General features: G+C 44.1%; 3 protein-coding genes, 1 long non-coding RNA gene and 1 pseudogene across 7 annotated transcripts; 3 read left to right on the top strand and 2 right to left on the bottom strand.

Moving 5' to 3' along the window:
• Positions 1 to 6,751: 6,751 nt before the first annotated feature.
• LOC123816046 (diphosphoinositol polyphosphate phosphohydrolase 1) lies at positions 6,752 to 123,201 on the top strand. The gene is made up of 5 exons (XM_045834772.1): positions 6,752 to 7,159; positions 80,997 to 81,107; positions 117,946 to 117,990; positions 119,175 to 119,259; positions 122,478 to 123,201. Exons 1-5 carry the CDS (start codon positions 7,061 to 7,063, stop codon positions 122,654 to 122,656), a joined length of 519 nt encoding a protein of 172 aa, XP_045690728.1. The 5' UTR covers positions 6,752 to 7,060; the 3' UTR covers positions 122,657 to 123,201.
• A 15,590-nt stretch (positions 123,202 to 138,791) lies between these two features.
• LOC123816709 lies at positions 138,792 to 138,873 on the bottom strand (annotated as a pseudogene).
• A 7,419-nt stretch (positions 138,874 to 146,292) lies between these two features.
• On the top strand, positions 146,293 to 148,783 carry SMIM29 (small integral membrane protein 29). 3 transcript variants are annotated; one of them, XM_045835267.1, is made up of 7 exons: positions 146,293 to 146,379; positions 146,504 to 146,658; positions 147,101 to 147,204; positions 147,452 to 147,635; positions 147,806 to 147,831; positions 148,092 to 148,197; positions 148,388 to 148,783. In XM_045835267.1, exons 4-7 carry the CDS (start codon positions 147,525 to 147,527, stop codon positions 148,451 to 148,453), a joined length of 309 nt encoding a protein of 102 aa, XP_045691223.1. In that variant the 5' UTR covers positions 146,293 to 146,379; positions 146,504 to 146,658; positions 147,101 to 147,204; positions 147,452 to 147,524; the 3' UTR covers positions 148,454 to 148,783. The 3 variants fall into 3 exon arrangements, with proteins under 3 accessions (XP_045691223.1, XP_045691244.1, XP_045691234.1); XM_045835288.1 differs by having other exon boundaries at positions 147,452 to 147,575; XM_045835278.1 differs by lacking the exon at positions 146,504 to 146,658 and having other exon boundaries at positions 146,294 to 146,379.
• Positions 148,784 to 148,952: 169 nt separating this feature from the next.
• Positions 148,953 to 158,044, bottom strand: HMGA1 (high mobility group AT-hook 1). 2 transcript variants are annotated; one of them, XM_045835644.1, is made up of 6 exons: positions 157,912 to 158,044; positions 157,559 to 157,672; positions 154,234 to 154,363; positions 151,992 to 152,075; positions 151,304 to 151,354; positions 148,953 to 150,130 (listed from the first exon to the last, which is right to left on the bottom strand). In XM_045835644.1, the coding sequence occupies exons 3-6, from the start codon at positions 154,333 to 154,335 to the stop codon at positions 150,077 to 150,079; spliced, it is 291 nt and encodes a 96-aa protein (XP_045691600.1). In that variant the 5' UTR covers positions 154,336 to 154,363; positions 157,559 to 157,672; positions 157,912 to 158,044; the 3' UTR covers positions 148,953 to 150,076. The 2 variants fall into 2 exon arrangements, with proteins under 2 accessions (XP_045691600.1, XP_045691593.1); XM_045835637.1 differs by having other exon boundaries at positions 154,201 to 154,363.
• On the top strand, positions 156,425 to 167,590 carry LOC123816636. Its single transcript, XR_006785319.1, has 4 exons — positions 156,425 to 157,058; positions 161,455 to 161,576; positions 165,879 to 166,009; positions 167,447 to 167,590. It is a non-coding gene; the product is annotated as an uncharacterized LOC123816636 (long non-coding RNA).
• The last annotated feature ends 49,987 nt before the right edge of the window (positions 167,591 to 217,577 follow it).

A 217,577-nucleotide genomic window follows, 5' to 3' on the forward strand; every position in this document is an offset into this window, starting at 1 on the left:
TTGGTCTGGGAGGAAACCAGCCACCATGTCATGACGATGCTCAAATATCCCCATGGATAAGTCCACATGGAGGGGTATTGAGCCTCTTTCCAACTGCCAGCCACATGAGGGGCCCCCTGGAACTGGATCCCCCCGGCTCCAGTCAAGCCTTCTGATGACTGCAGCCCCAGTCAACACCTGACTGAAACCTTATGAAAGACACCAAACTAGAACTGCTCCGCCAAACCACTCCAGGATCCATAACCCGTAGAAAGTATGAGAAATAATAAATAACTCATGGCTTTAAGCCATTAAGTTTTGGGGAGATTCGTTATGCAGAAATAGGTAGCTAATAAATGAAGACCAGAAACAGAAGGTGCTCCTGGGGAACTTGATGGATGGACAAGGAAGTCCTGGGGAGGTGGAAGGAGTGAGAGGCATGTTAAGGGAGCAGAGTCAGGTAAGGAACCTACAAAAACCTATTTTCTGTATTTTATATGTCATTTTACCCAGGATCAGCCCTACAAAGTTACTACAGATGATCTTTGAACGTTGGACAAAGAGTATGCTATGTGATCTTCATTCAGAAGACAGATTTTAGGTGTGTCATATGAGAGTATTCCTATAACAAGTGAGTCTCATTCATAGTGGGCAAGTGATTGAGCTTTATACTTAAAGTCAGATTCGGGAAGGGCAATAGCTGTTTTTTCATTAACAAACTTTTTCTTGAGATGTGTTCTATGTTAGGTCCTGGGATAAATGCTGAGTGAAGTAATAAGCAAGGATAAGTGAGACACAGACCTTGCCTTTAAGAAGTCTGAAATGTGAAACTGGCAAGAAAACGACGACAATACTATGTGACAAATAATGTGATAAAGCAGGACAAACCCCAGCTAAAAGGCGGCACAGAGGCAGGTAGGGAGGGCTTCCAGAGGTGACTTTTAATCTGAGTTTAGAAGGATAAGTGTAATCTGACCTCCCCTTGGGTTGGTGGGGGTGGACAATTGAATGTGTGAGGGTCTCGGAATAAGGGGCATTCAAACAATAAGAGAGCATGTTCAAGACTTGGAAGGCTGTCTAGAGGTTCAAGAAACTAGAGGTAATTCAGAATGACTAGACTATAGGCTAAAGTTGGCAGGGGCCGGCTCCTGCAGGGTCTTGTATCTCCTGGTAGAATTTGAATTTTAACTTCAAAAAACTGAAAAGCATCTGTAGGGTTTTAATCAAGGCCACGACTTACTCAGTTCTGCATCTGAGAAGGATTCCTCTTGCTGCTGTGGGTGGATGGGGCTGAAGAGAGGCCCAGATGGGAGCCAAGAAGAGGCAAGAGGAAGAATCCCACTGAAGTAATGGCAGATGGCAAGGAGGGAAGGGCCTGGGTGTCAATCCAGAAAGAAAGCAGAAGTAATAGAGTTATGAACAGATGGAATGTAAGAAATACATAAATGACTCCCATGTTTTCTGGCTTACTATTTACTCTGGTTACAAGGAAACAGGCAACATTTTACATATTCATTTTTTATTATAGGACCTTTGGCGAAGCATTTAACTGGAATAATATGGCAATATGTACAGGAATCCCCCTTATCCACGAGGCATAAGCTTTAAGATTGCCAGAGGATGCCTGAAACTGTGAGTACCAAACCCTATATATAATATGTTTCTTCCTATATAATACATATATACTTTTTTATTTAAAGGAAGCACTTCATGGCATCTCTTTAGCATATCTGAATATGCTAAATCACAACACTAAATCCATCCTTAAAGTTGTCAGTAGGTTCTGTGACTTGAGAGACAAAACGGCAGCTTAGGTAAACACAACCACACAACCACATCAAAATTACAACTAAACTACAGAACAGCCATTATTCAGAACTGCCAGAAATTGAACTCAATGGAAGTACTACAACTACAGAATTAAAGAAGAAACCACATCAAGACTGGTAGGAGAGATGGAGACATAGAATGGGATGGACCGACACCCATGTGTGGTGAATAAAAATCAGGAGTGATCTCTCAGGAGCAAAGGGTGCCAGACTTACAATGGACCCCCCAGCCCAGGGTTCCACTGCCAGGAAGGTAAGTCCTCATAACTTCTGGCTATAAAAAACAGTGGGGAGTAAGATTGTGGAAGACAGAGACTGCTGCATTCCCAGGCAGTTCCTCCTAAAAGGCCCACAAACAGACTTACTCAGACTTACTCCCTCTGAGCTCCAACAATGGGGCAGCAGCTTGAAAGGCCCACAGGTACACGGGAGTAACTGAATTGTCTGGCAACAGGGCGAGAGTTGGGGGACAGCTTTGTCCCAGACAGAAGTGCTGGCAGAGGCCACTGTTCCTTTTCCAAGCTCTCCTCCCACAGACCCAGCAGATGGGCACCATATCTGAGACTTCATCAACCTGGCTCAGATGGTTTGCCCCACCCTGCTGATTCCCTGAGGCTCTGCCTCACCCAACTTTCAGGCCCACCCAAGCTGTTTCCAGTGGCTTTTCTATATGAATGGCTGGTCTTAGCTCATGGTTCAGATTTTCCAAACACCACTCAAACAAGCAGCATCTGGCCTCAGCAAGCCCCATACCTTTTGCTAAGTGGCCCAGGCCAGGTACTGGCAGCAGCTGGCTTCACAGCTTGGCCTCACTTGGGCACCTCCAAGTCCAGTACAAGTAGTAGCCACCCACATATTGCTTTGTAGCTTATGACACGTGGCCTTGGACAGAACACAGGTGATAGCTGACCATGGCCTGCAACTCCTGGAAGCCCCAGAGCCTGCACACCCACTGGACAGCTACGGACCATGTCCGAGCACTATCACCCAACCATGTCCACAAGTAGCACACTCAAGAGGTGGCCTCAATGGGCACCAGAGCCCTGCTGAAGTAAGTCCTGCTTTATAGAGTGGGCCCCTGCACAGATGATCCTCTATAGTGGTTGGAGGTTGGTGGTCAGAAGTCATAGCCAATCCTTGCAGCTGACTGGCCTGGGTAAATTTCTCCTATTGACCTGTCAACAGCAATCAAGCTTCACCAACAAGAGGGTGTACACAGGCCACTTGGTGGGCGTATCTCGAGTACCCAACTTGAGTGATAGGGGAGTCTGTGCCATTGGACCCTACAGGAGACCTACTACATTAGGCCACTCTATCAAGCCAGGGAGTCATTACAGCTCTACCTAATACACAGAAACAAACAGAGAGGCTGTCAAAATGAGGACACAAAGAGACATGGCCAAAATCAAAGAATAAAACAAAACTCCAGAAAAAGAACAAAATGAAGACAAGCAATCTACTAGATGCAGAGTTCAAAACACTGGTTATAAAGATGCTCAGTGAATTTAGGGGGAAGAGCAGATGAACTCAAAGAGGACTTCAATAGCATAAAAAGGACACAGTCAGAAATGAAGGACACACTAACAGAAACGAAGAACAATTTACAGGGAATCAACAGTAGAATACATAAAGCCAAGAATCAGAATAGTGATTTGGAATATAAGTAAAAAAAAAGAAAGAAAAAGAAAAAAGAAAAAAAAAAGCAATCAAAACAGCAAAAAAAAAAAAAAAAAAAGAATCCCACCTCTGCCCTCCAAATGAAGCTAGTGTAATAAGCCTCTGGGGCAACTTCAATCATGGGGGTGCCAGAAGGAGAACAGAAAGAGGAAAAAATTGAGAACCTATTTGATAAAATGACATAAAATTTCCCTAACTTGGTGAAGGAAATAAATAGGCAAGCCCCAGAAGTGCAGAGAGTCCCAAATATGATGAACCCAAATAGTCTCACACCAAGACACATCATAATTATAATGCCAAAGATTAAAGACAAAGAGAGAGTCTTAAAGAAGCAAGAAAAAAAGCATTAATTACCTACAGATAGTTCCCATAAGACTGTCAGATGATTTCTCAAAAGACACTTTGCAGGCAAGAAGGGATTGGCAAGAAATATTCAAAGTCATGAAATGTACAGACCAACAACCAACACTACTCTGCCTACCAAAGCTATCATTTGCAATTGAAAGATAGATAAAAAGCTTCGCAGACAAAAAAAAAAACTAAAGTTCATCATCAGCAAACCCATATTATATGAGATGTTAAAGTGACTTATTTAAGAAAAAGATTAAAACTATGAATGATAAAATGGCAATAAATACATATCTGTCAACAATTGAATCTAAAAAACAAAATAAGCAAATAAGCAGAACAGAAACAGAATCATAGATACAGAGAATGTCTTGGTGGTTGCCAGATGTGAAGGTCAGAAGAATGGGCAAAAAAGGTGAAGGGATTAAGAAGCACAAATTGGTAGTTACAGAGTAGCCATGGAGAGGTATAATACAGCATAGGGAACAGAGTAGGCAAAGCACATATATGCATGACCCATGGACATGGATGAGGGAGTGGGGTGGACTGGGTGGAGGGATGAAAGGGGGAAAAATTGGCACAACTGTAATAGCATAATCAATAAAATATGATTAAAGAAAAAAGAAAAAATAGTTTGTGTCTTTAAGCGAAACGACATGTAATAAAACCAATTTTACCATAGGCTAATTTTATAAATAAGAGTTAAGTTCCTTTGGCAACATTATAATGAAAGGATGTCATTTGAGGACCTGTTGTCCTCAGTGACTAACAGAGAGAGGACACCGTGTAGTGTGGAGATGATTAACTAAGGGATGATGCATGTTCTGAAGGCATGCAATTTAAAACTTAAGAATTTATTTCTGGAGTTTCCATTTAATATTTTTGGGATACATCGATTGTAGGTAACTGAGACTGTGGGAAGCAATTTAAATCTAATATTTACCCACTGTCTACCAGGAAAGGTTGGGATCCCTTGGTTAATGTTCCCTGAACAAGAGAAAGTAATGATTACTACTAAGACAAGGGATCTGGGAGTAGTCTTGTAGGCTCTTGTAACTAAACATGCCCATAAAAGCTGGGGATGGAATTAGAAACCAATAAAAAATCTCTATCCATCTATTCAATCAACATTTACTGAGCACTTATTTTGGACAAGGCCTTGTGCTAGGATATGGGGGTATGAGGGTTCATGACACAAGACTATCCTTAAGAAGTTGATAACCTAACTTAACTATCTTTGCTCTTGTGTACTGAAACCTGCAGTGCCTTTTGCAGTTCTGCTCTGAACCTTAATAAAGTGGCAGATCGTACATGTAGCTGTCTAGCTGCTGGTGTGATTATACTGCTACTTTTCTGCAAAGGCTTTGGCAGCTGGTGGCAAGAGCCATAAATATGTTCCTACCCCCTGGATCTGCCCCTGAGAATTTATCTTAAGGAAGGATCTTAGATATGGACAAGGATTTACATACAGGGATGTTCATTGCTTTTCTAAAAAAACAGAGGATACAACCTAAACTTCTAACAATGGGAAATGGCAAAATAATTGATGATATGCCCCTATGATGGACTATTAGGTGGTTATTAGAAATGGTATTTTAAAATAACTTAATGGCATGTAGGAAAGACCAGGAGAAAGAAAGGACACAGATTTCTACACAAGGTGCTCAAAGATATCCATAATTTAGTATCTTAGGCCCTCTGTATTTTTCAAATTTTTGACAACGTGCTTCTTATAGTATTTCTACAATCAGGACTTTTGGGACTTCCCCCCCTTTATTTTAGAGACCTAATGGCAGAGAAAAAGCTAGAAAGACAATCAAAATGACCAAGATTTGGGAAACTGTTATGAGGACTGACCAAAATGAACTGAAATTCCACATGTTATGTGGCAAGAGTTGTGTGAAATGTCAGTAATATTAGCTGCAATATACTGACTGCCTACTATGTGCCAGGCACCAAGTAGGTTTATACAGAGGAAAAATAAATTATATAATTCAGTTTCCAACCTAGGTTTGTTTGGTTTCATATCCTGATACAAGCAAATTCAAAAAGGGTAATAAGCAACTCCCAGACAAATCCTATACAGGATTTTCAACATGTTTAGGGCATTGGAGGTCTGGGTTGCTGATAACATTGACAGGGCTTATGCCAGCTCGAGTGTGTCTGACTATATATTTCCCTAGAGAATCTGTTTGACATTCACAATATACTACATCTATTGCCAGAAACGATGATGCCTTATGATTTGCATTATGTGTGCACATACATACACGTATCTTCCTTTCTGACCCTCGTTGTTTACCTTGAAAGGAAGTATTTGCTTTATTGCACAAATAAAGGATATCAGGATAAACATTTGTTCAACGTACCACAGCCCATAAGACTTCCAGACATTCTGGATGTCAGTGAACCATGCCTCCCAACATACTCCCGCCCCAGCCCCCACCGTTTCGGTGTAGTACCTAATCCCAGGGATTTGGGGGTGCACTCTCATTGCGTTTAATTGTATCCCACTTTTTTCCCCCAAACCTTGCCTCTCAACCCCTGCCTGATGGACTGGCAGTGTCAAGACCCTGGCGGCCTGGCCTTGGGTCATCTTCAGCCTAGGACTCGCTGCTTGACCTTGTGCAAGTCCGTTTCCCTCCTCCCAGAGCTGCAAGGATGAATAACTGGGGCTCCACCCTGGTCATTCCTTCCTGAGGCCGCCCTGCTCCAGCATGCTTTCCTTCCAAGGCGCTCTCAGTCTGCGCCGCACCAACCTCACCTCTACGCTCCTGGCGTAGAGACCGCCTGGAGTTGCTCAGCTCACTCATTCAAGACGCTAGTTTACGCTGCGCAGGCTAGGCGGGCGCGATTCCCGAAGGCGGCCAGCGCTACGAGCGCGTGGTCATCACACAGGCCAGCACAGCCTTACGCCACTGACGCAGCGCGCCCAAGATGGCGGCGTGGTCGTCGTCGGGGGTGGTGGCAGCAAAGGGGGTGGCAACGGTGGTAGCAGCGAGGGCGGCAGCCTTAACGGCGGTGGTAGCAGCGAGGAACCTGGGACAGGGGGAATGAGGCAACTGCTGCGGATTAGTGGCGCAGCCGTCTAGCGGAGAAGCGGATCACTCTCCCTGCTTCTCTTTACTGAGCCGGGAACGCGCGTGTGCGCGTGCACGGCCGTCCGGAGCGGGCTCCTCACCCTCTACTCCCGCGACCCGCACCGCACTCCCACCCGGGCTCGGAGGATGATGAAGCTCAAGTCGAACCAGACCCGCACCTATGACGGCGACGGCTACAAGAAGCGGGCCGCATGCTTGTGTTTCCGCAGCGAGAGCGAAGAAGAGGTGAGGCGCCAGGCCGGGGGTCACCGGAGTCGGTGGCCGCCTCAGGCCGAGGCGTGGGGGCACAGCGGACCGGGGACTATGTGCTTGGGCTCCGGGCAGGACTGCTCGGCCAGGCCCGAGTGAAGTTCCGACGGAATTTCCTGAGGCGAAGAAGAGGGGGAAGGCAAAAGGATGGTGGGTGGAAGGGAAGTGGGTCTGAGCATGGCCATTCGTCATGGGCTGGGTGGAAGGAAACGCCAGCTTGCGGTCTGGTCACTTCAGAGCCGGCCACCTGTCTTCGGCCGCTGGTCTTCGGGGTAGAGCGGCCACAGGGTGGGGTGGGGTGGGGTGGGGTGCGGGGAGGTGAAGGCAGTGACTGGGGAAGAGTGGTTTTCGGTCCAGGCCTCCAGCTTGGGGTCCATGAAGGGCAGTTCCGCACTTGTCAGTCCAGCACATGTGTGCAGAGGCCGCCTTGCACGAGGCACAGGCCGCCCCTTTGTGGCAGAGAAATAGTCCACTTCATTGACAGGTTTGGGGTTTGTCCAAGGATTTATGTGTGTCTGTGAGACATGGGCGGGGGGCGGGGTGGGGGGTTTGGCAAGATTTAGGGTGTTGTGCAAAAGCCAAAGCCAGTTGTTTATAATGGGCTGGGTAGCCCTTTTGGTATAACCTGAGAAGAATGGATGTTTGACAAGATAATCTTTGAGGGTTGAAAAATTTTAATTTAATTTGGAAGGCTGAAATGGTATTTAAGATATTTGCCCTGATATTCCTCTACTGCTGTATATCAAGGCTCTTGGAGTTAAATGTGCTAGCAAAATAGAAATGCTTTCCATTAGTTTCTTTTTGCATAGGGTACTTGCAAAAAGAAAAAGAAATCTCAGCCCCTCAGAGCTGTTTCTGTGGTATAAAGGGAATTCAGAGAAGGAACGTGTTTCGTAAATCCACAAATAGCGCTTTGGAAATTTATGAGATGTCTGTGGGAACGCATTTCTCTCACGTGCATAGTAGGAAAATGGCAGTTAAACTGGAAACAATGAAGGACGGTGAAATTCAATATGTTGTAGTTTGGCATTCAGCAGTGGGCTATGGTGGATACAGAGCACCGTGTTGAAATGAGGGGAAAGTAACTTGACCCATTAGTTATGAAAAGAAGCTGTGATGAAAGAGACAGATGGATGGATTGGCAGGAGTGTTGGTCCAGAGATATTTAGGAGGAAGTGGGAATTTAAATTATAACCTGAAAAATATTAATAAAGCACTAATCGTGCTGTTGAGGGATCACGTGTGTTCCCTTTCAGCAAAACAGAAGGAAATGGGTTTTGTAATGTATACTTTGTGTCCTAGCATATGTCGTAAACACCCCCCCCCCGAAACAGATGCATTATAATAGATGCACTAAGCAGGGCCATACTGTAAATTATGTACAGTTTTAGAATACATACTTGAGTAAGTAAAGTTATTGGTGGTGATTACTGCTCCAGAGGCTTTGTTCTCTTCATTATCGTATCATATGGGATCACAGGGTGTTAACTGGGTGGAAAACTAATTAGCATAATAACATGTTCCACTGTAGTACTATGGTTAAGTCTGTGAGCATTCCAGTTATAAGTGAAAGTATATAATTTAGTTGTGTGAGTGGTGCAAGATTTTATTTGTTTTTAAAAAATCACAGGGCCCTGGCTAGTGTGGCTTAGTGAATTGAATGCTGCCTTGTGAACCAAAGGATTGCTGGTTCAGTTCCCAGTCACACCACATGTCTGGGTTGCAGGCCAGTTCCCCAGTAGGTGGCATGTGAGAGGCAGCCACACATTGATGTTTCTCTTTCCTCTTTCTCCCTTTTTCTTTCTCTAAAAAGAAATAAATAAAATATTTTTAAAAATCATACTAGAAATTGAGAATATGTGAGCATTTTTAAAACTTCTTTAAAATTTTTTAAAATTTGATTTTAAGCAGGGGGAAAGGAGAAGAGAGAGAGAGAAACATTGGTTTATTGTTCTGCTTATTTATGCATTAATTGGTTGATTCTCCTATGTGACCTAGTCTGAAATCAAAACTGCAACCTTGGTGTATCCAGATGATGCTCTGAGCAACTGAGCTACCCAGCCAGTGCAACGTGTGAGCATTATGGATAAATTGGAAACCCTTTATTGATCATAAGCGAACTAGAGATTTCATTTTCCATTTTTTGTTAAAGGTTTATTATTTACTTACATTAGTAGCATTAATGTTAATAGATTTGACTGATCACGGGTTTCCTCTGAGTTTTTTAAAATATATTTTATTGATTATGCTATCACAGTTCCATTTTTTTCCTTTCCTTTATCCTCCTCTGCTCTGTACCCCCATCCCTCCACCATTCCCCCCCACCCCCGCTTTAGTTCATGTCCATGGGTTGTACATATAAGTGCTTTGGCTTCTCCATTTCCCATACTGTTCTTAACCTCCCCCTGTCTATTTTGTACCTACCATTTAAGCTTCTTATTCCCTGTACCTTTTCTGCCACTCCCCCCCCCCACAATAACCTTCCATGTGATCTCTCCTGTTCTGTGATTCTGTTCCTGTTCTAGTTGTTTGCTTAGTTTGTTTTTGTTTGGGGCTTTTTTTTTTAAGGTTCAGTTGTTGATAGTTGTGTTTGTTGTCTTTTTACTGTTCATAGTTTTGATCTTCTCTTTTTTCTTAGATAAATCCCTTTAACATTTCATATAATAAGGGCTTGGTGATGATGAACTCCTTTAACTTGCTCTTATCTGGGAAGCACTTTATCTGCCCTTCCATTCTAAATGATAGCTTTGCTGGATAGAGTAATCTTGGATGTAGGTCCTTGCCTTTCATGACTTTGAGTACTTCTTACCAGCTCCTTGTTGTCTGCAAGGTTTCTTTTGAGAAATCAGCTGAGAGTTTAATGGGAACTCCTTTGTAGGTAACTGTCTCCTTTTCTCCTGCTGCTTTTAAGATTCTCTCCTAATCTTTAATCTTGGATAATGTAATTATAATGTGACTTGGTGTGTTCCTCCTTGGATCCAATTTCTTTGGGACTGTCTGAGCTTTCTGGACTTCCTGGAAGTCCATTTCCTTTGCCAGATTATGGAAGTTCCCCTTCATTATGTTTTCAGATAAGTTTCCAATTTCTTGCTATTCCTGTTCTCCTTCTGGCACCCCTATGATTTGGATGTTGGAACATTTGAAGTTGTCCTAGAGGTTCCTAAGCCTCTCCTCATTTTTTTGAATTCTTGTTTCTTCATTCTGTTCATGCAGTTGAATGTTTATTTCTTCTTTCTGGTCCAAATCGATGATTTGAGTCCTGGTTTCCTTTCCTTCACTGTTCCCTGTACACTTTCCTTTATTTCACTTTGCACAGCCTTCACTCTTTCCTCTAGTTTGTGACCATATTCAGCCATTTCTGTGAGCATCCTGATTATCAGTGTTTTGAACTCTGCATCTGATAGGTTGTCTGTCTCATCATTGCTTAGTTCTTTTTCTGGAGTTTTGACCTGTGTTTTCATTTGAGCTATATTTCTTTGTCTCAGCGTACCAGTCTGGATGAATGTGTCTCCTTTAACTCCTTAGTTGTCAGACTTCCATACAGTTTGATTTTCTGGCAGTTCTGATTGTTTTTGTTGTTGTTGTTGTTCGTTTGTTTTTAAATCTGTTGTTGTCCTTCTTTATGTGAGGAAGCAAAGTGTATCTACCCATGCCTCCATCTTGGCTGGAAGTTGGGTTTCCGCTACTGAATTTAAAAAAAATCTTTTTCTACTGAATTTCTTTTTGAACATTGGTTAATGAGAAGATTCATGCAAATCTTTAATTACAGATTCAGTGGATGTTACAACTAATACCTAGGAAAATCAGAATTAATAAAATGGACCCATTTCAGACCTGTTCAGTTCAATTAAATAAAAGTGTATTAAGTGTATTAAGAGCTTACTTTGGGTACAGCTCTCTCTAATGTGGGATAAACATCCCTCCCTGCCCCTAAAAGATGAGTGGTTTTCAATGGGATCCCTTAATTGGGAGAGATTTGGGGCAAGAAATCATCTCCAGGGTGCTGTTCAACTCTCTGGTTATATAATTGTGTTGGATGGGAAGAATTTGTTAGTTCCAGGAGAACTTTTATGTTCTTAATAGAAGTGCTAGAAATGGAAAGTATTAGCTGCCACATTGTGGGAATGTGAAATTCCAATTCAGTAGGACATTCAACCCATTTTTATTTTTTAATGGGCACTAGTAACTTTAATCAAGGTAAAATAGTTTAGCCGGGCCTGGGTAGCTTAGTTGGTTAGAGCATCTTCTTGATACGCCAAGGTTGCTGTTCAATCTCTGGTCAAGGCGTATACAAGGATCAGCCAATGAATGCATAAATGGATGGAACAATGAATCAGTGTTTCTCTTTTTCTTCCTCTCTACCCCCTCCTCTCTCTAAAATCAATAAATTTAGAAAAAAGTCATTTACAGAATATTATTAGCATTAACACAGTTGTAATGCCGGTATAAATAGGATCCTGATTTGTAGGTTTAATTAACCAGTATCAGGAAACATACATACAGTGTAACAAAAAAAGAGATGGAAAATATTGGCAGATAATAGACCATGAGTCAGACCTTCTAAAACATAACATAAAACATTATGTTTTATCAGCCCTAGAAAATTTATTTATAGGCCTGCTGAAATACTGATCCAGTATTTTAAGATGTGTGAACATATTCAGCAAATTTACCAACCAAGTTTGTTCGGTGTCATGTTCTGTGATACATGTCTGTTACAAAGGCAACAGACATGCAGGGAGCTTAGTCTGGTGGGAGAGATGGAAAAGCAAACAGATCCATGAAAATGAGTTCCCTTTCCTTCAAACTTCTGGATGCTTTTCCTGTTGATAAACAAGAAGTCTATAGCAGGAAAATTTCCCTACTTACAAATTTAACTTATTGTGATTTACATTTTGATAAATTAAAATCTTTAAGTTTGGGGTGTTAATGATAACTAATATTGATTACAGTACTTTGAACCTGATGTACAGTGAACATTTTCTTACCCAACAGACCGTTTTGACTCAGGTAGACAGCATAGGAAGAACTCTGAGACTGCGTTGCCATTGCTGGCCAAAGACTAGCGTCCTGGTTGGCAGGCAATGCCTTTTAGCACTTAGGTAGAAAAGATAATAAACCAAGGCAGGGAGGAGGAGGAAGACATGTCTTACCCACTAACTCAGCAGTCCTGAGCCTGTTCTATAAGATTGCCAGGCATTCTGAACAACACAAGCAAAACTGGGATAGTGAAGGAGTGGGGAGCCCTTGAAAATCTGTATGTATCCTCTCCACTAGCTGGGAAAAGGAAAACCTTGAGATAGTGTATTCATCCCAAGGCCTGGAAGGGAGAAGCAAAGGGGGTCCACAGTGCCCAAAGAAAAAGCCCATAAAACAACTTTGGTTAATCGCCTGTCTCCCCTCACATATACAAAATGAACAGAGGAGTCTAGAGTAAGATAAGGATTTGGCCTAACAGACCCCCACACATACCTACATTTGGGTAGTTATGTCTCCCTGGGGGGAAGCTGGCACCACCTTCACCAGTCAATCAATATAATTCCCTCACCCCCCATCCTGCCAACTATATAAGTCCTCAGAACAAAGGACTCACTGCTTTGGCCCTTTCTTGCCACAGGGAGTGGTTGCGGGGGCCCTGGCCAGCCAGCCTTTGGCTACCCAGGTGCTGGTCACCTGGCCTCTGGTTACCTGGTCTCTGGCCACCCTGCTCTTGGCCACCCTTGCTTTTGTTCTCCCATTAGAACTTATCACTAATAAATTTAGCCTATACACTGACAGGCTTCCTGACCTGTAATTCATTACTGCATCAGCAGGAAGAACCAGGTTTTTTGTGTTAATGTTTTAACCAACTTGGTACACTGAACACTTGCTTTTACTGTGTGAGTTATGGGTATGACATATCTCACCCATATGGCCTCCCAACCAAGCTATACTTACAGAGTCAGTTGTATTTCTGTATTTGTTCATGTTCATGGTACTTACTATAGTTATCTAGTGTAGTTAAATTTGATGTAAGCCAGTGAAATTTGAGTTTTATTAAAAAGAATGGTTTTGTGAGCGTTTCAAATCACTAAAATAAATTACTGCTCAATCATATGGAGAAATAAACTGAAAGAGATTGGAAGGCTGTCTTAAAAGTCTAGAAGGACTCTGCTCCTAAATCACTTCATGAGTGTTTTCAGGTTCTTATTTATGTCTGTTGGAAACATAGGTCATCACAATGGGTATGGCATATGAAAGAAAGACAGCTTGCAATTCAACAGTAGACCTGCCTGCACTCAAGGTAAATCTTGGACCTTCCAACAAAGATTAGCAAATAAATACACATTTATATTTTTAATCTGTCATATCTTCCAATTAATATTTTTAAAGATTTTATTTATTTTTAGAGACGGGGGAAGGGAGAGAGAAAGAGAGGGAGAGAAACATCAATGTGTGATTGCATCTCATATACACTTTACTGGGGACCTGGCCTGCAACCCAGGCATGTGCCCTGACTGGGAATTGAACCAGTGGCCCTTGGCTTCACAGTCCATCCCTCAATCCACTGAGCCACACCAGCCAGGGCCCAATTAATATTTTATCACAAACAGTATAGAAGACAAACTTGTTGAGTAAATTTTTATTTCATTGGATTGGGTTATATGACATTCATCTTTGTCATGTTATTCAACTTTGGCCCTCCTAAAGCATTTTCAGTGAAAATTTTTTCTTCTTCTCCCACTTCTTTCCATTTTTGGAGCTTCTGTGATGACAAGAAGTGAGAGACCCTAGGGGTGGGCTTGTCTGTACTCTGTACCCTCCCCAGAGTGGAGTAGGGGAATCTAACACTGGCATTTTAGACAGTTAAACTATCTAGCAGAGTAAAATATTCACTTGGAAAGGTCAGTGATACAGTCTGTATACCAGATGACATCACAGTGCCTGGGAAAGTTCAAGCTGGTCCTAAACGGTCTGTTTATACTCCAAGGGGGGAAAATTACTGATATGATTATCTCAGATTTTCCTGTGCATTAAAACTTTTTAAAAAGAAAGTACAAAAGTATCCTTAAGGGTGTTAGGTTTGTGGAGCTGTTCCATCAGGAGCCCTCCATCTGTTGGCAAGGGGCCACTGCTTCTCACTTTCTCAGATCCTTGAGCATGCTAGGTTGGATGGGAAGATGACTGACATTGAAAATCCTCAGTGAGCAGGACTCTAGTGGCCTGAGTATTTGTCAGTAAAAATGCCACAGAGGAGCAGATGGAAGGATGTCGCTGCAGAACACACCTTCCCCCCGGGCTCTGGAGAGAGGGGGGTAAGACACAGGTGGCAATCCCAGAGACAATAGCCATGATGAAGGACTTCTAGCAGATCCCAGGCTGGTTGGGCAGTTTTTTGTAGTATATCTGGATACATTGATCCAGTCATCTGACTGGACATTTCTGCTCATTTCTTTATTCTTTTCTAAAATTTTCTTTATTTATTTTGTTTGCTCCTCATTTTTCTCAGTCTTTTCCTGGAGGCGTGTGTGTGCATGCATGCTTTCTCTTGTTCCTGTCTAATAACACTGGTTAGTCAGTTAAACATTTCTTCCATTACCTCTCATTCTTCCTACTTCCTGCGATGTGAATCCTGGTCATACATACTGCAGTCTTCCTTCTTCTTTTCTACACCTTGTCCTAATCTTACTTGCTTTTGAGTGATTCCCATTTCTCAATAAAAATACAGTGTTGTATATCAATTGTGTGTGAAGCAGGCTATATTTTTCTTCATAGCTTAGTATTGTTCAAAAAGAGAGGACCCTGTTCAAGAATGCATTTGTTTGTTTATTTTTTTAGCATACTTTTTTGAGAGCCCTACTATGGACTAATCTCTGTGCGAGACCCTGGGAACACACAGATAAATAAGGCTATGTTCCCTCATAAAGCCAACCCCTCTGCCTGTTCTGCACTGTGCCCATCCCCTCTTGCCTGTCCAGTAACGTCACTCCTACAGTGGCCAGTCTCCCCTGCTTCATCACCTGTTCTTCTCTGCACTGTCATTCCTAGGCAGAAAAGCTGTAAGATTTTCTATCTGTAAAAAAATGCTCTCTTGACCTCAGATACCCTTCAGCTACCAACCCCTTTTTCTCTTTCCTTTCACAGCAAAACTTTTCTGTACTTGGTTGTCTCTACTTCTCCTCTTCCCATTTTCTCTTGAACTCATTCCAGTTAGGCATTCTTTTTCTCTGATTCTGCTGAAGCCACTATTCAAGATAATCTACAAGTTACTAAACCCAGAAACCAGTTCTTGGTCCTTACGTCACTGGATAATTCTTTCCATCTTGAAACACTTTCTTCACTTTGCTTCTAGAGCATCTCTCAAGTCCTTCTCTCCCTTTCTGGTTGCTCTTTACTATTGTTGTTTTCCTCCTCACTTTCTGATTTCTTTTCAGTGCAGTACACAAGGGCACAACTTTGACCCCCACCCCCAACATACACTTATACAGTAAGTTATCCCATGCAGTCCCATCTTTAAATACCATGTTTATACAGATTACTTTCATGCATCTATTTTTAGCCCTCACTCTCTTGAAATCAAGACTTGAATATCCTACACTGTACTTAGTATTTCCATCTGGATATCTGAGAGGCATCTCAAACTTAAAATGCCTAAACTGAATTCTTATTTCCATCCACCAAAAAACAAAACAGCAACAAAAAAACACTTCTCCCACAGTTATCAGTAAATGAAATCTCCATTCCATGCTACCAGTTGCTCAGGTTGGAAACCTCTAAGGTATCCTTAACCTCTTCCTTTCTCATGTCCACATCTTATCTGACAGCAAGTCCTGAATAACCTTCTCTCTTCAATCTCCACTGTGCTATTCTAGCCTAACCCATTATTCCCTTTCTCCTGGACTATTGCTGCCTCTTCCTAACTGGTCTCCCTGCTTCTGCCTGTACTTCCCTAGTCTTCTCTACCACAGCTGGTAGAGTCTTTTTTCAGACACAGAAGTCCGATCATGTCGCTCTGCTTCAGTGGTGTACTGTCTCAGTAAATCCAAAGTCTTCTCATGCTCTGGATGATCTGGTCCCCTGCTGTGGTACTGACCTCATCTCTTCCCCTTCTCCCTCCTACTTATTCCTCTCTTCTAGTCACACTGGCCTTTGTGTTGTTTCTTCCCCCTATTTCCTGCATGGCTCAACCCATCACTTCAGGTCTGCTTAATTTTCACCTTATCAGACAGGTGTTTAATGATCAACCTGTGGAAAATAATACCAGTCCATTGTCACTGCATGTCTCTGATGCTATTTTCCTTGGCAGCACATATCAACACCAGACATATTATGTATTTATTTATTTATTATATGTTTCCTTTAACTAGAATGCAGGCTAGTCCATGAGCATAGGAAATTTTGACTGTTTTATTCACTCCAGTATCATCAGTACTTAGAACCTAGGTGGTCATTATTATTTGTGGACTGTGTAAATGAATAAATGAACATAGTCTCTGCTTTTAAGAAGCTTACAGTCTAGTGGAAGATCTGGAAGTAGCCAAAATACATCAAATGCTAGCATATACCAATAATGTGTTGATAAACATGTTTCAGAGAATTCTCCCAGGTCTTCACGTATTTCCAGTATCTTAGTGACAGAGTGTCTGATGATTTTAAGTATCAGTGCAATAGGAGTATATGTATACTTGGTTGTAAATCTTTTCTGAATCTAATTGGATCAATCTATGATAGTACATTTTGGATTTCTTTTGGATGTTGAACTTGAAAGTTTATACCATCCTGGAGGATTTGTGTCCAGTAGTTGATATAATGTACTGATCCTCAGCCCTAGTGGTACAGTACTTTAGGGAAAAGGATTTTCATTTTGCTGATAACTTGGAACCTTTTCTTAATAAGTAAATAAATACATCAACAAACTACTATCAAGTAATATAGTGGATACTGTTTAAATGAATTGTCCATAGTGGTTCATAGCCTACAATAGAGGGGGGACCCCTAAAACAGAATTTATTTATAAAAAATTTTGTATTCTTACATGTTTAAACTTCAGTCAACTTAAAAGTTTTCTCCATTTGATGCAATACACCTATTGACACTTTTTCCCCACTGCTCAAAACAGTTTTTGAAGTGTTGATTTTGATGCCTTTTAGTGCTTCTGCCATTTTTTGTTTCACCTCTTCTACATTGGCAAAATGTTTTCCCCTGAGGACTTTTTCCATCCAGGGAAACAAACAAACAAAAAGTCGCATGGGACCAGGTCAGGTGAATAGGGAGGGTGGGATACAGGGGTTATGTAATTTTTGGTCACAAACTGCTGAGCATTCAGTACAGTGAGTGCAGGTGTACTTGTAAATCACCCATCATGAAATGGGCAAATGTGTTCAAAGGGTTCTCAGAAAAAATTCACTGAATCCAAACACAGCCTCTCACAACAGCACCAGCTGGTACACTGATACAGATGGGTTCTTAGAACATCCACCTAGCAGGGGAAGCCTGCCACTAGAAAATAATTGTGGTTTTTTAGGGGATCCCCCCTCAATGTCAAGTGTAAATTCTAGTTACTATTAGACTAGTTAATTTGAAGGTGAAGGTTGGTGAGAGATGGTCATAAAAATTTCTGTCATCATCATTTTGTTCTTTAGGTCAAAGTGAAAGAAACATGATATAAAGTTTATGGGTGCTAAGTCATGAAGCATTTGATTTATGGTGGTTAGTATATGAAATAGAACAAAGGAATCATCATAGGCAAAAAAGATAATGTGAAAAAAGAAAAAAAAATTGAATTAGGAAATAGAGCCATCAAACCTAAAATTTTGTAAAAAAAAACATTCACACCGAAAGTCTTTCTTTTTTGGTTTTTGTTTCCTATCCTCACCCAAGGACATTTTTTTCATTGCTTTTAGAGAGAGAGGAAGGGGAAGAGAGACATTGATGCGAGAAAGAAGCATCAATCAGTTGCTTCCCGTATACACCGGACTGGGGAATGTACATGTCCAGACCAGGGGTAAAACCCCCAACCGAGGCATGTGCCCTGACTGGGAATTGAACCTGCAACCTTTTAGTTACATGCAGGGGTGTCCAGCCTGCGGGCCACATGCGTCCCAGGATAGCTATGAATGCAGCCTAACACAAAATCATAAATTTACTTAAAGCCTTTTTTTTTTTCTTTTGCTCATTAGTTTTCATTAGTGTTTGTGTATTTAATGTGTGGCCCAAGACAACTCTTCTTCCAGTGCAGCCCAGAGACACTAAAAAGTTGGACAGTCCTGGTCACAGGATTACATTCCAACTGATCTATACCAGCCAGGGCTAAGTCAGCTTTCTGAGTAAAATCATTTCAACACCCAATGAAACTTACTTGAATCCAGTGTCAGAATTTCTGCCCTAAGGTAACATGGAAGCTGCTTGAGAATGTTCATATCTTTTTCCCACCTTTCCTGAGTCTTTACTTTCTGAAACCCCTTGAATAGGGCAAAATGTTCATTCTTGTATTTATTCATTTACTTACTTATTTTTTCTGCAAACTTGTATTGAGTGCCTATTTTCAGGCCATACACTTTTCTGGGACACAGTGATGAACAAGGCAGGATGGAAGCCTTCATTCTTGTGGAGCATTTGATAGGAATGCAAGGAGACAGTAAATGAGCAAAAATATAAGTGAACTTGATTTTAGACAGCAGTGGGTGCTGGGCAGGAAATAAATGTGTGATATGATTGTGGGCTGTGGTGGGGTGGTTGGCAAATTTTGATTGGGTGAACCCAAATGGAAAGACAGGTGAAGAGCAATTACAGAAGCACCAAGTGGGGAATGAGCTTGGCAAGAAGGAAGAAGAGGAAACTGGCTGGTGTAGCTGGAGGGCAGAGTGAGGGAGAGTGGTGGGAGATCTTAGAGAGGTGGGAGGGAACCAGATCCTGTGTGGGGCCTTGTTAACCTAATACTTTTCTTGATTCTCCATTAGTCTGGCCTGTCTCAATCACTTAAAGCAAGGCAGCAAAGAAACCAGTAACATATTATGAAAGGACCTTTTTTCCTTTGAATGTAAAGCAAGGATGTCCAACCTGCAGCCTGGAGACTGCATTCAGCCCAGAATGGCTATGAATGCGGCCCAACACAAAATCATAACTTTACTTACACATTACGAGATGTTCTTGTGATTATGTGTCGCATTGTATTTAGTGAATGGCTCAAGAGAACTCTTCTTCTAGTGTGGCCCAGAGACACCAAAAGGTTGGACACCCCTGAAAGGGTAGAAGTGCATGTAATGATGGGAGTTTATTAGAAAAAGCTGTTTAATGTACAGGTGGAGATAAAGTACTATGATCTTTAAAATTTTTTTAATATATTTTATTGATTATGCTTTATACTTGTTCCATTTTTTTTCTCCCCTCCACCCTGCACCTTGCCTCCCACAGGCATTCTCCCACTTAGTTCATGTCCATGGGTCATACATATAAGTTCTTTGGCGTCTCCATTTCCTATACTTAACCTCCCCTCCCCCTGTCTATTTTGTACTTGCCATTTATGTTTCTTATTCCCTGTACTTTTCCCCAATCCCACCCTCCCCCTTCCCAGCTGATAACCCTCCACATGATCTCCATTTCTGTGATTTTGTTCCTTTTCTAGCTGTTTGCTTAGTTTGTTTTTGGTTTTGGTTTTAGGTTCAGTTGTTGATAGTTGTGAGTTTGTCATCATTTTACTGTTCATATTTTTGATCATTTTATTTTTCTTAGATAAGTCAGTCCCTTTACATTGCATATAATGAGGGCTTAGTGATGATGAACTCCTTTAAATTGACCTTATCTGGGAAGTACTTTATTTGCCCTTCCATTCTAAATGATAGATTTGCTGGATAGAGTAATCTGGGATGTAGGTCCTTACCTTTCATGACTTGGAATACTTCTTCCCAGCCTCTTCTTGCCTTTTGAGAAATCAGCTGAGAATCTAATGGGAACTCCTTTGTAGGTAACTTGCCGGGGTCCATCCAGCCTCGGCAGGTGTCTGGGTCCCCGAAGGAGGAACGGCTCAGGCGAAACGAGACACCGGGTGAGGTGCTGGAGGACAGCCAGGCTCTCTAGACCTGACTGACTCACCGAGAAAAATCAATCTTTATTTTTATAGGGGAGGTTATATAATATTCAATACATAGTGTGATTATTAAAACAAAAACAGTTACCACAGAAATAACTTCTAAAAACACAGAAGGTTTTACAGATCAATCATGTTAAACAAAGAAATAACCAAAAAGTACAAGAAGTCCCACAGATCAACCATATTAAACAAAGGTTATTTTGACCAAGAGGGTCATTAATCAGATAGCCAACGAAGCTTTATGAGCACAAACTTTCAAATGCTGATTATAATTAAATATCTACTAAATTTCTATAAATTGGTCTAAATCAAAGGGGTACAAGGAGTGATTTAAAAATTAGTTATTATTTATAGAAATTAGATTATCTAAATTAAATAAATGATTTTTTACCTAGATTTATTAACTACATAGCTGGGGGGGCTATATTATGTTTCCATGTTCTAAGATTATTATATTTAAATTAAAACTTCTTCCTCCTCAGTTTACCTGGTCCCATCAATAACCGCTGCTTCCCAGGGCATGGGAAAGGCAGTGGTTCTAATAAATCTTGAGCTTTTGAATGGTGACTCCCTAGCCATTCCTAGCAATGGCCTCCTTCAGCGTTCTGGCAGTTGGTCTGCCCATAGTTTAATTTTGTCCTTAACTTCCCAGGTGAGGGAAACAGGCAACATTAGGGTTGCTAGGGGTCTCTAGTTAGTGGTCAGCAAGTCATTTCACGCAGAATCAGAGGCATCGTGCAGAGTTTTTGTTATAAAGCACAGGTATGCAAAAACCTCACCACCTGATGCTAATAGGAACAAGCATACGGGAAGAGATAGACAGGATACCCGGCCACAGCTGCTTCTGCTGTGCAGACCTGTCTCATCCGTCCCGACTGTGTCAAGGGTCGGCTGTTGGATGGCCTCCAACAGTAACTGTCTCCTTTTCTCTTGCTGCTTTTAAGATTCTCTCCTTATCTTTAATCTTGAGTAATGTAGTGATGATGTGCCTTGGTGTGTGCTTCCTTAGGTCCAGCTTCTTTGGGACTCTGAGCTTCCTGGACTTCTTGGAAGTCTATTTCCTTCTTCACAGATTGAGGACGTTTTCCTTTATTATTTGTTCAGATAAGCTTCCAAATTCTTGCTCTTCCTGTTCTCCTCTGGCACCCCTGTGATTCAGATGTTGGAACATTTAAAGATGTCCTAGAGGTTCCTAAGCCTCTCCTCATTTTTTCTGAATTCTTGTTTCTTCATTCTGTTCTGGTTGAATGTTTATTTCTTCCTTCTGTTCCAAATTGTTAATTTGAGTCCAGGTTTCCCTCCTGTCACTGTTGTTTCCTGTACATTTTCCTTTATTTCACTTTGCATTCATTCTTTAGCCTTTACTCTTTCCTCTATTTTGTGACCATACTCAGCCATTTCTGTGAGCATCCTGATTATCAGTGTTTTGAACTGTGCATCTATAGGTTGTCTGTTTCCTCATTGCTTAGTTCTTTTTCTGGAGTTTTGACCTGTTCTTTCATTTGGGCCATCTTTCTTTGTCTCAGGGCACCTGTTATGTAGTAAGGGGTGGAGCCTTAGGTATTCACCAGGGCAGGGCTACTCAGAGGTGTTGTGACGCTCTATGTGGAGGGGAGGGGTCCAAGAGGGAGCAGTGCTGCTTGCTCGGCTCTTGGTTGGCATTCAGTCACTTCCCCGGATACCCACAAGCAAATTGGGCCCTTCTGGTGCTGATTCCCAGGTGCTTGGGTTTGTGTACATTCTAGGAACCTGTGGGCCTCTCCAATGAACTCTCCTATGAGGCTGGGAGTCTCTCCCACCGCCCCAAGCCCCCTAGGTTTTTTCAGTCAGAGGCTTTGAGGCTTTCTTTTCCTGTGCTGGAACCCTGGATTGCGTGGTCTGTCTTGTTCCCCAGTTGTTCCTCTTGGTTTATCCGCATGCAAATGTGGGACTTCCAAGTCCTCCAGCTACTACCTCGCCTGCCCCAGTCCTCTAGCTGCCATGTCGCTACAAGTCCTCTCTACCCCAGTTGCCCTTCTCTGCCCCTCCTACAGGTCTGGATGAATGTTTCTTCTTTAACTGCTTGGTTGTAAGGCTTCCATACAGTTCGGTTTTCTGGCAGTTCTGGTTATTTTTTTGTTTTTAAATTTGTTGTTATCCTTCTTTTGGTTGTGCAAGGAGGCAATGTATATCTACTTATGCCTCCATCTTGGCAAAAAAAGTTTGGCTCTTTCTTTTTTTTAATTTTTAAAAAAGATTTTATTTATTTTTAGAAAGAAGGGCAGGAAGGGAGAAAGAGAGGAAGAGAAACATTGGCGTGGGAGAGAAACATTGATTGGCTACCTCTTGCAACTCCCCTAACCGGGAACATGGCCCACAACACAGGCATGTGCCCCAACCAGGAATCTGCCAGCCTCCTTTTGCTTTGCGGGATGATGCCCAACCAACTGAGCCACACCAGTCCAGGTAGTACTGTGAAAGGATCCAAAGAAAAGCTCCTAAAGTTTTGTACTCTTATTAGGGTAGTTTAGTCAGAAAGACTAGTTGGAATAGGTAATATATGCACATAATACAAAAAGCAAAAGGTACAAAGGATACAAAGTGAAAGGTAAATTTCCTTCCAACACATCTTCTCTAGCCACCCAATTCCTATTCACTGGATTTGCCCTGTCCTCCCCTTTCAGAGATTGTGTTTGTGTGTGTGTGTTTAACAGGTAGTTTATTTATAAAAGTTAATACTGCCATGCATTGCAAGTAAAATATTGGGGACTTTTTTTTTTGTTTAATAGAACAAAGGTATGCCTGTTTTTCCTAGAAATGTACTTGAACTGGGGCACTTAAGTACCTGTAGTTTTTCGACATTTACCTAGTTTTACTGAGGTTTGGCTACCTTAAGTGCCAGGGATCCTTCTAGAGTGGGGAATTGCTGGAAATATAGCACTGTGTATGTGTAGGATCAGTTATTGTAAGGCTGAAAATTTGTTGGTGGTGGGCTGTGTGTGTCAGGAGAGTGCTATTATGTAGAAGGTACTTGCCTAACTAAGGCAAGTAGCCCCTGGAAAATGCTCAGCAGTTATCTAGGTTAGACTGGATTTGCTGATTTCTAACTGGTCTCATTGTTTAGATACTCAGAGTCCACCTTTTATGTCAGAGTACCTTCTTTTTCAAGGTAATGTATGTGCCTAAACCTTATAGGAAGCTGTTTACTTTATTCGTGTGCCTTTGCATCCAGCTGTGGAATGGGGGCCCGTGGAATCCTGAGTGGGATTGTGGCTTTTCATCTCCTCCTGAGGCAGACCATGCCTTAAAATAAACTTCTTTCCTATCTCTTCCTACCAGTCCTCCCAAAATGCCAGAGCTGGGTATGGGAAAATTTGACTAAAAAAAAATCATCAGAGTGCAACCTCCCTATTTATTTCCAGACAGAAAAAAATTACTAGAATGATACACCTATATTCAAATGTGAGCACCAAAAGTACTTATACTTACATGAGTATTTTTTTTCTTTTTCTTTTTTGGCTTTTTTATAATTTAAATTGTGTGCTGCTGCTGCTTTCTTAGTGGAATTAATTAAAAATAGACTGTTTCTGCAAATCTGGTAATGTATTTGAGATAGGGTGCAATTGTGCCTTTTGTGTGATTTATCCAAATATACTTTAACAATTCTTAGACAGTTTAGGATGCTTTTTAACTCATTTTCAAAATGGAAAATTAATAAACTTGAGTGTCATAAAAGATCTTATGTTGGTGTATTTTGTGAGCACTTCTGAAAGGAAATAGAGAGATTGAGTTTCTACTCCATGTAAAAAATTATTACAAAATAAAAATTTAAATTTAAAGCAAGTAGAAACCTGTTTATAAAGAGGAGATAAGAATATTATAAACATTAAAAAATCCCTTAACAGACTTTCTTTGTATATAGTTAGTTGACCTCCTCATTCATAAAACAGTGAAGTCCTTTTAGAAAACTGCTTGGCCCTGACTGGTGGGCCAAGTCGCTTAGTGGTTTGGGCATCGTCCCACAAACCTGAAGATCAGTGGTTCGATTCCTGGTCAGGACCAGGTCCCTGGTTAGGGGCCTGTGAAGGGCAACAAATTGATGTTTCTATCACACATGGATGTTTTTGTCCCTCTCTTTCTCTATCAAAATAAATAAACTTTTTTGAAGAACTGCTTAGAAAATCTTTTGTGTGAGTCTTTTTTTATATATACTTTTCTGATGTGTTTTATAAGAGCAGTTTAGCAATGATGAACAGAAATGGATGTGAACTAGGACATCCAGTGCTTCTGTTGTATTTCTATTAAAAGGAGGAAGAATAGTGACTTTTTTCTTTGAATATTTAAGAATCGTAATAAAATGTGCTTTAAGAAAAGTTATGCGCTTTCATATAGCACTTTTTATATGTGAGTACCTTGAACTAATATATTTTAAATAATTGGAACTTTGATTGTTTAGTGTTTTCATTTGCTTCCTCTTTGCAGAAATGACTTGTTTGCTGCTTGGATCCAGTCATTTACTAAATGTTCTGAGCCCTACTCTGCTTTTCCATCTATCACCATGGTGCTGATTTCTTCCCAGGAGGTTTCCCAGTTTTGGTAGAATAAGACAAAACTTATAGATTTTATTGGTAAAATGAGTTGGAAAAATAATCCAGTGTTTCTGTGTGTAATAATTGTGTTTCTATGGTGTTTTCATAGATTCAGCAACTATTAACAAGGAGCTAACTTAGGGTCATCCTTCTGCCAAGCACTGACGAGTGATTTTTCTTTCAAAAAGGAATTAATTTTTTATTACAAAAGTAATAGTTGTATCTGTAAAAAATACTTTGAACTGAGGAGCTTAAAATGTATAAACTGCAGATTCTGAGCTCTTGAGGAGCTCTAAACTGTGGGAAAGATGCAGTTGAGAGTGTGAAATGATTAGAGAATTGATGGAGAAGTCTATGGAGATGAGCTGGAGAGTCAGGGACAGTTTTTTTGGAGCACAGAGCCACATCTGGATGTCTTGGTTGGATTTGGGGTATTCCAGGTGGAAGACATTGGCCCAGGCAGGCAATGGAAAGTCAGAGGCCTGGATGTGTATAGCCTTTGGAAGCCTGTTTGTCCTACAGTGTTGTGAGGATCACAAACTAATGGCTTATGGCTGTGTTTGGACTGCAAGATGATTAAATAATTTTAAAAAATTATTTGCCAACATTTTTAATATTGAAAATTTTTTCTTTTTAAAAATTAATTTGTTTTGACAGTATTACAGATGCCCCTCCCTTTGCCCACTTCCACCCATCCCTCACCCTACACTGTTGTCTGTGTCTATGAATTATGCATATATGTTCTTTGGCTGATCCCTTCACCTTCTCTCACCTCTCCTCTGACAGCCATCAGCCTGTTCCATGTATGCATTCCTCTGTTAATATTTAATATTGAACATTTTCAATAAGAAACCTGGTCTTTAGAATTCACTTGAAAAATCAGAAGATCTGGCAGCGCTGGGCCAACAGTCCTACATAATGACCAGCCAGAGCTGAGTGGTGGCTGCCCTTTGCACTATTCACGCCTCCTTAGTTGGCCATAGTCCTTACACTCCCTGTGGAGATTCCAAGGCTCAGTGTCAGCTGCTGTTTATTGTGGTGGCTGAGTTGTTACTGCCTTTGTAAAGGTAGAACTAAGAGGAAAGTCAGATATTTCTTGTACCCTTTCAGATTTCTCTCAAAAGTTGGAAGATGGAAGATAAAAAGGGCAACATGTTTCAAGAAAAATGGGAGAGCATTTATTTCTTTCTGGAGATGGAAAATATTCTTACCTCTTTATTTTGTAATCATGATGTGTTTATGTCAGGACAGTCTGACTGACTTCACATACTTATGCCCCCTACCCAGGCCCCATAGAGTGACATTTGAGTTTCGGTGTCTTTAGTCATCAAGAGCTTAGACCTTGGAGTCAGACAGATCTGGCTCTTAACACTAACTAGCCTGGTGATCTTGAGCATATTATATCTTTTTGCCTCATTTTCTCACTTGTAAAATGGAGACAATAATAGTCCCTTCCTATTTCATGGTACTGTGGGAGAGTTAAGTGAAATCACTTCAAGTATAGAACACAGTCCATTGCCTGATTTGTGTAAACATTTAATGTCAGCTGTGTAATTACCGAGCTAAGAAAAAGGCCATTTCTTATTTTATTCTTGTTTCTTCTGTTACAGTTATCCCAATTTTTCCCCCTTTCTCTCCTCCACCCAGTCTACCCTCTGCTTCCCCAGTCAATCCCCACACTGTTGTCCATGTCAGTGGGTCATTCATACATGTTCTTTAGTCCCTTCCCCTTCCTTCCACCATTTTCCCCCTCCCCTCTGGCAGCTGTCAGTCTGTTCTGTGTTTCCATGTCTCTAGTTCTGTTTTGCTCATTAGTTTATTTTGTTCTCTCATAAGTGAGATCATATGGTATTTGTCTTTTACCAACTTGTTTATTTCACTTAGCATAATAGTCTCCAGTTCCATCCATGCTGTTGCAAAAGGTAAGAATTCCTCCTTCTTTCTGTTGCATAGTAGTCCATTGTGTAAATGTACCACAGCTATTGTATCCACTCATCTACTGATTGGCCCTTAGGCTGTTTCCAACACTACTGTAAATAGTACTGCTGTAAACATAGGGGTGCATAAGTTCCTTTGAATGGGTATTTCAGGAATCTTAAGGTATATTCCCAGCAATGGAATCACTGGGTCAAAATACAGTTCCATTTTTAATTTTTTTGAGGAAATTCTATACTATTTTCCACAGTGGCTGTACCAGTCTGTATTTCTACCAACACTGCACTGGGTTTCCATTTTCTCCACAACCCTGCCAGCACTTGCTTGTTGATTTGTTTATGATAGCCATTCTGACATGTATGAAATGATAGCTCATTATGGTTTTAATTTGCATCTCTCTGATGACTGGAGATGTTGAGCATTTTTTCATATGTCTCTGGGCCATCTGTATGCCCTCCTTGGAGAAGTGTCTATTCAGGTCCTTTGTGCATTTTTTAATTGGATTGTTTGTCTTCCTGATGTTGAGTTGTAGGAGTTCTTCATATATTTTGGAGATCAAACTATTGTCCAACATTTGACTGGCAAATATGTTCTCCCAAACAGTCCATTCCTTTTTCATTGTGATGATGGTTTCTTTGGCTATGCAGAAACTTTTTAATTTGATGTCCCATTTGTTTATTTTTTCCTTTATTTCCCTTGCCCTAGGAGATACAGTGGCAAAAAATATTGCAGAAAAAGGCAAATTTCTAGCTTCTTGTGCCGTAGGCACTGAGTTCTGTTCAACGAACAATACGGATAGAGCCCTGATTTCATGTTGCCTATAGTGTGGAGGTAGAGAAAGATGACTAAGCCAGCAATTAGAGTATGGTATGATACTTAAAGTGGGAGATCTTAAAATAGAGTAGTTTAATGATTCTCTGTTTTCATCTTTTATGCCATTTCCATGTTAGGAGAGGTACTAGACAGGCAGAGTACTGGTGATGGTGGGCCTTGTTCATAGGAGCATGGCATTGTAAGTGGTGCATGATCTTTCCTCTTCCTCCTTGAGATCACATAATTGATGGAGCACCTCCCATCAAGGAGGCAGATGACCAAGGCTGGCAGGAAAAAGGGAAGAGAAGCCTTTCTCAGGGTAAAGAAAGCTCTGTCCTCTGCCTGCCTCCCACCTCTGCCCCCCAGTCTGTGCTGGGAGAGGAGAAATTAAGAGGCTCTAAACTAAACCAATGTTTGGAAGAGTGATAAAGGATAAAGACACTTCTCATCCACAAGAATTTGAAAACCAGAAGGCTAGCAGAGAACCCTATTGGTTTTGAACCTGGGAGCTGCTACTGGGAAAAGGAAAACCCTTCACATTTTAATATATTTTTTATTTCATGATAGTAATTCTACATACTATTAAAAATTAGTACTTTATTTCATGTCTAAGAAATTATTTTTAAAAAGTTTTGTTGTTCAATTGATTTTAGAGAGTGAATGGAAGGTGGGGGGCTGGGGGCAGAAAGAGAGAGGGAAACATAGATCTGTTGTTCCACTCAGTTAGGTATTAATTGTTTGACTGTTCTGTGTGTCCTGACAGAGGACCGAACCTGCAACCTCAGTGCATGGGGACAATGCTCTAACCAACTGAGCTACCCATCCAGGGCTTTAAGAAATTACTTGAAATGCATTTTAAAAATCTGATTTATTTTAACAACTTGTATTTTATTATTTAAAATCTCTGTGGGTTGCTTTATAATAAAACTTTTTTAAACTAGAAATACAGTGTTGTGGGAGAAAAAGAGGGGAGATGAATTCTTCTTGGGTGTGACAAGGTGTGTGACTGGGAAGGACTTGGCAGAAGATTTAATGAAAAGACTTGGGGGAGAGTGTGGTGTGGTCAGACTGGCAGAAGAGGCCAAGGGCAAGTTAAGGCAATAGCATATACAGTGGAGTCTCTGGAGAAGACTGTGGTGCAGGGATTTGTATTTGTATGTAAGTGTATTGAATTTTTCTGGCAGAAAATTACAGAACATAGAATAAATATTTCTAAGAGTTATGTGAATAATTTGGGAGTAGGTGTATCTTTAGGGAAAGAGAAGTATTTATTATTTCTAGGGTCTCTGGCCATCTCCTCCTTCTGAGAGCAGTCTCTCTGTTTTGAGACAGCCCCTCTTGGAGAGGAGGAAAGGCTCACCCACCACCCCAGAACAGAATGGGCAGATGGGGTAGCTCCCTTCTCCGGTGTGCCTTTTTGGGTGCAGGACTCAAGTTTCCCTAGATGGCTGGGTGGAGGGTGAGGAGAGAACAGTGGCTCTTTCCTGACCAGATGTTCATGCTCTAGACCCAGGCTGTGGTTTTGCTACCAGCTCTGGAGTGCCCATGGCCCTGTAGACTTCCACTCCAGTTTTCTGATCCTTTGATACTTCTTTTAGTACATTTCTTTTGGCTACAGAAAACCAGACTTAGTTTTCTAAGTCAAAAACCTTGGTTTGATATATACCCTGGGTAGTTTTATAGGTAACTTCCTCACTAACCCACTGCACTAGAAGAAATGTGTATGTGTTGAGATTTATTTATTTATTTGTGGGGGAGCTTTTTAATTTTATATATGGAGCAGACTTTAACATTTTTTTCCGTGTGTGTGTGGGTGGTGTGTGGTAATAATTTCTTCACTCTAAAGTTTATAAAATTGGTTTTAAATGGCCAAAATATACTCCAGTTGAATTAGAGCAAAAGTAATTAACATTGGTTTGAACTCTGATCTTTTAAAATTTTTATTTATTTATATTTTTATAGAGAGTAGGGAAGGGAGGGAGAGAAACATTGATGTTAGAGAGGAACATCAAACAGTTGCCTCTCACACACATTCGGACAAGGGACTCACCCACATCCCAGGCATGTGCCCTCTCTGGGAAGTAAACTGGTGACCTTTTGCTTTCCGGGATGATGCCCAGCTGAGTCACGCTGGTCAGGACTGGTTGATCTTTTTATTAAATGTTTACCAACATCATCAAATCCTCCCCACCCTTGATGCTTATAGTTTCTCTTTTTAGAATTATCCTAAAGAATATTTGTGAATGTGTGAATTTTTAATACTTTAATCCATATGGGTATCAAGGACCAGATACAAAATGAATTTTTAAAGTGCAGGTTTATGAAAACTGTAGGACGCTTCTTAAAATACACATCTTGTCATCCTCAAGTTCTATCTTGAATTTATTGAGTCTTTATACAAAGAACTATTCTACATGATGATTTTAAAAACTGGACATGTTCCCTGCTCTCCAGGAAGAATGCTTTTCTAAAATGATAAGTTAAATTTCCTTTAGCCATTTTAGTACAATTGAACAAGTGGCTACTGTGTGTCTTTTGTGGGGTCATATAGAAAAAATGAAGAGGCAGAAGTTAAAGTACATGGAACAATTAGAAAAATGTAGAAAAGCTGTGCTCTGGAGGTACTTCATCTTGAAGGCAGAATACTGAAGTACTTAATCTTGAGCTTTAAAAAAATGGATAGGATTTAGATAGGAAGGAGAAAAGAGTCTTTTGGGAGAAGGGGACCCAGCATGATTGCAGGTAGGAATGAGATTGTTGCATGTCAGAGACTCTGAGCACAGGAGCCTGGAATGGGACTAGTAGTGTGGAAGGCAAGAACTGGAGATGGGGGGACTTGAGAGTATGTATAGAACTTTGGTTTTAGAGGATGAGAAGTTGGGTTTGCTCCCACTGTGGGAACCATGATTATTCTTTTAAGGGTTGTTGTGGGAAGGGGTATTTGAGAGTGGAATGCAAGGTAAACTTGATGGGCTTTTCACCACCAGGAACGCTTGGGAGAATGCTGTTCCAGAATTGAGAGCCATGGCAACAGGGAAATGGATGAAGGAGTAAATTCAGAGGTGTCGCAGTCAAAGTGGACAGATTGGGCAACAGATGGTATGCTAAAGATTAAGGGGGTTGCATTGCAGTTAAAGACAACTTTTAAATTTTGATCCTGGGTGACCAGAAAAATGCAAGTTTAGAAGCAAGATTGGTTTTGGAGAGAAGATGAGACTTTGGTTGTTGTCTTGTCGGATCTGAACAAATGAGTTGATGATAGTTGGAGATGTGGGACTAGACATGGAGTGAGAAGTCAGGACTATAGGAAGAGAATTGAATGTCAGGGACCTGGATGGGGGTACTGGAAAGTCAGCATGAGAGAAAACACACAAAGGAAAGCTGAAGGCAGGGCCTGAACTTAGAGCACTGTAATGGTCAGAGACATGGGGTCCCACAAGCTTAGGGAGCAAGACACGTCAGAAAGGAATGGTGGGTGATGGTGTCAGACGTAGCAGAGTCAGGTATAGTGAAGATGGGACGGAGCAGTGGAATGAAGGACAGCTTTAGAGAGCAGTTCTAGTAAACTGGTGAGATGGACTCCTGGATTTAGGTTGATTAGGACAGGTTTTAGGAATGAAGTGCATTTTCTTCTGAAATTGGAGGGAACATGAAAGAAAAAACTTAGAGCCTCAGTTATATTGGTATGAATTTGAGAAAATCCTTCCAGATGGTCCCATCCTTCTGAGGAGAAGTTCAGTTTATTTACTGGCACGGGTCTAGTGATAGGAGTTTGAGAGGCAAGAAAATGTGTGTCAAAGCTGCTGCGATATGGTTGGGATTAAAGTAATTTTGTGAGGTTGTAGGTTGGATGGTGTGTATCCTTTCAAACACTTTTGGGCCTACTATGTGTAGAGTACCACAGAGGACAAACTGAGCAGGGGAGACAGTTTTAGAACTTGGGAATTTATAATCTGGTGGTCTTAAAAGAGAAGATAGAACTTATAGTGTTTATTTATAAATAAAATTATAAATAAAATTTATTTTTATAGCTGCTTCCAAAATTTTATTTATAATTTTATTTATTTCCTTATCTTTTTGCATATAGAACTAGAGAGGGGAAAGGGGACAGCATTTGCAAGTTCTATCTTGGTTAGCAAGAATTTATTGAGTTCTTACTTTGTACAAAGGTACAGTGATGCTTTTTAAAACTATGGGCATGTTCCCTGCTCTCCAGGAAGAATGCTTTTCTAAAATGACTAAAGTTCCTTTAGCCATTTTAGTACAATTGAACAAGTGGCTACTATATGTCATGTGTTGGGTCATATAGAGAAATTGAAGAGACAGGTTGGGGACTGATTCAAGAGAATCATATAAGGTCAGAGGAATGGGAAGTCGACTGAGTCATTTTTTTTTTCATCGGTAAAATGGGAATTAATAGTACCTAACTCATGAAGTTGCTATGACTTGAATGAGGAAATGTAGTTAAAGTGCCTCTGAGGTACATTGAGCACTCAGGAATTGTTAGCCATCATAGTAGTCAAGAAATAATTGATCTGGTGAGATATGTGTTGTAAAAGAACCCTGCTCAAAATGCTTTAGGAATGGGGAAGTGACTCATGCTGAATTGGGAAGTTGGAAACAGTGGAAAAGGAGTAGATCTAAGTGTGGAAGGGTAAGTAGAAGTTCGCAGCCACTACATTAATACAGATTGTGTAGGCATTAAGCACAGTCAGATCCTGATCATAACAGCCCAACACAGCTGCACAAAGATAGACTTCAGTGTGGCGTGTGATCCAAAAATACAGGGACTGGGAAAGAAAGGATTTATTGCAGTAAATGGAGCTGTTTAGTTTACTTTGAATGGGCTTTATGGAAGGAGGTAAGACCTCACCTGGAAGTAACTTTAAATGTGATCTATCCAGCTACCTCAGATAAGGGAACTGAAACCAAAGGGGTTTCTGGTAAAACGATGTGTACAAAGGCAGAAAGAACACAAATTTCTTCTGACAGATCCACAAAAGGAATTAAACAAGTGGAATGGAAGAAACTTGAATAAAAATGTATTTCTGATTCCCAGCATCAGCATTAAAACAAAGCAGGTGGACTGAAAGGCCGTGATAAAATTATAGAAGAGTAATCTAGCCTGACTTCAGCAGCATCTGTTGCTCTGTTGTCACCATTAGCTGCAGCTGATCACACAGCTTAGTGCCAGCACATATTGTGGGAAGAAGGTGAATTTATCAGAAACATGGATATTTTTGGCAAATTTTGAATGCTAAAACCAAATATCTTTTGAAAGCAGTTTTATCAGTCTTTCTTCCATTATAAATATATTTCAGCCCTGGCTGGTATGGATCACTGGATCAAGCACCAGCCTGTGAACCAAAAGGTTGCTGGTTCAATTCCCAGACAGAGCACACGCCTGGGTCACGGGATGGGCCCCCAATTGCAGGGGTGTGAGAGGCAACTGAGTGATGTCTCTCTTACACATTGATGTTTCTCTCCTTCTCTTTCTTCCTCCCTTCCCCTCTCTCTAAAAAGTAAATAAATAAAATCTTTTTTAATCAAAGGTGTTTCATACTCACCAGAGCAAATTTGGAAAACACTCCTTTTTTGAGCCCACTGGGTACTAAGTTACCAGAGTTCTGATTGTGTCTTGGGCTCATCATCGTTTATCCTCTGTGGTGCTCTATACATGGTAGGTGCACAATTGTTATGAGGAAGAACACCATTCATCCTTCAAATAATTTCCTTAAAACATATGGAATCAATTATTTTCTTCAGTCATTATGGTTTTTAGTTTTTATAACTTCATGATTGATTTATATACAATTGTATGTTTTTTCATGTACACATATAATAAACATTTTTTTCCTAATCTGAACTTGGCATACACATTTTTAATGGCTACATGCCTATTGAATGGATGAAAGAATTTATTTGCTGTTGGAAATGACATTGTTATATCACACAAGAAAATAGTATTGGCAACCACAGTAATTACTGGTTTTCTTTTTCCAGCCTCACAAAGTACAAATTTTAAAAATATGACAACCAACTATCTTAAAGAATTACCACCTCCACTTACCAACCTATTCCCCCAGTGCTCATTAGTAAGAAGCAAGTGTGAGATTTAGTGAAAACAATGGTGGTATTTTATACTTTTTACAGATCTCCTGAATGTGTGGATTAATTTAAGATGGATGGGTTTTCATAGCTGCTTCTACATTCAGTGTCTTGCAACATTTTGTTTTGAAATATTAAGAAAATTGCCCTGGCCGGTGTAGCACAGTGGTTTGAGATTGGGCCTGTGAACCAAAGGATCCCTGGTTCAATTCCCAATCAGGGCACATGTCTGGGTTGCAGGCCAGGTCCCCAGTAGGGGGTGCATGAGAGGCAACCACACATTGATGTTTCTCTCCCTCTCCCTTTCCCCTTCTCTAGAAATATTAAGAAAATTGAGCTGCACACAGATACATAGTGAATTATATTGTAGAATGTTACCTAAAATTTGAGTCTGATGTTTTCTCTTTGTTAGACTGAGGTTGGGCATTTCTGGCAATAACATCACAGAAGTGATATGCCCTTGTTAATGCATAATGTCAGAGGGCACATGATGTCAATATGTCTTCTTACTGGTGGTATTTACCTTGATTGCTTGGTTAAGGTGTTGTCTGTCTGGCTTCTCTACTGATAATGTAGTTAACAATTTTTTTTCTTGTGATGAGATTAAGATTTATTCTGTTAACAACTTTTGAATATATAGTACAGTATTATTGAACTGTAGTTACCATGCTGTACATTACATGTCCAGATCTTAATTTATCTTATAACTGGAGGTTTGTGCCTTTTGACCATGTTCACTCTCCACCTCTCACCTCTTCTTTTGGCAATCGCAGATCTGTTCTGTGTTTCTATGACTTCATTTTTTTAGATTCCACATGTAAGGGAGATCATACAGTGTTTGTCTTTGACTTCATATAGTGTATCGTGCATAGATAGACCCCAAAGTACATCCATGTTGTGAATGGTAGGGTTTCTTTCTTTTTATATTCTGAATAATATTTCACTGTGAGTATGTGTAACCACACCACATCTTTTTTATCCATTTATCAGTCAGTGGACATTTAGGTTGTGTTCATGTGTTGGCTGTTGTAAATAATGCTGCAATGAACATGAGAGTGCAGATACCTCTTTGATATAATGATTTTCTTTCTTTTGGATATATACCCATAAATGGAATTGCTGGATCATATGGTAGTTCTGTTTTTAATTTTTTTATTTTAATTTTTTCCATACTGTTTTTATGTCTAATTTTTATTCTGAAATATAAGCTCTTTTGAATTAAAGTACAGTTGACATACAGTGTATTAGTTTCAGGTGTAGAACATAGTGAGTTTCACATTTATATACCTTACAAAGTGATCACCACAAAAAGTCCACTATCCATCTATTGTGATATTACTAATATTTCCTATATTGTACTTTACATCCCTGTGACTTATTTATAAGTTTGTATCTCTTAATCCCTGTAACCTTTTTGCCCATACTCCCACTGCCCTCTGGCAGTTACCAGTTTTTCTGTCTCTGTGGGTCGGTCTGTTTTGTTTGCTCATTTCTTTAGTTTTTTAGATTCCATACCTAAGTGAAATGATACAGTATTTATTTGTCTTTCTCTAACTTAATTTCACTTAGCATAATTCCCTCTGGCTCTGTCCAAGTTGTCACAAATGGCAAGATCTATTTCTTTTTTATGGCTGAGTAATATTCCAGTGTGTGCACACACCCATATCCACTTCTTTATCCATTCCTCAAATGATGAACTACTAGGTTGCTTTAATAACTTGGCTGTTTTAAATAATGCTGCAGTAAACATAGAGATGCATATCTTTTTTAATTGTTTCACCTTTTTCAGATAAGGCCCCAGAAATGGAATTGCTAAGTGGATGTACCACCTTACATTTCCACCGGCAGTACACAGGGCTTTCCTTTTCTCCACATTCAACACTTGTTATCTCTTGTCTTTTTAAGGACAGCCATTCTAATAGGTCTGAGCTGATATCTCATTGCAGTTTTGATTTGCATTTCCCTGCCGTTGGTGATGTTGAATACCTTTTCATGTACCTGTTGGCCATTTATATATGTTTAGATTCTGTCCCCATATTTTAATCAGATTATTTCTTATTGAGTTTTGTGAGTTATGTATTTTGAATATTTCCCTAATCAGAGAAATGACTTGCAAATATTTTCTCCCATTTGGTAAGTTGCCTTTTCATTTTGTTGATGGTTTTCTGTGCTGTGCAGGAGCTTTTTCATTTGATGTAGTTCCACTTGATTATTTCTGCTTTTGTTTTTGGTGTTAAATAAAAAAAAAACTTATTGCCAAGACTGATGTCAAGGAGCCCCCTATGTTTTCATCTAGGACTTTTTTATGGTTTCAGGTCTTAGGTTCAAGTCTTTATTTTGAGTTGATTTTGTATATGGCGTAAGATATGGGTCTAATTTCATTCTTTTGTATGTAGCTGCCCACTTTTCCCAGCACTAGATATCAAAGAGATTGTCATTTCCGCATTGTATATTCTTGACTCATTTGTGGTAAATTAATTGACTATAAATGCATGAGTTTCTTTCTGAGCTGTGTTCTGTCCCATTGATTTATATGTCTGGTTTGATTCCAATACTATTCTGTTTTGATTACTTTAACTTTGTAATATAGTTTAAAATCAGGAAGCGTGATACCTCCTTCTAGGTGCTTCTTTCTCGGGATTACTTTGGCTATTCAGGGACTTTTGTAGTTACATACAAATTTTAGGATTATTATTTTTTTCTATTTCTGTGAAAAATGTCAGAATTTTGATAGAGATTTTTGTGAATGTGTAGATTGTTTTGGGTAGTATGGATGTTTTAATAACATTCTTCCATTCCATGAGCATGAAATACCTTTCCATTTATTTGTGTCTTTAGTTTCTTTCATCAATGTCTGTTGTTTTTTTTTTTGTTTTTTGGGGGGTATTTTTGGAGAGAGGGGAAGGGAGATAGAGGGAGAGAAACATCAGTGTGTGGTTGCCTCTTGCATGTCCCCAACTGGGGACCCAACCTGCATCCCAGGCACGTGACCTGACTGGGAATCAAGACCCTTTGGTTCGAAGGCTGGTGCTCAATCCACTGAGCCACACCAGCCAGGGCTCTTTTCATCAATATCTTAACAGTTTTTGGTATACAGATCTTTTACCTCCTTAGTTAAAATTATTCCTAGATATTTTATTTTATATTTTTGATGCAATTGTAGAGAGGATTGTTTTCTTAATTTTTTTTCTGATAGTATACTGTTAGTGTAGAGAAATGTAATATACAAAAATTATTGATTTTTGTATATTGACTTTGTATCCTGAAACTTTATTGAATTGGTTTATTTTGGGGGGAGTCTTCAGATTTTTTGTCTATGAGACCATGTTATAGAAAAATAAATTTTAAAAAAATCAATAAATAAAATTTAACATCAGAACTATTTTCCCATGTTGCCAGAATCTTCATAATGAACATTTTTGTGGTTGCATAGTAAATGATTTTCCTAATGCACAATTAGGTTGTTTCCAGTATTTCATTGCCCAAATCAATTTGTTATGTTTTGTGCTAATAGCATTTGTTACTATTAAATTATTTCTGTATAGGGAAGAAAATCCACATCATCTCAAATACTGACAGTTTTACTTTTCCTTTCTGATTTTGTTGCCTTTTGTTTTTCTTGCTTAATTGCCTAACTGACTTTCAGTATTATTTTGAATAACAGTAATGAGAGAGTACATCCTTGTCTTATTTCTGATCTTAAAGGAAAAGCTTTTAGTTTTTCACATTCAAGTATGATGTTAGCTTTAGTCTTGTCATATATGGCCCTTATTATGTTGACGTACATTCTCTCTGTACCCACTTGTTGCAAGTTTTTAATCACGAATGATGAATTTTTGTCAGATGGTTTTCTGCATTTATTGAAATGATCATATGATTTTTATTCATTTTATTCATGGGGTGTATCATATTCATCAATTTGAAGATGCTGAAGTATCCTTGAAGGGCTGGAATAAATCCCACTTGATCATGGTGAATAAAACACTCAAAACTAAAAAAAAAAATTATTGTCATTTTTCCCCAGTACCATTTAGTCCCCCTTATACTCCCCCCATCCCCACAATCACACACTGTTGTCTATGTCCATGAGTCCTTTTTCCTTTTTTGCTCAATCACTCCACTGCCTACTATCCCCACCCCCTTAGCTGTCATCTGCTCTCTATGAGTCTGTCTTTATTTTGCTTGTTAATTCAGTTCATTTGTTAGATTCCACATATAAGTGAAATTATATGGTTTTTGTCTTTCTCTGACTGGCCAATTTCACTTAGCATAATGTTCTCCAGGTCCATTCATGCTGTTACAAAGGGTAAAATTTTCTTCTTCTTTATGGCTGAGTAGCATTTCATTGTGTAAATGCCCCATAGTTTATAAAACACTGAATTCTTAAAAATACTTTGAGTGCGCCCTGGCTGGCGTAGCTCAGTGGGTTGAGCGCGGGCTGCGAACCAAAGTGTCGCAGGTTCGATTCCCAGCCAGGGTACATGCTTGGGTTGCAGGCCATAACCCCCAGCAACTGCACATTGATGTTTCTCTCTCCCTCTCTCCCTCTCTCCCTCTCTCCCTCTCTCCCTCTCTCCCTCCCTCCCTCTCTCTCTCTCTCTCTCTCTCGTGAATAAATTTTAAAAAATCTTAAAAAAAGGCCCCAAAAAATACTTTGAGTGATTAGTCTCAGAATGATGCCTCATAAATATTTTTATTATTAATAATAAAATAAATGTCTCAAAATATTTTATTTATTACTATTTTAATACTATTAAATAGTGTCTTATTTCATAAAACACAATAAATTATTAACATTTATAAAGGTAAGTGTATGAGCTCCCATCATATTTTTGTTTCTTATTTACAGTATCATCCAGTTTCCTTGGAGTAGACACCTCTCTTTTAGGAATCATACAACTTGCTAATTTCATCTTTTTTTAGCATCTTTTGGTATGGATGGTATAGCTGTGAGTTGAGAAATCGAGTCTTTTAAACTTTCTTAAGGAAATATCCATCCCTACATATAAAAAAGTTATAGACACATTTTCTCTTATTTGAGAGTAAAATATTAAAATCACAAAATGTTAACAGTTTTAGATACTTTTTTTAATTTAAAGAAGTTTTTAAATTTTAAAAATATTATTGCAAAATAAGACAACAGAGTGTACTACTTGTATAAGCATAAGCAAAGCCTCAGAATTTGAAATTGATGACATGTTAGACAATATTCAGGTTATAGGAATTATAGCAGGTATAAATGACAATAGCTGGTAAGACTAAATTTAGAAGGGATGTCTCTTGTTTTTGTGTTGAGAATAGACTGTGTGGGTGAAGGGTCCAGAATGGATGTAGGTCCACCAGTTAGGGAGCTGGGTTTTTTTTCTTTTTTTGAGATAAGAGATGAAGATTGCACAGATCTGCCCTGGCCTCTGTTGGTTGAGCATTGTCCCAAAACGCCAAAGGCTGCCAGTTCAATTCCTGGTCAGGGCACATGCCTGGGTTGCAGGCTAGGTCCCTGGTTGGGGCACATTCGGGGGACAGCCGATCAATGTTTCTTTCACGTATCGATGTTTCTCCCCTGCTTCTCCCTACCTTCCCCTCTCTCTAAAAGAAACAAATAAAATCTTTAAATTGAAAAAAAAGATTGCATGGATCAGGATGGTGGCAGTAGAGGTGGTATGAGGTCACAATTTGATTATATCTGATGGTGGGATTTTTTTTTTAAAGATTTTATTTATTTATTTTATTTTTAGGGAGGGAAGGGAGAGAGAGAGAGAGAGAGAGAGAGAGAGAGAGAGAGAGAGAGAGAAACATCAATGTGCGGTTGCTGGGGGTTATGGCCTGCAACCCAGGAATGTACCCTGGCTGGGAATCGAACCTGGGACACTATGGTTCCCAGCCCACGCTCAATCCACTGAGCTACGCCAGCCAGGGCTTTGATGGTGGGATTTTGTTGATTGGGTCTGAGATACGAGTTTGGTCAAGAATGGTCCTAAGGTTTCTGACCAGAGTAACTGGAAGGGTGGAGCTGCTGTTTCCTTAGATCAGGGGTGTCAAACTTATTTTTACCAGGAGCCACATCAGCCTCGAGTTTGCCTTAAAAGGACCGAATGTAGAGCTCCTTGCCTCTGGTTAAGCAATAGATACATTTATACAGTCCTAAAATTACGTTCGACCCTTTGAAGGCAACCGCAAAATATCAGTGGTATTTTTAGCCATACCTGGGCAAAATTACAAACAGAGAGTAGGTATAGAAGGTAAGATAACCTGAGGAACAAGGCCTGCAGCATTCCATGATTTAGAGGCCAAGGAGATAAAGCAAGAGTAACAGGCAAGGGAGCAAGAAAACCAGGAGTATGTGTTCTAAATGCCAAGGAGAGATTGATTCAAGACAGAGTGAATGTCAGCATGACAAGGACTGCTGAAGGTCAAGTGGGATGAAGACCAAGAACTGACTATTGAATTTAGTAACAAGAAAGTAATTGGCGACATTGATAAAGAGGTGAAATTCTGTTTGAGGTGTGTTCAGGAGAGAGTGGGAAAAGAATATAAATTAGTAATAATAGTTTTATTGAATAATTTTGCTATAAAGGGAAGCAGTAAATAGAAGAGTAAAGGAGTCAAGACTGGGTTTTGTTTTATTTTTTCTTAAGACGAGGAGAAACTATAGTATGTTTTACATTAATGGAAATGATCTGATCTGGTAAAGAGGTAAAGTGTTACAATGCAGGCCCTGGCCAGGTAGCTCAGTCAGTTAAAGCATTGTCTCAATACACCAGCGTTGTAGATTCAGCCCCTGGTTAGGGCACATACAGGAATCAACCAAGGAATGCATAAATAAGTGGAACAATAAATCGATGTTTCTCCCCCTCCCTACCTTTCCCCTCTCTTCTCTGTCTAAAATCAGTAAATTAAAATAATTTTTAAGTGTTATGATGCAGAAGAGAGAGGGAGAGAATTGTTGAAGCAATGTCTTTAAGTAGGGTGGAGAGTTCTCATGCCCAGGTGGAGGTGTTGGTTTTCCTAGATAGTGCTTCCATAGTAACAGGAAGAGAGGCAGGGTATATGGGCATGGATGGATATAGAGGTGGAAGTATGTGGACATTCTTTTTAGATTGCTCTATATTCTCAGTAAAACAAAAATCAAGATAGTGAGGGTGGGGCATTTAAGGGTAATATGCACAATCATATATAGCTGTGAAATGGCAAAGAAACCACAAAAGGATAGTCTGCAGTGATGTAATATAACAAGTTAGGCTACTTGTGAGTTTCCTATCTGGTTATCTCAAGTGAATTATAAGATTAACCATTACAGAGCTTCCATTTTGTCATATCCTCATGAAATGAGGGATACAGGATACTTGTATTCTTTAAGTTTATTTAAATTTTTTATATCTTATCTTTCATATGAAGGAATTTTTTAAAAGATGTTATTTATTTATTTTTAGAAAAGGGGGAAGGGAGGGAGAAAGAGAGGGAGAAAAACAGCTATGTGTGGTTGCTTCTTGAGCACCCTCAACTGGGGACCTGGCCCATAACCCAAGGCATATGCCCTGACTAGGAATTGAACTGGTTACCCTTTGGTTCACAGGCTGGCACTCAGTCCACTGAGCCACACAAGCCAGGGCTCAAGGAATTTTTTTTGAAATTATGCTTACTCGGTTTTCCATGAATTACTCAGTTTATTAATTCAAGAGAAATTCTTTTTTTTAAGATTGTATTTATTTTTAGAGGGAGGGGAAGGGAAGGAGAAAGGGAGGGAGAGAAACACTAATGTGTGGTTGCCTCCCGTGTGCCCTATACTGGGGACCTAGCCCGCAACCCAGGAATGTGCCCTGACTGAGAATCGAAGTGGCAACTCCTTGGTTCACAGGCTGGTGCTCAATCCACTGAGCCACACCAGCCAGGCCAAGGAATATTTTTAAGTGTACTGCCTCATTAGTAATATCTTATATGTACCTAAATAATTAGCTTTCACAGTCAAGTTTTACCTTAGATTTTTTCTTGTTTTAATGGTCATATTGTCTCTTACAATTCTGTTGTAAATAATACACAAAGGTATTAGAAAAACTTGTTAACTAAAACACAAAAGTATAGAAACAGCTGTTTCTATACTTCAGGCGAAAACAGCAGCCTTCAGTTATGTACAGTGTGTGAATGAACTTTGGTATAAGATGCAGATCTGTAAAACCAATAGCCAACTAGTTTCTAGTGAAGGAAGAAAAGCAAGCAAATTAATAAACCACATCTTTGTTAAGTTATTCATTCCTAGAACTGTTTAAAGACTTTGCCTAATCAGGGTGATTATACATTTGAAAGTGGGTTGCCTAATATTTGCTCCTTTATGTGAAACCTAAATTCATCTTCACTAATAAAGTATATAATCAAAGCCAAAACTTTTAAATAGTTAGCTTTAGGAGAACCAAGAAAACAAAAAAAAACCCAGTCTGCATCATACTGGGTTGGCCAAAAAGTAAGTTTGTTTATTTCCCATAAGATGGCTCTGGTAATACTTAGTTTTCTTTAACTTCACTCGAAACAACATTGTTAGGTTGTATTGTTAGGTTGTGACAGCTGTCATATCAACGTGTATTTTTTAAAAGCTTATCAAAATTGGTAAATTTCTATGTAGCCATTTTAATATTGAAGATAGAAGAAAATATACAACATTTTCAGCATATTATGTTTTATTATTTCAAGAAAGGTAAAAACACAACTGAAATGCAAAAAAAGATTTGTGCAGTGTATGGAGAAGGTACTGTGAGTAACTGAACATGTCAAAAGTGGTTTGCGAAGTTTCTTCGTGCTGGAGATTTGTCATGGACAGTGCTGCACAGCTGGATAGACCAGTTGAAGTTGATAGGGATCAATTTGAGATATTAATTGAGAACAGTGTGTTAAACCATGCAGGAGATAGCAGACATACTCAAAATATCAAAACCAGTGGTTACTGGTGAAAATGAAATATGTGTCTTTTATTTTATGGAAAAAACCATACGGACTTTTTGGCCAACTCAGTACATGCTTTTCCAGTTCTTTCCTCCCGATCCTTACTGTGTCATCCATATATTATCATGTTTTTTTGTATTTGTAAATGATGTTGTAGACTGGTATTATGTTATGTGTAAGTTTGAAAAGAACACAGACAATCAGCCCTTTTCTTACTCCTGCGTGGAAAGAGTTTGTTGCTGTGTGGCTAAGTCCAGGATTTATGTGACTTGTTTTGTTGGGTCACCTCTTAATTGGTAGCACGGTGACTGCTGGGAAAAAGCTGCCTACCCCTTCTGAAGTGATCAGACCTGATTAGTTGAGGTGGAATTGTTCCCCTACATGTTAAAACTTTTTTCTTTTTAAGATTTTTTATTTACTTATAGACAACAGGGGAAGGGAGGGAGAAAGAGAGGAAGAGAAACACCAATGTGTGGTTGCCTCTTGAGCACCCCCCCACTGAGGACCTGGCCTGCAACCCAGGCATGTGCTCTGACTGGGAATTGAACTGGCAACCCTTTGGTTTGCAGGCTGGCACTCAATCCATTGAGCCACACAAGCCAAGGCTAAACTCTCAACACTCTCATAGGTTAAGTTTTAATGACCTTAACTTGTTGCCTTTGCACCCTGGATTGATGATCCAGGAGCTTCTTGGTTGTGCACAGGAAGATGACAGCCCATTCTGCAGAATGAGCACTGTATTGTGGACTGATGATAATCCTTAAGATGGCTGGGGTTATAGCTAAGACTTTATCAGAAAAATGTGTATAGTCAAACCTTTTTCCTGGGAATACGGATCTGGAAGCTGCCACCTTATTCTATGTGTAGGCAATATGCTGATAGGTAAAGAACTACACTAATTTTAAAAATTCTCTACACATCTTAAAAGATTGGCAGGAAAATTGTGTAATGAATATGACACAAGTTCTGTAGAATGATAGACTGAACAGTCTTCTCAAGGGTCCTGATACTTCAGGTGGCATAGACACAGTGAATGGCTTATTAAACATTTGGGCAGTGCTGCCGAGGAGCCATACATAGATACTGGTTTGTTTGGATTTTTTACTATATAATTTAATCTTTATTGTATTTTTTTATATTACCTTTCAGTCCCCTTATATCCTCCTTCCCCTAGCAATCACCACACTGTTGTCCATGTCCTTACCTTTTTCCCTTTTGCTTAGTTCTTCCACGCCCTAACCTCCTCCCACTACTGGCTGTCATCTTCCTCTCCATCTCCATTTTCCTTGTTAGTTCAGTTTGTTCATTAGATTCCACATGTGAGCGAGATGGTACGGTATTTGTCTTTCTCTGACTGGCTTCTTTCCCTTAGCCAGTAGTAGAAATGTTCTCCAGGTCCATCCATACTGTTGCAAAGGGTAAAATTTACTTTTTTATGGCCAAGTAGTATTCCATTGTGTAAAAGTCCCATAGTTGTTTTATCTACTCATCTGTTGATGGACACTTAGGCTGACACAAATACTGTTCATTGAAAATACATGCTACCACTTTAAATCTAGTAACTACCAGATAAAGAGCCACACTTCTTCTTTTCTTTTTTTTTTAATTCTCACTCAAGGATATGTTTATTGATTTTAGAACAGAGAGAGAGAAACATCGATTGCTTGTCTCCTTTACAACCCAACCAGGGATCAAACCTGCAACCTAGGTGTGTGCCCTGGCTGGGAATCAAACCCTCAACCTTTTGGGGTACAGGAGGATGTTCCTACCAAATGAGACACCCGTCCAGGGCAAGAGCCACACTTCTTAAAGAGAAAAACAGAAGAGGAGTCACTTAATAAATGTCCTGGCATATATAAACCTCCAATAAACTCCAGAATGGAACTAATGATAGCAGGGGGAATTAGTTAAGTACAAGGGCAAACACCTGAGACTAGTGACAATCAGCAAAAAAACACTGTAATAGGCTTTCAAGTCTTTCCTTAAAGATAGGCTCCATCTGTCTGAAATTGAACTAACGCCTTTTCTTTAAGTAGAGAATGATCTTGTTTTTAGAAGGTCTCCTCTTTAGCCCTGGTTTTATAATTAGCAAGTGATAAAGCAGTCTGGAAAACTTCCCTTACTAGATTAAAAGATAACTTCTGGCCCTGGCTGGCGTAGCTCAGTGGATTGAGCACGGGCTGCAAACCAGGCATCGTAGGTTCGATTCCCAGTCAGGGCACATGCCTAGGTTGCAGGCCACGGCCCCCAGCAACTGCACATTGATATTTCTTTCTCCTTGCCTTCCCTCTCTAAAAAGAAATAAATAAAATCTTTAAAAAAAAGATAATTTCTGTTAAACTTGGCAAAAAATTTTATAAAAATGCATGAAAATCTTTCAATGCCCTCATTCAGCTTTTGAGTAGTCCTTCTGTTACAATTTTTAGTAATTACTTAAAATTTATGAAGAATGTTGTCCTAAATATTTAAAAAGGAATTTTAATGTTTACTTACTCCCCTGCTTGGCATTAAATGCCACTTTTATGTTTAAAAATATAACTTAAAACTATAGTAGGCCCTTCTTTTTCTGTGTTCGTATCTCAAGGACCTTTTTTAAAAATATAATTTATTGATCATGCTATTACAGTTGTCCCATTTCCCCCCTTTATTCCCCTCTGCCCTGCACATCCCCTCCCACCCACATTCCCCCCCTTTAGTTCATGTCCATGAGTCATACATGTAAGTTCTTTGGCTTCTGTATTTCCTATACTGTTCTTAACATCCCCCTGTCTATTTTGTACCTACCATTTATGCTACTTATTCTTTGTACCTTTCCCCCCTTTCTCTCCCTCCCACTCCCCCGCTGGTAACCCTCCATGTGATCTCCATTTCTGTGATTCTATGCCTGTTTTAGTTGTTTGCTTACTTTGTTTTTGTTTTTGTGTTTTCTAGGTTCAGTTGTTGATAGTTGTGAGTTTGTTGTCATTTTACTGTTCATAGTCTTGATCTTCTTTTTCTTAGATAAGTCCCTTTAACATTTCATATAATAAGGGCTTGGTGATGATGAACTCCTTTAACTTGACCTTATCTGAGAAGCACTTTATCTATCCTTCCATTCTCCTTGATAGCTTTACTGGATAGAATAATCTTGGGTGTAGGTCCTTGCCTTTCATAAATTGGAATATTTCTTTCCAGCCCCTTCTTGCCTGAAAGGTTTCTTTTGAGAAATCAGCTGACAATTTTATGGGCACTCCCTTGTAGGTAACTGTCTCCTTCCCTCTTGCTGCTTCTAAGATTCTCTCCTTATCTTAATCTTGGGTAATGTAATGGTAATGTGCCTTGGAGTGTGCTTCCTTGGGTCCAACTTCTTTGGAACTCTCTGAGCTTCCTGGACTTCCTGGAAGTCTATTTCCTTTGCCAGATTGGGGAAGTTCTCCATTATTTGTTCAAATAAGTTTTCAAATTCTTGCTCTTCCTCTTCTCCTTCTGGCACCCCTATGATTTGGATGTTGGAACATTTAAAGATGTCCTAAGCCTGTCCTCATTTTTTTGAATTCTTGTTTCTTCATTCTGTTTTGGTTGAATGTTTCTTTCTTCCTTCTTGTGCATACCATTGATTTGAGTCCGGTTCCCTTCCCATCACTGTTAATTCCCTGTACATTTTCCTTTATTTCACTTAGCATAGCCTTTATTTTTCCCTCTAATTTGCGACCATATTCAACCAATTCTGCAAGCATCCTGATTACCAGTGTTTTGAACTGTGCATCTGATCCTGTTATACAGTAGGGGCGAAGCCTTAGGTGTTCACCAGGGCAGGGCAACCCATATCACTGCCCTGTGATGCTGTATGTTGCGGGGGGGGCAAGGTCTGGGAGGGAAGAATGGTGCTTGCTCCACTCTGTGGGCTTTCAGTCACTTCCACTGCTACCCACAAGCAAATTGGGCTTTTCTGGTGCTGATTCCCAGGTGGATGGGCTTCTATATGTTCTAGGACCCTATTGGTCCCTCCAGTGAACTTTCTTGTGAGGCTGAGAGTTTTTCCCGCTGCTGCCTCAAACCCCACAGGTTTTTTCAGTCAGAGGTTTAAGGCCTTATTTCTCTGAGCTGGAACCCTGAGTTGTGCAGTCTGTTCTGCTCCCCAGTTGTTCCTCCCAGTTTATCTGCACACGAATGTGGGACCATCCAGTGCACACTGGGTGTTTTGCTGGGTCTGCCAGCTGCCGCTTTGCTGCAAGTCCTCTCTGTCCCAGCTGCCGGTCTGCATGAATGTTTCTTCTTTAACTCCTTGGTTGTTGGACTTCCATACAGTTTGGTTTTCTGTCAGTTCTGGTTGTTTTTTGTTTTTAAATTTGTTGTTCTTTTGGTTGTGTGAGGAGGCACAGTGTGTCTACCTGAACCTTCATCTTGGCTGGAAGTCCTTATGGACCTTTTTAATTTAGATTCATTTGCCCGTAATAATGCCAGTCGATAGTCTGAACTACATATTCCACAGCTTTCTTGATTCATAGATACATATATACATAGCATTAGACTATTTCCTAGTGAAGGTCCTCACTCTCTATCTTTAACTGACAAGAGTGATTTGAACAAATGGACAAATTGGATTATTTTCAAATGAACAAGTGTTTGAAGATGTTTAAATTTTTTGGACTCTACTGTTGACTTAGCATGTCATAGATAGAATAAAAGTTAAATTTTTACCTGGTTTCTTCTCAATCATAAATTTGGATTAATGATGTCTGAATTAATTGGTGAAACCTGTGCCAGATGCTGCGTGCAGTTTTTTTATTTAGATGGCATTTTGATGAATTATGTCTCTTGGCTGGCCATTTTATTTCTTAGGTGCTAAGCATTTAAGGGTCCTTAGTCCTCTCAGCACTGTATTTCTAAGAAGTATTGAAATTAATGTTCAAGATGTTACTCTATAGTTATATGAATTGTTACACTGAATGTTAACATGATAAAATAACCAAACTTACTTAATTCAGATTTAATTTCTAATCTCTTCTGCTTTTTGCCCATCACCCAAGTTTTGATAAAATAAAAAGATAAGCCCATTTAAATGGCACTGCGATGAGGCCTGGAATACATACATTGCAGAAGGAATGTTAGTGGTGATCTTGTAAAAAGCAAAGCGGAGTGAATTCCTGGGGCTGTGCTGAAGCATCTCTGATGGAAACCTGTGTGCCAGCCATCTGAAGCAAGGACTGAAAGAAGGAAGTTCCTGGGCTCTGGCAGGGAATTTATCCCCAAGTGTCTTCTAGTACTTTGATGTTGATTTGGGGGAGGGAAGAGGAGACACAACTATAAAGAAGAGTGCAGTGAGACCAGGGTGTGGATTTGTGTGGTTATTTTTGGTTGGTAATGATAATACTTCTATCATAGGAACGTTGAGGACTCTAGTATCTTATATGACAGGCTCTTCAAAGAGAGTAAATGTGAACAATTTCTCTGTAGCAAGTTGAGTGAAACTGAAACCAAAATATCAACTTTTTTAAAATTTAGAATGTGTTTTGTTCTAAAAATTTGAAAGCAGAAGAAACCTTACAGGCAAGAAGGGGCTGGAAGGAAATATTCAAAGTCATGAAAGGCAAGGACCTACACCCAAGATTGCTCTATCCAGCAAAGCTTTCATTTAGAATGGAAGCGCAGATAAAGTGCTTCCCAGATAAGGTCAAGTTAAAGGAGTTCATCATCACTAAGCCCTTATTATATGAAATGTTAAAGGGACTTATCTAAGAAATTGAACATCAAAAACTATGAACAGTAAAAACTATGAACAACAAACTTACAACCATCAACAACCGAACCTAAAAAAACAAAAACAAAGTAAGCAAACAACTAGAACAGGCACAGAATCACAGAAATGGAGATCACATGGAGGGTTATCAACAGAGAGAGGGAGAGGGGGAAAACAAAGGATTTTGATATAGCCTGGGTGGGTAGGGTGTCTTAGGGAAGGCTACCCTGATCTCTAAAAGATGAGTAGGCACTAACTAGACATTAGGAAGGGCATTCCACTTTGACGGATCAGGGTGTGCAAACACTACAGCAAGAAGGAATGTACTGCATTTGAAGAACTGAAATTAGGCCAATGGGATTAGAGGTACAAAGAATAAACATGAAGTGAGGTTAGTGGGGTCAGACCATGGAAGTCCTTGTCAGCCATAGTCTTTGGCATTGGGTCTTTGTTTCTTGGTTGGTATTTTTATCTATTAAACATTTTGCTCTGGCTGGTGTGGCTTAGTGGATTGAGCACCAGCCTGTGAACCAAAGGGTCAGTGGTTCGATTCCCAGTTGGGGCACATGCCTGGGTTGCAGACTGGGTCCCCAGTAGGAGGTGCACAAGAGGCAACCACACGTTGATATTTCTCTCCCTCTCTTTCTCTCTCCATTCCCTTCTCTCTGAAAATTAGTAAATTTCCCTGTCTGGTGTGGTTCAGTGGATTGAGCACCAGCCTATGAACCAAGGGGTCACAGGTTCAATTCCCAGTCAGGGTACATGCCTGGATTGCAGGCCAGGTCCCTGGTAGAGGGCACGTGAGAAGCAACAATACATTGATCTTTCTCTCCCTCTGTCTTTCTCCCTGTCTTCCCCTCTGTCTAAAAATAAAATAGATAAAATCTTTTAAAAATGTTAAGTTAGTAAATAAAATCTGTAAATAAGTAAACATTTTATTGTGGAAAATTTCAAAAATACATGGAAGATAGTATAATAAACTCAGTGTACTCATCTTCCACCTTTAATCAGTAGTTGGCCAATCTTATTTCATCTGTATTTTCACTCATATGATTATACTTGTGCTTTTAAAATGAATGGAACCAAGATGGCGGCATAAGCAGACAAGGCTCGCCTCTTTGCACAACCACATCAAAACTACAACTAAAATATAGGATGACCATCACTCAGGAACATCAGAAATCAAGCTGAATGGAAATCTGACAACTACAGTATTAAAGAAACCATGTCCATCCATACTGGTAGTAGGGGTACAGACCCAGAACGGGCTGATCCGACACACCATGTGGATAAAAATTTGGGAGGGATATCTCAGGAGTGAGGAACCCCAGCCCCACACGAGACCCCTCAGCCCAGGATTCCAGTGCCAGGAAGATAAGTCCCCACAACTTCTAGCTGCAAAAACCAGCAGGGATTGAGTCGGTGGAAGAAACTGCTGGAGCCCTAAGCAGTTCCCCTTAAAGAACCCACGCACTACTCAGACTCACTCCCTCTAAGCTCTAGCACCAGGATAGCAGCTTGAAAGGCACCAGTAGTATACATGGAGAAACTGAAGTGCCTGGCATCAATGTGAGCAGAGGCCATTGTCCCTTTGCTAAACCTTCCCCCAACAGAGCCAGTAAGCTGGTGCTGTATCTAAGACTCATCCACATGACTAATACTTTTTGAATTGCCTCGGAGATCCCCAGAGGCTCTTCCCCACCCAAGCTGCTTTTGCATAAGAACGGTTCGCCTTGGCTCATAAATCCTATCAAACAAGCAACAGCTGGCTTCAGTGAGCCATACTGCCAGCCAGATTAGATTCACAGCTTGGCTTCACCTGGGAATCTCCAAGCCCAGCACAAGTATCAGCCATCTCAGATTGTTTTACTCCTTAGGCAGGGTGCCCTGGGCAAAACACAAGTGGGGGTTGACCTTGGCCCACACCACCTAGGAAACCCCAAGGCCAGCCTACCCAGTGGATACCTACAGACCATGTTAGAGCACCACCACCCTGCCCCTGTACAACTGATCTTCCATGGAGGGCAGAGGTTCATGGTCAGTGGTCATAGCCAATCCCTGCAACTGACTAGCCTGGGTAAATCCCTCCCATTGATCTGCAAACAGCAACCAAGGATCAACTACAAGAGGAAAGTGTACTCAGCCCACATGGAGGGAAAACCTTGAGTACCCAGCTTGGGTGATAGGGGAGGCTGTGCCACTGGTCCCTACAGGACACCTACTACATTAGGCCACACTACCACGACACAGAGTCAAAGCAGCTCTACCTAAGACATATAAACAAACAGGGATGCTGGCAAAATGAGGAGACAAAGAAACATGGGCCAAATGAAAGAGTGGATCAAAACTGCAGAAAAAGAGCTAAACAAAATGGAGGTAAGCAATCTATCAGATGGCAGAGTTCGAAACACTGGTTATAAGGATGCTCAAGGAACTTAGTGAGGACCTCAACAGCATAAAAAAGACCCAGTGAGAAATGAAGGCTACACTAATTGAAATAAAGAACAATTTACAGGGAATCAACAGTAGAATAAATGAAGGCGAGAATCAAATCAATGATATGGAATGTAATGAAGCAAAAAAGAACCAATCAGAACAACAGGGAGAAAAAAAGAATTCAAAAAAGTAATGATAGTGTAAGCAGCCTGTGGGACAGGTTGATCCAACCTTCGCATCATAGAGGTGCCGGAAGGAGAAGAACAAGAACAAGAAACTGGAAATCTATTTGAGAAAATAATGAAAAAAACCCCAAAAACCTTCCCTAATTGGGTGAAGGAAATAGACATGCAAATCCAGGAAGCATACAGTGTCCCAAACAAAATGGATGCAAAGAGGCCTACTCCAAGGCACATCATAATTAAAAGGCCAAAGGTTAAAGATAAAGATAGAATCTTAAAAACATCAAGAGAAAAGCAGTTAGTTATGTATAAGGTGGTTCCCTTGTAATAAGACTGTCAGCTGATTTCTTAACAGAGACTTTGCAGGCTAGAAGGAATTGGCAAGAAATATTCAAAGTCATGAAAAGCAGAGACCTACAGCCAAGATTGCTGTACCCTGGAAAGATGTTATTTAGAATGAAGGCAGATAAAGAGCTTCCCAGACAAGAAAAAAATAAATGAATTCATCATCACCAAACCATTATTGTATGAAATGTTAAAGGGGCTTATTTAAGAAAAAGAAGATTAAAACCATGAACTATAATATGATATATATATCAACAACTGAATCTAAAAAACAAACTAAGCAAACAAGGAGAACGGAAACCGAATCATGGATACAGAGAGTGTTTTGATGGTTGCCAGATGGGAGACAGTAGGAGGAGAAGAGGGGAAGAAGTGATGGGATTAAGAGGTACAAACAGGTTGTTACAGAATAGCCAAGAGGAGGTAAAGTACAGTACAGCAAATGGATTAGCCAAAGAATTTACACACATGACCCACGGACATGAATAATGAGGTAGTGGGTGCTAGGTGAAAGGGGCAAAGGGATAAAAATTCAGACAATTATAATAGCATAATTCAGAAAATACAATTTTTTAAAAAAGATGAATTGCTTTAATCTATTGGCTTTTCTCAAAGAGGCCTTTCTTGATTCTCTGATTTAGCTTTCCAAGTTATACCCTGTCATATCATGCTCCTTCATTTTCTTTCTGGCACCTATTATTGTCTGATATTACCTTACTCACCTCTTATGTGACTCCCCTCCTTAACACTGACTCCATGAAAGCAGTGGTCTTGACCTCTGTCTTGCTTAACAGTGTAGCCCTAGTTCCTAGATAAGAGTCAGGCACATACACATTATGAAGAAACTGTTTTGGAATGACTAAATGAATGTTGGTATATAAATATATTCTACCTTTCATTAGAATAGATAATTCACATTGTACAATTTAGTTTAAAATAATCACATAAGAAAAGTGCTTTCTTTGTCAGCAAATAAATTGTTTGGTACCTAATGTATATTAAAATGACATTGAAATGCAGAATGGTTTACAAATTAGACAAAACTTGCTTATATAATATGTTTAGAATGTTTACCTTTGAATTTTTAAAAAAACTGGTTTATTTCATATTTTTAGGATAGTTTTGTTTCAGAACGATGAAAGACGAGATTTCAGGATTCTTTTTGTAATTACCTTTCAGTAAATAACATTGAAGGTACGAGTAACTTTTAATTCGCACTAATAAAAAGTCAAGATGATCTTCACCATATATTATGTTATATACAGTAATTTTGATCTGTTGAAATGCAACTTGCAGATGTTGTAGAAATCATTTTGAAGGAAATTTGTAGAGTTATATTTATGTTCCTTGTAGATTTATATTTCTATACTAAGTGTTCCTTCTGTATCCTGTAATCAAGTAATGGTCCATTATAGATTATGGCATAATAATCATTTGCCTTGAGACAAAGGATTGGTAGGATTTATGTATTGATTCCCTGTTGTTTAGATTAAGAAACTGTCATTAGCAGTTTATTTAGAAAATGTTATTAGTAAATCTACAAGTATTTAAAATGCAAATACTTTTTGAAAAGTTTCTGCAGAAGGGAAACAACATGTTGAGCTGCTGTTGAAAATATTTGGAATGATGTAGTTATTTCAGTGTTAAAGAATAAAAGGATTGTGTTTCTTTTTAATTTTTATTTTAAACCTCATTGATGATATGTTTAATGATTTTAGAGACACAGAGGGTCAGGGGGACAGAGACAGACAGGCAGGCAGGCAGACATTGATCAGTTGCCTCCCATTTACTTCCCAGCTGGGGATTGAACCCACAACCTAGGCATGTACCCTGACTGGGAATGGAGTCCGCAACCTTTTGGTGTCCTGGAGGACGCTCCAACCAACTGAGCAGCCTGGCCAGGACAGGGTTCAGCTTCTAGATGAGAGCAAAACCTTAGTAAGTTCATTTTAATTCAGTTATGTTTTTGTAGCAATTGACAAGTACAGTGTCAGAACTATTACTGTTTCCTGTACCAGTCTTGTTTTCTGATGTTTTATAATCATCTAAAACATGTTTCTTAATTCTTGATGTCCCACAGAAGTAAATAAAGCAGAATTATAATATACTAGTTTGACAGCCGAAACAAGGTGTGGTCAAGTTTAGTCTTGAGAGCTTTGACTCAGTCTGGTTGGTTAGCAAGTAACAGTTAGCAAGTAGCACCCTTGTTCAGCTTCCCTAGGATGAAGCTGAGAACCGGTATTGGGAGAGCACTGGGAGTCTCTGCCCCATTTCTCTTCTTGGTATCCTTCCTGCTTTCCTTAGGCTGCCCCACAGTTACACCCACCCACAAATCAAACATGGGGAGTAAAGTTCCTTTTGATGGGAGAAAGGAGTGCAGGCTGAGTGAAGATGAATGGTGGGAGTGAAAATTCACTGTCAAGATGGATTTACAAGGTTACAGGGCTGTGGCAGAATCAGTGCTGGGTCCTGAAAGCATGATTAATTCCATTGTGAGGATGATTGATAGGGGGTAGGAATAATTGTTAAGGGGTAGGAGTAATTTTTCTGGCATTTTAAAAGATTGATAGCTGGACTAATTTTGAACTGGACATGTGAAAGTTATAAATGCGCAATTACTAAAAATACTTATCAGACTCTCACCTAGCTGTTATTAATACATCTATTTTGGGCCCTCTTTTCCCACTGCCAAGACTTTCTCATCTCCTACAACTGCTGAGTATGCTTCTGACCCTTAAACGACAAGCTTGCTTCCTTCACTCCTTTTAATGGGCTAAGCTTAAAATGCAGTTCTTTTTCAACATTGTGGGTGGGTGAGTGTGGAGTTAAGTCTGCCCTTTGTGTTTTTATTTTCCTTTGATTATTTGCTACTTTTACTAATTTATTTTTTATAGCTACCTTCCTCTAGAGGAAGTGAAGAAAGGCCAATACTTAAAATTTGCAAAGGGACCCGAATAACCCTTTATCCTTCTTGAGGCTGCGTATGTGGATCTGGAGGACTTCCAGGCTCTGCTGGCTTAGAACTGACTGAACCTTGGTATGGCTGCTAGTGTGTAATGCAGCCTCACAGTTCATAAACTGTTACAAACATTTGTCAACGTTAGGTTACCCAGAAAAGTAGAGAGGAAGATAGTATTCTTGCTAGTTTGCGTGTTGTGATTAATTATTACTTTATATGCTGAACATTTTTTTTCAAATTTAAACATGTGCTATAGAACTGAGCTGTAATGAGTGTAATTTGCTCTTTATTCGGATGCACACTCTCAGGACTCTCATTATGAGTGTTAGCTAGTAATGGTAGATAGTGCTACAGCAATGAGCTGACGTCAAGGGTATGGTGAAAAGAACTTGGTGTTAATTCAGTCTGTAGTCAGGTCTGAGTTATCCTCTCTAAACCACAGATTCTTCAAGTGTAAATAGAAATACATCCACTAACATCATCTAATTTCTACGGTATTGTGAGAATTGTGTTAGATTTTGTGTGTGCGTGTGTGTATGCATGCCTAGCACTTGCAGCATTCTGTATATCCAGTACCTTTTAAAAATATTTTAACACTTTGAAAAGTAGACTTTTTAAAAAAGATTTTGTTTATTTTTAGAGAGAGAGGAAGGGAGGGGGAGAGAGAGAGGAAGAGAAACAGCAATGCATGGTTGCCTCTCGCACACCCCCTACAGGGGACCTGGCCCGCAACCCAGCCCTGTATCCTGACGGGGAATTGAACCGGCGACCCTTTGGTTCACAGGTTGGCACTCAGTTCACTGAGCCACACCAGCCAGGGCTAGACTTTATTTTTTAAAAGCAGTTTTAAGCTCACAGCAAAATTGAGTGGAAAGTACAGAGAGAGGCCATATATCCTCTGCCCCCACACTATCAGCATCCTCCACTAAAGTGGTACATGTGTTGTAGTCAGTAACCCCACACTGGCACATCATTGTCACCCAAAGTTCACAGTTTACAGTGGGGTTCACTCTTGGTATTGTACATTTTATGGATTGTACACTATACAAATATATAGTGACTGAATCCACCATTATAATATCATACAGAATAGTTTCATTGCCCTAAAAATCCTTTGTACTCTGTGCCTTTTCATCCCTCTCTGTCTACAAACCTCTGGCAACCACTGACTTTTTTACTATCAGTATATTTTTGCCTTTTCCAGAATGTCTTATGCCATATGGTTGGAATCATTGGCCTCTTTCACTTAGTGATATACATTTAAGATCCCTCTCTGCATGTCTTTTCATGGCTTAATATCTCATTCTTTTTAAACACTGAACAATCCAATTTCTGAACATACCACAGTTTATCCATTCACCTACTGAAGGACACATTGGTTGCTTCTAATTTTGGCATTTAGGAATCAAGTTGCTATGTTTATATGCAGGTTTTTGTGTGGACATAAATTTGCAGCCCCTTTTGGCAACTACTGAGGAGCACAATTGCTGGATCTTAGGGTGAAAGTATGTTGTTAATTTTGTAAGAAACCACCGAGCTGTCCTCCCTAGTGGCTGTATCATTTTGCACTCCCACCAACAATGAATGAAAGTTCCTGTCGCTCCACATCCTCCCCAGCATTTGACAGTGTCAGTGCTCTGGATTTTGGACTTTCTGATAGATGTTTACTGGTGTCTCATTTTTGTTTTAATTTTCATTTCCCTAGTGACACTCAGGCTGAGTGTCTCTTCACATGCATGTTTGTCATCTGTATGTCTGCTTTGGTGAGGTGTCTTTTCAAATCAAGTGCTCATTTTCTTATTGTGAGTTTTAAGAGTTCTTCATAAGTCCTTTGTCAGATGTGTCTTAAAAAAGTTTTTTTTCAATTGCAGTTGGCATTCAGTATCCACATGGGTTCTTCTTTATATCCTTAGTTATAGGGGTTCTGTTCAGCTAGTCTTCGGGTGATTCTGAAGGATGGTGGTTCTGTAATTTACTTGTCATTTTAATTTGGTTGTGGGAAGAGGTGAACACAGCATTTACCTACAATGGCCATCTTTACCAGAACTCCCAGATGTATCTTTTGCAAATATTTTCTCTAGTCTGTCACTCACCTTCTCATTCTCGTGATATCCAATACATCTTTACTTAGTTTCTGGCAGAAGGAGTCTAGTTGTTTGAGTTTTCTGGAGGATTGCAAGAAAGGAAGGAAAGAAAAAACTGGGAGTTTAGTATTTCCCATTCTTACTGACCAGGCATTCTGTCTTCCTTTAGAAGTTAGATAATTATTAGGACATTTTTGTAAAGATTTTGTTTATTTATTTTTAGAGAGAAGGGAAGGGAAGGAGAAAGAGAGGGAGAGAAACATCCACGGAAGAGAAACATTGGTTGCCTACCCTACACCCCCAACAGGGGACCTGGCCCGCAACCCAGGCATGTGCCCTGGCTGGGAATTGAACTGGCAATCTTTTGATCCACAGGCTGACTCTCAGTCCCCTGAGCCACACCAGCCAGGGCAGGACATTTTTAAAGCTAGTTTTAACACTTTACACCCACTAGGATGGCTATAATAAAACAATGGAAAATAACATATTAGTGAGGATGTAGAGAAATTGAATACCTTGTGTATTGCTAGTGGAAATGTCAAATGGTTCAATCACTGTGGAAACAGTTTGGTGATTCCACTTCTAGATATATAGCCAAAAGAATTGAAAATAGGTACTCAAACAGATATTTGTGTATATACAAATGTTTAGTACTATTCCCAATAGCCGCAGATAAAAACAACCAAATATCCGTCAATGAATGAATAGATAACCAAATTGTAATTTATATATACAATGGACTATTATTAACTATCTAAAAGAATGAAGTACCTGTACATGCTACGGTATGGTGAATCTCAGAAACATGCCAAGTGAGAGAAGCCAGACCTTTTGGTTATACATCGTATGATTCCATTTATATGAAATACTCAAAACAGATGAATTTGTAGATGAAGAAAGCTGATTGAGGGTTATCAGGGGATGGAGGTGGGGTCCAGGATGAGGAGTAAAAGTATTCTCTTAAAAGTTTTCCTTTTAGAGTGGTCTGTTAAATGGCAAATTATAATTCATTTATAATTTCATGGATAAAAAAGGCCTTGTTTTTTTCCCCTTTTTTTATCTTAATGTATGATGGTCTTTATTTACAACTTTATGGGCAAAAAAGAAGAGGGATTAAGTTTGTAAAACAGTCTATCACAGGGCATTGCAGTTGACCCTGACAGACTAAAGAACTCTCCTTTTAAATGGCTGTCTAATTGCCCAAAGACATACAACACTTACTCTTCCTTTATGAAGTACAGTTCTCATATATTAGGCAGTCTTTTAAACATAAATACAAAAGAAATGAAATCACCCATTAAAAATTGCATTAAATGAAGGGTATTTTAAATTTAAATTTACATTGTCCTTGTAGTAACACATGCCCAGTGAAAATCAAAAGCTGGAAAAGCAGTTAACCCTTCCTACTTGAGTAGATAGACAGTTACAACAATCATTTTTACAACAATCAATCAAAAGGCTTTGCTTTCTACATCCTTTATTGGATGGGTGTTACAAGGCCATTTTACTCTCCAAATGTTTTGAAATACAATTGAAAGACAAATAAAGTATTAAATTGTTGAAATAAAAGTTTAGTCCTGGCTGGTGTAGCTCTGGTTTGAGCTCCAGCCTGTGAACTGAAAGGTCACCAGTTTGATTCCCAGTCAGGGCACATGCCTGGGCTGTAGGCCAGGTCCCCAGTTAGGGGTGTGCAAGAGGCAACTGATTGATGTTTCTCTCTCTCTTTCTTCTTCCTTTCCCCTCTTTCTAAAAATAAATAAATAACATCTTTTAAATAAAAGTTTAAGAAGCACTACAAAAATGGGGCCAAATTAATTGTTTAGTAATGATGCTTTTCTACCATATGGCAGAATAATTTTTGCTTTGTTCTCTTAATAGTTCAAAAAAAGGAAATGTCAGGAATAATTTGTAATATTTATTTTCTTTAAGGAAAGGATTTATGAGATCCTGAATTAAAAATATATGAAACACACCAGCTAAAAATTTTAAAAGATCAGTGGGAAAGATGTTCTAAAAATGGACAGTTGTCCACAAAATCTAGATCTTTAAGGTTTAGCTTTTAAAAATAAAGGGAAAATGTGATACAACTGATGGCTTTTTTAGTGACTGATAGAAGAACACATGTAAGTAGTCTAGAAATAGACTTCTTGACATTACCTTTTAACATGCATTTATAGAGCAAATTCTCATATGTAGGGAATTTGAGTGGTAATAATGACTGTCTTTAAAATGTGTTTTGTAGAAGATTCACAATTGTTCTGCATTTGGTTATTTACAATGTTTAATGGGCTCTTAAAATTAAATATTTTTGGATAATACATTTACATTGTTTAAAATTCAAAAGGCAGGGGTGGGATATAGTGAGAATTCTCCTTCCCACACTTGTCCCCCTGGTCACTCAGTTTCCTCCCAGTCCTCTATAGACAACCAGCATTATCAGTTTCTTACGACTGCAGTAACAGATGTTTGATTATATAATGTTTATTTATATTAATGTTCTGCAGAGTTGGAATAATGAAAATATCTTGGTCTATAATGAACCATCTTCCTCCATAGTTACTTCTGTTTATTCTTAGTCCTTAAAGCAATGGATTGTTTTCAAGTAAAGAACTCTTAGCCAGGCAGAAATTCTTGATCTGATTTAATGCAGTTACTACCTAGTTTTTTCTGTGATTTCTAGTGATACTCTCCATCTTAAATAGACTAAAAGTGTAATTTGTAATAAAAGTTGGACAAATTTAATTCAGTTAGGAACAAAAAAAATGCGAAATAGTACTTGAAATCACATTATTTTCCTTATAGAAATTATCTTTCCATCTTAATTTTCTCCCATATGATTAAATATTGGCTTATTCCTGTGCACCGTATATGTTTGGCCCCTTTTTGTTCTCATCTTTGTAAGAATTATAAGCTGGAATCACACATGGATGGTCAGAATGGCAAAAGAACAGATGTTTGTGGCTGGCCTGCCCTCTGCTTACTGCTCTCCTGGCCCCATCATAAGGCAGTATTTCTTGTACATCTGCTTGTGGCTTTAGCCATAGTGTAATCCATCGTGATTTATAATATGTTGATGTAAGGTTAAAGTTTCTTTTTTATTTTAAAAATGACCCTCCCTCCCTCCCTCCCTCCCTCCCTCCCTTCCTTCCTTCCTTCCTTTCTTCCTTCCTAACATTTTTTGAAAAATTTTATTCACTTTTGGAGAGAGGGAAAGGGAGGGAGTAAATCATTGATGGGAGAGAGAAACATCGATGGGCTGCCTTTCACACATGCCCCAACAGGAGACGGAACCCACAACCGAGACATATGCCCAACCAGGAATAAAACTAGTGACCTTTCACCTTGTGGGATGACACCCAACCAACTGAGCCACACTACTCAGGGCTATTTATCTTGTTTAGAGAGAGGGGAAGGGAAGAGAAAGAGAGGGAAAGAAATATCATCAATCAATTGCCTCTTGCATGCACCCCAACCAAAGACCAAACCCCCAATCCAGGCATGTGCCTCCACCAGGAATTGAACCAGTGACCTTTCTCTTTGCAGGATAACACCCAGCCAACTGAGCCACACTAGTAAGGGAAAATTAATTTCCTCTTCATCACTTGATCGTGCTTATGTATGGAATGACTATTATTTTAGTAGTAACCTATAAAAATTTGGTGTTCTTTGAAGTAATAAATACTTTTTTTGAAAAGAATATTTAGGAGCCTTATTATAACAGTAACTAAAAAGATAAAACAGTAACTATAACAGTAACTAACAGTAACAGGCGACTGAAAAATGTGTAAGATCTATGCAATAAAAACTTTAAAAATGTTACTGAGAGGACTGAGTAAAAAAAATGTACCATATTATTAGGTAGGAAGGTTCAACATCATAAGATACCAGTTCTTACTAACTCTATAAATTCAACTTGACTCTTGTGAAATTGTGAGTTGTTTTCTGTAGACCACTCAAGCAATTTCTAAAGCTCAACTGGCGCCCTGACTGATGTGACTCAGTGGGTTGGACGTCATTTCACAAACTAAAAGGTAGCTGATTAGATTCCCCGTCAGGGCACATACCTGGGCTGCTGGCCAGGTCCTTAGCTGGGGGCATGCAAGAGACAGCCAGTTGATGTTTCTCTCCCTCTCTTTCTCCTTCCCTTCCCCTCTCGCTAAAAACAAATAAAATCTTTTTACAATTAAAAAATATGGATGGGTAAGCAAACATAGAAAAATAGTCTGTAAATTGTGAAAAAGAAGAGGGAAGGGTTGGAGTGGTGATGTGTTGTGCAGTTAAACCATGTTGCAAAGCTATGACACCTAAAATAGAATGCTAGTAAACTGGGTCATCAGTAGACAAATTAATAGAACAGACTAGACAGTCAAGAAAGACATCAATGCATATAGGAATAACTGGCAGGCGATATAGAAAAAAATAAAGCTGGATTCTTTTTTCATGTTTATACCAGAATAATTTGCATTGCAGATAGGGAGTATAAACATTTGAAAACACACCCTGGCTGGTGTAGCTCAGTGAATTGAGCACAGGCCTGCAAACCAAAAGGTTGCTGGTTCAATTTACAATCAGGGCACATGCCTGGGTTGTGGGCCAGGTCTGTAGTAGGGGGTACATGAGAGACAACCATTCATTGCTGTTTCTCTCCCTCTCTTTCTCCCTCCCTTCCTCTCTTAAAAATTAAAAAACAAAACAAAACAACCATGTTAAAAAAAAAAACACAACACCATGGTATCATAATCAATACCTGAAAAAGTTTATATAGTAAAGACAGAAAAATGACTTGCGTAAAACTAAACTCATGGTATTACCCTCCAAACCTGCTCTTCCCCTTGTCTTCCCATTTTATCCATTTGCTCAGGCCTAGGAACTGGAGTCATCCTTGATGTCCTTCTTTTTCTCATAGTCCACATCAGGAATTCTGTTGGCTCTGCCTTTGAAAGTAGAGTTGGTATGTTATCACTTCTTACTACCTCCGCTTTTACCTCTTTTTTTTTTTTAAGATTTTATTTATTTTTTTATTTTTAGAGAGGGAAGAGAGGGAGAAAGAGAGAGAGAGAGAAACATCCATGTGTGGTTGCTGGGGGCCGTGGCCTGCAACCCAGGCATGTGGCCTGACTGGGAATCGAATCTGCGACACTTTGGTTCGCAGCCTGCGCTCAATCCACTGAGCTACGCCAGCCAGGGCTACTTTTACCTCTTTAACCATCTTCACTTATCTCCCTGGATTATTATAGATCCTCCTAACTGAACTCCTGTTTCCATCCTTGTTCCACCTTGCAGACTGTTCTCTACACTGCACCTCTGTAACTGAAAAATGTTGGCTCAGAACCCCTTGAGGGTGCTCTTCACCTTGGGATAACAGTTCTGTTAGATTGAACTGTGATAGCTGTCATATTAGTGTGTATTTTTTAAAAATATAAAAATTGGTGAATTTAAAAATTTTAGAGAGGGAAGGGAGGGAGGGAGAGAGAGAGAGAGAGGAACATCATTGTGCGGTTGCTGGGGGTTATGGCCTGCAACCCAGGCATGTACCCTGGCTGGGAATCGAACCTGGGACACTTTGGTTCCCAGCCCACGCTCAATCCACTGAGCTACACTAGCCAGGGAATTTAAAAAATTTTTCAATATATTTTATTGATTATGCTATTACGGTTGTCCCATTTTCCATCCTTTATTCCCCTCTGTCCTGCACACTCCCTCCCATCCACATAGCGCGCCCCCCGCTTTAGTTCATGTCCATGGGTCATACGTAGAAGTTCTTTGGTTTCTACATTTCCTATAGAATTCTTAACCTCCCCCAGTCTATATTGTACGTACTATTTATGCTTCTTATTCCCTGTACCTTTTCCCTCTTTCTCCCCCTTCCCATACCCTGCTGATAACCCTCCATGTGATCTCCATTTCTGTGACTCTGTTCCTGTTCTAGTTGTTTGCTTAGTTTGTTTTTGTGTTTGTGTTTTCTAGGTTCAGTTGTTGATAGTTGTGTTTGTTGTGATTTTACTGTTCATATTCTTGATCTTCTTTTTCTTAGATAAGTCCCTTTAACATTTCATAGAATAAGGGCTTGGTGATGATGAACTCCTTTAACTTGACCTTATCTGAGAAGCACTTTATCTGTCCTTCCATTCTCCTTGATAGCTTTGCTGGATAGAGTAATCTTGGATGTAGGTCCTTGCCTTTCATGACTTGGAATACTTCTTTCCAGCCCCTTCTTACCTGCAAGGTTTCTTTAGAGAAATCAGCTGAGAGTCTAATGGGTACTCCTTTGTAGGTAACTGTCTCCTTTTCTCTTGCTGCTTTTAAGATTCTCTCCTAATCTTTAATCTTGGATAATGTGATGATGATGTGCCTTGGTGTGTGCTTCCTTGGGTCCAACTCCTTTGGAACTCTCTGAACTTCCTAGAAGTCTGTTTCCTTTGCCAGATTGAGGAAGTTTTCCTTCATTATGTTTTCAGATAAATTTCCAATTTCTTGCTCTTCCTCTTCTCCTTGTGGCACCCCTACGATTCAGATATTGAAATGTGTAAAGTTGTTCTGGGGGTTTCTAAGCCTCTCTTCATTTTTTTTTTTTTGAATTCTTATTTCTTTGTTCTGTTCTTGTTGACTTTTAATTTCTTTTTTTCTGGTCCAAACTGTTGATTTGAGTCCTGGTTTCCTTCCTATCACTGTTGGGTCCCTATACATTTTTCTTCATTTCACTTTGCATAGCCCTCAGTTTTTCCTCTGTTTTGTGACCATACTAAATCAATTCTGTGAGTCTCCTGATGAGTAGTTTTTTGAACTGTGCATCTCTTCATTGCTTAGTTGTATTTTTTCTGGAGTTTTAATCTGTTCTTTCATTTGAGCCATTTTTTTTTGTCTTGGTGCACCTATTACATTGTGAGGGGCATAGCCTTAGGTACACCAGGGCAGGGCAACCCACGACTCTACGTGTGGTGTTATATGTGGGGGAGGGTTCCAGAAGGGAACAGTGCTGCTTGTTCAGCTCTTTGCCTGCTTTCAGTCACTTTCACCACTACCCACAAGCAAATTGGGCCCTTCTGGTGCTGATTCCTGGGTGGGTGGGTTTGTGTACATTCTAGGACCCTGTGGGTCTCTCCAGCAACCTCTCCTGTGAGGCTGGGAATTTTTTCAGTCAGAGATTTGGAGGCTTTATTTCCCCGTGCTCACACCCTGGGTTGTGTGTTCTTTCTTGCTCCCCAGTTGTTCTTTCTGGTTTATCTGCACGGAAATGTGGGACCACCTGCTCAACCAGCCACAGCGCAGCCCAGTCTGCCAGCTGCCGCCTTGCCCCAAGTCCTCTCTGCCCCTCCTACCAGGCTGGATGAATGTTTCTTCTTTAACTCCTTGGTTGCCGGACTTCCATACACTTTGATTTTCTGTCAGTCCTGGTTTTTTGTTTTTAAATTTGTTGTCCTCCTTTTGATTGTACGAGGAGGCACAGTGTGTATGCCTACGCCTCCACCTTGGCTGGAAGTCCTCCATAATTGGTGGATTTTTATGTAGCCATTTAATATTGAAGATGGAAGAAAATACACAACATTTCTAGCATATTATGCTTTATTATTTCAGGAAAAGTAAAAACGCAACTGAAATTGCAAAAAGATTTGGGCAGGATATAGAGAAGGTGCTATGGCTAATCAAATATGTCAGAAGTGGTTTGGGAAGCTTTGTGCTGGAGGTTCCTTGCCGGATGTAGCTCCACAGTCCAGTTGACCAGTGAAGTAGATAGTAATCAAATCAAGACGTTAAGTAAGAACAATCAACATTATACCATGCAGGAATAGCACACATACTCAAAATATCCAAATCAATGAAGTTATTGGTGAAAATGAAAAATGTGTTTGTTATTTTATGGAAAAAACCTTACAGGTTTTTTGGCCAACCCATGGCCAAACCATATGGACTTTTTGGCTAAAACCACGGAATGAAAGGTTGATGGTGAGTTCTATAATGGATAGATCATGTGACAACACTTGAAACCAAAATTTCAGCTTCTCTTCACTAAGTGTTGCCAGATCTTACATATCTCACAGTGTGATGCTATAGGAGGTAGGTAGCTACTTTCAGTGAAGTTTTCTTGCCAAAACTCAAATGCAGACCTGATTAGGTAGGCTTCCAGATATTGACCTGGATACAGGAAATATGGGAGGATAAAGGAAGAAGTTGAATATTACCATAAAAGAAGGCATTAGGAAAATAAATGGCTTGAAAACAAAGGGCCAGGAGAGGGAACTGTTTTATTTTTTATTTTTTTACTTTTAGATATAGGGGAAGAGAAGGAGAGAGAGAGGGAGAGAAATATCAGTTGGTCTCTTGCAACTCCCCCATCCAGGAACCTGGCCCACAACCCAGGCATGTGTCCTGACCAGGAATGTACCTGATGACCTCCCAGTTTGCAGGACAACTTCCAACTCACTGAGTCCCAGCAGTCAGGGCAGGGGAAGGAACTGTTTCAGACTAAGGAACTATTTTAGATTGGGTGTCATATCAGCTAAATGCAATGTTTGGACCTGATTTTAATCTTCATATAAATAAAACAGTTGTAAAATAGTGTTTATGAAACAGTTGGAGAAATATGAATATGACCTCTTTATTAGATTATTAAAAGGAATTAATAATTTTGATAGTTATTAATGATGAGATTGTGGTATTTTTTTAAAGTTCCTATCTTTTAGTGATACATAACTGAAGTATTTAGTGGTGACATATATTGGTATCTTGGATTTGCTTTAACATACTCTGGGAATGGGGTATAGGTAGATAAAACACATTAAGTGAAATGTTAATAAAGACTTGGAAGCTGAGTAATGAACACTTGGATATTTATTATATTTTCTCTCTACTTTTGTATAACTTTGAAATTTCCTAAAGAAGTTTTAAAAATACCAAATGGTCCTTTTTTTAAAAAAGAGGAGGCTCTTCAGTATGTACTGATGAAATGATCTTTAAAATTTAAGTGGAAAGTAAGGTAGAGCAGTGCATATGATGGGTTACTATTGGGGTTAACAAAGAGGAAAGAAAAAGAAGTGTACTCATGTATGCTGGAATATCTCGGGAAGTCTTCATAAGAAGACAATGGTAGGAGACAAGGCTTGTGCGGTATGTACTGTTGAAAAAATAGATTCTCAAAAAAGTAGAAGTGGGAACCATAATTCTAGATACATCCACCTGTGTATACATAGAACAATAGAATGTGAATGCTGATGAGCTTTTAGAGATTATTTGGACCACCTCATTTTAAAACTGGGAAAGCTAAAGTCTAGAGAGAGAGTTTTTCTTTTTTCTTCCCTGTTGTATGAGTGATTGGGATAAAAGGCAGAACTGTAACCCAAGTCTCCTGACTGTCCTTCTCTTTAAAGTAGACAGCATACAGCTATGGTTTCAACTTTGACATCTTAAATTAGATTGAAATGTGATTAATGTGTTGATGCTACTTTGCGGACACAATACCTGCCTTTTTATAGTGTATTCCTATTGTTCTAAGACTGTGCGGGGGTGGGGTGAATACTGTAGTTTTATGGGTGTCAGGAATGCTGTTGGTGGTGGCTTTGTTTTAATGACCTCTGGAAACTTGAATGTTCTAAATATTTCATTCACTCCATTTGGCTTTCAGAAATGTGCTAAGCTATAATGCTTGGCATTCTTGGTCAGTTACAAAAGTCTTATGTGCTTATTCTAAAATATTCAAGCTTACACAGGTTTTAAAGTGAAATGTCTGCTCCTCAGCCCCGCCAGTTGCACTGTACAGAAACAATCATTGTTTCTTGGTTGAATGCTTTCAAGTGGACACTTAAATTGAGGTTTTGAAGTTCCTGTCATGTTCAGAGAGTATAGGAAGCCTAACTTCTCCTGTAGGTACCTCAAACTGTTTTTTTCTTTTTCATATGATCCCCTCCTGTATTTATCTCTTGAGAAATGGGTATCTCTTGTCCACCTGTTGACCCCAGTAAGATGCCATAGCCTCTGCATCCCCTTTGAGACACCCTCGTCTCTGATTAGTTACCTGTTCCTGTCAACTATTTTCTAAATATGACTTGAGTCCACTTGCTGCTCCCCATCTCCAGGGATACTGATTATATCCAGATCCCTTATCCTCTTTAACTGACCTGTTCATCCACCTCCAGTTCATCACTCATTCAGCCTCCAGATGCAGGCTTCTGAAACACAAGTAAGATTGATGATTTCCTCCCCCAAACCAGGGAGGATTCTCAGGTGCCACAACTCTGTAGTGCACTCACCATATGAACTTTTTATACTGGTCCCAGTCAAATTTAGCAGCCTCCTTCATCATGCACCCCACACCATATCAAACTACCTGAGTTTCTCAGCACCTCCTTTGCAATTGCAGTGTCCATTGCCTGGAACACCTCTTCTTTCTGGGCTCACTAAATTCCTCCTCTAGGCCCAGCTAAACTGTTCCCTCCTGAAAGTGTTCTGGGACCCTCTCAGAATCTTATTTCTTCCATAATGGTTCTTATCAACATGAAGTTGTGGCTGCTCAGGCCCTTCATTAGATCAAGGGTTGGAAAATTTTTTTACAAAGGACCAGGTAGTAGACATTTTTGGCTTTGTGGACCACATGATCTCTGTCAAAATTGCTCAGCTTTGCCATTGTAGCTTGAAAGCAATCATATACTGCAGGTAAATGAATGAGTGTAGCTATGTTTCAATAAACTTTATGGACACTGAAATTTTGAATTTCATATAAATTTATATGTCAAAATACTTGTCTTTTGATTTTTTTCAGCATTTTGAAAGACTATTCCTGGGGCATGGGCCATACAAAAACAGGTGGTATGCTAGATTTGGCCTATGGGCCAGGTTTCAGGCCTTGCAATAGAGGGCAGGCTGTTCAAGGGTAGGCTTTATATATTTTTGTGCATCTCTGCTCCCCACACTCACCCCCATGCTTCAATTCATTTCTAAAGCAAATAATGACTGGACAGCAGTTGTTTATGGAATAACTGCTCAAGTAAGGAATTACCTATACATGGTAGTTTCCAGACAAATGTGAAAAATAGACGAGCTTCTTATTGCAAATGAGTATTCATTATATATATATTTATAAATGTTTTCAGAAAAGAAAATGTAAGAAGGTCCTGTCTGTGTATAAGACAAAGAGAAATACCCCTCTGTGTATAAGACAACTCTGCCAGGAAAGAGCTAATAAATAAGTAAATACTCTCTGCATGTGGGAGAGAAAATTGAAAATCCTTGATTTGAATCAAAGATCAGAGGAAAACACCTTCTCCATCTTTTTCTTTTCCTTATACCTGGCCTGAAGAAAACAGTGTCATGGATTTTATCCAGTGGCAGTTAATGTGTATTAGCTACATTGTGGATTTAATGGGCTCTCGGTGGCTTGGTGGTCCCAGTCAGGCATGTAGATCATGGTTTGAATCCTGGCTTAGCACTGACCCTTTCTGTGCCCTTTGCCACCTTACCAAATAATCTAAGGCTCAGTTACTTAATTGCTGTAATGGGGAGAATTACATAATACTTGGTTTGCATGGTTGCTTGAAAATAGAGATAGTATAGTAAAAATAGAATATGTAAAAAGCCAGCCCTGACTGGTGATGCCAGTGGTTGAGCATCAGCCTGCAAACTGAAAGATTGCTGTCCCATTCCCACTCAGGGCACATGCCTGGGTTGCGGGCCAGGTCCCCAAATGGGGACAAACAAGAGGCAACTGATCGAGATGTTTCTTGTGTTTCTCTCATACATTGATGCTTCTCTCCCTCTCACTCTCCCTCCCTTCCCCTCTAAAAAAATAAATAAATAAAAGCTTTAAAAAATATATGTAAAAAGCCAGCACATGGCTTAAAGTCGAAACTGAATAAATACTGCCTGCTGCTGTTATTTATTTCCCCTTTGTATTAGTCTGTTTTTTTTTCAGTATTTATAAGAGGTGTGTGTGGGGGGGATTAAGGTTTATAGGAACACATTGTATGTTCCAGTAAATTATATTCAATAGTGTACTTTCAGTCATTGTTTTTATACAACCTGCAGATACGGCCAAGTTTACTCATTATTTTAGTCTTTTTTTTTTAGAAATTAAAAGCCACTGAATACTAGACAATATAAAGTGTTACATGTGCTTATCCTAATATTTAGACATTATCCTGGGAAGACAGAGCAGGATACTCTCACTTAGAAGTCTAGTATTATACTTGATACCCTAGGACTCATACTTAAGAATGATATCAGTTTATAATAGTTTGTGTGTGTGTCACTGCCTTTTCATATTGTTCTTCAGATACCTCATTGCTCCCAATGTAAAAATTGCCAGAATATCTGTTCACAGCATAGTATGTTTCTTTGGACAAAGCACGGAATTTCCTTTTTTGTTAAATAAATAAAACTGATTAGATAAAGTGAAGGGATTTTTATAAGGCATTTTGTAAACTGTTTATGTCTACTTGTTCCTCCTTTAGCAATACTTTGAGCTCCTGTGTGTGGGCGGGGGGGGGGGAGTAGAAACTAATGGGTAAAAGGGCTTTAAAAATCTAGGAACTGAAAATACTAATGCTTGGCCCTGTGATAATTCACTGATTTAATTTGAACAGGTTATTTCACCTCATACCCAGCTTTACTCATCTTCTAAACATAGGGTTGTTATGCACAAGAACTTAAGGCAGCTGTTCTGTTTTTTTTTAAAAAAAGGCAACTCCTCTATTTATTTGGAACTCAAGCAAGTGCAGATAATTATTCACTATTATGTTGGTCTTATTTTTAAGAAGGGACACATAAATGATTAAAAAGAGCACTCCACAAGGCATATCACAGATTTGATAGGCTGCAGTCCTCATGCCATCTGAGATTCTAGAAGAGCTCTCTGGCAGTAACAGCAGGGCTGTGGGGCTGTCAACTGCTGGGGTCCCCAGCATTGTTGGCATTGAGATCATGTTAGGTGCATTCCTGTATGCAGTTTCCTGGAAATTAGTAATATGTCTAAGATACAGAGCTTGCTAATCAGGATTTCCCATCATGTAGATTATCACCATCGATAATCTAATTTTTAAGAAAACTATTTCCAGAACTTTAATAATCTGGGTTACCTAGAATATATTTACTACTGCTGTACACTTGGTGGTGGGAATGGAAACTTGCAGGACACCAGGAGTAGGTAGGGGTGATGGGGATAGCCCCTCCAACTAGTGCTCTGCAAATGTACATGTCCCCATTGGCTTGTCTCATCCCTGCTGGAAGAGTCTAAGACTGTTGTTTTCCAAACTTGAAATATTCTTATGGTTGTCAACTAGAAATATTCATTAGACATGTCACAAACTACCAAACTTTTGTGTTCAGAGGACAGAGCCTCCCTGTGGTTCCTGCCTCCACTGAGCCTTTCACATTCTCCCTTGGAGGGCAGCTCCACTGTTGATCCAGCCAGTCACATCATATCCTGTCAGTTACCTGGTCCTGTGGATTCTTCCTTTTGTATATCTGTCACTTTTTTTCTAACTCCCACTTCTGACCTCATTCTTTTTCAGCCCGAATTAACTACAGAAACCTATTCTGTTACCAGGCTTGTCTATCACCAGCCCAAGTCATATGACTTTTCTGAAACCCAGATTGTGTGATGTTATTTCTTTCTTCTTTTTTTTTAAATCCTGAGGATATGTTTATTGATTTTTAGAGAGAGGAAAGGGAGGGAAAGACAGACAGACATTGACATGAGAGGGAAACATCAACTGGATGCCTCCCGTGTGCACCCTGACCAGGTATCGAACCCGCAACCTGGGCCTGTGCTCTGAGCAGGGATTGAACCTGCAATCTTGGTATATGCTCTGACTGGATACCAAACCTGTAGTCTTTTGGTGTACAGGATGACACTCCAACTGACCAAGCCACCTGCCCAGGGCACCCTATGTTGTTTCTTAAACCACTTCAGTGACTTACCCATTGCCTTTAAGTTGCCATCCAAACTCTATAATTGGACCTCTGCCTTTTTTCACCTAAGTAGTTCCTTCTGCATGTTCTCTGGATTCCTTTTTAAAAGCAGTTGTTTGTTCATTCAGTCATGGGTCCATTCTTTCATTTGCTCTCCAGACATTTATTGGCCACTTATATGGGTCAGGCTCTATGCTTAGGAATTGGGTGTGAGGCAGTCAGCTGAACAGATCTTTAGGCATTTCACTGACCTCTCACACTCTTAATCAGATGCACTAGGTTGTACCGCAATAACAAATTTGCCCCCAAATCGCCCTGTTTTAACACAATCGTTTATTCCTTGTTATGATGTCTATCAATCATAAGTTTTCAGAGGCTCTGCTTCACACAGGAACTCCCTTCCATTCAGGGACTCAGGCTTATAGCTTCACCAACTGGAACTCACCTTGCCTTCGGGCACTGTGACAGAAGAAGAGAAAGACTGGATAGGCTTCTCCTTGCCTTAGAGCAGAAGTGACCTGTCACGTTTCATTAGCCAGGACTAGTCAAACAGCCCTACCTAACAGCAGGGGGGCTGGGTGCTATAGGTAAGAACATGAAATACATATAGTGAGCATGTGGTTTCTGATAACAGTCACTGAAATTTATTTAGTCACCTCACTTCTTATTGGTCTCATCCACTATACTTTAAATTTCTCAATAGCTGAAGCTGTATTTGCCTTACTTTTGTGTCCCAAGCACATGGGCACATTGTACACTTCTGATGATTTTTTCTTTTCTAGTAAATGTTCTTCTTGAGCTTGGATTCAATTCAAGTCACTTCCTTTAAGAAACCTTCCCATACCCTCCCTCTGCTGCACCCCCAGCCTGGGCCAGGTGTCTCTTCTCAGTGTCATTGTGGTATCCTATGCACACTTCAGCCAGAGCACTCCTTACCCTGTGTGATTACTTTCTTTTCCCCTTTTCTCTCTCCACTCAGTTTCTTTAGGGCAGGGACTGTGGCTTTCTTTTATATTCTTTTGAAAATTTGTATTAAGCAATATTAAAGCAGTGTTTTAAAACCTAAGAAATAAAGCATTACTGTTTTTAGCTGAAGCCCTTTCTGTAAATCTCCCCCCATTAGGTTTACCATTTACACATATTTCTTTATTCTTCACTGTACACATGTCCCTAATCAATATAATGATTTTTCTCTGTGTCCATGTGTATAACAGGTTTTTCCAGCAGGGTCACCTGCATCATGAATCCAGGAGTTCATATGTGTGTGGTGTGTTCTCTGGGTACACTTTATACATCTCTGCATGCACTGATATTACCTGTCTCTATGACAAGTTTTATAAAAGGTCTGATACCTGGTTGGCTGCTACCCCTCTGATCTGCATCAAAATTGCACAAGTTTTAATTTCTGTATTTCCTGTTGCTGGCTTATGATAGTGCTTAATGAATGTGTGTTGAATAAATGACAAATTCTGTGTTTTTTTCTTAGTGTGTCATTTTCAGAGCTTTGTTATTTAATTTCTTTTTAGATAATTTTGTATTTAAAAATCAAGCTTCTGAATAAGAATTTAGTGACTAGAACACCACTTACTATTTTATAAGGTAGGAAGGGAGTAAAGCTTCTGACTAAAGTAAAGAATATTTTGGATGTTTTTCTTTTCCAGTAAATGCTTGATGGGTTGTCAGGGAAACTTACTGGGGAGAGCTGTTTACTGGTAGTAGTATTGCTTTGAAGTGTGACTATAAAGCCTCAGTATTACGTAGACTATTACCTTGTATAGGCCATGCTTTGAATATGCAAAACAATAACACTTGCTAGATTTACTAATTAATATTTCACATTGATTGAAACTTAGAAATTAAATTATACTTTATGTTAGAGGTTTCCTTTTCTTTGCTTTACATCTGAAATATCCCTGTAATAAAGGTCTTTCATTTGAACTATAACCTAACTGGATGGTCCTAGGCAGCCTTTGAAGCAAATGCTTAGGTTTAGAATGGCTGGTAAACAGTTTGCCAGGAAGTGGGGCAACTGTGGGAAGAAGGATACATATTATTTACATAATAAATTAGTGAAGGATTAACCCTTGTTTATACCTCTGGAGTCTTTCTTGCAGATTAGGTAGATATGACTTGAATGCCATTGTCTAGAGGTTTCTTTGGAAGAATTTTTAAAAAATTTTAACTTGAATTAACATAATTATATTTGGGTTCTTTTTTTGACAAGGAATTTTTTAAAAATACAAGGTTGTCCACAGTTATTGGGGAGAATGGGTGTTAACAATGATCCCCTTCATTTTTTATGGAAAAAGTATATTATTTTAGTGTTATAACTTAATATTACAAAACTAAGGATAACCTTCTGTATGGCCACTCTCCTGGGGTCTAAATTCTAAAGAAGAAAGTAGTGACATTGACTCTGTTAGCTTTTAAAGAATTACTATAGTCCTGGCTGGTGTGGTTGAATGGATTGAGTGCCAGCCTGCGAACCAAAAGGCTGCTGCTGGTTCAATTCCCGGGCAGGGCACGTGCCTGGGTTGCAGGCCAGGTCCCCAGTTGGGGGAATGTGAGAGGCAATTGATTGATGTATTTCTTGCACTTCAGTGTTTCTTTCCCTCTCTTTTTCCCTCCCTTCCCTTATCTCTAAAAAAAATATATTTTTAATATATTTTATTGATTATACTATTACAGTTGTCCCATTTCCCCCCCTTCTCCCCTCCACCCTGTACCCCCTCTCCCACCCACATTCCCCCCCTTTAGTTCATGTCCATGTGTCATACTTGTGAGTTCTTTAGCTTCTACATTTCCCGTACTATTCTTGCCCTCCCCCTATCTATTTTCAACCTACATTCTATGCTACTTATTCTCTATACCTTTTCCCCCCTCTCCTCCTCCCACCCCCCTGCTGCTAGCCCTCCATGTGCCCTGCATTTCTGTGGTTCTGTTCCTGTTCTAGTTGTTTACTTAGTTTCTTTTGGTTTTGCTTTAGGTGTGGTTGTTAATAATTGTGAGTTTGCTGTCCTTGTACTATACATGTCTTTTCTTTATCTTCTTTTTCTTAGATAAGTCCCTTTAGCATTTCATAAAATAAGGGCTTGGTGATGATGAACTCCTTTAACTTGACCTTATCTGAAAAGCACTTTATCTTCCCTTCCATTCTAAATGAGAGCTTTGCTGGATAGAGCAATCTGGGATGTAGGTCCTTGTCTTTCATGACTTGGAATATTTCTTTCCAGCCCCTTCTTGCCTGTAAGGTCTCTTTGGAGAAATCAGCTGACAGTCTGATGGGAACTCCTTTGTAGGTTACTGTCCCCTTATCTCTTGCTGCTTCTAGGATTCTCTCCTTCGTTTTTACCTTGGCTAATGTAATTATGATGTGCCTTGGTGTGTTTCTTCTTGGATCCAACTTCTTTGGGGCTCTCTGAGCTTCTTGGATTTCTTGGAAGACTGTTCCCTTTGCCAGATTGGGGAAGTTCTCCTTTATTATTTGTTCAAATAACTTTTCCACTTGTTTCTCCTCCCCTTCTGGTACCGCTATAATTCGAATGTTGGAACGTTTAAAGGTGTCCTGGATGCTCTTAAGCTTTTTCTCGATTTTTTGAATTCTTATTTCATCATGCTTTCCTGCTTGGTTGATTCTATCTTCCTTCTGGTCCACTGTATTGTTTTGAGACTCAGATTCCTTCCTTTCACTATTGGCTCTCCTCCGCGTATCTTCCTGCATCTCTTTTATGGTAACCTGCATCCTTTCATCTAAATTGCACCCAAAGTCAACCAATTCCGTGAGCTTTCTGATCACCAGTGTTTTGAACTGTGCATCTGATAGATTGGCTATTTCTTGGTCGCTCAAAGGATGAGTCCTGGGGGGACTGATCTGTTCTGCTGGAAACATGTCTATGTCTTTCCCTGTCTCCCTTTTTTCTTTTTTCTTTTTTTTTTCGGTCTGGTCGCTCTTGTTACGGTGGGGGGCAGAGCCTTAGGTGTTCACCGGAGCTGGGCACCCCAGTGGCTAGATTGTGACGTTATATGTGGGGGCGGGGACAGGAGCGGGAGCAGGGACGGGCGGGAACAAAGGCAGTAGTTCCATTCTCCTGGGCTCAGACACCTCTTCGGGATCCTGGGCTGCAAGCTCCACCCTGGTCCACAATTGCTGCCTCACTGGGTGCCCCAGCCGCAGCTTGCGCACTCAGGGATCACGCTGCGTTCTTGCGCCCCGGATGGCTGTCTCGCCAATTTTGCGCCAAAATTTCCCTGACCTCTGCGCGCCGCCGACCCGCACCAGCCCCGCGCCTGCCCGGCTCATCGTCCCCTACCAGTCTGGATGTACGGGTCTACTTCAACTTCTTGGCTGTCCAACTTCCATTCAGATAAATCCTCTGCCAGTTCTGAGTGATATTATATCTGTAAATTATTGTTGTCCTATTCTTGGTTGTGCAAGGAGGTACGGTGCGTCCACCTATTCCTCCATCTTGCCGGAAGTCCCTAAAAAATATTTTTTTTAAATAAAGAATATTGTAATCTTAAAACCAGTTTTATTTTATTATGTTCATGTAACATAACATTAACTATTTTTAAATGAAGAAGTCAATGGCATTTAGCAACCACCACTTCTATCTAGTTCCAAAACACTTTTCTCATTCCAAAATAAAACCCTGTACCTTAAGTAGTTACTCCCCATTTTTTCTTTCCCCCAGTCCCTGGTAACAATCAGCCTGCTTTCTATCTGTATGGATTTACCTGTTCTGCATATTTCATAAAAACAGAATCATACAATATGTGACTTTTTGATTCTGGCTTTCACTTAACATAATGTTTTCAGAGTTCATCCACTATGTAGCCACATTTTGTTTATCCATTCATTCATTGATGGACATTTGAATTACTGCTACTTTTTAGCTATTGCAAATAATGTTGCCCTGAACATTTGTGTGTAAGTGTTTGAGTACCTGTTTTTAGTTCTTTGGGATTTTCTGTTCTGAGAGTGGAATTCCTAGATTATATTTTAATTTTATGTTTAACTTTCTGAGGAACCACCAAATTGTTTTTCATAGTGCCTGAACTGTTCTACATTCCTACTGGTAATGTGTGAGGGTTCCCGTTTCTCTACATTCTGTCAGTACTTGTTATTTTTAAAATTACAGCTATTCTAATGGGTATAAAGTGGTATCTCATGGTCGTTGGCTACTCCATTTCCTATACTGCTCTTAACCTCTATTAACCTGTCTATTTTCTCCCCCAGCCAATTTGTTCTTTCTTTTCACATTCTTAATGCACTTTGATGCACAGTAGTTTTTAATTTCGATAAAGTCCTGTTTATTTTTCCCTTTGTTGCTCATGCTTTTGGTGTCAATGACTAAGAATTTGGCATATCTTTCCAAATTCAAAGTCATGAAGATTTACCTCTTTTATCATTTTAGCTCATGCATTTAAGTTGTTAGTCCATTCTGTGTTAATTTTTGTATATGGTATAAAGCAAGAGTCCAGTGAGGACTCTTTAAAAACAAAAGCTCAGGCAACCTTTTGGCTTCCTCTCGAATCTCCGTCTGGTTCAGCCTCCTCATCTCTACTCCTGCCTCTACCATGTCCCCAAGGGTATCCAATAAGACCTGCAAGGTGAACACCTCTGGCCCTCAGACCTTAGCAGTTGCTTGTACTGAAATGGGCCCTGCACCCACATCAGCTCCTCAGCCTTTTCCCAGTTGTCCTGGACACCAAAGTGAATCTGGCCAGGGGTTACACCAAGGCTGGGAGTATGGGGAGCATCACAGCTCTCTAAGTGACCAGAGCCCGCTGAGTCCCTGAAGCTGAGGTGGACCCTAGCATCCAGGCCATGCACAATCAAGAGGAGTAGATTAGGAGCCTCAACAACAAGTTTGTTTCCTTTCATCAATAAGGTGCAGAGTCTGGAGCAGCAGAATAAGATTCTGGAGACCAAGTGGAACTTCCAGCAGCAGAAGATGACTCGCAGTAACATGGACAGCATGTTCGAGAGCTACATCAACAACTTTCAGTGGCAGCTGGACACACTGGCCCAAGAGAAACTGAGGCTGCAGGCGGAGGTTGACAACATGCAGGGGCTGGTGGAGGACTTGATGAATAAGTACAAGAGTGAGATCAACAAGCACTCAGAGTTGGAGGAAGAATTTGTCCTCATCACAAAGGATGTAGATGAGGCTTACATGAACATGACTGAGCTGGAGTCCCACCTGGAAGGGCAGACTGATGAGATCAACTTCTACAGGCAGTGGTAGGATGAGAAGATTTGTGAGCTGCAGTCCCAGATCTCTGACACATCCCTGGTGCTATCCACAGACAACAACCACTCCCTGGAACTGGTTGGCATTATCACCAAGGTCAAGGCCTACCATGAGGAGATAGCCAACCACAGCTGAGCTGAGGCTGAGACTGTGTACCAGATCAAATATGAGTAGCTGCAGACATCGTCTGGGAAGCACAGATTATCTGTGTTGCACGAAGACAAACTTCTGAGATGAACTAGAACATTAGCCCACTCCCAGCTGAGATCAGGGCCCTCAGAAGTCAGAGAGCTTCTCTGGGAACCACCATCACTGATGCTGAGCAGTGTGGGGAGCTGGCTGTCAAGGATCCTCAGGCAAAGGTGGCTGAGCTGGAGGCCACTCTGAGAACCACTAAGCAGGACATGGCCTGACAGCTGCATGAGTACCAGCTCGTGAACACCAAGCTAGCTCTGGATGTGGAGATTGCCACCTACCACAACTTGACAGAGGGTGAGGGAAACCAGCTGGAGTCTGGGATACAGAACATGAGTATCCATACCAAGACCACTAGGGACTACTCAGGTGGGCTGAGCCCAGCTTATGGGAACCTCAGCTATGGCCTGCGCTTCCAAACCAACTTGGGCTCTGGTGGGGGCTCTTGTTCCTTCAGCAGCACAAGTACCAGTTCCTCCAAGAGAGGGGTTGTGAAGAAGATTGAAACCTGAGATGGGATGCTGGTATTTGAGTCATCTGCGGTCCCTACTGCCCTGACAGCCTGTGGGAAAGAAGCTGTGCAGGGAGAACAGTGGGCATAGGCTCAGCCCCAGTCCTCAGCTCACCTTTGGGGTAGAGGAGTTTACATGCCCCCAACTAATCATGTGGGATTTTTTCCCCAAAATATCATCTCAACTGGCTCTGTCAACCCTAAAAGAAAATAAGATAAAAAATAAAGCAAAATTTTGTGAAACCTTCACTTTGTACTTTTTTGAAAAATATGTAATAATTATATTTTCCATTACCATTTAGTCCCTTTATACCTCCATCCCCCCAGCAATCACCACCCTGTTGTCCATGAGTCCTTTTTTGCTCAAAACTTCCACCTCCTAACCTCTCCTACCAACTAGCTGTCATCTATTCTCCATCTGTGAATCTGTCTGTTTTGTTAGTTCAGTTTGTTCATTAGGTTCCACATATGAATGAACTCACATGGTATTTGTCTTTCTCTGAATGGCTTATTTCACTTCAAATAATGTTCTCCAGGTTCATCCACACTGTTCTAAAGGGAAATATTTTCTTCTTTTTTATGACTGAGCAGATTCCATTATGTAAATGCCCCATAGTTGTTTTATTCACTCATCTATTGATAAACACTTGGGCTGCTTCCATATATATCTTGGAGATTGTAAATAGCATCGCAATGAACATAGGGGTGTTTATGTTTTTTCTCATTAGTGTTTTGGGTTCCTTCAGATATATTCCCAGAAGTAGGATTGCTGGGTCAAAAAGTAGATCCATTTTAAATTTTTTGAGGTATCTACACATTGCTTTCCACAGTGGCTGCACTAGTCTGCATTCCCACCAACAGTGTAAAAGGGTTCCCCTTTCTCCACATCATTGCCAGCAAGTATTGTTTTTTGATTTATTGATGATAGCCATTACAACAGCTGTGAGATTATATCTCATTGTGGTTTTTATTTGCATTTCTCTGATGATTAGTGATGTTGAACACCTTTTCATGTATCTGTTGGCCATCTTCATACATCTGTATGTCCTCTTTGGAGAAGTGTCTGTTCAGGTTCTTTGCCCATTTTTTAATTGGGTTGTTTTTTTTTTTTTGGTTTTGATTTTTGTAAGTAGTTTATAAATTTTGGATATTAACCCCTTATCAGATGTATTGATAAATGTGTTCTCCCATTCTATGGGTTGTCTTTTTATTTTGTTGTTGATTTCCTTTTGCACTAGAAAGTGCAAAAACCTTTTAGTTTGATGAACTCCCATTTGTTTATTTTTCTTTTGTTTCCTTTGCCTGGAGAGATATATCCAATGAAAATTTTCTATGAGCAATGTCTGAGATGTTGCTGCCTGTTTTCTTCTAGGATTTTTTATGGTTTTTGGGTCTTATATTTAAGTCTTTTATCCATTTTGAATTTATTCTTTTGTGTGGTATAAGAAGATGGTCTAGTTTCATTTTTCTGCATGTATCTGTCCAATTTTCCCAACATCATTTATTGAATAAACTATCTTTGGCTCATTGTATGTGCTTTCTTCCTCTGTCAAATATTAATCGACTATAAAGGTGTGGGTTTATTTCTGGTCTCTCCATTATGTTCCATTGATCTATGTGTCTGTTTTTGTGCCAGTACCAGGCTGTTTTGACTACTATGGCCTTGTAGTATAGTTTGATATTAGGTAGCGTGATTCCTCCAACTTTGTTCTTCTTTTTCAGAGTTGCTGTTGCTACATGAGTCTTTCTGTGGTTTCATATAAATTTTGGAAATATTTGTTCTAGTTCTGTGAAATACATCATTGGAATTGTGATAGCAGTTGCATTGAATCCATAGATTGCTTTGGGTAGTATGGACATTTTAATGATGTTACTTCATCCTATCAATGAACATGGTATGTGCTTCCACTTATTTGTATTGTTTTTCAGTTTCTTTCTTCAGTGTCTTGTACTATCCAAATACAATTCTTTTACATCCTTAGTTAGATTTATTCCTAGGTATTTTATTCTTTTTGAAGCAATTATGAATGGGATTGTTTCTTAATTTCCCTGTTAGTTTGTTATTGGCATATAAAAATGCAACTGATTTCTGAATATTAATTTTGTATCCTGCTACTTTTCTGAATTTATCAGTTCTAGTAATTTCTTGGTGGTATCTTTGGGGTCCTCTATGTACAGTATGTCATCTGCAAATAAAGACAGTTTTACTCCCCCCCCCCAATTTGGATGCCTTTTTTTTTCCTTCTTATCTGATTGCTGTGGCTAAGACTTCCAGTTCTATTTTGAATAAGAGAGGTAAAAGCGGACATCCCTGTTTTGTTCCTGATCTTAAGGGAAATGCTTGTAGTTTTTGCCTGTTGAGTATGATGCTGGCTTGGGTTTGTCGTATATGGCCTTTTTTTTTAAAATTTTTTTATTTTAATCTTTGTTCAAGTACAGTTTTCTCCCTTTTACTCCCATTCCAGCCCACCCACCCAACCCTTCCCACTTCCCTCCCATTACCACCCTCCCCCTAGTTTTTGTCCATGTGTCCTTTAAATTTGTTCCTGTAAACCCTTCCCATTCTCCCCTGAAATTCCCTCTTCTCTCCCCTCTGGTCACTGTCAGTCTGTCCTCTATTTCAGTGACTTTGTTTATATTTTGCTTTTTCTTTGTTTTGTTGTTTAGGTTCCTGTTAAAGGTGAGATCATATGATATTTGTGTATATGGCCTTTATAATGTTTAGGTACATTCCCTCTATTTCCACTTTGCTGAAAGGTTTGTTTTTTTTTTAATCATAAATGGGTGCTGAATTTTATCAAAAGCTTTTTCTATATCTGTTGATGTAATCATGTGTTTATCATCCTTCCTTTTGTCTATGTGGTAAATTATATTTATTGATTTGTGAATGTTGTAGCATCCTTGCATTCCCAGAATAAATCCCACTTGACCATGTTCTTGCCCTTCTCCTTCTGGCACCCCAATGATTTGGATGTTGGAACATTTAAAGTTGTCCTGGAGGTTCCTAAGCCTCTCCTAATTTTTTTGAGTTTTTGTTTCTTAGTTCTGTTTAGGTTGAATGTTAATTTCTTCCTTTTGTTTCAAACTGTTGATCTTAGAGTTTCCTTCTCGTCACTGTTGTTTCACTGTATATTTTTCTTTATTTCACTTTATACAGCCTTCACTTCTTCCTGTACTTTGCAGCCATGATCAACCATTTCTGTGAGCATCCTGATTACCAGTGTTTTGAACTCTGCATCTGATAGGTTGGCTATCTCTTCATTGCTTAGTGTTTTTCTGGAGCTTTGATCTGTTCTTTCACTTGGGCCATATTTCTTTGACTCGGCATACTTTCTATGTTGTAAGTGGTGGAGCCGTAGGTGTTTAACAGGGCAGGGCAACCCGCTTCTCTGAGTTGTGGCACTGTGTGGAAGGGGGAGGGGTCAGAGAGGGAACAATGCAGCTTACTTAGCTCTTGCCCTGCTTTCAGTCACTTCCCCTGCTTCCTACAAGCAACTGGTGCCCTTTCAGTTGCTGCCCTAGTGCTGATTCCTAGGTGGGTGGGCTTGTGTACATTCTAGAGGACTCCTTGGGCCACTCAGACTCTCCTGAGAGACTGGCTCAAACCCCGCTGCCACAACCTCCACAGGTTTTACAGCTAGAGGTTATGAGACTTTAATTCCCAGTGCTGGGACCCTGGGTTGCATGGTCTGTATTGCTCGCTCCCCAGTTGTCCTTCCATTTTTATCTTTATGAGAATGTAGGACCACCTGGTCCACCTAACTTTTGAGGTTTTTAACCACCATGTGACCTGTGTGACTTTCAGGTGCTACTCGTGAGCAGTAGTCGCCATCCAGACCGATGGATTGTCCCTGGAGGAGGCATGGAGCCTGAAGAGGAGCCGAGCGTGGCAGCAGTTCGTGAAGTCTGTGAGGAGGTATGCGCTGAGAAAAAAGAGCACGGTGTACCCTGTAGACGTGAAGCTTTCCTGTATGTAGTTTTTCATTTATTACCACTCACTGATAAACATAACTCATGATCATAGAAGGCATTTGACAGTTACCACATGCCTTCTGCAATCAGGTTCTGACATGGTAATGTTTATTAGGCACCACTCTACACAGGGCAAGTGTTCATAGTGGTGACTGTGTCTGATTATACCAGACAGCCCTGTGATTTCCCTTGGATCTCTTCCAATACTGCATCTCTTACCTGTAGCAGAACATCAGGAATCAAATAGTTTATCAGCCCTAAGAAATAAGAAGAGCAGGCCGTGTTGGTATAAATGGCCCTTTCTCATTAACCTTTGGATGGGGAGGAGGTGGCCCTAGTTTTCCTGTTTCCTCAGTCCTGACCATAGAACAGTGGCTAAGGCAACACTTCTGTTAGCCAGAAGCTGTTAATGGTGCAGCTCTAGAGATAATGGTATCTTTTTTAAAAAGTTTAATCACATGATACTCAACATACATATGTTGAGTTTCTGGGCCATTCCCAATACATCTAACTAGATACTTGAGAATAAACAGTCAGAAGAAGTAAAATCTTAGACCCTATTCCCTCATTTTAAGAGCTTACAGTTAGGTTGGGGAAACTAAGAAAGAGATTGCAATTCAAAACCAGGAAGAAGGAACTAATGTTTCCTGCCTCTTGGGGAAACACCACTCTCTGCTCTGCTTATGTTACTCATTGAGGAACTCCTAATTGGTGCTTTAAATTTCATTATTCCTGTTTACTTCCCCTTACCACATCAGTAGTATTTTTAGATCCATTTTTTTGTTCCAGAGGGGATGTAAGACTGATTCTAAGAACATATAAAGTGACACTTAGAACAAGTCTAAATTCTACATTTCTTTTGGGTCCAGCACTTGCTGAAGTCCATTTAGGCTAATCTTACCTTTGGAATACTCCACGAATTCTTGTGTCACTCTCATTATATGCCTGGTATCTGCAATTAGATTGTAATCTCTGAGGACAAAGATTATGTTTCCTACTATAAATCTTCCCTTTCTGTGCCTAATTCACAGTTAGGTGGACAGAAGTAATTATTGCATGCTTGTGTGACAGATGAAATAATAAAAACCCTGAAGAAATACCCCAAATGGAAATTATTAGCATTCTTTGTGGCGGATTCCAAAGGTTTGACTATTCAGATAAGTGCAGTAGGGCATTTGGTGGACCTCAGCTGCATCCTTTCGATTTAAGTCCATTTCGCTCCTCTGGTAGGTTCTAAGGCACTTAAGGCAAAGTGATGTTTGACAGAGTACTGTGGCAGTTGTACTCTGACATGTTGGAAGCCCTGAAATAGAATGAGGGTTCTAGAATTGAAAGATAGGAAAAAGTCCAGAGACCCTGTTCCAAACTTACTACTTGGTTTTAGGACCTGTGAGGTGAACTCTGACAGCTCTACCTTTGTAGGGGACAGTGGGATTGGCCATGTCTCGGGAAAGCTTATATTAGTTGTTGTTACTGTTCTTGTTTGGTTTTTGAGTGTTGTGGCTGGATGGTCCCTAGGTTGTGCAAGTGCCGCTAAGATGTAGAAAAGTAGATGATTGCCATAAGAGGTGCAGCGAGGGATAGGACAGGATACAGGGTGCCGCGCCTTTGTTTCCTGGAAATTATGCACCATCCTTCAGTGAGTGAAAGGGAGAATAGAGTGAAGTAGGAATAAAGTACTTGGTATGTGAGAAAGTGAATGACCTAACACAGATAATTAAACACTATTTCTCATGTTCAGTGTCTGATCTACCTCCTCTCTTGAAGGGAATCCTGAGCTTAAAAATTAAACTGAGCCTGCCATTCTCAACCCTGAAGAGTCCTGTCTGACTTTGGGCAAAATTCTCTCCCCCAGTCCAAGGAGAGTCATGCCATACCTTGTACCTTATTCCATTATATTGAGAGGATAAAGAAATGTCTGTGACTGCTTGGACATTAGAATAAGTTATCACATACAAATATTTGTACAAACAATTAAAAATTAAAGAAATATGTCATTACAAAACCAAACCTTTCAGTGGCTTCCATCAAAATAAAATGGAGGGGTTAGTTTTTCCAATTCCATGCCTAACAGCAGAGAATAAGACTTGGAATCGGAGAGGATGTGGGTTGATGTTTTTTATTGCCCTTAAAGGGTAGCTTTAATAATCCGAAGTCGCTATTCAAGGATGTATTTAGTTTTCAAAACGTTATGACTTTTTTCTTGTACACATTCAAAAACTTTGTTCTTTCATAATGCTTATAGATCAGATTGCTCTGTAAGCAGAGGAGATTTTACTAGTCACTTTCTTTTTAAAAATCTTACTTATTTTTAGAGAAATGGGAAGGGAGGGAGGAAGAGAGAGAGAGAAACATCAATGTGTGAGAGGTACATTGACTGGTTGCCTCTCACACACCCCTAACTGGGGTTCTGACCTGCAACCCAGGCATGTGCCCTGATAAGGAATGGAACCAGTGACCCTTTGGTTCGCAGGCTAGCACTTAATCCACTGAGCCACACTAGCCAGGACTATTAGTCACTTTTAAGAGGCCTTTGGATAATACTTACATCAGTTAATTGAAGACTTTCAGATGTTTCGGTTGCATTTACAGATTTTACATATCTGATTGCTCTTTAAAGAATTTCAGTTATCTGACTTAAAAAACAAAGACCTCACAAAACTCTTCAACAAAAATGTCCTATGATTCTCATATATTAAACTTACAAATAAGGTGAGTCTTAGGTTCTTTAAATACAAGGGGGACCAAAAACAAAACAGAATTTATTTATTAAAAATTGTGTATTTTTCTTACATATTTAAAAGTACTCTCCATTTGATGCAGTACACCTGTTGACACGTGTTTTCCACTGCTCAAAAGAGTTTTCTGAACTTGTTGATTTTGATACCTTCTAGTGCTTCTGCCATTTTTTTTCTTTCACCTCTTCCATATCAGCAAAACATTTCCCTTTGAGACATTTTTTCATCTAGGGAAACAAACAAACAAAGAGTCACTTGGGACCAGATCAGGTGAATAGGGAGGGTGGGGCACGGGGTCATTCCAGTTTTGGTCAGAAACTCCTGCACGCTGAGTGCTCAGCGCAGTGTGGGCAGGTGCACTCTCAAATCACCCATCGTGAAATGGGCAATGCGTTGAAAGAGTCTTTAAAAAAAAAATCACTGAAGCTAAATGCAGCCTCTCACAACAATGCCAGCTGTTACAGGTAGGTTCCTAGAACTCACCTAGCAGAGGAAGCCTGTACTATAAGGCCCCGCCCTCCAGAAGATAATTTTGGTTTTTTGGGGGTCCCCCTTGTATTCCCATGGTGTATGTAAACTTAAAACTTCCAACTTAAAATCTTAAGTCAGAAATAAATTAATTATATTTTCAAACTTGAGGTTACAATCTAATAGGCCAAATTCTTTTAAACATTACAAAATATGTCTGGTCTCCTTCTTAATATAGAATTTACTATGACTTTGATTCTCAAACATTTCCATATTTCATTCTAAATATTTCCGGTACTGAAAGATGCTTACCCACCAAAGAAACCGGCCCTCCCTGTAAATGAGGTCAGGACTCTTGGACGGCCTGGTGGGAAACACTGATCCAGTTCACTGTCAGTCTCTCAGGACTCTCTTACTTCACAAGACTGGTGGTCATGCAGGCCGCACATGTGGGAATGGGTATTGGGTGAGCAGTCTGCAGCATCCGGCACATCTGGCTAACTCTGCATCTTAATCTAAGAATTGCTTCTCTCATGAGGTCTTTCTGACCCTGTAGACTTGTTTCTTTCTGTGTGCCCAGTGCAATCTGCACTTCTAGCACCATGGTGTTGATCATCTTTTATTGGTACCACATGCTTAAGTCTTCTATGCTAGCCTCTATCTATACTCTGTGTAGTCAGGTACCATTCTTTCTTGCTCACTATTGAACCCCCAGTGCTTACCATAGAGCAAGTGCTTACAAAAACACAATTTTTGTATTTTATAATTATTACTATTATTAATGTGATCTCTAGAGCAGCCACATAAATGCAGTTGAGTTAGATACTTTCAGGTTGTTAAGAGTTAACGTGCCTACAAGGCCTTCAGTTAAATGAGGAAGAACATAACAGTATTGCAGCAGCTGCCCAGCCAGGCTGTGCAGAAATAAAACCTTGGGTCACCGTGCACAGACAGGTCTTACTTACAGTGGGTGGACACTGGGCATGCCATGTAACACAAGCAGCCTGGTCACTGCACTGATGGCCCTGACCCTCCCTTCCAATGTGGAGGAGCTGCCTTTGTAACCTCAGCCTCCTGGCTTCTGCTTACCACTTTTTGTTTTGTGTTTTTCCTCCCTGGTCACCACTCACCTGTCAATCAAGTCTTTGTATCTCACTTTCAGTCTTCCTAGGAGAGACTCTGATTGGTTTTGCCTTGTTATGACCTTTGGGCAGAGTTGCCAGGCCACATTGTCAGCTTCTGGGCATTTTGAAGATGTTTGCTGTGCCTTTGCCCCAGTTGCTGATTTCTTGTTTCTCTAGCTGTGCTGAGAGTGGCAGGTTCCTGTGCTATGAAAGCATAGCAACCTGTGCTTCAGTGCTATCTGCAGCAGCTCTCCCAAGGGTCCTCTGTATATAGTGAAAAGATATTTATGAATACAGGAATATGTTTGCAACCCATTCCTAGGTGATCAAAGCTGGCTACAAAACAACATTTATGATACGAAATCATTTATTGGGGGAGAAATGTGTGTGTAACTATTTCTGTAGAAAGAATAGATAGCACTGCTATACACTTACTATGTGCTAAGTTCTGTTCTCAGCGTTTTGCATATATTGCCTCACTTAATTCTCACCATACCCTGTGAGATAGGAACTATTTTTATTTATGTTTTACAGAGGAGAAAAAGACTGAGGTTCAGTGAGAGTAAATAGGTTGTCCATACAAATTGTGTCCAACTAAATGTGCTCAAGTGCTTAGTAAGATTTGCATCCAGAACATCTAGTCAAAGCACCCACACTCCTAATGCTGTGCTCCTTGAAAGCGTGTTCGCCCACATATTCACAGTGGTTATCTTGAGTTAGTTCATAGGTTTTCAACTTTTTCTGCATTAATGTTTATTTTGTTACTAGAAGAATGTTCTGTATAAAGACAAATGGACTGAGATTAATAAGTAGTTTATCGTGGCAGGGCTAGGAACCATCAAACACAGCCTGTTCGGAAGCTTTGTTCAGCCAGTTTAAAAGTTCAGCATAGTGTCTGAACTTCAGAAACAGATAAATCTGTAGAGCTTGAAACATTAGCAATTACATATAAAGAGCTAACCTATTCCCTTTTGTGAACTGGCCTCCATTTTTTTTTTTAGTTGCTTATAGTTAAAATCCTATTATAGTGACTCTCAAAGGGTTAAAGGGAGAGGCTTTCTCCCAGTGCCACAAGGGGCCTTGGTAACAGTGCATCTGTAGCCCAGGGCAGCAGAGGCTTGCTGGAGCAGCCGTGTGATACTCTCTCTGTAACAAAAAAGAAAAGCACCTCTTTGTGTGCTTTTCAGAGCTATTCTTTCTTGCTGATTCAATGGAAAGGTAAAACTGTTGTCTGACAGGGAGAAAAGAGAGAAGCTGTGTCTGAAGCTATTCTGTCTTCTGTTCGTCTGTTAACATTTCCATTTCATTTACTCACTCCCACCTCAGCCAAATTATTACAAAGATACAGGGCATCTGAAAACTGAAACAGAAAGAGAAAAATTATGTGCCTACGTTCAACTTCATTCTCTTCAAGGTTGACAATGTTGTGGGTTATCTATCGCCTTTAGAAAAATGTAGTCAGTGATAATTGAGAATGTGCGGCCAAATGCCCATTCCTTTTATCTGCTTCTTCGTGTCAGCAAGGCCCACATCTATGGAACCATTTCTAGCATATAAAGTAGGTAGCCTGATAATTTACCTGTGACATAGGCCTGGCTTTAAAAAAACAAACAAAAAGGTAGCTTGTTCTCTGACTTTCTCACGTGTCCTGATACCACATTTCTTTGCTGCTGCTTTGGCTCTTACCACTTGTTGCTTTGTCATATAAACTCACCATCTCAGAGATTTCTTCCATTTAGTGGCGTCTCCTTAGACTTCCTCGTACCTTGGTACCCTCCTTCAAGTTGTTGATGCACACTGTCTTACATAAAGTAAATTTTATACTTTCATTTAAGAAAGTTTTTTGAATGTCTGGATGCCTTAATATAGTACAAGGATCATAACCACCTCAAGAGTTCAGAGCTGTTTCATAATTATTTATAGCCTTACTTATCTAATGTCAGCCTATCAAGAATTTATTGTAACCCTTCTTGATCTCATTTGTATTTTCATATAAGAACATGGAAAACGCCATAGTGAACTTTATTTTTAAAATCTATCTTCTTAGTCCAGTTCCTGTACTGTGTGTTTCCTGTTCCTGCAAATAAATGTTTGTACTACTCTCTTGTATGTATCCCAGCAACCAGAAGTCTCCAAAGGATATCTCAGCACTGTCTCTAACAGGGGCAGTTTTCTGTCTCTTATTATACACAAGTAGAATATTTTAGAAGCTTGTGACTACTTGGGAATAATTTATGATACAATTTTGTTAACCTTTTTTCTTAGCTCGTAAGTATTTGATTCTTTTGAAATGGAGAAAAGAATGAAGGCTTTGTATGTCTGTGTTGTATTTTGGTCTTTACAGTCTGAATAGCTGTGAATAGAAAGTGGGGATAAAGTACCACAGAATTATTAAGGAATAACATGATTTTTTAAAAATCCAGAACTTTAATGACAAAGTATGTATCATAATATATTAAGTATTTTCAATCATTTCAACATCCTAAGCAGGGCAAAGGAATGTTCATAGACCAGGGTCCTGCAGCTCATACACTTGTAGGGAAGGGGGCAGGCGGTTGGTGGTGGGTGCAGCTCTGACAGAGTGAGGAGATCCTGCCCTAATCCCTGCTCCAGCTCAGCCAGTAGTCATCGGTAGTCATCCCGTGGCAGTGAAGACCCATTGTGGCTGCAACGTTTCAAGAGAGACTTGAAGCTGGATTCTCATATCATATCCCCTGATCTTTCAACGTAGACAACTAATTTTTGCAAAGTTTGTTCATCAATATAATATAAGCATATAGATGAAGAGAAGCAGCAACAGTAGTACTAAAAGACACATATTGAAAAACATCTATAAGATGTGTTCTTAATTAGGTGGATGAGCTATGTTCTAGGTTTTTACTTTATTCTGACCCATAAACTAAGCTCCAACTTCTTGGAAGAACGTAGTTTTATTTTTGTAGTCTTCTAAACAAGTGAAAGCAAATAAAGGATTTTAACCTTGGGAATATTTCAGTGTTTAGTGGAAATGTTAATATGAGAAAATACTCATATATCCAGATGTAAATTACTGTAAATCAAAGGAGATCACAAATCATCCCCATTTGTTTGTTGAAAAGCAGGCTTTATTTAGATAGCATTTTCTGAATTTCTATTTAATTTATAAGGAATTTTAAATCACACAAATAGGAACTATTAGTAATAAGGTATGTGTATGGCTATTCACATCTATAAATCTATATTAAAAATAAAAAAGGTATAAAAATAGAAGAAAATTTCTATATGTTTGAAATTGTTCAAAATAAAAAGTTGGACAGAAAATAGCCACAAATATTTATTATATGCTAAAATATATTTAAGATCTTAAGGAGGAGACTATGAAGTACAAAAGTATGCTGAAGACCACTCTTCCTAAGTTGTGTTTTTGTAAATACTGCCATGTCTTCATTTTTACTTGGTAAGGAGACATATTTTTAGCTCCTTTAGTGATCACATTATAAAATGTAACAATTTTCATGTCTCTTAATACATTATATGTAATGATCTTATTCTGATGATTCATTCTTTTTAAATAAGTTAGGGGATGTGATTTAAAATTCTAGGAGAGCCTTTGTTCACTTAACATGGACATATATTTTTATGTGTGGAAGTATCTGTATCCTGCCCTCCTATGAAAAGCATATGCATAAAAATATAACAAAAAAAGTAAAGAGCTTTTTCTTAGGAAAAATAATTTTGACTATATAAAATGAACAGTGAAAACATACTGGGTCTCAGTGTGAAAGCTGCTGTGGGGCTGTTTTATGTTAGAGTACAGGGTGAATCCCGCAGATCTCTGGCAAAGGCCCTTAAGTACATCCATATTGAATCTCTTGTTCCTGGCAGCTAAGAATGCAGGAGGGGCCTCTCCTCAGTTACAATTCAGGGATGAAAGGAGACCTTGGCAGAGATGCTGCCTCCTGTGAAGGGACTGGTTGAAGTGCTGTGATAATCCCTGTGCTCAGCATTTGCTCTGTGCTCCTGTGGTCCGTGGTGTACCCGTAACTCAACTCCGGCGCCAGAGCAAGGAGGCCTCTTCTTTCAGAGGAAGGTGCCTCTGTTCCAAGGATGTTACAAAATGGTAAATGGCTACTCCTGGGTTATTTCTGTGATTAATTACTTCTAGAGTCAGAATTAAAATGAAAATTTTTAGTGACTGTCATTTTAGCTTTTATAAAAAATACTTAAGTAGATACTCTTGGCTTTATGAAAAGTGGTATTCAGAATGTTACTACATATTTTTGTTAGTGACCATTTTATTGTAGTTTTAAAATATAAGTGCTTTTGACTAGGAATTTTCATTAGTGACCATTTTGGTTTAAAAATAAAGGTGCACCCTGGCTGGCATGGCTCAGTGGATTGAGCGCCACCTGTGAACTGAAAGGTTGCTGGTTCAGTTCCCAGTCAGGGCACATGCCTGGGTAGAGGGCCAGTACCCAGTTGGGGGCCTGAGATAGGCAACCATTCAATGTTTCTCTTAACACATCGGCATTTCTCTCCTTATCTTTCTCCCTTCCTTCCCTTTTCTCTAAAAAAATAAATAAATAAAATCTTTAAAATACAGGTGCTTTAAAAAAAATAATGACCAAAAAACACTTGTGGAACTACTAAGTAATTATAGCAAGGTTACAGGATATAAATTTTTTTCAATTTTTAAAAATTATTTTATACATTTATGTTTAGTCAGAAGGGAAGGGAGGGAGAAAGACAGGGAGAAGAACATCAATGGGCTGCCTCTTGCAGGTGCCCCAGTCAGGGTCCAGCCCAGCAACCAGGGCATGTATCCTGACAAGGAATTGGACCAGCAATCTTTTCATTTGCAGAACACCCAACCAACTGAGCCACACCAGTCAAGGAACAGGATACAAGTGGTAATATACAAAAGTCAATTGTTTTCCTGTATAACAGCAATGAACAAGTGAAATCTGATATAAAGACACAGTACTGTTTACATTAGCCACCCCCACAAATGAAGTACTTACGTATAAATCTAACAATGTATGTAACAATGTATGTAACAAGGTCTCTATAAAAATAACTATAAAACTGATAAAAATAAAAGAACTAAATACCTGGAGAAATATTCCATGTTCATAACTAGGAAGACTCAGTGTTATCAAGATGTCAGTTCTTCCTAACTTAATCTATAGATTCAACAATGGTGTGAAGAATTGCCTGAGGGAGTTGGGGGTGCAGGGTGGACAGGGGCAAACAGGGCAAACAGGGCAAAATTGGGACAACTATAATAGCATAATCAATAAAATATATTTAAAAATAAATTTGTGCATATAGTATTCATTGATTCACAATATTCCTTTATTATCCTTTTGATTTTCACAGGATCTGTAGTGATGTACTATTTAGTTTCTCATATTAATCATTTATGTCTTTTTTCCTTATTTATCCTAGTTAGAGACTTTTTGTTGATTACTCCAAAAAACCAATTTTTAATTCTCTTTTGATTTTCTGTTTTGAAATTCATTGATTCCTATTCTAGTTGGGTTTTTTTCCCCCCTGCTTTGGATTTAATTTGCCCTTTTTCTAGTTTCTTTTTTTTTAAATATATTTATATATTTTACTGATTATGCTGTTACAGTTGTCCCAATTTTTGCCCCTTTGCCTCCACCTCTACTTGGGAACCACCATACCCTCCAGCATCCCCCTCCCTTAGTTCATGTCTGTGGATCACGACTATAAGTTCTTTGGCTACTCCATTTCCTATACTGTTCTTAACATCCTGTTGTTTATTTCCTAACTACCTGTTTGTAATTCTATTATCCCCACACCTTTTCTCTCATTCTGCCCCTTCTTCCTCCCAGCAGATAACCCTCCCTGATCTCCATATCTATGATTCTGTTCCTATTCTGTTTGTTTGCTTAATTTTTTTTTCAGATGCAGTTGTTGATAGCTGTGAATTTGTGGCTACATTAATGTTTGTAGTTTTGATCTTTTTCTTAAATAAGTCCCTTTAACATTTCATATAATAATGGCTTGGTGATGATGAACTCGTTTAACTTTACCTTGTCTGGCAAGCACTTTATCTTCCCTTTGATTCTAAATAACAACTTCACTGGATAGAGTAATCTAGGTTGTAGGTCCTTGCTTTTCATCACTTTTTTAGAGAGGGGAAGGGAGGGAGAAAGAGAGAGAGAAACATCAGTGTGTGCTTGCCTCTCACGTGGCCCCCACTGGGGATGTGGCCTGCAACCCAGGCATGTGCCCTGACTGGGAATCGAACCTGTGATGCTGTGGTTCATAACCCACACTCAATCCACTGAGCTGTGCCAGCCAGGGCTGCTTTTCATCACTTTTAATACTTCTTGCAAGTCCCTTCTTGCCTATAAGTATCTGTTGAGAAATCAGCTGACACTCTTAGGGAACTCCTTTGTAGGTAACCCTCTGCTTTTCTCTTGCTGCTTTTAAGATTCTCTTTATCTTTAATCTTTGGCATTTTAATTATGATGTGTCTTGGGGTGGGCCTCTTTGGGTCCATCTTCTTTGGGACTCTGTGCTTTCTGGACTTCTATGTTTATTTCCTTCACCAAATTAAGGAAGTTTCCTGTCATTATTTTTTCAAATAAGTTTTCAATTTTTTATTCTTCCTCTTCTCCTTCTGGCACCCCTATGATTCAGACATTGGTATGTTTGAAGATGTCTCAGAGGCTCCTTAGCCTATCCTCATTTTTAAAAATTATTTTCTCTTCTTGCTGTTCTTATTGAATGTTTTCTTCTCCCTTATTTTCCAAATCATTGATTGGAACCCTGGCTTCCTTCCCTTCACTGTTGGTTCCCTGTGGATTTTTCTTTATTTCCCTTAGTGTAGCCTTCATTTCTTCCCTTAGGCACTTACTGTACTCAGTGAGTTCGCTGAGTATCCTTTCCACCAGTGCTTTGAACTCTGCATCTGATAGGTTGGTTATCTCTGTTTTGTTTAGCACTTTTTCTGGGGTTTTGTTCTGTCCTTTCATTTGGGCCACATTTCTCTTTCTCCTCAATTTGGCAGGCTCCCTGTGTTTGTTTTTATATATTAGGTAGAGATGCTTTGAGTTCTTGTCTAGTAGCATGGCCTATTGTAGAAAAGTGCACCTGTACTTTGTGTGGGGCAGAGCCTTAGGTAATTGCTAAAGCAGGGCAACCCTGTCACTTTTGTGGCTCTGTGTGTGGGAGGGCTTAGAGAGGGGACAGTGCCACTGCCTGGCCTCTGAATTTTTGCCTAGGAGGAAGCTGTCTCCCAGCACTTGCCCTAGTGTCAGTTATCTCAGTTTCTCCCATATGCCACTCATGCCCTTCCAGCTGTTGCCCTGGTGCTGAATCCAAGAGGGATTGAGTCTGCATAAATTCTAAGTCCATCATGGGCCCTTGAAGAGTAGTCTCTTGAGAATCCCTCAGTTTCTTCCCTGCCCCCAACCCCCACTGGTTTTTACCACCAGAAGTTATGAGGACTTATCTTCCCAGTGCTGGAACCATGGGCTGGGTGGTGTGGTCTGGGGCTGGGACTCCACTCTTGAGATGTGCCTCCCGATTTTTGTCCATGGCATGTGGATGTGGGACTCCCCATTTCTCATCTCCGTGCCTTTCTACACCACTCCACCTGCCACTCCACCTCTCCTGTCTCCGTTCCTCTCTGTGTGTCTCTGTGATTCCACCCCTCCTACTTGTCTGGATGAGCGTGGCTTCTTTAAATCCTTGGTTGTCAGACTTCCATACAGCTGGATATTCTGACAGCTCTGGGTAATAATTTTTTGTAGCCTAGTTGTAATTTTTGCATTAGTTGTGCAGGGAGGCGAGGTATATCCACCTACCTTGTCTTGGCCAGATATTCACCTATCTTGGCCAGAAATGTCTCTAGTTTCTTAAGGTAGAAGCTTAGATTACTGAGTTTATGTCTTCCTTATTGTAATATACTATATTTTGCTGTGTATAATGCGTACTTTTTGCCCAAATTTTTGAGGGGAAAAATAAGGATGCACATTATACATGGGTAGTACTAATTCTGTTTCTATATGTGTTGTTAATTCTTTTATTTATGATTATGCATTAAAAGTATAACTCTCAAAAGAATATTCTCTCAAAAGCAACTATATCCACAGGCAAATTAATACCCTGGAATACGATAATAGGTTTTGTTGAACTTATGACAAACTTGCAACAAAAACAGTTTCAGCCAGTGATTCAGTGAAATGCAACAAAGAGCGAAGTACTTTTTTTCTAAAAGTTTGGGCCAAAAACATGAGTGTGTATTATAAGCAGGAGCACATTATACATGGTAAAATATGGTATGTATTCATTTTTTTAAAAATTGAATTTATTGAGGTATGGGTTTCAAGTGTACAACTCAATAAAACATCACCTGCACACTGCATTGTATGCGCATTACCCCAAGCAAAGTCTCTTCCGATTCCCATCCCACCCCTTTGTCCACCTATCCCCAATCCCCTTTCCCTCTGGCTGTCAGCACACTGTTGTCTGTATCTGTGTTTTATATATATTATACCTTTTTGCTATAAATTTCCCTTTAAGCACTGCTCTCACTGCATCTCATAGATTTTGGTGATTTGTGTTTTTATGTCCATTTAATTCAAAGTATATTAAAATCTCCTAAGGCTTCTTCTTTAACCTGTGTGTTACTTAGCAGTGCATTGTTTAATCTCCACATGTTTTGTTTAATCTCCAAATATTTTTGATTCTCTAGCTATCTTTTCTTTAACTGATTTCTAGTTTATTTCCCTTGTGGTTTAGAGCATATGTTGTATGATTTCTACACTTTTTAATATTGTATTTATTTGTTTTTAGAGAGGAAGGGAAGGAGATAGAAGGGGAGAGAAACATCAGTGTATGGTTGCCTCTCATGTGCTCCCCACCAGGGACCCAGCCTGCAACCCCGACCTGTGCCCAGACTGGGAATCAAACCATTGACCCTTTGGTTCACAGGCTGGCGCTCAGTCCACTGAGCCACATCAGCCAGGGCTGATTTCTATACTTTTTATTAGGTATGTTTTATGGCCCAGAATATGGTCTATCTTGGTGAATATACCATGTGAGTTTGAGATGAGTGTGTTTGGCTGTTGCTGGATGAAGTAACCTGTAGGTGTCAGTTATATCTCATTGCTCCTCTGCCTGCTGGGTGTGTTCATTTCTGACAGAAAGACATTGAAGTCTCTACCTGTAACAGTGAATTCATCACTTTTCCTTGCAGTTCTCTCACTTTTTGTCTCACATATTTCTTATTTATTTTTTATCAATAATTACTTTTTTTAATACTTTTGATTTTTATTGTTTAAGTACAGTTTTCTGCCTTTCCCCCCCACCCCTCCCCATGTCTTGAGCTCATATTTTGATGCTCTGTTGTTAGGTGCATACACGTTAAGAATTACTGTCTTCCTGAAGAATCGTCCCCTTTATCATTATACAGTTCTCTTAATTCTATAATTTTGTAGTTCACTGTGTGGCATTATGCAGTGCTATTTATCCTTGATAATTTTCCTTCCTCTGAAGTTAATATAGCTACTCACACCTTCTTTTGATTAGTATTAGCATGATGTTTCTCCATCTCTTTGTATTTAAAATGGGTTTCTTAGAGAAAATATATTAGCTGGCGCTTGTCTTTTGATGTACTCTGACAATCTCGATCCTTTAATTAGGTTATTTAGACCACTGATATTTAAAATAATTATTGATATAGTTTGATTAGTAACTACCATGTTTGATACTGTTTTCTATTTGTTGCCCTTGTTCTGGGTTCCTATTTTTGTCTTCCACGCTTTTATCTGCCTTTTGTGGTTTTTGAGCCATTTTTATGAATCTGTTTCTCTCCTTTCTTAACATATCAACTTTAATTCTTTATTTTTGTTTAGTGATTGCCCTGGAGTTTGCAATATATGTAGATATTTATAATTAATCCAAGCCCACTTTCAGATAACACTGTACCACTTTACTGGCAGTGTACCTTAGAAAAACAAAGTAGTCCTTATTTTTCAATCCCTTCTATAATTGCTGTCTTTCATTTCATTTATTCATAAGCATGCATATATGTGGGTTTTTTTAGATTTTATTTATTTATTTTTAGAGAGGGGAAGGGAGAACAAGGGGGTGAGAAACATCAATATGTGGTTGCCTCTCAAGCACCCCCTACTGAGGATATAGCCCTCAACCCAGGCATGTGCCCTGACTGGGAATTGAACCAGTGACCCTTTGGTTCCCAGGCCGGCACTCAATCCACTGAGCCACACTAGCCAGGGCCATGCATATATGTATTTACATATGTATACATAGTTGTCTGTAGTGTTGCTGTTATTTTGAACAAATTATGTTACATCAATTAAGAATAAGAAATATAAAAGTTTTAATTTTACCTTTTTATTCCTTTTCTGATGCTTTTTATTTTTTTTATGTAGATCTGAATTTCAGACCTCTGAAACAGGGGTCTGAACCCTTTGTTGAAAGTTAAACAGACCTTTGACAGGAATGTATCTTTCCTTAGCTTCAGGAAAATTTTTTTCCTTCAGTTTTTGTCCCACTTTCATCAATTTAGTTTTTCTTTTATGAAACTCCTATTACAAATAGATGATCCTTAACTTTATAAAGGAAAGGACTTACGTCCTGATAAACCCATTATAAGTTGAAAATATTGTAAGTCAAAAGTGCGTTTAATACCCCTAACCTACTGAACATTGTAGCTTTTTAGCCTAGCCTGTTTTAAACAGGCTCAGAACACTTACATTAGCCTGAATTTGGGCATTTATCTTTAGTTTCATCTCAAGAATAATTGAGGTTCATCTCAAGAGTAATTACTTTCTTCTTTTTGCCAGAAGCAGGAGACACAGGTGGGGGTTTTATAGACATGGTGATAGGATGCAAAAAAACAAAACACAATATCCAAAAAGTGCTGACAACACAGTGTGCTGTAGCGTATCGGTTGTTTAACATCATAGTTGCGTGCGTAGCTTAAGGTAGGGTTTTTACTGAATGCATATCACTTTCACAAGGATCATCTGTATATTGTATATTCTTTCCTCTCTTGTAATTTTTATCTCTACATTTTTACTTTGCATGCTTGAAAAATTCTTCAAATTTTGGCCTTAATATATCTCCACTTTTCTGCCGTATTTAATTAGCTATTTGTTACCCTCTCTTGGGTTATTAATTTTTAATAGTAATGGTGATGCTATTTAAGAACCCTTTTCTGTTTTTACATTGCTTTCTGTTTGTGACAGCTTGCTATTGTTTTCTCATTGTAATTGTCTTCTTGAACCTTCCTGAATAAGGACTCATTTTTTTCTTGTAATAACCCTGTTTTTTTAATTATCAGATTGGTTCCCTTTTTGAACTGCTGTTTTTTTTTCAGATGTTTAAATTTTCTCTGCTTGTTTTTTGAGTGAAGTTTGAAATTGTTTAGTAGTCATAACTGAAATAAACACTTGCAGTGATTATAGATTTTCTTTTAGGAACAATTTCTTCTTTGTGGCTGTCTTTGCTTTTCTCCAGCTCATATGCCTCAGGAGTGACCACATTCCACCATCCTGCTGCATATAAACTCATTATTGTTTCCAGGACTTGTATTCTCCATTCCCTGCAGGGTTAGAGTTCTGCTGACAATTAAATTCCTGCTTCAAACATGCAGTGTGTCAGGAGTGATGGGGGGTTGGGGCAGAAGATTCCTTTACTCTCCACCAGTCTCAGCTGTGCCTATTGATGCTTTTCCATTCACTCCACTCTTACCTGCCAAGATTCAAGTTTTGTGTATGTTGATTGTTACAACAGGAAACTGTGACTGAGGGAGTCAAATATATAGGCTTAAAATTATCTCAAGAATAATTGAGGTTCATCTCAAGAGTAATTACTTTCCTCTTTTTACCAGAAGCAGGAGACACAGGTGGGGGTTTTATAGACATGATGATAGGATGCAAAAAAACAAAACACATTTAGCATGTGTCTTTATTTAGCTTTTCCTGAATTCTAAAATTATATCAAATTCGTATTTGAACTTATATCAAAATCATATATGTGCATAGTATATGGTTCAAAAATAAAACAGGACTGGAAGACTTAGAATGAAAAGAAACATTAAGTAATTCCCACTTAGTGAAAACACAATAGTTAATACCTTATTTTTTGCCTCACACTTTAATTGTTCCACTAAAGGTTTTGCTAATTAGAAATTTTTTATTGAAAACCACTTTCCCTTAAAATTGAAAGTATTGTTGTCAGGGTTGTGGACAATAAGCCTAATGCTAATTTAGTACTTATTCCTTTGGAGATAATCTATTTTTTTCCTTCTCTTTATTACTATAGTCAATCCCATTTCCTATACTGTACTTTATATCCCCATGGCTATTCTGTACCTACCTATTTATACTGCTTAGTCCCCTCACCTCTCACCCATTCTCCCACATTCCCATCTCTTTATCTTTAACCTTTGGCACTTTAATTATGATTTGTCTTGGAGTGGGCATCTTTGCATCCATCTTCTTTGGGACTCTCTGTGCTTCCTGGACTTGCATATCTATTTCCTTCACCAAATTAGGGAAGTTTCATTATTTTTTCAAACAGATTTCCAGTTTCTTGCTCTTTCTGTTCCCCTTCTGGCACCCCTATGAAGCAAATGTTGGAATACTTAAAGTTATCCCACAGGCTGCTTACACTATCCTTGCTTTTTTTAATTCTTTTTTTCTCCCTGTTGTTCTGATTAGTTCTTTTTTGCTTCCTTACATTCCATATCATTGATTTGATTCTCACCTTCATTTATTCTACTGTTGATTCCCTGTAAATTGTTCTTTATTTCAATTAGTGTAGCCTTCATTTCTCCCTGGGTCTTTTTTATGCTGCTGAGGTCCTCACTAAGTTCCTTGAGCATCCTTATAACCAGTGTTTTGAACTGCATCTGATAGATTGCTTATCTCCACTCTGTTTCTGGAGTTTTGATCTGTTCTTTCACTTGGAGCATGTTTCTTTGTATACTCATTTTGGCAGCCTCCCTGTGTTTGTTTCTGTGTGTTAAGTAGAGCTACTATGACTCCCTGTCTTGGTAGTGTGCCCTAATGTAGCAGGTGTCCTGTAGGGCCCAGAGGCACAACCTCCTCTATTACCCAAACTGGATACTTGAGGTGCACCCTTTGTGTGGGCTGAGTACGCCCTCCTCTTGTAGTTGATCCTTGGTTACTGTTTGCAGATCAATGGGAGGGATTTACACAGGCCAGTCAGCTGCAAGGATTGGCTGTGACCACTGACCATGAACCTCTGCCCTTTGTGAAGGATCAGCCATGCAGGGGCAGCGTGGTGGTGCTCCAACATAATCTGTAGCTGTGCACTGGGTGCACTGCCCCTGGTATTTCCTAGGTGGTGCGAGCCAAGGTCAGCCCCCACCAGTGTTTTGCCCGGGGCCACCCTGCCTGAGCTATAAAGCAGTCTGAGATGTCTACTACTTGTGCTGGGCTTGGAGATTCCTAGGCAAAGCCAAGCTGTTAATCTGGCCTGCTAGTTCCAGTCCAGGGGCTCACTGAGGTCAGCTGCTGCTTGTTTGAGAGGATTTAGGAAGTTGGGAAGCATGAGCTTGGGTAGGCCCATAAGTTGGGTGGGGTGGAGTCTCTGGGGATCCTCAATTCAGGTCAAACAGTGTTAGCTAGGTTGATGGGGTCTTAGATACAGCACCGGTCTGCTGGCTCTGTGGGGGGAGGGCCCAGAAAAGGACAATAGTGTCTGCTGGCTTTGATGCCAGACATCTCAGCCTCTCCCTGTGTATCACTGGTGCCCTGCAAGCTGCCTCCCTGCCACCAGAACCCAGAGGGAGGGAGTGAGTAGGTGAGTCCATGGGTGGGTTCTTTAAGAGGAACTGCTTGGGACTCCAGAAGTTTCTTCCACCAACTCAAAACCTCCTGGGTTGTTTTTTTTTTGGTTTGTTTTTTAAATATTTTATTTATTTGCTAGAGAGGGAAAGGGAGGAAGAAAGAGAGAGAAACATCAGTCTGTGGCTGCCTCTCACATGCCCCTCATCGGGGACCTGGCCCGCAACCCAGGCATGTGTTGTGACTGGGAATCAAACTGGTGACCCTTTGATTCACAGGCCAGCACTCAATTCATTGAGCCACACCAGCAAGAGCAGATTAAGCCTTCTGGTTTTTGTAGCCTGAAATTGCAGGGACTTAACTTCCTGGCACTGGAGCCCTGGGCTGGGTGGCTGGTGTGGGTCTGGCACTCTTTGCTACCGAGATACCCCTCTGAATTACTTTTTTCTTTGTTTTTCTTTTTTTAATTTTAATTTTGACATTTATAATTCGTGTTCTTTCATATTTGATACTAAGAATTTTTAAAAGAAGAAAATTTTAAGTGTATTTTATTGGTTATGCTATTATAGTTGTCCCATTTTTTTCTCCCCTTAATTCCCCTTTACCCTGTACACCCCCCCCCCACATCGTTCCCCAACCTTAGTTCATGTCCATGGGTCATACATATAAGTTCTTTGGCTTCTCCATTTTCTATGCTATTCTTAACCTCCCCCTGTCTATTTTGTGCCTACCATTTATGCTTCTTATTCCCTGTACCTTTTCCCCTCCATTCTCCCCCTCTCTCTCCCCACTAATTAACCCTCCTTGTGATCTCCATTTCTGGGATTCTGTTCCTGTTCTAGTTGTTTGCTTAGTTTTTGTTTTTGTTCTTTAGGTTTAGTTGTTAATAGTTGTGAGTTGGTTCTCATTTTACTGTTCACAGTTTTTTATTTTCCTTTTCTTAGGTAATCCCTTCAACATTTACTATAATAATGGCTTGGTGATGGTGAACTCCTTTAACTTGACTTTATCTGGGAAGCATTTTATCTGCCCTTCCATTCTAAATGGTAGCTTTGCTGGATGGAGCAATCTTGGATGTAGGTCCTTGCCTTTCATGACTTTGAATACTTCTTCCCAGGCCCTTCTTGCCTGTAGGTTTCTTTTGAGAAATCAGCTGATAGTCTTATGGGAACTCCTTTGTGGGTAACTGTCCCCTTTTCTCTTGTTGCTTTTAAGCTAGACATTTTTACAGCCAAAAGTTTTGAGCATTTTATTTCCTGCGCTGGAACCCTAGGTTGTGCAGTTTGTCTTGCTCCCCAGTTGTTCCTCCCGGCTTATCCACACATGAATGTGGGAGCTCCCATCCACTCTGGTCCACTACCTTGCCAGACCTCTTAACCCAGCTGCCTGTCTCTGCCCCTCCTACCGGTCTTGATGAATATTTCTTCTTTACTCCTTGGTTATCAGACTTCTATAGTTTGACTTTCTGACAATTCTGGTTGTTTTTGTTTTTAAGTTGGTTGTTATCCTTTTGTTTGCGAGGAAGCAAAGAATTTCTACCTATGCCTCCACCTTGGCTGGCCCAGCTCTCACACTGATGAATATACAGAAAAAAAGTAGGAAAGAATGTTGGTAGGGTCCATGACAAACGATCACTCCTTCATGAATTTTTTACCCACCACATCATGGATGTGGGACCAGCCTGTTCTACGTCTGTGCCCTACCTCCCAGTCTGGATAGATGTGGTTCCTTTAATTCCATAATTGTCAGACTTCCATGCAACTCAATTTCTGTCATTGTTGAGTGATGGTTGTTCTATATTTTAGTTGTGATTTTGTTGTGGTTGTGTGAAAAGGTGAGCCATGTCTGCCTACACTGCCATCTTGACTGGAAATCTGTAATTTTTATTAATTATATATTAGACCCTTTAAATTGAGCCTTTACTCTTTTTTTTTTCTTTTTTAGTGAGAGGAAGCGAGGGGGGAGAGGGAGTGATGGAAAGAGAGAGAAAGAGAAACACCAATTTGTTGGTCCACCTATTTATGCATTCGTTGGTTGACTCTTGTATGTGCCCAGGCCGGGGTCAAACCCACAACCTTGGTGTATCGGGAAGCCTCTCCAAACAACTGAGCTGCCTGGCCAGGGCTTAAGCCTTTACTCTCTTTTCCAGTTGTATTTTTCATCTCTTATTATGTTTTAGGAAGTTTTATTTACTTATAACTCTTCTAATTAATGTTTTATTTTAGCAATTATTTTTAAGTTTTAAGATAACATTTTTATTCTTTGTTGCTTTTATATACACTTTATTCTTGTTTTGGATGCTACAGCTTCTCAAATTTCCTTAAGGATAAGAACTAATTTTCTCTTGAGTTTTCCTGAATTTTTCTTTTTACCAGAGCCAGTTTTCCTTGGCTTATTTTGATCTTTGATTCCTTTTAGTGACTTTCTTTGGATGGCAGGTGGTCATGGTTGTCCCATCACGGTCACAATGGAGGCAGTAGCACACCAAATGAGCAGACTTACAGATGGACCTGCAGGGAAGTGAAGATGCTGTGCAAGGGGCCTTTAAAGGACACTGCAATAGGAGGGCTTTATTCTGGGGATGTTTATAGATATATAAGCTGTAATAGGTCCCAGTTTTTTGGTTTTTCTGCTTCAGTTTGAGCCCGCAGAGTTGGCTGGGCGATATCCCAAGTGAGGCCTGGCTCCAGGCCATTTTCCATGTGTGGGGATAGCTGTTTGGTGTTTAGACCTTTGGCTTTCAGGACCCTTCTCACTTGCACTCGGGATGTTCCTGCCATGTCCTGTCCTGGAACCTCTCCAGAGTCTGGGAGCCGAGCTGGCTGCTTGTGCTTTTCTTCGCCTTTTAACCCTAATTCATCAGTCTGCATCTTGGAATTTTTTAAATTGCTCTGCTTCCAACAGCTCTTTCCAGTCTCACTCCCCTACTTCCATTTTGATGGGATCTTGGGAAGACGAAAAGGTAATATGCTTAGTCAATCTACTACTACATTTTTTAGTTACATTTTTTATTTTTAGAATTATATCTCTTCTCTTTCCTTTGACTCTGAAGAAATACTATAAATATTTTTGTCGCCTGGCTGGTGTAGCTCAGTGGATTGGGCATGGGCCTGTGAACCAAAAGATCGCCGGTTTGACTCCTAGTCAGGGCACGTGCCTGGGTGGTGGGCCAGGTCCCCAGTTGGGGACACACATGAGGGGCAACCACACATTGATGCTTCCCTCCCTGTCTTCCTCCTTCCCTTCCCCTCTCTCTGAGTAAATAAATAAAATCTTTAAAAACAAATGTTTTTGTCCTTCTGAGCCAGCGATTTTCAACCTTTTTCACCTTGTGTCACACACAAACTAATTACTAAAATTCTTCAGCACACCCACAAATACATTTTTTGCCAATCTAGCAAAAAAAAATAGGTATAATTTTGATTCATTCACACCAGACGGCTGTTGTTTTGACTGTTGTCATTTCTTTTCTTATTTGACAAGCTAAGGGGAAAGAGGTCAGTGCCCCTGACTAAAGTCGGGTATTACATATTTTAAAAATCCTTGCGGCACACTAGTGTGCCATGGCACACAGGTTGAAAAATTGCTGCTCTAAGCTAATCACTAAGACATTGAATAGGGATATCTTGTTTTCAATAGATAAAAAATTCTAAGTAGGTCATGTTTTTGTAAAAATTCAGTCATCTTTATGTATGATTTATCTCAAACACTAGCAGCTTTTTAAAAGAATCACTCTATAGTCAAAGAATTGATATGTACTATTTCTTGTTTGTTACTTATTTTACACTTACTAGGAGAACCTGATTTAAAGATTAGCTTTCTTTTACTGCAAATAACTGCTCCTAAATTGCCTTTCAACCATTTCTTAAAAACTGGGATTTTTTCAAAAAGGTATCTTTTTACTAAGTTTCTCTGTCTACATTATCACACATAATTTAATGCTACTCATTGATGAATAGTTAATTCAGTGGCTTAGTGTAGAGATTAGAATCTGCCTCTTAGAGAATATAGTACTGTATTTGAGCTGGTTTGTGTTGGAACTCTGAATAGAGACTGAATTACTGGGATAGGTGCCAAGTGCATTCTGCTAATTGAATTGAGTCCAGATGACTCTTCCAAAAGAGTTGTATTTGCTTTCCCACCCAGCTCCACATTCCAGGAAAGGAGTTTTAGTCATTAGGAAGTACATCCACAGCTTACTTTGTCATTGACTTCAGTACAACTCACAGTGGTTTTTCTGCAAATACTAAGTGCAACTCTGGCCTCTAGAGACTCCACAATCTTGAACCAACAGCCACTGTTCCTGGGCAGGTCTAACTTACCTAGCTCTTAACTCACTGAGCTTGCAAATGCACACTGCCTGGCATACAGCTTGTTTGCTACACGGGAAATAAATTTAAGGACTCAGCTTCTAACTCATCTTGAAGGGACCCTATGTGGCTCAGTGAAAAGTTAAGTTTCCAGGTTAAATCACAATAGATGTAACTTGATTTCACTTAAACTTACCTGGCTTAAGAAAATAAAACTTGCCAAATGTTGTTTTCAAACACAATAATGCTGAATGACTAAGGTTGAAGTCATTAAAACAGGTATATCAGGCAAATACTAGCCAAAAGAAAACTGAGATAATAATTGTAATATCAGACAAAGTAGAGTTTAGGTGGGAAATATTTAAAGGAATGAGAGGGACATCTAATATTGATAAAAGGAACAATATACCAAGACAAACTGCACTCAGGAATTTATGTGCACCTAGCAAACTCTTCATCTCTGGGGAGAAGTTGACAGATCCGTAGCCATGTTGAAGACTTTAAAACATCTAATTTAGAAACAGATAGAAAATGCAGCAAACAGTAAGAAAAATTGGATTAACACCATTAACAAAGTTGATCAGATAGCTATATTGAGAGATAACTTTGCTTCCAACAAAGAATACATAATTCTCTCAAGCACACATGGAAGAATTATAAAAACTAACCATATGTTAAGTCTTAAAAGAAATACTAAAAATCCCAGTACATCAATAACATAGATTATATGTACATACTCTGATACAGTCCAGTAAAATCAGAAATCAACAATAGATCCAGCTTGACAGAGAAAGGAACATATTTGGAAATAGAAAAAAATGTTCTAAATAATTCTTGAGTTAAAGCAAAAATCATGAAAAAATTAGTAAGCAAATAGAGATAAACAATTGTGAAAGAACTCTATTATGACTTATGAGATGCTGCTCCTTCAGTTCTTTGAACCTTAGAAGGTTTTCTTAGAAAGCAAAATAGATGTTAAATAAACTAAGCAATCATTAAAGAAGCTAGAAAAAACAACTGGGAACTGGGTGTGCTCAAAAGTAAAAGGATAGAAATAAGGGAAAGGGTAGGAATTAATAGAGAAAAATAGAAATGATCAACAAAAAACCAAAGTAGGTTATTTTTATTTGTCTAATAAAACAAATGAGCCTCTCACAGGACTGATAATGGAAACTTTAAAAGAGAATGCAACAAATAAATAAGGAACAAAAAAGAAATAGCAACAGATATAATAGAGACTTTGAAATTAAGAGAATGCTAGGAAGAGCCACAAAAGGAATTGAAACATTGATAAAAGTTTTTTAGAAAAAAAAACTACTCAAATTTACTTAAGAAAAATGAGAAAACCTGTATATAGATAATTAATCCTTATGGAAATTACGTAGTAATCACCCTTCTTCCCCAGAATAAGTATCAAGATCAGATTAGATTAATTATACCAAAATTTCTAAAAATACATATTCTTTTTTTAGTCCTCACCCAAGGATATATTTAGAGAAAGGAGTGGCAGGGAGGGAGAGAGAGAGAGAAAAAAACATCAATCGGTTGCCTCCCCTGTGCGCCACACTGGGAATCAAACCTACAACCTTTTGATACATGACACACTACTCCAACCAACCAAACCACCTGGTCAGGGCAAGAACTGTTTATTCTTATCTTAATTGAACTATGCTAGAGAACGATAACTACACACCTCTTGTAAAGCTGGTATAATCTTGATCAGCAATGATCAAAATTTTCTGTCAAGTGCCCTGGCCAGTATGGCTCAGTGAACTGAGAGACTGAGTGCCGGCCTGCAAACCAAAAGGTTTTTGGTTCAATTCCCAGTCAGGGCACATGCCTGGGTTGCAGACCAGGTCCCCAGTTGGGAATGTGCAAGTTGATGTATCTCTCACACATCAAAGTTTCTCTTCCTCACTCTCCCTCCCTTCTCCTCTCTCTAAAAATAAATTAATTAAAATTTTTAAAACATTTTTAAAAAATCTTCTGTAAACAGGGCCAGATAACAAGTATTTTTTTATACATAGTTTTTTTTTTTTTAGATTTTATTTATTTTTTAGAGAGGAAAGGGCGGGGGGAGAGGGGGTGGGGAGAGAGAGACAGACAGAGAGAGATATCAATGTGCGGTTGCTGGGGGTCATGGCCTGCAACCCAGGCATGTGCCCTGACTGGGAATGTAACCTACGACACTTCGGTTTGCAGCCCGTGCTCAATCCACTGAGCTACACCAGCCAGGGTGATAACAAATATTTTAGATTTTAGAGCTTCCAGTCAAGATGGAAGCATGGGTAGACACGCCTCACCTCCTCATGCAACCACAGAAAGAATTACAACTAAACGTCAAAACAAATAACACTCAGAACTGTCAGAAAATCAAACTGTATGGAAGTCCAACAACCAAGGATTTGAAATAGCTGTATGCATCTAGATGGGTGGGAGGGATGGAGACTTGGAGAGGTGAGGAGACACAGTGTGGTGTGGAGAGGTGTGATGCAGAGAGGCAACAGCAGCAGCAGCTGAACGGTTGTTTCCACCTTGGGAGCATGCAATCCTAGCCCCAGGCCAGACTGCATAGCCCAGGGTTCCAGAGCCAGGAAGGTAAATCCCCATAACTTCTGGCTGTAAAAACCAGTCAGGGTTAGGGCAGTGGAAGAAACTGCCAGATCTTCAGGAGATTCTCCTTTAAAGGGTCTGAAGGTCTTAGAATGTTCAAAAACCCACCCACTCTGGGATTCAGCACCACGGCAACAGCTGGAAGGGTGCCAGTTTGCATACGAGGAGTGGGTGAAGTGACTGGAAGTAGGGCAAGTGCCAGGCAAACCTCCAGAAGCCAGGCAGTGGTGCTGTCCCCACACACAGTAACAAAGCAGTGAAGTGGGTTGCCTCACTCTGGTGATTATATAAGGCATTGCCCCACATAATTTACAGGTGCACTTTTCTACAGTAGGCCATGCTACTAAGACAGGGAGTCAAAGCAGTTCTACCTAATAACACAGAAACAAACACAAAGAGGCTGCCAAATTGAGGAGACAAAGAAATATGGCCCAAACAAAAGAACAGAACAAAACCCCAGAAAAAGAACTAAATGAAATGGAGATGCAGAGTTCAAAACATTGGTGATCAGGATGCTCAAAGAAGTCATTGAGTATGGCAATAACATAAAGGAAGAAATGAAGGTTAAACTAAGTGAGATAAAGAAAAATCTACAATCTAAGGCCAAGCCATGCTAAATGTGCCTGATCTCATTGTATCTGGGAAGAAAAATCTACAGGGAACCATCAGTGAAGGGAAGGAAGCCAGGATTCAAATAAACGATTTGGAACATAAGGAAGATATAAACATTCAGTCAGGACAGCAAGAAGAAACAAGAATTTAAAAAAACGAGGAGAGAATAAGAAGACTCTGGGACATCTCCAAAAGGGCCAACTTGCGAATCATAGGGGTGCCAGAAGGAGAAGAGGAAGAGCAAGAAATTGGAAACTTATTAGAAAAAATAGTGGAAGAAAATGTCCCTAATTTGGCAAAGCCATGTATATATTTAATGGACTATACCAGGCATACAAGTCCAGGAAGCAGACAGTCCCAAACAAGTTGGACCCACAGAAAACCACAGCATGCTGCATCATAATTAAAATGCCAAAGGTTAAAGATAAAGAAAGAATCTTAAAAGCAGCAAGAGAAAAACAGAGTTATCTACAAAGGAGTTCCCATAAGACTATCAGCTGATTTCTCAAAACTTTGCAGGCAGGAAGGGCCTGGCAAAAGTTATTCAAAGTGATGAAAGGCAAGGGCCCACAACCCAGATTGCTCTATCCAGCAAAGCTATCATTTAGAATCAAAGGGCAGATAAAGTGCTTCTCAAATAAGGTAAAACTAAAGGAATTCATTATCATCAAGCCATTATGACATGAACTATTAAAAGGACTTATTTAAGAAAAGGAAGATCAAAACAATGAACATTAAAATGGCCACAAATTCACAACTGTCAACAACTGAATCTAGAAAAACCAAACTAAGCAAACAAACAGAACAGGAACAGAATCATAGATACGGAGATTGTGGAGGGTTATTAGCTGGGATGGGGAGGGGGAGAATGGGTGAAAAGGTACAGGATAATAAGAAACATAAACAGTAGGCACAGAATAGATGGGGGAACGTTAAGAATAGTATAGGAAATGGAGAAGCCAGTGAATTTATATGTACGATCCATGGACTTGAACTAGGGAGGGGTGGAATGCTGGAGGGAAGTGGGATACTGGACTGAGGGGACAAAGGGGGAAGAATTGGGACAACTGTAATAGCATAATCAATAAAATATATACATAAAATATTTTAGACTTTAGAAGCCATAGTGTATATGTCACAAATATTCAACTCTGCTGTTGCCATGTAAATGCACCCTTAGATAGTACTGTGAATGAATGAGCATGGCAGTGTTACAATAAAACTTTGTCTACGAAAACCAGTGACAAGACAGATTTGGCTCATGGGCCATAGTTTGCGAACCCCTGATCTTGATAATTTAGAAAAGAAGAATAAATTCTCACAAACATGAATGCAGAAATTTCAAGTAAAGTAAGAGCAAATACAATCTAAAGCTTTCTCAAAGTATCATAAAACTGGATTATCCCGAGAGTACCAGGATAGTTCAGTCTTAGAAAATGTTTATGCACTTTACTTTACTAAGAAATTAAAATAGAAAAAATTATCTCAGTGAATGAAGAAAAATTACCTATTAAAATTCAGTACCCATATGTTGAAAAATAAAAGGAAATTTCCAAACTTGATAGGGTGTCTAATAACACCTACACAAATATTATATTTTTTATTTCAAAGCATTCCCATAGCAGACAGGAAAAAGACAATTCTGCCTGCTATCATGCTGCCATTGAACTGGGGCCCTATCCACTGGAATAAGACAAAAATAAATAAATTATAAAGATTGAAAGGAAGATACAAAATTGTCATTATTTGCAAATGCTGTGACTATTAACTTAGAAAACCTAAGGAACACAACAGAAACTAATAGAACTAGTAAAAGCCTTTAGAAGGGTTACAAGAAACAAGCAGTGTTTCTTTAAACCTGCAGTAATAAGTTAGAAAACATGTAACTTTAAAATACATATACCATTCACAATAACAACAAAACTAAACTGAAACTAAAGTGCCTTACTATATAGATTAATAAAGTGCACTATCTTTACAATAGAACTTTGTTGAAGGTATCCAAAAAACCCTGAGTAAATGGAGAGGTATAATCCATTCTTGGACGAGAAGACTAAATATTATAAAGATATGAGTTTTTCTCAAATTAATTGAAAAATTCAGTGATAAAAAGAAGAATAAATGTGTAAAAATGGCTTCAGAGCTTTTGAAAAACAACAGAAAAGGGGAATACCTTCCTAGGTATTAAAGCTTTATTAATTAAAGCCATGTTATATTAGTACATATATTAACAACTAGATTAGTAAAAAATAATAACCATGGGTCTATTCTGGAGTCTCTAGACCACTGGCTATTTGGGAATAGATTTCCAAATTTATTCTGGCGGACCATAGCATAAAACTGTCAAAGTATTATAAGAAATACAGGAGACTAACTTTATGACACTGGGATGGGAATATGTTTCTTTAAAAGATACTAAATACACAGAAGGAAAAGGTCAGTAAAATCAGCAATGGCTTATCAAACATGTTTAGCAGAGGAAATCAAAAACAAAGATAAAGACAAGCGCCAGATTAATAACAAGTATTTACCACAGAGGCATTAAGATCATTAAAATCATCAGCAATCAAATAGGAAAAATAGGTGAAGTGTATGTAATTCCCAGAGGAAAACTGAATGTTCATTAAACATAAGAAAAAGTACACGATTTTAGTATACAAATAATACAATATAATTTTACATTCATTATAATGACCTGAAATAAAAAAAAACTGACATCAAATATTAAAGAGGAACAACAGTGATGAAAACTTGTACACAGCCTACATACTTGGAGAATAGATCAGTTAGTGTTATATAACAAACTATTCTAAAACTCGGTGACTTAAAATATTAATTACTGATGTTTGCTCACAAGCCCATGAGTCAGCTTCTGTGTCAGCTGGACTCCTCAGCTATCTGCAGCCAGCTCTGGGTCAAGTAGGAAGCTCTGCTGATCTTAGTTAGGCCCTTGAACATTTGGGAAGTTAGCTGCCTAGAGGCTGCTTTGTACTATCCTCACCTGAGACAGATCTTCCATCCTTTGAGAGACTAGCTCACAGGGCATTGGCAGGGTTCCAGAGAAAAAGTGGAAACTGTAAGGCCTCTTGAGGCCTAGGCTTGGATGTGGTATACTCTCTTTCTGCATTCTTTTGGCCAGAGCAAGGCACAAGGCCAGCCTAGTACAGGAGTGGGTAAATAGATTCTGTTTCTTGATAGGAGGATCTGTAAAATTACATTTCAAAGGATGTGGCTACAGGGAGAGGTAGTGAATTGCAGCCATTTCTGCAGTTGATCTGCTGCAGGGAGCAACTTAATATGTGGGGAAATTGGACATATTTTTACCCTGTGATCAGAAATTTGACTATTAGTAGAGATACTAAACTCCCACATGTGGTAGATAATAAGAACATCTACAAGGGAGTTTTTGTGGTTTGGTCACATTTTTTAAAATAGTAACAGGACTAAATGTCTACCAATAAGTAAGTGAATTAATGTGGTAAATTTTTAAAATAGATTACTGGCCAATTAAAATGAAATAATTAGAACTACATGTATCAGTATAGCTAAAACTCGGAGACATGGTATTTCTGGAAGGTGCAGAATGTATAATTTGTTTTAATTGAGTAGAGAAACGTGCAGAAAACACTATATACCATTAATAGTGGATATGTACCTAAGTTGTAAAGTATAAAAACATGCAAGACAGTGATAAACACCAAATTCATATGAGTAGTTACCTTTGGCAGCGGGAGAGGAGTGGTTTATTTCTTTGGGGAAAAAAAGACACAAAATGATACATTACTATTTGACAAAGCTGGCTAGTGGTGACCTGAATATTTATTACTTTATTTTCTTTAAAAAATGTTTAAAGATTTTATTCATTTATTTTTAGAGAGAAGAGAAGGGAGGAGGAGAGGGAGAGAAACTTCAGAATGTGAGAGAATGATCAATCGGTTGCCTTTCACATGCCCCCAACCAGGGACCTGGCCTGCAACCCAGGCTTGTGCCCTGACTGGGGAATTGAACCAGCAACCCTTGGGTTTGTGGAACAATATCCTACTCACTGAGCAACACCACTCAGAGCTATCTTCTTTTTATCGTTCGAACTACTTCATTTAAAAAACAAAACACCTGGGGAGGGATTTTGCTGCACTTAAATGGAAAGTTATGTGCTTTGAAGACCATTGTTTTTGTTTGTGGGTTTCCTCATATAGATACTTGGACTGGGGTTGCTCCCCTGAGCTCATTTTGGGACTGGACTTACTGCTTTAATAAAGGAAACTTTTATACGAGCACTCCCTTGAATGTGCAGAATTTTTGTTTTGGGATAACCAGTCTTCTCACAGAGCTACCTTTTAAATCAAGAGAAGTAGCAAGAAGCTTTCCCATCCAAGTACCAAAATACCCAACTAAATGTGGCTTCAACAGCACCAGTTAATTTTCTCATGTAAGAAAATGGAGGTAGGTGATTATCTCATTTCTTTTTGGCAGTGGTAGGTGATTATCTCATTTCTTCTTGGTTTAGCCTCTTGTAGATCCTCTTGGCCTTCCCTTCATGATCACAAGATGACTGCAGCAGCTCCAAGTTTCAGGTCCCCACGTGAGAAGCAAGGAGGCGTAGGGTTTCTTTTTGTGCAGTGCTTTTTATCATGGTGGGAAATCTTTTTCCCAACAGCCCCCAGGAGATACCGCCTCAGGAGCCATTTATCCAGAACTGGGTCACACACCACACCCCTGTGCCCTAACTCTCACTTGACAGAATCTGGATCTTCCCTGTAGCAAGGCTTCAGAAGAGGGAATGCCTGTGGGCTAGACAGCCATCAGTGTCTGCCAAAATGTCTACCTTAGAATGAAAAATTGGCTTCAGAAAGTGATGGCTCACTTTGTACCCATCCATAACAAACAGCAAAGCAAGGGTTCTTTGTGGTAGATCATTGTAGCAGTGGGCTCAAAGGCCCATCCACAAATGTGCCTCTGCCCAAGTCTCATGTACATACTGGAGGTGGGGGTTCCTACTAGAGGAAAGATGGGGAAGTCTCCAATTGATCCAGCTCGTTGCAGATAAATACTTCCAATCTCAGTAAAATACTGTAAAGGAAAAAAGACATTAGAAATTTTTTTTCTTTTTAAAAATAGGCAGTCGCTCAGATTATTTTTGTTAACTAGACCTAAAGTGCTAGAATACTGTGTAGTGTGATGTTCAAGGGAGCACCTACCTGCACATGGTTGGATAATAAAGGCCAATAAATAATTCACTTGAATTTCTCACTAGTAGCTAAGAAGGACTTTTAAATAAAGTCTCCTTCTCAGAATTAAGGGCTTTTGATGTACAAATTGAAATTATAACTGCTTTCAAATGATTTTGAGAAAAACAGGTTCATACCAGCACCCCGACTAGACTACCTTATATGCAGCCTGAGTCAAATCTTACCCCCAATGTCTGAGCAAAGTATCTGTCAGATGTGACCCTGCAAGGGTCATGTGAGAGGTAAAAATAACAGTCCAATTTTGTGTAGCAGCATTGGAGAGAGAGCTGAGAGATGAAAGTTAGACTGTGGAAAATTATGAAAAAGTAAAAGGGTTATAGTGGACCCTGTGTTGGAGGACCTTTGCCTATAAGGAATCTGTGTCTTTTTCAGCACTATGACTTTATTTTTTTTAAAGGAGCAAGGAGAGTCCCAAATCAGTTCTTTAAAAAAAAAAAAGATTTTATTTATTTATTTTTAGAGAGGGAAGGGAGGGAGAAAGAGAGAGAGAGAAACATCAATGTGCAGTTGCTGAGGGCCGTGGCCTGCAACCCAGCATGTCCCTGACTGGGAATTGAACCTGTGATGCTTTGGTTCGCAGCCCACGCTCAATCCACTGAGCTATGCCAGCCAGGGCAGAATTTATTTTCTTTTTTAGAAAGAAGATAAGGGAGGGAGAAAGCAAGGGAGAGAAGCATTAGTGTACAAGGGAAACATTGATCAGATGCCTTTCACATGCCCTCAGCCAGGGACCTGGCCCACTATCATAGGCATCTGCCCTGACCAGGAATCGAACCAGCGACCTTTAAGTTCACAGGCCTGTACTCAAACCATTGAGCCATGCCAGCCAGGGCTAATATTCATAGTTTTGACCTTTTTCTTAAGTCCTTTTAACATTTCATATAATAATGGCTTGGTAATGATGAACTCCTTTAGTTTTACCTTGTCTGAGAAACACTTGATCTGTCCTTCCATTCTAAATGATAGCCTTGCTGGGCAGAGTAATCTAGGTTATAGGTCCTTGCTTTTCATCACTTTGAATAGTTCTTGCCAATCCCTTCTTGTCTTCAAAGTTCCTTTGAGAAATCAGCTGAAAGTTTTATGAGAATTCCTTTGTAGATAACTCTCTATTTTTCTCTTGCTGATTTTAAGATTCTCTCTTTAGAACCTAATCAACAAAACAAACAAGTGAGCAAAATAGAACCAGAGACATGAAAATAAAGAACAAACTGACAGTGACCAGAGGGGAGGGTGGTGGGGAGTAACAGGGGAAAGAAGGGGAAGAGTCAAGTCAAGGAACTTGTATAAAGGACCCGTGGGCAAAGACAAAATGGGGAGGATTGAATGTGGGTTGTTGGGGGTGGGTAGGGCAGGGGAGAATAATAGGGGGGAAATGGGGACAACTATAATTAAATAATTTAAAAAATAAATAAACAAATATTCTCTCTTTATCTTTAAACTTTGGCATTTTCATTATGATGTGTCTTGGTGTGGGCCTCTTTGCGTCCATCTTGGTTGGGACTCTGTGCTTCCTGGACTTGTATGGCTACATCCTTCACCAAATTAAGGAAGTTTTCTTTTATTATTTTTTCAAATAGGTTTTCAGTTTCTTGCTTTTTCTCTTCTTCTGACACCCCTATGATTCAAATGTCGGTGTGCTTTAAGTTGTCCCAGAGACTGCTTACACTATCCTTGACTTTTTGGATTCTTTTTTTCTTACTGTACTAATTGAATACCTTTTTGTTTCTTATGTTCTAAAACATTAGTTTGGTTCTCGGCTTCTTCCACTCTACTGTTAATTCCCTGTAAATTGCCCTAATTTCACTTAGTGTCTTCATTTCTGAATAGATCATCTTTATGCTGTTGAAGAACCCACTGGGTTCTTTGAGCTTCCTTATAACTAGTGTTTTGAATTCTGCAACAGAAAGATTTCTTATCTCCATTTTGTCATTCTTTCATTTGGGCCATGTTTCTTTGTTGCCGCATTTTGGCAGCCTCCCTGTGTCTGTGTGTATTAAGTAGAGCTGCTTTGGCTCTGTGTCTTCATAGCGTGGCCTAAGGTAGTAGCTGTCCTGTAGGGACCAGTGGCACAGCCTCCCCTCTCAGCCAAACTGGGTACTCGAGGTGTTCCATCTGTGTGGGCTGAGTACTCCCTCCAGAAATGAGTCTTGATTGCTGTCAGCAGGTCAGTGTGAGACAGTTGATAGGACTAGCTGTGACCCCTGGCCAGCAACCACCTCCCTCCATGGCTTGTGGAGGTGATTGGGTGGTGATCCGATGTGGTCTGTGACTGCCTGCTGGCAGCACGGGCTCTGGAGTTTCCTGGATGATGCAGGTCAAGGTCAGCCTCCACCTCTGTTCTGTCTGGGGTCCCTTGGCATAAGCTACAAAGCAATCTTCAGACGGCTGCTGCTAGTGCTAGTCCTGGGGCGACTCTGCAAGAGATATCGGGGCTGGGCTCAGTTGTTGCTTGTTTGAGTGGATTTAGGAAGGTCTGAAGCCTGTACCTAGCCCAGCCCTTCATATGGAAAAGCCACTGTTACCAGCTTGGGTGGACCCATAATTTGAATGGGTCGGACTCTTGGTTAATCGTCAGGGCTGGGTGTACCGTGTGAGTCAGGTTGATGGAGACTCACATGGTGCTGCTGCACTGTGGCTCTGTGTGGGGGAGGGCTCAGAAAAGGTACAGTGACTGCTGTCTACAGTTCTATCTGGGAAGAAGCTGTCTTCCAGCTCTTGCCTTGATGCCAGACACTTCAGATCCTCCCCTTATGCCACTGGTGCCCATCAAGATGCTGCCCCAGTGCAGGAGCCCAGTGGGGCGTGAGTCTGAGTATGTCCTTGTGCATGGGGTGGCAGGGGTGCTGCCAAGAGGTGACTCCTGACTGAGAATCCCAAAGTTTCTCCCAACAACACAACCCCCACTGTTTTTACAGCCAGAAGGTATGGGGACATATCTTCCTGGAACTGGAACCCTGGGCTGGGTGGCCTGATGTGAGACTGGGATTCCTGACTCCCTAAATATCCCTCCCTATTTTTATCCACCACACATGGATGGGGGACCAGCCCATTCCTCATCTCCACCCCTCCTGCCCACCTGGATGAATGTGGTTTCTTCAATTCCTTCGTTGTCAGACTTCCATCTAGCTCAATTTTCTGATGGTTCTGAGTGATGTTTATTCTGTAGTTTAGCAGTGATTTGCAGTGGTTGTCCAAGGAGGTGAGCTGTGTTTACCTATATGCCTTCCTCTTGCCTGGAAGTCTTGATTTTTAAAAAATAAATAAAAATTAACTGCTACTAAAGACAGTAACTGCTACTAAAGAGAACTCTTTCTCCACTTTGCAGAAGAGAAGTGAATGATGGCCTACATGAGTCTGCCCTTAGGCCCACCCCAACCCTGACAGCTCCACCCCCAGGTCCTGTTGGTGCAGGCCTGTGGCAAGGGCACGAGTGACACAGCGGCGTGTGTTGGGCTGCTGGGACCAGAGGATAGAATTGGCTTCCCAGCGCAGGCTAGCCTGCCATCTCGTCCCACTCGTTCAGGCTGCTTCACTGGCTGGTTCATGAAGGAACAGTCCAGCTGGTCTTATCTGGCCATGAAGAGTGCAGTTTTTTCTAAAACTGTGGAAGAGCAATTTAAATGAGAAAAGATAGACATTTCCATTCAAGTCAACCAAAAGCCACATAGGGACAAGAATAGGTGGAAGAAGAATAAGAAAAGAAACGGGCGTGTTTGCAAGCGAAAGGACTAGAGTTCCTTGACAGATAATTAGCAAAAATTAATTTCAAGATTTAGTTCACCCAGGAGTCTAGGCCTTTAAATCAGCCTATTCTATTTCTGTTATTAAATATCTCTTAAACACTTTTTGAGTACTTATTTTAAATTTTTGCTTATTCTGTACAAATTTACTGACCACCTACTATTTTGTATTTAGAGAATATTTTTGCCTTAATTTTTAGTTTACTTTACAAGTAAGGCAGTAATAATAGAAAACAAGTTATAGCAGTCTATTGCATTTCCAGGCTTCATCTTTCCCTCACTTTTGACTGCTTCTTAATTTTTATTTTTTTTTTTCATTTTAGAGAGGAAAGGGGTGGAGGGAGAGAGAACATCAATTTGTTGTTCCACTTATTTATGCACTCATTGGTTGATTCTTGTATGTGCCCTCATTGAACTCACAGCCTTGGTATGTCAGGATGACACTCCAACCAACTGAGCTACCTGGCCAGGGCAGCATAGTACACCTGGTATTCTCAGGTGTTCTCCCTTCAAGTTCTAACCAAGTCCGACCCTGCTTAGCTTCCCAGATCAGACGAGATCTGGGATGTTCAGGGCAATATGGCATTACACTGATCCCTTCTCCTAGCAGAGATAGATATAAAATATAAAATGCAAAAGCTAAAAAGACATAGCCTGGCTCAGAAGCAAGGTGGACACTACCTCCATACATCAGAAACAGAGCAGCACAGCAAAGCTACAGCCTGCGTGGACCCCTCACAGCGAGGGGAGCCCAGTGGCCCAGAGGCCCATGGAAAGGACACCATGAGCTGAGACTTTTAGAGAGATGTGGGCCCTGGTAGGAGAGGACACAGGTGCAACGCACAATAAAGGATGGAGCCAAGCCACCCTCCGACTTCAGAGCTCTGTCTGCAGTATTTGCCCCATCACCTTGGAGGAGGAGTCTGAACTGTCACTTTAAGACCTGGCTCTGGAGAGCTTGGTAAATCTGCCTCACAAGGAAGCCCTTCACCATTTGGAACATGAATGTACTTCAGATTCAGTGAATTTTGTAGCATGGCCAGCCAACTTAAATATGTTCAGATGATCAAGAAGTAAATGAAGGAATAACTTATATTTTAAAAGAACAAAATACGGAAACGAAGGTATATACATAATGGAAACAGATATGTAAAGAACAGGTAGAAATGAAAAATGTCAAATAAATAGACTAGAGATGGCATAACTCTAGCCTGGATACAATTTAAAAGGAAATTAGTAAATTGGAATAGACTGAAAAGTTCATTGATAATGCATCAGAAAGACACAAATCTAAGAAAAATTACCAAAGGGCCAATGGGAGCTAAAGAGTATATACTCAGATGCTTAACCACTGTATGAAATTGTCACTCTTCTGTCCCTCGCATTGTTCTGTACATCTCTGTCAATACCTGTCACTGGCGAGTAGCCAGGTTTATGTTTTTGTTGACTTAGTTTTACTGAGCTCTGTTCTGGGCATACTGTACAGAGACATCTAAGAACAAGTCAGGATACAGGTCTTGCTCTTATGAATCTTTTATTCTAGCCTATTCATCACTGCATCTCTGGTACCTACAAGTGTGATCTGGCTCAAGCCAGGCATTCAGTGTATATTTGTTGGATGAATGAGTAAATGAGTGAAGTAATTCATGGCCTTGATTTTCTGCTCTGTTTGGCCTGCTTTGCAGTGGGGAAAGAGCCTGGGAGGAGCCAAGGGGAATTCTCCCTCCGCAGTGTGCGCCCTGCTCTTCTCGGTGACACGCAGGAAACACCAGTGTGACCCCCTCCAAACTGTGTCCTATTGTTCTTTTTATTTTTAAGTGAAGTTTTATTTTATTTTGTTTATTTATTTTTAGAGAGATAGGAACGAAGGGAGAAAGAGAGGGAGAGAAACATCAATGTGTGGTTGCCTCTTGAGTTCCCCCTACTGGGGACCAGGCTCTCAACTCAGTCATGTGCCCTGACTGGGAATCAAACTGGTGACCTTTCTGTTTGCAAGGGGACACTCAGTCCACTGAGCCACACCAGCCAGGGCATGTCTTTAGGTTTTTCATTTCTATTTTACAAACTGCTCAGAAGATTCAGAATAAGACAAACTATCAGTATGTTAATTTTTTTCCCCTACTTTGCAGGCTGGAGTAAAAGGGACATTGGGAAGATTAGTTGGAATTTTTGAGGTAAGTCTGTTAAAATCTTTGCACATACGGTATCATATTTGTAACCACATATATCTTTGTCTTAGTCCATGCAGATGCTGTAACAAAATTTCACATACTGGGTGGCTTATATATAATAGAAATTGGTTTTTCACAATTCTGAAGGCTAGAAATTCAAGATCAAGGCAGCAGCAGATTCAGCATCTGGTTGAGGACCTACTTCTGGGTTCATTGACCACTGTTTCTCCCTGTGTCCTCACATGGTAGAACAGAGAAGGTTGCTCTCTCTGTTATAAGGACACTAATTTCATTCATAAGGGTCAGCCCTCATAACTTAATCACCCCCAAAGACCACCTCCTAATGCCATCACATTGAGGGTTAGAATTTTAACATATGAATTTGGGAGGGGCATAAATATTTATTCTGTTGCAGCCTTTGTCTCCTCCAAACAGCCAGAATATTATTTGTATTACTTATTCTATCCCTGCCTCTCCTCCTTTCCTTCTCTAGGACGTAAGGAGAGGTAGATACTGTATTTTGCCATGTAAAATGCACCCTTTTTTGCCCAAATTTTTGAGGGAAAAATAAGGATGCGCATTATACATGGGTATAATAATCCCATGTATAATGTGCACAAAAACATGGGTGTTCATTTACACAGCAAAATGCAGTTAAGTGTAGAAAATACAGAAAAAAGAGAGAAACAAGGAAATCGAGCTAGGGTAGAGATTTGGAGGAAAGTGGAAGGAAGTGAGAAATCAGGGAATATAGGTGAGCTGGGTTGTAGGGGTAGGAGGATGTGGGAGATGATTGGCTGGCTGGCTTGCATTGATGAGACCTCGCCCATCCAGTCTCCTCTTGCTGGTGCCCAGCTAGTTAAATTTACTTGGTGCCTTTTTCGTGAGAGGTCATGAACTTTCTGCTCACAACTTTTCCATGAAGTTGCACTTAAGGAAAGGAGAAGGAAAAAAGAGAGTAAAGCCTCGGCTCTGGGAACCCGGCCGAAGAGCTTACCCTCAAATGCAACTGTGGCATGTTTTCAGATAGGACATCTGGCGCTATTTCATGTTTGACTGTAGGATGGTAAAAAGTAAAAGGAATCATGTGTCTAAGCTCTCTGTACATATGTGTGAGAGTGCGCTTCACAAGTCATCTCAGCCCTGTAAGGAATAACTCTTCTGTGTGCTCCTCTCTTTGCCCTCAGAACCAGGAGAGGAAGCACAGAACGTATGTCTACGTGCTCATTGTCACGGAGGTGCTGGAAGACTGGGAAGACTCGGTTAACATCGGTAAGTCACCCCAGGTGGCCTCCAAAGAGCTTGCTGCCGCACAGGTCATTACTCAGAACAGAAACAAGAGCCTGATGAGAAGAGAAGTCATAGGAGGGCAGGTTTAATAAAACAAGCATGTCCATTTTTAAACCTGTGAAAGTTAGTATTTTGAAATGTTTAAAAGATTGCTAAAGTTGGATACACGGTCAACAAATAGAAATATGGCCCATGAGAAATAGGAAATGTTTCTAAGAATCAGCTTGGATCCTCCTCCACGGTGCCAGACCCATGCTGGCCACAGGGCCCCGGGAGAGAGCAGTACCTGGGCTGTTCCTTGCGATGCTTATTCTCATTGTCGGAGACAACCGTGGGTTTGGTGGCATGAGCCCCTCTGCAGGGTCGTTTAGTAGATCCAGAGTAGTGGGTGTGGTTTCCAGTGTCGCTCACGTTACTGGTCGGGTCACCTAGCTGTCTCATGAAGAGCCATTTTCTTTGATCGCTGAGATCTTTGTTGGATATTTTCTTTTGAACTAAAAAACTGAAATGATTGAATGGTTGGTTCATGATTTAATCTTTTGCCCCTGAACAAAAATATTTTTTAGAAAAGTGTAACATTAATTTAATTTGTTCTAAATTGGTAAACAAATAAAACACTTGCCGAAACCTCTGCCTATATGCTTTGCCATCAGGGCCCTCACACTGCTGATTTGAGCATTTCATAGCCCTTCAGTTTTTAAGGCTTTGTGTCTGGTAAGATGCAGTATGCTTGGGGCGCTGGGTTGGGGGGGGTGGTGTTAAAAATAGGCTCCTTGACAGCTGGTGCTGGGGCCTCAAAAGGAGGCAGAAATGAGTGTGGCGTGGCCCTGCCTCAGAGCACTCAGCCGGCCAGAGTCTCACACTTGGGATATGAATCTTTAAGGTACCGTCACTGTATAGCCTCTCACCTCTACTCCGACCTCTGACAGCCGACCCTGATGAAGTAATCTAAGATACAGGAAATAAGGCCATGAGCCTTCCTTCATATGACCCTTTTTCAGATGAAAAACTGGGTCTTAACTGTATAACTCAGCAAATTATAAGTGATTTAAGGTACTTTCATCTGATGGGAATGTTAGCTATTAAACACATACTTATAAAAGTGCTTAGAAAATAGTTTGGGTGAATGAAAACAGGATACAGAAATATATATATATATATATGTATACGTGTATACACACACACATACACACACACACACACACACGTTAGAGTTACATTGAAATCATAATTTGAAATGAAATAAAGAATTGCCAGTGATCAAGGAAAGGTGAGTGTGCTGGCTGTGGGGTGTGAGACCAGCACGCTGGCACATGTGCAGGGGTCGGAGTTGGTGTGGCGTCTTGGAGAGCAGTTCAGCACTGTGTGTCATGAGCCCTTAGAGTTCAGACATCTTATTCTTATAGTCTCAATTCTATGGATTTTTCCCTGAGAGGTTAAAAAAAAAGAAGAACAAACAGATAAAGGTTTTTTAATTGTTGTATTATTAATAATAATTAAAATCGTAGGATATTTATGTTCAGTGATAGGGAAATGGTTAAATGAATAACAGCACATCCATGCCAGATGTTATGATGTAATGCATAGCCATTAAATATTATATTTTTTTAGCCCTGGCTAATGTGGCTCAGTGGATTGAGTACCGGCCTAAAAACCAAAGGGTCCCTGGTTTGATTCCCAGTCAGGGCACATGCCTGGATTGTGGGCCAGGTCCCCAGTAGGGGGCGCACGAGAGGCAACCACACATTGACGTTTCTCTGTTCTCCTTCTTCCCCCTTTCTAAAATAAATAAAATCTTTCTTAATGTTATATATTTAATAACATAGAAGAATGCTTAAGAAGCACTGTGAAGTAAAAAATAAACAATAACAATAATAGTAATAATAAAAAGCAAACTCTGAGCTCTGGCTGGCGTAGCTCAGTGGATGAGCATGGGCTGCGAACCAAAGCATCGCAGGTTCGATTCCCAGTCAGGGTACATGCCTGGGTTGCAGGCCATGACCTCCAGCAACCGCACATTGAGGTTTCTCTTTCTCTCTCTCTCTCTCTCTCTTTCTCCCTCCCTTCCCTCTCTAAAAATAAATAAATAAAATCTTAAAAAAAAATAAAAAGCAAACTCTTAGAGCACATATCATGTGCCAGGTGTTGTTCAAGTACCGTACATATTAATATCCACAACAGACTCGTGAGATAGGGAACATTTACTCTCTCTCTTACAGAGAGGAAAATAGGGCACAGAGAGATTCACTAACTTGCACAGCTCATTAGAGCCAGTGATGTGATTGGAGCTCAGCATTTTGGCATCAGCACCCATGTTCCCACCCATAACACTTTATCAGAGCCTTTCAGGATTTGGAGCACCTTAAAGCGTGATCCAGTTATAGTTCATATCCACGGTCTTTCTGAAATATGATGAAAGAAGAGCAAATGCACCAAGGTATTGAGAGTGGTCATTTCTGGTTTATAAGATTATGGGTAATTATACTTTCCCCTGTTTTCCTAACTTTAAACAGTGATCTTTTATTATAAAAATAAATAAATAAAAGATTATAAAGCATGTATTAAGAGGAAAACCAAATAGGAGATGGATGACTGAATAAAGGAAGCCATAGGCCTCGGCCTGCAGAGGGTGAGCAGGACTGTTGAAGACAGAAGACAGGACAGTGTGGACATAGCCAGTTCAATGGCACGTAACACACATTTTATAAAAGAAAATAGACTGAAAAGTTAATAGTGATTGTGTTGAGATTTTTTCCTTTTTTTAAGTAATATTTTCTATTATATAGCTGTATTACTCATATAAATTTTTTAAAGTAAGTAACTGATTATAAGCCAGCCATCCTGGTAAATTTAGAAGCTTGATGCTGGGAGGGGGCATGCTGGCTGGGCTTCGGGCTCTGGAGCAGGCTAAGACAGGGCCGGGCGGGGCGCCGCAGGGAGCCCGTTCACTGTCAGCTCTTCAGTTTTCAGGTTTCTTACCTGATTTCTGCATTGGGCATTTGTACAGTATTTGAAGCATATAAAATGTGCTTGCTTTCAATCCTAAAAGAAAATAAATAAAACATTTATAATACATGTTTTGAAAATGTTGACAACCATTACTTTCATATTTCCTTCTACATTTTCTAAAAAGTTAGATGATTAGAAACCTTTTGTTGCTTCCCTGGTGTCCTTATTTATTTTTCTGTATGCCTCTACAGGAAGGAAGAGGGAGTGGTTTAAGATAGAAGATGCCATCAAAATGCTGCAGTACCACAAACCCGTGCAAGCGTCGTATTTTGAGACATTGAGGCAAGGCTACTCCGCCAACAACGGCACCCCAGTCGTGGCCACCACCTACTCGGTTTCTGCTCAGAGCTCCACGTCGGACATCAGATGACTGAAGACCTGGAAGAGGATGGAAATTGGAAACTAGACTGAAGTGCAGACCTGACCTTCCCTCTCACCCTTGCTCTTCTCACCCCTCCTCACGGGCCTCCTCTCTCAAATAAGGCATGATGGCAGCAGAGAAAGTGTTCATTGAAAGTGTTGCTGTTTGGTGTTAAATGACGGGGCTTTTCTTCTCTTTTATTGAGGGGCTGTAATTTGTAAGTACTCTTGTGCATGATCTGCCCCCGCCTGGGCACACTCCTACGTTCTCTACACAGAGGCAAACAGCCTCCCTCTACCTTGGATTCTGAAGTTTTCCTGTATTTCTCATTCTAGCCCTGGCCAGGCTTTTTTCTTTTATTTTTAATTTTTTTTTTAATTAAAAGATACCAATATGAGATGAAACCTTTTAAGAATTTGTTCTATAATGTGCTATTCAGTCCAGTAGGTTGGTTCCTTTCACTGCAGGATACACTTGGATACATTTATCTACACATTATATACTGGGCATATAATATGTAAATAAATGACTTTTAGAAGAGGAATTTAACTGTTTAAATGTTTCAGGAGTTTGTTTGGTTTCTTAAATTTGAGGTGTTTCTGAAACGGAGAGCCTCCCAGTTCACACTTTCCTTCTGACGCTCGTGGCTCGCCCAGCCCCCGTCCTTGCTCCTTCCCAGTCGGACTGCAGTCGCGTGGGGGCGGGAAGAGGGCGCTACCGTCACGGCGTCCAGGACTCGTGGCCTCTCCTCTTGCAGCTGTGTTTCCATGCCAAGAAGGATCCAGAAAGAAACCTATTTTTTTTATTACCAAGCCAGGAGCAAATGGCCTCAGCCCAGATCCGGAAAAACAATGATAGAAATTGAATTCTTCCCTACATGTCAACAGTAGGGATTGGAACTGGATTCGGGGGTTACTTTAAAACAACCGGAGCATGGAGCACTGTCTCTGTCCTGCTGGTTTGGCATTTTTCCCATGACGCTCCTTACCGCCGACAGAGGCTCTCTCCTTGTGCGTGCACGCCTCACGGCTTGCCCAACTGACACTGGCCTTGTGCGCGAGAGTGGCCACCTGTCGTGGGCAGTACAGCTGTGCAGTCCTGTCCCCATCGTGGGTAACCGTGTTAAGTTCCTGGAAAGTACACGGGAGGAAAATCCAAGTGTTCGCTTGTCTCTGTAATGTCGCAGCACCTGTAAGTGCGCCGGAGCATGCTCAGAGATACTGACTGTGCACCCCTGGGGTGAGAAAGGCCTCCCTTGTGCAGAGAAGTGGTGCGGGGGGACACTTGCCTGTGCGCAGGGACAGCGCTGCAGTGCCTGGGCTCACTGCGGGCTGTCTCGCTGGGTGTCGGTGCAGGTCTCCTGCAGGCGTCATTCGCCACGTGTGTTGTTTAGTTGGGAAGTATGGGTCTTTGTGTTGCTGGGGTGGGGCACTGATCAGTCCCTGGCTTGGGACAGGAGCTTGTCACTATCTTCGTGGCTTCTCCTTTGTCAAAACAGCCAAGATGTGAAATTAGAATCGTAGTTCTCATTATTTAAAAATTCTAATGAATACTCACACTTTGAAAAGCTTTTGCTCTTCCCTCCCACTGATAGAGTGTGTATATCTGGTCGGTCTGTGTCATTTAGTTTCCAGCATTCTGGGGACCTTCGTCAGTGGCTGTAAATTCTGCTCTGCTCTCGGCTGCATCTTCTCTCCCGGTCTTCAACACAGAACCAGAGGCAGCGCCGCCAGTTTCCTTAGGGTGCCGTCCTGCCTCTGGGAGAGGAATCTGTCCCCCAGTCAGGGTCCCATTGGATAGAAACAGCACCATGGGGTTTGAGTCTAAATGCCAACTCGCTTCGCGTGTCCTACTTAAAAACACACACACTGCTGCTGTTGTCTGATTCGCAGCATCTAATGTTTGCTCAGATACGTACAGGAGGAAATAAAATAAGACCAGCTGGGTACTGAGTAGAATTCCAAAAGCACGTTCTCCCAAATGCATTCTTCCGTTTTGATGGGGATTGAAGGTGCTTCGCAGGGAAACAGTCGGTGCGCCGGGCGAGGGCGCATCTTCTGCCCGTCTGCAGGTGTCTGCACTGGCTGGTGTGACAGCATATGAGCCTGCCAAGTCCAGTTTGGACTATTGTTGGTGTCTTTGGGTCAGGAAAGGGAACGGTGCCAAGAAGTATTTTTCCCTAACATGAATGGGTCCTGTTAACACAGTTAACTGGACAGATTTTGCTGGTGCGTTCCTGACCGGCCGCAGGAGGCTCTGTCCGCCGGCGCAGGCTTCTGTGGCACTGGGACTCTGAGGAGTGGGTCCGTGTTCTCCCCTCCTGGCACCGTCAACACCAGCGCTGCCTTCACTGCTGTGTAGCCGCCGCCCTTCTGTGTTTCCAGCTAACCTTATGTCTCCCCAGAGAAAGGAGAAACAAGAAAACACAAAAATCACCCTACTTGCAAAGTAATTTTATTGACACCGATTTGCCATTAGCTTTACAAGGACTCGCCTTGTTCAGCTTGACAGAAACAGGTTTCCGTGTTCAGGGCAGGTATCAAGTCTCTCACAGTGAATTTGCATCTTTTAGATTCTGGTTATCACTGGAGTATCCATCAGAGTCTACCATCCTCGGGATAGAGAAAGATAGCAGTGGGGTTTTTTAGTTAAAATGTGATTTTAGTTTATAAATTGTAGCCACTGGGGAAACATAAGTGAGGTCACGCCATCTTTTTGGAACAGGACTTTCGGGGGCGGGGGCGGGGGGCAGGGGTGGGGGGAGGGTCTCTGCCCTCAGGTTTGCAGCCTTCCCAAACAGTGCAGCCCATGAAAGAGGAGTCTTGGTTTTTCTCATAGCAAACGGAACAGAATGGGCATGTTAAGAATTGACTGTGCTTGTTTTGACAAGTGTTTGCTGCCCTGTCTGCCCTGCATGGAGACGGCTCCCTCACGGCTCAGTCTGAGCTGAGGCCATCTGGAGGGATCAAAGGGTGAAGGGTTGTCACCTCCTCTGAGGCTGTGGCTGGACTTCCGGTCCACCCTCTGCATCGTGTGGCGCGGAGCCGTGGCAAGTGCAGCAGTTAGGGCCTCCTGGCAGCCTCTGGGGAGAGGGGTGACTGCCCTCTGAGAGTGTTTTGCAGCACTTTTGTAAGTGTGTTGCTGCATAGTCAAGTTCCTTTGTGGCAAAAAAAATATTTTCTGTTTTGATGTTAGGAGTCAGCACATGTGAATCCTCCTAGACTTGCTTAGAAGAAAAAAGTTTGCTTTTAGAAGAAAGAAGTTCTGCACAGGACTGTCTTCCTTGTTCCCCTTCTCCTTTCTCTTTTCCACACACAGTGCTCATGGAGGCTCCTGTGCCTCTTTAACCGGAGGATTGCTCGGTCTTCTGTGGGACCCTGGTGTGCGTTTCACACACCGTGCTTTTCATAGTTACCATTTCCACTTAGTGCTGTATTAACACCCTCATTGGTGTCCCCGCCTGACCTTTTTTTTTAAAAAACAGCCTGAGCCACATTTTTTTTTTAGTTTACAGAAAGGACTTAATAGTCACAATGATTTTTGCCGCAGCTGTAATCTTTAATAGTTCTGAAGTGTTCTGTAAGCCTGTGCTAGTTGAGAGTAAGTTTGAATTAAAAGAAATACCTGGAGAAGTTATGATAGTGGGATGGATTTTTGCTTGAAGAGAGTTGAGGGTTAGCTGTAATTGACAATATAGCTTCATCCTGGTCCCATCTGCATTTCAGAAAATAACCCACATTTTTACAAAAAAAGAGAGAGAGAGCGAGAGATGTGCAGGACAGCTAAGTCGGCAGCTCCAGGGTGAGGAGATTATTTGGTAGTGATTGAACAGTACAAGTGCTTTTCTGGTTCTTACTCCTGAAGATAAGAGGTCAGACCCAAGGCTGTGCAGGCCACACGCCCCGTGGAGGCAGCAGGCATGTCTTGGGAGCCCTGCCAGGGTGGGACCTCCCCCCAGGGCTGGGGGAGGCTGACGCTGTGCAGCTCTCCTGCTGGTGGCCTCCCTCTCTGCACGGGGGCTTCCCCTCGCTCGGAGCAGGGGGAAGCATCCTGGCATCTGCCTTGCTAGAAAGCCATGCGGCACGGACCTCTCAGCCTCAGGAAGAGCTGTGTTCTCCACACCCATTAGATGTCGCCTAGAACAGTGAGACGTTGGAGATTGTCAGTTAGATTTTAAATTGGGGAACACCGGCTGCAGTCCATGGAAGATGCTGCCGTTCGTGCATTGGGCTGACTCGGGTCACTGCGGATCCCGGGACCGGGGATTTCAGGGACACTTCCTTCCACTCCTGCTGCGTTCACGTTTTGACCGTGTTCTGGCATTAGCTGACAGCCTTCCAGGGATGTGAGAGGCCTAGTCAGGGTGTCTGGGAAAATGATACCTCTCACCTTTAGATTAATCAGATAAACTGACCTCCAAGTCCCCTTAAATATTAATAAAAGAGAAGGAAAGAATCCCATTTGGTGTTGATTTGGACAAGCTCCTGGAGCTGAGGCTAGTCACATGATTTTGTGTATCTCTGCAATGTGAAGTTTTCTAAATAAAAAGGCGTGTCTCTTTCTTAAAGCTTTGTTCATCATAATGATTTGGTGAGCTTGAGCTTGTCTTAGAAAGTGAGACTGTCTGCAGCCAGGGAGCTCACGGGGAAAGCAGTTAGCTCAGAGCCCAGCACCCCGGGAGGGCCTCCGAAGAAGAAGGTGAGACTGCTGTGTGAGAGGCGGAGGGCCACCGCCTGCTCCTCCATCGGTGCGTTGTTTAGTTCATCACTCTGGGTGTCCTTTGGCTTACATTCCCAGTTCTAGGAACTGGGACCTCCAAAACTCCAAAGGAGGCATTTAAAACCCTAGAGATTGGCTTTAAAAGGTACAGAAACTGCAGCCTTGTCATTCTCCAGCCATATCACCCCTGTTGCAGCCAGTCCAGGCGTGAGGGTTTTATTAATCATTGAGCTGAGGAACAGAAATCTTGGTGCTGATACAATTACCTACTAAACTGCTTACCCGCTGTGGTCATTGTCTGTGGGGTGTGCCTTCCAGAGAACATCTTGCCAGTACAATAAAATCACTCTTCTGGGAATGAGGTCCCATTTAGATCAAAATCGTGACTCTTTGGAACTCCCTGGGAAAAAAGCAAGATGCCTCAATCTGAGGGCTGGGCCTCGAGGCTGTGCTGCCCCTCTGTCATGTGGCCTGCAGTGGCTTACCTGCAGGGAAATCGTTTTTTCTAATGAGATCACCTGGAAACCCTGCAGAAGTAGTGCTGATAGGAGCCTGTCTTTCTGAGCACTTTTGAGCTGAGTTGACATGTTCACCTAAAGCTGTATGGAACAGATCCCTGTAGCCTCTGTCTTACCCTGTTGAGGAAAAGCTTTTCAGGCTCACCGATAAAATGAGCAGAAAAGACCTCTGGTTTTAGTTACGTGATTCCTGCAGCATAACAGATATGACTGTGCCAAGGAAGGTCGGGGCTCATTGTGGAGACGCCCGGGAACCAGGAGGGTGGGTCTGCCCCACAGAGAGCCTCCACCCCAGGCATATCTGAAGTTAAGTCCTGCCGAGCTTCCAGACCCTGAAGGGACAGGAGACTTAGAGAGCCAAGCGGGCCTTGGGTGTACCTCCCGAGAACAGGAAGGAGTTCCAAAGGAAACAGCAGGTGTCTAAGCTGCAGCACACAGACATAGCCCTGCCCTTCTCCCTTCCCAGGAGGCTGTGATCGTTTCTGCCCAGAACCCCAAAGGGGCTCCACTCCAAAATCCAATCAGCTTCAGGTGTTTATTTTAGCCCGAGAACCTCACCTTTTCCCTTCCACCCATGGATGGACATCAGGAGTGTGTTGCTCAGGGCACGGTGCATGAGTGAGTCCAGGGCCCAGTGGCATAGTGTTGCATTTAGTAGTTAAACAGTTAACTCTGTTGTAAAAGAAATATAGAATATGTAGCTCGGTTTTGTAAATGTCAGGTCTGTGTTTATTATTTCATGGTTTGAAAACTTTTCAAACTGATTTCTAATCAAAGGGTTGGTGGTTAAGTAAAATTTCAGTCAGCAGTACATCTATCTTAAGAAAGATAGCCACCAGTTTGCCATGTGTTTAGGGGAGCTAGGAGCATTCAAGGATGCCGGGAGCCATTGTAAAGCGAATGTCTCTCGCCTGCCCAGATGCGTTCTTCTGCAGAGAGGAGGTGTAAGCCCATTAGTAGCATCACTGCGTGTGCTCTTGCCAGCCCAGCTTTATCTCAGGGACTGGTCTCCCATCCCACCCACCGGACTTGGTAGGGGGAGGGCCCCGAGGAGCAGGCGAGCCCTGCCCTGTTGGCTCAGCTGCAGAGTGTGGTCTTCAGACAGCACAAGGTTTATTGAAGGTGTTTCCTCCCTGCAGTCACCTCACTCACCATCAGCATCAGAAAGGTTAAACTCTCTGGGACCATTCCAGTTCTGAAACAGACTAACTAGACGTCTTCCTCCCCTGGGCAAGCGTGTCGCCCAGATGCAGTCTCCCTTTGACCAAGTTCAACAGGTATTTCCAGGGAACCCTTTGGATTCAAGCAGAGTAGCCAAGATGTACTCTTGAGTTTCACTTTCTCCAAAGGACAGAAGTCTTTGTCCCTTCCCTCTAGTGCTCATCCATTTTAGCACAGGCTTAAATGGCCAAGTCTAGTAATGTCTCCAGAACAGAGAACCAGGGGCCTGTGCACCCAGGGACCAGTCCCCTGGGGGTCATACAGGCTCAGTCTAGACTGTTCTGATGCCACCAGAGCCCCACTGCTGTCCCCTTCCTTCAGGACCACTCAGAAAAGCAAGCAGCCTCCCCATCGTGAGGTCACCTAGCCCCTCGACCGTTCTACAGAGCGAGTGTACAGATCGCCGGTTCAGGCGGTGTCCATGTTCCTGGAAAGGGTAGAAAGTGGAGCCGCCAGCAGGCTGAGCACTCACATGGTTGGAGCGATCGGCAGAAATAACCCCGAATGGGCTAAACAGAGCTGGGGAACCCAAGGAACGGCGCCGGTATAGGAGGCGGGGTTAGTCATGGTCCTTAGCCTCTTGGGGCCTGGTGCTGCACTATGAAACGGTTTGGCATCTCACTTGCCATACCCCAATCCCAGTGCACCCTGGGACTTGTTCCAACCCATGGGTGTATGGCCTTGTTTGCCATTTCCTCTGTTTCCAGTTCTCCTCAGTTTTGCATGGAAAACCAGACTTTCCTTCCTGCCCACTTGGGCTCTCTGCCCAGACCCGGCCGCTTCACAGGACTCCGAAGGAAGACCTCCACTGTGCCCTAGGACCTGAGGGGAGTGGAATTTGGTCCAGAGGAAGTGGAAGGAAACTGAGTCTTCCTGTTTCCTTTTCTCAAGGAAGGTGTTCTCAGGCCTCCTTCACACCTCTTTCCCATGAGAACAGATGGCTTGCAGAGGAGGGCTGAGAAGAAAGGGGACCTGGGTCCAGCCCCCAGGTCTGAGTGCAAGACAGGTGCAGTGTGCACTTCCCCTTTTCAGCAACAGGCCAGCCGCATGTAGCACTCCTCGCTCTACTCCAGCGTCTACTTACGTGGTGCCGGCAACAGAGGGCACACAGACCCTCACCAAGAGAGCTTTGGTAGCACCTCTAAAAGTCCACCACCCCACATCCCACATCCCACGCCTTTTTGTACAAATGCTTAAACCTGTGCCTGTGCTATTCCTTCGTGTTCATCAGTTTCCTTCTATTTGAGCTGCGTGGGAGGGAAGGGCATCAGAACTGTAGGATGTAATCTTGTGCCAACCAATAAAAACCAGTATTTCACACACATCCCTGCTTAGTGTCTAGTCTCTTCTTTCCAGAGGTTTTCCTTGAGTCCTTGATTTTACTCCCACTCTGCTGGGTTTGGGGAGTTGCCCCAGAGGTCATCTGCGGCCTCACGATTTGTTGTTCAGGGAATTCAGTGAGGGATGGATTGGAGACCTCAGGGGCAGACCAGCATTGCCTTTGCCGTGGGGACAGAAGTGAGCCGCATCTGAGATAACAAGGGGGCACAGCCAGAAGTGGCTTCCCCACGGGGAAGCAGGAGTTGAGCCTGGGGTGATGCTTTGAAGATTGCAGTGGCAAGACCTCCCACAGAGGAGAGGCAGGGCGTCCTCAGTGTGACAGCAGCGTTAAGTGGGCTGGGGCCCCTCAGTCCAAAGACATGAAGCGTGTGTGAGCTGTACTGAGAAATGGAGCACGATGAGGCTGAATCCCAGGGGACCACGGAAGCCAGGCCAAGGAGTCTGGCTCCGTACAGTGAAGCCTTTTTTAAATTTGATCAACTGATTTTTTTTAGGAGAGAGAAAGGAAGGGGGAGAGACAGAAACATTTATTTGTTGTTCCACTTATTTATGCATTCATTGATTGATTTGTTTCATGTGCCCCGAGTGTGGATGGAACCCGAAAACACTATGAGGACAGTGCCATAACCAACCTGGCCAGGGCCAGGTGAAGCTTTCTGAGGCAGTCTTGGACTATCAGCCATGTCTGAGGAGGACGCAGCTGGAGAGGCTGGAGAGGGGCCACCTGGAAGCTTTGATGGCTGTGCAGGGAGCGGTGTGGACCAGCGATAAAAAGAGGGCAACGGAAGCAAGAGCAAGCAGCCTGTCCTGTCAGATAAACGTCCATCCACGGAAGCAGGCTGGCCTCTCTGGGACTCCGGTGGCATGGCCGTTCTGTGAGCCCACAAACCTGATGTGATCCACGTGTTCAGAGGTCACTGTTAGGGTGACAATCACATGAACATAATTTTTGAAGACTGGGATACGAGAATTTGTGTGCCTGGGTGACACCTGACCCGTTTATGTGATGGTAAACTGCCAACCAAGTTACCTGGTTAGTGCCCCGGCTCTGAGTGTGGGCGGCCAGTCACAGGAAGTTGATCACTGAACAGTAACAGCCTGATGACTTCATTCCCCCACCGGGCAAATTCCCTAGCAGCTGGTCAGGGTACTCTTTCTCCGTAAAATTCTGATTCTGTAGGCCTCCTTTGTCCACCCTATGATGATCTCTCCTCCTTCCTCTATCAAAGGGTTCTTTCTTTGGCCAGATTTAGTGTGCATAATGGGGCTAGGAGCTTATGAATGCTGATGCAAGTGATACACTCGGGAAACCACCAAACGGCCACCTCTACTTGGGGTCTGGGTTTCCAGAAACTCTCCATTCACCTGTGTCAGCCCATGGTGGACCACTCTACAGGTGGACCTCACATTTACTGCATTCACAGAGGGTGGATGCAAACTGGGATTACCTTGCGGCAGTCCAGTCTCCTAGGAGCCTGCAGGACTTGGGGCTAGAGAGGGAAGTCTAAAGAGGCTCCAAAACTTTGAGTGTGGGTGAGCAAAGAAAGTTAGCCCGAAGAACACCAGCTCGGCCCTGACACTGCTGGGACCCGGACCAGGGTGCCGCATGCACACCGCACTCCCTGTGCCCTTCGGTACCCCAGACCGCAGCTCTGATCATCCGAGCCAGATCGAGTCGGCAGCGTTCCTGCCCATCCCTGGGTCAGGCGGGCTCCTGTGCTCTCCAGAGACCTGATCATCATGCCCAAGAATGCCTGGCATTTTTAAATATATTTTATTGATTATGCTATCACAGTTGTCCTATTCCCCCCCCCCTTTATTCTCCTCTGCCCTGCACATCCCCTCCCACCTGCATTCCCCCCTTTAGTTCATGTCCATGGGTCGTGCATACAAGTTCTTTGGCTTCTACATTTCCTATACTATTCTTAACTTCCCCTGTCTATTTTCTACCTACCATCTATGCTACTTATTCCCTGTACCATTTCCCCCATTCTCCCCTCTCCCCGCTGATAACCCTCCATGTGATCTCTATTTCTGTGGTTCTGTTCCTATTCTGGTTGTTTGTTTTCATTTTTGTTTTTGTTTTTAGGTTTGGTTGTTGATAGTTGTGAGTTTGTTGTCATTTTATTGTTCATATTTTTTATCTTCTTTTTCTTAGATAAATCCCTTTAACATTTCATATAACAAGGGCTTGGTGATGATGAACTCCTTTAGCTCGACTTTATCTGGGAAGCATTTTATCTGCCCTCTCATTCTAAATGATAGATTTGCTGGATAGAGTAATCTTGGATGTAGGTCCTTGCCTTTCATGACTTTGAATACTTCAGAAAGCCTGGTGTTTAAACCATGGGCCTGGCCCTGGCTGGTGTAGCTCAGTGGATTGAGTGCCAGCCTGTGAACCAAAGGGTTCCTGGTTTGAATCCCAGTCCGGACACATGCCTGGATTGCAGGCCAGGTCCCCTGGTTGGGGGTGGGTGCAAGAGGCAACCACACATTGGTGTTTTGCTCCCTCTCTCTAAAAATAGATAAAATCTTAAAAAAAAAAGAAAGAAAAACATGTTCTTGTTTGCCCTCAGGTTGCAGACACATTTGGGGTGTGAAAAGTTTATTTTATCTCCTTGGTTTTTGGACTCCCAGCTAACATCTCAGCATCTGAGGACACAGCCATGAGGCTCCATGTTCTGTGTCCTGAACACAGCAGCGTGCTAAATCCAGAATGCTCAGCCTCACAGAGGCAGCTGCATGGGTGACAGGTGGCACAGAATGGGAGAAATGACAGCTTGGGGGGGTAAGCCATTGGCAGTGGGGGGAGAGGGGACGATGGAGAGAGCTCAGGCGGGAGGACCGTGGGAGGGTGGGATAGAGTAAGGGATTCAGAAAAGGGATGAACAACAGTCATTTGCCAAAAGTCCACTTGCTAAATTTTTTTTTTTAAAGCTGCTCTCCTCTTTGTGAGTATTGCAAATTGACCAGAGATCAGGTCTCAGCTTAGCTGTCGATAAGCTCTGTGACCTTGGGCAGGTTACCATCCTTGTTCCCTCCTGTTCAGCTGGGTAGATTATCGACTCTGCAGCATTGTGAGTTTTAAGCAAAGAAGGGTGCATGATGCTCAGGCTGGTGTGTGATCGTTAAGCAGTGGCTATGCGAGAACAACTGGGAAATGCCAAGTGCTGCGTTAACTCACTAAATAAGCTAATAGTCACAACAGACAGAAATAATCACAATGCAGTGACAAAGTGCAATAAAAAGACGGCTGAGGGACCATCCAAGGATTCATGAGGGATGAAGGAATTCCGCCTCAGGGGCCAGCATGTGCAAGGCAAGGCACTGCGCTTGGGAGGCAGCGAGTTTGCTGGGGCTGGAGCACAATAGCGACAGTGGGCAGGGAGGCGGGAGGTGGCATGGGAAAGGTCAGCTGAGGTCAGGTGGCTTGGCAGGCTGTGTGATCTTTCCTCCGCGTGACTGGGAAGCCAGGAGCCCTTTCGGGCAGAGCACGGCCGCATCTGGGCTTTCGGGGAAGATGATACTGTCCACTGGGCGCCCCTTGAGGTCCAGGCCTCAGTGCAAGGCGGGGTGTCCCCGCTTCACACACAGTCTTTGCAGTCCTGCGAGGTCAGGGCCCGCGGTCACCACCATTGTGTGCTGAAGAAATGGAGGCTTAGGAAAGCGAACTACTTTTTAAAGGTGTTGGGAGAACTAACTTTCAAAATCAATAGGGTGAAGCGCCAGGGATGTCCAAGACGACTCTGAAAACTACAAGGGAAAACAAAGGACTACAAGGGGAGGCCTGTGTTCTGTCACAAAGAGACTTCATATGAAAATATAGCAACTAAAACAACGTGGTTGAACAGCTAGAGAGAAAAATAAATTAGTACGCAGAGAGGGGACCAAGAGCCAAGCCTACCCATGCGCGGGGGTGTGGTGGGAACCGGTGGGAACCCGAGGGAATGCGCACGGGTGCAGGGAGGACGTGTCCTTCCCCAGGCGGTGTAGGAACAGCTGGCCGACCAAACGGAGAAAAGTAAAATCAGAGCCCTATCTCACACCGCGCATGAAAGAAAAGTCAGCAATGTGTAAAGTGAATCATAAAACTTTTAGAAGAAAATGTAGAAGTCAAGTAACATATCCTAAGTCACACAGACTAAAAATGGAAAAACTGTTACAGGACCTGAGGAGCCTGATGCAGAAGCCACCCTGCACTCTCAGTGGTGCTGTCCCCCGGCCACTCCGGGGCATAAGATGCAGCAGAGCACGCAGAAACTAAAGGCAGGGTGGTGGTGCCGGAGGCTGGATTTGCACCTGGTCCCCAAACACTTCCCCTGAAGGGCTGCTGGGGAGGCCGAGGGAGGGGCTTCCTCACGGTAACATGTCACTCAGTCAACAGGCTGGGCACTGAAGACGCACCAAGGCACCGCCCAGTGTCTGTGTGAGGGACATTATCGGGGACTCAGCAAACATGTATAGCTGTGTGGGCAGTCATGACACTCGGGAAGGTGTGAAGAGGGTTGAAAACCAGGCAGCAGCAATGAATCATGGCACCGCGGGGCTGGGGGGACTTCAGGGATTTGCTAGTCCCGTCCTCTCATTTTACACACGGGGAAGTAGAAACAGTGAAAAGGACTTCAACCAGTGTTCTAGTTTGAAATCCTGAACAAAGAATACAGATCTCTGGCTATCCTGCAAATGGCCAGCTCCTCTGTCTCTTGGCATGAAAATATCTTTTTGGGTTTTTTTAATGGTTATCCTGCTCCGGACACCAAACAGTCCAGCCAGCGCCAGGCCTAAACCCCATGTCCATCACTTCATCGCTCACTCACTTCCCATGTTTCTGGTCCTCATGTTCTTCCTTTGCTGCCTCCCTTCATAACCTAAACCCTGAATTCAACCATCCTCTCCAACCCCCTCCTACACTACAGCTGAGCCTGCCTGGAGGAAACCGTTGCTCTGGGACCACCATGGGTCCATGCCTTCCCTCCACCAAGCCTCCTGTGCCACGGTCAACGGTCAGTGACTGCCACACTGGCAAGTCCAAAGGCCACTTGTCTCATCTGACTTCACCGACCCTTCCCTCCTCCCGTGGTGTCCCTGGCAACACTTCTGGCTCTGTACCTACCCAAGGCTTTCAGAGTCAAGTTCCAGCTCCCTAGATTAGTACGGCACATCTTTTTGTGATTTGGCCGCTGCTCACCTCTGCACCCTCACTTCCTGCTGCGCGCCTTGGCCTCACAGAACATTGTTCAGGTTTCCAAATGCTTCGTCACCACTCACTGCTTCACAATTCCCAGGGTAAGGGCCCACCTTTGAGAAAGAGCTCCAAGACCCTCCCCCAGGCGGCGCTGTGTGGCACCTTTTGAAGGCAGGAAGAATCTTTGTTTTTGGTATCCAGCTGAGTGGTTCAGCAGGTACCTGGGAAATGTAGGTTGGAGGAAGCAAAGGGCCAGAAGGCATTTTGGGAATGTCCATCGCATAGGAACGTAAGCCTAGTGTCACCCTATCCTCTCAACAACCTCCCCCCACAACACCCCTCAGCTTTCCCAGACAGGAAGCAAATGGCAGAAGGCTGGCAGGGACCTAGGGAGGGAGGAGTTGGAGCAGGGGCAGGGAGGAAGGGTGTTTCACCCTTGAGCCTAGCTCCCACTGACCAATCAGAACGAAGAGTGATGGAAGCCTGTGATACTCTGAGGCTCCTTCCCCAGCTTTCTGATTCTGCTCGAGTTTGGGGGTGAAGTCAAGGGAAATTTGTTTTACGTGGGGAGAACTTGATCTGAGGAAGCTGAGTGGACCGGTTCTAACAGCTAACATTTGACTAGTGTTTTCCAGTTCACAGAGTCCTCCTGCATGAGTTTACACGATTCCTGAAACGCCTACTCCCTGTGCAGGGCCAGGGGCCAGGGGCCTGCCTTCACCCTGCCTTCACGTCTACCCTGAGAGGCAGATACCGTGATCCCCACCTCATGGCTGAGGTAGCAGAAGCCTGGAGGAGCCTGGAGAGCAAGGGGAAAATAGTTTGGGTATGGATCAGACGAAGGAGGCTGAGGGAAGCAAATACGTTGCAAATTGGGCTTGCGGTGCTGTCCGGGGCTGGCCAGTAAGGAGTTCCCTCAGGCTACCCTTCCCTCTGATGCATCCTAAGGACCCACTTTGTCCCTCCTCACTTATTCCTTCCAGATGCGCTGGCCAGCGGGGGACACCTCCTGGGCCCTCACCTGCTAGTCTCGGCCCTGCCCCGCTTTGAAAGGAGGGTAAGCCTCCTGTTCGTTATGGAGAAATTAACTGTGTGGAAGGAGACCGGGGGTGGTACCACCAGGGAGGAACCTGGACAGCAGAGTGGCTGGGGGCTGGATGGGGGGGTGGCCCTGCCCCTGGCACTCCTTGCGGTACTTTCGATGACCCTGAAACAAAGGGAGCCCGAAAACAGCCTCACCTCCTCAGGCTGCCAGTGATCTTAGGGGGCAGCGGTGGGAACTGTGGATCCTTCTCTGCCTGGACCCTGCCGCCGACCTTTATCCCAGAATGGGGTGGGGGCGGAGGCTGACCCGGTGCCACTGGTCACTGTTTCCACAGAAGCTTTCCTCGACTGCTCCCTCCCTCTGGAGTGGCACCCTCCTCTGCCCTCCCAAAAGATAGAGAAGGAAGGGTTTCTGGAAGAGTGGGAGCAGCCGTGATGGTGGGAGCGCAGTCGGGCCGCGAGCATGCAGAACACCAACTAGCTTCACAAAAACAAGTGAGCCCATTTAAGAAAAGGCCTGGGAGGATCTTGAAGTTGGGATTATGAAGAGTTTTATTTTTTTCTTTGTGATTTTATGTATTTCCCAACTCTTTTTTAAAGGTAGTTGTTTCTTTTCTTTTCTTTTTTAATCCTCACCTGAGGATATATTTATTGATTTGAGAGAGAAAAAATCAGTGTGAGAGAGATACATCGATAGGTTTCCTCTGTACACTCTGTGATCGAACCTGCAACCTAGGTAGGTGCCCTGATGAGGATGGAACGCACAACCTTTTGGTGTGTGGGATGACACTCCAACCAACTGAAGCACACAGCCAGGAGTTTTTTTTCTTTTTTTTTTTTTAAGAGAAAGAGACATTGATTTGTTGTTTCAATTGTTCATGCATCTGTTGGCTGTGTCTCCTGCATGTGCCCCCACCAGGGACTGAACCCACAACCTTGGCACATCAGGAGGATACTCCAAGCAACTAAGCTCCCTGTTAGGGCCTATTTTCCAACTTTTGATAGTAATTTGTTTCTGCAATCACAAAGGAAATAGTCCCTTACATTTTTGGAGCATTTTATTTTTTACCCAGTATTTATCCCATATAAATTATGTCTTTCAATCAACAATTACCTTTTTAAGAGATGAATATTAGTAGTTACATTTTGGAGTTTCCAAGTTACTAGGTGACTTACTTGAAGCCACAGGAGTAGTGAGTAGCGGGAGCAGGGCACTTGGGGCCAGCTTGGCAAGGTTGGGCCTGGGCGACAGGACGGTGGCCAACAAGATTCTGTTGCAGTCTCAGTTCCTCTTTCTTTCTTTGTCTCCCCCTTCCCAATCTCTGGGCATTGGCCCATCAGCCCTACTTGTCATTAACTGCATTAACTCATTTATAAAATAAATATGCATGGATCACCTACTGGGTGCTCCATTATTTTGAAAGATATCCTTTATTCATCATATCTTTTAAAAGATTTTATTTATTTATTTTTAGACAGAGGGAAGGGAGGGAGAAAGAGAGGGAGAGAAAATATCAATGTGTGATTGCCTCTCATGCACCCCCCAATTGGGGACCTGGCCCACAACCCAGGCATGTGCCCTGACTGGGAATCAAACCAGTGACCTTTTGGTTCACAGGCCAGTGCTCAATTCACTGAGCCACACCAGCCAGGGCTCATCATCATATTTTTTAAAGGATTATTGAGATATAATTAACATATAATAAATTGTACATATTTAAAATGTACAATTGGATAAGTTTTGACATGTGTTCATATGAAATTATCACAACCAAGGTGATGGACCTGTCCATCACCATCACCCACTAATTTTCTTTGTGCCTCTTTGTGATCCCTCTCTCCTGACCTTCACACCTCCTTCCCCAAGCAATCACTAATATGCTTTCTGTTACTGTGGTTTGCATTTCCCAGTGTTTTATATAAGAACCACACATCATACATATCATAAATTTTGTGTATGTTGCAAGGTATGGATTCAAGTTGGTAATTTTTAAATATAGATATCCAGTTCTGGCAATATTTGCTGAAAAGGCTGTTCTTCTATTCTTAGTTTGCTGAGTGTTTTTATCATGAAAGGGTGTTGAATTTTTGTGAGATGTTTTTCTGCATCTGTGGAGATGATCATGTGGTTTTTCAATTAGCAATAATCGTGCCTCAGATAAACCTCATTGGCTACAATACTGCCACTGCGCGAAGCTATCATGTGGTTTTTCTTTGTCCTGTTAGTGTCCTGTCTGTATTACTTTGATGTCCGTGTACTGAAACAGCTTTGCATTCCGAGGATAAATCCCATTTGGTCATAGTGTATAACCCTTTTTAATGTGTCATTGGTTGTGGTTTACTGCCATTTTCTTGAGGATTTTTGTATCTATATTCATAAGGAATATGGGTCTATAGTTTTCTTATGGAATCTTTTTCTGGCTTTGGTATCAAAAGAATCCTGGCCTCATAGAATATGATAAAGCGTTCTCCTCCCCTTTCCTCTTCCTCTTCCTCTTCTTGAAAGAGTTGGAATAGGGTTGATGTTAATTCCCCTTTAATGTTTGGTAGAATTGGCTAGTAAAGCCATCTAGTCCTGGACTTTTCTTTGTTGGGAAGGTTTCTTTACTAGTCCAATCTTCTTACCTCTCATAGGCTGGTTAAAAATTTCTATTTCTTCTTGAGTCAGTTTTGAAAAGTCACATGTTTTTAGGAATTTGTCTATTTCATCCACATTCTCTCATTGGTATACAACTATCCATAGCATTCTCTTATAATCCTTTTAATTTCTGTAAAGTCAGTAGTAATGTACCAGTTTTCATTTGTGACTTTAGTTATTTGCATCTTTTATTTTTTAGGCAGTTTAACCAAAGTTTTATCAATTTTGTTATCTTTTCAAAGAACCAACTTTTAGTTGTGTTGATTCTCTCTATTGTTTGGGGGTGTTTCCCCCTCTATTTCATGTAACTGTTCTGTAACTTTTTAAAGAGTAAATACTTAGCTGTTTTTTAAAATTTTTATTTATTTATTTTTTAGAGAGAGGGGAAGGGAAAGAGAAAGAGAGGGAGAAAAAAATCAATGTGTGCTTGACTCTCATGCACCCCCTACTGGGGACCAGGCCCACAACCCAGGCATGTGCCCTGACTGGGAATTGAACCAGCAACCCTTTGGTTCACAGCCCACGCTCAATCCACTGAGTTACAACAGCCAGGGCTCACTGTAGTTTTGATTTGCATATCACCAATGACTAGTCATGCTGAGCATCTTTTCATTTGTTTATTGACCATTTATATATCTTCTTTGGAGAAATGTCTATTCAAGTCCTATTAGATCATTATTAAATCCATTCTACCAACCTCTCCTTTTATGTGTGTGGTAAAATATACATAACATTGACTATTTTAGCCATTTTAAATAAACAACTCAGTGGCCTTAAATAAATTCATAATGTTGTGTAGCCATCACCAATCTTTGTCTTTTAATTGGTGAGTTTAAGCCGCTTATATTTAAAGTGATTACTGACAGTGAAGGACTAACTTCTGCTGCAGTTCTGTTGTCCATGTCATATCTTTTTTTCCCTCAATTCTTCTAATACTGCCCTCTTTTGTGTGTGTTCCCCCCTAGTGTACCATTTTGATTTACTCTTCATTTCCTAGTTGTTACCTAAGTGATTACCATAGGGATTACAATTAACATCCTAGGACTAACAGTTGATTTATCATCAGAAACCATGAAGGCCAAAAACCAGTTGGATGATATATTTAAAGTACCTACAGGAAAAGCAAAAAAAAAAACCAAACAAAAACCAACTTGACAGCCAATAGTCACATTTCCAGAAATACTATTCTTCAAAAATTGAGAAGTTAATACATTCCCAAATAAACAAAAATAATGGAATTTGTTGCTAGTAGAACTGCCCTACAGACTCCCTTCAGACTAAAACAAAAAGGTGCTAGATGAAAACTCAAAGCCATAGAGAGAAACAAAAAAAACCACTGGTAGACTTCCAGCCAAGATGGAGGTGTAGATAAATAATCTTCACTTCCTCACAGAACCAAAAGAAGGACAACAACCAATTAAAAAAAAAAAACCTGAGAACTACCAGAAAATTAAACTCTATGGAAGTCCAACAACCAAGGAGTTAAAGAAACATTTATTCAGACATAGGAGGGGTGGAGATGGGCAGCTGGGGCAGAGAGGATGCAGAGCAAGGTGGTGGCTGGCAAACCAGGCTGTCCCATATTCCTGTGCGGATAAGCCAGTAGAAGCAAATGAAGAGAGACAGACTGTGCAACCCAGGGTTCCAGCACAGGGAAATAAAGCCTCAAAACCCCTGGCTATAAAAACCTGTGGGGGTTGCAGCAGTGGGAGAAACTCCCAGTCTCACAAGAGAGTCCATTGGAGGGACCAAGGGGTCCTAGAACATACACAGGCCCACCCACCTGGGAATCAGCACCTAAAAGGGCACAATACACTGGAGGGAAGCAAGGGAAGTGACAGAAAGTGGGGTAAGAGCTAAGCAAGTGACATTGTTCCTTCTCTGACTCCTCCCCCACATACAGCATCACAATGCAGAGACCTGAGTTGCCCCACCCTGGAGTATACCTAAGGATCTGTTCCTTACAATGTAACAGGTGCACTAAGACAAAGAAATATGGCCCAAATGAAAGAACAGATCAAAACTCCAGAAAAGCAACTAAGCAATGAGGAGACAGACAACCTATCAGATGCTGAGTTCAAAATACTGGTAATCAGGGTGCTCACAAAAATGATTGAGTTCAGTCACAAAATGAAGGAAGAAATTAAGCCTATACAAAGTGAAATAAAGAAAAATATACAGGGAACCAACAGTGAAGGGAAAGAAACCAGGACTCAAATCAATGATTTAGAACAAAAGGAAGAAATAAATATTCAACCAGAACAGAATGAAGGAACAAGAATTCAACAAAATGAGGAGAGGCTGAGGAACCTCTGGAACAATGTTAAATGTTCCAACATCCGAATCATAGGGGTGCCAGAAGGAGAAGAGGAAGAACAACAAGTGGAAAAGTTATTTGAACAAATAATGAAGGGGAACTTCCCCAATCTGGCAAAGGAAATAGACTTCCAGGAAGTCCAGGAAGCTCAGAGAGTCCCAAAGAAGTTAGACCCAAGGAGGAACACACCAAGGCACATCATAATTACATTACCTGAGATTAAAGATAAGGAGAGAATCTTAAAAGCAGCAAGAGAAAAGGAGACAGTTACCTACAAAGGAGTTTCCATCAGACTGTCAGCTGATTTCTCAAAAGAGACATTACAAGCAAGAAGGGGCTGGAAAGAAGTATTCCAAGTCATGAAAGGCAAGGACCTACATCCAAGATTGCTCTATTCAGCAAAGCTTTCATTTAGAATGGAAGGACAGATAAAGTGCTTCTCAGATAAAGTCAAGTTAAAGGAGTTCATCATCACCAAGCCCTTATTGTATGAAATGTTAAAGAGTTTAATCTAAGAAAAAGAAGATAAAAAACATGTACAGTAAAATGACAACAAACACAATTATCAACAACTGAACCTAGGCAACAAAAAGCAAGCAAACACCTAGAACAGGAACAGAATCACAGAAATGGAGATCACATGGAGGGTTATCAGTGGGGAGGGGGAAGGAGGTGATTGGGGAAAAGGTACAAGGATTAAGAGGCATAAATGGTAGGTACAATATAGGCAGGAGACAGTTAGGACGAGTATGAGAGATGGAGAAGCCAAAAACTTATATGTATGATCCATGGACATGAACTAAGAGGGGGAGGTAGTGGTGGAGAGAGGGAGTGTGCAGGGTGGAGGGGGGTGAATGAGACCCCTGTAATGGCATAATCAATAAAATATACTTTTAAAAGATCACTGGTAAAGGTAACTGGAAGGCAAATATAATAGCTTGTGTATTTTAGGTATTTTAGGTATGTAACTCCTCTTTTTTTTCATTCCATATATAATTTAAAAGACAGATGCATAAAACAAAAGTTGTAAATCTTAACATGCACCCAACTTACAGGGATGAATTTGTAGCAGCAGCATAAAGGGTGTGTGTGTGTACAGAATCAGGAGAAAGTAATGTAGGCTATTGAAGCTAAGATAGTGTCAACTCAACCCAGATTGTTGTAAATTTATCTGTTTCTTCTTAAGGGCACTTTGGTAATGTGTCTTCCCATGTACTCTACATTTCAACTAAGTTGAATTTATCGGCATTAAATTGTTACTACTATTTCCTTATTAACCTTTTATTATCTGTAGAATCTGCCATGATGTTGTCTCTCATTCCTGATTTTGGTGATTGGTATTTTCTTTTTTCCTGGTCCAACTGACTAGACAGGTTTGTGACTTTTGCTGAACTTCTCAAGAAGCAGCTTTTGGTTTCATTGATATTTCTCTATTTTTCTGTTCTCTCTTTCACGCATTTCCACACTGATCTTTATTTTCTTCTGCACACTTTGGTTTCAGGTAGAAGCTGTAATCGTTGACACCTTTTAAAATAGGCATTTAGTGCCTGTTTCTCTAATAGAGGCGTCCCATAAATTGGTATGTTGTATTCTCATTTTCATTCAGTTCAAAATATTTCCCAATTATTCCTTGATCTAGAGGTGTGCTATACATTTTCCAAATACAGCATATGGGGATTTTTCAAGGATCTTTCTGTTATTAATTTCTGATGTAATTCCATTGTGATCAGAGCATATTTTGTATGACTTGAATCCTTGTTATGTTTTTAAAGATTTTATTTATTTAGTTTTTTAGAGAGATGGGAAGGGAGGGAGAAACAGAGGGAGAGAAACATCAAGGTGTGGTCGCCTCTCCCGTGCCCCTCACTGGGGACCTGGCCCACAATCCAGGTGTGTGCCCTGACTGGGAATCAAACCACTGACCCATTGGTTCACAGGCCAGTGCTCAATCCACTGAGCCACACCAGCCTGGGCACCCCATTTGAATCTTTATTTTAAAATACCTTTCTTACAGGCAGCATATAGTTGGGTCTTGTTTTTTTTTTTTTTTTATCCATTTTGACATCTCAGCCTTCTAATTGGATTGTTTAGTCTAAACTTTGGACCATTTACCTTTAATGGAATTTTGATATATAGTTAGGCTTCAGTTTATCATCCTGTTTGTTTTTTAGTTCTTGCATCTGTTCTTTGCTCCCCTTTTCAGGATTACTTGAATATTTGTTTATTCCATTTTATCTCTTTTGTTGGCTTATTAACTAGGACTCTGTAATTTTACCAGTTGCTTTGGGGTTTAGCGTACACATCTTTAACTTCCCACTGCCCCCCTCATTGCAGGAACTAACCATGCCTTAGTGCAGCCCTGGGGCAGCTGCCAGCACACAGCTGTCCAGGGGGAGGGACCCACCTCCCATCCTATTCTGCCCTACCCTTGCTGACCACACCAAGGGCCTTGGGAAGTCCTTGCACCACTCAGGGCCTCAGCGGACTCACTTTTGGATTGGGGTTGTCCCACTGGCCCTTCCTAGTCTGTCCTAGGAGTGAGGGAGGTAAAAACATGCTAAGTCCCTGACGCTGAGACCCAGCGCTTTCCACACACTGACCTAGCCAATGTGCCCACGAGGTCTGCTCCTAGGACCACTAAGCCCCTAAGATACATGGTTGGAAGCCCTGAGGAGCAGGACAAAAGTTGGGTGTGTGGGCAGCCAAGGGGGCCTGGGTCATAGAACCTATCAGATGAGTCTGAAGACTTGGGTGTTGAGAATAACTCCCGGGGCTTCCAGGGCTTTGCCAAAAGCTCAGATGTGTGGCCTTCCGGCCAAATGTCTGCAATTTCAGACCATTGGAGAGATCACTGTATCCCTGGGGGCTACAGCTTTCTGTAAGTTAGCTGTGGCTGAAGCAAGAAAGAAGACATATGAAGATTTCTACAGAAATTACGATTCCATGACAGATTTTGAGGAGATGAAGAAGGCTAGTATCTTTCAGAGTGCAAAGTGATTTTGGAATGTAAAAAATTTCTTTGGGGTAAATTCCATGGAAGTTTGTCACTGACCTATGTTCCTGAACTATGAAATGTATGTGGGCTATGAAATAGTTTGTCTTGGTGAATAAACCATTAACAGATACTATAGAAAAATAAAACCTATCATTTGACCCCCACTTCCTCACAAAGTGCAGCAGGACTCGCCTGTGGAGGAGACCTCCTCCTCCCTCCGCCCTCAGCTCTGAAAGAAGCCTCGGATGGGCGTGGTCTCCCTATTCTTCAGACTCAAAGGCAGAGAACACCAAGAAATCTACCTGGGGCCTCCAGACCCAGACACCTCTCTGACTCCTTCCTCTTCATCTGATTCCTCACCACAGTCAGGTGGTGGTGTCTGAAGGCAAGAGGCCACAGTTCCCACCTGCTCCCTGGTTCCCAGTTGAGTCTTCTCTGCACTAGACCCGCCCTCATCTAACCTTCTCTGGAGGGGCCTGAGGAAACAGGTCAGGTCAGACCAAGTGGCTCAACTATGCCCATGCCATTGGCTGCCTCTGGCAAAAATAGAGTGACCCAGGCCATCCCTCAATCTCCAATAGCACCTAAGGACACAGCAGGACCTCAGTCTAGGTCCTTCTAGTTCAGCTGCCACAAACTTTATATTTTTAGGTGGCATCTATCACCTCCCAGTCTGGGATTTTTCCAACTGCCTGTGATTTTGGGGGCGTACGCCGGGCGGGGGCGGGGGGGGCGTCTGGTAAAAAACCACACACGTACATTTCAGGTAATTGTAGATACATCTAAAGTTGTAAGACATTAATAGAGATCCCCTTGTACACTTTCTTAGTTTTTCCCAATACTGCAACTTTCCCAACTTCTGCAAACTATAGTATGACAACCAGTATACTGACATTGATAAAATTTACCAATCTTATTCAGATTTCTCCAGTAAGCGTGTGACATTTCAATTATCCGACCACAAAAGCTCTGACCCAAGCTTACGCACTTAGCAAATACCTGTAACACAGGGGATTTCACCCCGCTGCTCCATCTGTGTCCCCACCCCCAAAGAAGCTCACGGGGAATTGGACATCTAGGGCATACTGTGTGCTACATTTCTTACTCATGCTACCGGTTCATCTTCAAAGCAGCCTGTTTTATGGACGTTAAGCTTGAGGCGCGGATCGTGCGGGTAGGCCCTGGCTGGGCTGGAGCTAACCCAGCCTGCCTCCTCTGTCTTCCGCGCACGGCCAGGAGGCAGGAAGGACGCAACGCACTAACCCAGGCCTTGTGGGCCCGGTGCAAGGTCCCGCCTGAGAAACGTGCGCTAGTCGCCAGAGGTCTCGGCTAAACGTTAGAGTGGAGCTTGGCTCTATACCTGGGCTACAACGAGAGAGGGAGCGAGATCAACAACCCTCATCGGGTAACCTGAGGCTCAATGGTGGGGGCTCTGCTGGGGTCCGCCCCGGGGCACGCCGGGAAACCGCGCATCGCGCCCCCGCCCCACGCTCTTCCCTGCCGCCGCTGCGCAGCCCTCGGCTGCCCCCTGTCGGCGCCGAGTGGACCCTGCAACCCCGGCCTTCCCCGACTTCACGCTGCAGGATTGGCAGCTTCAGAAGTCTCCGGTTTGCCGTCTTCCGCCACCGGATTGGCTGCGCCCCGGAACTGAGGCTCCACCCGTTTCCCCGGGTCCTTTGATCACGCGCCTCCAGGCTCTTCCGGGGCCCCGGAGACGACCGAGGGCGTTCCTGTCCGGGCTGCAGCGGCGGGAGGTAAGGCATGGCCGGGTTGGGTAGGCTGCAGAGTGCTGGCACGGGTCCATGCCTCGGGGTGCCGGGGTTACAGGATGCCGGGGCCCCTCTGCGCCACCCCCAAACCTCTCTCCCATGGCCTCAGCCTCCCAGAGCCCTAGGAACTACCTCCCGCTCGCCGATGCTAGTCCGCATCCTAGGATCGGCCTGACACCCTCCCCACCGCGACCTGTGTTCTCGACTGTGGGACTGTGTGCGTGCGACTAGGCAAGCCCAGTGACCTCGCGAACACCGGGACAGGTAGCTCACACCTTGCCCTCGGATGGAGACTCAGGCGACCCGGGGTCAGGGACCGTAGGGAATCATTGTGCAGCCACCCATGGACAGTTCCCTTGCATCTGTCGATGGAAACTGACCCTCTCCTGTTAGCTCAAGCCAGCAGGGGAGGAACCTGGGCGGAGCCCTGGGTGGGGACCAGAGAAGGTGGTGACTTCACAGATGCAGTCCAATCCTAACCACTTGTATCCATCCAGGCAGGAGACAGATGGGCGACAGGATGTCCAGGCTATAAGTCTGGAGTGACACCAGGGACAAGGAGGGCACATAGGGCCTAGAGCCTGAAGTGTGGGGACTGGATCAGGACTGAGGCAGGCTCCTTCAAATACTCCTACCTCACCCCATAGGCCACCGTGTCGGGCCCTCATATTTTTACCTAATCTGCCTGTTTTGCTTCACTGGATAGGTGCTGGCAGCCTAGTGCCCCAGGAAGTTGGAGTTGGAGCCGGGAACCTGTATCTAACCTTTCCCCAGGAGTGTACATCTGCAAATGTTTGGCCAGCACTTGAGGTGGGCCCCACCCTGGTTTGTGGATAGGGGCTGGGTAGAACTGTCTATGGGTCTGGGCCTCCTGTAGGCACCCTTTATACCTGGGGTTTGCTGAGAGTCACTGGAGGGTTAAACCCAGCATGTTGGCCTGGAGGATTCCTCATCCCAGTTCCTGAGCTAAGTTTTCATGTCACCACCTCTTAGGGAGGGATCCAGAGCCTGGGTGTCACCCTGGGTGAAACTGATAACCTCCTTTCCTCCTCCCCAGGGAGCCCAGCGGAGGCCCCCTCGAGAGGCACTCCTGCCCATGCTGACCGCCCAGCCCTCCGGCTGCTGCCGCCATGAGTAACACCACAGTGCCCAATGCCCCCCAGGCCAGCAGCGACTCCATGGTGGGCTATGTGTTGGGGCCTTTCTTCCTCATCACCTTGGTCGGGGTGGTGGTGGCTGTGGTAAGGAGCCCCCACATTCACACATGTATACCCACACCTTTGCTAAGCAGGGCTGGGTGGGCCTGGTCCCGCCTACACACAGCATCTCAAGCTGTCTTGCTGTTAGGGATGTGGGAGTGGGTGGGCTGTCCTGGGCTCCCAGCCTCCACAGTGCCGTGTCTCTGTTACAGGTAATGTATGTCCAGAAGAAAAAGCGGTGAGTGTCCCTGCCCCTCAGTGCTACCTCCCCCACATTTGGCTTAAATATCTTTTCACAGGATCTGAGTTCTCTGCATATATGTAAGATACCCCTCAGCCATCCTGGTACAAGCCTGGAATCTTCTACACCCCACAGTTAGGCTTTCTTGCCCAGGCTCAGCTTACCCTCTGGGAAAGGTCCTTGTGTTCTGAGCCTGGGGGAGTGCAGACAGGGCCAGAGGGGATGGGCCCCTGGGCTGAACCCCTCCCATTCCCCAGGGTGGACCGGCTTCGCCATCACCTGCTCCCCATGTATAGCTACGACCCCGCCGAGGAGCTACACGAGGCTGAGCAGGAGCTACTCTCTGACGTGGGAGACCCAAAAGTGAGCACTCTGGGACGCAGTCAGCAGAGGGCGGTCCGCTTTTCTCACCCATACTCACTCCTCAAATCAGAGCTGGGTTCTGCCCACAGCCTTTCCCATTCAGGTCTGGGTCTGGAGTAGTGAGGTCCCTTCTCCAAGGCTGTGCAGTGGACTCCCAAAGGCCAGAGCCCAGCTGTTGTCTCCCCGACAGGTGGTGCATGGCTGGCAGAGTGGCTACCAGCATAAGCGGATGCCCTTGCTGGATGTCAAGACCTGACCCCCTTGCCTGGATCTTCAGAGCCCTGGGGTCTTGGAGTGGCCAGTGCCGTGCAGCCTGCTCTCCCTTCTCCCATTAGCCCTTCCCCAGCACCCCCCTTCCCCACCCCCACAGCCTTTCCCATCCTTTGTGGGCTGAGTCTATTGTCCTTCCAGGCACTAACGGGAGATTTTCATTTTGGGGGTAACTAGGGGGACAGAGAGCTTTGCACTTTCTGTGGGCCCCTTTTTTCTTTAGCCCTCCCTGACCTGACTTTGAAGTTCTTTACATGGGAACAAGGCCTGATGTATAGTATTCGGTATATTTTATAAATAAAATGGTTTGTGGTTAGAGGCGTGATTTCTTCATGAGGGACTAAAACCATTTTACCTGAGCTAACTCCCTGCCCCCAGCCTCAAGAGCTGGGCCAGACCTCTCCAAAGCCACCCCCCATGGCCTCCCCGGTCCTTGGTTCCTGCCTCCGCCTGCTCCAGGCACCCACTGCACAGAAAGACTCCAGTCCAGAAAAGGATTTTTTTTTATTCAAGTAACTGCAAATAGGAAACCAGAGGGGGGGCCCCAGGCTGGGACAAATAATGCCACCTCCTCCCCAGCAGAACAGGGGAGAGAAGGTGACCCTACACTCTCGGCCATTAACACAGGCCTCACTCTGCTGCAGCATCCTAGGGGCAGAGCCCCACCTTCCCTGGGACTGGAGTAGTCGGTTCCCAGCCTGCTTTGCCCCTGGCCCCTTCCCAAGAGCATCTTGGAGGGGAGTGTGGGCAGAACAGGAGGCAGTGAGGATGGACATTTGGCGCTGGTAGCAGCAGCAATGACAGATGTCTAAGAATGAAACGTTGAACACAAAACAACACAACTGTCCAGAGGTAGTTTGTGAACAGAGGAAAGATGGAACCAGAACCTTGGGGGACAGGGTGGGGTGGAGCGGGGGTGGGAGTGGGCAAGGCTAGCTCCTTGTTAGTGCCCCATGTGAGGAGAGGGGAAACTCAAGAGGCTGAGTGGAAGCAGACGGGTAGGGGGCTCACACCCCTCCTGCCTTCCTTCTCGTGCCCCAGGGGGGCCTGTCCAACCTAGTGCCGGGACTAGGCAAGGCGAGGAAGAAAGGAGAGTGGGCATCTTGGGGCCCAAAGGCCCTATCCATGGCCACACGTGCTGCTGCCGCCAGTACAGTGGAGTGGGCGTGTCAGAGTGAGACGGGGCTCAGGCCCCTTTAAGGCCAGGGGAGCCCTCCCAGGCTCCCTTAATGGGAAGCCAGAGGTATGAGTGGGGAAGGGACCCCCAAACCAGGGGCCCAGTCAGTAATGCCCCCACCACCAAGGGAGCGGGGACCAAACAGGCGCTAGGTGCGGCTAAGTGGGAAGTCAGCTTTGTCCAGGAGGGCAAGTGAATGAAAGTGGGTGGGCAAAGAAGGGTTGCTGGGAATCGAGACTGAAGGAAAACGGCTCCCCACTCGGGCCACCGGGGCCCCGCAGCGGCTGGTGTGCTGTGTAGTGTGGCGGTGCGGGAGGCGCAGATGGGTGGAGGTGACTGGGGTCTGGAGGCAGGGTGGGGGCAGTGGGAGTGGAGCTGTCCAGTCCCAGAAGGAAACTGCTCCTCCGTGAGGAAGCGGGTGGCACGGCACAGTCACTGCTCCTCCTCTGAGGACTCCTGGGAGATGCCCTCCTCTTCCTCCTTCTCCTGTGTGGTGGGCAGGGCCATCAGCAGTGCCAAGCCTAGGGCTCCTCCCCCCTCCCCCAGCCATGATGGAGAGAGCACAGGCCTGCTGCCCCCACCCTCCCTGGCTCTCCAGAAGGGGGATGAGTCAGGGCTGAGTGTGTGGGTGACTCAGCAACCTCCACAGCCCGGTTTCATTCATAAAAAGGGAAGAATTTAAAGGGAGGGAAAAAAACCACACACATGCCGCTCTCACACAGAGCCATCCTCCCCTGCCCCAGGGCCCATGGTGGGGGTACCGGGTACAGCGCACTGTAGCAGGAAGGAGTGGGGGAGGAAATCGGAAAGGGTGGCTGGAGGGTGCCCAGGGACCAGGTGACCTTGGTGCGCAGGGGCAGCTGCTGAGACCGCAGGCTGACCCCAGGCCAGGGCGGGGAGGAAGGGGAAGTGTGTGCCGCCGAGGCTCACTCACGGGGCGGGAATGTTGGGACACCACACAGGCTTCAGCCCCCGTGCCAGGCACAAACTCCAAAACAACTTGTTTCCTGTTACTCACTCCTGGGGTCCAGCCAGCCCTCCAGCCCCCCTAACCCTGATGGTGGTGGCTCAACCCCTGGGGCCCAGCCCTCCTAAGCCTAGTGGTGGTAGCTCAGCTCGAGGAATGAATGCCTCAGGGAGTTCAGGGAGCAGGTTGGGCATAGGAAAGGTCCAGGAACAGGAAGGCAGAGGCCGCTAACTGCAGGGGAGCCCCCTACAGGCCGCCTCCTGACTGGAGACACCAACTTCCAGTACCAGCTGGGGGGGGCAGAAATGGAAGGTGTCTACCCAGCATACCCAGCAGGACCCCCTCCTGGGGCTGCACTCCTCCCCTCCTCTGGATCAGGATAAAGACAAACCTCACCCCTTCCCAGGTGATGTCCTTTGCCCACTTCTGAATGGGGGACAGATTAGAGGACCTCCAAGACCCCCGCTGAAAGCACAGACACCCTCCACTAGTGAAGGGCAAGAGAGTCAGTCTGGTCTGTACCTGGGACCTCTCACTTCTCATGGATGTAGAGCCCTTTAAAAGCCCCAGGTGAAAGGTGGCAGTCCACCATACCTGGCCTGCAGGTTAGGGGGAACTGCCTCCGTGACAGGTTGTTACCTATTCTTAGCACCCCACTCAGAAGAGCCAAGCCACCCCCCACCTTCACCTACCAGTTTTTTGGGTCTGCCCCTCGGTTTCCTCCCTGGAGTCGTGGTGGTTTTCTAGATGGTCAGAGAAAACATTCACTAAGTCAAACATGCCCCCGACAGTGCCCATCCAGTGATGGGTGAGGAGCAGAGAGGGACAGGGCTGCCTACCTCTGCTCAGGAGTCTCCCCCTGGCCAGGAGGCCCACCCAAGTCCAGCTGGCAATGACTGGCCACCACACTGACCCCCTCAATATACACACACGCCCCCCACTCCCTCCTCCACCCATGACTCAGAGGATATGAGTCGTGTCTTAGAAAAAATAAAATAAAAAACAAAACAACTTCTCTGAAAGCCTGATGCCACCGAGAATCTGGCCTCTCTGCTTATCCCCACTCCCTTAGGATGCAGGGCACCCAGGACAGAAGGTAACATTCTGAGCCCAGTGGCTGCTGGCCCCTTCCTTCTTCCCAGTTATCCCTGCTCCAGACCAGGAATGCTGCAGGACTTCCGACTTCATCTGTCCCACTGTCTGTCCCAGGCAGGAGGACCACAGCCCCAAAGCAAGACCTCAGTCATGACACTGCTTTCCCCGATTAGCAAAGACCCTGCTACCTGCCACCCGCACACCAGGGCAGAGTGAGCAGGCTCCGGATAAGCCAGTCCCTCCCCACACCTCCCTCTTCACGCACCACCGCCACCCGAGCCTTACCCGAGTCTTGGCAGCGCCCTTGTTTTTGCTCCCCTTTGGTCTGCCCCGAGGTCTCTTAGGTGTTGGCACTTCGCTGGGCTCCTTCTGCAGAGACACAGGAGGCAGTCAGACACAGATGCCACCTGCACCACCCCTTTCAGAAGACAGAGCGCCCTCTGTCCCACCCCTACAGGATTTGAGTCAGCAAGCCATCACGCCCACCCAGAAATCCACAATGGCAAGGCGAGTCCTCAGAATTTAGTTCCCAGTTTATTTCTTGCAAAGCCCCTCCCCTTGTTTCCCTGTGACAAGACCCGTGGGAAAGGTGTCATGGGGGCAGGCGGATGGGCAACTCTGCCCCAGTCCCAGCTCTGCCACTGACCCTAAGGTCTTGGGGAAGACACTTAATGCCCGAACATCAGCTTCCTCGTCTGTAAATGGTGACAAGACTTACCTTGCGGGCTGTCATGAAAATTAAATAAGGACGTGTCTAGCCCTGGGGCCAGAATCATTGCCCACCGTCTCAGATAGTAGAAGCTGGACACTTCCAAGAATTTAGGGCAGAAAAAGTGCCTCGGCCTGGAGGGAGCCTCCGGCCTCTAATTGTGAACCGGCCCCTCCAGACTGCCTCCCAGAGAGAAGAAACCCCAGAGGTCTGTGCCGCTGTTGCCACTGAAATTTTAATAAGCCCTAGACAGAATAAAAAGCTGCTGCATTATGCATAGAACCTGGGTGGGAAAGGCACTTCAGCTATGGTTTCCCATGCGCTGTTTCTAACCACGGTCAGTAACCCAACACCCCTTTCTGACCCTCGACCCTACCCCAGTGAACAGGCAGGCGGGGAGGGCCCAGGGAATGAGGAGCGCCCCCCCCACCCCCCCCACACACAGTGGGCTCTGAAACAGGCAGCTGAATGCAGCCACCCAGACGCCTCCCAGCTCATGTCTCCTAAAGGGTCAGGTCAGACCACTGACTGTCCACCTCAGTGATGGAGCAGCCAGGGGCCTGCGGTGTCAAGGGCAAGGATTGACCTCAGTCTCATCTCCTGTTGCCCAGGAAGGGGAAGTAACTGGACTTCACCCACAGCTGCTCCTCCATGAGAGAAGCCAAGATTGCCACCACAGAGCAAGCTGCACCCCCACTGCCCAGGCCTCCTGGGGTGCCCCAGCCTGCAAGGCTGGCCTCCTAACCCCAAGGGAAGACCATTCTACCACCAACTCTCCAACATTTTCAATGTTTTGGCTTCAATTTATTTTTTAAAAATCCTCACTAAAGGCTATGTTCACTGATTTTGAAAAGAGGAAGGGGAAAAGAAAACATCAATGTGAGAGAGAAACATCCATCAGTTGCCTCCTGTACTCGCTTGGACCAGATATCAAACCCGAAACCTTTTGGTATATGGGATGACACTCCCACCAACTGAACCACCCAGCCAGGACTCAATTTACATTTACAGAACCAGGAGCAAAGAGGAAGTGTGTGTGTGGGGGCAGGGGTCAGGGCCACCAGCAGTGAGGCCCATAAACAGGTCCTAGGTATGTTCCTGGCCTGGGATGAGGAGTACAGAAACTGCCATTAAAGATCTAGAAACTTTTAGAATAGCAAATCAACACTGCAATAAGTGTGATGAATCTCAGGATTAAAAAACCTAGGCTTGCCCTGGCTGGTGTGGCTCAGTGGACTGAGTGCCAGCCTACAAAGCAGGGGTTGCCAGTTTGATTCCCAGTCAGGGCACACGCTTGGGTTGTAGGCCAGGTCCCCAGTGGGGGATGCTCAAGAGGCAACCACACATTGGTGTTTCTCTCCCTCTTTCTCCTCCCCTCCCTTCCCCTTTCTTTAAAAATAAATAAATGAAATCTTTTTTAAAAAACCCTAGGCTTATATTTCTTTTCAAGTTTCTAGAGTTCATCTTTACTGTTCTATAAACATACTGGTCCACAATAAACTGGAAATGAAGAGCAGGTGGTCCACCCCAGTGTAAGCACAGGCCTGCGTGAGCTGAGGATTACTTGGGCTTGGACCTTCTGGTGTGGGCTCAATCCCCACTTTTCTCCTGGGGTCTCAGAATTTACCTACAGGGTTCGTGAGCATAAGGTATGCAAGCACATGTGGGAAGGACACATGCAGACAGGAACAACTGTGCACCCCTCCATTCCTGTTTCACAGGCCAAGACACCTGGCACCTCCCTAGCCCAAAGGGATAAACTGAGGCAAAGATCTGGACACCCACCTGACTCCCTACCAGCGCCGTCCCAGGACTCACCGGAGGCTGCTTGCGAGGCCTGCCTCGTCCTCGCTTCTCAGTGCCGTCCTTTTCCTGCTTGGAGGCCAAGGGCTGGCTGGACTTCGAGCTCGACTCGCTCATCTTCCCTTCTCTATGGAGCAGGTGGATGCTGGAGGCAGGAGAAGTGGTTTTAGACAAAACACTTTGTTTCAGCCACTTCCTACCCACCCCTCACCCCTCCCACACTCCAAATGCACTTTAACAAAACTGCCTGCTGGCAGGGGTGCCCCAGACTCCCACCCAGCTGCCACAGGGTGGGGCCGGGCCGTTGGCCCTAATCAGCTCCTTATCTGCTGTTCGGAAGGGCTCTTTGTTGTCCTGCCACCCCACAGGGCCAGGGCCTGAGGCACAGGCAGCCCAGATCTGCCTCTGAGGGTGAGGCTGCCCTGGGCCAAGGTATGGATGAAGCGGGGGTCCTCACACTGTGAGGCAGCCCCCTCTCTCTAGCCGGCAGAATTCTGCCCTTTCACCAAGCCTGGGAAGTACACAGGGAACAAGGGAGGAAAGGTAAGCAGAGAAAATGAACCTGGGCTTCCGGCAACCATGAGCTTCAATCCCTTGCACACCTTGCTGCAAATTCTCAAGGCTCAGAACCAAAAACTACAAAGGCAACCTTAACAATCCACACCAATCACATGTCCAGGATTGGTGCCAGGGCCCCTCGGGTGCCACCTCCTGCTCTCTCTCAGGATAAAGCCTAGGATTCAAAGATGGGGACACAGTTTGGGGAGGGAGAAGATGGCTGAGCTGAGTAAGGTGGGTCCCCTCTCTCTCATTGGGCCCTCCGGAGTCCGATGAGACCTTTCCTTTTAATGCCTTCTTACAGGAGAGGTACCTCCAACTGAGATGGACGCTTCCAGCTGGCCCTCTGGAGCCCTGGCAAGGCTGATCCTAAAAGCTTCTTGGTCCTCTTCTAGTATGTTCCCTCTTCATAAAAGCCTGTTTCAGTTTAATCAGCCCCACTATTGGAGTTGACCTACCCCCTCCCTCCCCCAACAGCAAGGACACCAGTACCCTGTAGTTGGGAGCCTTTTCCAGAGACTTACAAGTGAGGGCCTGGCCCAGTTTCTCAATTGGTTAGAGCATCATCCTGACATATCAAGATTGCAGGTTCGATCCCAGGTTAGGGCACATACAAGCATCAACCAATGAACGCATAAATAAGTGGGTGGAATAACAAGTTGATGTTTATCTCTTCCTTCCTCTCTCTCCAAAATCAATAAATACACTAAAGCAAAACAAAATACCTTTAACACATCCACTTCTGAAAGCCCCTTAGTCTGTAAAATGGGGTAAAGGTAAGATATCTGCCTCGACTACCTTTCCAGACTTTTTCAAAGATCAAACCAAACAGTTTTAAAATGCCTAAACAATGGGCAGTTTTCATTCAAAATGAGAACTAGAACACTTGAAAATGATTTCTTTCCCTCTTTCAGACAATTCCCAATTTTAACCCAATCAAAGGAACAAAAAATATTTTGCACAATTGTGACTTTTGGAGGGCCCAAGGCCCCCTTCCTCAAAGCTTCGGGATGCTCCAGACAGTGGGGCTTTTTCTGGTATTTACTTTATTTTATAATATTTCAGACTTGAAGACCCTTTTAAACAAGGTGGTTGGTGATTTATCCTGCTCTGTCATTAGTGGCTTGGCCTGCTCTGTAATTAAAGGCAGTGATTAGAATCTTCTATTACACCACAGGTCCCCTTTCAAACTAAACATCCAAATTAATCAGCTAAATGAGTACTGACCTCACATGAGGTCTGCTGGAACACCCCTCAGGGAGGGGGTTCTAGTTGGGTGAAGCTGGTCCCTAATCCCAGACAGCCTGGGCACTGCCTGCTGGGATCCTGGTGGGTCTTCCTGGAAGTTCCTATTTCATCTATTACTTCCCCCTCGCCACCTCTTGCTGCTGGGAACCCATGAGTCCACTCACCCACCCCAAATCCAGCACTCCATGAAATGAATGAAGGCCTGAGGCCCTCTCTGGCGAGACCAACAAATGCTGTCTCTTCCACCTGTTTCTAACATCAGAGAGGCCTGGCATGGAGAAGGCACGTTTAAGGCCCAATCTTGTTCCCTTTGTAACACCGTGCGCGTAATGTGTGCTCCACAAATGCTTAAGAGAATTTGCAGGGATAACCCTAGAAAATCATCCGGAAGTTGCCCTGTTTCACAAAAACAGTAGTACGGAGAGCCCTGATAAGTTCGCTGAAGTCACATAGCTATTTGAATAGGACAGAATAGGTTCTTGGCGACCCTCTAGCCCGCCACTTTCCTTATTCGCCCTGACGTTGTTAAGTCTCTGTGATACCCTACTCCACACCCGACCCCCGGGTGACTGTGCAAGTGTCTGCCTTGGCTGTTGTATGCAGGTCTACCGACGGGACGAGGGGCTAAAACGTGCAGGGGGAGGGGCGCAGGCCGCATTAGCAGGCGCGGGAAACCGGTGCACCCCGACCGCATGCACGGCCACGCGGGTGCACCCGGCCCCACTTCCTGCCAGAGGGGGCACCCAAGCCCGCCTTGGGGCAGGAAACCTGGCGCGCGCGGGGGAGAGGAAGAAAGCTACGTCCCTCCGTGCCCTCCCCGCAAAATAAAGCCCCAGGAAAATAAACTGAAACGGGGAGTCAAAGGGACTAGTTCCAACAGAGCCCAGCAAAGCAGAGAAACCAGTTTGTGAGGGTGGAGGGCAGGCCTGGCCCTGGGGGCTGAAGAGGCACGCAGGCAGGGCCAGAGGTGGGGTCGGGGTGAAGCCCCAAACCTAGGCCCACGATTCGGCCTCATCTGCGAGGAGGAACACCAGGTAAAGGCCGAGCGGGAGTAGGGCCTAATTGCGGGGTTCCTGCCCATCCCCCTCACTTCTACAACTTCCCTAGGCTGCGGGGGATGGCCGGCCCCCCACTCTCCCGCTGCGCCGCAGCCTGTTCCTCTCCCCGCCCCCAATACCCAGGGCCCGGGCCCGGGCTCGGGCTCGGGCGGGAGCGGCGGGCGCGAGGTGCATCGGGAACCGCCGGGTGCACAACTCGCGCTCGTTGCAGCCGCGCGCCCCCTCCCCCACCGCGCGCCCTTCCCGGGTCCCCGCCCCCCGCTGGGCGCCCGCGGCGCGGGGGAAGAGGTGCGGGCGCCCTCCCCACGCTTGCGGGCCCCGGCACCCGCCCCCGCGCTGCGCGGCCCTCCTCCGCCCGAGGCTCGCGCAGTCCCGGCCTGGGAATAAAGCTGGAGGCGCGCGCTGCAGCCCCCGGTGGCTTGCAGGCAGGGGGGCGCGGGCGCCCTCCTCCGTCGCGGGGCCCGGGTAAGACTCACCGCGAGCTCGGTCGCCGGCCTGTGGTGCGAGCTCTGGGCTGCTAGGAGCGACGGTGCTGGGCGCTGAGGACCGGCCTGGCTCCGCCGCCGCCGCCGCTGGTAGCAAATGCGGATCTGAAACCGGGAGACAGCAGAGGCGCTCAGAGACTGCCACCGCCGCGTGCTCGCCGCCCAGGCCCCCACGGGGTATTTATGTGTCACATCCAGGAGTGGGAACAAAAATATTCCCCCTCCCCCGAAGGATGGCGAGGGGCAGGAAGCTAGGCACGGCCCGTGCGCGGCCTCAATAAATAAATAATTTAATTAAATGATAGATATTAAAAAAAAAGCCACCGGAGGGGCCGCGAACTCACGCCTTCTTGGAGCCGCGCCAGCGCCAGAAATAGCCCGAGCTCGGAGTCCCAATTAGAGGAGCGCAGCCCCGGCTCAGGGGAGCTTAAAAAGAGCGACCCAGGGGCAGGGGGGACGGGCCCGCCCGCGCCAGCCTTGTCACTGAGGGGGCGGGGACATGCAAATGAGCCCGGGGATTTAAAAGGGCGGCCGCCCGCCAGCCGCCCCGCGGGTGGGTGCTGACTTTGGATAAGATTATGTAGTTGTTGGTGCCAGGGGTTAGTGCTAAGAACCCGAGCGGCCGGCCCACTCCACACTGCCTCATATCGGGAGACCTGAGAAAGGGCACAAGAGGGGTCATCAAGGAGCTTTTCGTGAGGTTGGGGGGTGGGGTGGGGGGCGTCCTTACTGCCTGAACTGGGGGTCCCTAGTAGAATCATTTCCAGGGGTCTTCGGGACATATGGGTCTGACGCTCACGGAGCGCGAGAACGTGGGTAGTTTTGGTGCCGGCGGGGTCCGCGCGGGCGGGAGGGGTGGAGAGAAACGCGCGGGCTGGAGTTCCGCGGCCTACCCGCCGCCCCCTTCGCCCAGATACGCTGCTGGTAATTTCCCCTGGGCAGACAGGTGTCAGCATGTACATTTCAGTGCCAACCTGCGTGTGGCTGATTGGATTGATGAAATTCAGGCCTTGTGAAATTCAAACGTGAAACTTATGAAATCCAGAGTTTTAGTTTATTAATGGTCGCGAGTGAACCATAATTAAGGTGCATCTTTCAAACAAGGCAAACAATTGGCTTGGTGCAGGTAAACCTGAGGGAAGATTCCTTCATACGTTTTCCCGCTTGGTTCCTTGGCCCCATCTGCTGTGACTTTTTAAGTAAAGCGTGAACCGGAGACCGCTTGGAAGCACTTTGAGGGCAGGGACTCAGTCCATGTACGCCATACCCGCCGCGCCGGGCGCACAGGCGCCGGCTCAACAAAGACTTGTTGCACGGCCGGGAAGGAAGCCAAAGTGGGAAGATGGCGGGGAGGGCGGTGGGAGAAGGACGCTGTTAGTGGCGCGCCCTGCAGGCCGGGCCGGGGCCTTACAGAGCGCACCTCCCCACTCCTGATCCCGGAGGCGGCCTTCCACACCTCCCGTGATGCAGGGAATTGCAATGCGACCCGGTGACACACTGTTGTGACTCATGTTCTTCCTCCCTTGTAAGCTGAGGCCTGGGCCCAACCCCCTCCTCTAGGGGCAAGCCGGCGGTGGAGGGGGGACTCCAGGAAAACCCTGAGCGCAGAGTGGAGGCGGGGTGGGGAACCGAGGGGGCCGGGCCTCCTAGTTTCAGGAATGTTTCAGGAATGTTTCCGGTGGGGGTGGGGTACCAAGGCGAGAGAGGGCCCAGCCCCCACCCGGGGCAGCACGTGCTCGCCGGGTGGGGGCGGGGCACCGGGGCGGGAAGGTGCCGGGGGCCGACCGAACCGGTTCAAAGAAGAGGGCGCGGGTCTGAGGCCTGCGGGAGGTAGGGGTGGGCGGGGAGGCCGCCTACCCGCGCTCCCGCTCCCCGCCCATCGCCCAGGTGGAATGCCGCAACAGCGAAGTCCGCAGGCTGCCCCTGGAGGGGAGAGGAAGTCACGGAAGGGCGGCCTGAGGGGAGAGGAGGGTGGAGGGGAACTCGAGGGAGAGGCTGGGGGAAGGGCCGCCTGCCCCTTTGTCTGGAGCTGAGGGTGGGGCGGGGTGCAGGGCGCGCTGCTCCATCTTTGTGCTTTACGTGACCAGCGCGCGCTTAGTAGGCCGCGAGTAGAGTTGGCCTCGTGGCGTGGAGTTGTTAGCTCCCGAACCTTCGCGACGTTGAGTGGAAGAACGATCCTTCAGCCCTCAGGCTACAGGCTCCTGCCATCCACCCGGCCCCCCACGACTGGGCTAGGGATAGCCCTCACAAGAGAGGGGTTCCCCTAGATACAGCCTTAGGCAGGGCCCTCTAGGCTTCTAGGCCAGGCCTGTGGGGCTGGTGGCCAGGTAGGCCTTGTGAGGCCTGTGGCTGCCCCTGAGAGGCAGGTGGGGAGAGAGAGACTTCCATTTCCAGTGGGCTGTGGAAAAACTCGTTCAACTTTTTGGCCCACTTTTCATCAACCGACTTAATGTTATTTTTTTCCCTACTCGTATTTTTCCCTCATACTGATTTCCTCACCTACTTGTTTTTTACCTTGTATTATGTGTATTTTTGTAAGCCACCTCAATCTCTCTGGAAGGAAGCAGATATAAATAAATTTGTAGGCAAATATAGTAATTTGTTCTTCAGGATTACCCACACCTTTGAAACCCAAATAACTCTACCACTGACCCTTGCCTCCATGCTTTCTGGATTGCAAATGCCCCAAAATTACTTTCTTTACTCTTTCAATAATTATTAAGCATAAGGGTGAGGGGTAGAGATTTAAAAAATGAATAAGACATAGTTCTTGCTCCAGTGAATTTCATGTCTAGAGGAATCAGAACAAGGAACACTTTCGTGGAAAACAATTTTTCCACGGACCAGAGCGGGGGATGGTTTAGGGATGATTCAAGCTCACCTCCTGCTGTGTGGCCTGGTTCCTAACAGGTCCAGAGGTTGGGAACCCCTTCATGCCATAAGGCAGAAAGCAAGCATTCATTCATTCATCGATTCAGTATTTACTGAGGGCCTACTATGTACCAAGAACTTTTCCATGCTGTTGGGGTATAACCAGTAAGCAAAGTTCCTTGTGCTCTAGAAACTTAGACTAGGGATCAGGTGCTACAGGAGGAGAGGAGGGAGCTCTGGGCAGTCAAGGAAGTCTCCTAAAGGAGGTGGGCTTGAACAGGCCAAGATGGGATTTGGATAAGTGGGGGACGATGGGGAGCAGGCAGGAAAAAGGAGCTACTTCTAGGCCAGGGACGTAAACCTGGTGGGTGAAGGCCTGAGGGGCCCCAGGGGAACTGGTGGTATCAGAACCAATCTTTGCCACAGGGAGCATTTCCTCACTGTCAGAGTTGAATTACACAGTTTCCACAAGGAAAACCCATTCAACTCAATGACCCCAACAGACACTCAGGAAACAGGGAGTTCAAGTCAACTGTATTTTACAGGACAGCCTAAGGTAAACCTACTCTTACCTGGGCTGTTGAAATTCTTTCTGATGTATGTTAGTTTTTCCCCTGCTCTGCTAAGCGGAGTAGCAAGAGTTAGACAATCTCCCAGTTGCAGGTTGAAATTCTGAGGTCGTGGTAGGCTGGGGTGTCCCTTAGCATTTCCTGGGGATTCATGCCTCCCGTTTCTCCAGTTATATATTTACTAGTCAGTTTACCTCTTGCTTTTGAGTCAACTACAGCTCTTGGGAGAGTCGAGGTTTCCTGAAAGACTCGGGGATAAGGCGTGACAGTCCTGTGTGTCAGTCCCACCTGGAAGGTAGATGGGGAGAGGTGGGCAGAAGAGAAGTAGAAATTGTCTACTGGGGTGTCCAAACCGCGGCTCGCAGGTCGCACGTGGCCCAGGATGGCTATGAATGCGGACCGACACAAAATCGTAAAAATACTTAAAACCTTTTTTTTGCTCATCAGGTTTCGTTAGTGTTTGTGTATTTAATGTGTGGCCCAAGACAACTCTTCTTCCAGTGCAGCCCACAGATGCCAAAGATTGGACACCCCTGGAACCTATGATACAAACCAGGATATGTTTTAAGGTACACCTTTTATTGATGAAAACTGTACGTACAGAAAAGGCATAAATCCTGTGTTCAGCTCAGTGCCTTTTCATAAAGTGAACAAACACCCTTGTGTGGCTAGCACCCATATCAAGAAAAAGAACATTTCCATCCTCCTTTATGTAACTACCATCTCAACTTCATTTTTGTTTGTTTGTTTAAAGATTTTATTTATTTATTTTTAGAAAGAGGGGAAGGGAAGGAGAGAAACATCCCTGTTTGGGCTGCTTCTCAGGCCTCCAAACTGGGACCTGGCCAGCAAACCACGCATGTGCCCTGACCAGGAGTCAAACCAGCGACCTTTCAGTTTGTGGGACAACGCCCAGCTCATGGAGCCACATCAGCCAGGGCACCATCTCGACTTCTAACGGCGCCCTTTAATTCCAACTTTTTTGTGCATTGTGTGGATGGAATCATGTTGCGTACTCTCTTGTGTTAGTCTCCTTTGTTCAGCGTTATGTCGCGATTCATCCATGTTATTGCCCATAGCTGCAGAATGCTCATTCTCTTTGCTGCATGGTTACATGGTGTTAAGTGTATCACAGTTTTTATATACACTCTGTTGTAGGGCATTTGGATAATTTCTGGTTTGGTACTATTACAAGTAGTGCTGCTGTGAATGTCCTGGAATATTTCTTGGTGACATGTACACCAAGCATTTCTGTTGGGTACATACCTAGGAGAGGAATTCCTGGACCATAGGCTATATGTGCTCAGCTATTACAGACAAGCAAGACACTTAAGAGTAAAAGGGGGTACTAGTAGTTATGACCAGACAATGAGCATGAACCTGAGCTGGCCCATTATAACTAGGATTGACCCAGGACCATAACAGCCAACACTGACGCAGGCAAGCTGGGGACAGGGTCACGCCGGTGCACAGTGACTACTCTCCTGGAGAGTCACCCAGCTACTAGTACATCTGCTCACTTGGCAGGACCAGGCCACCAGGCCCTGCTGACCACAAGCTCTGCTGCCAGGAAGTCTGGCAGGCCTAGGGTAGAGGGAGGGCCTCTTCTGCTTCCAACTTTCGAAGGAAAAATTCTCCAATAAATAGGAATGTTCAGGGGGCAGGCACCTTTCTCCCCACTTTCCTGAGCCACCACCCACCATGCATGACCCCAGGATACCATCCATTTTATCAGCCACCTTCTTCAGAGCTGGAACCCAGAAAAGCCCAGCTCCTCTCCAACCTCAGGAAACAATGGAGGGAAAGGAGAGTTGTGAGCACCTACTGACTGCAGATCCCAGAACATCCCTACCAGTTCAGCAAAGCTATCATCCCCATTTATAGGTGTTAAAACTGAGGCTCAGGGAGGTTAGCTTGGGATTCTGCCTCTTTCCCCTCCACTGCTTCTTCTCCTAAGTTGGGTGGGTTTGTTGCCTTCTCCCAGCCTGGCTAACTGGATCCCTCCAGGGACTGAGATGGGCACTGGGGGTGGGACTTAAGTGAGGTAGCTATGTTCCCTGTGCTCAGGGGACTTCACTGGGTGGAGTAGGGAGACAAACAAGTACAGGGTAGTTTCACCAGTGTGGTGCCTGCCTGACAGCAGCTGGGTTGTAGGGAGCAGGGGCCCTGGCTGTGGGCAGAGCATGCAGGGGTGGGGCTGGGACGTAGCAGGCGTTTGACTTGGGGATGGGCTTAGGGCTGTAGCAGACACCATGGGTTGGCATTCAGCACCATTCTCCACACTTACTTGAAGCTGCAGGTTTGAATGTGAATTAGGTCCCACTAAAGAGTGAAATTTGTTGGAAGGAAACCAGGAAAGGGAAATATTGCTGCGTGGGCTGTAGAGGCACGGGGTTTTCTGCAGCACCTCCAGCATCCACTCGCTACCGCTGTAAGGGTTAAGAGTCAGGAATGGTGACAGAAAGAACTCCTGTCCCCATCACAGCTCAGCCATTCAGGCAGGGCCTCCTGATTCCACCCCGCCCCCATCGAGGCAGAGGCAGGCAGACAGTAGTGTTCCCAGCCTACAGCTGGCTCCTCCAGTTTTTCCCAATGGTTTTGTAAGCACCTAATTCTCAGTATTAAATCGTTTTCTGCCTAAAACATAAGGCATGTTCCTCCTCTGCTCAAAATCCTCCAGGGACTCCCATCTCACATGGAGTGGAAACGAGGTCCTCACAAAGGCCCACAAGGCCCTGCAACCCGCCCCTCCCCCACCTCATCTCTACCTGCTGCTCTGCTCCAGCCACACCAGCCTCCCCAGGCGCTACCCAGACCTGGCAGCCACAGGTCTGAGCTCACCTCAGGGCCTTTGTACTTGTCATTCTCTCTGCCTGACGTGCTCTTCACCTAAATATTCTCAGGGTTCGCCCCTCACAGCCTTCACTATTGCCTGTCCACACTATTTAACATTGCACCTCTCCTACCGTGTTTTCCCCCCATAGCACTTGTCAATTTCTAACGTATCATTAACTTTTCTATTGAACTGTTATCAATAAAAGTGATATGCACTGTGTTTTCTCTCCAGTTCTCCCCACTGAAAGGTCAGCTCCTACAGGGTAGGGAACTTTCTCGGTTGGACTCACTGGGGTATCTCTAGGGTCTAGCACAGTGTTCAAGCTCAAAAAACGTGTTGAATGAAGAATGATTGGCCAAAATGATTTCTGTTGTCAGCACAGACCCAGCCACAGGGAGCCGTGCTGGGGACCTGAATTCCAAGGCCGAGAAAAGGGCAGGGAAGCCTGCAGACCACCATAGGAGTGACAGAGTGGCCCGACCTGAGACAGGGGTCTGCACCTTACAGAGACATCTGTGTGTCTCACTAGGTCAGAATCTCTGGGCTGTCATCTCCTGCACTCAGACTCACGTGTAGTGGGTATCACCTGTGGATTTTATAATTTGCCACCGATCAGAGGAAATTGTTTTTTCCCTTGGCCTCAGGTGTAGTTGTCAGGAACTGTCGGCCAGGTGACAACTGTCTTGGCCTTTGGCCGGGGCAGAATGGCTGGCTGGGTTGCTGGTTGGTGACTGGGCAGTGTGGCAGCTCACCAGACTGCACTTTAGGTGAGTGTGAGTAACATTTACGCTTTGCATGGAATAAAATAGTTTCCCTTTGGCCTAAGGAACTATCTGACAACGTGTAGTACAACAGACTCTGCAGATAAAATGCCCCAAACACGTTGCCTCCTCCCACTGAGAAGTGGTGGAAAACACGTGCCCCTTCAAGGTGTGTAGCCGACGAAGGCCTCACCCATGGGAGCCAGTCGAAGGAAGCGTCGGGGCAGTGGCTGTGGGCCTGTGACCCTGTTCTCTGGGGGCTGAGTTTGTCCGTCCAGGCCACAGGCCCCAAGGTGTCACATGGTCCTTGACTTCTGTTCCTCTTGTCCTATTCCTTGCCTGCTTTTCAAGTGGGAATATGTCCTGGCCTGGGGAAGAGATACGGTGACCCCCTGGGGTCTTCAAAAGTGACTGTCCTCCATTACTAGCTGTGGGAGGCCACCTCCTACTCCAAGTCTGTAGTTGCAAGAGTCCTGGCTGGCTCCTTCTGCCTCTGCAGGGGGACGCTGCTCCAACTGGGGAGCTGTGTCCTGAGTCACCCCCTGCTCCCTCCCCTCCAGGTCACCCTGAACCCCCACCCTGAACTTTTCTTGGGGAAGGGAGCTCCATACCAGGAATAGGCAGGAGGGGGTGCTGCCTGCCTGCTCCCAGAGCACATGGGACAGGGGCTGGACCCACAGCCCCAGAGGCTGGGCCAGAGTTCGGGAAGGAAAGGAGGGCAGGGTGGAGGTCGAAGGGCGGGCGGCCTAACTGAGAGAGGGGGGCTAGAGTGCGGGAGGAGCCAACGCCAGGCCGGGGTTGGTGGGACTCCTCCAGAGCTTTGTTTTCTCCTCCCCACTCGGAGCCTCGCACCGGGGCCTAAGGGAGCCTTGGCGCTCAGCAACAGTTTGGTGAATGGATGGATGAAAGAGTGCGAAAGAGGCTTGGGGGGGCGGGGTGCGGGCAGAGAAAGTAGGTGGCTGGGGGGAGGGGAGGGGGAGGAGCGAAGTGGGGGAGGGGAGGTGGCTACTGGCGGGAGAGCAGAGGAGGAAGGAGGCGGGCAGAGCAGGGCGAGCCAGCTGGTCTGGAATCTGGCTAGCTGGAGATGGCGGCTGCGAGGGGCCCAGGCAGCCTTCCTCCCTACCATCCTGGGCTAAACCTCGTTGCTCCCCGTTCACCCAGGCTCCAGGCCTCTCTCCTACCCTGTACAACCTTTGGGGTCGTATGTCCTCCAAGGCCTAGTCCTCAGTGTGAATTGAGTGGACGGCATCTTTGTTTTCTTCCTTGCTTTCTAGGAACTCAGTCACTGAGGGACCGGTGGCCCTCTGGATCTGGAACACCGGAGTGGCCTGGAAGGCTGAGCAGTGTCCGTCTAAGAGCAAACCCAGGCTTGAACATGCTCTCTCCCATCCCCGCCTACGCTGAGGTCTGCATGGCCCCAAATCCAGCTGCTTGGCTCGGGGTAGCCTTGGGGAGGCTGAGTGGGTCTCAGGGGGTAGAGGGGCGAGTGGGTGGGCATAGAAGCCCAGGGGAAAGAAACCCTGGTGGTTGCCAGGGAAGCAGTGGAGATCCATGTGGGCAGTGCCAGGGAGGAGCTCCGACAGTCAGATTTCTGGGTCACCATCCAGGGAGCCCTACCGGTTCCCAGGCTTTCTGGGTGGGGTGCAGTGAGGGCAGGTCTGCCTCCCAAATCCAGACCCTGCTGCCTCCTTTGTCTGGGACCAAAGGACTTGCTCCCACCCGTCGCTCCCACCCTTGGTGGGGCCTTGGTGAGCCCCCATGGAGCCCCCACTGAGGGCCTCATTGTTGGTCCTGAATTCCCCTTGGGCTTGTGGGCCTGCTGGCCTGCTTGCCCCGGAGGTGGGGTGTGTAAAGGCAGGGATGCAGAACTCCTCGCACACTCCTCATGAGGCAACCTCTTGGCTTGGGGTTTCCCTCTCCTCCAGCCCTGAGACTCTGTCCACATTTCCTTAAAAAAAAAGAAAAAGATTTTATTTATTTATTTTTAGAGAGGGAGGAAGGGAAGGAGAGAGTGGGAGCGAAACATCAATGTGTGGTTGCCTCCCGCACGTCCCTTACTGAGGACCTAGCCTGCAACCCAGGCATGTGCCCTGACTGGGAATTGAACCAGTGACCCTTTGGTTCACAGGCCCATGCTCAGTCCACTGAGTCACACAAGCCAGAGATGTCTGCTGTTCCTAAGCATCCCTTTTTCTGGCTATTTTGCCCTTGGTGGGAGAGGTCTTTGGGAGCAGGATGATTTTCATGGGCAGAAATCCTTTTTCTGGTTCCCAAAGAGGAAATTCACCTTCTCAGTACTATGAGGTTGAGACCTGGCGCCCCCACCCACCATGGCAGTGACTTGGTCCCCTAGAAGTAACTCTACAATTTTTTTCCCCCAAGAGTTCAAAATGTGCAATTACATAGTGAATGAAACTGAAATCCAGAGAGGTTAAGTATGTTGCTGGGTGAGAAATGGTTAAAAAATGGAGGGCCTGGGGTTGGGGGGGTGGCTAGGCTGCCATTGGAGGCCATTAAGTGTTAGGGCTGGAGGGGATATGACTCTAAGTTTGGGAAGGTGTGCCCTGGCCACTGCTAGAGACAGCTAGAGGGGGTGGGGACAAAAACAACATTTAATGAGTGAGCATTCCTCCAGTCCCCACAGGAGGAATCGTGTCCCCATTTCAGAGATGGGGAAACCGGGGCTCCGCAAGACCAGGCGACTTGCCAATGCCAGTGGCAGAACCGGAATTCAGTGTCTGTGGTCTCGCTTCTCTGAATTCTGTCCCCCTCCCCTCCCCTCCCCTCCCCACCCAGCTCTCCCCACCCCCTTACCCTGCTCTTGTTTTTTTCTGTTCCACAGCCCCTAGCTGACACCTGGACTCTGCCGCCCCCCAGGGTCACCCAGTGCTGGGCACAGGTGGAGACCATGCACTTGGCTCTCAAACGGAGTGAGTCTGAGTTACATGCTAGAAGCGTGAGATCGTCACCAGATTCCAAAGATTTGTTTCACACACACAAATGTGAAAATACTAATTTTTTTGTATGTTGGTTGTATGTTGAAATGATATTTCAATATATTGGGTTAATTTCCTGTGTTTCTTCTTACCATTTTAATACCACTACTGGAAAATCTAACAGTAGCTATGTGCCTTCTGGTCCATTTCTATTGGATGGTGCTGGTCTAGATTATTTGCTTATTTATTATTTATTGTTGCCCCCACTCCCACCCCACGTCTCTGTTAGAGGGCGGGAGTTGACATAGTATCTCGTTCTCTGCCCTGTCGGTTCACGGCGAATTCCGGGTCTCCGGAGCCCGGCACTGGTGTTTATTGTAGATGCTCAGTAAATACTTGTTTAACTGAGCCCGGCGGTGCGATTGCAGGTCAGTCTCGCAGGGTTAGGAGAGCGTCCCTGTAGGGACCCACGTTGCCCGACTCCTCTACCACCCGCAGGGCTCCACAAGGTGACCTGGTCGGCCCCAGGGAGTCTTTCTTGACACCCTTCCCCCACCCCGTGTGGGAGAAAGGGTCTAGAGTCTGGAGCAGGTGAGCGATGCTGGCTGGGGCACTCGCCAGGCTTTTGGGAAGCTGGGGAGGAGACTGTCCTGTGGACAGACCGGCGAAGCCTGAGATCCCTGGATGCTGGCCCCTCGCCCGGCCTCGCCCGGCCCCGCCTGGCCCGCGGGGAGGGAGTCCCTGCGCGCCGCCTCTGGCAGCCGCGCACCTGGGAGCAGACGTGACGGCAGGGCCGCGGTGGGCTTGGGTGCGTGTTGTCTGTGGGTAGAGTGTGGGGGTGTGTCCGGCCTGGGCTCACACAAGGTCACTGTGTCAAAGGAGCGTTCTGAACACTTTCTCTTTCCCCGCGATTCAATTGCGGCTCCGAAAGCCCCTTCCGTAGGGACTTCCCTCCGCGCCTGACTCACGCTGCCTCATGCGTGTGACTCAGGCTGGGCGCAGCGCCAGCTCCCCGCCCCCCACCCCGGCCACCGAGCTTGCTGCAGGGGCGGAGGGACAGGGGGGGACCGGAGGCGGACATGCAGGGACCGGTGCCGGGGCGGAGATGGGGGGATGTGGAGGCGGAAATGGGGGGATGTGGAGGCGGAGATGGGAGACGAAGGGGCGCAACCTAGAGTTGAGTTGCCGAGAATCTGAGCTCTGGGCAATGGATGACAAGGCAGAGAGCCGCTGTAGGCGAGACTGGAAGAGGGAGACCGGGAAGATGGGAGGAGAGAGAGATGAAGGGGAGAAGGACAGAAAAGGGAGAGGGAGCCAAAAGCCTTCTCAGAGGCCAAGGCAGACAGCAGGTGAGAGGATAGGGCAAGGGACAAGTGAGAGGAAGGGAGGAGAAAGGAGGGAGACAGCAGCCGGTGGGTGCTGCTGCCCCTGAGCCCAGCCAACACCTGGGAGGCTGGGCGAGGGACCACCCTTCTGAGCCCCGCTATCACCCCTAGCCTCACCTTGCCAGCTCTGAGAGAGCAGGCACGTTATTCACGTCTCTGGGCCTCAGTCTTCTCGTCTGCAGAATCAGAGGTGGTTACGGTGGAGAACAGCCCAGTCTCCCTGCGCTTGTTATTCTCCCTTCATCCGTCCACCCCTCACTCACCCCATTTATTCTGCTCTGACCAGTGCAGTGTCTGGAAGGCTGACCGCTTGGCCCTGGGCCCCGGGCCCCCTTGCCAGCTGGCTCTCTGTTGGGCAGTGCCTAGCGTAGGACATCCTAGAAGGGGAGAGAAGTTGGGGTGCTCCTTCCCCTGCTCTGGCCCTGCTTGGCTCCTGAGCTGGCTGCTCTGTGTCCCTTCATGGCTGGGGCTTGGGGCATGTAGCTTCTGCTCCAGCCTTTAGGCCCTAGGAGGTACAGTGACTTACAACCATCGCTGGCCCCTGCGCCCCACCACTCCTCATTGATCCCCTTCACCCCACCCGCCTGCACCCCCATAAAGAGCTCCTGCATTAGAGCTTCTCGAAGGCCCTGGGGTGGGCTCCATTTCCTGCCAGGGCCCCAACTGCCGCACAGCAGGGGGGCACTGAAGGACCCGCCACACAGGCACCCAGTAAATTGCAGCTCTCACTGTCATCCTGCTCCCTCCTTCCGATGGGGGGAGGGGGACAGAGATAATAACCCTCGCCAAAGTGATGTACAACATTAAAAAGCACTTGGATACATATTAGCTCTTTAAATCATTGTTGTGAGTCTGAAGCAGGTGTGGGGTTATTCGCTTCATTTATTGATAGAAGAAAAACATGAGGCTCATGCATTTAAGAAGCAACACAGTGGAATAAGGGTGGTGGCAGTGGACTGTTTCCTGTGGGTGACGGGCCAGATCAGGGAGGGGCAGCTGTGAATAACAACAATAGCAGCTAAGATGTATTAATACTCCCCGAGCACCAGACGGTTCTGATGTACTCTTATTAACTCATTTAATCCTTACAACTCTAGGAGACAGCTGCCATCCTTACTGCCCTTTTACAGTGTAGTATCTGAGGCACAGAAAGGTGGCCTTTTCCATGGCCACGTAGCAGAGCTGGACAGGAAGGCCATTGGTCTGGCTTCAGAACCACCACTGTAACCTCTCCTAGGTGCCTCCATGGGTGCCTTGGGGAGGGGCCAGCAGGGTGAGCACACCTGCATTCCAGGCAGTGTCTTAGAGGGGGAAGAGTTTTGCTATGAGTTTCTGAAGCTGCCACCTGAGCTGTAGCGCCTGGTAGAGGGCGGAAGAAGGACGCAGTGGAATTAACAATGAAGGGAGTAAACAGGAGCTGATACCCGGCACGCACCTGTCAGCTAGGGGCATGGACTTTATTTTGAAGGAAGCCATGGAAGGTTTTTAGCAGGGGTGGGACAGGTTAGCATTTTAGACAGGATTATTTTAAAATGCAAGGGAGACACTGTTTTTCTCCTACCAAACGGCAGAGAGCTTTAAAATGCTCGTTCCCAGAGCCAACAACATGTCAGAGCACTCGGCGCTCTCCCGCAGTGCTAGCGGGGATGGGTCCGTGTGGCCTTTCTGGAGAGCAACTGAGCCCAGTGCAGTAGCAAGGAGGGTGCAGCCCTTCGACCTGCTAATCCCGTTTCTAGGAATCTCTGCTCCGACAGAATTAGAAAAGGGGTCAGAGATTGATGTCCCAGAATCTGAAATTCATTTCACCATTAATAATAGCAGTGACAACAAAAGGAAACAGCGTAAATGTCCAACAGATGGGAATTGCTCCTTTTTAAAGCTCTTTGCAAGTTGATAGAAAAACAGATTCTCCCTTGTATTTTCAAATTAAGATGAAATATCACAAAATGTTTTATAACAATTAATATAATTTTTCAAAGAGTCTTAGAAGTAATAACTGAGTTCATCATGACTGCAAGGTGCAAGACTAACACAAAAAAATCAGTCATATTTTATATGCTAACAATGAACAATTAACAAAGACAATACTATTTGTAATAGCTCCAAAAGGAAAGGAAGAAAAAAATAAACACTTGAGTATAAACTCTAACAAAACATACACAGGGTGTTTATGCTGAAAACAAAATGTTGATGAAAGAAATCAAAGAAAATCTAAATAAATATACTGCATTCATGGATTGGAAGACAACATAGTAAAGATGCAGTTTCTCTCCAAACTAATTGAATTTGTTTTCTGCAGCTGCCATAACAGAGTAGCACAAACTGGGTGGTTTTGAACAATAGAGCTGTCTCACAGCTCTGGAGGCTAGAAGTCTGAGGTCAAGGTGTCAGCAGGGCCGTGCTCACTCTGCAGCCTCCCAGAGTCCCTCCCTGGCCTCTTCCAGCTTCTGGTAGTTTGCCCGCTCTCCTGGGCGTTCCTTGGCTGTGGCTGCAGCACCTTCACACCTGCCTCTGCTGTCATGTGAGTTCTCCCGTGTGTCTGTCTTTTCTCTTATAGGGACCTCAGGCATATTGTATTAAGGACCCACCCTACTCCACTATGACCTCATCTGAACTAATTATATCCACAGTTACCTGTTTCCAGATAGTCATGTTCTGAGGTGATGTATTAAGTCCAGGCTAGGACTTCAACGTACCTTCCTGGGGAACACGATTCAACCCATAGAACTGACCTGTCAGTTGAACACAGCTCCAGTCAAATCCCATCAGGAATTTTTGTAGACATAGACAAGCTGCTTCTAAAATTTATGTGGAAAGGCAAAGAAACTAGAATAGCTAAGACAATTTTGAAAAAGAAGAATAAAGTTGGAGGGATTGTGTTACCTGATTTAGAATTTACAACAGGACTTGCAACAGTAATGGAAAGAGTAGTGTCTGGGCTGGATAGCTGGGCTGGGGGAGCACTGTCCTCACACACCGTGGTTTGGGGTCCAGCCCCTGTGGGACGCGTGCAGGAGCCCACAGGTGGGCGCATGAGTGGGTGGAACACCAGGTCGATGTTTCTCAAGTCAATAAACAAAATTATTTTTAAAAAGGAGTGTGCTGCTGTCGGGAATGGCACACAGGTCAATGAGACAGAATAGAGGCTCAAGAAATAGACCCACGTACCTGGCCAGTGTGGCTCAGGCAGTTGAGGCGTTGCCCCGTACACCGGAAGGTCGCAGGTTTGATTCCAGGCGAGGGCACATGCCTAGTTTGTGGACTCGATCCCCAACTGAGAAACCTAAGAGAAGCAATCAATTGATGTTTCTCTCACAATGAAAAAATGTCCTCGGTGAGAATAAAAAAAAGAAAAAGAAATCCACACAAATTTGGCCGACTGATTTAGACGAAGGTACAAAAGCAATTCAATGGAAAAAGGACAGTTTTTTCAACAAATGGTGCTGGAACAACTGTACGCCTACATGCAAAAACAATGAAACATGTCCTAGACCTCACATATTAGACTAAAATTAACTGAAAATGAATCATAGGTCTGAGTGTGAAACCTAAAATTACAAAACTCCCAGAAGAAAGCATAGGAGAAAAATATTCGTGACCTGGGGGTTAGTCAAAGAGTTCTTAAATGTACCACTGAAGGCACAATCCATGAAACATTTTTCTGATAAATTAGACTATTAAAATCAAAGCCTTGTGCTCTGTGACAGTGTTAAGAGTGAAATGACAGATTATAGTTTAAAAGACAATACTTACAAATCACACATTTAACAAAAGCGTTTTCAGGAAGCAAACAAAACCCCCTCAAAACTCGACAGTAAGAAAAAGACCTACTGATTTTAAAATGAGCAAAACAGTTGAATAGACACTTCACCCAAGGGGATATGCAGATGGTGAATAAACGTGCAAAGATATTCAACATCATTAGCTACTGGGTAAGTGCAAATTAAAACCACAGTGACCCAGCAATCCCATCCTAGGTCTTTACCCTGGAGAAGTAAAACTGACATTCACACAAGAATGCTAACAGCAGTTCTATTCATAGTCACCAAAAACTGAAAGGAACCCAGTTGGGACAGTGGGTACGTGATGAAATGTGTGATGTATCCATTCCGTGGACTATACCACTTGGCAGTAAGAAGGATGAACTGTTGCCACTCACAGAGACATAGGTGAGAGAAGCCCATCCCAAAAGATTACAGGCTGCATATTTCAATTTCTGCGACTCCATAGCAAAGATAAACAATGGTGTTGAAAACAGCTCAGTGGTTCCCAGGGCTGAGGTGTGCGGGAAGGTGTCCCTGTAAGGGGTGGTGAGAGGGAATGTTCTGAGGCTGATGGAACTGTTCTGAACCCTGATTGTGGTGGTTACATGTGCCTGTACAAGTCAGTTCCTAGAACTGCTCACCAAAGAGCTCGCTATTACTGTATGATCATTAAAAAACCAACCACACACTTCCAGTTGGATAACTATGCAGTAAGTCAAGTAATAGTGTACTGTTAATGGGGGAGCCCAGGTGGTGGGTGTGAGGGGCCACTGAACGATACTTTCAGCTTGGCTGTCTGACAGTTTTCATAATAAAATGCTGGGGAACACTATATGCAGAATGATCCTGTTTGTTTTGAAAATTTATCCATCAGTCTATCTCTCTGTCTGCACATGGGAAGAAAATTGAAGATATCATACCAATATAGTAATAATGGGGATCTCTATGAAGGGCATAGCTGTGGGTAATTAAAATAGTTTTTTAGCCCTGGCTGGTATGGCTCAGTGGATTAAGTGCTGGTCTGTGAACCAGACGCTGGGTGGTTCAATTCCCAGTCAAGGTACATGCCTGGGTTGTGGGCCAGGGGCCTCAGTAGGGGTACATGAGAGGCAACCACACATTGATGTTTCTCTCCCCCTCTTTCTCCTTCCCTTCCCCTCTCTAAAAATAAATATATAAATGAATCTTTTAAAAAATGGTTTTAGAAAATATTTCTTTAAAAACATACTTCTGTATTTTCTATAATGAGCACATATTATTTGATTTAGGAACAGTATCAGCTATATTTTATTTATTTTTCTTTTAAAAAAATCATTACCCAAGGATATGTTTTTTAATTTATTTTTATTATTTTTTAAAGATTTTGTTTATGTTTTAGAGAGAGGGGAAGGGAAGGAGAAAAACAGAAACATCAGTGTGTGGTTGCCTCTCAAGCGCCCCCTACTGGGGACCTGGCCCACAAACCAGCCATGTGCCCTGACTGGAAATCTAATTGGCCACCCCTTGGTTTGAAGGCCAGCACTCAATCCACTGAGCCACACCAGCCAGGGCCCTTTGTTATTTTAAAAAATATAGCTATAAATATTTATAAACAAAAGGTGGGCAGATTCTACTTCTGGCACAGCCACCAACTTTCTGTAACCCTTCTTTGGACCTCAGCTTTCTATATTATTTTATCATGAAGAATAAACACAAAAAATTAATAAAAGCCTGTCACTGGGCAGTAGCTTGGAAGGTGCTATCCCACATGCCTGTGTCCCCTTTTCCCTGAGTACTGAACCTCTATATTTCTACCTGAGCACATGGTGACCACCAGCATAGACTATGTCTATGTTTATATTTGACATAGACTGTGTCTATGTCAAAACACCAGCTATGTTTTCTTGTTTCCCTTATGACATGTGGTCAGTGGAAAATAAGCAAAATATTTTAATTTTCTTACTTAAAATTATTTTTAGTCATTGATTTTACAGAGAGAGAGAAAGGGGGAGAGAGAGAAACCCAGCCAGGACTAAGCAAAATGTGTGTGTGTTTTTTAAAAGACTATTTCTTTTTAGAGAGTGGAAAAGAGGGAGAAAGAGATGGAGAGAAACATCATTGAGTTGCCTATCACAGGTCCCCAGTAGGGGGCACATGAGAGGCAACCACACGTTGATGTTTCTCTCCTCTCTCACCCTTCCCCTCTTCAAAAATATGTCTGTTTTCCTTGTTTTTTTAAAAAAGCTTATATTACATTTTTCTAGAAAAGATTTTTATTTTTTATTGTTTTATTTAAAGGTTTTATTTGTGTATTTTTAGACAGAGGGGACGGAAGGGAGAAAGAGAAGGAGAGAAACATCAGTGTGTGGTTGCCTCTCATGGGGCCCCCACTGAGGGCCTGGCCTGCAACCCAGGCATGTGCCCTGACTGGGAATCAAACTGGTGACCATTTGGTTCTCAGCCTGCGTTAAATCCACTGAGCTACACCAGCTAGGGCTTTATTTTTTATTTTTTAAGTATATTTTATTGATTATGTTATTACAGTTGTCCCAATTTTTTCCCCTTTGCCCCTCCACCCATTACCCCCTTCCCTCCCACTGTCTCCCCACTTAATTCATGTCCATGGGTCATGCTTATAAGTTCTTTGGCTTCTCCATTTCCTATACTATTCTTAACATCCCCCAGTCTATTTTGTACCTACCAGTTATGCTTCTTAATCTCTATACCACAGGTGGCAAACACAAGGCCCACAGGCTGAATCCGGCCCTCCACCTTGTTTTATCCGGCCCGGCACCTTGTTTCTACCTGGCGGCAGCGCTAAGCTCTTGCTTAACTGTTAAGGAGCAGTTGCATTTGTACAGTCTGAAAATTACATTTCGCCCTTTGAAGGCAATTGCGAGGCTGATGTGGCCCCCAGTGAAAATGAGTTTGACACCTCTGATCTATATCTTTTCCCCCAATCTCCCCCTTCCCTCTCCCTGCTGATAACCCCCCTGATGTGATCTCCATTTCTGTGATTCTGTTCCTGTTCTAGTTGTTTGCTTAGTTTGTTTGTTTTTGTTTTTTCAGATTATTTGTTAATACTTGTGAGTTTGTTGTCATTTTAATGCTCATAGTCTTGATCTTTTTCTTAGATAAGTCCCTTTAACATTTCATGGAATAAGGGTTTGGTGATGATGAACTCCTTTAAGTTGACCTTATCTGGGAAGCACTTTATCTGCCCTTCCATTCTAAATGATAGCTTTGCTGGATAGAGTAATCTTGGTTGTAGGTTCTTGCTTTTCATCACTGTGAATACTTTTTATCAGTCCCTTCTTGCCTGCAAAGTTTCTTTTGAGAAATCAGCTGACAGTCTTATGGGAACTCCTTTGTAGGTAACTGTCTCCTTTTCTCTTGCTGCTTTTAAGATTCTCTCTTTATCTTTAACCTTTGGCATTTTAATTATGATGTATCTTGCTGTGGGCCTCTTTGAGTCCAACTTATTTGGGACTCTCCATGCTTTCTGGACTTGTATGTCTATTTCCTTTGCCAAATTAGGGAAGTTTTCTTTCACTATTTCAAATAAGTTTTCAATTTCTTGCTCATCCTCCTCTCCTTCTGGCACCCCTATGATTCAGATGTTGGCACGTTTGGAGATATTCCAGAGTTGTCTTATTCTCTATTTGTGTTTTTGAATTCTTGTTTCTTTTTTTGTTTGTTTGTTTGCTTGTCTTTAAGATTTTATTTGTTTATTTATAGAGAGAGGGGAAGGGAGGGAGAAAGAGAGGGAGAGAAACATCAATGTGTGGTTACCTATCATGTGCTCCCCACTGGGGACCTGGCCTACAACTTTGCATGTTTCCTGACTGGGAATCAAACTGGTGACCCTTTAGTTCGCAGGCTGGCACTCAATGCACTGAGCCACACCAGCCAGGGCGAATTCTTGTTTCTTTATTCAGTACTGGTGGACCGTTTCTTTCTTTCTTATGTTCCAAATCATTGATTTGAACCCTGGCTTCACTGTTGGTTCCCTCTGGATTTTTTTTCTTTCACTTAGTGTAGCCTTCATTTCTTCCCTTATGGGTTTGTGGTATTCAATAAGTCCTCTGAGCATCTTTATCACCAGTGTTTTGAACTCCGAATCTGATAGGTTGGCTATCTCCATTTCGCTTCTTATTTTTCTGGAGTTTTGTTCTGTGTTTTCATTTGGGCCATATTTCTTTGTCTCCTCAATTTGGCAGCCTTTGTGTTCGTTTCTGTGTATGAGGTAGAGCTGCTTTGATTCCTTGTCTTGGCACACCTGTTACATTGTAAGGAGCGGAGCCTTTGGTGTTCGTTAGGGTGGGGCAGCCTGCTTGCTGCTTTGTGGCCCTCTATGTGAGGGAGAGGTCGGGGAGGGAATAATGCCACTTGCTTGGCTCTTGCCCCATTTCCAGTCACTTCTCCCACTTCCCTTCTAGCTGCTGCCCTGGTGCTAAGTCCCACAGTGGGTGGGTTTGTGTACTTTCTAGGACTGTGGGCATCCTTTAAATAGACTCTCCTGAGAGACTGGCAGTTTCTTCTGCTGCCCCAGCCCTCACTGGATTTCATAGCCAGAAGTTATTAGGCTTTATCTTCCTGGTGCTGGAAACCTGGGCTGTGTGGTCTGGCTTGGGGCTGGGGGTTACTTGCTCCCCAGATGTCCCGATTTTTATCTACCACATGTGAATGTGGGACCACCCATTCCACCAGCCACGGCTGCCACACCATATCCTCTCCACTCCGGCTCCCCATTTCCACCCCTCCTACTCGTCTGGATGAATATTTCTTCTTTAAATCATTGGTTGTTGGACTTCCATACAGTTTGATTTTCTGGCAGTTCCATTTGTTTTTTGTTTGAGGTTAGTTATGACCCTTCTTATGGTTGTGCGAGGAAGCGAAGCTTGTCTGCCTATGCCTCCATTTTGTCTGTAAGTCTATTTATTTATTTTTTAGAGAGAGGGGGAGAAACACTGATGTGTAAGAGAAACATTGATTGGTTGCCTCTTATATGCCCCAACTGGGGACCTGGCCCACAACCCAGGCATGTGCCCTGACTGGGAATCTAATCAGCAACCTTTTGGTTCACAGACTGGCACTCAATCTACTGAGCCACTCCCGCCAAGGCACTCTGTCAAATTTTAAAAAATAATAAATGCTAGATTGTAGACATGATGACCAGAGCACAAGCAGCTGTTTTAGACTGTGAGAAAACCTTGGAAAGCTGCACACCACAGAGCAACCAGATAGAGCCTGGGTTGCTGGGACTGTGGCATATACACAGTGTGCATGCTAACCCCGGGCTGCCTATCTCTGCACGAGGACGTTGTCGTTGTCGTCGTTGTCATTGTCTTCTTATTATTTTTCTTTCTTCTTTTTCTTCTTCTCCTTCTCCTTCTTCTTCTTCTTCTTCTTCTTCTTCTTCTTCTTCTTCCTTCTTCCTTCTTCTTCTTCCTCCCTCTTCCTCCTTCCTTTTCCTCCTCCTCCTTTTTTAAAAGATCTTATTTATTTATTTTGAGAGAGGGGGAAGGGATGGAGAAAGAAAGTGGGAGAAATAGAGGAGGAGATAGACAGGGAGAGAAACATAGATCAGTCGCCTCTCCTATGTGCCCAGACTGGGGACTGAACCTGCAACCCAGGTATATGCCCTGACCAGAAATCAGACCAGCAAACTTTAGCTTTGCAGGATGATGCCCAACTAGCTTAGTCACACTGATCAGGGCTGGACTTCTTGAATGTGTGAGAGAAATATACTTCTGCCTAGCATAACCCACTGGTATGTGAGATTTTGTTATTTGCAGCCTCTACCAGGCCTAAACAGATTCTCATGCCTGAGGAGCATTAATGCGGGCTGCTAAGTGCATTGGTCTGCAGTTCAGCAAGGGTCTAAGCTGGAGAAAACATGCCCAGAGAGGTAAAGGTGCCCATAGTCAAACAGCCAGACGCAGCTGGACCCTGAATGGATTATGTATTGTTTATCTATTGATGAGTGGGAAATCCCTCCAAAGTTCAGTGAGTGGGAGTCAGGGGTCTGGGTGGTTCCAGCTGGGAGTTCATTATGAGATTGGAGTTCAGATGTTGGCCACGACTGCAGCCATCTGAAGGCTCGGAGGGGGTGGAGGAGCCATTTCCAAGGTGGCTCACTCACACAGCCGCTGACCGTGCTGAGGCCCGCCCTGTGCCTGCCCTCTGTTGGAGGTTTTGCCTGAGTAGAGATTGATGCCACTTCTGGGGGTGCAGGGGGGAGAGTGTACCACAACCCTGCCCTCTGGTCAGTCCCAGCAGGGCGGATGGGGTGACTGAGAGAAATGCTCTTTCTGAGGCACGTGGCCCCCAGTAAGTTCTCACTGAATGCTCGGTCCTGGTGGGAACAGGCTCAGGAGCCTGAGGTTCTAGTTCTGGCTTTGCTGCTTGGTCCGTGGGGTGCCTCAGTCTCCTCAGCCATCGAATGGGTGATGATATCTATCTTATTGGGTCCTTGAGGGGATTAAAAGAAGAAATCCAGGTAAAACACCTAAGCTAGCACCTAGTACATCATAATTTGCCCACATAAAGCTTTACAATGGTGAATTTCCCTGCAAAAGATTCTCTGGGGGCTTCCCCAGGCTGCAGGACCGAGGCATTTGAATCTGACCTTCTTCCATCTAACCAGCATCTTCCATCTAACCTTGCCAGCTGACTTCACCTCCTTCTCCCAGGGCCTGGCCTGTGCTTCCTGCACTTCTGTTACCTTCCCTGACATGTTGTCCCCACACCGAGACCTTCCTTCTGTCCATCTCTTCCCTAAGCCTTCCCCAATGGAACCACCCAGGTGGGCCTCGGCTTCCTCTCTGCCTCTCAGGACTTTGTCCCCTGTCTTGTTCTTTGTGTCTGCTGCTGTGTGGGCACAGCCGTGGGTGGGTGGACAGTCCCACACTGGACCAGTTTCGATGTGGGGCGTAGCTAACTCAGCTGAAATAGGGCCTCTAGGGGGGCTAATTTGCCTACAGGGAGCAGGAGGGTAACCTAGCTGAGAGGGAGAGCAGAGAGATGGGCTGGGCGGGGAGGTCACCACTCTGAAAAGGCCACCAGGAGGAAGTGAGCCTGAGCTGGGGAGTGAATGGTGTCCTTGCCCCACTCCAGGGTGTCAAGGCAGCAGAGGGTGGCAATTGTGTTTTTCTCATCTGCTCACTCTAGTTGCTCAATAGTTAGTTGCTTTTGAAATTAATTGACAGGAGAGTTACTTGAAGATTTGAGGGTGATAAAATCCCTGCTTTCCCCCAAGTACCCCTCCCTCCACCATCTTGTTCAAGGTGCCTGAAATCCCGCCAGTAGAATCGTGTCTGGTTTAAAAGCCAGTGCCTCCAGAAGCCCCCATTCAAACCTGCACCCAGCTTGTCCCATGGGCAGGTAACAGAGCAGCCCATTAGTCCTGATGAACTGATCTGACAAACCATCTGTCACCCACAGCCCCAAGCCACGTCATAAAATCACTGAATGTGTCGTCGCCTTCACCTGACTTCATTCTTCCTCCGGGTCACCACTCCATCCCCAACTCACCCCCTGGTGGTCTGGACTCCCCTCTTAGTGACCCCACCCCCATGTAACAGCCTCTGGTCACCCCAACTTACCACTCCGATCACCATGCTCAGGTCCTGCTGGGGCTTCCCGTGGTGTTGAGTGTGAGGCAGAATAAGCTCCTGTTGGTGCTACAACCCTTCCCCCGTGCACACCCCCAGTACACACGCACCCATGGAATGGGGGAGCAGCTGTGCTGGGGTGGAATGAGGTGGTGTTGCACAGCCATGGAGCTCAGAGCTGAAAGGGACCCCAGTGAGCCAATTGGTCTAGTCCTTTACCATTAGCTGGGCAAGGTTCTGTCATCCGTGGTTTTGGATGAGGATAACTCCTAACTGAGCTGTTTCGCCCCATCCCCCTGGGTAAGGCTAGGTCTGTCTCTCGTGAGGAGGTACCTCCCACCTGGGCTTTTATACCAAATGGTCTCACAGCTCTTCTAGGAGGGAGCGGGTGTACTGTACTGGAGCGAGATCCAGGATGTCCCAACCTGAACCTGGCTCAAACAGCTTCAACAATGAGGACATTTCTGCTGTCTTGTAACAAGGTGGCCAGAGGCGAAATGGTAACATTGCTGGTTAACTGAGTGGCTCAACAATGTCAATAAGAACCATGGAAAGTAGGACCAATAAAATGGCATTGGTCTGGTCAGGACAGGATAAACTATGTAAAGCAAAATGACATCACTCATGTCAACCAAGATGGCTGCCAGTCAGTCATGACAATTTGGTTCAAGAAGGAAACTGTGTAAGTCACACCAGACACATCTAGCAAGGAAGCACAACTAAGGTATCTGCACACATGACCAGAACAGCCGTGTGTGCAGAGCAGGGGACCCCTCACCCTGGCAGATAGGGGGTCCTGGGGAAATGACCCCCTCATCATCAGGGGAGCCAAGACACTTATCAAGAGACCCAGAGGGGTGGAGTACATGACCCTCAAAGGTATAAGTGAGGCAGGCTCCAGACCACTGCTGAGACAGCCGAGCTCCACACACCAGAGTGCTGCCCCACGCCACGCTGATCTCCCTTTGGCATCGGCTGCCGGAGGCTCTGCCCTGCTGGACTGAGACTGTACCCTCTGCCACCCGTGAGAACGGCTCTTCCTTCCACAATGCTGATGGCTCCTTTGCCCACTGTGCTGTCTCCCAGACCCATTGGCTGAGACTCGGGGACTCCAGCTCATTATCCCCCGCTGGTTGCTGTGTGTTATATTCCCCCTAGTTTGTTAGAGTGTGAGTAGGGCATTAATGTATATTCATGCTCTACTTTGAGTGAGCCTGCATTCAATAGAGGCTGAGTGAATAGCACAGTTACTGCGCGTGACTCTCGTCTATGCCTTGGTGCCGGCTGCTCAGCAGACAGCTCGCCGAGCAGTTGCCCGGCTGACTTATAGGAAAGACTGTATCATGAAACATACACTCGCGGCAAGGGCTAAGGCTGTTCTCAGCCTTCATCTCTGCCATGGCCAAAGGTCAGCCGTGTTTTTCCTCACGGTCACAAGATGGCTGCCTTTCAGCAACATCGTGTCTAGACATGACAATGTACAGTGAATAAAGGGAAGAACTCTCCTGGAAGTTTTCAGCAGTTCGTCTTCATTTCTCAGTGGTAATAATTACATCATTGCTCGTTCAAAATCCATTATTAGTGCAACATTGGAAGAAATTTAATTCCCCATGGGTTTCTCATGTTTCTGCACATCTCTTAAGGAGGTTTGTGTAGTCAACAGCTTTAGACTATAACACTGTCTTCAAGATCAAAGGACAGATTTGTTTAGTTCCCATTTGAAAAGATTTAGGTTCCCCAAGCTCAGGGTTTCTCTCCGTTAATGCAACTCACTGCAGTCGCATGACCCCACCTCGCTGTGAAGGAGGCTGGGGAATGTAGTCTTCAGCATATCTGAGATTTTAATTTCTACAGAAAAAGGACGAATGATATTGGGGCAATTGGCAGTCTCTACAATAGTTATTCCAATAAAGTTGGGGTTCTGTGAGGGAGTTAGGAAGAATGCGTTGGAGAGGCAAAGATAGCGCCTGCTAAGGAGGCTCGGTGCCTTGGGCCTGTTCTACAGATGAAGCATTGTGTTCCAGAGAAGGAGTGCCAGGGCCAGGTCAGAGCCTCTGGTCTGCTGACTCCTGACCTCAGCTTTTCCCATTTTCCTGCGTCTGCATCAGTACGGGTCAGGCTAGGCCATGGCAAGGGAAGCCTCAAAACACTCACCCTCCTTGGCTTCCGTGGGTCCCCTGTCTCCTGCAGTCCACTTGGTCTTCTGTCTCTCTGTCTCCTTCTCCCCCTTCTCTCCCTGGCCTGTGGTTGCTGGAGCTCCCGGGGTCAGCCCTCTCTTGCACCCTGTGTGTTCATCTGGCACGTGGTGTTAAATGCCATCTCCTCACCTTGAGCCACACTACCCTCCTGTCTGCCTTTTGGACCACTCTTTGTGCTCCGGGCTTGTGTATCCAACTGTCTGCCAACACCCCCGTTTTGGTGTCTTACAGGCACTTTGAATTCCAAGTTGAAAACTGAACTCACTATGTCACCACACACTGGCTTCTCTTCCACTCCACAGTCTTGGCATCTTTAAAACCTTCCTTTGTCTCCCTTCCACAGGCAGTCTACCTCCTGGATCACTGCCGGGCCGCCTCCTGTCTCCGTGAAGCCATCAGGCTTGCCCCAGCACTCCTTACCGTCTTAAAATGGAGGTGCGATCACACTATTCTTGTTCTTAAAACCATTGCTTTTGGGGTAAATACTGAAATTCTTTTTATGGTGTGACAGAGTCACTTGCCCCTCCCCCACTACCCATTCTTTTCTTCTTTAGAGAGAGAATCCCCTATTTGTAGCTGGGCAGGTACAAGCCCATTTACATGAAGACTCCATTTCCCATCTCTCCGTGTAGCTAGGCTGTTATTAAATTCTGGCCAACTGGGTGAGGGCAGGGGCTGCGTTCCCACGTGGGGCTGGGGTGGGGCTCCTCTGTCCCTTCCTCTCTGCTGCTGACTAGAGCGTGTACAGGGGGCTGACCCCTAAACAACCGAGTCGGACCTCGAAGGGGAAGCCAACATGAGGCTGGTGGGGAAGGCCGGGTCCTGGACACTGGGATGCGCACGCCTGTCTACCTTTAGGCTTCCTGTAGTCTAGTTTACATCAGTTATTTTGGGTTTTCTCACAGTCCGACCAAATCCTGCCCCACCCCATGGCCTCTGCTGCCCTCTGGAGCGTCGGCACGTGGCCTTCCCTGGCTCCCTCTGCTCTAGTTGCAGCGCTGGTGGTGTTTCTCCTGCACTCCCAGCTCTGCCCGGACGCAGGGCCTTTGCGTGTGCTCTCCCCTCCTCCCGGGGCACCCTCTTCTCCTGGCCAGCTCCCGCTCACCCTTCAAGCCTCAGTGGGGAGGTCACTTACTCAGGGAAGCCTGCTCCGACCACAGTGGCATACCCACAGTGTTCCATACCCAGAGGAGATAGTTATTTTTTTAAATGCCCCTCTTCTATACATTATTTTCAATAATAATTGTGACATGAATAGTAATAGTAGCCAATAAAAAATATAATGAAGAACAGTAAAATGACAACAAACTCACAACTCTCAACAACTGGACCTAAAAAATAAAAACAAACTAAGCAAACAACTAGAGCAGGAAGAGAATCACAGAAACGGAGATCACATGGAGGGTTATCAGCGAGGAGTAGGAGCGGGGAGAATGGGGGAACAGGTACAGGGATTAAGAAGCATAAATGATAGGTACAAAACAGACAGGGAGAGGTTAAGAATAGTGTAGGAAATATGAAAGCCAAAGAACTTACATTTATGACCCATGGACATGAACTAAGGTGGGGGATGCTGGAGGGAGGGTGAAAGGAGGAAATACTGGGACAACTGAAATAGCATAATCAATAAAATACACTTTAAAAATAAAAAATACTGAAAAATGTTTTATTGAATTTCATATATATAATCATAGTAGAAAATAAAGTAAAACATTATAACACAAAAAAGTAATGGACTAATAATTTTTAATTACATTGCTGCATTATTTGACAAAAGGGGAAAATATATATTTACATCTATTGCAATAATGAATAATGTTACATTATTTGTTTTTCAGGCTTCTATAAATTTATCAATGACTTCATCAAAATTATCTTTGAATATTTATGTTTAAGAAATAGCTTAGGCAGATTTGTCAATTTAAACATAGAATAATTGAACAAAGAATTTTTTAAAATTTTTATTTGGAAATGTTTTTTCTCACATGAAACAATTGACACACAAATAGTTAAGGACAGCCTTGAACATAAGGGTGAATTTGGCAGAAAATTAGGAAAAAAATCCATTTCACAATGAATTCCAGAAATCATAGTACTGTCCATATCTGTTTCTTTGGGATTGATTCTAGTAGCTTTCCATGTGAAAATTTTTAAACAAATAAAAACTCCACATGGTCACATCAAACTGTGCCACCAACCCTGGTTGGTGTGGCTCAGTGGATTGAGCGCTGATCTGCGAACCAAAGGGTCACTGGTTCGATTCCCAGTCAGGGCACCTGCCTGGGTTGCGGGCCAGGTCCCCAGTGGGGAGCACATGAGAAGCAACCACACATGGATGTTTCTCTCCCTCCCTTCCCCTCTCTCTAAAAATAAATAAAATCATTTAAAAAACCCCCAACAATTGTGCTACCAATGTTTATTTCAAGCCCACTGTAAGCGAAGGGCAGTGCAATAGGATTAAAACCACAACTTTCTTCTGAAGTGAGTTTCTTTTGAAGTGCGTGTGGACAATTCTGCATCCACACGACTGTGGGTCGCTGTGTCCCCATGTGGGGAGTGGCTCATGAAGGACTTCTCCCAATTAAGTTCCAAGTAGAATACAATGCTTAGTAAAGGATAAGTAATAAAAAAGTGCTAATTTGAAACTTATGTGTATATTATAAAAAGTCAACACTGACTGAAAAAATTGTTTATGTCTTAATAATAAGATTTTTTGGAGGAGAACATTGCTTAGATTTACTGGTACATAGTGGTAATAAAAAAGACTTGGTGGGTTCATATTGTTCAAAAATTTGTTGCTGATGATACCCTCCCATTGTGGCCGACACCAGGGCCAATGCTCCCACCACCCCACCTTCCGCACACACCCTCCTTGGTACTGAATCCCTGCATTTTTTCCCCTTTGAGGCATTTACCTCAAAGAGTGGGTCTGTGTTGCAAGTTTGTTGCCTGTTCCCCACCAGACTGTCTGCTCCGTGCGGGAGTTCCAGTCCCGTGGGGAGCTCTTGGCAGAGTACCTGGCAGTCACGAGGCCCTCAGTACACATCTGTTGAGTGCAGGAAGGTGCAGAGTGTGCTCTCTATAAAGGTGGCTACAACCGCTGTCATCTGCAGCATGGTTACAGCCTGGCATGTTCTGAACATTGGAATGGCACCATGCTCCATGTCTGCAGAGAGCTGCCTCTTCTCGAAGCTGTTGTGCATGTCTCTCTCCTTCCGGACCTCCAGGGGAGAGTGCCAATTTCCTCTTCTCCAGCAGTCGTTCCTGGGCAGCAGGAGTTCATCCGGGGTCCCTTGGTTTCCAGCAGAGGGCCTGGCACACCACAAGGGCCATTAAATGCTCATTCAGTAGCAAGCATTTATTGAGTATCTCTATCCAGCAGGAATTTTCTTTCTAAGAAAAAAAATTGTTGTGTGGTTTCTAATAGTTATAGCAACTTGCCAGGGTGGGTATGAGCACTCTCATTTCACAGACAAGGAAAGTGAGACCCAGAATGGTTTGATGACTTGCCCAAGATCACTGTCAGTAAGTGCAGAACCAGCTTTATTCCAGGTCTATGAGGCCCCAAAGCCCTTTCTTTCCAGACTGTGGGGTGCGGGGAAGGGGACTCCAGTTCAGGGGTGGGACTGGGTAGGAACCTGGGCCTCAGGTTAGGCAGTGCCAGGGGCCTGGACTGACTCCTGGCCAAGCACAGTGGTGTATACACCTCTGCTGGCTGTGGGGTTGGGGCCCCCAGTTGTGGTTGGGGAGGCCTGGGGTTGAGTTTCGGTAGCAGATGTGAGCTCCAGGGCCATTGAGCTCCCACCACCGATAGCTGTGCAGCGTGGGAGAGGCATGGAATCCTTCCACACTGTGGAGAACGGCGGTGAGAGATAGGAGCATGGGATCAAGACCAGAAACACTGACTAAGGATGGCCCAGAGGGGGGCCCAGGCAGAGCTGGGCACAGGAGGTCTCTGCCAATGGCTGCCTTCTATTTCTCGTCCATGTTCTATTCCCTCCCCCTCCCTTTCACCATCTAGGAGGAGCCAGGTTGCCTGATGGTCCCTGCAGGGAAGGTGCATTGCACACCTGGTGGGGACCCCTCCAGGATCCCAGGGTAATGCTGGTGCGCTCCAGCCTGCAGGTCGCTCTAGATAGAAGTGGTCCCTAGGTTCCTCTCAGGAGGATATTGACTGAACCACTTCTCCACACCCCATCCCGGCCCGTTGGCCCCCGGACTGCTCCCCTGTGAAGTAGGGCCCCCGGTGCCAGCGCCCAGCGCGAGGCTACGGGCGTGGGTGTGCGGGGAACTGGGCCTGCTGCAGTGGGCAACTTGGAGGCAGAGAAATGTGCCCCCACGGGTCTGGGTTTGGAAGTCTCAGGCGGTTTCCTGGTGCCACCTCGTGGTTGTGGTTGGCTTTGCCGCACCTGCTCTGAAAAGGGATGCCGGCACCGAGCGCGTGGTGGAGTGGGCCACTTTGAGCTCTTGGGCAGTGTCGCTGTGAGGAACCTCCAACCCCTGTTCCTGTCTTTCAAGGACCAACCAAGGCTCTGAGGGCTCCCAGAGGCCTGCGGCGAGCAGAAAGGTGCGGAAGGACGCTGTAAGGGGAGTCCAGCCCAGGGAGGGGAGGCAAGGTCTCAGGAGGAGAAACACGCCCCAGGATCCACACGATGGCTCCGTTTACCATGATTTGAATCCCACACACTTTCAGAGGTTCCTGTGTGGCCCAGGCAAGATACCTGGTGTGCCATGGGCTGGAGGCATCTTTCACTCTCTCCTGATCACCGAGGACAGGTGGGGAAGCGCGCAGGGGCCCCAGCCCAGGCCTGACATCCAGCCAGGAACAGAACCCTGAGTGTGGCTGTGCAACTGACACAAGCTTCCTGGGCCAGCCTGGCTCACCAGTGGGGCCTCACCCCAGGCGGCTTCGGGGGACAGCGGGGCAGTGCGTGTCCACTGCCTGGGGACACCTCCAGGGTGCAGCAAGGGTGGGACAGCGGCGGCGTTGGGATGTTGGGCCTCAGGGCTGCCCAAGGACCCACAATAGCAGTGCCCAGGGCTGTCTGGATCCCGCTGGAGGGAGAGGGCAGTGGGCATGACCCCAGGAGAGGGTTTGGGAACCTACTGTTCTGGGAGCCGAAGCCCCAGGTGGCAGCCCTGGAGTGCAGGTTGCTGCTGGCTTGCCTCCCACCCCATTTGAGCAGCGCTCACCTGAACACCTCTGCCCACTGGCTTCTCTGGCTTCCTGCCTTTCGGGCACACCCTTCTTTCCACTCTTTATTTTCTTCCTCGACCAGAAGAAAAACTTTAAAAAAGGCAGGATTTGCATAGAATGGATGAAGGAAGCCAGAGTCCAGCTGTGAAGGCCGGGAGCCTGCCTTGTGCTCGGTGGAGGCTCCCAGGGGCAGCCCCTGAACAGAGCCTCGGGCCACAGGTGGCTTCCAGCTTTCCAAAAGGGGACAAGAGTCCCTTCTGGAGGAGTTGGTGGGCAAGGCTATGAGTGAGCTCTGAAAACGTGGTGCGCCCTGCAGGTCCGTGGTGAGGCCTGTGTCTGGGTGCCGGCCCGAGTGTGTGAGAGGGCGGGTGCCTCTGGGCTCCTCAGCCATCGCCTCCGGCTTGGAGGAGGTGGTCGAAGCATGAGTCCCCAGCTGACCCAGGCGGTGAGGCATGAGGGGCCAGGGGCTCCTCATCAGCAAATGATCAAGTGTGGGTGGGCGTGGGGCCAGACTGACCTTTTTGTAAATCACATTTTCTGCAATCAGCCTTATTTTGTCTAGGGGAGGGTAAACTATATTTTATTTATTTTAAAAGACAGCAGAGCTGTCTGGCTGTTCTCTCTGGGCGATGCCCAGCTGTGACCCAGGCCTCCCCTTGTCTACCTCACGGGAGTCCTTGCCCCTCTGCTGTGGGGACCTGTCTTTCCTGTACTCCATGTCGTCCTTGCTTTACGCCCCCCCCACCCCCCTCAGTGGAACACAGCCTGTGACTTTCCAAAAGGGCTGGTGGGGCAATGCCTTGCCAGCTGCGCAGGTCCCCACATGTCTGCAGTCCCCTCACGCTGGTAGCTGGGCTGCTGCAGAGCTCGGGGTGGGGGAGCATTTGTCTTCAGAATGTCCAAGTGACGATGTGTCTTCTCATTTGTTTCTTGTTTCTAATGTCACCATAGAGCGATCTGAAGCCATATAGCTCCTGACCCATTTAAGAAAGATGTGACCTAGTTTTTCCCCTTCAGAAGCTGGTAGAACATTGTCTGAAATCTCGTGATGACAGGCTCTGGTGAGGACGGTTTGTACCCATTGTGTTGCCACCTGACTGGCCATTTTAGTCTGGAAACTTGTTCCCTTCAGTTCAGAGAAATGTTCTTGAATCCTTGCTTTTTTAAAAAACAAAACAGCTTTATTGGGATATAATTCACATACCTTACAATTCACCCATTTAAAGTGTACAGTTCAATAGCTTTAAGTATATTCACGGCATTGTGAAACCATTGCCACAATCAGTTTTAGAACATTTTTATTGCTCCAGAAAAGAAGCCCACACCTCTTAGCTGCCACCCCTCCCTGGTCCTCCCATTCCTGCTGGGCTCAGGCAACTTCTGGTCTACTTTCTGCTCCTATAGCCTTGCTGACTCTGGACATTCATGTACATGGGTCCGTGCAACATGTGGTCTTTTGTGTCTACCTTCTTTCACTGAGCCCAAAACCTTCAAGGTTCACCTAAGTTGTAGGACGTATCGGCACTTCATGTCTTTTAATGGCTGAATGATGTTTTACTATGTGTGTCTACCACATCGTGTTTATCCACTCACCAGTTGACGGGCGTTTGAGTTGTTCCCACTTTTTGGCTATTACAATGGAATAATTCTGTCCTGTTTTTGTTTGTTTGTTTTTGTTTTTTTGTTTTTCTGCTCTTTCCTTTGCACTTCCTACAATTTAGATGTTGAGCTTCCCAAATGGGTCTTTAATTTGAGCAGGAGGAGAAAGAAACTGGACTCAGGTGGCAGGCAGAGGGAAGGGGTAGTGTGCCTCCCACCATCTGGCACATGTGTGTTTACCATGAGTGGGTGCAGGAGCCTCACAGAGCCCCCACAGGCACGGGGGCCCTGGCAGCATGAGGAACTGGGGTCGCAGACAGCCACACGAGAAGGCATCTCCTCCGTCAGGTGCCAGGCCGTGCGGAGACCCAGCAGCACCCCTGAAGAAAGCTCGCACATGCCCAGGACCAGGTAATGTTCCCCGGGACATCCCATACCTACAGAGAATGGAAGACTTACTGGGTTCCCCTTCCCAGGTCACCTGGGAGCCCTCCTTGGTTGACCTGCAGGGGGCAGTGGTGGTGGGAGGGAGCCACCAAAGGGGAGAAGCCACAACATTCTCCGTTGTTTGAGTCCCCCTGCAGTGTCCTCTCACACAGGCTGCTGGGCACTGGCGAAGGGAGCAGACCTGTCTGCCCTGGGGCAGCTTTGCAATAAAAGGGCACTAACTCCCAGATCTCCCCCTTTCGGTGCTTTCGGAATTCCGAGACCACAAGAAAGTCCCTCTGGATATCCTAGTCTTCTCACATTCCTGTGTGCTCATGGGTCCCTGGGATTTTGCCTAAAATGCTGCATCTCGAACAAGTTCCCCGTTGAGTGAGGCCCCCACACTGCTGCTCCGCGGACCACACTCAGAGAAGCAAAGTTTATGGGGAGAGCGTTCTGGGAAGGGCAGGTATTATCACAGTGAAGCTCTGAAGTAACAGTGGTTTAAACAAGATGGAATGTCTTTCTCCGAGATGTTAATAGACCACAGGTGAGGTGTTCGGGACCCAGTTCCTTCTCTGTTGTTGTTCTGTCACCTTCAACATGAAGTAAGGAGACCTACTCAGAGTCACACAGTCAAGTTACGGCAGAACTACTGTTTGAACCCAGATTTTCTGGCTCTGGGTCCTGTATTCTCTGCTTGGCCCTGTGTTGCAAGTGAGGGGCAGCCATCTGGGCGTGCGCCCAGCAGGAGTACGTGGTGGTGGTGGTGGTGGGGGGCAGGGGTTTTTCCAGCAGGAAACCAGGGGCAGGTGGCCCTGTGGGCAGATGGGGGTGGCGGGTCCGTGGGACGCGGCTGGGAGGGTTTGTCAGAGAAACGGGGGCTCCAGGCAGGGATGGAAAAGGACTCTCCCTGCCGTTCCCCGCTTCGCCTGGCTCGCTACATGGATAGCCCCCTTTTTGTGTTGCTTTTATTTATTTTTAAAGTACATTTTATCGATTATGCTATTACAGTTTTCCCAATTTTCAGCCTTTATTCCCCCTCCACCCTGCACCCCCAACCCTCCAGCATCCCCCTTGCCTTAGTTCATGTCCATGGGTTCTACATATAGGTTCTGTGAGTTCTGTTTCCTGTACCATTTTGACCTCTCCCCGTCTATTTTATGCCCACCATTTATGCTTCTTCTTCCCTGTACCTTTTCCCCCCTCATCCTCCCTTCCCCCTCCACACTGAAAACCCTCCATGTGATGTCCATTTTTCTGATTCTGTTCCTGTGCTAGTTGTTTGCTTAGTTTTTGTTTTCATTGTTTTTCTTTCTTTTATTTTTTTTAGGTTCATTTGTTGATAGTTGTGAGTTTGTTGTCATATTACTGCTCACAGTTTTGATCTTCCTTTTCTTAGATAAATCCCTTTAACATTTCATATAATAAGGGCTTGGTGATGATGAACTCCTTGAACTTGACCTTATCTGAGAAGCACTTTATCTGTCCTTCCATTCTAAATGAAAGCTTTGCTGGGTAGAGCAATCTTGGATGTAGGTCCTTGCCTTTCATGTCTTGGAATACTTCTTTCCAGTCCCTTCTTGCCTGTAAGGTTCTTTTGAGAAATCAGCTGACAGTCTGATGGGAACCCCTTTGTAGGTAACTCTTTCCTTTCCTCTTGTTGTTTTTAAGATTCTTTCTTTGTCTTTAATCTTGGGTAACTTAATGATGATGTGCCTGGGTGTGTTCCTCTTTGGGTCCAACTTCTTTGGGACTCTCTGGGCTTCCTGGGCTTCCTGGAAGTCTATTTCCTTCACCAGATGGGGGAAGTTCTCCTTCATTATTCGTTCAAATAAGTTTTATATTTCTTGCTGTTCTTCTTTTGGCACCCCTATAATTCGGATATTGGAATGTTTCAAATTGCCCCAGAGGTTCAAAAGTCTCTCTTCACTTTTTTAAATTCTTGTTTCTTCATTCTGTTTCAGTTGGATGTTTATTTCTTCCTTTTATTCCAAATCATTGATTTGAGTCCTGGTTTCCTTCCTGTCACTGTTGGTTCCCTGAATATTTTGCTTTATTTCATTTTGGGTGTTTTTCATTTGTTCTTTCATTTTTCAACCAAGCCCAATCAGTTCTGTGAGCATTTTGATTACCAGGGCTTTAAATTCTCCATCAGATAGGTTGGCTATCTCCTCGTGGTTTATCTCTCTTTCTAGAGTTTAGATCTGTTCTTTCATTTGGGCCCTATTTCTTTGTTGGGGACCCTGTTAAGTTGTAAGGGAGCAGGGCTTTAGGTATCACTTGGTCAGGGTAATGCTCTTTGCTGCACTGTGGTGCTGCCTGTGGGGGAGGGGCCAGAGAGGGAACAGTGCAGCTCGCCTGCTGGTCTCTAGGGCACTTTTTAATGGACTCTCATGTGAGACTGTAACAGGGTGCAGCCAAGAGGGGAGCCCCAAATAGGGATTTGTAATAGGGTCCAGAAGAGCTTGGAAATAATTGGCTTCACACCACAGGGCCACACAGGCCCAGAATGCGGGCAGCTGTGGCCAATTGTGAGAGGAGCTGGAAATGGAGCTGCAGAGAAAGATTGGCGCTGGGATTTAAATGGAAGTGTGGCAGCCACTAAGCGTCTCTCCTTTTGGGACCACGCATCTGTATAGGACCACGCGGCTTTTGGTGTCTTGGTTGGGACCATGTGGCTTGGGTGAGAATCAGGACCCAAGGCTTTGGAAGTGCTCCCTTTTGCCACATGGAGGGTGCTGGGAGGACTGTGTGCATTTGTGGGGAACTTTAGTTTGTGTTATTTCAAATGAATAATAAATTCCTTTCCTTTTCACGAATCTCGGGCATTGAGAGATGTCTTTCCTTTGGCGGAGAACATAATGAACCTGGGGGGTTCCTTTTGGGTAATAGTATACTGCCTCTGCTGCCCTTGGCCCCCCCTTTTGTGCTGTAAGTCTGGGAGTTTCTCCCACTGTGGCAACCACTGTAGTCCACAGCCAGCTCTGTGTCTCAGTTTCCCCTTAATTTAGCCCCGACCACTCAGTACGCTGCCTCGCTGTGGTTTCTCTCCATTCATCACTTTACTGGTCTGGTTGTTCTGTTGGACTGTTTTTTTAATTCCGTGGTTGTTGGAGTTCCATGAAGTTTGATTTTCTGGCGCTTCTGGCTGTTTATTGATTTTTTAAAGGTTTTATTTATTTATTTTTAGAGGGAGGGGAGGGAGGGAAAAAGAGAGGGAGAGAAACATCAATGTGTGGTTGCCTCTCACATGCTCCCTACTGGGGACTTGGTCCCCAACCCAGGCATGTGCCCCAACTGGGAATTGAACCTTTGGTTCACAGGCTGGCACTCAATCCACTGAGCCACACCAGCCAGGGCTGTTTATTGATTTTAGATTGGTTGTTATCCTCCTTTTGGTTGTGAGGAAGTGAAGGGTTTCTATCTATGCCTCCATCTTAGCTGGAACATTTGTTTTGCTTTTAATTATAAATTTTGAAATCTTTAAAGCCTACAGAAAATGTTATAACAAATACCTATAATTCTCCAACAAGATTATTTTGTTTAAAACATTTTGGGTCATGTATATATAATTTTTGAAAAGAAAAATTGTCACAGGAAGAACTAAAGCCTACCCTTGGCATCCCTTTCTCCCTTCCCTGAAGTAGTTTTTAAAAATCCCCAAACATGTTTTAAAACTTTTACCAAATATTTATATTTCTATAAACAATGTAACAATTCCACATAAATAGCCCTGATTGGTGTGGCTCAGTGAGTTGGGTATTGTCCTGCAGACCAGAGGGTCACCAGTTCGATTCCCAGTCAGAGCACATGCCTGGACTGTGGGCCAGGTCCCTGGCTGAGGACCTGCAACAGGCAACAGGTAGATGCTTCTCTCCCTCTATGTCTCCCTCCTTTCCCCTCTCTCTAAAATAAGTAAAATAAAAAATGTCTTAAACTAAAATAAAATTCCACATAAATAGTATCATAATATGTATCATTTTGAAAATTGCTTGATCTCAGCAATGTGCTTTTGAGATTGTCAGTGCTGATCTAGGTAAATCTACTGCATTCATTGCAATCCCTGTGTGTCTCCTTTTATGACAACTAAGATTTACCTACTCTCCTGCTAAGAATAGTTGCTTATCCCCTGGCTGGTGTGGCTCAGTGGATTGAGCACCAGCCCATGAACCAAAGGGTTGCTGGTTTGATTCCCAGTAAGGGCATATGCCTGGGTGTCAGACCAGGAACCTGGTAGGGGGCTCATGAGAAGCAACCACACATTGATGCTTCTCTTCCTCTCTCCTTTGCGTCCTCTCTCTCTAGAAATAAATACAATCTTTAAAAAACAAGAATAGTTGCTTGTAATATTTCATGATTTTTTTCCACAATTTTATTGTTGTTCAACTATAGTTATCTCTATTTTCCTCATGATTCTTTTTTAAAATTATATTTATTGATTATGCTGTTATAGTTGTCCCTATTTTCCCCCTTTACTCCCTCCACACAGCACCCTCCACTCTCTCAGGCAGTCCCCACACCTTTGTTCATGTCCAAGGGTCACGTGTATAAATTCTTTGGCTACTCTATTTCCTATACTGTACTTTACATCCCCATGGCTATTCTGTAACTACCTCTTTGTACTTCTTAATCCCCTCGCCTCTTCACCCATTCTCCCACACCCCCTCCCACACAGCAACCATCAAAATGCTCTTCTTATCCATGATTGTCCCCATTTTTGTTTGCTTCGTTTGTTTTTAAGATTCAATTGTTGATAGATATATATTTATTGCCATTTAATTCATAGTTTTGATCTTCATCTTTTTCTTAAATAAGTCCCTTTAACATTTCATATAATAATGGTTTGATGATGATGAACTCCTTTATTTTTTTCTTATCTAACAAGCTCTTTATCTGCCCTTTGAGTCTAAATGATAGCTTTGTTGGGTAGAGCAGTCTTGGTTGTAAGTCCCTGCCTTTTTCCTCCCCCTCAGCAGAGGACTTTTTTTTTTCATTGCTTTTACAGAGAGAGGCAGGGAGAGAAAAAGGTAGAGAGAGGAACATTGATGTGAAAGAGAAACACTGATTGGTTGCCCCTGAACATGCCCAGATGGCACCAGGAACAGGACTCTGCCACCTAGGTATGCGCCCTGACTGGGAATCAAACCCACCATCTTTTGGTTACGGGACAACGCTCCTACCAACTGAACCACATTGGCCAGGGTGGTCTCCCCTTTTTATGACTTTGAATATTTCTTGCTAATCCCATCTAGCCTGCAATGTTTCTTTTGAGAAATCAGCTGACAGACTTATGGGAACTTTCCTGTATGTAACTAACTGGTTTCCTCTTGTTGCTTTAAAAAAATTTATTTTTATTTATTTATCTCCAGAGAGAGGGGAATGGAGGAAGAGAGGGAGAGAGACATCACTGTATGGTTGCTTCTCATGTACCCCACACTGGGGACCTGGTCTGCAACCCAGGCATGCACCCTGACTGGAAATTGAACTGGAGACCCTCTGGTTCTCAGGCTGGCACTCAATCCACTGAGCCACACCAGCCAGGGCTCCTCTTGTTGGTTTTAAGATTCTCCATTTAATTTAATTTAATTCAATTTTGCAATTTGAATTATTTTCATTCTACTTGGGCCAGTCAAGTACAGACACGCAATTAATCACAATATAACACCTAAAATGAGGAAAATGGGGGGGTGCAACTAGTTTGTAATGACCTGACCAGCCCTTCCTGACTCTTTAGCTGTAACATACAGAATAGACCTGCCACCAGCAGGGCATCCAGGAAGCAGCACCATGGGCTGTCCCTCTTTATCTTTAATCTTTGGCATTTTGATTATGATGTATCTTGAAGTGGGCCTCTTTGCGTCCATTTTGTTTAGGACTCTGTGCTTTTGGACTTGCGTGTCTACTTCCTTTACCAAATCAGGGAAGTTCTCTTTCATTATTTTTTCAAATAGATTTCTAATTTCTTGCTCTTTCTCTTTTCTTTCTGGCACCCCTAAGATGTGAATGTTGGGCTCTTGAAGTTGTTCCAGGGGCTGCTCACATTATCCTTGTTTTCTTGGATTCTCTTTTCTTCTTGTTGTACTGATTGGTCGTTTTTGGTTTACTTATGTTCCATATCATTGATTTGATTTTCACCTTCATTCACTCTACTGTTGATTCCCTGTAAGTTGCACTTTATTTCAATTAGTGTATCCTTCATTTCTGACTGGGTCTTTTTTATGCTGTTGAGGTCCTCACTAAGTTCTTTGAGCATCCTTATAACCAGTGTTTTGAACCCTGCATCTGGATAGATTGCTTATTTCTATTTTGTTTAGTTCTTTTTCTGGAGTTTTGATCTGTTCTTTAATTTGAGCCATGTTTCTTTGTCTCCTCATTTTGGCAGCCTTCCTGTGTTTGTTTCTATTAGGTAGAGCTGCTATGACTCCAGGTCTTGGTAGCATGGCCTAATGTAGTAGGTGTCCTGTAGGGTCCAGTGGCATAGCCTCCCCATCACCTCGGCTGGGTATTCAAGGTTTGCCCTCCATGTGGGCTGAGCACACCTTCCTCTTATAGTTGAGCCTTGATTTCTGTTGGCAAGCAACTGGAGGGATTTACCCAGGCCAGTCAGCTGCAAGGACTGGCTGTGTCCACTGACCACCAACCTCCATCATCTGTGGAGGATCAGCTGTGCAGGGGCAGGGTGGTGGTGCTCCAACCTGGTCTATAGCTGTCCACTGGGTGTGCAAGCTCTGGGGTTTCCTGGTTGATGCAAGCCAAGGTCAGCAGCCACCTGTGTTCTTCCCAGGGCCATCCCGCATGAGCTATAAAGCAATCTGAGATGGCTGCTATTTGTGCTGGGCTTGGAGATTCCCAGGTGAAGCCAAACTGTGAATCTAGGCTGGCTGTTGCTAGTGTCAGGCCTGGGGCCACTTAGCAAGAGGTACAGGGGCTGAGGGCTCACTGAGGCTGGCTGTTGTTTGTTTGAGAGGATTTAGGAAGTTGTAAAGCATGAGCCAAGACCAGTGTTTCACATGGAAAAGTCACTTTTAACAGCTTGGGTGGGCACATAAGTTGGGTGGAATAGAGCCTTGGGGAATCTCTAGGGAGGGGCAAACAGTGTTAGCCAGGTTGATGGAGTCTCAGATATGGCACCCTCTTGCCAGCTCTGTTGGTGGGGGGGCGTTCAGAAAAGGGACAATGACCTCTGCCCACCTTTCTGCTGGGAGAGAGCTGTCCTCCAGCTCTAACCTTGATGCCAGACACTTCAGTTCCCCCCTGTATGCCACTGGTGCCTTTCAAGCTGCTATCCCATTGGGGGAACTCAGAGGGAGTGAGTCTGAGTCAGTCTATGTGTGGGTTTTTAAAGAGGAACTACTGGGGACTCTAGAAGTTAAGTTCACTGACTCAATCCCCACTAGCTTTTGCAGCCAGAAGTTATGAGGATTTATCTTTCTGGCACTGGAACCCTGGGATGAGGGGTCTGGTGAAGGGCTGGGACTCCTCACTCCTGAGATATCACTCTCAAATTTTTATTCACCACACGAGGATGTGGGGTCAGCCCATTCCACATCTCTGTCCCTCCTACCAGTCTGGATGAATAAAGTTTCTTTAATCCCATAGTTGTCGGACTTCCATTTAACTTGATTTCTGATGGTTCTGAGTGATGGTTGGTTGTTCTATAGTTTAGTTGTAATTTTGAGGTTGTGCAGGGAGGTGAACCGTGTTTGCTTACGCCACCATCTTGACCAGAAGTCCTGCTTGTGCTGCTTTCAGTAATAAAAGAGACTCCTGTTTCTGACCCAGGAGTTTTGTGTCTTCTGTCAACATCCATGCAACTGTGGCAGGTTAACATGTTAGCTTGCAAGCAGAGCAAACCTCAGACTCTTCACAGCCTTTCCAAGGCCTTTCCTAATTAATACCATCTTAGTGGCTCTTTGACATGCCTTATGGCTGCTTCACCATTTTTAAAAAAATCCTTACCCAAGGACATTTTTTTCCCTTTTAGAGAGAAAGGGAGAGAAACATCAATGTGAGAGAGAAACATCAAGTGATTGCCTCTCATATGCACCCCAACTGGGGTCTGTGCCCTGAATGGGAACTGAACCCATGACTCTTCGGTCCACAAGATGACTCTCCAACCAATCGAGCCACACTGGCCATGGCTCCAGCATTTTTTTAAAAAATTGTGGTAAAAATAATCCATGTACCATAAAAACGATCATCTAAACCACAGGTGGCAAACACAAAGCCTGCGGGCTGAATCTGGCCCTCCACCTTGCTTGTACCCGGCAGCAGTGCCAAGCTCCTTCCCCCTAGTTAAGGAGTAGTTACACTTATACAGCCCTAAAATTACAGTTGGCCCTCTGAAGGCAACCGGGAGGCTGATGTGGTCCCTAGTGAAAATGAGTTTGACACCCCTGAACCATTTTTAGCATCTTTTGACCACACTATGTTTGGAGGGGCCTGCCTATCCAAGGAAGAAGGGAGGCACACAGCTACCTTCCTGGTCCCACTCCCAACTTGAGCACAGGCTGTGACCAGGCTCCACTGATCATGTAATAAAAAATGTAGGTTTGGCTGCTTGCCGCAAGGAAAGCCAAACTCAAGAGACAGGTGCTAGTGCAAAAGGAAAGAGGATTATTCAGGTGCTGTGTCTTTGGGAAATGGTGGAATCCTGTCCCAATGACCATCCCTCATTCCTGCTCAAGCCCCCTGTTCTTCTTTTTTTAAAGATTTTATTTATTTATTTTTAGAGAGAGGGGAAGGGAGGGAGGAAGAGAGGGAGAGAAATATGATGTGAGGGAGAAACATCGATTGGTTGCTGATGCTCAATCAACTGAGCCATACCAGCCAGGGCAAAACCCCCTGTTATTATTGGGATAGGGAAGGGGAAGGCTCCCCACCACCCCATCTAATTATCTTGCTAGCTTTTGGCATTCTTGGATCCTGTCCATTTATCTTTTTCTAAAAGATTTTATTTATTCATTTTTAGAGAAACGGGAAGAGAGGGAGAAAGAGAGGGAGAGAAACGTCAGTGTGTGGTTGCCTCTTACATGGCCCCCACTGGGCACCTGGCCCACAACTCAGGCATGTGCCCTGACTGGGAATCGAACTGGCAACCTTTGGTTCACAGCCCATGCTCAATCTGCTGAGCTATACCAGCCAGGGCCCATTTATCTTTTTCGATAAAAACCTCAGTTTAAAAACCTCCACATGTGCCATCTTGGCCAGTGGGGGACTCTCTGTTGCTCTGACTGTCTAGGTAACAATCAGACACTTGTGAGAGGCTGCAAGTCACAGGAGATGGTGGGCCGGAGAAAGGAGGTCGCTGGCTGTCCCTTTCCTGGTGAGGACCATGGTGAGCTGGCCTCTAGTTCTCAGAAATGTGGTTCTAAGTACATGAGGTTCTGATGCTCAGGCCCAGGGTCAGCAGAGTGACCTTGGGCACTTGAGCTGACTTGGACTCTGGCCTTCCTGAGGTCTCACAGGTGCCTGTGCTTCCTTCGTCCTTCCATACCCACTGACAGTATGGCTTCCCAGTCTTGAATGAGTCATTAGTTATTCGTGACTTCTCTCTTTTTCCCTTGGTCAACCTCACCAGATGTTTCCAATTTAATTTGTCTTTCAAGAGAACCAGCTTTTGACTTTATTTGTTCTCTCTCTCTCGTACATTATTTTCTATTAATTTCTGTTCTTATCTGTCATTTCCTGACTGTCATTTAAAAAAAAAATTATGTGGCTGTTCTTTCTCTAACTTGGACAGTAAGTATGGCAATTTTCAGCCTTTCTTCTTTTTAAAAATATTTATTTATTTATTGAGAGGGGGGAGGGAGGGAGAGAGGGACAGAAACATCTATCTGTTGCCTCTCTTGTTGGGAACTGCCCTGCCTGGTTTCAGAAGCTGTAACCCCCACCAAAGCTAAGGCTGAGGGAGCGACCTTGGACCGTAAGCCACCAAGGAGACAAAAGCATATCTCCCTGGCAGGAGCACTGCCTCTGCTCCTTTTACTTCATCCATAACTGGCCCCCAATGCTTGGTTGGTTAGCCAATGACGGGTAAGATTCCCCAAAGGGGGAACGACCTAGGACAGGCACAGTCATGTGGGAGGCCCCCAAGGGAGGACTTTGGGGGCTACAGCAAAAGGGGGTGATGGACCCTTGCCCCTTGGCTTTGACAAAGCCTGAGTCCTCATTGTCTGTGAGAAATCTCCTAATCTCTTGGGAGAAATCTCCTAATCTCTTGGCAATTAGGAAGTTCCTGAAAAGGGCGGGTTCCCTGGGTGATCAGGCTTAAGAAAGAATATGTAAAATCCTGTGAAAGCTGCTTTGTTTAGAATGCTCTCAATTAAGTGGTAAGGGCCCAAACAAGAAGTAAGTTTGTTCCTCAAAATTTTACAGCTCTTTAGCTATCTGACCCAGACTCAGAATAGGCCCTTAGAGTCCTTTGCTATCTATTGTTTGATCCTTACTTCTTAGCAATGATTAATGAGCTTTACCTGAATTCTTGTGTAAAGGAACCTAATAAAAGCCCACTGGGGAACAGGCTCCTGGTCCTTCTCCTGTGAGAGATTGGCCACCTTTCCTCCCCAAGCAGATCATGTCTTGGTAGACTTATTCTCATCCCTGGCGGCCAGGGGTGGGGGCGCTCTGTGGGTGGAGCCCCTCCTCCCCCACTCTCTCATGTGCCCTGATGGGAAATTTCGCTCACAACCCAGGCATGCACCCTGACTGGGAATCCAACCTGCAACCTTTTGGTTTAGGGCCAACACTCCAACCAACTGGGCCACACTGACCAGGGCTTTGTAAAGCTTTTAATACCATATATTCCCCTCTTCTCATTGCTTTCATGGTATCCCCCAAATTTTTAAGTATTTTCATTAATGTTTATTTTTAAATATTTAAAAATTAGTTTTAACTATTTGACATGAGTTACTCGGGAGTATTTTTTGAAATAACTTTTTGTAATGGAAAAATTCACTGCATCAAAGAGAATATATAATGAAGCCCCAGGCACCTATCAGACAGGCCCAGAACAACTACAAACATATGGCCAGTCTATTTTTACCTACGTTCCCACAAACTCCCTCAACTCCCAAACCTGGTTTATCCTGAAAGTGTTTTTTAAATGTCTCAAAATGTTTTGTGTTTTCTGTTAATGACTAATGATGTCATTACACTGTGGTCAGAGCCATGGTTTGTGTGACACCGTTATCACTATTTTTTGAGACCTGCTCTGTGATTAGCATGTGACCATTTTTGTGAATGTCCCGCGTGTCCTTGAGAATACCTGTTCTCTCATTGTTTGTGCAGTCTTCTGTGTGTGTCCTTTAAATTAAGTTTGCTAATTCCATCATTCCAATCTGTCTTTGCTGACCTTTTTGTCTTCTTGATTTATTAGTTATTGGAAAAAGATCTGTTGAAATGTTCTCTCATGATTGTGGTTCTTTTAATTTCTCTCTTTGTTTCTGTCCATTTTTTTTGCTTCATATATTTGGAAGCTATGTGATTAGGTGTTTTGAGTTGTTATACTTTTGAACAAATGTGACTTTTTTCATTATGTGGTGACTTTCTGTATCCCTGATGTTTTTTGTCTTAAAACCAATTTTGTCTGATATTAATAAAGGCATGCTAAGTTTTAGTGAGCAGAATGTTAATATTTGCGTACTGTATCTTTTCTCCATCCTTTACTTTCAAACTTTCTATGTCTCAGATGTGTCTTAATGTATCTTTTGTAAACAGTATGTACCAGAACTTTAAAAAATGCACATGTAGTTTAACGAAATGCATTGGTAAACAACATATTAATCTCCTTCTTGAATGAGACCTCAGAACATTTGATGCTGGTCATCTTCTCCTGCCTGACTTACTTTTGTTCTGTGTGGCAGATACCAGCCAGCAGCATCCATCTCTGCTGTGGATGCTCATTGAAACACGAGAAAAACATACACAGAGACAACCAGGTCCTGTGGAGAAATAGGGACAGAATGGCCACTCTCTAGTGGAGAGCACCATGGCCACTCTCTCTAGTGGAGAGCGCCCAGTATCCATTCCCAAGCAGATTTTTATTGAGAATACAGACTTAGTTTGTGAATTCACAGTCTGACAGAAAAGATCAAAAGAAGTAGGTAACTTACAAAGGTGCATACAGAACCCCCGCTGTGGGCAGAGATTGGAGTTTTATCTAACAGGGCTCAAAGGGTTAGTTTTGGTTTCCTGTCTGTGCCTTCAAATTCTAATCTAATAACATCCTCCAGCAAACAGATCTCACAGGATCTTGCATATTCTATGTCCCAGGCCTAATTACCCTGGGGGTCCGCCGTTTCTGGTCTGGGCTGCACCACCCCTGCTGTTTCTGCAGGCCTGAGTTAACAGAGACAAAGGCAGCCAGGAGACTTGGATTTCTCACATCTAAGAACAAGGACTCAGGCTTTGACAAAGCCCAGGGGGCAGGGGTTGATGTCCATCACCCCTTCATATCCACAGCCCCTTCCCTCAGGGCATTCCCACGTGATCGAGTCTGTCTTAGATTCATTCTCTTTCCTAGAGAATTATTACCTGTCATTGACTGCCGACCATGCAAAGGGAGCCAGGCATTAGAACAGGCAGCATTCATGCCAGGGAAATAAGTTTTTGTCTCCTTAGTAGCTCCTGGTCTGGAGGTCTCTCACTCAGCCTAAGTCATGGAGGGGTTACAACCCCCTGAGACCATGCAGGGTGGTCCCCAACAGTTCTGTATTTTAGGTCTGTTCCTTTTGTTTGCACCCTAAAATTCTGTTATTTTATATGATAGAGCTTGTCTGGTTTCCTCTCATGCTCACTATCTGATTTGCTCACCATTTCCTCGTGCAGTTCAGACTCGCCTCCTGAGACCACGGTCCTTGTTCCTGAAGCACATCCTTTAGGATAGGTCTGATAGTGGTATGCAATCCTAGTTTTGTTTTATGATTTTAAATAATCATAAATTATAGTGAATATATAGAAAAGTGCGTGAGACAAAAATGAGAGAATTACAAAATGGGCACTAGACCACTGTGTTCCTTTTTAATGCCTCAGTAATAATTTTTTCATGCTAATCATATCCTTGCTTTTCTTCTTCTTTTTTTTTTTTAAATCTCACCCGAGGACATTTTTTTCATCACTGTTAGAGACAGAGGAATGGGGAGAGAGAAACATTGATGCCAGAGAGAAGCATGAATTTGTTGCCTCCATACATACCTGGACCAGGAATCAGCGCCCAGAGCAAGGATCATACATGTCTGGAAGGAGGTCACACATGCCTGCACCCTGACCAGGCATCAAACCTGTAACCTAGGTATGTTCCTTGACTGGGAATTGAACCCACAACATTTCAGTTGTGGGATGATGCTCCAACCGACTGAACCACACCAGCTATGCTCCTTGCTTTTCTTTATAGTGATATAGAGATAGAGATAGAAATAATATAGATATATATATAGATATGTAGATATAGTATGTGTATCTCCAATACAAGAGAGATTAGTTTTGCCTATTTTTGAATTATATACGAGTGGAATCATACTGCATGTATTCTCGTGTCTCTTTCTCTTAGCATTATGTTTATATAGTTCATCTAAGTTGTTGCACGTAGTTGCAATTCACTCATTTTGATTGCCATCAATATGACATAATTTATTTATCTAATCCCCTGCCGATGGGTGTATGATTTGTTTCCAGTGAGGCTATCAGGTGCAAGGTAAGCACTTTCAGCAGGTTGCTGTGAGGATTACATGAGACAATACAGATAAAAGAGAACAGTACCCAGCACCAAGGGAATATAGGTATCTGATATTATTATTGTTATTACCCAACTCCTACCTGTCCCCCAAATCCCACCTAGGTCTGTGTGAGCAGGAGCCTAGGAAACCCAGAGGGGGACTTCTAGTCAAGATGGAGGTGTAGGTAGACATGCTTTGCCTCCTTGTACAACTGTAAGAAGGATCACAACTAATTGCAAAACAAAAAAAAACCCACCCAGAACTTCCAGAAAATTGAACTGTATGGAAGTCCAACAACCAAGGATTTAAAGAAGCCACATTCATCCAGACTGGTAGGAGGGGTGGAGATGGGGAGCCAGAGTGGAGAGGATGCAGTGTGGCAGCAGGGAGCTGGGGGAGTCCCACATTCACGTGTGGTGGATAAAAATCAGGGGGACATCTTGTGAGTGAGTGATCCCAGCCCCAGGCCAGACTGTGCAATCCAGGGTTCCAGTGCCAGGGAAAATGCAGCCTCATAACTTCTGGCTATAAATACCAGTAGGGGTTGGGGCAGCGGAAAAAACTGCTGGTTTTTCCAGAAAACCCAGGATGTAAGCAAACCCACCCACTCTGGGAACCACAATCAGGGCAGCAGCTGGAGGAGCACCAGTGGCATACGGGAAGTGGGTGAAGTGAGTAGAAATGGGGCAAGTGCCAGGCAAGCCCCAAGAAGTCAGTCAGCAGCAGCACTGTCCCTTCTCTGACCCCTCCCCTACACATGGAGTCACAAAGCCCTGGCAAATACCCAAGGTGCTCTGCTCCATACAACTTAACAGGTGCACCAGGACAGGGAGCCAAAGTGGCTCTACCTAGTGCACAGACTCAGGGAGGCTGCCAAATTGAGGAGGCAAAGAAATATGGCCTAAATGAAGGACCAGAATAGAACCCCAGAAAAAGAACTAAGCAATGGGGAGACAGCCAACTTATTGGCTGCAGAGTTCAGAACTCTGGTGATCAGAATGTTCAGAGATCTCACTGAATACGGCAAAAGCATAAGAGAAGAAATAAAGGACACACTAAGTGAAATAAAGAAAAAGCCACAGGAAACCAGCAGTGAAGGGAAGAAAGCCAGGGTTCAAATCAATGATTTGGAACATAAGGAAGAAATAAACATTCAACCAGATCAAAATGAAGAAACAAGAATTCAAAAAACAAACAAACAAACAAAACAACAACAACAACAAAAAATGAGGAGAGAATAAGAGGACTCTGGGACATCTCCAAAAATGCCAACATCTGAATTTTAGGGATGTCAGAAGGAGAAGAGGAAGAGCAAGAAATTGAAAACTTATTTGAAAACGTAATGAAAGAAAACTTCCCTAATTTGTCAAAACAAATAGACATATAAGTCTAGTAAGCACAGAGAGTCCCAAACAAGCTGGACCCAAAGAGGTCCACCCCAAGACACATCATAATTAAAATGCCAAAGGTTAAAGATAAAGAGAATCTTGAAAGTACCAAGTGAAGAGCAGAGAGTAACCTACAAAGGAGTTCCCATAAGACATCAGCTAATTTCTCAAAAGACACTTTACAGGCAAGAAGGGACTGACAAGAAGTATTCAAAGTGATGAAAAGCAAAGACCTACAACCAAGATTACTCTATCCAGCAGAGCTATCATTTAGAATGGAAGGGCAGATGCAGTGCTTCCCAGATAAGGTCAAGTTAAAGGAGTTCATCATCACTAAGCCCTTATTACATGAAATGTTAATGGAACTTATCTAAGAAAAAGAAGATCAAAACTATGAACATTAAAATGACAATAAACTCGCAACTATCAACAGCTGAACCTAAAAAACAAAAACAAAGACTAAGCAAACAAGAATAGGAACAGAATCGCAGATATGGAGATCATTTGGAAGGTTATCAGCGGGGTGGGGGAAGGGGAAGAATTGGGGCAAAGGTGCAAGGAAACTGTACCTACCAATTAGAAGCATAATTGGTAGGTACAAAATAGACAAGGGGATGTTAAGAACAGTATAGGAAATGGAGAAGCAAAGAACTTTATGCATAACCCATGCACAAGAACTAAGGGACAAGATCACGGGAGGGAAGCGGGTACTGGGCAGAGGGGAAAAATTGGGGCCACTGTAACAGCATAATCAATAAAATATACTTAAATCCTAACAAAAGAGAAAGAAACCCAGGGGAACTGAGTCAAGGTCCCAGGGGGAGGACCCACTGTGGGGAAGAACTCTAGGGGCTCCTCTCTTGGAGGATGGGAGTGGCCGGCGTCCATTCCCTGGCTGGGCATCTGCTCCCTCAGTGGCCAGGCTGCTCCTCCTGCATGCCTGCCTGAGCGGGGTGGGGCGGGGCGGCGTGGGGCAAGTGAGTCTCCTGTGGCTGAGTGGACTGCAGGAAGCTTAGGGCCATTTTGTTTGTTCCCCCCCGGGGAGGGCGGGCCCCTGGGCAAGGGACCTCAGGCCAGGAGTGAGGTAGGCCCTGGGGTGGACAGTGAGGGATGATGGAAGGGGTAGAGCTGGCAAGGGGCACCAAGGGGCCAGGGAACCCAGTCCAGTCCCTGCCAGCCCATCATGCACACAAGAGGCCAGGCACCAGGCACCGGGGCTGGAAGGAAGATGGTGACCCCTCAGGGAGGCAAGAGGCCAGCGAAGCATAGGGAGGACCGGGTCCTTCTCTCCTCAGGCATCTCGGGAGGGAGTGTGGCGGGAAGGAGGAGGGAGTGTCCACTGTGAGTTGGAGTGTGCGTGGGCACTGGATGGAACTGGGCTTTTGTCAGGAACTTGCTGCGATGGTGGGAAAGCATGGGAGGGCGAGGCTGAAGCCTGGATTTAGGGGGGAAATCAGAGGTTTTTGTGATAGAGCCCCTCTGAGCTGAGCCACTTCAGGAACCAGTGACCAGCAGAGCCTCCCTGAGCGACCCATTCTGTGCCCCTGGTGTCCAGCTCAGCTGGGGGCCCTCGGTGGGTGCTTGCCACTAGGACCCGTGGAGCAAGTGGCCCCTGGAGTGGAGCTGAGTCCCTGCCCTTGCCTGGCATGATGTGGAGACAGACAACTGGTGTTGAGGAGAGAGCTCTTCTGGGCTGGAAACCCCACCCAGGAAGTGCTACCCCAGAGGCTGAGGAGGGTGAGGCCGCTAGAGTGAAACTGCTGGCTTTGGGCGTCAGGTGTCCACCTTCCCTCTAGAGTCTGGCTCAGCCACGCTCAGCTGACAGCAAAAGGTCCTTAGAGACCTGGGGGAGCAAAGCTCCTGGACTTGGAGCGGAGGCAGGAGGGTGGCCAGGGCAGAGGGAGGAGACGGAGGCTCCCCTGGTGGCTCTGCGCCCAGGCCTGGCTGAGGACACTGGGTCAGGAGGCAGCGGCGTGGTTTCCCTTACCATTGCTTTTCTAAGGCCTTTTACTATAAGTCTCCAGCTTGCTGAGTGAATGAAAGTGACCTGTTTCAGGAGCTGTGTATACTTGGTGGGAAATGATTTTAAAAACCACCTTTCTGAGCCTCGGTAAATATCTCGGGGATCATATTTACCAGAAAGGGTTGTTGTGCACATAAACGAAATCATGTAAGGAGTCTAGCACAGTGCCCAGGGCACGAGATGCTCATAAATGTCAGATTACTCTGCCCTCTCCCTTCACACCTGCCTCACTTCCTAGAAACTTTATAAAGAAGGAATGGCCTGAGGGGGGCGGATAGCTCAATTTGTTAGAGCGTTACAGTAGCACACCAAAGTTACAGGTTTGATTCCCCAATTCAGAGAACATAAAAGAATCAACCAATGGATCTATAAATAAGTTAGAACAACAAATCGATCTCTCTCCATCTTAAGAATTATTTTTTTAAAAAGGAATGGGTGGAAAGGAGAAATGCCGGGTTGACCAAAATGGGTGTTGGGGCGCCCTCTGCTGGCCAATGGTGGTCAGGGGCCCAGTCGAAAACTATTCCAAGTTTGGAAGAGGGCATCCAGAGTAACTATCACAGGCCCACAGGGTCCACAGTGGGGGTCAGCTAAGGACAGAGCTGTCTCATCCACTCTCCTGAGAGTCCTCGTGGGGATGAGGGAGCAGCTCACATCCCTATAGAGGATGCCTATGGGACGCCCAACCCCCCAACCTGACACCTGCGTGTGAGGTTCTCCTGGCTACCCACACTTGCTGCAGGTGTGGCTGGAGGAAGGGGGCATGGGAAGCGAGGGAGGCTCCACGCAGGCCTGGAACTCCAAGTCACCTGGTCCTGCGCTTCCCCTCTCCAGGTCCTTCTCATCCCCCACACCCAGCTTCCCCAGCGTCACCCAGGCCTAATCCTGGTGCTTCTTTGGGTTCCCAGGACATACTGGGTTCACCCTGAACGGCGGAAATCCTCCGAGTCCCCCTTCTCCTGAAATTCCCCCATCACATACAGCAGGAATGTTCTTACACCACCTCAAACCCCTGGCTACTCCTTCAGGAGGGGGCTCCAGATGGCTTGTGCCAATCCTTGACCGTGGCCAGAGCTCACTGGATGCGGGGCTGGGAGTACTTCTTTTCCCTGTGGGGGTTTTGAAACTAGGACCCAAGGCGTAGAGGTCTATCTGTTTCTCCTGTGGAAAGCAACAAGAGTTTAAGCTCAGAAGCTCTTGGCCGCGAGGGTAGAACATCCGCAGTTCCCTACCCTCAAGGGAGGCCCTCTTATTAGTCTTTTGGAAAGCGCCCTCCTCCCTGTGGTCTGATAGGACTGACAGACAAAGGGGTGGGCCCATCAACCTGGCTGGACCAATCAGAGTTTCTCCTGGAGGTTTGGCGCTTGCGCAGAAATACACAAAATGATGGGCGGAGGGGGGATGGACTTGGAGCTCACCCGCCCCCATGACAGGGCCCCATAGATGGGGGTCCCTGAAGCCTCGGCTTCCTGTTTCATCTTCCCTGAGGCCTGGCTAGTCAACTGTGATTTTTTTGGTCTTTTTTCCCCCCCTCCTCTAATTATATAAGCCAGGAGTTTCCAATAAATTCTGCCTTTCTGTTCTCTAATAATGCTCCACCCTAGCGCATGAACATTTTAGTTTGAAAAATTTCAAAATTTGCTAAGTTGAAAGAATAGTTCAATGACTATTCTTATTCCCTTTACTTTGATTTACCACCTGGTAATATTTTGCCACATTTACTCACATATACACAAACTTTTTTTTTTTTTTTCCTGAATCATTTGCAAGTGGCACCACATCTCTAATTCCTTCAGTAAATTCAGGACATCCTCCTGAATACCGTAACACCATTACCATATTATCCAGTTATCACTATTGCACAATGAGTCACCTTAAAACTTAGTGGCTGAAATCAACAACAGCAACAATAGCAACAATTATTTTATTGTCTTGGTTCTGTGGGTCCACTAGGCTCCGTGGGTGACTGTGGCTTGGGATCCCTCCTGTGATTGTAGTCAGATGGCAGTGGGGGCTGGAGTGGTCTGAGTTTCCCTCATTTACATGGCTGCTGGTTGAGACTGACTTGTTGGAAGTTGTTGGCCAACACCCCTATGGCTGGCCTTTCAAAGGGACCTGAGTTTCCTCACTGTGTGCTAGCTGGGGTCCAAGAGTCAGGCCCCAATAGGCAGGAAGTGAAAGCTTCCAGGTTCCTCAGGCATGGTCTAAAATGCTAGCCAACATTACTTCTACCATATTCTATTGTTCAAGTCATCACAGAGCCCAGATTTAGCAACAGGACAGAGCCCCATCCCTAGATTAGAACTGTCAAAGAATTTGGAGACTACGTTTTAAAACTACCACACAACTCTATACACTTAATATCTACACAATAATACCTTAAACCCAGTCTATATTTAAATTTGTCCCAATAGTACCCATTATAATTATTTTTTAAAAGTTCAGAGTCTAACCTGACCAGTGTAGCTTAGCTGGTTGGGCATCATCCTGTAAAGTGAAAGGTCATCAGTTCAATGTCTGGTCGGGGCACATAGCTGGGTTGCGGGTTCGGGCCCTGTCAGGGAGTGTGTGATTGATGTTTTTCTCCCTCCCTTCCTCTCTCTCTAAAAATAAATAAATAAAATCTTTAAAAGAAAAGCCCAGGAACTAGTCAAGGTTATGCACTGTATTGTGCATAACCTTGTAGTTGTTATGATTCTTTAGTATCCTAGAACACTTGCGATGTATTTTGTCTTTTATGATATTTCCATTTTTGAAGAGTCCAGTTGTCTTGTAGAATATTCTACAATCCATGTTTGATGGTTTCCTCATGATTCGATTCAGGTCAAAACATTTCTGACAAGAGTATTACCCAGGCAGACACAGCCTTCCTGCAGCGTCTGTCTGGGGCTGTCAGTTTGTACCTTCACTGGTTAAGGTGGAGTCCACCAGGTTTTTCATGGCAAAGGTACACAATCTCTTTTCTAAGGTCTACTAAGGTTTTTCTTGGTTTACTAAAATCTCAGAGTTGACCATTCCAGGTCAGCTTTTCTAAGTACTCAATAGGCCCTTTCAATACACAGATCACGTTTATTTCTAGAAAGTTTCTTTTTAGTGGGGGCGGTTACCTTTGTCTGCTATTAGCTCTTTCTATTGTTTTGTTTTTCTCCTTCTATGAACACTCCAATTATGTATATGTTGCATCGCTTTTGCATATCTTCTTTAACCATTTTTCTCTGTGATACTTTAAAAAAACTTTGTTATTAATTTTATTTTTATTATCTTGGCTCTTTTCATTTATTCAATGGTATGAGTACCTCATTATATGTTTAGTTGGATTTAATTTCCCTTGAGTACCTTGCAATTTAATCTTCACTTCTGAGACGATTTTGACTTTTTCTTCAGTTTCTTTCCTGATTTTCATTAATTCTCATTTTCTTTAAAAAATTTTTTTTAATCCTCACCCAAGGACATTTTTTTCTAAAAAACATTTTATTTGTTTATTTTTAGGGGAAGGGAGGGAAAAAGAGAGGGAGAGAAACATCAATGTGTGAGAGATAACAATCGGTCACCTCTCATAATCCATTGCCTCTTGCACGCCCCCTACTCGGGACCTGGCTTGCAACCCAGGCATGTGCCCTGACTGGGAATTGGACTGGCAAACTTTGGTTCACAGGCCAGTGCCCGATCCACTGAGCTACACCAGCTAGGGCTCACTGCTTTCCTTCTTCTTTTTCTTCTTCTTCTTTTCTTTTTTGGAGAGAGAGGCGGGGTGAGAGAGAAACATCAATGTGCTGTCTCCTACATGTGCCCTACCTGGGATCAAGCTGCAACCCTGGGGGGGGTGGGCGCCTGACTTGGAATTGAACCCGCATCGGGTTATAGGACAATGGTCCACTTAATTGAGCCACAGCAGCCAGGGCAACTCTCATTCTCTGCTTTCCATTTTTTTGTTCCATTTCTGTTTGATGTTTTAAAATTTCTGATTTAAAGTACTTTTTATATGTTCAAACGCTTGTTTAAGAATATTTAGTCCATGTTAGAGTGTTGTGTTAGAGATTTCCTCTGCTTGGTAGTGTTTCTCTGGAGTAGAATTTTCATTAGCTGAAATGTTTAGATTTATACAAGTATTGTCTGTTTTGTTATTGTTGTTGATGTTGAAATATCTTCTACTTCCCTTAACCATCAATAACAGGCATTTGAAGACAGAGTGAGGTTTGGATGACTTACCAGGTTTCTTAGTTCAAGAGAGACCTCTTCTGTTGGCAGAGTGAAGTTTTAAAAAAATTGATTGGCACTTTTGGCAGGGATGGGGGAGTGGGGGTGGCGTTGTTGATATGAGTTTTGATTTGGTGACTCTTCTGTCCTTTGTGTATGTGTGAAGATTTTATTTATTGCCCTGGCTGGTGTGGCTCAGTGGATTGAGTGCTGGCCTACAAACCAAAGAGTTGCCAGTTCGATTCCCAGTCAGGGCACATGCCTGGGTTGTAGGCCAGGTCCCTTGTAGGGGGTGTGTGAGAGGCAACCACACATTAATGTTTCATTCCCTCTCTTTCTCCTTCCCTTCCCTTCTCTCTAAAAATAAATAAATAAAATCTTTTAAAAAGTTCAGGATAACTTCTTTAAAAAAATAAAAAAGATTTTACTTACTCCTTTTTAGAGAGAGGGAAAGGGAGAAAGAGAGAAACATGGATGTACAAGAGATCCTTTGATCAGTTACCTCTCACACGCCCCCTACTGGGGACCTGGCCCTCAACCAGGCATGTGCCCTGACTGGGAATTGAACCTGCCACCTTTTTGTTTGCAGGTGGGCACTCAATCCACTGAGCCACAACAGCCAGGACTCTTATATCCTTAAGACCAGTAACTTTCACAGCTTATGCCTTTCTCTCTTTTCACCAGCAAGCCTTCAAGGGACACCTTCCCCTTCTTAGTCACACTCTCACTTAGAAGTGATGCCTTTTCAAGACAGCCACCTGGTTCTGTGTAGTCTCAGACACCATCCTTCCAATCCCCACAGAAGCCAATGCTCTCTGACCCACGGTGTCTCAGATCTGTTCTCAGTGTTTCCCCACCAGGGCAGGTCTCTCCCTCTCTCTCTCTCTCATTTTATTTGTGCCTCCATCCAGGTTCTTGGTGCTCTGTCCTCTTGTGTGGAGTCTCTCCCTCACCCTTTCCTCCTGCGGCCCAGATCTTGTGGTCATTTTCAGGTGTTTATTTCCCTACTTAGCTATAGATTGAATATTTCAGTGCTCTGTTTCCTGGTTACCCTGAAGGTGGGGGCACGGGTGGCTTTATTTGCTTTCCTTGTTATTCTGCACGGCTTTGGGAGGATGGGTGGATTTGGATTTTGGCAGCTGCTATTGTCCTAGGGAACCTGGAAACCAACTCAGGCCCTCTTAGTGAACTGGTAGTGCCCATCAGCAAGTTACACGTGAATTTGTCAAGGTCCTGTAATTTCATTTATTTTTGCTTGAGTTAGCTAGAGTCATCCTGTTGCTTGCAACCTGAGAATCCTAGCTGTAACATCATGTTTCCTGTTGAGCTGGGCCGCAGGGGGAGGCAGATGGGAGCTGGAGAGAGCTTTGGAGCCCTGGTTTCAAGCCATCCTGAGGCCCCCAGGGCAATTCTGGGAATGGAGCAGCTCCAGAGTTCTGTATTTATTGAAATTTTACTGAGAAAAACACACTTTCACAGAGTGTCACTGGCATCCGCTTGCAGGACAGAGAAGACAAGCCCCCAGAGGACTCCTCATGTCCCTTTTAGCCACTACCCTCTTCAAGAGGAATCAGTGTGCTGACTTCTCTCGCTATAGGTTACTGTGACCTGTTTTTATGCGCCGTATGGACAGAGCCACACAGGATCACATGGTGTGCACACTTGGACCTGCTTTCTTCTGCTCACAGAAATGCCTGTGAGTTTCTCCCATGTTGTTGCATAGATTTAGGACATATTTTGAGGGGGGAACTGACAGCAATGGAGATTTGCCCAGAGCCCTTGGACGGGCCGCCTCACCTCTCCAAACTCACCACTTCCTCTGTAAAGTGGGACAGAAGGCACTGCCCCGGCGTCAGTGCAGTGGTCCCCACACTTAGCTCCTCCAAAGGGCCTGGAACAGGAGGGCCCTGGCAGCCCTCGCCCTCCCTTTGTCTGAGCGTGGAGTTGTGAATGGGAGCACTTGTGCTCGGTGGGCCCCAGTGTGTGTAACACACGCCTCTCCACCCACACACACCCCTTGCTATTTGCACTTCCAGATTTTGAAAGGGCGCTTCTCCTGGAGCGCCTGCTGGCCTCTGCTCTCGACTCTGTTCCCCGGTCTCCAGTCCTCCGGCCCCTGGAAGAATGTGGCTATCCTGTCAGTAAAAGTACTACAGGAATAGCGATACACGTTACTGAGAACCTCTGTCAGCTTCAGGGGGCATTCGTTTGCGCAGCGTGGCACAGAGGTTCATTCCCAGCTCTCTGATAGCTCTCCGAGCCTCTGAAGATGGGGACCATCGTATGTATCTCTCTGGGCTGTGGTGAGGATGACAGGGGCGACCCCACGGCAGCCTGTCACGCTATGCCTGTGCCTGGCACTGTGGTCTTGGAGGTGTCTCTGGGTTTGGGGGAGGGTATCAGAAGAGGTTCTCCCCACCCCCGGCCGTCAGCACAGGTGAACCCGGCAGCGCACGCATCTGAGGGGGCGGCGGCCCAGCTGGGAAAGGGCTTGAAATAGACACACACCCACCCGCCCCCTCTGCCTCCTCGTGGAATCTGCTCAGGTGAAAAACAACCCTCTCGATTCCAGTGTCTCTCGGATACTCGGAGCGAGGAGGCGTGAAGCCATGCGGGCCGGGGTCCGCTCAGATCCGCCGGGACCTTCCCCGGGCAGGACCAGCGTGTGGGGTGAGGATGCTTGGCCACACGGCGGCGCTGCTGACCAGTGATGGGGCGTCTAACGCAGGCTGGTGGGAAGGGCGCCTGCCCCTGGCTCTCCTGAACCCACGCTCCTCACGGCCCTTCTCCCTGAATTTTGGGGATAGAGCGGGGCTGAATGGACCCTTCCTCCTGAGGAGGTCGGGCACGGGTGTGCGCAGGCCAGTGCCTACACCCTTCTGATCCTTCTGCAGCAGCCTCAGAAGGAGAAGTGGGGCCATTATTCCCACTCTTCTGATTCTTCTTTTGGTTCCACATTTCCCACGTGCTTTCTGAGCTGTGAGCTCTGGGGGTGTGTCAGGACCATTTAACCATTCGTCTGTGTGTCCATCCAAATATCTACCCACCTAACGTGTGCCCTCTACAGGCCATAAACCCACTGGGCTGAAGAAATTGGGGCAGGGGTAGTGGGAAAGATTGTGGACCAGTGAACTGGGTGCGTCCGAATTCTGGACCAGGGGGATGGTTAAGCCAGGCCTTGAAGCCTAGGAAGGGTCTTTCTGAGTGGGAAGAGGAGGTGATTCAGCTACAGAGGCCAGAGGGAGAATGCAAGGTCCGGGGTCCGAGGCTCTGGGATGCAGGGGAGGTAGGGAGGGACCACCTGACCACTCAAGACCAGAATCCACGCACACATCTCACCGGTCCCTCTGTATCAATGGGAAACTGAGGCTGCACAGACCAGGTGACCCGCCATAGTGTCCATTGCTGGCATTGACTGCAGGCTCAGCTGGAGAAAGAACCTATCACCACAGAGCACGCTAACTGGGGGTATGGGCCAGGGTCAGCCCGCATCAGTTCACAGTCCTGGTGCTGGTCTCCCAGGGACGTATGGGGTCTTTCATGGCCCTGGCTTCTACTTTTGTGTCCCCAAGGTTCCTCCTGCTCTGTATGTCCCACCCTGCTCTTGGAGAGGCTCTGCCATCAGCCACCGCCTCTGCAGTACATGGGAAAAGCCCTTGTGATTTGAACTCTGCCAGAAGGCAGGGGACACTTGGGGGGGCCCGAGCCAATGCCTCTGTGTCCCCATTAGCCCTGCAACCCCCAGGGAGCTGTGGCCTGAGACGTCAGGGGCCCAGGGAATAGGGGCTGGGGCTTGGGACTGTGTAGAGTTGGGGCGGGACAGAGGCCAGACAGCTCTGCAGCAAGGCTGCTGTGAAGCCCTGGCTTGGTGGCTCCCCCTTTCTGGGCCTCAGGTGCTTGTGTGTACACTCAAGGCAGGGCGCAGATCCTTGAGGCCGGGAGCACTGAGGGAGGCCCGGGTGTGGGGATAGAGGGGTGGAGCTGGGTGCGTGGGCAGGCCGGTGGGAAGCTCTGGGTTCTCTGGGTAATGGCTGTGGCAACCGGTTACCACCCAGCCCTGTCGAGAGGTTCCAAGGTTCCGTTGTACCCCCAGCCACTCTCCCACCTTGCTCCTCCTTGTCCCCCACTCTCAGTTGTGGGGGCCTCATACCTCACTCCAGCTGGTTGGAGTTCTATTAATATTTCAGTTTGATGAATTAAAGATTCATTCTACCTTCCTTCTGACGTCCCAGGAGGGAATTAAAAACGCATCTGATCCAATCAAATGCCATTAAGATGCAGCCCACGAGGGTAGAAGCTGGTGGGTGTGGGCTTTCTTTCCAGGGCTGCTTTGTCCTCTTTGGGGGTCTGGGTGATGAGTAGGTTTTGTGGGTTACAGGTGGAGGGAGAAGGGTGTTTGCGTCAATGCTGCTGCCTCAGAGGCAAGCAGAATCCCTGTTCGCTCAGGTTTCTGGAATGACTGAGGAGGTGGGGGCAGGGCGGGCCGCTGTGACCCCCGCCTCGATATCCTGCCATGACACCGCCAGGTCGGATATTTTCAGGGCGAGGACAGTCTCCCAGCTGCCAGCATCTCAGTCCTGGTGACAGCACGAGCAGGCGATGTTCCTTGAGGCTCCACAGGCAGGAGGTACTGGGGGTCATTTCCGGCCTTCTGTCCTGTCAGCTAAGTCCCCCTAAGAGTGAGCAGCTGCTGGGCTTCCTTCCGATGCTGTCCAGGAGGGTCCTACGGAGAACCGGGGCTGCAGTGTGTGGGGACTGAAAGAGCCCCGTCCCCTGGCTCCCAGCCCGCCATCAGCCAGTCAGCCAGGCTGTGTGGCCTGCGCCCTGCCCCAAGGGCCTGGGAGGACAAGAGCCACTGGACCAAATCTAAAGCTCTAGGCATCAGCACCCCTACCCTTGGAAAGTGTTTCTCCCTCCCATTCTTTCCTTTCATCCCCGATGCAGCTCTGAGTGAGAGGCAGCAGCCGGATCCACCCTGGACAGTAGAGGACGCTGAGACTCCATGCAGGGGAGCGGCTGGGACACGAGCCCGGCAGCCTGAGCTGCTGTGGACAGCGTCTGCGGTCAGGTGGCTGTGGATCTGTGGATGAGACCAGAGCCCAGGGCGGTGGGCGTGTGAAAGGGATTGTGGGAGCTGGGGAGGACCTGGGAAGGCACTGCAGATGGGCACTCCCTTTCCACAGATGTCATCTCACGGCCAGCTGGACTGTGTCCCTTCCTGTGCGTGTCACCCGCTGCTCCCCTGGCCCCCAGAGCCCTGCCACTTAGCCAAGGAAGTTGCAGCCTGGCCAAGAGGCCAAAGGCAGGGCAGGAGGGGCTTTTAAATGTTAATTGTATTTTGACATCCTGGCTTGTGACATCCATCCTAATGACATTTTGCTCACAGCTGACAGCCCCTGGACAGGTGGGGAGGGAGGGATGATGAGTAGTTTTAAATTGCAGTGTGGCAAAGAGATTGGAAAATTCTTAGTCTTAAGAAAGCAGAGAGGGGGAGAGAAGGAGCAGAAGGAAGCTGCTTCCTCTCTGGGGCAGGAGTCAGTCATTCATTTGTTTAACAAGGAAATATTTATTGGGCACCTACTGCGTGCTTGGCACAGTCTCTGCCCATGGAGGGTGAGATGCCCTGTCTGGTGGTGCAGCCTTGCCTCTCAGCAATTTTTTTTAAAGATTTAATTTATTTATTTTTAGAGAGGGAAGGGAGGGAGAAAGAGAGAGAGAAACATCGATGTGCAGTTGCTGGGGGTCATGGCCTGCAATCCAGGCATGTGCCCTGACTGGGAATCGAACCTGCGACACCTTGGCTCACAGCCCGCATTCAATCCACTGAGCCACGTCAGCCAGGGCAAATGAGAAATGCAATTCTTTTTTTTTTCTTTTTCTTTAAACATCAATGTGTGGTTGCTGGGGGCCATGGCCTGCAACCCAGGCATGTGCCCTGACTGGGAATTGAACCTGCGACACCTTGGCTCGCAGCCCGTGCTCAATCCACTGAGCTACGCCAGCCAGGGCCAATTTTTAAAAAAGATTTTATTTATTTAGTTTTAGGGGAAGGGAGAGAATCATCAATGTGCAAGAGAAACATCAATTGTTCACTCCTCACATACCCCCAGTCAGGGACCTGGCTGAAAACCCAGGCATATATCCTGACTGGGAATCGAACCCGTGACTCTTCAGTTTGCAGGATGACCTCCAACCCACTGAGCCTCACCAGTCAGGTCTGGACTCTCAGATCTTCTAAATCCCACTCCTTTGCCAGGATCTGAGTGACAGATAACCTCCTCAGCGGCCCAGACCTTCAGGCCTCAGCTGTCCCTTCCTTCCTGGCCACCTTTGAGCTTGAGGCAGCCCAGGTGTCTTCTCTTTTTTCCTTTCCCATATCCCCTCTCTCTTCAGCCCTTCAGGGAAACTGAGGCTGAGGAATAGAAGGGGAAGAAGCATTATCTTTCAGGCCAGGAAGCTCCAGAGCAGACAGAAGAAGAAGCTGAAGTTGACCTAAAGTGGATTTAAGTCTACCTCCACGTGCCCCACCCCCAGCTCCAGTCCCGCC

The sequence above is a fragment of the Phyllostomus hastatus genome, unplaced genomic scaffold, assembly GCF_019186645.2.
Source record: "Phyllostomus hastatus isolate PE091 unplaced genomic scaffold, TTU_PhHast_1.1 phas_contig_1048, whole genome shotgun sequence".
Classification (NCBI taxonomy): domain Eukaryota; kingdom Metazoa; phylum Chordata; class Mammalia; order Chiroptera; family Phyllostomidae; genus Phyllostomus; species Phyllostomus hastatus.

What these genes read in the sequence shown, in the direction of transcription:
- LOC123816046 (XM_045834772.1), top strand. Translation starts at nt 7,061, where the DNA reads ATGATGAAGCTCAAGTCGAACCAGACCCGCACCTATGACGGCGACGGC. An exon ending in GCAGCGAGAGCGAAGAAGAG is followed by an intron (nt 7,160 to 80,996) that starts GTGAGGCGCCAG and finishes TGTGACTTTCAG; the next exon opens with GTGCTACTCGTGAGCAGTAG. An exon ending in GATTAGTTGGAATTTTTGAG is followed by an intron (nt 117,991 to 119,174) that starts GTAAGTCTGTTA and finishes CTTTGCCCTCAG; the next exon opens with AACCAGGAGAGGAAGCACAG.
- SMIM29 (XM_045835267.1), top strand. Translation starts at nt 147,525, where the DNA reads ATGAGTAACACCACAGTGCCCAATGCCCCCCAGGCCAGCAGCGACTCC. An exon ending in TATGTCCAGAAGAAAAAGCG is followed by an intron (nt 147,832 to 148,091) that starts GTGAGTGTCCCT and finishes CCCATTCCCCAG; the next exon opens with GGTGGACCGGCTTCGCCATC. An exon ending in CTGACGTGGGAGACCCAAAA is followed by an intron (nt 148,198 to 148,387) that starts GTGAGCACTCTG and finishes TCTCCCCGACAG; the next exon opens with GTGGTGCATGGCTGGCAGAG.
- HMGA1 (XM_045835637.1), bottom strand. Translation starts at nt 154,335, where the DNA reads ATGAGCGAGTCGAGCTCGAAGTCCAGCCAGCCCTTGGCCTCCAAGCAG. An exon ending in CGGCGCTGGTAGGGAGTCAG is followed by an intron (nt 152,076 to 154,200) that starts GTGGGTGTCCAG and finishes GTGTCTCTGCAG; the next exon opens with AAGGAGCCCAGCGAAGTGCC. An exon ending in GGGGCAGACCCAAAAAACTG is followed by an intron (nt 150,131 to 151,303) that starts GTAGGTGAAGGT and finishes CCCACCACACAG; the next exon opens with GAGAAGGAGGAAGAGGAGGG.